General features: G+C 35.0%; 24 protein-coding genes and 1 long non-coding RNA gene across 57 annotated transcripts; 11 read left to right on the forward strand and 14 right to left on the reverse strand.

The window, feature by feature from the left end:
- Positions 1-11,100: 11,100 nt before the first annotated feature.
- LOC131674061 (protein roadkill-like) lies at positions 11,101-66,329 on the reverse strand. 10 transcript variants are annotated; one of them, XR_009302774.1, is made up of 5 exons: positions 65,682-66,114; positions 64,742-64,878; positions 54,778-54,934; positions 11,814-11,893; positions 11,101-11,350 (listed from the first exon to the last, which is right to left on the reverse strand). XR_009302774.1 is itself a non-coding variant. In XM_058952542.1 (5 exons), the coding sequence occupies exon 4, from the start codon at positions 46,587-46,589 to the stop codon at positions 45,531-45,533; it is 1,059 nt and encodes a 352-aa protein (XP_058808525.1). In that variant the 5' UTR covers positions 46,590-48,483; positions 54,778-54,934; positions 64,742-64,878; positions 65,682-66,114; the 3' UTR covers positions 45,364-45,436; positions 45,523-45,530. The 10 variants fall into 10 exon arrangements, 4 of the variants coding, with proteins under 4 accessions (XP_058808525.1, XP_058808524.1, XP_058808526.1 ...); XR_009302775.1 differs by having other exon boundaries at positions 11,101-11,446; XM_058952542.1 differs by lacking the exons at positions 11,101-11,350; positions 11,814-11,893 and adding exons at positions 45,364-45,436; positions 45,523-48,483.
- LOC131674062 (uncharacterized) lies at positions 41,792-43,174 on the forward strand. Its single transcript, XM_058952545.1, has 5 exons — positions 41,792-41,942; positions 42,151-42,226; positions 42,314-42,393; positions 42,753-42,867; positions 42,943-43,174. Exons 1-5 carry the CDS (start codon positions 41,901-41,903, stop codon positions 43,020-43,022), a joined length of 393 nt encoding a protein of 130 aa, XP_058808528.1. The 5' UTR covers positions 41,792-41,900; the 3' UTR covers positions 43,023-43,174.
- A 90-nt stretch (positions 66,330-66,419) lies between the features above and the next one.
- On the forward strand, positions 66,420-68,576 carry LOC131674060 (uncharacterized). The gene is made up of 3 exons (XM_058952539.1): positions 66,420-66,588; positions 66,724-66,854; positions 66,948-68,576. The coding sequence occupies exon 3, from the start codon at positions 67,004-67,006 to the stop codon at positions 68,186-68,188; it is 1,185 nt and encodes a 394-aa protein (XP_058808522.1). The 5' UTR covers positions 66,420-66,588; positions 66,724-66,854; positions 66,948-67,003; the 3' UTR covers positions 68,189-68,576.
- Positions 68,577-72,660: 4,084 nt separating this feature from the next.
- LOC131674063 (general odorant-binding protein 56d-like) lies at positions 72,661-75,916 on the forward strand. Its single transcript, XM_058952546.1, has 5 exons — positions 72,661-72,853; positions 73,276-73,357; positions 73,430-73,524; positions 73,590-73,689; positions 73,762-75,916. Exons 1-5 carry the CDS (start codon positions 72,812-72,814, stop codon positions 73,836-73,838), a joined length of 396 nt encoding a protein of 131 aa, XP_058808529.1. The 5' UTR covers positions 72,661-72,811; the 3' UTR covers positions 73,839-75,916.
- A 145-nt stretch (positions 75,917-76,061) lies between these two features.
- On the forward strand, positions 76,062-77,407 carry LOC131674070 (uncharacterized). The gene is made up of 4 exons (XM_058952553.1): positions 76,062-76,248; positions 76,610-76,689; positions 76,760-76,868; positions 76,947-77,407. Exons 1-4 carry the CDS (start codon positions 76,170-76,172, stop codon positions 77,009-77,011), a joined length of 333 nt encoding a protein of 110 aa, XP_058808536.1. The 5' UTR covers positions 76,062-76,169; the 3' UTR covers positions 77,012-77,407.
- Positions 77,408-77,848: 441 nt separating this feature from the next.
- LOC131674066 (pheromone-binding protein Gp-9-like) lies at positions 77,849-79,257 on the forward strand. Its single transcript, XM_058952548.1, has 5 exons — positions 77,849-78,002; positions 78,577-78,649; positions 78,727-78,806; positions 78,887-78,998; positions 79,086-79,257. Exons 1-5 carry the CDS (start codon positions 77,961-77,963, stop codon positions 79,178-79,180), a joined length of 402 nt encoding a protein of 133 aa, XP_058808531.1. The 5' UTR covers positions 77,849-77,960; the 3' UTR covers positions 79,181-79,257.
- Positions 79,246-81,160, forward strand: LOC131674067 (general odorant-binding protein 56d-like). The gene is made up of 4 exons (XM_058952549.1): positions 79,246-80,450; positions 80,529-80,613; positions 80,698-80,777; positions 80,852-81,160. Exons 1-4 carry the CDS (start codon positions 80,409-80,411, stop codon positions 81,041-81,043), a joined length of 399 nt encoding a protein of 132 aa, XP_058808532.1. The 5' UTR covers positions 79,246-80,408; the 3' UTR covers positions 81,044-81,160.
- Positions 81,161-92,124: 10,964 nt separating this feature from the next.
- Positions 92,125-94,108, reverse strand: LOC131674068 (general odorant-binding protein 19d-like). The gene is made up of 5 exons (XM_058952551.1): positions 93,998-94,108; positions 93,744-93,834; positions 93,574-93,653; positions 93,406-93,514; positions 92,125-93,330 (listed from the first exon to the last, which is right to left on the reverse strand). The coding sequence occupies exons 1-5, from the start codon at positions 94,037-94,039 to the stop codon at positions 93,230-93,232; spliced, it is 423 nt and encodes a 140-aa protein (XP_058808534.1). The 5' UTR covers positions 94,040-94,108; the 3' UTR covers positions 92,125-93,229.
- Positions 94,109-95,527: 1,419 nt separating this feature from the next.
- On the forward strand, positions 95,528-98,427 carry LOC131674059 (uncharacterized). The gene is made up of 5 exons (XR_009302773.1): positions 95,528-95,733; positions 95,907-96,240; positions 96,718-96,859; positions 96,944-97,201; positions 98,306-98,427. It is a non-coding gene; the product is annotated as an uncharacterized LOC131674059 (long non-coding RNA).
- Positions 97,730-103,471, reverse strand: LOC131674054 (ankyrin-2-like). Its single transcript, XM_058952520.1, has 5 exons — positions 103,056-103,471; positions 100,058-102,701; positions 99,611-99,974; positions 98,737-99,116; positions 97,730-98,619 (listed from the first exon to the last, which is right to left on the reverse strand). Exons 2-5 carry the CDS (start codon positions 102,657-102,659, stop codon positions 97,955-97,957), a joined length of 4,011 nt encoding a protein of 1,336 aa, XP_058808503.1. The 5' UTR covers positions 102,660-102,701; positions 103,056-103,471; the 3' UTR covers positions 97,730-97,954.
- A 1,061-nt stretch (positions 103,472-104,532) lies between these two features.
- LOC131674071 (uncharacterized) lies at positions 104,533-104,952 on the reverse strand. Its single transcript, XM_058952554.1, has one exon. The coding sequence runs from the start codon at positions 104,950-104,952 to the stop codon at positions 104,533-104,535; it is 420 nt and encodes a 139-aa protein (XP_058808537.1).
- A 2,818-nt stretch (positions 104,953-107,770) lies between these two features.
- Positions 107,771-112,018, reverse strand: LOC131674057 (kinesin light chain-like). Its single transcript, XM_058952537.1, has 4 exons — positions 111,865-112,018; positions 109,746-110,114; positions 109,247-109,653; positions 107,771-108,223 (listed from the first exon to the last, which is right to left on the reverse strand). The coding sequence occupies exons 1-4, from the start codon at positions 111,926-111,928 to the stop codon at positions 108,017-108,019; spliced, it is 1,047 nt and encodes a 348-aa protein (XP_058808520.1). The 5' UTR covers positions 111,929-112,018; the 3' UTR covers positions 107,771-108,016.
- Positions 112,019-114,143: 2,125 nt separating this feature from the next.
- Positions 114,144-115,049, forward strand: LOC131674058 (uncharacterized). The gene is made up of 5 exons (XM_058952538.1): positions 114,144-114,270; positions 114,342-114,420; positions 114,510-114,586; positions 114,679-114,790; positions 114,856-115,049. Exons 1-5 carry the CDS (start codon positions 114,229-114,231, stop codon positions 114,936-114,938), a joined length of 393 nt encoding a protein of 130 aa, XP_058808521.1. The 5' UTR covers positions 114,144-114,228; the 3' UTR covers positions 114,939-115,049.
- Positions 115,050-115,181: 132 nt separating this feature from the next.
- On the reverse strand, positions 115,182-120,852 carry LOC131674078 (ankyrin-1-like). The gene is made up of 4 exons (XM_058952570.1): positions 118,251-120,852; positions 117,809-118,172; positions 117,374-117,744; positions 115,182-117,225 (listed from the first exon to the last, which is right to left on the reverse strand). Exons 1-4 carry the CDS (start codon positions 120,850-120,852, stop codon positions 116,561-116,563), a joined length of 4,002 nt encoding a protein of 1,333 aa, XP_058808553.1. The 3' UTR covers positions 115,182-116,560.
- A 7,800-nt stretch (positions 120,853-128,652) lies between these two features.
- On the reverse strand, positions 128,653-147,346 carry LOC131674055 (kinesin light chain). 15 transcript variants are annotated; one of them, XM_058952530.1, is made up of 10 exons: positions 142,413-142,661; positions 138,956-139,322; positions 138,713-138,878; positions 137,593-137,955; positions 136,896-137,248; positions 136,330-136,533; positions 136,161-136,172; positions 134,680-134,796; positions 131,700-131,733; positions 128,653-130,956 (listed from the first exon to the last, which is right to left on the reverse strand). In XM_058952530.1, exons 1-9 carry the CDS (start codon positions 142,454-142,456, stop codon positions 131,710-131,712), a joined length of 1,650 nt encoding a protein of 549 aa, XP_058808513.1. In that variant the 5' UTR covers positions 142,457-142,661; the 3' UTR covers positions 128,653-130,956; positions 131,700-131,709. The 15 variants fall into 15 exon arrangements, with proteins under 15 accessions (XP_058808513.1, XP_058808516.1, XP_058808512.1 ...); XM_058952526.1 differs by lacking the exons at positions 128,653-130,956; positions 131,700-131,733; positions 142,413-142,661 and adding exons at positions 132,826-134,247; positions 146,712-146,788; positions 147,248-147,346; XM_058952525.1 differs by lacking the exons at positions 128,653-130,956; positions 131,700-131,733; positions 142,413-142,661 and adding exons at positions 132,826-134,247; positions 146,712-146,788; positions 147,086-147,332.
- A 2,618-nt stretch (positions 147,347-149,964) lies between these two features.
- On the reverse strand, positions 149,965-151,889 carry LOC131674069 (uncharacterized). The gene is made up of 5 exons (XM_058952552.1): positions 151,792-151,889; positions 151,645-151,723; positions 151,480-151,556; positions 151,287-151,401; positions 149,965-151,181 (listed from the first exon to the last, which is right to left on the reverse strand). Exons 1-5 carry the CDS (start codon positions 151,831-151,833, stop codon positions 151,099-151,101), a joined length of 396 nt encoding a protein of 131 aa, XP_058808535.1. The 5' UTR covers positions 151,834-151,889; the 3' UTR covers positions 149,965-151,098.
- Positions 151,890-161,064: 9,175 nt separating this feature from the next.
- Positions 161,065-166,195, forward strand: LOC131674065 (serine/threonine-protein phosphatase 6 regulatory ankyrin repeat subunit A-like). The gene is made up of 4 exons (XM_058952547.1): positions 161,065-163,574; positions 164,009-164,399; positions 164,928-165,277; positions 165,397-166,195. The coding sequence occupies exons 1-4, from the start codon at positions 161,075-161,077 to the stop codon at positions 166,068-166,070; spliced, it is 3,915 nt and encodes a 1,304-aa protein (XP_058808530.1). The 5' UTR covers positions 161,065-161,074; the 3' UTR covers positions 166,071-166,195.
- A 5,406-nt stretch (positions 166,196-171,601) lies between these two features.
- Positions 171,602-173,313, forward strand: LOC131674074 (protein FAM50 homolog). Its single transcript, XM_058952560.1, has 4 exons — positions 171,602-172,005; positions 172,104-172,764; positions 172,838-173,105; positions 173,179-173,313. Exons 2-4 carry the CDS (start codon positions 172,125-172,127, stop codon positions 173,294-173,296), a joined length of 1,026 nt encoding a protein of 341 aa, XP_058808543.1. The 5' UTR covers positions 171,602-172,005; positions 172,104-172,124; the 3' UTR covers positions 173,297-173,313.
- Positions 173,314-173,637: 324 nt separating this feature from the next.
- On the reverse strand, positions 173,638-177,568 carry LOC131674076 (uncharacterized). Of its 4 annotated transcripts, none has more exons than XM_058952568.1 (6): positions 176,948-177,568; positions 175,545-175,664; positions 174,970-175,461; positions 174,280-174,598; positions 173,869-174,101; positions 173,638-173,787 (listed from the first exon to the last, which is right to left on the reverse strand). In XM_058952568.1, the coding sequence occupies exons 3-6, from the start codon at positions 175,063-175,065 to the stop codon at positions 173,653-173,655; spliced, it is 783 nt and encodes a 260-aa protein (XP_058808551.1). In that variant the 5' UTR covers positions 175,066-175,461; positions 175,545-175,664; positions 176,948-177,568; the 3' UTR covers positions 173,638-173,652. The 4 variants fall into 4 exon arrangements, with proteins under 4 accessions (XP_058808551.1, XP_058808549.1, XP_058808550.1 ...); XM_058952566.1 differs by having other exon boundaries at positions 174,970-175,474; XM_058952567.1 differs by lacking the exon at positions 176,948-177,568 and adding an exon at positions 176,323-176,372 and having other exon boundaries at positions 174,970-175,474.
- A 167-nt stretch (positions 177,569-177,735) lies between these two features.
- On the reverse strand, positions 177,736-179,705 carry LOC131674075 (CDAN1-interacting nuclease 1). 4 transcript variants are annotated; one of them, XM_058952563.1, is made up of 7 exons: positions 179,532-179,705; positions 179,344-179,462; positions 179,056-179,163; positions 178,854-178,981; positions 178,691-178,779; positions 178,420-178,469; positions 177,736-178,340 (listed from the first exon to the last, which is right to left on the reverse strand). In XM_058952563.1, exons 2-7 carry the CDS (start codon positions 179,439-179,441, stop codon positions 177,956-177,958), a joined length of 858 nt encoding a protein of 285 aa, XP_058808546.1. In that variant the 5' UTR covers positions 179,442-179,462; positions 179,532-179,705; the 3' UTR covers positions 177,736-177,955. The 4 variants fall into 4 exon arrangements, with proteins under 4 accessions (XP_058808546.1, XP_058808545.1, XP_058808547.1 ...); XM_058952562.1 differs by having other exon boundaries at positions 179,344-179,502; positions 179,682-179,699; XM_058952564.1 differs by having other exon boundaries at positions 178,691-178,770; positions 179,344-179,705.
- A 499-nt stretch (positions 179,706-180,204) lies between these two features.
- Positions 180,205-183,066, reverse strand: LOC131674072 (ataxin-7-like protein 3). The gene is made up of 2 exons (XM_058952555.1): positions 182,181-183,066; positions 180,205-181,626 (listed from the first exon to the last, which is right to left on the reverse strand). The coding sequence occupies exons 1-2, from the start codon at positions 182,395-182,397 to the stop codon at positions 180,737-180,739; spliced, it is 1,107 nt and encodes a 368-aa protein (XP_058808538.1). The 5' UTR covers positions 182,398-183,066; the 3' UTR covers positions 180,205-180,736.
- Positions 183,067-183,430: 364 nt separating this feature from the next.
- Positions 183,431-185,175, forward strand: LOC131674077 (small ribosomal subunit protein uS13). The gene is made up of 4 exons (XM_058952569.1): positions 183,431-183,571; positions 183,964-184,149; positions 184,222-184,323; positions 184,960-185,175. The coding sequence occupies exons 1-4, from the start codon at positions 183,569-183,571 to the stop codon at positions 185,125-185,127; spliced, it is 459 nt and encodes a 152-aa protein (XP_058808552.1). The 5' UTR covers positions 183,431-183,568; the 3' UTR covers positions 185,128-185,175.
- Positions 185,176-191,307, reverse strand: LOC131674073 (endophilin-B1). 4 transcript variants are annotated; one of them, XM_058952556.1, is made up of 9 exons: positions 191,167-191,307; positions 190,813-190,954; positions 190,472-190,600; positions 190,204-190,366; positions 190,061-190,124; positions 189,928-189,963; positions 189,379-189,569; positions 187,066-187,201; positions 185,176-185,687 (listed from the first exon to the last, which is right to left on the reverse strand). In XM_058952556.1, the coding sequence occupies exons 1-9, from the start codon at positions 191,227-191,229 to the stop codon at positions 185,580-185,582; spliced, it is 1,032 nt and encodes a 343-aa protein (XP_058808539.1). In that variant the 5' UTR covers positions 191,230-191,307; the 3' UTR covers positions 185,176-185,579. The 4 variants fall into 4 exon arrangements, with proteins under 4 accessions (XP_058808539.1, XP_058808540.1, XP_058808541.1 ...); XM_058952557.1 differs by lacking the exon at positions 189,928-189,963; XM_058952558.1 differs by lacking the exons at positions 185,176-185,687; positions 187,066-187,201 and adding an exon at positions 187,218-188,615.
- A 1,150-nt stretch (positions 191,308-192,457) lies between these two features.
- Positions 192,458-195,214, reverse strand: LOC131674080 (ankyrin-3-like). The gene has a single exon (XM_058952571.1). The coding sequence runs from the start codon at positions 195,212-195,214 to the stop codon at positions 192,464-192,466; it is 2,751 nt and encodes a 916-aa protein (XP_058808554.1). The 3' UTR covers positions 192,458-192,463.
- Positions 195,215-200,686: 5,472 nt separating this feature from the next.
- On the reverse strand, positions 200,687-201,591 carry LOC131674081 (cyclin-dependent kinase 4 inhibitor D-like). Its single transcript, XM_058952572.1, has 2 exons — positions 201,022-201,591; positions 200,687-200,893 (listed from the first exon to the last, which is right to left on the reverse strand). The coding sequence occupies exons 1-2, from the start codon at positions 201,589-201,591 to the stop codon at positions 200,687-200,689; spliced, it is 777 nt and encodes a 258-aa protein (XP_058808555.1).
- Positions 201,592-223,033: the final 21,442 nt, after the last annotated feature.

A 223,033-nucleotide genomic window follows, 5' to 3' on the forward strand; every position in this document is an offset into this window, starting at 1 on the left:
GTTACGTCAAGGGGGACTCTCTCTCTCCGTAAACGTTGCTGCACATTGATCGGTTTCATCGGTCGTACTAAGCAGGTGCTCCCCGCAAACGTAGGTCTATCGATCGTGAAGTTTTCGAAACAAGTTTTCAATGGCCTTTTCATTCGAGCGCATACTCGCGATCTAACGAGGGATCAAATTGAGGCATCAGCAGAAACACGCGTAAATACTATTATTAATGCGAATAATTCAAATGCATCAGTGGTATTACGACAACGCCAATTGTAAACTTCAAAAGACACAGCGCCGAGGGCAATCAACGAATTTAATTTGAATTTGGCCAGTCGCTCCGAAATCAATTAACCAATTAATCGAAACAAGTATATTCCCACGGGACAACATCCGGAGGCGCGCGCGAGCTTTTGTTTGCGCGTGCGCGTGGCTCCAAAATAAAAACGCAAAGGAAAAGAAACAAGAAAAGAAAGACGGGCTTGACTCTTTGTCTCGAGTGGAGTACAGGCAAGCAGCAGCGGCTCCGATCGCGACGCAATCAATTACAGCCAATCTCAGGCAATCAGCCGACAGAGAGAGAGAGAGAGAGAGAGAGAGAGAGAGAGAGAGAGAGAGAGAGAGAGAGAGAGAGAGAGAGAGAGAGAGAGAGAGAGGAGGAACGACGTCGCCTTTAAGCTCGATCGCTTTGAGTGCTGCTTGCTTGCCTCGCAGTGGTGCGCTGCCGTACTTACACGCGCAAAATTTATTGTGTTCCGCGACGGCCGGCTGTTCGATTTAAACTTGCCTCTTTCGTCGCATTTTTTTCCCCTTTCATTTGTTTTCGGAGACAAGCGCATTGCTCCGAATTTTTCGTTTCAAGGTACGCTATAACGAAAGTTCATAAATTTGTTGCCCACTTGAGTCGTTGTTTTCTCAAATCAAGATAACTTTTTCCCTTCGAAAGAAATGTCGTTCGTCAGTCAAGAGTCTCTTTCGTTTTAAATTAGGAAAAACATTCCAAGTGTCGGAAAGTTTCTTTCAACGACGCAGCACATTTACAAAGTCATTCTGTAGTGCAATGCTTAACTTTCGACAATCAGTCTTCAGATTATGAAAGTGCATGCGCGGCATTCTACAGAGATATTCTTGAATCGAGTAAATTTGTTGCAAGATAAAAAATTATTCCCAAGGCACATTAATCCAAACGTTTTTATTAAGAAAAACGTTCTAGATCGAAATGCAAGAAATTTAAGAAACATTTGTTACTGTGTGATTATTGTAAGCGAGGGTTGAGCGTTTCATTTCGCATTCCTGAAGACCGTAAAGATGACTAATTAACGTCTTATTCATAATCCCGTTGATTCCTTGAAAAAACATTTTATTTCTTTTCATTTCTTTCATTCGGCTTGTTATTTGACTTTGAATTTACTAACCCATCCGCACTGTACGACCAAGACAACGATTCGCCATCTGCAGCTCTTGTAAATCCCTTTGAAGAGCAACTTACACCTGCGCACGTAAGAACTTACCGCCCAAGAAAGCGCTAATTGAAATTTCATCCCTCGAAAAAGTCTGACACGCAGGCACGCACGAGCGCGACACCCGTAAGAATTAACTGCAAAAAGATCAAATGTTCCGTTCAATGAACAGAGCCTTGGCGCAGTCGTCGCTCTCTATTTATTTGCCTCGTCCTTTTCATCCCGTCACGCCCCCCCCCCCTCTCTCGCTCTCTTACTCTCTGCCACAGCCACGACGACGCTCGTAATTAGTCTGAAGAGTTCGCGCGGGCTCCTTTCATTTTCGCGAGACGCGCGTCTCCGCGGCGGAAGGCCTCTCCGTGCCGAGCGAGAGTGCGAGAGACGACGAGCGGACTGCCGCACGCTCCTCGGCTCGCGACGCGACCTCGCGGGCAATCGTTCGGCGCGCGGCCGAGCGATCGATCGGAGCCGCGTCGCGCGCGAAGCGAGAGACAAACGCGAGACTCGCGCGGCCGAGCTGGAGGTGGGAGCGCGTCAGGGTCTGCAAAAATTTCTGGCGAGAGACGCGCGTGGGTGACTTTTGGGCCTATCCGGTTCCCCCCGTCGTGCCAGCTATATAAAGGCTTCTCTCTCGAGTTTTAAGTTTCACGAAACAGCCTGACTAAGGTTACCTTCAACACGCGACACTTCACGCACTAAGTAGCTTCGCGGTCTGCTTCCTCGTGCACCCTTTTCCCCTCCCTCCGCTTCGCCTGCCTCGCTGTGCGTTCGCCTAGCGGCCTCCGGTAAAAACTGAACGCGAACAAGAGAGCTTTAATTGCGCGCTCTCTTTCGCAATTACCGTCGAGCTTCTCCGTGTGCCGCCCTCTACTTTTTCTTTCTTTCTTTTTTTTTTTTTTTTTCGAATCGAGAGCGAGAGCCGATCACGCTCGGCTGTAATTAATCGCGCCCACGGGAAAACAATTATCGCCCGCGAGAGGAAAAGTGTCGATTGAAAAGCTGAGTTCGCGGAGAATTTTTTTTCATCGCCCTTCGCGTGTGCGTCTCGCTCGCGGCGGAACTTAGCCCTTCACGTTGCTTCGGCATCTTTTCATTATCGGCGAACTGTACGATGTCAGCCGAAAGCCTTCGATTCCTCGACGCTAGCGACAACGACGACGACCTTCGGTTCAGAGAAGTCTATATGGGGGTTTCTCTTCCATCTCTTTGTTTTAGTGTGCGTGATTTTCTTCTTTTGCTCCTTTCTCCTTTTCGCCGAGTCGTCGCTAGGAAGGCCGGGTACGTTGCTTCTTGTGTTCCCGTAGATTGATATATGTGCAGTGCAGCAGTAGAAGGCTATTTAACGTTTCTTCTTTCTATGCTTACAATGATTAACATTCGTTTTGATTTGGATAAAAACGACGTTCTTTGTCGGTCTTGAAATTAAAGACGATTAAGAGTGTCACTGGTCTTAAATTCTTTCGAACGGATGATTTAGGCCGATGACAGATACTCGTATATCATTTTAATTTTGTTTATTACGATTTATTTCTTTTATATTATCGAATTTCGGACGAGAAGTAGTGAAAAGTAATAATAAAAAGGTAAACGTTAGATTTAGGAAAAAGTTACAACAATAATGGTTTTGCACAATACGTTATATTGAAGTTGAATCCAATTACCAAATTGTGTATTGCAAGCGAAACATTCGAATGACCATTGAACAACATTATCTCTCATCAGCCGTTAATTTTAACCGAGAATCAAAATGCAATACAAAGCTTTTGCTTGAAAAACAAACTTCAAGCACTAACGTACATCGATTCGTTCGGCAGATGAGATTTTGCACTTTTTTCCCTCCACCAGCCTCTATAACAAAAATCGATAATCCCTCGTTCAGCGAGTTAATACTTGCTCTGAAAATGCAAAATCACCACTTGTGCCGCTGCGCGAGAGAGTGGTGTATGGCAGTCTCGTCTGTGCGGGGGTACAAAAAAAAATCAATTTTCCAATATGCACTTTCGCGAGCGATGCACCTAAGCGGATTGACTTATCTCTCTCTCGCACGCCAACCCCAATAATTTTCATGAGTTCATCTCGCTGCTAACTCCGCTCCGCCGGAAACGCAAGAGAGCCAGAGACAAGGAAAGTTTCTTTTATTGCAGAGGATACACACCGTGCGAAGTTCCTCGCTCCGCGGTATATCGGATTTGGAAAGTTGTGCTCACGGAGAGCAAGAGAGAAAATGGCTTAGCAAATGCAACGGCACGGGCGACAAAAAAAGTTTGGCTTAAGGTGTGACGTGCGTTCGAGATTTACGTATTGGCGTTTGATTTTCTCCGTGAAATATTCAATTGTTTTTTTTTTTTTCTTCACGTTTACGTCGTCGAGGCAGCAATATGAATTTTTCCGCACACCGCGCGCAAAGCGACGAAGAGTAAAGTGCTCCGCGCATGCGTGATGCGCCACTGCCGCTCTCGGGTGCGCCTTGAGCGGTGCACATGGCTCACAGCGCACTTAACTTTTCCCTTTACGGGGGTGTGCGGAAAGATCATATATATTTCACGGTGTGACAGAGTACGGTGGGCAAACCACGCACTGCGCGCTCCCTTGGTGCGTAATGTGCTGTATCGCGCTCGCAGCGATAATAGATTTCAAACTAAACCGTTGAATAGCAGACTTTACGACCAATATATCGCTATCATAGAAGCCACATCGAAGACCAGAAAGATAAAAGGAACACAACCCATTTCCGCAATAATATCCATCATCGTCGATCCTCTAACGCATGAATCTTGATTCCCGGAAACTCTGCACTTTCTTACTGTAAATTATCCTCGCGGATAAGATCTTCCGTGCGTTATGCGCGTCACAATAAAACACAGAGAGATAGAGACACGCGAGAAAGTAGCGCAAGAGAGACGGAGATAAATAACGTCTCAATTCTCTGTTCTCTCTGTCGAGACGAATGCCGTCGTCGTCATAACCCATCGGATCGACGACGAGAGGATGAGTCCTCGCAAGTGCTTTCCGTGATGACGGGGAGTTTCTTCGTGCTCCGTACATTCCTCGTAGATGCTTTTTACGAGGCTTCGATGGATAATTGAACCTGCCAATTGAATTATGAGGCATCGAAACTCTCTTACGGATACGGCAGAACAAGTCCGTAGGTCTTGTCTTTTTTTAAACTGATTATCCAACTGCGAGTGCGTTTGTTGCGTCGAAAGATGCGATCAATCATATCGTTGTGCAAAATCAGTGCATGAAAAAGGTATAGTTAAGATTTTAATTATCGACAAGTTTATTTAAATGCACGATGGCTTTTCAGTCGGTTGTATTGATTTATGGATATTAAATAGACGCGACGACGATGGAGAGACAAAGAGAGAGAGAGAGAGAGAGAGAGAGAGAGAGAAGGGACGACGAACTTTAAATACATGTATATGTTCGTAGTCCAAACGTGTTGCGCAACTGCCATCAATGTCTCTCTGATTGACTCGTGTATGTAACAAACCGACCTTAATTTTTTGTTGTTGTTGCGCTCGAGTGAGCGCGGTATACAAATATTTTTTTTTTGTTTGGATTCTTACGGCTGGATACGTTGGCTCAATATTTTTTCAGGTGTAAGTCTACCGTGAAAGTAAACTGCAATTTCGTTTATTTGAAGAAAATGTAGTTGTATTTAATTAGATGACTCGAAAGCGCCAAGTTAACGCATCTGACTTTCGAACAGTATTACAATACCGCAAATAGAAACCGCAAGAGTTGAACGGAAGGGCCTGTAGCTCGATCAAAATTGAAATTGCTCGAAGAAACTTTGAGTCTCGCTTCAATAAAAACGAGCATCGAGAAATCTCCAATCAATTTTCCGATAGCCGCATATCGCGCAAACAATGTCAACAACACTCGCCCGATAACGATTAGCTACATCGTCCCCCGCCCCAGCGTGCATCATTTGATTTTATCAAAGTATCGTTACGCTGATCCCCAGCCATCGTCGCAGAATTTCCAGCACTCGACGACAAACGTTAAAAAATAATTACATCATCCGGCCACCGCGACTGCGTACGCGTCGCTTCTCTCCCCCGCACCTTTACATTTCTCTTTTTACTTTCCGATGGATCGTCCGGGGAAATGTTCGTCGCGCGGTGGCTTTGCATAATTTTCGAGCAAAGAAACTCGCTCCTCTTCTTTTTTCTCTTCCGAGTGTCTCGAGCTCTGCCCGAGCTATCTACTACGTGGGAGTGAATAACTAAAAGATCGCTCGCCGTTTGACGGGAGTAGCTGATTTATCGGTTTGAATTTTAATCATCGCGTCGGGATGTACTACGCTGACAATGGCTACCTGGTGGTCTCTTTTTTTTTATCGTGGAGACGACCTTTTTTAAGTTAAACGATTTATCATCGTTGTGTTCGTGATTAATGACTCCTTTTTTCGACGCGTTTATGGAGTGCACGAAATTATTATGGTATGTGCGTACATTGATTACGTCTATTTGTCGATTATACCTAAAAACTTGACTAGTCATTCAAGCACAATTTAATTCAGCATTCGAACGCGAGAGAAAGTGCCACTGACATAACGCTCAATTAAGCTTTCCAATCGCAATACACAATCATTACTTCACGAATGAAGCAGCCGTCGTTCGCGGCATAATTCGCGAAAAACAGGGAGAGATTCGACGGGAAGGGTTATGATACACATGCATATTTCATTCCATAAATCTAATTTCACGAGGATTAAGTTGCGCACACGTATACTTGCACAGATACTCAGCATATTCATGAGATATATTCAGGCATTACCTACAGATTTAACATTGAAGAAGAAAAATGAGAGTACCTAGCCTCCTCTTTCGTCAGCTATTCATCCGAACGCAGTCTGTCTAGCCGAGAGTGTGCGTGTAGGTGGTACTCGAAAAAAAAAAAAAAAAAAAAAAAAAAAAAAAGAACCCTTCCCCCATGTAATACAACGTCGCAATCGATATAAAAGACGAAAGAAGAGAGGACACACGTGCCAAGCTGAAAGAGTGATTATGCATATTGTACGGCACAGACTGTCTTGCGGTACCCGGACGACGGCGCTTTTTGAGGCTTTTGATGTTGACACTCGCGCGGGGGAGAGCGAGCGTAGATTCGACCTCACTTCTGTGTGCATGCGCTTGGATTATTATACTGCCGCACTGGATATTATTTCTTTTTGCGGTCGTGTGATCTTTGACGTTTTTTTTTTCTCGCTCGGTATTTTGCGTTTGCGCGTGACGTTATTTCACGGATTTTGATGTTTCCGATAACATTGGTGAAAATATTATTTATCCAATTACTTAACAAGTAATTTTCCAACGATATCAAATCCACGCATTTCAATAGCGACTATAATTGGCGTTCGAGCGAGTACGCAGATTTATTCATGGAGAAGAAAAGCGAACCAACAGCCTAGATTTCAACAGTTCTCGATCGAGCCCACGTTTGTCCTTCAACGCTGAACTGGAGATAGAGAGAGAGAGATAGAGAGAGAGAGAGCTCCTTTCTCCCACTGCTCGTAAACGCTCGAGAGATTTTTCTTTTTTTCCTCTCCGCTGGAAAATCGCCCCCGCGGCAACGCAGACTACTCGGGTGGGTAGGCTGCCAGCGCGAAAGCTCACGTGCAAATCGTATGCGGAAAGCTTGGAGACATCAAGCCGTCATGCGAGCATTGCGACGTAAAATGCTGCCGATGTCTGTCGTCCGCGAAGAGAGGCGAATAGCGCTTTTATTTAGAATATTAGTCACTGATGCTCAAATGATTATTGCAATTCATTGTCGAGTGAGATGCTAATCTTATTATTTTTTTTTTACTTTGTAGAAATTTAAGCTTGCCTAAGACTTTTTTAACTAGGAAATTCACGTAGAGGTGAATTTTCTTAGAAAGAGCTACTTTGATTCGCGAGAAAATTATCAGAAGTAAAGAACTCCACTGTAATTTAGCCAACTTTTATTACATTTCTCTGAAATTTTAATTAGCATGTTTTGCATTAGCATAGGCACGCACGGCAATCGGTTTTGCTTCTCGCAAAAATAAAATTCTTTCGTCGCGCGCATCACACACTGTTTGTGAAATTACATTCTCCGATAATTCTCGCAATTTCCAGCGAGGTTTTTAATTAAAGCCGGATACGGCGCGTACGAAGCATCCACTTTTCGCGTACAAACGGGAATTAGGGAAAAAGAGAAGAGAAAAATCCAGCGTAGCGTACGTAACATTCACACTCGAAGAGACACTCAAAGCTCGCGGAGCCGAAAAAAGAAAAAAAGAGAGAGAAAGAGAGAGAGAGAAGACGAGCAGGCGTAGGAGAATGAAGCAGAAAATAAGAATCAGCTGCGGGCGCAAATCTAATAAAACTCGCGTGCGTGCACGTCGCGATTGAAATGCGCGCCCGTCTCGCCTCTATCTCTAACCCAGAAAGTATCGGAAGAGAGACTTTCTCTCTATTTTTTTTTCCTTTTATTCGGCGCTGTCTGCTTTCTCAGTTTTTCCTCACAGCGACTGTTTGTCGGAGGAGAGAAAGCTATCACGGCTTTTGTTGTTATCGATTGCTATGTAAGCGTTTGATTATCATTAATAGTCTCAACCACATGATGCGTTGGTGAAAGTACGGATATGAATTACCATTTTCTTTTTCCAATTTTTTTTTGTCGACAATTGATAGGTTACTAGTGGATATGAGAGAAATTTTCTCGATGAACTATCATTTCTGCTAAAATACGTTTCGTTATTTCGAAAAGCTTACTACACTCGTACGATCTGTTCATTTAAATATTTTACGATGGAAATTAATAAATCGATGTCTTATGCGTGATTCCACCCAAGCGAACGTCTTAATTATCCATTACAATTTTAACGACGAGCATAACCAACGTCGTAAATCTTATTGAAAAAAAACTCGCAGGATACGTCGTGCGAGACGCAAGGTTATCAAAGTCAATCAAAATCGTAACTTTCACAGCGCGGAATCACGAATTGTTATTATTCAAATGAGGCACAGTGGTATGAAAAAAGTCGGGAAAGGGAAATATATATTCACGAGGAAAATAAGAAATGCATGATTCACGCTCATGAATTCTCGCAACGTTATCGAGAGAGAAAGAGAGAGAGAGAGAGAGTTATAGTGGCTATCTAGCGCACTTTGGCAAGTAAATGCGTTTATATACGTTGGAGGTCAAGGGGATTCGAGTTTCGAGCCAACAGAGTGAATAACAAGCTGAGCGTTGCACAATTATTTAAATGCCGTTGTTGCGCGCGTGCGTTTAGATGCGAGCCTGCATCTGATTTCGACTCGATGTCCATTACGTTCGCCGAGTGAAAGACTTTTAAGACGAAAGCTCAATGGGAAAAATTCAAAATTGATAAGTAGGCTCGAAAGCGAGAGTGAAGAATTCAGGCAATGTGTAAATTCGGTAAATTAGAACAAATAGTATCTGCAATGAGATGCAAAACAACTGTAATGGAAATTACGATTCGCTAAAAATATTGTTGAGATAATTTTGCTTTCTTATGAAAAAAATTTTTGTATTTTATGAGGATTGGTATTTATATTTCTCCAAGACAAAAACTAAAGGTTCTTAATTTCAAAAAGTATATTGAATAAAGTAATTTACTCTTGGCCAGATCGAATAGTTTATCTCAATTTTAAGAAATATATTTACTTGAGAAAGATAAATTTCTAGAAATGAGCGATTTTTGATGGTTCCTTTTCCTCTGAAATAAGAAAGTTTCTTCTGTTGCGTACGTGTGATTGCGAGGAAAAAATAGCAGTGTCGATGCTAAATTGCAGAGCTTCATTGATTGACAGCTTGGAAAGTGCGCGTACCGTACCAGCGCTGCCATTCGTCTTCTTCTAACTATACGAAATCTGCATCAGGAGGTTGTCACGTTATTACTCGTGCTCGATATTTAAACGCGAGAAAAATAACGTAAAGACCTAACGAAAGAAAGTAACGCGAGCTGTCACTGACTTCTCTTATTTTGAATATCGCGACCAAAGCGGAGAAGGAAATAATCAAAGCTATTCACCTCACGCGCAACAATTACAATGTTATCAAGACTTTTCTTCGTCTTAACGCAACTTTATGTTATTCATGCCAAGACACAATAGCGCAACGCTCTCGCAATTAATCCCCTTTTGTGTATTATAATTCATTCGCGAAGCTCTCTCTTTTCATATAGATTAATAAAGAAAATATTCGCCCTCGCGAAAAGTCGAGAGACTTCGCCATTCAGCTAAGAGGCTTATTGTCGTAGGCGTAAAAGCGGCTTTTCGTGTACATATATATACATATAAAAGTAAATGTTAATATCAAAGTAGACGTCTTCCCTTCTTCAGACGTCAGTTTCTTCCGTTTCTTATCGCACTCGTTGCACGTGTGCGTACGTGTATAGCGTTGGTTAAAATTGATTCTCGAACTGTTTACTTTGGCTTTGAATCTTCCCAAGGTGCCGAGTCAATACCGCGTCGATACCGTGACCATCGGTAGGTTTTTACCTCCACGGGGATCTCTATGTGGAATCCTCCAAACGACGCGTGGAATTTTGATGTAAAAATAGAGCTAATCGAAAAATAACCGCCGGCAGTTATCTCTCTCCGCTCTATAAAAATAAATTTTATCGAGGCTCTCTAGAGCAGTAAGTAGGTTTATCTCGCTAAAACGGAACTCCCGTTTTATTATCGTTCGTTTTGTTTTGACATGCTCGGCTCGACTTTTTCGATTAACTCTAAAGTGGCTTGAGCGGCCTGTGATTAATTTTTTCACTTTCTCCATGCATTGACGATTCACAGAAACACAAGAAATAATCCAGCTTTCTACGTATGGAAACTTATTGGCCAATCGATATTCTAAGGGATTACTTAATCAAGGAGAGAAAAATGTGCATTTCTCTCGACAGATACAAGAGCTGCGCGCATCGTTACTCGTGCTTGCAAGCAATCATATCCTGCCTGAAATGGAAATCTTCACAATTTCAATCAAAACCCACTCGACGGATGGTGTATAAACGCCGCACGCGGCTAAGCAACCTTCCCATAAATTTTCCACCCTCCGCGATGCTCTCCCTTCCTTTCAAATGCGCACCAAAGCGTAATGCAAACAAATCAATTATCTCGGGAGCGGCGCATGTCATCCAGGTGCGTTAGGAAATCGAGCGGTAACGTACTTATGCACGTACCTTATCGGCGCGCGCTCCCGCTCTGTTATCTTCCTCAAAGAGAAAAAGGAAATGAACGCGAGGGTGGCGGTGAGAGCATCGGAGGGATCAGCCAAATTAGTCGGACAATCAAATTTATCTTCCTCTCTCTCTCTCTCTCTCTCTCTCTCTCTTATATACAGCATTTTTTATATATTTTCTAGGTAATCGGTATTGAAACGGTATCATATATATCCAAGAAGAAGATAATAATAATGAACTAACATAAGAAATTTATGATAAAAATTAGCCAAAGATTCGATGAAGCTTTAAAAAATATCGTTCAAAACTTGAAAAACCAAATGAATGTTACAATGAAACGCTATAATATGCTACAGCAAGACGATGATAACGGAGCGAGAAATTGGTATCGATAAAAATGAGTAGCATGTTCGTTAAAGCTTCATAAAAGATTGCTTATATCTTTTAAAAATACGAGAAATCTTACCGTCTAACTCCAATCTCCGCGTACCTGCCTCTTGGCCTATTGGTCGAGTTCGCAGCAGCAGCCTCGGCTTGATTACCATTGGGGCTAGTATAAAGAGTGAGTATCTCACTGTTTATATTAGTGATGATCGGCGGGAGCATCGTGCCTCTTCTTTTTTGTTTATATCCTCTTGTACTGAGTCAACCGATGCGCAAATCCAGTCACACTCATCGCGTCCTCGAAGGGCTTCGCTTTCTTTCTTTCTTCTTCTGTTTGCTGCGACGAGAGAGAAAGAATCCATTAAAGATTACTACGCCAACGAGCGTCCTTCTCTTATCTCCCTGTTGCGCGCATTGCAGTTTTATTCTGCGGCTGGAAAAAAAGAGACTCGTATCTTCTTCTTTTCTTTTTTTCGTTGTTTCGTTTCCAGAGATAAGAAGATTGTTGGATTAAAGGGGGTTTACGACTGTACCGCGGAATTGCCTGTTTTGCGTTTAAAATCACCGTTAGCTTCTCCGAATGCGGCCTTCGCGCGCGCTCCATGCCAAATTGACGTTTGCGGACTTTAATGAATCGCAGAAGGTAAGCTTTCGTTGGGAACGAAATATAATGTCAGTTTTTATATTCAAATAAGAAAATTAAATGTTTGATCTCGCCTCTTTTACGTGTGCGTATCTCCCGTCGGTGAGCGCACAGCAACGCAAACAAGCCGAAAATGGATTCTTTCGTTTTAGCTTACTTCCGTGGAAAAGCCCAGCGCTGGTGTCTCCTTCGCTTCTGCGCAACCCCGTTTACCGCTCCACCGTGGTGACTCGTCTGCTGAAAAAGAGAGAAAATCGCCGGGATAAGTCTTGATGAACACAAGAGGCAGACGTAAAGTCGCGCGCGCGCGCTTTTGTGTGTATTCTCAGTGGCAGGCACCGGAAATTCGCGTTTACCGCGAGCGCACAAAGCTTTTCGCGAGCGAGCTAGCATTTCAAAGTACTTTCGCGTTCTGTTGTTTGTTTGCTCGTTTGGATTGCAGAGGGCTGCGCGCATAGCTGCTGCTGTCTTTGTGAAATAATTTACGTGGTTTTCGGCGCGCGATCGCTCGATTTCCCGTACGCAGAAATGTGGAAATTGCCTCAGAGAAACGCCACTTCGTACGTTATTTGCCGTAGATACAGTTTTCAGATAAAATAAATCGCAGACGCGCAACAACAGTTAATTACCGACTCTCGATGCGCCAATTTGTAAACAACGAGAGCGTTAAAACGCAGATCCTGCGACGCTTTTTCTCTCTCTCTCGAGCGATTGCTTTGTTCCTCATTTCTCTCGAAGTTAATTAGCGGTCGAGAGGCGTGCGACTCCCCCCAGGCTTTGTGTGAAAGATGGAGAACTAAAGTCGCGTGGCGCGTTGAAATGCACAACGCCAAGATTCGATTCTGGTTTTTGTCTCCCTTGAGAATTGCGCGAAAGTGATGCTCACCGGAGCGAATCACGAGTCGGCACGTTCGTCTTATCGTCAGAGATGAGGACGCCTGGAATTGATAACGATTTATGCTGACTGGTCAAGGCATCTTATATGAGTGGCGAGGGTGCCAGTGAAAGAGAATTTCGGGAGAATGAGCAATTATTAGGAATAATTTGTTTTAGATTAAGATCGTTCGTTCGATGAATTGTTTTTCATTAAAAAGAAAAATTTATGGAAACTATACGAAATTCCTGTATTTTTCCAAACCAACCGTGATACATCTATCCGAAGCAATTTATTCTCAACATCTATATAAAATTCGTCAACCTCGCATTAATAAGCTTCCGTATCACCGAACGGCAAATAAAAAACAAATAGCACTTTGCTTTTCAATTCCCTGTAGCTGCTATAAATACACCATCAAAGTGCCATTTTTCATTTTTGTTATAATTAAGAGCTTCGCGTGAGAGAGTATCTACAAGCGAAACACAGACTTTGAAATAAGAGATCTATTTTCGACCAGAAGACTACGCGCACCATGTGGCCGTAGATCCAAGAATATATATTTTCGCACATCTAACTAGATTTAAAGAACGCACGCGCGTGCACAGCTGATATGACGGCGACTAATCAACAAAAATTTATCGATGCGCTTTCTAAATAATTTTGTGTCTGTATGAGTCACTCATTCATTGGAAGTTTCGCGCGGAGGCCATTAACCGATGTCATCCTAATTCAACGCGACATTTCACTCTTATTTTCCGCATACGTTTGCATTTGTAAAGAGGATAACTCGTCTCTTGTTTCGTGTGTGGTATATAAAAACGAAATATCATACGTTATGATTTTTTTTCGCATGGTCTTGAATATTAATGGAGCGTATTTATATGTTAAAATTTACGGGCAAAAATACAATTTATATTTTTTACATAATCGCTTTATCCGCTTCTAAAATGTTTTTTTCTTTGTCTGACATAATACTGAGACAGTGAAATAATGTGGTACTTTATAACGAGGCAAGCTTCGACTTTATCATAATAATTTTCGCAAGTCAGCACATTCCTTCGACACTTAATGCGAGCAAACTACCGGCGGCGCGCTAAATTGAGCATCTGCGCAAACTCATTAATACGAAAGTAATTAAACAAGTTTTCTTTCTCGTTTAAGCCAACATCCTGTGCAATCGTTCCAATTAATAGTACTTTCTTTAACGACTCGACGAAATTGACTTTACTTCAGTAAGGCCATGAGCAGATTTTCCGAATGTATCTCCGAAAGCACAATTCAACAGCGAGCACAGGAGTAAAAGGTCGCAAGTGGGACATCGGAGCATCACACTGCGGTTCCGTGATAAAATAGCGCTTGGCGTTGCGGCGGATAAATGACCGGCGCGACGCGATGACTCGCTCCCGCGAGAGATTTGGGATCAAGGCCACAACAGCTATTCGTAAATCAATTTGAATCTCGCACGCCCTTCGTAGGGGAGAAATGGATTTCGAGGATTGATTCTTCTTTTTTTGTGTTTTTTGTTTATTTCCGCGGCCTTTTTTGATTGTGCAAGTGTTAATGGTTGTGGGGAGAATGAATTATTCCGTTGTTTTGGTTTTGTCCCGTGGGATCACGAAGATGACTCGATGGCTTTGAGGAGTATTACATCATGAGTCCTTTTGAATAACTGCTGAAGCGCATTTAGTTTTTTTTATATGGAAATCTATTTGACTTTCTTAGAGTCGTCTGTATTCGACAAGAAGATTTTCCATAATAGAGAATAAAATAACAATCCTACAAATAAGCAAAATCTTGAAAGTACTGGAGCAAAAAATAAAAAAACACATTTTTCTTAATTTTATGCGAGAAAAATTCTTAAATTGAGAACGAAATTTTTTATTTAAAAAAATCTTATTTTAATTCAATAAATTTTAGATATGAGAAATTTGATATTATGAAATTTACCACAATCCGTAGAAAATAATTACTACACAAAACATAGTAATCGTGGCGTACACTGATTGCGGTAAAAATTGCTATCAAAAATAATATAATTTTAATGATAAAAGTTTAGTATATAAGTTTAATAATAAGTTTAGTAATGCCTATACAATTCATCAATACATTCATCACCTATACATATACATATATTTTGCGTATCACATTTATTTATGAATTCTCAAGTTATTATTGATGAATTTCAATTATTATTATTTATGAATTTCAATTTAATTATTTATTTATGAATTTACTTATTTATGAATTTCAATTTAATCTTTTACACGTAATGCGTAACCGCTATCTACACGCGCGCCTGAAACTTATTGGTTCAGTACAATATGCACTTGCTACTACACACACGCACTTCAAATTCGATCCTAGCGGATCTCGTGGAATCTTTGATAAATTAACACGGTGTCGATTCCCAATCAGGTGCAAAAATTTGACATCGAGAGTCCTTTACGACTTGTCTTCTTCATGCCCATTTGCAATATCGATTTTGTCGACAAATAAGGAATTTCGTAAAAAGTCCTGGACAAGTAATCGAAACAATTAACAATAATCGTAAGTATTCGGAATCTTCCCAAATATGTTTCAAATTTGAATTTTTTTTTTTGAGAATATAATATTTTGAATATGTTATACTTTTATTATCGTTGTTACGCGTTAATTTATTTGCCAGATTTGAATCTCAAGTGTCGTAAAAGTTTTTGCTGGCGAGATTCATTTTGAAACATATTTGAGAAGATTTCGAATACTTACGAATATTATTAATTATTTCGATTACTTGTTCAGAATTTTTACAAAGTCTCTTTGTCGACAAAATCGAATTGCAGGTGGACATGAAGAATACAAGTCGAAAAGGACTCTCGAATTTTTACACCTAGCCGAAAATCGACACCATGCCAATTTTGTAAGATTCCACGAGGTCCAATCCACGCCAAGTGTACAATGTAAACCTTGTATAATAATTTTTACTCAGTGCTCTAATATTATATTATTACATATTTTGATAATTATTGCAGCATGATACTTTCTACTATTTGTTACAATGAACTTTTCAATATTGTCATATAAACAGTATTGTAGTCCTAATAAAAATTAACAAATTGGGTCGTTATCCTGCAAAATATAAAAGAAGTTTCCGATTATTTATTGTTGAAACTAAAAACGTTGAAGATTGAGAACGCGGTACAAAAAATGTTTTGTGGTAAAGTTTAATAATTATTATAATGGCACGAGTATATCTCACGATTACTGTGTTTAGTAGTAAATGTTATTGCAACTATAGCGCATTTTGTTATGTCATTCAATCCTTACTGGATTTTAACAAGAACCAATAAAGTAGAAACTCCATTAGAGACCGAATTAAATACAACGTCACCAACGCACTTCCACAATCATCACATCTAATGCACCTTATTATACTCTCGGCTCGCTCCCTCTTCCAAAAAGAATGCCATCCACCCCACAAACGAACGAACGCACTAGTACGTATACGTTATCAGAGCGCGGCAGCAGTTGATCAATTCATTTAGGGTATGCGCGCTTACGTGGTCACTGAATCGATAAAACCGAATTTACCTTTATTCATCAGCACCCCTCCGAGCATTAAGTACATTTCCTTTTGCCGCCAAGGGGATTAACGAAGCACGCGGAAATTTTTTGGCTTGAGCACGCGAGAAGGGTGATGTTTAAATAGCTACGAAGGATTCTTCGAGATGCGCATTTGATTCGCGATTACTGACTGGAAGGGAAAAAAAAGGGTTGTGACGCGGAAAAAAGTTTGAAGGGCTTGTTAAGCAGTTGGCAAAAGTTTTTGTAATGTAAGATTTGACTTGATTTGAGCTGATTGTTCGTTTTCATTGCCGTCGATTGCTCGACCGTTCTCGAGATTGAAAGAGGATGAATATTTATTGGCTCGTATATTTTAGCTTCGATCAAAGCTGATTATTATCTCGAAATTTTATTTACAAAATTAATAATAGGAGAACATGTTTTCTGTGTGTCACTTTTAAGGTAATCTCGAAGTTGGTAGCTGCGTCAGTTCGTGCACTGTCATTAAGTCATTAGCGTTACAATTCGTTGTGTTTCGCTTCTCTCCATCTTGGACTCAATAAACTTTATTTCTTCCAATTTGCCCACGGTTATATGGAGCACAACCTGTTATAATTGAAAAAGCCTCGTCAATTATATCTTTTTTTCGAGCTTGAGCCCTTTTTATTTACTGTATAATATTCATACAACTTGTATAATTATTAAAGGAAAATATCAAATTATACGAGTATAAGTGAAATATAAAAAATTAAAAATAAAGATTTCAATTTCAGACTGTAAATGACTTTTCATTCTACATTATTTATTATCTTGTTGCGGCAAAGTGAAAAACTTTGATAAAACTACCACGAAATAAATGTAAGCTCGTAATAGCTACTAATTACACGCCGACATGTGGTAATATAGAAGGTCCTTTTCTCGAAATTAAAATTCACCTCAAGGAGGGAGGAGAGAGAAGCTCGTTGCTGAAAAATTTAATCTCCATAGTAGCACCACCGAGGGATGTATATACATATTTTTCATCCAGGGATAATTTATGCATGAAAAGGTCGCGCATTAAAAAAAAAAGATCAAGACACAGACGAGAGAGAGAAAAAAGAACTACAGACGTGTGGGTGAACAAAAGGCCACAAGCTTTTCGCACGAGTGGATAGGCAGAGAGAAAGTTTAAAGGGAACTACCGACGTCGCGTCGGCGTCGTCGTCGCGAAAAGGGGACCGACGTGAAATTAGATTTCTCAAATTCCACTGTCGATCGGACCGAACCCACAGATCTCTTTTTTTTTTCTTTTTATTTCTCGATATGTACCGGCAGTTCCTCCTCTCTTACGAGTTTTTTTTCTATTCGAGTAATACACCGAGCTTCTTTGTGATAATGGGGTGACGCGAGTGTCGCTTCTGTGTTTGCCGACATGCCTTACTCGAGTAAAGAACTTAGTTATACTTGTAAGCGTTAGACGCAATTCAATGGTATGTTGCGGTCGAGTTTGAATATGGATGAGATGCTAAGAAAGTCTGTTTTTAATGACCGATTTGTTGAACCGATTAATTGTTTATTCGATATACAAACATTTATAAAATATTAATATATAGATTAAAATACAGTGATTAATTATAATTGCTGCTATGCAAAAGCTTTTTGAAAGTTTTGCATTTCTTAAAAAGATTTCTTAAAATAAAAAAAAAGGTTTTTCTTAAATATATTATTGACCATTGTTGACTATAATTTCTTTAACTACAGTTAATCGAAATTTTTTCAATGACATATTTTTTATTTGAGATCTTGTTTTGTTAAAAATCAAAATTCAATGAAAACTATATTACGTTGAGTGTAGAATGAAATGAAAACGACGTGTCAATCGTTCACACAAACCTCCACGAATTACTTTAAAGTGACGCATGCTCACATAAAAAAACATGTTCGTTTACTCACGTACATCAAAGTGTATCATTGTCTTCCCCATACACACCCAATTAAATTATTTGTGCATTGAAACAATACTCACGACAACTCATTCGCGAGCCTAACAATTTTGCGATTTTTTACAACAAGCAGCTTGCCGTTAGATTCCGCACACGCGACGCAACAAAGAAGGCGGGCGCAATATTGTTTTTATCCTCGGCATTCGGGCGCGACTTTTTTTTTCCTCTTCCGCGATCTCGTAATATCAGCATGACTATATTCTACGCTTTGCCCACGTGTGCGCGCGACAGGTAAACGTATACGCGACGTGTTTTCACTTTTTTTTTATTCTTTCGCTTTTGTTTCCAAGCTGCGCATTGCATTATGTAGCACTTATTGCTTTTCTGTTTCTTCGCTATTGGGGCAATCGGCGATGCTTTTGCTTCCGATTCATGATTTTTATTATTAAAGGATTTTTATAATTTCCGTGTACGTATCGTGTGAATTAATTGAAGATGCAACATAACATTTTTTATTTTGAAACTAAATGGTGTTATTTTAAGAAGATTGTTATCCGAATCGATTAGAACGGAAGTTGTTTAATATTGAAAACTATATTGAATAAAGAAATTTATCCTTCAAAATATAAAAGAAGTTTTTGATTGTTTGTTACTCAAATTCTTTTGTGGCAAAGTTTCTAATTGACTCTGCTTTTTTCATCAGCAGTATAATTTCAGTTTGTATAAAGCAAAAAATAACAGATAATCAAAACAACATCAAAAGCAGAGAAACTTTCGGAAAGCCACGCAGTTGTCGATATATTCGCAAAAGAAAAAGTTATTATCAACTTGTCGCGCGCAGAACGAGGCGAGCCAAAAACTTTTACCGACGTCATAGCTTTCAATTCCCATATAGCAGAGGCAGCAGCTGAGACGTGCAATTTCCTCGGAAATGGCCGGCTTGGCTCCGAAAAAACTCGTTCATCAATATTCATGAAATATATCTAGTGCATAACGCCAAAATGATAGCATAACATCTCGAGAACGTTCTGACAATAATCAAGGAACCCTCTTCGTAACCTATGTTTTGCATATTGCTATCCATTTTTCAAATGATTTACAAGACATTATAAAAGAAAATGCTCTTTACATTCCCGACAGTCAGGATTCTCAGTTCCTGAAATCAACAAACAGATATCGACAGTTTTGAGAAAATATTTTATTTTAAATGGATTTTCTAAATTAATACAACTATAGTTCTTTCAAAAATAAATTTCAAATGCCAATGTTAAAACTCTTTATTTATTCGTTATTATCGTGAGAACATTCTAATAAAATAATCTTTATAAAGTAATAAATTTTTTTCCACAAATTAAGAATATATATTTCTTATTTAAAAATCACTTTTGAGCTTCTCAATTTAAAAAACGCGCAGATATTGCATTGATTAGTATTCCGTTTTGATGAACAAATTTTTCTTATTTTAAGATTTTTTTTCGTATACATCATTATAAATCAAAAATAAGCTCTCTACATAGCTTACCAGATTTAATTAACAATTCTCTTCGGTTTTTTGTTGTCGCCAACTCGTTTTATATATCGCCGGTGCAAAAGCCACATCGTTCGATTATATTTTTCCGTAAATTCGGTATCGAAGGGCGAACTCTATTTGCGCAAACGAGACACTTTACGCCTTTTTCTGACGAACATTTTTTTTGTGTGGGCTTGAGTGTGCTTTGGTTGATTGAGCACCTTTTCTTTTTTACTTTCGCACGGTGATTGAAACTAGATAACTAGATTGAGTTCATTAAAATTCTCGACGAGCTTTATTTTTTCATCGTAATGATGTAATTGCAATTTAATACCGGAGTAAATTACGCTGCTTACTGGGAATGTTAATCGAGCCGTATAAAAAGTTTTATTTTTATAATTGACAGCAAAATTTTTATAAACGCGGTAAACTTCTTTTTTAATGGAGACACGGAATTGAGTGTTAATTAAAAGGCATCGATTCGCACGTAAAGTCGGATAATCGAAATCTTTTTATACTAAGAAAAAGTTGTCGCTGGTCATTGCACCCGCCACATAAATGTATCTGATGACACATAAAGTATTCTGCGACGACTTTCGTAGATTGTCACGTCACTCGATTCTTTCTCGAAAGCGCCTAAACGAAAAAAAAAAATTAATATGAAGCAACGCTCGAACTCACCCACAAATCTTTTTCTATTTCGATCCTCGTCTTCTTCTGCTGCGACATTGACCCCAATCCTATCATTCGAATTCCAACCGCAACAGTAACAAATGCACTGGCAAATTGTAAATCATCGCTCGGGACAATAGGTCGCGAGTTTAAAAAGGAACGGAAATGAGATCGTGAGTTAAATCATCTATAACGACTCGCACAGCATCCCGCGCCTTTTCTTTCCCAAGGCACGCAGTCGAGATTGCATCACTTTAACCGACGCGCGACACTGACCGGAAACCGTCCGTAAGTACAAAAAAAAGAGCACGCGATATGACTTCCGCTGCCTTAGAATTTTTCTATGTTCTACTGCAGAGCGAAAGAAATTTCACATGCCCGTTCGTAGTCAAAGCTGCGTGATAAATTAATTTGACTTTCTTTTTCATTGATTTAGTTATTATCTCAAATGCCGTTATGAAGTTAGTCTTCTATTGGCGAGTAGAACTATCTCTTCCAGAAGTTGTTAAAAATTTGATAAAACATGCCCAACGAGCACCAACATTTTACACGTAAGTAACTCTCAATACATAAGGATCCCCTCTATACGATCATTTTTACGCTGACTATTCACAAGCGCGATTGCAGATGCAACACAAACTGCTGGCAGACGATAAAACGACTTGATTATACATGCAGTGAAAAATAATTGGCTTTGCGCACACTCACTGTGCATTTCTCACAGAAAAGATAGCGCGAAAGAACTCGTTCCACGCAAATGATTCGAAAGATTTTTCCCGAATGCCAGCAAAGTTTTTCGTGACGCGGTGTCTGGAGTATTTGAAATGAAGTTGTAATTTCGGTTTTAATTCAGCTGGTATTATCAAAGCCCGTGGCACGTTCGCTGAATAAAAAAAGGGCTTTTTACTTCTGGGATGTCGTGCGTAGGTTTTTTCTTCTCGAGCGCTCAGATATTCTCGAGAGAGAGAGAGAGAGGTTCGTTCAAGGTCGAGCGAGCCGTCAATCCGAGAGTGAGGCCACTTTTTTATTATAGCGTTTGGTGTTTTGTCGTTCAACCAGCTTGCGTAAATATATATAGATATATTCCGACCGGATACCCATCACTATAATAACGAGAACATCATAAAAATTATCCGACAACGTTGTCGGATTAAGATATGGCTCTATTACGAAACTTTTTATGGACTTTCTATTAACGCATTTCGTATGCAGTAAAAATTAGACTTTAGTAATCAGTTTCGCACGCACGCGTACGCATTTTTTTCGAAGACGAATACACATGCTGCGCAAGAATCTTCAATTTACGCTCTAATTGCTCGCTAATTTAATATAATATGTATGCGGCAATGAACTATTTTCTCGTTCTATTTAATACTTTACTTTACGAACAAATGAATTGCCAGCCGAGCATTGTGTGTTTAGAAGAATGAAGCAGCGAAAGTTAAATAATGATTTTCCAACGAAAACCCCGTTGAACAAAACTTTCGCGTGGGCGTGCGCAAATTGTCGGTTCGAATTTCAATGCACTCGCGTGCGTTGCGTTTTCTTTTATACATACCAGCCGACCCCCTTCCCCCCAGCCCAAAAAAAAAAGAAAGAAAAAAAGAGAAGCGTTCGCTGCGAAGCTTTAAACGGGATTCGCGCGTGCACGGACTTGTCGAAGACGAATACGGCTTTTTTTCGGTCCTTCGGAGGTTTGTGTTGCACATGTGGCGCGTGACGAATGTTCGAAACCTGCAGATTCGGTCTCTTTTTTTTCGGCCAAATATCGTTGCTTCCGGTTATAAATAGATCTCCATGTGCGAGCCGAGTTTCCAAGTTTGTTTTAATGGAAAGCGAGACGACCGATCGCTTCCGATCAATTGTCCGAGTCAGCACGTGCGTCGGGAAATCCTTTTGTTCGTGTCTGTATTTTTTTTTTTTCCTTTCGTTTATCTTCGCGTGCGAAATTGCGCTCGGGATATTTATTTTGACGAGGCCCACTGCGCCACGCTGCCGTTCCGAGAAATTTATTACGAGCATACACGTAAAGTCGGAGAGAGGAGTGCGGCTTCGCGCGTTCGGAAATAATTGTTTGCGCGCGAATCGACTACCGTTTGTCGCGGAGCTCCGCGAGCGCGGCAAAATTAACGATCCGCCGGCCGGTCGTCAAAAACAATCCCGAGTTATTTATCGATTCGGCCTTCTTCAAATCGATCGCGCGCGCGCGCGCGCGGAAACACTTTCGACGCGGGACACTCGAAAGATCCGTAAATGGAAGCATTCGACCGCGCTTAATTTATTCCGTCACGTATATAATGCCGCTATCTCATACATGCAACGATTCGCATCAGTAACAATAAATAACCGTCTCTTTCGCGCCGCGAAAGAAAAGTATCAATTTGGATTGTACTCACCCCCCCCCCCCCCCTTAATGGAAACAACTTTCGATACGGTGTGTATACTTTTCGAACGTCACGTTTAAAATACAGCAGACGGGGGAAGCGAACAACTTTGCCGAATTTGTTACGCACATAGCTTCGCATTTCTTACGTCTTTTTTGGCGAGCTAAAACAGTCGACGGGTGTGCCGACACCTTTCGATCACTAATATAAATGTTGTGATTACAAAGCTTTGTCCCATTGTGTAGTTACATGAAAGACAATAACTTTACGTCTAACCCAAATTGTGGACTTTTGCCACGCAGCAGCCCCTTCTATTATCGGGCTTTCCCGACAAGGTCGCAAACCACTTCTTTTTTATTTTTAATCGTATCTCAACAAATCGAAATTCCCATGCTCCGCGCGCGAATTCGAAACGTCGATAATACATCCTTAACAAACCGTAAAGCTGTCACGCGAGAACCTCTTTAAAATTGCAGTGATTTTCCTTCTCAAACATTAATCTCGCAAAGGTCGTCTCCCTCCTTACACGGCAGCGTGCTTTTAAAACGTAGAAAAGGAGCAATCGAGTAAGAGGAGAGAAAGCAATGTCTCGATGTGTTTTATGTGTCGGGTTCTCCCTCCTGCATATATACTCGCGTTCGATAAAACTTTTTTCCCTTCTACGCTCGCGAGCGCGAAAATATGCAAAAGCTCCACATGGCCGCATAAAGACGCGTTTGTTCGACGCACGGATGCTGCGTGCGCATACGCGCAAGTGCGCCTTGTATTACTTGTAAGTATGCTTTTTATTATCGCGTATAGCTTTTACTACGCAACGCTAGATTTTGCCCGCGAGAATTCCGATTCAATTGAAACTGATGCGTCGTTTGGCTCCGATCTCAATTCTCAAGCTAGTCCCTTGGAAAAAATGTGTGCGCACATTTTGGCTGACCAAGGGGCTTGTTACGAGTATGAAAAGCGCGTAACGTCCATTTTCAAATGAGCTGTCTTACGCGTTCGCACATCAGCACAGACATTTTAGTTTTATCCTTGAATCGCAGACACAATGCACTCGCACTCATCAAGATTCTCCGGGCAGCTTGCGAGGCGCAAATTGCTCAGCGACGTCTTATGGAAAAATATACGTATTCGCCACTGCGAGCAACGCTCGATCGGAACGCGGTCGTTCGTTCCGGGTGCATCGACACGACACGCGAAAAGCCATCAAAGTTATATACGGACCGAGTTCTAAACCAGCTGGCACCTGTGTGCCGTATAGGCCTGCTGCATCGCTCAAACAAACATATACAGCGAGAGACAGCAGTCGATTTCCGTTTCGCTTATTTATTCAAGCGTATACACGCAGCAGTTGCAGCTATACGCGGGATGTTTCTTTTTTCTTTGCGATGCCTTTCCAATGGCACCTAAGTAGAAGTAGTCGCTTACACCGGATTGCTAAACAACCGCAGTAGCAGCAGGCTTGTCTTTCAACCAGGTCGGATTATAAAAGATGAGTCGCGATACTTTCCAAGTTGCTTGACAACCGACAATTTCCACGGAGGTAAGAGCGAAGCATTAGACCAGAGAGATACACCGTTAATTCGCCACCGATGCAAGTTTCTCTCTTATCTTCGTAGTAATATAATCGGAGTTGCATTTCCAATCCGTGCGGATGGAATTAAAATCATTGCGCAACTCTCGGAGATTTATCAGGTGCGGTCTGTGTGTACTTACGATACGAGTTGAAGTTTGTTGAACCTCGACAAACAATACATTATCGTTCCTTTTTTGTTTTGACTCACCGTATTGAGTTGAGATCCGGAAGTCGCGGCATCTCTCTCTCCGCGATAAATACGTGTGTATGTGTGTGTGTAAGCCTTCGATTAGCCGTGGCGCGTTGCCATGGAGTGGCGCCGGCACTACATGCACAAAAACACGGAAAGCTTGCTGCTCTCTACTGTGCACGATGAATCACAACGGGCGGACGATTGAAAGAGAACGAGAGAGGAATAGACAGCACGCACTCGCGCACAGCATGGCTACGTCGTCATCGACGCTCACGAGGATACTGTCGACCGAGCGCGGCGAGCGGCAATAAGAATCGCGACGAGCCGGCCGCTCACTCTATGCTTGCCTGTATGCTCCCCTCTCTCTTCTCTTCATTCTCTTTCTCGTCAGTTTGAATCGCCAGCGCATGCGCTTGTTGCACATATGCGGTACATGTGCGTGAAGCGACGACTGCAAGACTGCAACGGTGTATACTGTTTCATTCTAAAAAATGAATTTTACGTTAAATTTAATAAAAACTATTAATTATATCTTTTAGATAAACATTGATCTGTCTTAACAGAAATTTGTTTCAAAGATAAAGCCGAACCATTCGAGTAACAGTTCTGCATTCGCGTGCGAGCAATGCGTGAGTGTGAGTGTTAGACGAGTTTGCATGAACGCTGCAAGAAGTGGCAGCACATACTATGTGCTTGTCCCGTTCAGAACATGCAATCCTGCTTAAGAACAAGTGCATATCTTGAGTCATTTGTCAACGGACAAAGCAAATGAAATAAGTATATAAAGTTATCTCGTGATTTAAAACTTCGTTCTTTGTTCAAATGAAGTCTCATTTTTCACTAGATCTATAGATAAAATCTCAAACGGAGGTCAACAACGAACTCCATAGATTCAGTCATTCAACGTTATTTTGCATTTGTTGTCGCTACTACACGAGAATGTCCTAGCACTCAATCAATCTATACATCATGGAACTACCATAAGTGGTTATCATCTTTAACGATGCAATTTTTATTTTTTACATCGCTTTTTCATTTCATTTTCTTTATATCTTATTATTACATTTAATTGTAAACCACCGTTTGTGATTATACATTTAAGTAACTTTTAAATTGTTTTGGTTTGTCTTTTCAATTACGTAGTGAGTCGCAACGATACTTGATCCTTACGTTTCGTTCTTTGCTGTTTGAGCTTATAAACAATAGTTAACTTTTATTTTTAGAATTTGTGTCTTAGATGTAGTCTAGCCGTTTTTTAAACTTTACAATTGTGGAACATAATAAATTGTTCTCTACATGAATGATCAATTTTTTATTTAACTTGAGAAGGTAGCATTTTCAATTTATTAAATAACAAGCCATAATTTACTGTATTGAATATTTAGTTTCTTAAATATTTTATTGTCAATTAAGAATGTTGTTTTGATTAGTTTATATTTTACTTGCTTCTTTCATTTCAATTATATTTAACAAAATGTTTTCAATACCAGATGAGCAAAAATCTGTTGCTTCTGATAAGCAAAAGGCATCTCAGAATATTTGCAATAAGAATTATAAAGTAGTAAACGATCAATTGAGTTATTATAAAGTAGTAAACGATTAATCACTTTTAGACCTTCCTGTATTTGATCAGGAAACTGCCTCCAATCTATTGACCCTTTACAACAAGGTACAAACACATCTTCACATCCTTAAAAGATATGATATAAATCCTGGTGATGGAATTGTTGTACGCATCATCGAACGATGCTTGCCCTCAACAACTCTTGTTAAGTGGCTAGATGAATCAACTTATGATAGATTTCCTCAATTACAAGAGCTTTTCACATTCTTGTGAAATACTATTATCAAGTTAGAGTATTTCGAATATTCTTCAGCAAGTCCCAAAAACAATCGAAAGAGAGCAGCAGAAACTATCTTACAATCTTGCAGCAAAATTTGTAAAACCAGTATTAATTCTCTCATTATAACTTTATCTTCATCTTCAAAGCCATTTACTTCTCCTTCTTTGTGTCCTAAGTGTAAAGAAGAATATAGGTTCTTTCAATGCCCTTCTATTAATGCTTTGGGACATCATGAAAAATGGAAATTTGTAAATCCCAAGAAGATTTGTCATAATTGTCTATGGTTTCATTCAAATCCTTCAAAGGATCAAAATGCTAAATTAGGGACAGTCTCGATGTAACAAAGCTTCAACGTTTATAGCTTTCCAGTCATCATTTTGATATTCTTCATATGCATCTATGGTATTTTTATTGGACTTCTAAAGGATAACTATGGCTATTATTAAGGTACAAATCAAAAGAGGAAATTTTACTCAGCATTGTCACAAACATTATTGGATTGGCTAATTTAATCATAGAAACATAACAGTTTAATTTAAAATTTTTTTTAAATTGCAACATTCTTGAACCAGATAAACTTGTTTAGTTAGCATATGAGCACTTTACAATTTATCTTCTGCTTCAAAACAATGTATAAAATGCACTATTCATTCAATATACAACAATTTTTAATAGCAAGTAAACTTATTTATTCTTTTGAAATTTGTTTATGGTGTGTCTAATATTGATTTGTGATCTCATCAATATTCTCCCATATATAATTTATAAATCCATAGTTTCATTTGCGGAAAGTGGTTGATATTCCACTATATTCTATAACATGTTCGTTTGGTTTGGGTGATTCCAGGCGATTGAGAAATAGTAATTTTTCTACATAGGTAACATTATAAAATATAACTAAACACTTTTAGTAATCTAAACACGTTTATATGAAGAATGTATGCTTTCAGTTTAAGACATCCGACTTTTTACTTACCAGTTTTTAATGAAGTTTTGACAGAATTTTTTAACCAAATGGCACAAGGAGTATCTCCATCAATTGCAGATTCTTCAAAAATAATTCTCTGTGAAATAAAATTTGGATCTGTAGTAACTTTCGTACACAATGTAACTCACTATTTAACCTTTTAAGTGGCGACAGTTTTCTAATTTTCCGTGCCGAAAGTGGTAGCCACAAATCGACAACATCGTTCAAGCTATCCCAGTCAAGATCAAGAGCGGAATATTTAAGCGTAAAATATCACTTTTTTTGTCCTTCCGATCAATGCGATTTAAATTTATTTTTTATACATAATTTGTTGTTATGTTCGTTAGATCTTTTAAATTCCATCGAGCTTAATTAATTATTAGAAACAATTAATTTTAATCATAGTGGTTATCTCTCCAAAAGAAACTTACTTTGGAGGGATTGTCTGCTCAATAATCGTTTAATTTTCATGTATTAAAGATTATCGTTTCCATTAATTTTGTAAGTAGGTTTCCATTCTAGAATATAATTAGTTACATATATGATAATTATGTTCCATTAGTTATGTATCTCATTATCTATTTTTTATTCTGTTGTTAACATAATTTTCTCCATTGCAATACTTCAATTCAATCTTATTCTACAGTTTGCGCTGGCAGTATATTATAACGTACATATATGAATGAGTGTAGCTCGAGTTTAATAAACACTGCAAGAAGTGGCGATCAATTGGATGTAATTAACCTGTGCAATTGAAGTGTATAAACTTAATAATTTTTAATAAATAATATAATTCTCGTTACAGTTTGTAGTGCGTACGATGTCATTTTTAGTTATTTTATTCTTTAAGCTTTTTTTTCTTTTAAATCAATCTTTGAATTCAATAAATCTAGATTGTTTTATGCCTTTCATGGCTTTTTCCTGTAATCAGTGTATTTATTAATTTAGACCTTATCTCATTAAACTTTAATAATAATAAAAAATTTAGAATCATCAACTTAAAGATGAAGTAATGTGCAATGTAAATGAAATAAATATTATTACAGGTTATTTATTAATCTTGTAAAACCTTCATAAAAATTCAACAATAAAAACGATAACAGCTTTCTAGGATATAATATGTCTATAAAGTCTTATGTGTGGATTGTGTGTATTTTATATTGTTATTAATATTGATTCTCACTCACTTCTCTCAAACATTTTTTTGAGATGTTACAGAACATCAATCTACATTAAGAAACCACTTTATCCGCCTTTTAAGGTTAGAATATCTTAAAAATCTAACGCGATGAACAAATTCTAAATTCATATTCTACGCAAAATGAAATGACCGTTAGTAGTCTAAAGGGGGGGGGGTCATGACGGAACCCCCCTGGCTTCTAGACTCTAGTTAGTTTTGCCAAAGTTGGTTGTCAAAAGTAACAATAATAATAAACTCAGTATTTAAACTTACAAATTGCAAGCCTTAAATAATTTGGAAAAACTTATTGCAAAGGAACTTTTACAGTGGCATTGGTGGAAAGTAAACTTCACGGTCACAAGACAATTTTATGATTTCAAAGTCTAATATTTGATAGCATGTTTAAGCAAGATACGAGTGAAAAAGAAAAATTATAGTAAATATAGGTAATAGTTTTAATAATTAAAATAATCAAATCAACTTTTTATAAACCTTACTACTCACCAAATGTGCAAGGACACATGATTTCTTTCATCTACTTCACAGCTCAATTATATACTTATTACAAATATTGGAAAACATTTAAGAGGTATGAAAATTATACTTAAAAATGGTCAAAATTATAATACTTGGAATATTTTATTTTATCTATATTTTTGGTATAATTACATTCTTTTTACTTTTTTCAAAATATTCATACAAATAAATAATAAGTCGTAGATAGCGGTGGCTCTCTATCTGAGAGGCCGATATACCAATAGGTCAGTGTGATTTTTTATGTATATATGTTGTCGGGGAAAGGAGTTTTTCTTGAGAAGCATTCGGACTACTTTTACATAGTTATTTTTTATCGTTTCTACAAAAGGAGTGGCAGGAACACCTTAAAGTCTTTAAGATGCCAACTTGGTTACTGGACCTGCGGCTTAAGATGGAATCCAAACTACCAGAGAGCCAACGGTGTTATTTTAGCATACATACAGATTTTTGAAAAACCAAGTTATTGGTACTCGTCGGGAATTGAACTTCAGACTCCCGCATGGGAGATACACGTTTGCTCTGGCAACAGCTGTACGGCTCGTACGGCGAGAGGAAATAAAATAAATTGATCTAAATCGATGACAAATCGTCAGCAAACGCTGTTCTGCAAATCTTATTAATTTAGTTTATAAATAAAATTGTTGTTTCCTTTTTCTTATAATAATAGCAATAACAACGGTATATTAAATGCAATTGTTCTGTGTAGTGGTCAATTTGAGTTTACATTTAGTTTTTAATTTTGAAGTACCGTGGAATACCTCTCTTGAGAAAAAAACGGTTAGCACTGCCACTACGACAAAAAATTAAAAAGAATTTAGCAGATGATAAAATCAAAATAATGGAAACAAAAAGAAGCAATCAAGATAATAAATGATGTTAAGATCAATAGATATATTAGAGAAATTGGTTTTAATAACATTTTGTTATGTATTGGTCACCTAAACAAATAGATATTCATAATAATATTTAAGACAAATTAAGAAAACTTATGTCCTTAACCTTGAAAATAAAAAGGCCAAATGGAGAGAGTAGTGACATTTTTTTAAAAGTTGTATTAACATATGTGGAGAATAATATGGTGCTTGTAGCACAAGCATTGTCAAAGAGAAATTTTCGGTTTTCGTATTGAAGAAAATCTGGTGCCAAAATATCATATGAGAAAATCATTTTTATTATTTTATTATTTACATGAAACATTTCGAAAAAATATCCTATATTAACGTAACTTTTCTTCCGCACACAATTACAAAATACGCGATAATGAAGCTGCTTCTATTAAAGTAGAAAAACTGGACATTGAACTTCATTTGAAAATACAAATTTTCGGATCAACGTCGACAAACGAAGCGAGAGGAATCTGCATCTATGTAATTGCACCGCATTATTGAGTAGACTCGGAGCGCCATAGGATTTGCCCACGCTCTAACACCTCTGCATTGTAACTACGTCGAGAAAAGGACAGACAGAGAGAGAGAGAGAGAGAGAGAGAGAGAGAGAGAGTGACATCAGTCGTATAGCCACAAGCTTTCACGTGCTGTGCGGCTGCTGCTACAATCGCCGACGCAAGCACGAACGGTGTGGTAATGTGCGTAATGTACTGCTGCTGGTCGTCTCTCCCCTTTCCCTTGCAGCGCGACGCATGCCGGTTTACGCTGCACCTACTGTGGCGTAATACACGCACGCGACACCTGCCTACAGCCATACCTGCCTCTTGTACACCGCGACTTTACTGCGACCGCGCTGCGAATCTCCATGCGTGCTAATCCGGACCGAGAGAGGCAGAGCGAACATTTGCATTGTAAGCTCCGTTCTTGATTGCGATCAAACAAGAGAATTGAAAATACCCAAAGAACTTTTGAATTGAATACTTTTGAAAATATTTCATAGTATTAACATCGAACATTTACGTCTTACGCTTTTGATTTTTTTGCATAAACAATTCATTGTGTTAAATTTTGAATGAATAATTTATAAACGATGCTCTTTCACTGTTAAAGAACTGTGAGTTACATTTATGCTATCGGCGTCAAATTATCGATTAACAAAATGAAAATAGCTTATCCATTACGTAAAACATGCAAAGTTCTTTTTTTTTTTGTAACAAAGATCAATAACAGTAGATGTTGCTATTGGTCCTTTCGTAAAAGTTACATTTGAAGTCACTAATGTGAAGTTTTCTTTTTAGAAGTAACTATAGTAGTGCGGGTGCCGATGCTGTCGCACGCGTGCGTGACGGCGTCTCCGCCGTTGGAAAGCAGAAAAACGCTTTTCCTTCTCGGCCCCGTTGCACGCGCGTTGTCTTGGGATTCCCCCGAATCCGCGCGCGCATAACCGGGAGCCGACTAACCCACAAGCTCGTTAAAGTTTCGCGCGACGCCGAGTGCGAAATTTCGTTCGGTGCGCTCCACTTCTCAACTGGCAGACGTGTGCGCAGCGGCAGCGGTGTACATCACTTAAGGCAGAGCGCGCACACGTGCAGGCATAGCTGTGGGCATTAACGTCTAGGCATTAGCGCGAGCAACAATGGGGCCGAGTCGTGCGCGAGACACATCTTGCCTATACGTTACACTCGAAGCTTGTTGTAACGACGAAGGAACGGGGGAGTGATTTGGTTGCGCGGACTGTGTTTACAGGGAATTGAGTTTGTTGAGAGAACGTGTGCTATGCGTGTGTGTGCCGTGCACGCTTAGAATGGCCATTGTGTGCGATTGCGTGCGTGCACTTTCGGAAAAGGAAAAGATACAGAACGCTTGCGCTCGATACTTATACGCATGCTGTTGCTGGTTTACGGTTATTTTTAGAGCTGTTCAGTAATGAAAGTACGCCTTTGCAACGAATACGTCATACTGATGTTGTTTGCATTACAAGGAGGTACATTGAAGGCAGTGTCGTATTTTTTTAAAGCATCATACGTTGGTAGAACAGTATTTCAATTTTGATATGTAGCTGAAGCGTAAGAACCAATGTTTAATGGGATATAAAATACCTGTAACGAGGAATTGATAATGGGAAGACGTATTATTTCTGTACAGTTCTGACAATTTACGTTCAAGAAATCAAATAAGAACGCGATATTGAAAGTTTTCGGTGGAGTGCATTTTATTAACCAATTTTTGAAACGTAGAGATATTGTTTCAATTTTTCTTGATCTTACATTCGAAATTTCGAAGTCACTTAAAAATATTCTAAGAGCGTATTAATAATTATTATCTGTTAACAACTTTTATTTGAAAAAAAATAGTAAAAGTTAAAATTAATGTTCATTCGTCAATTAAAATTACACGTAACAAATAAGTTCCTTTTGTAGTAAATTTGTTCGTTCCTACGATATAAGATAATCATTTAATGTTATTTTGAAACAAGAAAAAATGAAACATTGGCATTTCATATTTTGACTTTGCGATACAACTGAAAAGGCCAAGTAAGTTAACAACGTAACACAATAATCAAAGCTCTAAATGGGTGAGATACGAATACATGTAATTACTGACATCGGTTTTATCTTATAAATTAGTTAATACTTTCAGAAGCAGCAATTTAGAAAACTATGTGCACAATTCAGTTTTCTTCCGAGTTCACTTTGATTAAAAATGTTGGCATGATAGTTTTGTTTCGGCGTATTACGGTAACGGCGATAAAAATATCGACTAAATTTTGCGTACTTTTAATTTTTTCAGTCAATAAGAAAAAAATACAACTGACATATATAAGGCATACAGTATATTGAATTGCATCATTAAAAAATATGTATATTTTTTAAATGCCGTATTGAATAAGAATTGTAAAAATTGTTTTCAAATCTTTTTCTATCTTTTCTGAAGAATGATGTGCATGGTCAGGTACAAAAACTTGCATTAAATATAATGTTTTTAATAACTATCGCTCAAATCTATAAATATCAATAGTTCAATTGTAAATGAAGAATTTATGATATTACTGTTATCTTACAATGTTCCGTATTTTCAATTACAAATCCACAAATATCAATATTGGATATATCTATTGAAAAAAAAATAAATAAATAAAATCAATTTACACTTTTCTTTACGCGCGAAAATACACAAATTGAAAAAATTGCTGAACCTTCCCGGTCGTAAAGAATATACACGTGGCGCATCAGGTGTCGCGAGGAAAAAAGACGAAAAATGCACATGCAGCAGACCGTCTGTCATCGCGGCGAATCCGACTGGCAATGGGTGGTAGCAGAAGGCGCGGTAGGTATATTGTACCCATTGTAAAGACTCCATCACGTGTGCAGCACGTTCACCGCACAATCGACACGCGCGCGCCGTCTGCTTATAGCACGTGTTTGGAAAAGTTACGACTTGCGTATACGATGGGTTTCAAGTTATGCTTACACTGAGGCAGGTGCGTAGGGATATTTTAGAAGCTTTGTTGAATGATTTGCGAGCTCGTCAAGAAACGAATGAATTATAGGTACTCATAATTTTTAAATTATTACATGTAGCCGATTTACTTTAGATTGTTGAGATTAGCATCTCAACAGTCGTTTTTCATCGTTTTGGCTTACAAATCCAAGGTGGATATTTCAGTGTTCAGCTAATTAGTTCCCTCCTTTGATTTAACTGTTCAACCATTTTTCATTATTTCAATGAATAAGTAGCGAACGACGTGATTTCGTGAATTTTCCAAGAGCAATTTTCCAAATTAATAGGATCATAAAGATACATTAAAATTGAAGTAAGGCATCGATAAACGTATGCGCACATCATCACCTGTTGTGAGTGATTGGATTTAGTAATACGAAAATAAAAATTTTCAATTGTATCACTTCCTCAGCGATTCATCTGAACCAACGAGCTCGTAAATGGAATTACACTGTTGCGGAATGCATCAATCGTGTTTTACATATGTGTACAGTGATTAGCACGACGCGCGGCGTACAAATGGGGTACGTTGTCCGGAAAAAAAGAATGCCGTTAATAACTGTTGAGTTATACCAGGTGGCGTTTCTTTTTGTTTTCACGCAGAGCTGCAGATGGTCCGGGGTACGGAAAAAGCGTCGGGCTGTCCGCAAGTCGCGCGTTGCGTATCACGGAGACGGAGTAAAGCGACCGCGAGGAATGCGAAAAACGCTCGCGCGCGTGCACCCCTTTCTGCGGCGGCCGTAATAATTTGGAGAATCGGGAGCCTGGGGGATGCTCGGGTCGCGCGCGAGCAAATTTATGGCCGACTGTAAAGTTGCAGCAACGCGCTAACGTTAGGCCGCAGCACTGGCGAGAGCCCTTTCAGGTATTATGCGCCCCTCGAGTCGACTAAGCAGATGAGTTATTTATGCGTTTAATAACGGGCGTGACGAGCGCTCGCGTCTTCTCGGCTGCTTTTTAATCCTTTCGTCGGATGATCGCCGTCGCGTCCGATTATTGAATTGAGCGTGGGCTCATTGTTCGGCTTCGCCGTGTGTCGTATTGTCCGCGGCGGAACGTGCAGAAATCGGTAAAACGAGACTGATTTATCGTCGCAATTATAAAGTTTTTTAGAGACGACGTGACAATGTGGATTCGCTATTGCATAGGTAGTGACCACGTACACAATGACGTCAAGTTGAATAGATTGATCAACGATATTCCTTGGAATACAGGATTCAGATAATTCATCAAATAAGTGAAAGAATAGTCTCGGAACATAACATAATGGTAACTGTTGCATAAAATTTGAATCGTGGCTTCGGAAGAGGTAGGCATTTGACATCAGCTTAAATATAGAACCTTATAAAACTATCGAACTCCTTGAAGCGCGATTCAACCATGATATCCGATATTTTACAAACTAATTTTGCTGAACGCAAGTTTTGTTAGAACGCGAGCTGAAATCACAAAAATTGCTTATTAGGTTCTTATCGAAAAGCAGGCTTAACGTGTCGTTTTGGAATCAAGTTAATTAAATGCCACTATCTCACCGATTGCCTCGTTTGAAGACTCGAGAAGTAACGGCACCTCGAAATCCGTTAGATCCTAAGTTACGTTCCGGCCAGGATCATGTCGATATAGTACTTACAATATAGAAAAAGTATTGTCGCTGAAGTGTAATTAACAAATCGCAGGCAAATAATGCCGACGGTCTGGTATCTTCGCGAACAACACTCGTCGTCGCCTTCCAAGCGGCATCGGTCTAGAAAAGAAAGAGCCCGCGCTTTATCCGATCGACGCGTCTCATCAACAAAGGATCAGAGAAAATTGAATCGCGTATATACAGCCTACTCGAGAGGCAATTACGCGTCGTTGCGTTGAGGGGGCAATTTCCCTGTCGCGCAACATGCAGAACGCGCGCGCACCTCTGGCGTCAACGCGAATATAACACGTCAATCCGGCAGTCTCTCCCTCTCGCTCCCGACGACACGTCCTCGCCAGACTGTGCTGAGCAGTCGGCGACAAGAAGAGGAGGAGGAGGAGGAGGTCTGCGGTTAAAAGGGGGTGTGAGGAGAGTTCAAGTTAATGGACTGGCAGCGAGATAGAGACTCCCGCTTTCTCTCTGATCGAGAGGAGAACTTCTTTTTTCTTTCTCTTACATGATTCCACTCTCGAACTAACACCGCGCGCGCTAAGTGGCGAATGCGGGATTAGTCGGCCTGCGGATGAGGATTCCGCCTCATTCCTCTCGCTTCTTCGCCGCCGCTTGATTGCCATTTCCTCGCCGGGATTTCGCAATACGGCTATTCCTTTTGTCTTTTGCGCGCGACTCGCCGATATTTATGGCTAATTGCACTTTCCAAAAATGACGGCTGCTCTGCGACAATGAAATTCGCTACGAGCACGCGAATTGTATTACTTTTACATCGATTCGGCTTCAAATCGTTCGAAAGATTATGGTGTCGCAACGCCGTTTGGCGTCAAATTTTCTTACGTTCGACATTTTTTTTTTTTTTTTTTCATACGGAAATGTAAAGTTACGTAAACTCGATAGACTTCAGTCAACGACTTTGTTTCTCTAATTCGAAAATTTGAATATCTACAGCTTGCCAGATCTACGCTCGCCGCGGATCCATACGCATTCGATTAGAAAGCCCTCGTCGTCGCTGACAAGTCCGAGCCGCGTAAAACTCGCGGACTTGTTGCGCGCGTATCGGCGTTCGAGCACACGATGTCGACGCGGCCTAATAACCACACGCGGCACGATCGAGCGGCGACCGCTATTAAAATTGCAGCGCCGCGCACGCGAACGCTTTTAAGCGTCGCGTCTCGCGTATAATTTCGCGTGCGCGCGCACGCGTCGCCGAGCGAACGCTCGAAAAACGGACGGCGATGGATTCAAGCCTCACTGACTTTCAAATTGTCGCTCTGGCAACAGTTGTCCTAACGGCACTTTATTGTTTCTCGATTGGGTGGAATTGCGAAACCAGTTTGCTTTTTTCCTTCGTTCTTTCGCTCTGAAAATGCTTAAGAATTTTACTGGATATAACGTGAAAATCGTTGCGCAGCGCACAGTCATTGCTTTTCTCGGTCTCAAGCTATACGTAATTTTGCCAAGTTCCGTTATGAAAGCATTGAGATCACAAGTGGACTCTGTTATTCAACACCGGGGCAAACGAGATATTTTTCTGATGCTTGCGAAATTTTGATAATGCGACTTATAGTTTGGACGTTATTTTTGTTTATTATAGAATCGAGCACAAGACTGTTTACATGCATATACATAAACTGAGCCGGAGTACGTTTTAGGGAAATCATTATCGAGTCATAAACAGTTTATGTGCACTCACTTTCAGAGTATCTAAGCTTATTTTAATAGCGCGCAAGTGTTACTGGAGTTTGCACATCAATTAGGAACTTAGCTCGCAGTATGAATATATTGAGTAGTGACACGTCTAATTAAATAATAAAAACAAGTAATTGTTATTGGACCAAACGAAAAAACGATTTATATTATTTCAATTCTAGTGCGTAAACGTAGTAACAAAATTTTGTTTCAATTAATTACATCTTTAAACCAAAAGTATTAAGATTAAGAGGCTACTTTCTTAAAGCAAAAAGTTAGTAATCCAAGAATGTAATTTTACATGCTGAAAAAATTACTTTGTGAAGTACAATAAAGGAATCCGTTTTACTTTGAAAATCGTATTAATCTATACTTATTTCACATAAATCTCTCAAAGCACGAGGCTCGATCTGCGCAAAAAAGGACCCAATTAAACGTCTCACCTACGAGTTCATCATATCCGCATGACTGAAAAGAAAACCAACTAAAGAATGGATTTTCTCCAATAATCGACGAGACTGTCTCACACTGCAGTGGCTCGCAAGTAAAACAAGAGAAAAAAAAGGAAGAAAGAAGGCCGAGTTCAACACTCGCGATACAAGACTTCCGCGAAGCAATCGAGAGAAAGAAGGCGCCGACACTAAAGTGCTCACTACTACTAGTGCTCGAAGCTTTTCCTCGAGCGGCAAAAAAGAACGGAGCGAAATTTAAGCCTCGCGCACTGAGTCAATAAAGCTTCCTTTTTTACCTCGACAACGCACGCGCCCTTTTTTTTCATAAAGTGCACGGTCGCAAGCTCGCCATGGCCATAAAGGAACGGTTTCTCGCACCTGCGGTTAGTTGCTTCGCACTTGTCTTTTCTTTTGAAGGACGATGTGGCGCCGCAGTTTTCCACTCTGAGGGAGGATATTTTCGCGTGTTCCGGCGTAGTTGGTCATTGAACTTATTATTCTGTGATGGATAGCTTTGATTTCGGGTGTAATCCAAGTTCCGACGTGATCGCGTGTCCGGCGATGTTGTAAAAGGAAAGCACCGTCTCGTTGACGTGAAAGTTCAATGCATTGTAATTTTTATTCGAAAGCTTTCATTTCAATCGTATAATTTTCTTCTGTTCTGTGTTTACCAGAGTCCAAAAATAGAAGGCATAGTAAAACTGCCAGGAAGATCCACTTATGTAAATGATCAAACATTCCCAGATGATTTCGCAACGCGGAACGAAACTCTTTCGGTATCCGCAGCTTCCATTGACCTCATGCCTTTCCACAAATCATCCGTGCTTTTAATAAGCCCGACACTTACATCCGCAACGGGGCAATACCCAAGCAAAACAAAGAAGCCTCCAATTCCGGCGATAAGAGGCCTTCCGAAAGAAAAGCTCAAGCTTATTAAATAATCAGACCATTCGTTAGCCGTGGAACAATAAGAAATCCAATATCCTTCCCTCTGAGGAAAACGCGAGCACCCTGCGTAATTCCGTAAGCAATAAGCAACGCAACGCGTCTAAAAACCACTTGCAATAAGATGGTACTCTTGGTACTTGAAGAAACGAAAAAAAAAAAAAAAAAAAAAAAATCCTGACAAAATTGTTTTCCACGCTGCGGCGCGTAGAAATACGACTTCGCGGCGCGGTATTTATTTAAGAGCGCGCAAGCTCTCTCTGTAATCCGGAAAATTTATATACTCTTATGAAGTCCCCCACGCGAGTACGTAGCACCTGCCCACCTGCCGCCGCAATGATCCTTCTTCTTTTATTTATCGCGCCGCCTACATACAGTTTCTGCTTCTTCTTCTACTTCTTCTTCTTCTTGGTTTTTTTCTCAGCCACGAGGGAGGCCGCAGAAAAAAAAAACGGCCAGATTAAATTTTCAACAGCACGCGAGAGCGATTGATGGACTTGGGTTCGCGGAAGGAAAGCTCTTTGCTGGATTACTCGGTCTATTTCGTAAGCGATTTACTGAATTTTTCCGTAGCCCTTTGCAGGAAAAAAGTGTTTTCCGGGAGGTTTTGATATTTTTACGCGTGGAGTTCACTGACTTACGATGCGCTTGGAGGGGAAAGCGCATCGTATCGTACCTAAAGATCTTTTGAAAATTGGCCGGATTTTCAGTTTGAACTTTTAAGTAAAACTGACGTACGCGCGTGCGAGAAAAATCAGTCGGAGCGATACGCAAATTTCCATTTAGATTAAATGGAATGTTTTACCAATGCACACTTGGAAGTTCGCATCGATCATTGATCGTCGGATTTATACAGCATTTGGGAATAGCAAAAACGTTCATACACAAATATAACTTTTTTGTTATTTATTACAAACAACGAAGAGAATATTATTCAGTTTAATGATGTATCAGTCAATACACATACATATGCATGTTTATAAATAAGATTTTTTCTTCGATTTTCATATTTATAATAAAGTATTGTTCCTGCAGCTCATAAAAATGTCGCGCTTTTAACGCAATCAATTGTTATCGCCACGCGCGAATCGTCAGTAACAGTTGAAGATTCGTTATATCGACTGGCAAGGATCTTCATTATTTGTTGTTGTTATAATCGCGGCCATAAAAAGTCATTACAAGCAGTCCTCGCAGCGTCGCGAGTCCCAAACGACTGTTGACCTGCGACGCCCCAGCGGTACTTCCTTTTCTCTTTCGATTTCAATCCCAAGCTCGCGCACACACGTGTCCCCTCGTCCTCGTGCCCACCCTACTTCCTGCATTCTTATCTTTTTTATGCGTCTACGAACGAACGCGTGAGCGCGAATCGCTCCGCAATGGACTATAAAGATAGGCGACGAAAGCAAAAAAATAAAAGAACGACGAGGCGTTACATAAGTAATACGGCAAATGCCCCAAATACCATGCTCTCCCCGATTCATTTCTCCCGTGTCGTTTGCCCTCTCGCTCGAGAAAATCACGCCGAGTTGAGCAAAGGGGTCTGCGGAATGCTTGAAATTTTCAGCGCTGTCTTCCGAGGACACCTTGAAATTTTTAGCTCCGCCCGTACACTCGCCTGTGCGCAGATGTCCCGCTGTACGATTGATTTTTCCCGAACGGAACGTTTTCTTCCTCTTCTTATTTTTCGCGAGAGTCAGTTGTATAATGCGAAGCGCTCGCGTACGGCGAATAACGCGTTATTAAGGTTTACGGTCGTTGGGATATAAAAAAATAACAATGGGAGCGCGCACAGATTTATTGTAGATAAGAAATCGACAGGTTCTTTTATGGTTTGGATTCCAAGGTTTCATAATGTATGATGACAAAGGAATTCAGTACTTAAGCGATGAGGCTTCAAATAAAATATGATATTGGCACTTTTTATTAATATTCTGATTATGCGACGACAAATGCTCAACGACGTGGAAAAGAAAATGTTCAATAGGTTATTGCAAAGAACAGTAAATTTATTATTTGGATACGAAAATTTTATTTTTCGCATAGTTGATGTAATGTTTCAGCTAATGTGAACCTTACGATGCGAATGATGATTTCGATAATGGAATTTCTCAAGCGGCCACCCAAACGTTTCCTTTTTATTTAACGGGAACAAGCTGAAAAAAGTAAAACAATTAATTTTATTACAGTTGACAAATCGTGAGAAGTAATAGGCTGTGTCCAAACAATCAGTCTCCCGCTGGAAGAAACAAAGAGAATACCGACTAAGCCAGCAAAGCTATCAGTCGATGAATCAAGCGGTCGCACGCCGTCGAGGGCGCAAGATAAAGATTTGCTCGGTACACATATACGCAAAAGGGAGGAACAAAGCCCACCTGTCGGTGCGTTTAGCGAAAGTCAAGGACGGTAGGGACGAAGAAATGACCCTTGGCATTATGACGAATCGTGTCGGCGGAAAAGAAATAGACTCGGGCCGCGTAGGAAGGACGGGTAAACAAGCAGTTTGCTATCATTTGTCTCGACTCCTCACGGTGCGCGCCTTATCTGGACAAGAGAGTTTCGGTTTAGGCGGCTCACGTATAGCCCAAGGAAATTACTCCCGGCGGCAGCCCTCGTGCGGCACCGGCTGCTGTGCTCTATACCGTTTTAATTTCATCCCTCTACGTAGTCCCGGAAAACGTTTACCGAAATGTTCGCCCTTTCCTGCGGTTCTTTTTCTCCTCGCTCGCATTTTTTTCCCCTTTCTCTCCTCTCGCCCTCGCCGCCCTCGAAATTTACCTTCGGACCGATGAGGAAATTTTAATGAGGCGTTTTTTATACTCTCGACTCGAGCGAGACTCTTGGATGGATGTGCGCCTTAATAACATTATTTGAATTTATTTACGGGCTTTTTTCTGCGATAGGATGCTACTGTCGAAAGCGAATAGGGAAGCAAATATACAATGCACCTTTGTGTCTTATGCTCTATGTTCTTCCACGATAGCAGGTGCATTGGAAGACAATTCTCCGTTCACTTGTGTTTGCCGTAAACGAAAGTTATTTTCTTCGAAATAAGAAAATTTCGTTGGATCAATTATTTCTTTCGGAATCAAAGCTTCTGCAACGCAGAATCATTTGCTAACGTCCTAACTTCCTTTTTTTTCTATCTCCGCCTAACTGCTTTTCTCCTGCACCCTCTAATTCTGACCGAAGTACATCCTGCTTGTGTTCGAGATGACGCCACCGGATGATGGGCCACGCTAATTGCAACCGCAAAGTCCTTGGCTTTTTTTTCCTCGTCGGTGGATTTCTTTATTTTTTTGTAACCGAAAGCTCAGACGTGTAATACCATGTGTTAGTATTCTTAATAAAGATTGTAATGACAACTGAGTCGATTAAAAAAATTAACGATAATTTCATTTTAATGAAAGCTTTATCATCTAAATTAACAATATTTTAAAACGTAAAATAGAGATTAAAAAAACGGCTTCACAGTCAAAATTATGCCGGTAACGAAGAAACAATAGTGTATAAAAGCGCAGGCAGACGCAATCAACATTCAACATCACTCCATATAAACCAGCAGGAAGTCTTAAAGACAAAAAAAAAAAAACACATGCGCGCGCACGCACGGTTTCACGCGGAGATTCTCTCGTAACGATTTATTCTACTACACTTTTCGCGTTCTGTGATCCTCGGACGCGCGGGCAGACCTCGAATCTTGGCAGATTTGATTGGTAATTAGTTGGCTATGGGCTTACGCAATACAATCTGATAAGAGCTCGCAAATAACCGAGCGCTCAAGTGAGTTGATGTCGTATCCTGTTCGCGGAGTTTTCCCGATTCTATATAAATTGCAGCGTCGACGCGCACCTCGCGCAATTCCAGCGTTGGATCGTTGGCTTCACTTTTCTTTTTTTCTTTCGCGCGTTTCGACTACTCTCACGCTTTCTGAGATGAAGTGCGTCTTTGCGGTGCTTTGCGGCTTCCTCGTAATGGTATGTATGCTTGTAGTTAATCGATGACTTTTCACACATCGAGCGATTTTTCATGCGATAATTTTAGAAATGAATTTTACTTAAGGCTTTATTCCGAGACTGAAGCTACGAAAAATTTTCGACGCAGGTGTTTTTAAATTCCGCGAAAGCTTGAATTCTTTCGAAATTGATTTTTTTTAAACAAATTTTGTTCTTATACAATTTTTAGGGCTATACCTACTGCATGGATCTTCAATTCTCAAATCAAATGAAAGAATGTGCAAGCGAAATGGGAATCTCTCCGGGTGATACATAATTGCATTACTTTTGCTTGATATAATAATGCGAAATTTAAAGGCGCATTTTATGCCGTATTTACGTTCAATTTTTAGACCAAGTGCTGGACATGGCTGAAAAAAATGACCCACAATCAGACTGCGTCCGTGCGTGTGTGCTGAAAAAGCTTGGTGCTGTGAGTTTCTTTCAATTGACTTTTAATTACATTATACGCTAAAAAAGAAAATAATCTTCGACAAGAGGACTCTCATTTTAAATAATTCTTCTACTTTGAAACATTTTCCTTCTGAGTGCAATTTTAAGGGCAGAAATTTTTCTTATTAACCTTTTGTTATCTTTTATGAATGAAGTATCAGCCACACATAAAAAAAATTTTCTTTGTGTTCGAAATTTGCAATGTGATGCAAAAAATTGGAAACGTTACATCAATATAGGATAAGCATAATTATTTCAGTAAAATTTCCCTGTTATTATGCACTCAGTTGTTTGCCAAAATAAGCTTTTAGTGCGTAATAAACATCAAATCTCTTTCAGCTAACAAACGGAATCCTAGACAAAAGTGTTTTGCTATCTCTTTTGGATCAAAATAAAGACAGTGTGTCTAATTACGATCAACTGCGCAATAACATCGAGACGTGTTTCACCGAAGGTAAAGCATAATACGCAACAATCAAAAACTTCGTGTATGGTTATCTTGTAAGCTCACGTCGCGTTTACTTTTCAGCTACGAGTACAGGATCGACCGATCACTGTCAAGTAGGCGGAAAATTCGGTAGCTGCATGAAGGATCACGCGACAGGTTAACTACTTCTCAATTTACGATACGTACCTATTACATATGTGGTTCTCCGAGTGTCTTTCTATTATATTCACTTCACGTGCATTGCAGTAAAAAAAATACAAAAAAAAAATATAATACACCACGTACACGCAACTTATAAAGACTTATTTTTATGTCGAAAGCAAATGGATTTATTGCAATTACGGATTAATTTCGGCGCTAATGAAAACCAATTCACGGGCATTCTCTTGTCATACCAAAATGACTGTCCAATCCCGATGGAATTCGCATTGCAATGTACTCGGAGTAATGCTTGCGCGTAAGCCCTCTTCACTAAATTCTGCTATTAATCGTACCTTCGGAAAGCGCTTCAGTAATTTGCATCGCGTATTGCGTGTTTGCATTCTCTGCGCGACCTCAATCATTTCAGTCGTTTAATAATCGCTTTTCAAAATATTTAATTCGAAAGCATTATGTGTACTTTAGACAAGGTCGATGACATTTCTTTTTTCAGTTATATAAATCAAATGAAAGCTGTCATTCAATTTTTAGATAATCGGCATTGAATCGTTGCAGGGATAACTTAGTTAGTCACGAAAGGAGCTTCTCAATTAAACAGTATAGCACAAAATGACAATAAATTTTGTCGTTGAAACGTCGAGTAAGACTTTGTGAACGGATGGATTTTCCTGTAGGGATATGCATTCAATTTAATCAAAAATGTACAAGATACATTAAAATAAATTAGTTTTTCGCCAACTTTGTATCTTTTAACATCGTCAGCTTTCAATCGTGGCAATTTGAAATTACTATTTTTGAAAAGAATTGGGAATATACAAAGCCTGTTACCTCAGGATTAATGTTTGGGCTTACCGTTCATACAGACAGAATCGAAAGAGCGAATTCACACTCACCGCGTCGTTTTGTCTTTTTCTCTCTCTTAAAAAAAATAGGGGTCGGGAGTCTGCAATATAACTCGCGTTAGTCCGAGCAAATGCAAATCAAAAGCGCTTAATCCGACTGCAAGTGCGAAAAGAGAAAGCGAAATCTGGCAATTTGCTCTTGAAAATTCTCGGCAAGCAGGCTTCGATTCGTAGCTTAGGCTTTCCCCCATTAAATCCAAACTCTCTCTCTCTCTCTCTACTCCATACATATATTTTAGCGTGTAAGTCCGAGAGCTTTCGCTGCTTCTATATATCCGGGGAATATAGGGTCCGACGCTGCCGCCACCAGGGCCGACGACCAATAACCCACGCACGCTCTTTCATCTCCGGTCTCTCCATGATTTACGGAGAACACGCGGAATCCGAACAATGTTAATTTCACATTGCGTAGGGGCGGGGAGGGCATATGTATGCTTACGCGCGTGTCCGTATTAACCACATCGGCGACGGAAGCTTTTTTCTCCATCCAGGAATGCTCACCCCTGGGCTACTGAGCGCACGTACGTCGCTAGCTCTCGACGTTGAGTTTTTGGCTATCGCATCGTAGTTTTTAAAAGCTTCGATGTTACATGCCGTACGAATTTGATTTTTCTTCCCAACAACTGCTCTGAGTCGAAACATTGCAAATTGCCCAACGCGGCAAGCTTTTGCGCTTCAACGTAAAATTTTCTATACGAGCAGAAAACTAATTGATTGACAAGAGCATTCAAACATGACCGCAGTCAGGCTTTTTATAATTTTGCGTTGGGTACACAGTCTATTCTGAGAATATAATTCAGAAATCAAAAAACGTGTAAGGGATTATCATTGCATTAAATTTAACTTTTTCAATTTATAATTACTTACTCATTATAAATTAATTTAAACTACGAGATACAATGTCGTAGTTAACAAAATTTTCACCTTCTTAATGAATAAAAAATTATAATTAAATTCATAGGCAACGTGATGGAAGATAATTAAAACAGAATCGTCTCTTTCAAAGGGATAAATATATTTTGTTAAAAAATTTAAGTGCACTATCAAGTGACTATTACACAAAATTTCAAAGTCTTCAATAGAATATTTATATGCTGTAATATAAACTGTGTTCAGCACCATTGATTCAATTAACTTTGCCAGAATACAACCATCTCTATATTCTTTATTTTACAGTATTACATTTTATATCAGTACTCTCAATCGCATTTAGTTTAACATGTATATTAAATAAAAACATAGTCATATAATTTATAATGAAAATATACTTGACTTTCTATCACTCATGTGATTTGTGTAATTATGAAATTAATGACCTATGATTTTAATAGGATAGTATCACTTACTCTACCTAAATTATGTTCTATTTACTAAATTTTGTATTTTTGTATTAAAAAACAAATATATTTAGTTATACATTTATTAATATTATCAGCAAAAATTGTTAGTCCAATTTGAGTTTCTTTAATATAAATTCTAGTAAAGTAAATAAATTATTATAATTTGTTACAAATCTGTGAAGAGAAAAATAAAATATAATTAACATTCGGCAATACTTTTTGCATCTTAACAAGAATCTTCTAAATATGATTGTATATACCTGAAATTTCATTGATTTACACTCTTTCTTGAAATGGCACGGACAACTTCACAAATGACTTTTGAATTCAAATTTCCAAAGAATTCAAATTCTGGTTTATCAACGATATCTTCCAAATTATTTGCAATGAATTCAATAATCTGTGCTTTCAATATAGGAACATTGCAATTCACAGCTAAATTGAGATATTCCACGGCGTTAACATTGGTAAGTTGTTCATAGAGGATTTTTCCACATAAAATTTTCAAACCATCAATAGAGTATTTATCTGCTGCTATCAATAGGTCAGCACCAAGCTGATCAATGTTATTGATTTTTCCAACGTATATAAATCTGAGTAATTCTTTCATGACCTCATATTTGATATCAGTAATTTCAAACACGTTTTCTTGTTTCTGATTAATGTAGTTACAGAACATCGCTTGGAAAACAGGACTACGAGTAACTAAAATAGCTTTGTGAGCAAGAATTTTCTTCTCTTGAACTATAAAAGTCACATCATTAAAAACTTCAGTCTCTAATAACTTTTGAAAATCATCAAATTCTTTTAATCTGTAGTTTGATTCTTCATCTTTTTTCTCTGAGTTAATGCTTTTAGTAATTATAAATGGTTCTGCCATAGCAACTGTAAGGTTGAAATTTACTTCACACAATATTTTTAGCGTATCATTTCCAAATTCATTATTCTCTTCATAGAACATGGAATTATAATTCTTAAATTTAGTAAAACCCCATGATTTTGATTTCTCATTGAATAATCTGTTTTTCATTACACGCTTAAAGATTCTTTTATTCTCAAAATTCAAGATAGAGAAGGTGATTTGAGCTTTAACTTCACTTTCTCCAAGATACTCAACAAAAATTGATAAATAATTTTCAAGTCCACGTTTGTTGCTTTTTGGATAAAGCCGTAAACGCCATTCTACGTTATTATTATGAAGTTTCGTCGAAAATATAGGTGATAAAAAACATTCTTCAATAGCTGCGGATTTGATGGACAAATGATTTATTTCCCACTTATAACTCAATACCATAGGTTGGAGAACACCCACATCCATAGTTACCATTGTGAGTGTTAAAATGATTATTTCCAGCAATTATTTTGAACGATAAACTGAATGTCGATTTACAAAATGTGTAAAATTGCAATGCAGAGCCAATAATTGAGACTTGTCAGAAAATAATCGCGTCAGCACGCAAAATAAGTGCCATCTACAAAACCAACATGATCACTATAGGAAGCTCACAAATCAACTGATTACGGAGAAATGAACTGTCATATATTTAAAATGGACTATATTCTAAAATTAACGATTCTCTGTGTATAGAAATTATATATCAAAATCAACAAAGTCACGAATACAATGCGAATGATAATTATAATTGACAAAACACGTTGAAATGAGAGGCTAATTTGAAACGTATTCGAATACGAAACGAATACGAAATGAGTGAATCTTATGGAGACACAATACTCTCACCTAGAGCATTATGGTTTTTAATAACACACAAAATCATGAGTAACTATCGCTTGCATATTTAAGTGTGACAGGTGACTGAGTAGACTGAGTGCGCAGTCACCATATCACCTCTTCGCTACCTACTGGGATGTGCGGATGCATCAAAATCAACATTAATTTTCGTTTATTGAATGTCATTATCGTTTGGATTTTTGTTTGCGTCTTGTGAGTTGTAAGTATAGTTCCATCAGGAAATAAAAATATCAAATTAACCTTTTTCCTTATAATTGATGTTGATTTTGTACTTGGCGGGTCGTGAATTAATGTCTGGATACTCAGTGGGCAGTGCTAGTGTGATACTGATTCAGCTCAATAGGTATAAATTTAACGATACGTACTACTCCTGCTGTTACGGCCGTATGTAATAATTGTAAGTACATTTTTCAAAATTTCTGTTTCTTGTCTACAATATACTACATCCCGATATTACAAATTTATCATCTGCAATCTAATACAACAAATATAAATTTTGAATTTACATATGCAAATATATTTAGATCGCTTATAAAGATATTCTTTTACTAAGAAAAGATATGATATTTTTAACTATATAAACAAATAATTGTGGATGTAACCGCATACATATAGCTTAGATTTAGATATTAATATAAAAGTAACGTCCTGCGTATATTTACCAAGAACAAAGCTTGATCGACCTAGCTTTCAGTTTCATTGGCTATACCATCATATCAGGGAGTGTCCACACGGGATCCGTGCTACTTTCCGACCCCGGGTCCGTCCCTGTCCGAATTTCTATATACGCATACCATCTCTATAAGTTCGAGTTCAGTGGTGAGTTTCATATTAAATACAAGAAATGCATCTATGAAATTGCTATATCCGTGATTTATAGCTCCAATTTTATTTAATCTGTAAGTTGGTGAGTTCGTAATCTTTCTTTCCATTATACCGTACGGAATTACAACTAATTATCTGTACTTTTAGTTTTATTAAATTGCAAAATATATAACGGATGCCTACAAGGCGATAAATCACGGATATAGCAACTTCATAGATGCGTTTATCACATTCAATATGAAACTCACCACTGAAGTCGAAATTATAGAGATGGTGTGCGCATACAGAAACTCGGACAGGGACGGACCCGGGGTCGGAGAGAGGCACGGATCTCGTGTGGACACTCCCTTAGTTATTTATACGTCAGCAGTGTAACGAGCGTCATTATACCTGAGGAGGAAATCTTTTCAGCGCGGGATAACATAAAAGCTGAGGCAGCGAGCGTAGCGAGCATAAAGCTAGTGTTACTGTACTAGAGGTTATGTCAGCATGAGAAATCAGTTCCAAGCACGGGTTTCTGATAAAAACTTGATCAAAGCAGTGTTACGCTCCCTGACAGGCCTTGATCAGTATATATACTGGTCATTATCTGGTCTCAGCTCAGTCTAGACTGAAATCATTTCTCTTCGGGTACAGAACCCGGCTGAAAATGTTATATTCTACATAATTCAAAGTTCAGTAAGAACTTTTAGTCGAAAATATGAATTCGTTAAATGCCAATTAAAAATGATTGGAATTAGATCAGAAAATAATGCTATTAAAATCTATTCAAATTGATTAGATTTAAAACAATTAAATTTAATGGATTATCTATAACAAAATTACCAAAACTTAGTGTAAAATTTGTTTAATAATATAATTTATATTCAATGGACTGTAACAAAACAGAAATAATAATATAAAGTGGCTTTCAATATCTTTTCTTCAATCTGAATCTTTCGAACATGTTTGCGATTCGAATCCTTGACCTCCTGCGTATTAATCTACTACTTGAATCACGAAACCACCGATGACTTTATGATCGTATTGTTGCATTTGACTTATAAATTACGTGATGAATATTAGCATAATACGCTGTATTCTTTAATAGTGCTTACATTCAAACTTTTTAATTATAGTTGCTTTCATTTTATTTTACATTGAATTACATGTATATCCTCAAAATTAATAAACTGTTTTGTGTCTTTCTTGGTCTCCGTTTTTAAATTACGTTTAGGCAGGATACTAACTATCTTATAAGGTTCTAAATAATGATTACCGAATTTACCCGGTTTAGGATCCGATTTTAAGAAAACAAATACACCTAAATTAAAATTTTTTGAATTTATTTTTTTAATTTATAGTTAATTTTTTTGAGCGTTCTTCAGAACTAACTAGATTTTTTTTAAACTTAATTTTATGTACTACATAAATGCGTATCTAGGTTTATATATCCGTTATAAGTAGGTAACATATCAGCTTCGCAAAGGGAGAGCCAATCGTTATTAATATCGGTGTATTGTTTCAAGTATACAGTTAATACGTGGTGGGATCTCTCAAGCGAGCCATTACATTAAGGTATGAATGTCGTGGTCTTTAACTTTTTTATTTTAAATCTCTTGGAAATACGTGCCATTAGGGAGCTTAAAAAATTGTTACCCTGGTCCATAAGTGCAGATAACACAAATAAACTTTTTGATGAAAACGTGAGCTATTGTTGATGATAAAATATCTGTTAAAGAGACAGCAAGGAAAAATTTTCTCCGTTGGTCCTACAATTCTGTTTTTATATTTAATTAAATTTGAAGCGAGAGATACATTATTTTTGTCCAGTGGCCCGAAAGTAGCTAATACGCACCGAGGTTAGGAAATTGACGTATTTGACAAACTCTGCTTCGCCTCGGTAGTCTATTCGCTCGTGCTATGGACTTACGAATACTTTCGCGGTCTAGGTACGTAATCAACTATTTTTACTATTTTGCTATATTCTGATTTGATTTTTTAATGAATAAAGACCGATTGAAAATGATGACCGATTAAACTGAATTTGATTGTGACTCAATTTTTTTCAAAACGTCTCCAAGCCAAAAACAATATAAAAATTCAACAATCACGTAACATTTTCTTCATTTTCTAGAAACTTAATCAATTGTGTTTATTTGCTGGCGAATCGATAATTATTCAGATAGGTATATATGTACAGTAAAGCATACAAGTAAAACCAGTGACCAATAAATAAATATTTTAAGATAGTCTCTGTAGCGTTCGGTTAATGTTTTACATGAGAACCTCATTCAGTTTTGCGGTGCCATCGTTATATATAAGCTTCTCTCTGATCCTCTAGAATTCAAGTTACAAGAGAGCGATTCCGCATGCAATAAAGGAGATTACACGGAAGTCGACTATGATGAACTATGCTAATCTGATTCTCCCTCCAATGAAGCTTAGCGATACAACACTTGATTTTCTTGTTTACTCGGGGGTTTCGAAGCCGTTGCCTAGTGCTAACAATGGCCACTGTGAGCATTGTTTGAGCTTATTTAACATAAGCAAAATCGAAACTTCGTATGAATTCTTGTTGCCCTTCATTCATAAAATTTTTTGTTTTGCAAAGTTTGAAACTTTACGTTCACTAAACTGTATGAATGACACTGTCGATTGAAATGTACTTCAAAAACAAAAATTAAGACAGCATCTATTTTTTGCGAAATATTATCAATGAACAATGTATACGATATATTGTACTCTCAAAAAATTTGATCAGCGTTTACTAGAAGGAGTCGTAAAACTAAAAATGAATAAGACTTATTCCTCGTTCAATTCTCCTTGAAGCTGACGCAAAACTGAGTGCAAGAAAAGTGGGAATTTCCTGTCGATCAGCGAATTCAAGAAGCCATAGCGGCTGACCGCTCAGTTATTCTTTCTGTTATGACTTTCCGATAGATAAATGAGTCGCTCGACACTGATTTTACTTTTATTTAATCGGGCGCAGGTCGTCGTGCGATGCAGCTTGAGCGCGCTATAGAGCTTCAATTTCTCCAACGCGAACTTGACCGGACTCGGGGTTGATGCACTTACTATGGTTTCTGGCTTTTTTCACAGTTCAGTTTTATTTATATTAAGCTCAACGAACACGAAATACTTTAATTAAAAAATATTTCTCCACTTTGCTATTATTTTTGTTCTTAAGTTTTTAAATAAATAACTAAGATTTAATCAAAGATATTTTATATACTATTAGACATTCTATTTTTTAAACGTTTTACTGCTTTCTTAATCTACTACAATATAAACTACGCTTTTTTTTGATCATATACGAGGTTTGTCCGGAAAGTATCGGGCCTACCTTTATATTTTCATGCTAGCGTTATTCTTTATCATTTGGTGGGTAGCATCCTTCAAAGTAATCTCCACTTGATTGAATAACACAGTTTCATCGATGTTCCCACTTTTCAAAACAGTCCTGGAACTCACTTTTAGGGATAGCCTTAAGTACACTCGTCGCATTGTTTTCAACTGTTGTTTTGTCATCGAATCGGTGTCCTTTGAGTGGTTTTTTTAGTTTTGGAAACAGCCAAAAGTCATAAGGGGCTATTTCGGGACTGTATGGAGGTTGTCGAAGCAATGCGATATTGTGTTTGCTCAAAAACTGCTGCACAAGATTGGATTAATGCGCTGGCGTATTATCGTGATGGAGAAGGCGTTTTCTTCTTACTGCATCACGCAAACGGTTTAAAATTTGAACGTAGTATTCTTTATTGATTGTCTGACCTGTTGGGGCATGTTCGTGATGCACAACACCTTCACAATCGAGAAAAACAATCAACATTAACTTAACTTTGCTCCGACTTTGACGTGATTTTTTTGGTCTTGGCAATTCAGAATGCTTCCACTGTGAAGATTGTTGTTTTGATTCAGAATCATAACCATAAACCCATGATTCATCACCAGTAATAACCTTTCTAAGCACATTATCATCATTATTGATCATTTCCAGATTGTCCAGAGCGATTTCTAAGCGAATGTTCTTCTGCTCTGCTGTGAGCAATTTTGGAATGAATTTTGCCCACCGCGTTACATTCCTAAATTTTTGGTTAAAATTCCTGAAATGATAGTTTTTGGTATCCCAAGGTCTTCTTCTAGTTCTCGCACAGTCATACGACGATCTTGTTCGATTGCAAGTCGCACCCGCTCAATATTATCTACGGTTTTTCTCGTCGAAGGTCGGTTGGAACGAGAATCACTATTTACAGAAGTGTGACCATCCTTCAACCGCTTATACCATATACTCGCTTCCGAAGGCCTTTTTCATTATTTCAATAGTTTCCGAACTCGTTTTTCCGATCTTGTTTTTCAGTCATTTTTGACAATATCAAAATCCAATGAACGTGAAAAAGGCAATGTAAACAAAGATACGCTGCGCATGAACTATACGTCCGGAAGGTGTCAGTAAGTAACTTAGTAACCAATAGATTCGTGAGGCTTTACTGTTGATGTCTCTCTCTGGCAGAGGTCGCTCGAACACTATGGCGCGAAGATATAAACGTAGGCCCGATACTTTCCGGACAGACCTCGTATTATGCTTAGTAGCCATGTAACATTTAAATTTTCCATTCATAAAAATATACCCGGAGGAGTATTATATTTACATACAAATATTATATTATTTACGAAATTGTCGACGACAAAATTCTGCTCGATGCTTAATTTGTACATAATTTATAGATAGATATTATACTTTGTATTTGTTTACAATTTGTGTACAAATATTTGTGCACTATTTGTATAAAAATATTATACTTATAAAGGTGCAAACAACAAGATTCCTGATGGGTATTGATAAAAATTAATGGTATCACCTTCAGTTATATTTTTATGAATAAAAAGTTTACATATTACGTTTCTACAAAGTTTGATATGTATAAATGAAATAGTATAGTATGTATAAGCACGAATAATGTTTAATGAGTGAAAAATTAATGTTTTAATTGCGCTAAAATAACAACAAAAAATGGACACTGGAAACTTTAACGTTCTTCTTCGATAATTGCACAGCCCCTTTTTTTCTCAAAGGACACGAATTTAAAAAAAAAAAACTGAAAAACTTATAGAAATACGTGAATCGTGCATTTTAATATTCTTTGATTTGATCAGTTTGAATAACTGACGACATTCTCAAGCCAATTACGACAATTACGCGAGTATTTAAGAAACGCGCAAAAACTTTCAATTCAAGATGTAGAGCGATTCCATAAAATTCTATTTGTCTGTCGGAATGTTTGAGCGTCTGTTAAAGCCATTGTTTGGGAAAACTGGAGCTCCAACAAATTTTAATGGAAATTACCAAGTGAAGGGATTTGCGTCTCACGCCAGCTAAAATCATGCCAGTCGGCGAAACGCACGGCTCGCCGAGACGTCAACGGGCGGGGGGAGGGGACACTCGCGAACAGAGCTAATTTACCTAAACGGTGGAATTTGGCGATTGTCGTGACAGCGCGCGCGGGAAACAAACGCGCTCGCGGCCGGGCGACGACGAAGGGTGGGAAATCATGGTCTTTGCTGCTCTTTGGCTTACGCGCTGCTTTCGCGGCCAACGAGCCAAGCCAAGGCTCGAGAGTGAAATATACGTGAAATTCAGCGTCTTCGCGCTCGCGCGCGCGTATACGTTTCGGGATGAATGCCGAGGAGTCTGACGGAGACGCTTTCGCGCCTGCACGGGGAAAATGAATTACAACGGGCCGTTTTTTTCTCCCCGGAGCGCTGGGTTGTCTCCGCTTTCAGCTGCGCCGCCACTCGCCGATCGTTCATTTACTTTCATTGAACATCGACGAAACGAAAACAATTCCGCAAGTTCAAAATGTAATCGCTAAATGCTCATTAGTGCAATTGCGCTGCTATAACGATATAACGGTATGCAGCTAGGCGGCACTCGCAACTATCCACTTAACGAATCGCCAAACTAGCTGACCGACCGTCTCCGCAAGTTCGTTTTTTTTTGTATATTCCTTCGAGTGCAGGTTAAAAGCACGGTCTAAGACCTGAATAAGCAACGCCAATTTGAATACCTAAAAAGGCGCCGGCTGGAGAGCGCAATTGCGTCCCTCTCCCGCGCTCGAAAGAAAGCTCGTTTCAACGCTGACGCAGGTATCCCCCATTTCGCCATGGATAAAATGTTAGAGGCTCGCGCCTCGTGATGCACACCTCTTCTCTCGCCGCCCTCGCCGTCTCGTCGTCATCGCAGCCGTTAAGACCACAGGCAGTAGCAACAGCAGCAGCAGCAGCAGCAGAGAAGCGCTTTTCGGAATAATTTAATTAGCGAGCGCCGCTTGTGAGTGGAGTGGCTGCCTGCTGCTGCTGCTGCTGCTGCTGCGTCCCGTGGGTTTAATAGCGACTCCTCTCTCTTTTGCGTTTGCTATTCCCCTTGGGAGGAGACGCTAGACTCGCTCGATCGGTTTAACGAGGATGATCGTCGATGTCTTCGCTTAATGAGCACGCGAGAGAACTCGACGTTACTATACGTGTGGCCCGCGCGAGCCTCTCTGACTTCTCGAGAGATGTCTCGAGGATATTGAGGATGTTGGTAGACATTGAATTTACTTGATTGGACTAGCTGACGACTTCATCTGATTTGGCTAATAGCTTTAGTTGTCGGTTTAATTCTATATTGTTGCCAATTTCCCTAATTAACGATTTGATCGAATTTAGCAATTTTGTATATTGTTTAGTAAACAAGTGGTTCAATTGAGATTTAATTTTACTGGAAAAGCGATTACTAGATTTTTTCAATATTTTAAAAGCAATATTTTAAATTAAACGCATACATTAACAAAAGTTCGTTTCGTTGGTATTGTAAATATGAGTTGTTATTTTAATAATTTCGCCAGAAAATATTCAGAAAGAACATTTCAATTTACGATTTTAGTAAATGTATAAAAAAGTCGATTTTGTTCAATTCTACCTGTTTGGAGCTTAAAAGCTGAAATACTTAGTCTCGCTTTGTCCAGTTTCAGATAACACAATTATCGCTTAGGTGCGGCGCACTCTAAACTAATTTTCCAACTGTTACTCCACGCACCTGCCACACCGACTCTCTGTGGGGTCCATTGAAAACTTTTCTGCAGACAAAGAGAAAATCAAATTGACTAAATTAAAAAGATTACTTCTCGACACTTTCATCAACATTTTTTTCGAGTGCGAAATTTGCTAGAAATTCACACGATCGATTTAAAAATTTATTCTTTAGTAAATAAATTATTATTATTCCCTTAGCGGCAATAAAATTTTCTTTTCTACTGTATAATTAATCATTTCACAAAGACGTCGTACTGCGCAATTGGTAGGTGTACCGCTAAAACTTCTCGGTAAAAACGATTCATGGAGACTAATTCCACGATGTTCTCAACGTTTTACTTTCGCTCTGCCAAGCACAACAAAAACTTTTCGCAAACTTTCAACTTCAAACGAGGAGACGGAATAGCGCGCGCTCGTGCTAAAAAAAATAGAATATAATCGCGGGAGACATAACATTGCCACAGCGGATTTTCAGTGGTCCTTTGAGCTCCCAAATGTAAATGGCAATTTTCGAAGTTTTTGCCTGTCTCTGTACTCAGTCCATTCCCGAGGTAACGAGATCCGGTGGGGCAAAAAAAGTTAAACTTTTAATTAAAAAGTAACTGTGAGCGCGTGAGCGAGCTTTCAAGTCCATCCCTTCGCGAGGGGGAAGGGGTCAGAAGCGCGACAGTTTGATTGCGCCAAAGGGAGAGTTTTTGACCTCTTTGTCACCAAGTTCAGAGATTCCACCCCCCCCCCCCTGCCCCTCTCACTCTCTTTCTCTTATTATTTACGTGAAATCGATCTTTGCGCGACGATTATTTGGTGGCCATTCATCCTTCACTCGTACTTGTTATAACAAGTCGCAAGCTTCTTCGTCAAAGCTTTGCATCGGATATCTTTCATTGGTAAGCTTTCAAAGTAAATCTCATTTTTTTATTAATAACTTTCTTTCAATAAATCACGAAAATGTTTCCTTCTAAAGAAGCTTGACACATGTTGCTTATATTTCTTTTGATTTCATGAAGAACTTTAAAGTACAGAAGTAATATTCGATATTAATGCACGAATAAATGCAAATTTCATGAAACATATTTAATAGCCTTCTCTAAAAAATTTACTACCGTTGACAGATCCATCATTGGTAATTTTTATTTCAATTTTTCATATAAACTAATTGAACCAAGAAAAATGTCTCTGCCAGTTTGCAGATTATTAGATTCGTAATGTCAAACGTAAATTGTTCAATGCCTTCATATTGGAACACATTTCACCCGTGCTTATAATACTCAAAAATGAACATTATGCAGAAAAGTATCGAGGATAAAGAAAAGAATAAATGAAGTACAGAAATGAATCGCTTGACGGATTTCGAGGCTCAATACGAATTTGCTTTGCAAATTGCACAAAAGCATCGCCGAATATGAAGCTCAAATCCCTTCAATTCGCCAAGGTTTAGGAGAGAAAACAAAGGATTTTCCTTGCGGACAAAGGCGCCGATACAATCCTTGCCCCCTTCTCTCATGAAGATGAAAAATCGCGCGGCGTCGAGATTAATTTCCGTTCAACGGCGGGGCGGCAGCAACGCGTGGCTTCGTTAAACTCGTCTCACTGTCGCGTGATTAATTGAGCCGCTCTGTCATACACTCTCGCTTTCTTTCGTCGCTTCTCGTATGAATAATTTCGTCGCTTAACCCCCCCTCCCCCCGCCCCGCGCATCTCGCTTTTTCTCTTGCGTGCGAATAATTCAGCGCCGGCTGCTCGTAGTAAATGTATCGCGCAAGTTGTAGAGATCTTGTGTGCTGCACGCACGCAATGTCTTCGTTTTCATCGTCTCGTCCCCCTCTGTTCACTTTTCGCCTCCCTTCTCTCTTTCCCTGTTATATGTAGCTTCGCTCGTGCAGTCTGCTTTTCTCGTGACCGAGACTACGTCTGTTGATTACATTTCAATTATTCGGAGGCTTCAGCTATCGAAGTGGTTTATGAGACTATTAAAATTGACTTTTATAGCGTATGCAATTTTCGCTCTTGAAGTTTCAAAAATTTATTGTGTTCATCTTGCCCGGGTCTCTCCTATATCCGAATAAAGTGAATAAATACAGATAGCATATTCTGTTTGAAGTGAATAATCAATGGTCATTTGTGAGTGAACAAAATAGTTGGCTTAAAGAACCTGACTGATTTACATGAGAGGCCTTCAAAGAGTTGGCACTACTGAAAATGTTCCATTGATAGTTAATGAAATTTATTAAATTTTAATTATTCAATCGCTTTTAATAAAATCAGTGATTTCCACTATATGAGTCCATAGAAACTCAATTGCTTTTAATCAAATTTAATCGTAGTCACAACAAATATGAAAATCTACAATTAATTTCAGTACTATTTAATCACTTTTAATATTATTTTAAATAAATTTTAATCCTTTTTAATATAACCAATTATTCAATCAGATTGTATTTTATAGTTTTTAATATTTTCCAATACATTTCAAAAGAACGAACAAATCAATCGTATTTAATTTAACAATTTTATTAGTACTTTATCTAATAGTACAGGAAAGCAGATTTTTGTTTAAGGGAAGCGAGAAATTCGTGGAAAACACGAATATAAACGCACCTTTTTCACCGAAAATGCGGGAATGTACTGTGCGCACGATGAGTTGGGTTGAAATTAGTATATATAACGATACAAGTGCGGAAAAGTAGATTCTCATCTGGTATGGAAAAATACACAAGACGAGAATAGAACTATAAATTTAAACTTTTTATTTGAAATTTATTTTCATATTTATAATGGTAGCGTGAAGTAATAAATTAAATAAATTGAAACTTAGGATAAAATAAATCGAAGAAAATAAATAAACTAAAAAATAATTTTATTTTAAAGATAAATTAAACAAACCTTATGTATATTGTAAAAAAGATACAAAAAGGCAGAGTTAAAAGTATATGCTTCTTGATTGAAGGTAATGTTCGTTCTATTTAATGATGCAATGACTCACGCAGCTGCCTTCCTCGTCGTGATTGCTAGAAGTCATGATAGAGAAAGTAAGTAACCTTTCGTCCTTTCCTTATTGTCGTTGTATTCTGTCTGTATGTTTTGCTTCGGTGTAGCCTTTACGTCGAAAACATCAAAACATTTCTTTTTTGGAAAAGTAATGAAATCGCAACTCGACGAAAAATAATTTTATTGTTGTTTAAAGTTGTTTATTTTCAGGTGAGTATATTTGTGGATTGTCTGGCAATCGATTGTGAAATTGTTACTGTCGTGTTTCAAGTGACCATACATAATATTAGCGAGCTTGAACCATGAGAATAATGTACATTTACCATTTAGATTAAAGTATAATAATAACTCAAATAAGATTTACACTTATACGATCATATCTTATGTAAAATACAAGTGATGTATCAGTATGTTATATTCCCAGAAGCATTAATGATTATTTAAAAATGTGTTTTAAAACGAAAAAAAGATCAGAACACGATAACATTAATAGAAAATTACTAAAAGAACTACCTCTAAAAGCAAAAAGATTCATTATAGTGATAAATACAATATTTTGACTATCTTATTTTCCAGCTGTATGGAAAATAGCAACAATCGTACTTATCCCAAACCGGGCAAGTTATCTGAACTTATTTCGTCTTACAGATCAATCAGTCCACTTCCTACATTCTCAAAAGTTCCCGAAAAAATAATAATCAAAAGGCTAAAGAAAATTTTGCTGGAATAAAACATTATACCAGATCATCAATTCAATTTTTGTAACAATCACGTTACAGGAGCAAAAACGAACAGAGTAATCACTAAACTCCGGAATATTTTTGAAAAAAATAGATATCGTAAGTCATTATGTCTCGTCGCAGCCCAAGCATTCGATAATAAACTTCTACCAAAACATTTCCATCTACTTTAAATAAATAATTGAAAAATAAATACTTCAAATAAATAACAAAGCCACTGAACTACGTCCAATAAAAGCCATTTCTGAAAGAAAGTGTTTTGGTCCTATAATATATTTAATTTACACCCATGATTTGATTAACACCCATCCTCTAACCATGAAAAATATTAAAATCGCCATTTATACAAATGACACAACTATTTTATCGTCATACTCACATGCAACAATGGCCTTTTATATAATATGAAGAAATATATAGATAAAGTTATGGTTCAAACAACGAAGAATAATATTGAACGAAATAAAGTTAATTCGAGAAGAAACTTGTCCTCGAGTACATATAAGCAACAAATCAATTCTTCAAGGAGACAAAGCTAAACACCTTGGGGTGTTATAACCAGGAGCAAATTTTCAAGAATTATTTGTAAGTGCTCGACTTAATCAAATAAGATGAAATTAAATCATCGCAAGTTTCTAGCACCACAGGGGACAGACCCTTTGTCCTGGGCGTAAAGTGGAGACGAATTCAAATTTACGGTTGACGATTTAACCTGAAAAATGAGTAAAAATACGTTACATATCCCGTAAAAACGTTAAACTAATAGATCTCAGACATTTTTGTTTTCAATGAATTTTTACAGAAATCTATAGTTTTAGAGAATATAAACATAACAACTAAATTATAAATCAAGCAAATTGACTGAATTTATATTTATGTGAATAAAAATCATTAAGTTGAAAAAATATCGTGTTTTAGCTATCACTTTGTTTAATAAACCAATATTTAGATAAAGCAAAACATTTATTTTTAGTTTAGTTATTAAGGTTAAGTTATATCGATGTATAAAGAATTTATGTATCTTTTGTATTTATATAACATTTGTGTATCTTCGATTCATTTTAACTTTTAATAAAAATCGATTATCCTTATATTCGTATATTTTTCCTTAAAAATTTTAGGTTAAAATTAAAATTATTTTGCGATATATATTGTTTTATATATATTCGGTATACATCGAACGAAACAATTTATGTCTTTAATATTAACATAATTCTTTTTGAGAAATCACTGTAACCTCTTGACTCGGATGACAAAATATTACTTCGCACAGTAACGCCAGCGAGTTGTATCATTTATAATACTTTGTTTTGTAAATGACAATATCAGCTTAAATGGCGGTTATTTAAATGTGCGTCTTTTATTGTGGGTAGAATATTTTGTTCGCTCGGAGTCAATAATCGAGAGTCTGCTATTACTTCGATCTTAGAGTGTCACTCGGCAAATAAAGGTATAGCGATACATGATCCTTATATTGTTTATTCTAATCTTTTGGATACGCTTGTAAACGCCATTTATGATTTTTTTATCGTATGATATCGAAAATACTGATCGTACGTAATATCCCCCATTCTTTCACAACCGGTGAAAAACTATTCGATCTTATATTGAAAACTTGATGTTTTTTGTTGTAAATTGGCTTTCGCTAATCCTAGATTAATTTCGAAGTATTTATACAATACTGTCGAATATTTTGGAGATATTTGTGTTCACGTTCGTTAATAATACGGCTGTAGGCTTACAATTTTTTTTAAATATTAAAAAATCATTGTCCAACTTTCTCCAGTAAGTATTTGAACGAATATTTTACATTTACTTCTTACGAATATTATAAATATAATAAATACATTGTTATATCATCAAAGAAACTCATACTTATATATGAGAAAAGTATATCTGTACATCGTTCATCGCATTTGCAGATTTTTTTTTCACTCGGCTCACCCTCTAATCACTTCTTCGTCTCGCTCGTATTTTCGTTCCGCGTCTTTTCCTCTCCACGGCCCTCGATTCGCCACAAGCAGTTTTCCCTTATCACGTGCCAGCCACAATCAAGCGTATCCATTTCGCGCGCGGAGCCGCAATTAATTGGCTTTCATTTTTCATGTACAAATGGGATTAAAAGACAAATTGATTTACCAATTAGGCAGAGAGAGAAAGCGAGAGAGTGCGTTTTCTGATCTGCTTCTCCTTATGCTTCAATAATGTATAAGGGGAGGCCTGACTAATGTGCTACGTGCCTTACTTTTTCTTCCTCATTCTTTAGCTTACCGTTTATTTAATTTCTGCTGTCGGAGAGATTTTTCGATCGTGAAGTATCCGTAAAAATCTTGTTCTATATTGCACAAAATTCATTGTAGTGATAGTTCTTGTTGTCAATTAAAATTAATGTATAACTTTTATGTTTTTGTATCTCTGCTATACTGGAGGCTATACAATCTGTACCATGCTCAAATTGAACGATACTTCCGAATATTAGCTTGTACTTGATGTAATACTCTGCATAAAAGTAATAATTTATTCTAATTCATATCTACTGTTACTTTTTTTCTGTTCCCGTGACTTGGACATCCATACTCAATACATTAAACATTCATTCAAATTGAATATTTCATTCATTTTTCATTATCAGAACGGCAATTAAAGAGTAATTTACACAAACAAAAAAAATTAGCAAAGCTACTAATTGGGAATTTTGAATTAAAATACTTTGATTATAAGAATAGAAGGTAATACTTATAAGAATTAAAAATATAAATTATTTCTGTTGTGGCATCATTACGTTATTGACGTATTTTGAAATATCGGAATTTTTGTTTTGTACGACGATATGAATAATGGCACGTTCTGAAAACTCTACGCATCAAGCCTTACGTGACTAAATAAATATTATTTTGCCCGCAATTAAGTCTGCATTTGTTCTTCGGTAAGAAGTTGGCAGAGGTGGATAATGAATACCGTTTTCGAAAATTCATTCCGTCACGGCGGCTTGCAAACGGTCACGTCGGCTTGTTCACCAAATTCGCTCGAGCAACCTGATAATCACTTTCCATTTGTTGGACGATCGCGCGCAAACCTGGTGGCGCCAGGTTGGGGGCGCGGAGAGCGCAAATTGGAGAATCAGCGCCGACGAGAGGACTTTTGTTTTGATTGCCGTGCGCGCGCGCCAAATTATGCGCCGAAAAATTACGACGAGAGAGAGAGAGAGAGAGAGAGAGAGAGCAGATAGGAGAGAGAGAGAGAGCAGAGAGGAGAGAGAGAGACAGAGAGAGACAGAGAGAGAGAGGAGAGAGAGGAGAGAGAGAGAGACAGGAGAGAGAGAGAGAGGACAGAGAGGAGAGAGAGAGAGAGAGGAGAGAGATGAGAGGAGAGAGAGAGAGAGAGAGACAGAGAGGAGAGGAGTAGAGAGAGAGAGAGTAGAGGAGAGAGAGAGAGAGGAGAGAGCGAGGGAGAGAGAGAGAGAGAGAGAGAGGAGAGAGAGAGAGAGAGAGCGTAAACTAAAGGCAAGGCTTTGACGACGAAAAGGCGACGAAGAGGGAAAAGCCCACGCGTCTTGAAATAAAGTTTGCTTCTGCCTCACGACAGAGAGAGAGAGAGAGAGAAAGCAAGACGGAGGGAAGTTAAATGCCTGCAAGGGCCTTTCGGCACGAGTCCTCTCATCTGAGCTTTCAAGCGCGACTTGTACAGAAGGGGAGCGGAGCTTCCCTAACGACTACTACAGGTTCGATTAATTTTACGGGATGATCACTTCTGCAGTCGGGGAGAGCGAGCGAGCGAGAGAGAGAGAGAGAGAGACGAGTTTCTCTCTTGTCTTTATTGATTCATCGCGGATTTAAAAGTTTTCAGTAAACGTCCGCCTTAACAATCAATTTAAAGCGCGTTTTACAAAACATTCCGATTAAAAAGCGAGACACAGCTCTGTAAGCGCCTATACGATATTCACCGCTAGGGAAATTTATTTAATCGGCGAGCTTCTTCTCTAACAGTGTATAGTCGTGAATATGGATGAGCTAAGAAGTAATTTGGAAACATATAATGCTGCGCGCGCGCCCGAATGCAAATAAATTCAAATTTTCTCACGGTCTTCTTCTTTGGAATACTAAGCATCGTAGTAGAAAACTTGGTCTGACTATTTGAGTGTTCCGAAACGTAAATCAAAACATAAAGCGGGCTTCATCCAATCGCCAATTACAAATATACGCGCGCGTAAACTTTTACCTCCCTCATCCCAGAATCAATATCCATTACCACCCCGAGGGGCAGTTAGAATAATATACGCGAAGCTTCCGGCATAATAGCAAAGGCCCCCTAATCGTCGAACGATCGTCCCTGGAAAGTCTGCGGCCTATCAAGGAAATATGTAAACGCGATTGCGGGCGTAACCGTTCGTTATAGCCGACGACCGTCGTCCGTACTCGGCGAAACCCTTCCTCGCGCAAGAAGCCAGCGAGAATCAATCGGCGGCCTCGTTGTCCGCAGATCGGCTTCGGTCTGGCGCTCTGGCTCGCGTCCAATCTCCTCAGCGACATCAAGCGCGCTGACGTTTCTCCTTTAATTTCGCGCTCGGCGCCGCGACGAGAGCGGCTCGCGCAACGTGGCCGCTCTGTGTTTGCTCTGCTTTATTAGAAACGGCCGAGGGCCGTCGTCCGAGCTTTTCGCCGCATTTCTTCGTTATTCTTTTCGTGTGTTTCGTCTGGGGAGCAACGATTCTTCTTGCGCTCCATCTGTAACTTCGCCTATACGTTGTGCCTATCGTTCGTCATCCATTCAAAGATTTATGACACTTCGTATCCGATCGACGCGCATTTTATTTATGGAGATTCAAGAGACATAAACGGACATCATTGCCCAGATCGACGACCCCTTACCTCCGCTCTCCGTATAAACTCTCGCAGCAACTAGTTGGCAGAGTTTTCCGCGCATTTCTGAGAGGCGGCTACAGAGCAACTTGTCGCACGAGCGAGCGCGCCGCAAAGTCCAAATTTACGAGGTGCGATATGTGCGCGTCGCGGCTCTATAGCGTAATTCGCGAAAATAATCGACTCTGGCAATAGACAAGACTCGGGTAACATTAAACTAACTTGTTTATTGCGAGAGACTCGTCGCCGGCGGCGTGTTATAAAACCGGACCCTCCGAAATTTAGCGCTCGTCAAGCGGCGAGCCATTAAATTGCGCCGGGCGCGCCGTGGCGAGTTTGTTTGCGTTACGGTATTTCCATATCAAACGAACTAAAAAATTCGCTCCAGAAAAAAAAAAAAAAAATAATGCAACATGAAATGGAAAATTATAAATGGAATTGTATACTTGCAATCGCAGTGCTGTGCATTAAAAGCCATGTGAATGCTTCATAAAATATTACTTGAAATTTTGACTTATTTTTATTGAATTTAAAATTACTTACAACGTAAACATATTCGTAAAACAATCTGATTGACTTTGAAACAAGCAAAGAGGCCCGAGCATTAGAAAAAAATGGTCACGTTGTTTTAAAAGTGATATCAGTATGCACAGCAATAAAATGCGTGCTTGTAACGTACAACTCGGGCAAACGAGATAGATTACGGAGGCTGCAAGAGGTAATCGAAATTAGATAATTGGAATAGCCCTTGAACTTGACGTAGAAGTCATCGACTGCAGTCTAGCTCGCGGCGAGAATCGTAGCGTGTCCACCCCCTAATTTTCACGGTGCGTTGGTCGTATAACCCCACAACGCGTTTCGCAATTCATCTCCTCGGCGAGCGGAGAAACGCGCGCGCTCGTAATTTTATGGTCAGCCGTAATCGTTTCGCGCGAATTATTAGGGGAGATGCCGCGGGAGAGTTTGCAAAATTATCTCCCGCACCTCTTTATGGCAGTTCGGCTTTATTAGCTGTCGTTAAGCTACGACGTTGCCGGCAATGTCACGGCTCGTGGAGCAAGTTTCCTGGTGTAAAGAAGAAAACGAAGGACCAGAGCTTGACGAAGGGTGAGACGACGACGTTGCGCTAATTGGACGCATTAGGCACGCGCCTCGAAAGCCAAGTTAGGATTTTTTTTAGAGCTCGTTCGGGAGCTTCAATTCATTTAAAAAGTTTTAAAACGCTGCCGATGATTTCGCTCTTTATTTATAAAAGTTTTCATACTCAACAATATCTCTCCTCGTTCTCGCTATCAAGCTGTTTTAGGCATAATTCTGTCCAGCGGACCTCAATGTGTAGACAGGTCAAAATTTACTTCCTTATCAAATGATTTTCAACTCTTGAACTCAGAGACCGCTTTTCTGAAACAACATACAATCGATTAATCTTAATAAACGTTTTTTAATAATTGTAAAAAGATTATTTAAAAACTTAACAATGGATATAAATTGAAAATTACAAAATTTCGATGCAGTGAAAGCTGTTTGTCTCTTTGGATACTATACAAATTGAAAGTTTACGGTATCTTCGTTTAATTTTTTAGTATTTTCAGCGCGAATGATCGTGAAGTTTTTACACTGTATGCATATGTAATTTTCTTGATCGAAGCTTGCCGACGATATGATGGTATGCACTATTTTTAATAATTCTGAATTCATTAGAGCGCAACAATTTATTTATTTTTCAATTGATACTTGCGGTATAAATAAAAATATAAGTTTTCATACGAAACAACTAATGTCCATGGGTAGTATAACGCATTTATGCACGAATACAGCTGCGTATAGACGTTCGGGTACGTCACAATGCATGTTTTTCAAAACAAAATAAACTACTGAGTCTTGACCCATCAGTTGAGTCCTATGTTTATTATGTTACTCTGTCATTAAATGTCCTACTTCTATTCAATTCGGTACGGTGTTAGGTCTTGCCTGGTTTATTGAGTTGTGCACAATTCTGTTGCTTGGTTGCTATCGGTTTCTAGTAGGTTGAACAATAAAGACTAGATAAGACATGACCGTCCCGAATAGAGAAATAGGACGTTTGATAACAGAATGATATAATAAATAAAAGTCTCGAGTGATGAGTCCAGACTTAGCAAACTAAAGAAGCAGGATATTTTCATTTGACTATAATCCCAACGACATGAAAATTTTATACCAACCTCATTCTAGAATAATAAATTGATCCGCCTAGTTTCGTGGGTACTTTCGTAACATTACTGAAAAGTCTTTTCGAGTCGAAACGTTTGTCTAAAATGATTCAAACGCTTTCAAATGATGGTATGGACTTTAACCTTGGTAAATGTATGAAACAGCTGTTCTCTTCAAACTAATCCAAACACATTTGTTCAGTATAATAATAGTGCTATTTCTGACGGGTGCGCAAAGGTTTTTTTGACGAAACGAAAAATTTACGACACGTAACAGCGACGAGTGGCGAGTTCTGTAACGAGTTTCGTCAAACAGCTCTATCACATCAGTTGTAGACAGTATTTTTCCGCATGAGAGCCGGACACTAAATGCTGAAGGTGTGATTTGGAGGTTAGAATGCGGAAAAGTAATAACAAAAACATAAATATTATTATAATAGAAATTTAGGTATTAGGTAATTTTTTTTTTGAAAAATCATTATCGCTTGGTAAATAGTCGACTTTCTCTTTAAAAGATTTATATGAACAAACTAAAGGCGTTTCCCGAATTTTAGTAATTAGTCAACGGGATCCAGCCAAGAAAGTCACTGTGCACGCGTAATTTTTCCTATTTTTACTAATGTTTGCAATGCTTCCGATTCAAAAGAAATCCAGTTGTTGGTTTACTACTTGTAACGATCTCTAGCGAAGACTGATCGTTAAAACGATCGCAGCGCATGGAGTCAAAGGCGGCAAATCGTTTATTTGTGCCGTGTTCCACAAGATTCCGACAGTGTGTTCCGCGATTGGACTTTCTATGAGCAACAGGACTATGTCTTTAAGTGGAAAATATCCGAAATTATAATTTTCGTGTTATTAAGTGTTAAAATAAATTTTCAAATGTGTCACACTCGCAGAAAATTATTGTGAAAAAGAAAGAGTAAGCAAACATAACCTTATTGTTGATGGTTTAGTTTTCGACATTTTTAACATTGAATTAACGTTATAAAAAGATTTACTGTTACATTAACTTTACAGAAAATTATAAAATTTCGTACATATTATATTTTTCTAGCCTTGGTGGTGCACAATGATCTTCAAAATAACTGCATGACGTAACACTCATTTAAAGGCAAGCAAACGTTAAACGAATTCAGTGGTTCAAGTTGTGTACCGATTTTGTTTTCTTGTAACTGTTTTAATCAGGTAAACATACGAAGAGTAGAAATCAGATGTAGAATTGAGTAGTGTTCGTCTTTTTATTATCATAGTATTAATGTACGCATCGATTCGTTATAGGTACATATAATCGATTTACGAATCTAGGAAAATTTTTTAACCATTGTAACATTAAAATGAACTGTAATACGGAAAATCAAGATGAAGGCGACGTTAGCGATTCGGTCAGTGCTGTGAATGTTGGAAAAATTTTGAAAGCTGATCAAGAGTCTCAAACATACTTTTTAAGTTCTTGCGCTGAACAAACAACTTTTATTTGTAATAGATATATTTACGTGACTTCTAACTTCGCTGATTCTGAAGTTCAAGCTGAAATATCCGAAATCGATGTTCAAAATATTAGGAATAAGAAACAAACTAAAGATGTAGAGATACAATGTTATTCGTCATTGGCACACTTTATAGATACACTAATTGATTCTAATGAGATTACAAGTGAGACGAAGCAGAAACTGTCAGGTTTTCTTCGCTTTCGTTCTATTGCAACTGATGCAAAATTAGAAATTATGGTTGGAGTCAATTGGGCTATTTTTGATTTCTTACTAGCGAAAATTGTAAATTCACCGAATGAATTTAAACTAAGAAAAGAATATATACTTATGATTTTTTTAATGAAAATAAAAAGTGGGTGGACTTTTGCAAACCTAGGAAAATTCTTAAAGTTAAATGAGACAATTACTTTCAATATATTTTTGTCAACTTTGGAATGTTTGAGCACGTTATCTAGATATTTAGTAAAGCGTCTAAATACATCTGTTCTACAAGCTAAATTGACCAAAAGTTTAAATCTAAGCTCTCGTGTTATCGTAGACTGCGTTCTATTCGAAATTTCTATTACATCTTATTTGGACAAACAGATTCTCTGTTACTCTAATGAAAAACAATATTACAGTATAAAAGTATTAATTGGAGTCTCGCCATCAGGATTTATCTGTTTTAAATCGAAAGCAGCCGGTGCTACAGTGACTGATTATCAAATAATTGTTGATTCACAATTGTTTGATTTTTTAGAAGATGATGATGTAATTTTAGCGGATACGTGTTTTCCCGAAATCAAATCTGACATTTATGCAAGTGGTAAACGTATCTCACTTCTTACGCGTACATTGCCGAAAGAAAATTCAGAATTTTCGAAACAAAAGGCAGATATAATTAACATTTTTACAACAACCGTAGAGCGTCTTAAATCGTATCAAATTTTATCTAGAATTCCAGAAGATATGCTCTCTCATATCGATAAAGTTATTGATGTAGCTTGTGTCTTAATAAATTTACAAAGATGTACTGTCTTATATCGATAAAATTATTCATGTATTATAGCTTGTGTCTTAATTTACGGGGACCAATGTTTTCTAATTCAAAGGTGTAAGAAATGTAATTAAAAACAGCTTTATCACACATTAGAGTTCTTTATTATTGTTTATTTATCGATATTGAGTAATCACATATTAATAACTGTGAAATCTCACATTTTATGAGATACCGATTGCATACTCTAAATTACGAACATAAATATATCTATCGCACTTTAATTATTTCAATATCATACTTTTGTCAAATTACACTCTTTGAAAATGTATATCCAGTTTTATCTAATGTACCTACCGTATCGTAAAGATACATAGTACATTTTCTACCAACAGACTGATTATAACTGTATTTTTTGTAATTCTAAATTGTACAAGAATATATTTTTATGAATTTTTTAATCATTCATTTTTTAAGTAACTTGTGTAATATAATTTCAAATCAGTATAATAGTATTCTGGTGAATTTCGAATCAAATGTATTCGGAATGTTTTCCGGACAGCTGAGTGCCGCATTTCGACGAAGAAAATCGAAATGATCAGCATAAAAAATTGCCCACAAAAAAGCCCATGTACAGCGCTGCGCCAAAGACGAATGGAAGCCTTTATAGGGCGAGACAGCCAGATCGAGTTATCGTAATGAACTTACTAGCCTCTCGAAGCTTTATGGCTAAATAGATGGGTGAGTGTGCGACGACGACCCCACCGCCATCCCTCGGACTGCGAAAATCTTTTTTACGCGATTTCGCAAGCACAAAAAAAAGGGACAATTGCCGCGCTGCTGCTGAGCATTGATTCCGAAATGGCTTTGTAATTCCATTGGCGAATCCGATTTAGTCGGTTCCCTTTGATCTGAACTAATTTTCAAACTGGACATATCCACTTTCACGCTATTTTGAAGATGTAAAGATTTGAGATGGGATTTTCGGGTGCATTATGCTGCATGGACGCACGTTCAGTGAAAAGGCTTTAGAAACGGAATAGCGTAACATTTCCCATTAAATATTCTTTATTTATGTACTCTACACTAATATTTCGAAGTCATATTATTAAAACATATCTGTAATGTAAAATAAACAAAGCTACACGGTTTTCGTTCGAATATTTTCTTTCGTGAAACGTACGGTAAATCAGCGATACTTGAAAACTAAAATGTCACCGTCGATCCTCGCTCGCTGGCAATAAACCATATTTCAATCTCGCATCGCAAAATGCCAGCAGTCGTAAAAAAAAGTCGCAGTCCTATAAAAATCAACTTCATTGCTCCATGACGCATACAGATTACGCCGTCTATGCGGCAGTGTTTCAAAAATTCACGAAAAAAAAGAGATGAAAGAGAGAGTGAGAGAGAGAGAGAGAGAGAGAGAGAGAGAGAGAGACGTTTGTGATGGATGGAGCTCCTACTCGGCATCGGATTCACATTCACTGCAGCAGAGAGTGTAGCCGCGCGACAGGCGCGCCTCTTTTGCTGTACACCCGACGAAATGATTGGCGCCCGCGCGCTGTGTGCCGATGGTTTTCAACGTTATGAATGCCATTGGAGGTACGGATTCAAATGCGGCTCGAGATGTACGTTTCTTTCTATTTTTTTCTTTCTTTTTTTTTCGCGCTGCTCTGAAGCGACAGCGGCGACGTGGTATGAATACTTTTGAATCTCGTGAATCGATGACTTCGATACGGCAATTTTAATGAATCTACTTTTCTTCGCGTTGAAGTGATAATGCGAGCGCGAGGATCTTATCATTACTCGAAATAATCTTTACACATATAGGCTTTCGAGCTAATGAAGTATTTGCGTCATGACGCGCATTCGTTTTAGCATTGGAAGACAGTACCTAGAAGCTGACTGGTCAATTATATACGAGTACAAATGTCTTGCGACATAGTCAAACGGTTTCATATTTATACTTGTTGAATAAATTCTCGAAATAACGAGTAACACTATAATATCCTTTTTTAAATTTCATTTTTATGAAGTATCACGAGATACGACAAAAAATATTAACATTAACGTTATATTTATCCAATCACGCATAATTTATTACTGCGCAATTTAAAGGCAAAAATGTCAAGAGCTTAAAAGTTAGAAAACAAAGTTGTCCTCAAAATGTGAAAATGTCCTGAAGCCGCCGATGTGTAATGTATTTCGAAAGAAAAAAAATGAAAATTTGGAAAGGAAGACGCGGCGATTTGGAGTTACTAAACCATTGACCATGAAGATAATTCGATCGCGTTACGCGCTCCACGGGCTTTTCGGCGTGGAGGGTAGCGTATAGCAAGCCAAAGCAAACAGAGAGTATATGTGTATAATCCGGAAAAAGGGCGGCTGTAACGGCTGCGGACGCAAGCGAAGCCTTGCGCGAGAGATTAGAAAGTGTACGGCGGAGGCAGCCACGGTCGCGCAAGCAACAATGCGGTGTACGGGCCGCCCTCTCGGCAGAAAGTTCGCGGAGCGAGGTGCGAAGCATCCTCCACCTTGACTTGTAAATTCGCGCGCGCCCTTTAGCCGCGGCCCGAAAGCCCTTTGAGGGGGATACTTGATGTATCGGAAATAAGACCGAAGTTATGGAGCTTTCGGGACGTTGTCGTCTCGACTCTCCTCGCTGCTGCGGCTTGGATGAGATCAACTCCCGGCTGTGCATCTTCCGAGCGCGAGGATCTTGTCTTATGAAATTCAATTGGGCACAGCACAGGGCTTTAGCGAGCTCTATCTTCGACGCCTGAAAACGCCCAGACGTTAACTTTCATTTCGTTAGATAAAGCACTTTCGCTGGGAGATCATGATCCAATGTGACGTAATTTTACGGTCAGAGAAACTTGACGTGCCTTCGAAGTCTTGTCAATTTTCGTTATTTAATGGTACAAGGCGGCTTCAAAATCAAATTCGTTTGCTGCAAGTCTCAACATGATTTTCTTGAACAACTAACCATATTTCATGGTATTATTTATTATTGCTTTTTTATGTTTCTGCGAAAATTCTTCAAAATTTGAGTACTTGAACGAAAATCTTGTTTTGACAGTCATTCCTTTGGTATAACAAATGTATATACCATTAGCGGTAATCAAGTTCACTGATAATTTACTATGACGATAATTAGATATTATATATGTATATTTATTTAGTCTAAATAGTTTAGAAAATTTTTACAGAAGTACATTTTCCCGAATTATGAGACAATTATTTTCCCACGTTTTTCTTTGAAACACAATAATATCTAAAACAATACTAAACCTTGTTAGCTTACCAGAAATAAGTTCTCTGAATTGCCTTGCACTAGGCTGCGGTTCAGTGAAGCAGCTTGTATTTTAATTGCTGTACTAAAATTCCAGCCACAAATTTTACTCAGTAATCCTATATAAGTGCTTCCGAAAACAATATACAGGTTCGTTCATTCGTGCAATGACATAGTTACTTAACTTCAAAGCAAATGTTTGGTTTTAACTTTCACTATTTTTTTTCCAGTTTCAGTAAATAAAAAAAAAATCTTATTTGTGAATAAAAAGTAAGTTTTTATAAACGACTGTGTTCAAAATAATTATTTTCTAGGTTCAGTTTCATTGTAAATTAAATTTTTACGAGCAATGTCTCAATGAAATTGGAATTTCCAAAAGTCAGTTTTCCAAATAATTCTTCGATATAATAAAAATATTCCTATAATCATACTGTTGCATCCGAAACGCAACAAAAATAACATTGTATGCTGACGATCCCAAATTGAAATGCATTGTGGTTTGCATGCTTAAGAAAAATTGCATGGTATGTAACATTTGCACAATTCAAAAAACGAGTTACGATTGAATATTTTTTCAATATAATGCAGATTAAAAATGGGAAAATGGATGAAGGGATTACTGTCGATATATTGAAAAGATCCATCCATGGAAGCTTATCAAATTTATGAAATTGAAGACAAATATATGCGTTGTTGAGGATATGCCTAATTAAATGAAATACTAATAATATCTCAAAAACAAAATTAATGGGGCTAATTGATTATAAATGATTTCTGCAATTTCAGCAAATGAAGCAACAAACGAATGCATAACTAGCAATATCACGAGGAAATGTTTAACCGAAGAATTCTAGCATTCGGTAATATCAGAGTAATAATTTATTTGCAAATTACGAATGGCATGTTAAGTAAAACTATTACAACCGAAACGATTCTAATTAAGCATATTTATTTCGACTGATAAATAGATTAGTTTTGACAAATGAAAATACGTACATGCAAAAATCCGATATACTATCATTTTCTCGAACGCTTATCAATATCGAAACACGAAAAATTGATTGGATATTATAAAAACCGAATACTCGTATTGAATGCCGATTTTGCGAAATTTTATCCTTGGTCGTTATGAATTAGCAGATTTTCTTAGCCACGGTCAGTCGAAACAATTATTACGGATTTGCCTCGCTATATTTATTCAATCTTTGTCTTAATGTAACGGCATCAATTGGATTAGCAGCGGTACTTATACATATTGGTGAAGTGCGCAGTAACGTTATAGAATCCCATATATAAGACAAGCTCAGTTATCACAGACTTTAGTCTTTGGAAACTACTTCATAGATTAAGACGTGTAAGTGTCTTCTTAAATTTCTGTGACACAATGAAGACTTCGTTTGCAGTGTTAATCACGATAGTTGCACTAGTAAGTCTTTAATAAAATTTATCTATAAAAATGTATTACATTCAAAATAACAACAGTCATTAAAGTGTTACGTACATATACGCACAACGGCTTATATAAATTTACCAAAATCGGTGAAAAATGTGGCATATTGTATATAATTAATTTTACTATTATTAAAAAATATATATCAGCTTCTACTGGTTCAATTGTTTCTAATTTGGGGATTTCATCGATAATAATATTTCACCAAAGTCAAATTCAACAGACTTACTTGATCACGACTTTTTCAAATCTTGTAAAAGTTCAATAAATCTCTTTGAAGAAAACCCAAACATTATGAGATCATTGATCATTGATCTTGCAATGTTTGGGTTATTGATTTATCATTGAGCATTGATCTCGTAATATTTTTATACATCGATAACAATATTTTTTTCAAGACTACTAAAAGCAGTCAATTAGACGATGCCGCTCTGCAGAAAAGAATTTTTGAGTGCGCTGCCGAATCAAAACTTCCCGAAGGTCAGTTTATGCTCTCAAATTGTTCTTATGCAAATTCATATTTAGTAATCATTTCCGTATGCTTAATAACAGGTTTACAAAAATTACAAAAGAAACAGTTGACCAAGGAAATAGACAATCCTAAACTGAAGTGTTTTAATGCTTGCATGATGAAGAAGAAAGGAACTGTAGGTAAACCTTTGGCAACTGCTGCTATTTGAAATACTTAATTTGGTATGGGGCTTTTGTTTAGATGATAAATGGAAAAGTTGATCCAGAGATGCAATTGGTAGCAGTCCAACCAGATTCTTACGATGTGATCAAAGAAGTTGTCAATACGTGCTCAGACTTGGGTATTGAAAATTATTTTATTCAAAAATTTATGCCCCACAGCTTGTTTCAATAAATTATGGTAATACTTGCAGCTAATCAACAGATCGATGAGTGTGAGGTGTCTTATAGTTATGTAAAATGTTTGATACAAAACGCAGGTGCTTATTAAGAATGACACGATCCTGACAGAAATATCATCGATCCGAGTAATGTTTTAGTTATTGATGCAAGACATGCTAATATGAAATTTTAGTTGCGTTAGTAAAGCGTTGCACAAGAAGTTTAGGGCGCTGATTAAAAAATTGACAATCGATCGACAAAAAAATACGAGTTCTTACAAGCGTCATATCACGAAAGATTAAACTGAGAAATAGTACAGATGGATGTAATCAGAGCATAGATAAGTTGCTAGATGAATTTACGTCATTAATCGAGAAAAATTATACTGGGAATTGGTATTTGCGAACTATTCCACCACGCTATAAGTGAAAAGCCTAATAAGTTTGAACGATAATGTCGGGCGTTATCTAAAAAAGAATAATTCAAGATGATTCCATGCGCATTGCTGCACAATTCATTTGACATCAATAATCGCTATAATAAGCAGCTCAGAATCTTTAGTGTACTTTCAGTGATCTTGCATTTTCGTAGTTTGTAAAATGATGCCTTAAAAATTCCGTCATGCTTATTGAACGTCTATACGTGCATTTTGATCTATTTATTATGATAACGGAGTTTCCTGTTTGACAGCTTCACGTGATGGAAATATCAAGATGTTGCTCATCGCTTATCTGTGTACCACTTCCGCTGTGTTCTCGCGTAATAACTTGATAAATATATACATGGTCGAGGAAAAATAGGTGTCGTAACTTTAAAAATCAGCAATTAATGACGCAGTATTGTTAATTATCTATGAGAGCTGTTACTTTCTTCAATAATATTTATCGTAAAAATATCTTATCGATAAATCAGAGTATTTTAAATCATTTAACTGAATTTTATTTTTTATGTCATAAATCCTTGCATAAATTCATTAAACAGATAACAATATCTATTTGTACCTGTAAATAATATATGTTTATTATTGAAAAAAATTATCAGTTTCTTTGATACTGGTTAAGCGAAACTTTCAATAATTTAATGATGCTCAAAGTAAAAAAAGCATATATTTCAATTTTTTTGGAAAATAATATTACATTTTTAGTTTTATTTTACAGTATTTTTATTATTTCAAAATAATTAGCATCATTTGAAACTATAAACCGAATCAACGCATGTTGATGAGATCGGAAAAATAGGGATGGGAGAGGGGGCAAACGAACACTCGACCGGCTGTTAGTTAATTCAAGTTTTCTCGCTTTTGCCAGCAGCTAGACTTGTATAAAATTGTCTGGAGTGGTCCGATTTTTACGATTCAAAAAAGTAAATGATTATTTTTTAACCTAGAAACGTTTGTATATTAGCAATTTCGTAAAAAATGCAACTTAAAATAAATTACTTTTTGCGAACTGCCTGACTGACCTTTTTCAAAAGCAAGCAATAAAAGTTTGGCTACGGATTGGACCCCCCCCCCCTGCAGATAGCTGCTTCACTTTCCGAACGGCTAATCCCTTGCATGCTTCGTCAGCCTTTTTGCATTATCAACGTTTAAGATGGTTTAACTGAATTACTGTCAAGTGAACTTAAATTTACTTTACTTTTTTTATTAAAATTAACTAAAATTAAAATTAACTTAATCAGTGGAATGCCTACTTTCAGCTAATACCAATTTAAGATTATAAAATGAATACTGAATTTACATTAATCGATGGAAATCACGGGAAGATGGTAGGCTGACTTCCACTACGAAAAATTATAAATAAAAGATTTTTTGATCAAATAATATATACAATTATACTTACAAATCAACAATACTATTTTAGCTATTACTCAATAACTTAATAATAATTAAAATTAATAATTTTACTGTAACTTTCATACATATATTTAGTTTATAATAACTTCAAAAATGTAACCCAGTACATGTTTAATTAAACAAAAAAATTTATTATTGTAAAAAAACAGGACTATTTTTCATAGCCTACATAGAAAGAAACCAAGGATAGTTCATAATGATTTTTAAAAAAGTTATTATGTACAAACACCATTATTTCTGCGAATATTATTGTTTAACTTCCCGTAACTCTCATAAAATTCTTTTAGCTATTTGTTTAACGATCGCCATAAAGGCTCCTTTTTAAAAACTAGCACATATAAATAAAAACTTGATCCGAATTTGGTAAATGCAGTTCTGTGTTGCATGCGATTCGGTACAGTAAATTATAGTTTTTCTTTTTAATATAAATTGTTATATTTTATAATTATTCAGAATCTATATTTGAACAAAAAAATTATGAAAATTGAATCAATTATTTTACTATTCCTTTTACTTGTTGTAAGTAACTATTGAATTTAGAAAATCTGAATGTTTACTAAATTAATTTGATGATCTACGTTGAAGATGAGTACATTTGGTTTCACTAAACAAGAAGCTCTTAGACACTGGAACGAATGTTTAAGTGAACAGACAATTAGTAAAGGTTGGTGTATTCCGTTTTTTTATCAACTTTCATACAAATTATAAAATTGCTGAGGTTGAATTGATAGTAGCTTCGAAGTAATCTTTTATACATTCTAATGTGTGCAAATAAATAAGTGAAAAAATGCTTCACGGAGACATGTAACTTACAGATTACAGTGAAAACTTTAAATATATTAAATTTTGAAAGTCAAGTTATTTATATCTAAATAGTATTTAACAAAGTAGTTCATACGGAAGTCAATACTAGCTACAATTTAATTCAACTTCAGCATTCATTTAATACGTTAAGAATAGCACATTCAAATGTAATTTGAAATTTGTCAACTAATCTACTTTAAAAATCTGATATCACTATCTAGCTGACTTGGAATATTTTAAAAAGCGAAAATCTTATGAGTTTGACTGTTTCAATGCATGTGTCATGAGAAAACGAGGAAGTGTGAGTACAAGGTGTTGACATTAACTATTAGAATACAATTTTATACAGTTTATAAAAATCTTATTTTTAGATAAACAATGGAAAAATAGATGTTGTAAAATTATTATCTACTTTAAGAGGAATGGGTTTGATTAACAATTCTCGGACCCAAGAACAACTTCAAAGGTGCGCCTCTGTAGGTAAAGGAAAAAATTTTCATAAAATAATGCGATCTTTAATTGTCAATGTATCTTATTGATAAAATTGAAATGTTACAGCAAATAAAGAACGAAACGAATGCTTCGTCGCGAAAAACATGTTAGATTGTTTTTTCATCAAGTAATACTAATAATTATATTTTTACAAAAATCAGTAATTATGGTGAATACATTGTTTGTAATTGTAAATGCAGTTTGTAATACCGTATGTATCGAATTTTTATAAAAAATCATGCGCTTACAGTGGGTATTTGAAATAAACTTTTATTAACTAAAGTAAACATAATTATTTTACTATGTACTTTTTAGCGATTGCACGGACTATTGCAAAAAATATGTTTTTATTTGATTTTTATTTGACAATTGTAATAATGGTTTATATCTATCTGACGTCTTTTAATTTGAAGCTCATTTATATTCTTATCTTACCTAAAATGTTATACTACATGTAATGTTCAGCTGTTTTTAGCTGCAACTCTAAGTTCGAACAACAATTATAATGTACAAATATTGTAATCCTATTGACGCGATGCTTTAGATTTACATAAGTTAATCTTTGTAAGTAGAATAGCAAGTATTGAATTACAAATTACCTTCTAATTTACATATAATTTTTTAATCGTTAATATTGGTTTTCTGGAAAATATATCTATATATGTAAAATTTAACGTTTTTCCTAAAATATGGCATCAAATTACCGTAGAAGAAAAAAAAACTTTTATTTTAATTAATTACTCGACTACCATCTTCAAACTCTACAAGTGTGTCCCAAAAACGTTACGAATATTCGTATAAAACGCAATATTTTGTCAAATAATTCGTTCGACGAGAAAATTGTCGGTGAGCTTTGTTATGCGTCATATTTTACGTGACTTATATAATTACAGAGATTCTAATCAATTAACACAATGGACAAAAAATTTTTATCAGCATATTTTCTTTACTGAATAACTACATACGAGAGTTTGATGTAATTATCTTTCGCTCGTATAAAACTTCTGTTCGTACATTCACAGAATTTAGTTGAATATCGAATTCCTTGTTTTTCACAAGTTTTGTACCAAAATCTCCATCATGAAGCTCATTATTTTGACATTTTGTATGCTGTTAGTCGCAGTAAGTTTTTTTTATAAATATCTATATTTTATCTAAAATTAACAATATAAATTTAATTATAATAATTGTGAAAGTATTCGGTATAAAATAAGCCCTGAGAAATTTTTAGTATCAATAGAGAAAACCTACGAAAAAAATGTTTTAATTTAGTATCGTTTTTTTCAAAAATTCAATAATGTTTATATCAAATTTTCATAGCGTACACTATTAAATTCATGATTTTATTATTCTGTCAGAAAATTTTCAATGCCTATTTTTGATTATGTGATCCTTAAAGGAACGAAGATTTTCATGTTTTCTTGAAATTTTACAACAAAACAAATATTCAAATTTTACGAACCAAAACACGTCGTAAGCTATATTTTGATAGTTTTTATTAAAAATGAGACTTGTAGATCTTTGAAAATATATTTAACGTGTTAGTTTTTATTTTATTAGCTTTGAGTTATTATGTATTAATGCAATTTTTAAAGCTAAACTCAACAGTGTACGCGCAACATAAAAATTCGATAAAACGAAATCAAATTATAGTACTTTTTCAAGGAATTTATGCACGCGTCTTCATTTTTGTTAGGTTCAAAATGTGTGCGGAGATGAAGAATCCATGAAAAGTTTTAAGGAGTGTTTGGACGAAAATGACATTAAAGGTTTTACTCGTATTAATAAATTTTTTTATGAATATTGACTATTAAAATTATTACAAAATATCCTATATTTGTAATAGGCGATATTGAAAAATTGAAGGAGAATGATGATCCGAAACTTCGTTGCATTATGGCGTGTGTAATGGAAAAAGAGGGAATAGTAAGTAGAATTTGTAGGATTTGTGGGTGAGTATGTGTGTATTAAAAAATATGATTACTTTGAAACGTTGTCTTTTTTAGTTGAAAAACGGAAATGTTCAGCTGGATAAATTGAAACAGGACCTTTTAAAAGATGCTGAGAGGCTGGGCGAAAAGAAAATATCCGAAATAGTGAACACCTGTGGAGATTTAGGTGAATCATCTTTTTCTTATTATTTTTTAAGTGGTAATGCTCCGCATTAAGCTTCTTTCTGCGCTCACTAATTCGTTATATTTTCAGCAAAAGAATTAACGGACGTATGTGACCAAGCAAATGTTGTAGGCATGTGTATAAAAGAGGAATTCGCTAAGTATGATATTAATTTCGAGAAATAAAAGCTTCTTGTATAAAAATTAATAATATTTGTTACAATTAATCATATAAACGCGTAAATATATACATATAAAATTTGTCTGATTCTTTGTATTTTACAATATTTAAAACAACAAAATTATATAATGTGAAATAACCAATGTTTCCTTTGCTATATTGCTAAAATGCTACTAGAAAATATTTTACGTAGGAATAAGCTTAAAATAATTTGTTTACGTGATCTTTTTATCTCATGAATTTCATATTTTCAATCATAAAAGCTCGGGTAGGTACAACAATTTTTACATTAACCACTCTTGGACGTATTGATTTTGCGATCTCCCTTATTAGAGTTTGAAACTGCAGGACTCCAATTACACCCTTCGTCTTTAAACAAGAATATTGAATTTCTAACCCCAGGAGTAAGCCGTAGGCTAATAATGATTCTATGATTCATCCAGCTTCATCTTGTTCTTTCCATATTATCTCAGTTACACTTTGTGGACATAGCAGTATTCGTTAAGCGATCTCATATCACATCTCAGTAACTTCACTTTTTATTTGTTATTTTTCTTCAGGAATGTTACAAATTAAAAAAGTATATGAAATAAATATTCCACAATGCATCTCCAATAAAAGAATGTAGAGTATTTTTTGATAATCTATCGACAGGCAAGATAAAATTAAACTGATGAGAAAAATAAAAACAATCGTTATTGAAAAAAATGTTATTTTTGCTATGTCGTTTTGGTCAGCTGCTCTATTTAATTTGATACAAAAAATATACAATAACAAATATTAAACTGTACGTACTCGATGGTAGATTGTAGGAATGAAAAATTTGTTAGGCAGGATGAAAATTCACGACATTATACAAAATTATAGGACTGGAAAATGCAATTAGATTGTCTTATGAAAATGAGAAGCATCCGCAGATTAGACCACAGTTAGCATTGAATTTTACTGTTAAAAATTATGCTTAACTGCGTTAACACATATTTTACACGTTTTTGCATAACTAATATTTCGTAATATATAGTAGAAAATTAGTTCCTGTTTGCCAATTGAAACAGTACTTTGTTTAGACACAAAGAAAAAGAATGATTAAACAAAACAGTGCTATCGTTACACTAAAATATTTTTTTAGTTTCATAACAGGTGTACATTTTTTCTTTAAATTCTCAGGAGAGCTACAATTTTAGTTAGTCTGATAGATGCGTTTTCACGAGCAACCGTTATCAAGATATCAACATGAAAAGTTATTTATGTGTCGTTGGGATCTTTTGCGCATTGGTAAGTATATACTTCCAACGTGATAAGAATGCTAGTTTAAAATTGAAATATTAATATATTATGGTATCAACCGTGAAGGCGCTAGTAAAAGGTGAACCTCCTTCAGAACTGAAAAAGATATTTGAGGAATGCGCAAAAGAAATTGGAATGCCTGAATCTGAAGGTCAGATATATTAATTAATTAAAGATGATTTCACTCGTGAATCACTACGTATAAATAAAACTAATTTCTAATTATTTTTCGTAGAATCGGCTAAAGAATCCCCAAATTTCGATGATCCTAAAGTAAAATGCTTGAATGCTTGTACTATGAAAAAGAAAGGAGGTGTGAGTAGACAGTGGCTTTTACCAAGAAAATCGCAAGGGCTGTTCGGATTAATAACGTGATTATTGATTTTCAGTTGGTAGATGGTAAAATTGTAACCGAAAAAACAATAGAATTTATTTCGAAGTATTCGTTAGGAGAAGCCACTGATGCCTTAAAGAAAGACGTAAACGAATGCGCAAGTAAAGCTAATGAAGGTAAAGACGAATGTGAAGTAGGTGGAGAATTCTATAAATGCATGATGCAGACACACCCAATACATTTTTAATGATTATTCAAATTCAAAATGGATTTATTCATTCAATATATTGTACCTGCAAGAGATATTTTTATATACAGTATATGTTCAGTAGATTTGTAGAAAACACAAGAATAATAAATAAAGAAAAACTAGTAACTTATTAAAAGATTAAAATTTTGTTTTTCTTCGCAACTGATTGTTTTGATCCTCAACTTATCCTCAATGAATTTTTGGTTATATGAATAAATCGATGATAAACGAATCCTACAATTAGAAGTTTTTTCGAATGAATAGTCGACATAAAAATCAAAATATGTAAACATTCGATAGATAATAAGAAAAAATTATTTCCTTTTCACTATTGAAATAGTAAGAGCAATAATATGAATATTGATTTGTAGAATGACCATTATAAAATTGTTGTAGAAACACATGCATGAGAGAATCTGCAACTTTGTCAAAGCAAACATGCATAAATGTGTAAGCTGAACAAAGAACGTGATGTGAATGGACCTTATCTCAAATGTTTAATAGGAAAATTAATAGGAAAAAAGTATATTCCTCGGTAATATGATTGAAAAAATGTGCCAGTAACAAGTAAAAAAAGTCTTCTGAATAATATTTAGTAGAAGCTCTTTTTAAACCAAGAAGATTTCTTTTAAGCTGATTTTAAGCTGTACGAAGTATGATTTTTCTAGTTAATGTCTTTCTCCAATTACAATGTTCATATATAATTTTTAACTACACAAGTGCATTTCTTGATCAAAAATTTATGCTATATTCGATAATGCCAACCTTCGGAATGTGCTTTTACTATAGACACTGAAAACTCCAAAAATTGATTGCAAATGTATAAGAAAGTACAACGTTATTTGTTTTAATTATTTTTTATTTGAAATTTCACGATAAAAATGATTATACGTATAGTGTTTATTTTATTATAGTATATATTTATTTACGTAACCATATAAAATGATTATGAGATGAAAACATTGCGCGATAACAGTAATGTTCATTGAATAGGTTTTGTGAACCGTACAGGTATTACAATTTTAAAAGCATCCAAACGCCGTTGACGACACAAAAGGATGCACCCCCAGCGAGAATAAGCAACCACCTCGAGAGAGAAAAGAAGTAACAACGACGACGATACGGCCGGGGCAATTTATACGACCAATAAATTCCATTTCGCTTTCATTAGTGGCCTTGTCCGGATTTTCGGAGCACGAGGAAAGCGAAAAATACGGGGTGCACACGGGCAAGTCGGCGGCCGCGCTGTGTATGAGATTTACGAGCTCCTATATACGGGTATACGTGACGTACATCGATTTGCAATCGAAGGAAACTCGCGTGTGGCGCGTATCACAGTGTTATGACGAATCGAGCATCGTTATCGTCTTCACACTTGTCTTCGTTACCGCACTTCATGCTGGTTATTAAAGATTTTATTAGTTCATGCGATATTAGCAGTGCAGTAGCGACGCGGGTTAGTTGGAGAATCGACGGCTTCTTTATTACGTTTTTCTTGTGAAATGTAATATTAAAAGGTGTGAGTTATCGATTGATATTGCCTGTACACATTCGTGTTACTTCCAATTAAATACTAATCGCCGCAACGAACGCAGAATGTTATTTTTGCACCAAGCAAAGGTATTCTGAAAGGGATTAAAAAGCGATGAGTATAATTCATCGAATGCCTTAATGAAAGCACATTTCGGCATGTAACTTTCTGATCAGTTCAAATTCATCTTATCTTCACGGCTCAATGTTAATTGCATTCTAAAATAATCTAAGGACAATCTACACCCTGTTATTAAACCACATAAATCTCAGAATCATCTTAGGGTATTTTAATAAGTGTTAGGGCGATAAAAGATTTTTTTAGGCTAAACTAAGTTGCGTTCGCCTTTAGCGTCTTTCAGAAATAGAAAAAGAAGAAGAATAAATTCAATATTTGAAAAATAGCCGTCAGCGGTGGCGTGCGTATTTCGCTCGAGACTCTTTATGCAGCCACATAAAAGAGATGAATAGCGAGATTTTCGGTGTAGCTAGCGATGTAGAGCTTTCATTTGACGAAAAATTTCGTCATTTCTCAAAGCGCCAGGGGGAAGAAGAGAAAAATAAGAGATGAGCGCGCAAGTGTAGCTCCATACCTGCGCCAGAGAGAGAAAAAGAAAAACAAGAAAAAAAAAAAAAAAAAGAAAAAAACGTTTACACATTTCCGTTGACGGCGGCTCGAATCCGAATTTCCTTTCCTCTCCTGCATTTCCATATTCCGCGCGGCGTAAAGGGGGTAACGAATCGCCCGTGGAATTTGGTATTCGCGCTACGTCCGCGCATATTTAAATCCGTAAATTGGCTTCTCGCGCTCGCGACTCCGTGCTTCTTCCTCTCTGTCCACAGATTTATTAAATTTTCATCGTGCCTTCTCACGAGGAGGGCGTAACTTACGCGCGCCTGCATATCCCTGCCCCCCTTCTTGCTCCGGAGATAATGGAAAGGTAGACGAGGGGGAGAGAACGCAGGATATTCGACGCGACGATTCTTTTGTTTGCGGCATTATTGCCTAAGATATTGAGTTCTTTGAGGTGCGACTGTTTTTTTATCGGACGTATTTCGCGAAGATCGTTACCGATTGACGCTCTCGCATTACAAACATATCGTTATTTCAACTGTCGAGTGTCAATTCAATCTTATCGTTCGACAGCACTGCTGAAGATTTCTTTCCGATTGATCTTGATCTCTTTTCAATTTCATATTTCATATTTAATTTTAGTTGTCAGCTAGAATATCACTAATTACGCTATTTTTTAGTGCAACGAAAGGTTGGAATAATTTTTCCGGAAAAGTACCATTGTATTGGGATACTTAAATTTACAACAAACATTTTTTTTTTCAAGTCAAGTGAGTTTCGAAGTCTATCAAAAGTTATAAGCCCTCTCTTCCTAGTCCCACAGTCATCCGAATATCCTATTCCACATTTGAAATTTTCTAGTAAAATAAAACTAGAAAAAGTTTTTTAATAATTTTATTATGAATACTTAACTTGCAATTAGTAATCCAGATGTGGCTGAATAATCAGTCACCATCATATTAATGATAGTTTTATTATAAATCTAAAAAAATACAAATGCAATAACAATAAGAACTTTTACATTTATTTTTTAAAACATCTACTTAGATATTAGGTCCAAACGGAATTCACTTTAAAGAAAATTTGTTCAAAAACTTATGCAATTTTAGTGCAAGTTAAAAACAGCTCTGTCATAAGTCTTTGACTTTTTACAATTAGTAGTTTTTCCATCTTTTTTTGATCTTTTTGGAAGATTGATCTCCAAGACAATTCTAAAATAATAAAATTAATCATTAGATTATTAATATTTTTGCAACTTGAATGCATATTGTTAATTAATATTGAAAAATTCCAAAGTTTTTTCAACGCGAGATGAATATTTAAAACGAAAAATGTAGTAAGGTAAAAAGTTATAATAAATTATGGTAATACTTTTAGCTATACTGTAGCAATACTTGTAGCTAACAAAAACTTTTTCCAAGTAAAACTCTTGTAAGGAATAAGAATATTCTATTAAATAACTACGTTGCATGTGAATTTTTCATCATAAAGAGATGATCCTGATAAAATATCCGGTTGCATTAGTGTTAAATTAAATAAAAATATGTATAAAATATAGCAGATGTACAAATAAGCATACCTTCATTAACTAAAAAGGGGTAGTAAAATCAATAGATTTAATAAATTCATTTAATGATAAGTTTTCCTGGAAAAAGAAAAACGTAATATATATTATTTATATTTTATTATTAATACTCTTATTATTGCGATTTATTAATCAGCCGCACATCGACTATTTTGTATAAATCTTCTGCATTTAAAAGTGGGCCTTAATAGTAGGACACGTTATATTATTAAACTTTATTGAGCTGAATTTGAATTTCAAAATTTGAAAACATCTCGAATGTTAGAATCCATATTTATATTTCAATTCGGAAACCTTTTTTCTATTATTACTATTATTGTTTTAAGTTATTTAAAGTTTATATTTACATTTGGTATGACGACACTTTCTTTCATTAAACTTCGTTTAGTAGCTTTAATCTTAGTGATAAACTTTTTTAAGATGTTTTATTAGTTACCGAACGACTGAAAGTTAAAAATTTGAAAAAAAATTACCAGTACAAAGTTGTCAAATTTAAATAATTACAATACGTTACATGTGCCTAAAATATAAGTATTTACTAATGAATTTAAGTTTTATTTAGTTCCTATGTTTTATGATCAATCACAATATTGGCTTTTCATTAGTTTTAAGATATAAGATGTAATATTAAAAATAATGCTATATTACAATAATTTCTTTTCAATAAAAGATTCAAGTTTTTAATGTGTTATCAATATTACAAATTCTACTATTTTAAAATGTAGCAGCGATAACTATATTTCATTTAAAGAGTTTCAATAAAGACAAATATTTTCAAGCCTTTATAATATATATTCCTTTATAAATGACATTATTAACTGTATAACTAATATGAAAAATAGCGTAAAAATAACGATATTCTCTATAGAAACTGTCTAAACCTATATTATGAATAACATCATTTTATTCCAATAACGTTGTTTTTCAATACTGGCGGTAAAAAATAAAAATAACGTTTCATTGCAATAACGTTATTTGTAGTAAAAATTCATAACATAACGTCCAATAACGTTAGTAAATAACGTCATTCAATTACGTCAATTTTTCAATAGGGAAATGTTTATATATATCTACATCTACGTATGGTTGTGACGTCACGTTGCATATAAGATACCAGATTTGATCACTGTCAAGAACATGTTTAGGTATACTAATTTATTTGTACCTTAACTGTGACCATTCTAATCATAAAGAATCGTATGTACGAGTTACCACATACAAGTGTTTCAAATATATATTACGTCACTGTTACAGTAGGCAACTCATTATTTTTAATTTCAATAGAATTTTCGAGTAATTAAAATAAAATTGCCCTTTATGAACCTTGCTAGCCAAATTCATTTGAAAAGTTTACCAACGTTTTAGTGACACTTCATATAAAAACTGAGAAGTAGAATCATCTTATGCATTAAAAGAATAATTGATTTATAGACTTATTCATTTATTCAATTCTTCTTTAACTTTATGAAAAAAATCACAATTATTTTTATTTTATAAGGATAAACTGATAATATAAAAAATTATAAATAAAATCTTATATACCCAAAATTTCTGTTCAATTAAATAAATGTTATTGTATTTTTGTGACTATCACTCACCTTTTCAAAATTACTGAAAGTATATAGACAAGCGACCTTCGAGCGTTCGATAATTCCGCCGTCCGTGTTTACGAGCGGGTTTTAATCATTTGCCGCGCGTGGCACCAGCGGCGGCAACGTCATTGGTGGGACGATACGTATATTACGGGGAATTTTCTTTTCAATGAAGATGGCTGGGAAGTCCCCATTATTCCAGTAAGCTAGTTAAAATTCATAAAGTTACATTTTTCTTTTTCTGTTTTAACAACGTAAATGTATTTCTCTAAAAAAGAATTGAAAAGCTTTGCTAACAAATAAAAATTATATATTTTTGAACTTAATCTGATGACGGTGAATACATTATAGGAGTACACAGTTTTGAAAAAGGCATTTCCAAATCGGTATTGGACGTGTCATTAACATCGCCACATAATCTTATCATGGGAAGTACCAGAATTCGATCATTGATATGCATAGAAATTTCAGGGAATTCGAGAAAAGTTTTACTGGATAAGAGCGAGTTGGTTCCTATCAAAGATGAACAGGGAGAAATGTTTGCAGAAGGTTAGCGTTGCGATCAAATTGGAGGACGAGCATTAGGGTGGTTCTTAATTTTTTTTTTCTTAGTAGACCTTAGGTCCGGGTTAAAATGGCTTCTAGGTACTCTAAAAACTCTGCGCAAATAGTTTTTAATTTTTTTTATTGTATTAACACGTGCCTCAAAGCACCTCAAGTTTCCTATTGATTTTATATGGGAAAAAACGAGTTAAACGGTTTACCCTTCCAAAACCTAGTCTAATTTTCGGATTTTTAATTTTGAAACCACATAATCTTGTGTATTTTGAGTCGCCAAATCGAATGGCACTATTAGTTTTTGTCTAAAATGCGATTAAAAAATTTTATAAGCGAAAATTGTCAAAAAAATGGAAAAATCAGTGAAAAAAAGACAATTAACTGGCTTGTAATGTTTGTAATCAGTCAGTTATGTTTTTAGAAATACATATTTCCATGTATTTTGAGCTGCCAAATCGAATGGTATCATTAATTTCCTGATAGCTAAGCGGAATATTAAAATTATAGGCCAATATTCCAGTTCGAGCTATAGCGCCCCCGTCGGTCGAAACCATGAATTACAAAGCAGCTTCAATTTTGAAATAGTAACTTTTTAGGGTTTCACCTCATGTGTTTTATTTTTTACGACAATGAAAATTTATACGTGTACTTACTACAATTTGAATTTTATAGTTAAAAAATGTCAGAAATAAGTCGTTGTTTTTTCTTCTTGTGTCAAAAAATATATGAACTACTCTGGAAAAATTGGATAACTATGTTCATCAAAAGTATACGATTCTTTTTCCTTTTCTTTGCGCGGGTTTTTTAAGGATTTTGGTTTACAACTAAATAGTGTGGCTATACTGACAAAAACATACTCGTACTCTTCATTTTAGCGGCTTTAAATATATAGAAATTGACGTGAGCGCGAAGAAATTTCTGATATATTGCCGGATATAAACATTGTATGCAAGTTATTTGCCGTTTTCTGGTGATTTTCCAAGTTTTTCACCGATATTGGCCTATAACTTTAATATTCCGCTTAGCTATTAGGAAATTAATGATACCATTCGATTTGGCAGCTCAAAATACATGGAAATATGTATTTCTAAAAACATAACTGACTGATTACAAACATTACAAGCCAGTTAATTGTCTTTTTTTCACTGATTTTTCCATTTTTTTGACAATTTTCGCTTATAAAATTTTTTAATCGCATTTTAGACAAAAACTAATAGTGCCATTCGATTTGGCGACTTAAAATACACAAGATTATGTGGTTTCAAAATTAAAAATCCGAAAATTAGACTAGGTTTTGGAAGGGTAAACCGTTTAACTCGTTTTTCCCATATAAAATCAATAGGAAACTTAAGGTGCTTTGAGGCACGTGTTAATACAATAAAAAAAAATTAAAAACTATTTGCGCAGAGTTTTTAGAGTACCTAGAAGCCATTTTAACCCGGACCTAAGGTCTACTAAGAAAAAAAAAAATTAAGAACCACCTTAACGAGCATTCTACGGAAGAAGCATCAGAAAAAACTAGCGGTAATAACTAAAGATGGCAGGATAATATTGATTTCTGCGCAGAAGTGCTGCAAGGATCGATAAAGGATCTCTTCTTGTGGGTTGTTGTAAGACGAATTACTCAAGCTGAACCTGCCGAATGGAGCATCGCTAATCAAGTGCCTGTCCAGTCGACACACGCCCGAGATGATTCGCTGCCGGACGCGCTCTCTAACTCGCTTTACGTTGCATCAACAGCAGCACCCGAGTCGTACGCTGGATACATTTATACTGTTCTGTACATTTTTATATTTTCGAGGAGACAGTTGAAAGCCAGGGAAGACAGCCGACGCACAGATGTATTCCACATGCGCGCCTTATCTTTTGATCAGGTATGGCTACCTTTCCTCGACACGACATCACGCTCGATGACCGCTCGTATTTCAAGGGTCTGCTTTTTCCTTTCTTTTTATTTGAGACCGCGCACAAAGGTCGCATATGATTTACAGATGCCGGGAGATCGTAAGCCCGACGGCAACATTCTCTCCCGCCGTTTCGCGATCACTCGTCCGGAACACTGATAATATGACTGATATTCAATTAATTTCAATCAAGTATAAAGATATATGTATATATTAATTTTATTATTAATAAAAAAAATATTTTATTTTCACAGTACATACAACAAGAGTACTACAAAATATTTGTTGAACGAAAAATAAATTTGAGTTTATTAATAATATATTTTTATTGAATAAATTCTCTCTTTCGGCATTATTTTTCTGTGTTTTTGATAAACTTTATCTGTACCTTCTTATCGCTTTTTAAATTATACAAAACAGTAATCTTTATTTATGTGTATTTTCATAACTTTCTATCCTCCCGCACAAAATATAAACAATTAAATTAGTAATAATGGATTTCCTTGTATTATTCAAATAATCCTTTATCTGATCTTCACGTGCATGGAGTGCAGTTTATCTAGTTTTCATAAGGTGAGTCGGGGGAATACGCCACAATTAAGGAAAAAATCAATCTAAAATGTACATCAATAAATTTAATGAAACTTTAATATGTGGATTTAATAAACATTGCTTTTATGTATTGTATGCACAATAACATATGGCTAAATATTTATTTATTTATTAATAACAATAAATTAGTACGAGTTGAAAGTGGCATATTCCCCGCATGTAGGGATAATATGCCACTTACTATAAAAAGAACTTAATTTTATATAAATACAAAAAATAACTCGTAATTGAATACTATTACAATATAATTTTAATTAACTACAAATAAATGCTATAATAATTTCAAAAAAATAACAAAAAAACGAGGTATCGTTTGATTGTATGTAAACACGTGAGTCATAAGTTGCATTAAATTCAATCCTACGCGTAAACACACACACACACACACACACACACACACACACACACACACACACACACACACACACACACACACACACACACACACACACACACACACACACACACACACACACACACACACACACACACACACACACACACACACACACACACACACACACACACACACACACATCATAAATGAAACACGTACTTATATAGTGATAAATTTATTATAAAATTATTTTTTCGATTTCGGGGCAAAATGCCACTGGCATATTACTTCAACTCATTTTGTGACATTTTGCCCCGAATGCGCTAAAAAATCTTAAAGTAAAAAAAAAATCTTGCTTGTTATTTCTTAAAACCTGTGCCGTTATGAAATTATAATTATAGGAGATATCGCAAAGTGGCATATTCCCCCGACTCACCTGTTATTGTCTGTGACGGGGGATTTGAGGGGATAAACCAGAGCCGAAATCTCGCCATCGAATAGCCGTTGGCAACTCCTCATCCCGACTTATTTATCGGGCGCCAGACTGCTCTCCTTGGGTGCAGTAGTCGTTAGAAATCGGAGTCGGAAAAATGCCGTATAACCTCTCACAACGCCTTTCGATTGCGACAGGGCCTGGAGGTTGCGGCGTTTTACGGCCGGGTTGTCCTTCACAAAATGGCGCGGCTATCTCTTCGACGCTCATTCGTACGTCTCATCGCATACATGTATAATATTTACACTCACCTTTTAGCGCATCGATGATGAGAACGGAAATCGGTTCCGAGACGCCACACTTTTATTGGCTTAGCTAATACGTGGTGTCAGTGGCGCTTTCCTAATTCGTTCAAATTTTTCGAAATGAATGTCGGTATGTTAGGTCTAGTTATTCGTATGCTTTAGTACAATTTATATTAATTTTCCGATATACATGATCCGTTACTTGTCAATGCGTCATATATGTGTATATATATACATACATACATACATACATACATACATACATACATACATACATACATACATACATACATACATACATACATACATACATACATACATACATACATACATACATACATACATACATACATACATACATACATACATACATACATACATACATACATACATACATACATACATATATATATATATATATAATTCGCTAATCCTATTTTGCTTTATTTTAAATATATTTCTGTTTCATGCCTCAGTCCAATATGTGAGTCATATATGTAGTATAGTGTATCGTCTATTGCGCATGGTCAATTCTCAGTGCCAATTTCAATTTCATTTCGAATTCGCAATTCCGTCTTATCTTATAATCAGTCTCGCTCGCTCCCGTTCAGTTTATATCGGCGACTCAAAATGGCCGCCGCCGCTCTCGCGTGTATACGTCGTGTCTCGCTATCGGTCTCTGGAGCGCCTTTGGAGTGCTTCTCGTCGGGCGTGTTTCATGTGTATATTCGACTTCGTGTTCGCTAGCCTTATAGATAGCAGTTTTGCTGCCGTAGATAATAATTTAGTAAAACTAACGTTAGAATTCGAAGGTACAGACGATGAAGATGCACGTAAAAACTGCATACGCAACGAGCTTAATCCTATTTCTATAGTATATTTCTAAAATGAGAATGATGCTAATCCTTATTTTACGATCCCTCCAAAATATATTAACTTTCTTTAAACTTTCAATTTTATTGCAGGACATACCGTGTTTATCTACAAGTATAAATAATCTTTATTACGGAGCGATTCACTTTAACAAATGTAAGAGTTATTATCAATAGCTTTTATCTCTGTTGACTTTTCTTTTTTACCTGTTTTTCATGTTATTGTACTCTTAAAAAATAAAGAACTTATTATTTTGACTTTTATATCCAACCTAGTATTCAAATGAAAAAATTAAATGTGTATAGTAAAAATATTGTTCAACATTTTTAACTACCTTTGCAATCTAAAGTAACATCTAAAATAAATAGATTCTTTATTTAAAGAAATGGAGACTATTTTGACGCCACTTTTATAAAGCATAAAGATGTATCTGTTCTTTTTTTCTCATATGACAATATTTTTAGGATTAACTATGAAATTATCATTACTTTGATTTAGCTTTGGCATTTTATATATAAATAATCGTAAAAGTAAAGCAATTTTGTCATCTATGGCAAAAAAAAAATTCAACAGAAACAGATAGAATGCCATTAAACCATTTTTTTATTTACATATAAATCTAAATTATTCAGCAAATATAATATCGAAAAATCAAGCACATAGATTCTTCGCATATTTCGAGATGAATGAAAGAAAAAACTCGTCTCGCCATTAGTGAAATAATTCAAAAGGTATAACCACATATAGTTAATAAAGAGCAACGCACATATCGGATTAATTAGGCAATATGAATTTTATTTTAAAGATTTCCAAAACTACATGAACCATCGAACATTCATAACGTTATTTGTCCTTTATTTTTCACAAATATTGATGTCACGACGGCAAACAAAAGAATCGGGACAAACGATATTTCCACAAAGAGGATCGCAATAGCCATTGATGCAAGGTACACCATAAGCACAAGTGCCGATTCCATAGTACCTCGTTATGCATCGCGCTGGGTTATCAAGGCAGGCCACAGGACAACGTATATTCGCACATGTTGGATCTTTAGCGTAAACTAATACCAAGCCGACCAGGAAAAACTCAAGGATGAGCTTCATGTTGACTGCTGGAATTCTTATACGATACACTGATGTTCTGTTTTCTCTAATTTGAAATAATCAATTTTTCAGTTAAGTTTCGTCACCCAACGTCACAAGTTCTGTCCGCTTGTCTTTGTGTGTTTTTTGCAACTTTTTCCTTATATACATATATATCACTCTGTTCAATAATTCAAATCCGACCACGTTTCGACTGTACTAACAGCTGAAGATAATTGACTTTTATTTTACATTTGCATCAGTTATCGCCCATATCCTCTCTTCTATGTTGGCACTACACTTTCAAATCAACGTGTACTGATAGTAACGTATACATATATAATTTATATTTGTATAATGACATTTGTATTTATTATTAATGAATACAATAATATGTAGATGTGTTTGCGCCTAATTGATATTGAAATTTTAAAGAATTTTTTAAATAATCAATGCATCCAAGTAATTCCTTGTCATTGTAGTTGAGAATAAAAAATGATGTGAAACGCTTGAGTGCATTAGAAGATAAATTGAAAATTCAATGCTGACCGATATTTCTTTGTTCAATACTCCTTGATAATACAATCATCTCACTATACGAATATAGTTTTCATATATGGTAGCACTTGAAAAGAGCGATTGAAGAAACGTTTTAGAGGGGTTACTAGAAATTTCTTGCTTTTTAATGCAGCATGTATGTAAAATATTTCTTATTAAATATATAATTATTTACATTACGTACGCGGGTAATCGACAGTAAAAATAAATAATTATTAACAAATAGAAATCGCATAATTATTCCTTATGTCGTGGAAAAGGTGGAGGAGGACCAAGCTTTTCATGTATACATTTCATCATTGCAGCGGCAATATCACATTCGTCAGATTTTTCATTTGCTATAATTTGAAATATTTCAATTAAAAGTTATACCAAATTATGCCAATAATTATAAAAATTGAAGTGACTTTTACCCGTTTCTACGCAGGATGTTATTTTTTTCTCAGTTTCATCATTAAAATTAGGCCAATGTTTTTTATGGAAATTGGTAACATTTTCAACCGCCACTTTTCCGTCTACCAGCTGAAAAAAGCAATTAATAAACGAAATTCAATATTTCATACTGAGATTTTAATACTTACTATCCCAGATTCTTTCATGAAGCAAGCATGTAGACATTTTTCTTTAGGATCGTCTAGATTAGGAGGTCCATGTGGTCGATCTTCATTAATCAATCGTTTGAAAAAAACATTAATTATTTTATTGTCACAAGATGTTGAGCATATTTTCTTCTACAGTATTAAGAACGAACCTTCAGTGATTCCGACTTCCTTTTTACATTTCTCAGATATTTGTCTTTGCGTTTCTCTTTTTTCTTCCGAAGAGTCGCCATAAATACAAACCTTACATGATAAAATTTATCAATGTCAACACTTTAATTGATGTCATAATATTTAGTTTCAAATACATAAATATTGTATCTTTTTAAAGTTTAATAACATTTACAAGTAATTATGCAAAATGTTACAAAAAACAATTTAGACATTTTTTTGAAAATGTACTTACGGCTATGATAAGAACAAAAAAAATGCGCATAAAACTTTGCATTCTGCTTGTTTTCAATAGTAACTTCTGTGAAAAAAATATTCTAGCGACTGAAAAGAGTATAGAAGTCGGAGAACAATTTATAGAGAATAAAGTGTGAACTAACAGGAAACTGCGTTCTTAATAACCGTAATTTTGTTGGCGGACAAACGTAATGATGAAAAAAACATTAAAATAATCGTCCATCAAATTCTCGCTGTGCAAATCATCTTGATTTAAATCTTTCAACTACGTGATTCACGATTACGAAATATAAAAGAATACAGCACTTACATCTAGTTGTATAATTTGAATTTAAAAATACTATCGAATAAATAATAGTGTTTTTTTAATTATGACAAAGAATAAATTTACAGTAAAAAAAATACTATCGATAAATTGTTTTCATTCAGCAAAGATTTTTGTTAATATATAATAACATTATTACTATGTTTCATTCATACATAGGGCATGAAGAAAATGAGCTTAGCTGTAATAAAATTTTTTATGAAGACAACTGCAGATAACCCTTCTGAAATTAATTAGTCGTAAACTAAGTACAGAATTTTATCTATGTTGTAGAATAGATCGAATAACTTATTAAAGGGAAGTCGCTACAAAATATTTTTAGTTTAACGTTGCTAACAGCCTTGAGAGAAAAATTACGCACACTCAGAGATAACAATAGTAGTTTAATAACACTTGTTTCGTAGGCAGAGAATATAATATAAACCTTATACTAAAATGAATAAAGCTTATCCAAGGTAATTTTTATGCAGTTATTAAAAAACATCCAGAACACATTATGCTATTCTTTTTTAAGATTTTGTATAAAATTCAACGGACATTAGTATTAAAAAGGTTTTATCTATTCATTTCCATATATTATACCGATTCCAAGATACTGTAAAGTGTGAGCTAATATAGTATAGAGTATCGTCTATCTTATTTTAAACTACTTTACAAAATAAAATTGACAGAACAGTAAAACATATAACAATTTTCTCCTTTTTTTTTATTAAACGTGCCACGATATTTTTTGCATATTAGGCATTTGATTGTTGAGGTCTCACGTATCACGGTCGATTTTACTTATGAAACTCCTCGTAACAACTTATATAATCTGAACATTTATATAAGTTGCTGTAACAAAGTGTATGCCAATCTCGAGTTTTATTGCTTTTATCAACAGTCCATGTGAACTGAAAGATAGTATAGGATTTGTTTTGCGTAAGTGACGAGTAAATGTAAAATTAGGCTTTGTTTAACACCGCGACGTCTGTCGAACTTATGTGTTAGACATCTTACTTTAGCAAATCGACAATATGATCACTTTCGTCGTTAAAAATCTCTCCAATATTCACGTTGACACCTAACTTTTTATACATCACTAGAAATCCTATTTTTATTTTTGGGTTGCGAGTACTACTCGCGGTTAAATCTTGGAGCAAAATCCACCCATTAATTTATATTAGCTATTATATATCTGTGGAAGAGTAGAGGGGTCTTTAATCTTAGTGTTTTGCACTATAACAAAACATGTATTATATGTGAAATCGGTACATAGATATTCAATCTACACCATATCCATCTTTTCAAAGGAGCTTTATAAGTTTTTCAAGTCGATTAACGCCAACTTTGTTTTAATAAATTGATTTCTTTAGTAGACCAATTATTTGTTAGGTCAGACCATACCCAACCATCTATACTTATAAAGAGTAAGTTGCTCCACTTGACTGGGTGGAAGTTCAGTCGACAGGTCGATCAAGCATTTGTTCAATTCTGTGATTTCGATCGGGAATCATTGTCTCCTGTCCACTAGAACTGACATCCAAAATATCTGATTCCATTTGGATGCAATTATCACCTAATTACCTTGATAACCGTTCAGATGTGTAAGGACTCTCAGAAATGAGTTGGAAGGAAGACCATGCCGTTTTGAAAATCCATACTCTGCTGAAAGTAACAATTGCATCTAAACAATCTCTTGGTGCTGACAGAATAACGCACTTTTCGTCAACGAAGGTCTTTAACTCTCCAAACAACAAGATTTTAACTTAAGTAGGTCTGTTTAAGAAATTCGATGGACCAAGTACATTGTTGATATGTGGACCAGAAGCCACAGCAACAGTAATAGAAATATTTGAATAAACAATGCGAAAGAGCAAGTTTATCTGCGACCTCATTTGCTGAAATTCATCCTTCTGCATTCTTCCGCTTTGGAGGTAAGTCGTCAATATCCGTACTCGTAATCCGAGTAATGGTCTGAAGATTCAAGGGTCAATTTACGATCTGAAACCTCTGGCTGTCTAAATTCGTCCTAATTTCTCGGTTCTGTTGTCGTTGATCCATTTTAATTTGAAATAATAACAATTATAATAGTAAAATGATTATTTACGCCTATTGAAAAATCTTAGACTTTTTTGACGTCTTGTTACGGCGAAAAAACTCAACGCTATGAGAAGTTAGATGCATACTCTACGTGATGACGATTTCCTGGATTTCGGAACTAAAAGTATCATCAAGCTGGCAATTTAAAGTAAAAGAGAATAAGACGGAAAGATCAATAAAATCTCTTATAAGGATGCCGTGTATCCGACCTATAGCATGTATATAGTTTTTAAAGCTCTACACGGATTGAAAATTCGACGAAACGGTGTGAAATTATTAAATAAATACTGGTGAAAAACAAATCTTTTCAGGAAATGAAAAATTTACTTGGAGAATGTACAAAAGGAGTTAGATTCTTTACTCTTCTGCAGATTCATTCAAAGGATCGCTCAATTATGACGATCCCAAAGTAAAATATTTTGGTACTGTATGCTGAAAAAAAATAAAATAAAAGTAAATACTTTTTCATACAAAAAATCACAGGAATGTTAGTGATTTATTAAATATTATAAATAAATTATATTTATCGATTTTCAGCTGATCAAGAATGAAGTTGTAATAGAGAAAATAATAGAATACAAGACTCTTATAAGACCTAGCTCTTGAATTCATCAAGACTTACGTAATCGAATACGCAAATCAAGTTAACAAACAAAAAAAAAGAATGCGATATTGGTGAAGTGTTTTGTGGCTAAATGTTCGCTTCCGAACATTAATGGAAAATTCCGAAAATTAGTGGAAAAGCAAGTTTTAAAAGGATTTACTTGTTGATACTATCTTAAAAACCCAATAAAGGTATTACAATTGAAATTAAAATTAATATATTAATTTTGTATTGTATAGTTTAAAACTTTTCATTTTTTTTCAATGTAATACATTTGATAAACTTTAAAATTATCAATTTTGACCTTTTATTTGATTATTAACCCTTTAGCCTATAGCCACGAGTCTGACTCGTGGTAAAGAATTTGTGCCATAAGCGAAAACAACGAGTCTGACTCGTGGTAAAGACTTTGTGCCATAAGTGAAAACCACGAGTCTGACTCGTGGTAAAGAATTTGTGTCATAAACAAAAGCCACGAGTCAGACAGTTGAATGGCACGGCGCGCGAACGAATTTCTTGCGTATTATAGCTCGCGCAATTGGTAGATATCGTGTAGGCTAAGGGGTTAAACAGTTTCAAAAGCTACTAACATGTTAAAAAACTTTCATTAGCTGCATTTGTGAACTACAAAAAATAAAAAGTCGTTACTACATAAAAACAATTCATTTATTATTATTGCATAAATAAAATAATGCTAAATATAAATTTGCTAAGTTTCGACTAAATTTCAGTTCATTCATATTTTGGAATATGCTGTATAATAGCAATTGTTCTCTTTGTTTGTACTTTCTATAAAATATCATCTTACTATATAATACTAATGTAGAATAAAATTATGCGATCATTTCATATTATCATAATATATCAATAATTTAATTATCTTTTGTGCATTTAACATATAATCTCAAAAAATAAGTGATTCAAAATTAAAAGCATATAAACTTTTAAATAAACCTAAATTTTCTCACAGCTTCAATCAACTTTTTTAATTCTTTGTTTTCCAAATGAAATAAAATATTTTCCAAGCAATAATCAGTCAATTGTAAACAAGCAATCGTAGAAAGAGCTATTTTTGCTGGACCATATAATTTATCTCTTTGTAAAGTCATTCTATATTGCAGTGTTAGTAACCCCGCTAGCTCCGGGAACTGCAACAGATCTTGTGATTTGCGATCAAAAAAGTTATTGATGATTTTACGCTGAGCAAAAGGCATTGTCGGATACGTTCTTAAAGTTGTTGACTCGCATAAAAAGCTTTTCATAGTTAAAGATTTAGTAATACTCTTTTGTTGCAGGCTATTTAGTTCATTTTCACAACGTTTTTGTAAATCCAAGTCCATTGGAAATATTTTATGTGCGGCGTCCATGGCCTCTTCGTTGGATTGAAGTACCTCCAGTCCCACAAACTTCATTTTCCATATGTATGCAGATACGAGTTTCAATGAACGAACTTCACGTTCATCATCCATATTGCATATGTAGAGAAAGTCTATCACGAAGGGCGTTTCATTATTATTATCAACAATATTCATGTTGGCACCAAGTAGTAGCATGGCTTCAATAGCCTCTAAATTATAATGGTTTATAGCTTCATGAAGAGCTGTTTTTCCTAATTAAAATGAAAACAAAATGAGGAGTAAAATCCACGTTGGTAAAATATGATTAATCAAAAAGAAAATTTTTAAGCAAGAATATTTCTGCTCAAAAAAGTTTATATTAAAATTACCATTTTCATTTTTTTGGTCAAGCTCACAGCCCATTTCTATGAACATTTGAATGCTTTCTACATAATAACTACGTGTCAGTTGGCCATCATGGTAAACGGATACTATGTTTTCAATAGCATTGAATCCATTATTTACTGCTTTTTTCAAGTCGCAAATTATCACGAGCTTTGTAAACATCTCCTCGCTATTTCGTGGGTCAGTATTTTGCATTATCAATCCAATAGTTATATGAGTCGATTCAATGTTGGTAATATTTAGTGAAGATTTATGCAACAAAATGTATTCTAGCTGTTTGTAAGTAATACTGCCTAATTCTAAAAGGTAATCTATGGAACGTTGATTTTTAAATATAGTTTTGGATTTTATATCTGCTTCTTTACTGCAAACCGAAATGACAGAAAAAGTAAGAAATAAATCTTAAGTTCAATAAATCAAAAAAAAAGGATATTGATACCAATAAAGATTCTTATTTTATCTACCACGATGTTTCCTTAGATTTCTTCAAAACGAACCCATTTCCCGTACTTACCGGAGTTATCCGCTCCTCATTCTTTCCAAATAAAAGCATTTACCTACGTTTCATAAGTATCGCTTTATTAAGCAAAGTTGGAAAAACTGATGCAAGAGCAATAGAAATATCTGTCTATTTTTTCCCAAGTTTATTTAGCAATAGATAAAATCTTTGATAAATACTTTTAATAGAAGAAATGAACGAATAAACAACTCGAGTAAATTCATAAAATGGTTCGTGTTGGAGAAAACTTGGAAAAACTCGTAGTGAATAAAACAGGTATCTCTATCGGTACCGAAGTTCTTTTCAAAATCTGATGAAGGAAATTTTTCTTCGATAAAATGTTGCTTTAAAAACAATACCTCAACGTTGTTTCAATCGTCTTAATATTTACAGTGCCGTTTTGTAAAGCGATGTGCAACGGTGTGGTCCCATATGAATCTTCAGCATCCAAGTCAGCTCCATATTCAAGAAGCACACGAATAACGGCCTCGGATTTATAGCTGAAAGCAAAATGGAGAGGGATCCATCCACTGCTTTCTGGAGAGAAAGGATCAGTTCGCATGTTAACGTCGACACCGTTATCCAAAAATTTCTTAACGATATCCGCTTTATTTCTCAAACAAGCGTAGTGAAAGTGTGAAAATCCATGGTTATCTATTGGGTTGAATTTGTAGGATTTTTGACTTATCAAAAGTAAGTCGCTGATAACAAGCATGGCTTTAACTAAAAGTAACAATTCATCAATTGTAACTTTCCATTAAATACGGAAGTTCCTTTTATTCTAATTTTTTTTTAATTTATCTTACCGCGCTCTTGATACATTTCTTGATCAACGTCATCCCAAGATGGATCAGGATTAGCAGCGTGACAAGCAACGTGCAATGGCGAACTATCCCTGCACATAATCGTGACATCTGCTCCATACTTAAGCAACAGTTTTACAAAATTCTCCAAATTTACGAACACTCGATCAGTCACAGTTGCTTCGAAGATAAGTGTGCACAAAGGTGTATCATCGCTCCACTCAAGATTATTTGATTTTATCTGAGCATTCGGATTGGCTCCTTTCTGTAGAAGTTTTTTCGCCCAATCGATGTCTAAAACAGCGCAAGCAACATGCAGAAGAGTCATCCCGCTTGGATCAATCGGTTCGCGAACACGTTGATCTTGTTTTAATATTTTAAGGAAATGTTGGACAAAAGAACAATGGAAACAATCCATCATGCTGTTTAATGCTGTATCGCCCTTCGAATTCTGAGCATAGATATTTGCACCATTTCGTATTAACGCTTCAACGGCATTATTACCAAGTCCTCCTTGAATCGCGAGGCACAGTGGCGTCATTCCAATATGTTCAACAAGAAACGACAAATCACGAGTCATAATCTCATCATTCTGCTTTTCCGGAATTTCAGCATCAAAAATTGCATCGACGTTAGCACCATGCTGAACAAGTTCATTGATGGAACGATCGTCGTTGGCATACGCGGCAACGTGAAGATGAGTCAAACCGTGATTGCTTACAGATTCCTTTATGTTTGAAATATATCGAAGAACGATATCTTTGATTCTACAACGAACATCACGCTTTCTAAATGACATCAACGTTAGATGGATAGGTGTCAGTCCGAGTTCGTCTTTAGCGTAAGCGTCCGCGCCTTTTTTTAGCAAGTATGTTATTACATTCTTGTGTGCAAAAACTACAGCTACATGCAGTGGCGTAGAATTTGCTCGTAGGTACATTAAGTAAGGTTTCGCATCTTCGTCCGCCTGGTAAGGTTTTCCAAACCATTGGAAGCTCTTCTTTGTACGAATATTCAAGTCTGTTCCTTTTTTCTGTAAACGATCAACCACATCTTTTCTTCCAACAGCAGAAGCTATGTGTAGAACTGAAAGATTGTTTGAGTCAACTATATTATCTTGACAGTTGTTCAATAACAAGTCAACAACTTTTCCTTTATTTCGATTAAAAGCAAAATGAATTGGAGAGACACCATCTGCATTTTTAGTCTTGAGGCTACATGATTTTGCTAAACATACAATAATTCTTTTCCAATATTTCTTCTCATCTTCCTCTGTGCAATTGTAACCGGTTGGAAACACAGTGACATCATCATCAAAATATAACTTATCGAAAAATTCTCCCTGAGATTTCGTTTTCTCATTTAATGCTATTGCCAAGTGCAGTACATTGAAACCTGACCATATTGGAGATTCCACTGGTACACTTATATTCACATCCTTTAAATCTTGCAAGAAATCACTAAATTTGTTACAATCATTCATAGCTAACAAAACATCTAGTATTTTAGTAACTCCATCAGACATTAATAAATTTTTGATATTTTTCATTTCAGACAAAATAGAGTGTATAGTCTTTGGATCATATCTCATTGTAAATAAATCTAATGGAGTTTCTCCTTTAGCATTTTTAATACTGATATCAGCTCCAGACTCCAGCAGTAGCTTAAACATTTCAACACTGGAACAGGCAGCAAAATGAAGAGATGTCCATCCTGGCCACAATTGAGAATTATTCTTAACAGTTAAATTTATATCAAGATTTTGTCTTAAAAATTCTGCACCAATACAAGAATCTGTTAATGTACAAGCCAAATGAAAAGTTGATAGTCCTGAATCACTAATAAAATTAGCATGATCTGGTTTAATTTCCAAAAACAATTCGGCAATAGATTCAAGCTTTCCTATCTCTCTTTCGTACGATGAACAAAGTGCTCTTTTACCCATGCACATAAAATCTTTCGTATCCATTAAACGATCAATCAATAAGTCTAATGCACTGAAACCTTTAGCATCTTTGAAATGTATGTCTGCACCATTCTTTAATAATATTTCAGTTGATTCAATAGAAGAATGTTTGACTGCAAAATGTAAAGCTGTGTATCCAGGTGTTACAAGATATTTATCTGTGTTAGTTGTTTCATGAAGATAATCTTTAGCTTTTACAAACAATTTCACTGCTTCTGTATGGTTTACAGCACATGCTATGTGTAGATGAGTTACTCCTGTTTTACATTTTGGATTGATGGGTTGGTTTCTTTTTACTTGAATTGACAACAAGATGCTTATTATGTTATTTTTTCTTAATTTGCCACTAAGTCTTGCACCATAGTTATTATTATAAAAAGCTATGTGAAGTGGGGTTTTTCCATCACAAGTTCTTTGCTTTAAAAAGTCAACTCCACGATCCAATAGCATATTTATTAAATTTGAATTAGTAGTTTTAACTGCAAAATGTAAACAATTGCTGCCTGCATGGTATTTGTTTTGTATAGATTTAGAAAAGTCATCTGGAACACAATAAGAAACATCTACTTTCCTAAGAAGTGCTAATTTTCTCTCCTCACTAGGTGTCTTATAAAACTGAGCCAATCTTATTAAGTCCATTATGAATGTATTGATGATACCAAACCAAGAGTTTTATTTCACCTATAAGCAAATGCTGAAGTAAGGTAAATAAGGTATGTAACTCAAGAGATGATTAGTAATTAAAATAATTTATTATTTTAAATTAATATATTAGTTAAAAATAAATACATAAGTATAAATAAATGATTTTCATATATAAAATAAATTCGAAACCATTATGTGGTAAATTTAAATGTAGGATCTGAAATTTTTTTGGCAAAGAAGTCCAATAAAAGTTATTTTGATTTTTTAATTTATTAGCTGTATTTAGTGGTAGAGTGTTTTTCAAGAAATAAATATTTTATAATTTAAGGTTATGATATATGAAAATGTAGCTATTATCGAGCTATCATTTGCCTAGTGATAATATCTTACCAGTTTGTATCTAAATACTATTATCATACAGAGGAAAGAAAAATGCTTTCTCGATAATTAATTTCACTGAAAGTTACAAATGATAAACTTCTCTGTGGTCACAATTATTCATTGCATGCCAAAATTGCAAGACCAAATTTTAAAAGACTTTGATTTTCGTCCGAACAGCTGATATCTATTACCAGTGGTCCATTACCAAGTACTAAGAAAGAAAAGATCTATAGATCGAAAAATCTATATGTATCAACTGAAACTAGGAAAATTATAATTTTCATTTTCCGGTGTACTATAATTTGTATATTTTCCACTACTATAATTTTTGTCGGTGTCTTTGTAAGCACTTACAGCCATTAAAAAAAGAATTTTAGTACATTACGACGCGAGGGCGTAAACGCCACACGAGACAAGAATCTACAGTCTCGCTTCGCTCGGGTGTAAACTCACACAAGAAAAAAATCTACTTTCCGGCACTAGTTAAGTAATGTTTACTATAAAAAGTTAATTTGCTCCATTCCGACCGACATTCCTATCTTAGCAGTTTGTTGATGCTATTGTTTGTTCTATGCTCATTCAAAATACAAGTCTTTAAAAAACAATTCTTACATATACTACTAAAGTATAAATGCCCTACTTTGTATATAAAATACATTTAATATTAATAATTGACTACAAACTAAATAATATATATAATATTTAAAAGTATAACATAGTTGACAAGGCAAAGCATTCATTAGTAAGGAAATGAATATAGTTCGAATGTTCATGACAAAAAAATAGATTATTCACTTGAAGTAAAATTTACTGAGTTTTAACAAAGGTTATTTTTAATTAAAAAAAATGTGAATTTTTACATTTGAAAACCATATTAAAAACAATTTTTTGTTTAAGCTAATTATGAAGATGATTATGCAGTAGCTGGCTCTGTTTAAATTTATTTTGAAAAAATATAATCTTATGAAGCAACGGATAGAAGATTAATAAGAATTAAGATAATAATAATTGTCACATTCACATTATTGCTTTTAGTTTTTAATTTTTGTTAGGACTATATTTTATTAAATATATTATTCCAGCTTATTAATCAATAAATTAACAAATAAATCCAAATCATTATTTTTATAACAAAATGACTTTTTTATGATCTATAAATTTCATGTTATACATATAATTCTTACATATTATTATAAACAAAAGAAAATGTAATTTTTTTGAACACTGATACTAGGCTAAACTAAATAACTTATTACTTAAAAAGTAAATAAAATAAAATTAGTGATACATTCTTTTAGGGACTTTTTCATACTGGTAAAGTAGCTTTACATTTGCAAATGCATTGGCCACATCAATTGTTACAACCTAAAAAGAAAAAAATTCATGTTTAGCATTAAACTAATACAAAATAAATAAGACGAAATAATAAAAGAATTATAAAACAATCATACCAAAAAGTACATCAAGCAATTTTGGTTATTCATGTTTATTCTCCACGAATACGTTTGGCAAGTTTGATGTCATGCGGCATTATTGTAACTCTACGGCCATGGATTGCACATAAATTGGTGTCTTCAAAGAGACCAATAATATATGCCTCACAAGCTTCTTGAAGAGCTTCCAAAGCTAAAGTTTGAATACGATATTCTGATTCATATTCTTGCATAATTTCTCTACACAGTCGTTGAAAAGGCAGCTTGCGGATAAGAAGCTCTGTGCTCTTTTGATACTGTCTAATCTCCCTCAGAGCAATAACTCCTGGCTTATGACGTTTGGGAACTTTTACGTGTGCCACTGGGGTGAGCCTTTTATGGGCCGCAGCTGCAGCAATTTTCAATGCCAGCTGGTGATTTAAATTTCCATTTTTTACAGTAGATTTTATTGCTGTTTGCCTGGTTCGTGTCATCACAAATTCGTTTAAAGTTCTAAATAAACAAAATGTGTTCATTTAACTGCAAATCTCTCAATACTCTTGTTAATTTATTTGGAAGGAGTGGTGGTTAACATGGAAATTATTATATTTTGATAAATGATTTCATAACAATTTTGATTGTCGTACTGCATATGTTTCTTTAATCTTTGATTTTGCAAAATTTTAAACAAAAGAATGATTGTTGATCATTACGAAAAAAATTAAATATATCTCACATTAATTCATTGAAAAATGAAATAGTCTTTTTAAAAGTTATAAATATTAAAGATAGACATAGTCTTTATTAAGTAACAGATATATTTTTGTATCATATACTATGAAAAAATTCATTTAATATTAATAATACATTTTTAATAGTAAAAATTTTTAAATGTATGAACTAAAAGTTATTTCAATTTTATATTTTTAAACTTTAAGCCTAAAACTACATTTGTTATCACAAAAAGTTAACTTACAGTTATAAATTCAACAAATGCATAGTAGGCTTGTTATCAACTAACTTTACGATAATCAATATTGTTTACATGCAATTGTTCTGTTTACATCAATGTTTCTGCACTTCTAAAACTTGAAAAATATTTCAATATTTTGTTACAAGTAATATCCTATGAATTTAAAAAATAAATTGCATACATAAAATGTCTAATTAGATTATTATTTCTAATTAAAATTTCTAATTAGATTCTAATTTCCAAGCTGATTGACATTTATAATAAGTTTCAAGTTATCTGGTATTCAGAAGGCACATAAGGTACCGTTAAAAGACAAGAATAAACAGAAATATTTTAAAATTTGGCAAGGCCATTCATTTATTTATGGCTTTTATAGAAAAATAAAACATACATTACTACTCAGATTATTCAAACAATTAAACTCGATTTTTAATGCTTTCTTAGCCGGAAGAAAGACGACTCACGTAACGATAGAGCACAGATCCGCAATGATTATTGATCATCCTGACAGCGTTTAGTAGTAAAAACTTCTATGCACTTTTCGATTCTCAATATTATTAATTAAGTAACCATAGCGATAAAACAGATCAAATTGACATAACATAATTACAAAGATGATAAATGTTTCTTTCTTTATTAAAGAGAATAAAGAATTTCGTTGGATGTTTGAATTTTTGAAGATAATAGATTTGTAATTTCAATCAATTAAAATATAAAACAACCATTCGGTGAATTTTTGTTTAAATATCACAAAATAATATTCTCTACATTCTAACCTTCAAATTGTACCTTCGGCTATTGTTTAGAGTTCTTGTGTGGAGAAACACGGTTTCTAACTAATGCGAAGAATTTTTGACGAAACGATCAGTTACATATACATATGAGTCCGCAATCGGTCTTTGTCGGCTCTTTTAAGCAGTTCTGTTTCCAGTTCCACCTGGTTTCACATTCCTCTCTACTCGCTATGCAAAACCTGTATCGAGTGAATCAAGTCACTAAGTCAGTCTATTTTGATTACAAAAGGTTTCATTGTATTAATCATTTACTAACAGTCAATTTTTAAACTTAGTTTGATTTAATTATTAGTTTCGTTTGCAGTAGAGTTGAATTGGACATTGTTTTATATTACATTAGCTATACAATTTTAGCAATTACAGAATGAAATTCTATCGTGCATACAGTATCCACAGTATATACCAAAATCACCCACAGATATCCATATAATTTTTATCTGAGCATTACACACTGTCATCATGTTGATACTATAATTTTTTTTATAATTTCTAAAGTAAGATTCAGATTTTAGTGCAGCTTCAATAGGCATATGATTGCTATTAACTACATCAATACAATGAGGGACATCGTATAAATTTTTGAAATCACTTACAATTTTTTTGAATTCATCAGTGTCTGGTAGTGATTTGTAGTCAACGAAGGCGGTACATATTACCTCGCACACCTCTGAAATTTTTTGCTCCATGTCATAAAAAACTAAAAATAATTTATAGTATCATTAAATAAGCATATATTAAATTAAAAAAAGATTATCGAAAAATATAACTTACTTTAATACAACTGATAATTTACACTATGGTTTCAAACTGCTTCTGTTAAATTTTTATAATTTTGCTTCACGAGTTGGTGTAAATAATTGAATTGAAAGATAATCATTCCACCAAAGTTGTGAAATTTTTCATGGTCATTTCTTTTTAAATACAAAAATATCATTTTATATGCTATATATATATCTGATTTTTTTTAATAGAGGCTTTGTTCACCATTATCTTAACTTAATATTGGTTGTTTCAAATAAAAGTGCATGAGCTGGTTTCAAGTACGCTATTCGCAACTCTTAATGTATTTTTGATAAAATCCACATGTCATAAATAAATGTCAAAAAATTGCAACTCTTTTCTAATAATTTCAACAGCTTTTATTTATAAGTTAGCTAACGATTTCACAGAAATATATACTTTTTTAATATTGGCACTATTTTTCACTTTTTATTCACAGTTTCTTAAAACTTATATTTCGAAAAATTTTAATAATATTGATTAAACGTAACACTCTTTTTTGGATTGGCAATTCTACGAGCATTGAAATTATTTTAGCTCTTGACATTGCATTCATGACTATTTTATTTTGTTTCATTATATGTGACACATGCATACACATTTTTTCCAAATCATCTTCCGGTAATGCTAATGTATTTATCTAAAAAAATATATTACTCACGTGAATCATATATATTTAAAAATTATTAATATTGAGTAATAGCAGACATGGGCAGTCGAGATTAACCTTCAACTTGTTTATCAAATTTGTTTTATTGATAGGACAATTCATTGTTAAAATGACTAACAAATTTTATCTTATCCTTAACAGAATCAGAAGCATACAGTATTTTATATAATGTCTATTGAAGTTTATATATTATGCTTATCGGGGAACAATTGATTAAAAATAAAAACTAGAAGGTTTCTGAATTTTCAACTTCTACATTACAGTTTTCGTAAATTGAAACATTTGCTTTTGATGGAAGAAAATTAGAAAATTGTAGTGTATTGAAAAAATCTCAACTGGTTCTACGGAACATCATAATTTCTACGTATTCCTAGAATGCGAAAGATCTTTTTTTTTAAACCAGGAAGACCAGTTCCGTTGTTAGCGGATTGTTCCTTATGCATTGGCACTGGTTGCACAGTCAGCACGGAGTCTTTTTCGTTAGATGTTGAAGAATTTACTTTTTCTTCACTATTCATCTCTTCGTTATCAGGACAATTCCTCGATATCTGAAACGATGAATATTTATTTAATTAACCCCTTAGCCTACACGATATCTACCAATTGCGCGAGCTATAATACGCAAGAAATTCGTTCGCGCGCCGTGCCATTCAACTGTCTGACTCGTGGCTTTTGTTTATGACACAAATTCTTTACCACGAGTCAGACTCGTGGTTTTCACTTATGGCACAAAGTCTTTACCACGAGTCAGACTCGTTGTTTTCGCTTATGGCACAAATTCTTTACCACGAGTCAGACTCGTGGCTATAGGCTAAAGGGTTAATAACGATCCGAACTTACGGTCTGTTGGCTAATACGTTCAATAAAATTAATATAACACTGGTTGATGTATTTGTGTATTGACATCGCTGCAAACGTTGATGAATTTTCACGTTATATTGTTATTACTTGAATATTCATTTTGTACTCACAATAGATCATTTATTCAGATTGTAAATGAACTGGATGATCATCATTAATCTAAGTCACAAGTCATAACTTTTGTGTATATTGTAGGAAAAGAGCATTACCCGATATTTTGCTTAAACGCTGGCAAATAGATGAATATGCGTATGTGAGAATTCAAAGCATTATTTTTATTTATTTATACGTACAATAAGATAGTTATTACGAGCTCTATCAAAATACATTAATCTTTTTCACATCTGCTCTTTTGAAATATAAATTTCCACAAGTTAAATTGAAAGTCTACAAGTCGAAAAAAGTTTCAGACCTATCGATGCAGTTTTGAGAAAGTTATTTGTGAAGAAAGATGTTTCGATGTCGCTTATTTATTTAGTAAGTTAGAAGTAGGCTTGCTTGCGCTTGATATTTTAAACGTACGATATGGAGAAATGTTTGCAATCCAGGGATTTTACTATTTGTCAAGCTCTAGTTAGACAATTTGCTTAATGCTGAAGGGAATAAGCAGAAAGCCAGATAATGCTTATTACTTACGACATATGTACAAATCGCCCTTAAATAATCAAATGATTTATACTTCAATTTGCATAAGATTTAGAAGAACATACCTTCAAATCACCTTTTTCATCACAACTATCTATTGCATCGAGTTCCTGCTTGCGTTCTCTAACCATCGTCTCGGAATTTGTTTTCAATAAATCATGCTTTATCGACACTTGATGAAACAGCTGTTTGGCGTCAGGATCGATGTCTTCGTTGACTTTCAGTTTCGAATGGCACAACTCAAGGAAGCTTTTGGTCTTGGCGACGTTCGAATCGTCTGGACCAAAAGCTGTTTCATAAATCTCAAAAGCACGCTGAAAGTTCTCAATAGCCTCTTCGTATTTATTCTGGCTCTGACAGAGCAAGGCCAAGTTATTGAGCTGCTTTGCCACGGTAGGATGATTTTTGCCGCGTATCTTCTCGCGAGCTTTCAACGCTCGTCTGCACAATGACTCAGCTTCCTCATTTTTACCTGAATTCAATAGCAAAGGACTGTCCCTTGAGCAATCGGTTGGAGTATGAAATTCGATAATCCAACTTGAAAGTTCGTATCACGAAGCTCACCTCGTCTACCGTAGATCACAGAGAGATTGTTCAAGATGTCGATAACCGCGGGATGCGTCTCGCCAAGTGTCTTTTCTCCAAGTGCCAAAGTATCGTGCAGCAGCTCCATAGCATTCTCGTATCTGCTCTGGTAATGATAGACTATAGAAAGGGTTTTGAGCATCATCATGACATCGGGATTATCTTCACCCTTATTTATCTTTAGTTTCTTAAGAGCTTGTTTGCACAATGTCATCGCCACTTCGTGACAACCCTGACTAGCGTATCGAATTGCCGTGTAATTTAAATTATGGAACTCCGTTGGCTCTTCGAGTCCGGCTGCTGATTGTTGCTCCATCGGTGTAGGGCTTGATTTCGACGTCGTTACGGCTGCAACAAGTTTTATAGAGCTTACCTTTGACATTCAAGTAAGAGTTTCTGGATAACTAACATTGTAAATATGTCGATAAAGATAAATGATTGATGAATTTATAATCGCGAAAATAATGTATTAAATACGAATAAAAATGTTAGCAGTATTTTTACAGAGTTCAAACTGTTATATGTTTTCATGTAAACACAAGAATATTGATGTGATTGCAACTTCAATATTGTAGGAGAGTCGAAAACTCTGGCGCACTTTACGAACAATTCATTATCAAATTTATTCACAAAAAATACATGTGATAGAACCATCTTATGCCTGTTTGATCTCATTACTATAATTTACAGCTAGCATGCACGTACATTTTCACATTATCATAGAACGTCACATAGAATATTTTCTGACAAATTTCAATTTATTTAACTTTAAGCGTTTGTCGTTGCAATTGAAAAAATTACAAAGGACGAAACAAAAGTACAAAATAATGAAAAAACAATACAACCATAATGACTAACGATTCATATGTAGCACATAAAATATGTTCTGAAAGTGAACAAAATGTACGCAGTATTGACAAGTTGTTGAGTGACTCAGCGATAAAAAAGAAAAAAAACCAAACGAAATTATTATAATAGATAGCTTGAATCAAGAGTAATTAGGTCGTATATCCGCCTGTCAATCTTATCTAATTTTATCCCAAATTTAACCAGACAGGATATTCTTAATGATTGCATGGTCTTTCGTCTAATCGAAAGCAACGCAAAAAACAACACATACTAAGTGGTACTCCTGTTCGCTTTGCTCGCCGACCCTCGAAACAAAAATACCAATTTCTATTTCATTTCGATAAGAGTATATAAAGATATTACATGGTAACGTCACTTAATATAAAATAATGAAAATGAGAAGCTAATTAATTTAATCAAAAGTAATAGCAAGGAAATTACTTGGATTCGTCTTCCAATGAAAAATTTTGATGCTTCACAAAATAACGGATACATACCAGTACTACCTTGCAAAACTAATAACAAAAATGTGGCAGGGCAGTTTAACCGTTGCGACGGTTGCTTAGGTTAATTTTATTTCAGATTCTACGCAAAACATTCGTGTAATTGTGCTGGAATTGAAAATAATGAAGTTTTGCGATTTTCTAAGCAGCCTTCTACATCTTATAGAACAATATTTAGAAAATTAATTTTGTGTTTTAATTGAAGATTCACATAGAAAGCTTTTTTAGAAAATCGTGAAACTTTGAGAAAATCGAGATTAGTACATAATTTATCATAGCCAATACCGGTCACTTTGAACATAATGGAAGTGAAAAAAATGACTGCAGTGTTATTGTTTTAACACTTATTTCGTAAAAACAAGAGGTCATGCTTTGGAATTGTTCTAATTATTTTTTATTACTAATCGATAATCAAATTTTTGAATGTGTAAGATTGAAGTAAATATTAGAATGTTTTAATCTTTAATTCAAAGAATAGAATAAACATTTCTTAGTAATTTAACCTGTGTAGTTGAAAAAAATCTACAATACTATTTATAGCAACTCTCAATACGATAAATCATAGATAATTTGGAATACGTAGAACTGTTTTATCCATACGCATTTTTCTGCTGTGATATGTGTTTTATAAAAAAAATTAAAAAATCCACCTTTGAAAAAAAGAATTCATGTTAAATATGTTAATTAACATGATAAGAAAAGAAAAAATATAAGAGCACCAGAAGCTCATATGATGTCACTAGTACCTTTAATACTGTTATAGTGTCGTGGTGAAACTTGTAACGTATCTGTGAGCAATGAAAAAGACATATAATATTTTAGAGAAAATCAAACTTTGTAACCTTTTTCATTTAGCTGTAATAATTTAATAAAGTTAGATAACTTTGGTGACAACGCGGTATACTGTTCAACAATTTAGCAAACACGGCTACACTGTTTCGATCTGCTCCTATCAAAATGTTTCTTATTACTGCATTAATTACGTTTTAATTGCCTATTATAACATTTTTTTATCAATTCTAATGCTATTTCAGTGAAATGAGAGAATGGAAGCATGACGTAAGCGAGAATAATAGTTTTATCTGAATCAATTTTTAAGAGAACGAAGTTTTTACGTCCTTCATATATATTGTAAAAAGTATATATACATTATTACTTGACAACCTATAATTGGTATAACCTTTATATATTTTATATAACCTTTTATATAAAAAAATTAAGTAAATCTTTAGAACGTTATTCACAGCACTATGATGAGTATTTTGGCATAGAAATGACAAAATAAAATATCATTGCAATCGTTAATATATTAAATAAGATGTCTCAATGTGGATTGAATTAGCACAGTTTACATATAAATTGTATATGATCAGTATGAAATAAGTACATTATGAAAATGGATACTGGTAATAATTGATTTTATCAATGGACATTGCAAATAGAAATTCTAAGTTCATACCAAGTTTATAAAATTTTATTTAATTTAATATTATATTTATGTCGAATATGAGTTGGAACATTCGGCATTAAAAATGATTTCGTATTTTGTGTATTTCCAGTATTTTAATTAAGAGTAAGAATGTAGGGATTAGTGGTTTCCATGATATTTTTTGAAGTCTGATGAATCTGTAAATGTATTCCGTCTAGTAGTAGTTGAACCTCTGTAAGTGTAACAGTTCGTTAAAAAATCTTTTATATCATGATGGTACCTACGACTTAATTGTAAAAACAAATACGAATTTCAAAATCAAAAGAGCTTCTTGCTTAGCAATATAGTGACAAACACTGTTGATGCTATTTTAGTAATGATTTTCTTATCCCATTAAAGATTTTTTATACTAGTGGTGTAGTATAAACGTGAACAGCAATTCTAATTATTGTTATTCCCATAGAAATAAGGCAGAAATAAAAAGAATTCTTATGCCGATAGAAGTACCAGAATATCATGTGTTGCAAGCGACATATATATATAGAACAGAAGGTTCTCGACGCCAGGCGCTTGCCCTCTTGTCACGTATTCACCGGTTCTTTCTGGAATAATCGTAAAATTTTGTCTAACACGATTAAGAAAAAAATTTTTTTTAATTTATTTTTAAATTAATAATACATATAATAATAATATAATAGTAATAATTATATCATAATATATTATATAATAATTATATAATAATTGTTTTACATATTAAAAAAATTTTTTTAATCATGTTCAGTTCTCTCTTTTCTTTCTTCCTTCCTAACGAGAATTTCGAAAACACTTTTACTCATATCTACATCAAGTAGAATAAGTAGTATAACTAGTATGAAATGAAAAATAAATAAAACACTCCCGAAACATTGAGTGCAATAGATTTTCTATAATCTTTCCAAAAGAATGCTAAATCGTCGCTGATTACGCGCATCTTAAATATCTTGCTAACTGATACTGTTCACCGGTATTACTTTGCAAAATTATGCTTAAATAAACATTTTATCGCTCATTTCGAAAATGTTACGTCGAAACAATAGTAAAAATATAATTGACGAGCAACAGTAAATACGTATACGAAAAAATATTTATGCAAACCTATTTCCATTATTCGTTTGGGTGTAAAAAGATAGAATTCTTAGTCAGACTAAGAATTTTATAATAAGTATAACAATAGCTTTTATGACAAGGTTAGGAACATTCGTTGGTTGTAACAGTCTGCTCATTCATTAATATAATGTTATGTATAAGTTATTTTATTGACAATAACTTTGCTCGCGATGATTAGATACTTTATATGTTATAATTATTTTCAATTATGAAGTTCGACTTACGTTAATTCAGCTATTCCAGACAAGTTAATCATTAATGTGCAGTGTGATATTGATGACCTAAGCGTTATACTCCCAATCTTAAAAACAAAATAGATCATAAATTCATAAATAGCATTTGTGTTTTCTGAGCAATAATTCTTGTTCATAACGTAAAAATTGGATTGTACCGAGATAATTGCTAAAGGTGCTGTCGTAATGACTTCTGTTTTATAAGACACGGACGATTTCCTTTAAATTCTCACTGGTTTTCTGATTCTGCTCAGTTTCGCATTGTTCGTAGAATCTGTACTATCAGAAAAGATATCAGCAAAATGACATCTTATCTTCGCATTGTCGGTATTTTATCTGCTTTTGTGAGTATATAATTTTAAACTAGTTGTCTCATTTAAGACACGGTTCTAAAGCATAATATTTCGACTTGAAGGTACTTGTACAATGCGAAATTGCACCAGAAATAAGGAGTCAGATAGATGAATGTCTCACGGAATTCGAATTAACAAAAGGTAAGACACGACGATTTCTCGCAGTAATATTTTAATTAAGTTAGTATATTCGCAAATATTAAACAATATGTGAATTTTATTTTTTCTAGAGATGCTGAAATCGCCCGATTTCGAAGATCCTAAGATAAAATGTTTCGCTGCATGCGTGATGAAGAAAGGCGATCGTGTGAGTTATGGTTATTCGAAAACAAACATTTTCTTTTTTCTTGTTTTCTGCGGAATAAAATTAATTTTAATTCTCTTTCTTTTTATATCAAGTTAACAGAAGGAAAAGCTTCGGTAGATAAAGAAGTTGAGTTGGCCAAGATGTACATGTCGGACCAAATCGATGATTCTCTCGAAGAAAATTTTACCGGATGCGTGAATGAAGGTAAACTATTTATTGCAGAGTAAAGTGGTCACAAATTTGATAATTACATTAACGTTGCGTTTCAGCAAATGAAGAAAAAGACGATTGTGCTGTTGCCGGTTCTTTGTTCAAGTGCATAGTAGAAAAATACAAAATCCCAGAGCTGTAAATAGAATAATAACCTAAGGATAAAAGATAGTTATAGTGTCGATATCTCACTATGCTTCATAATTTCTTACAGCTATGTCTTATTGCAAATAAACTTTAATTGCAGCAGAAACATATACATTTCTCTTATTATTTTTATGCATCATAAAATTCTATATCCCGCTTCGTGATTATATCTTAAAAACCATTTTATACATGGTTACTTCACAATGAAGAAAGAGGCGGAAGAAGAAAGCGAATCAAACCTTTTCAGTAGACAGAAGAAAATGCAATTTCCTTTTGTCAAAATAGTTATTAATCAACAGTAAATACCGTATAAAAAACTTCGATAAAAATTTTATATTAAACTTAAAATCGTATAATTTCAATGCAAAACATCATTAATAAGTTAATTTAGTAATTATCATAATAATTCGCTGCAGTCAAAAATTTGTTACAGCTATTTGGTCGTTCAGCAAAAACATTTTTCAAGTATCCCCATAAAAAATCAGGCGACGTTAGATCTGGTGAGCAAGGAGGCCATTCAATTGGTCCCCTTCGTCCAATACATCTGTTATTGTAATTGGCATTTAAAAAGGTATGTGCAATGAGTGCATAATGCGGAACAACACCAGTTTCTTGAATCCACATTTTTGTTCTTGTTGCTAAGTCGACATCTTTTAATAAGCCTGGTAAATGATCTCTTAGCAGTGATAAGTAACTGTGTCTGTCAACGTTCTTTAAAAAAAATAAAGTCCAATCAAAGTACATACCTAAAAAAATTAGGATCATCATGTATCATTTGTAAGGCCCTTTGGCAAAAAACAATACATATTTAATGCCGATTAGGCTGTAAAACCTGCGTAAAAGTGATATGGTAAGGGTGATTGTTTACAGCTCTTAAAATTGATAAGATAAAATAAATGGATTTATGTTAATATTTTTTAATAGTACACATTTGAGTCGATAGTTTTTATATTTTGGAATTCATTCTTATTATTATTATTTTACAGTAATTATTTTCAGGCACTTTATAACATTATAAAATTTTAGCAATCGTTTTTTTTTTGGCACATAAATTTGTAATAAATTATGATATATTTGACAGGATAAAACATAATTCACAGGAAAATTCTTCTATTTATTTTTATACTATATCTTTTGAGCTGCAGAGCATGATAGTTGAGAGAAAATAACACTTAAAAATCAATACTTACAAATAATAATGACAATGATTTATAATATAATTTTAATTTTACCTTAAGATTCGTTCCGTTAACATAGCAATTATTGGATTTACCTAGTATAGCGTAACTGGATCATCCCCATCATTTTTACTTCTGTATTTTCGTACAATTCAATAGAACACATCAGAGTATGAAATTTACATAGAGTTAATTTTTTCGACTTGTACATTTTTCGTTGTATACAATTATGTGAATAAACTTATTTCGATTAAAAAACCAGTCTTTTAAATTAAAAATGAAAGCTTGTTTTTTATTATTTTAACAACATACCCATGATGATGTATAATTAAAAAATATTAGACTCGTTATACAAAAATCATACAAATAGTAGTATCGACATTAATTCTCGGTATCTACTCCTCGATAAAACAAACATTGCAATCTTTGGATATTAAAACTAACCGAATAGTTCTTTCGCATTCTTAATAGTAATTTTCATGTCAGTATTCGGAAAATAATCCAGTATAAGTTCTAAACAAAGATCCGGAAAACGAACTCCACAAATAGCAGTGATCGCGTCCCTTGTTGGTTGTACTAGTCGCTGTCTAATACAAGCCTTTCTGTACTGCTTAGCTAGTAATTCATGAAACTCAGGAAACTCTCGGCGCAATTTATAAGGGCATTTGAAAAAATTGTCAATCACATCTCTTAATTCAGAGGATAGCCTTGGATACCTATATATTGCTTCAAATTCCGATAGAAAATCTTTTACAGTTATAAACTGAACAATAACAGTTATTTGGGCTTTTTTCAACTCATCTTGACAATTTTGACACATTATGTCATCGTGATGTACTTCAAATTCCCTTCTTTCGATATAGGTTGAATTTAAATCATTAAGTTCAAGTGCAATGAGTTTCAATTTCCATATGTGACATTCAAGCGTTCTGATAACTGCCTTTTTGCGAAATTCACATGCACGATAATTGACGTTCGAAAGAATTTGCGAAAATGGAGATTCGTTTTCGTTATCTACTATGTTCACATCAGCTCCAAGCCGGAGTAAAGCTTTTACTGCCTCTACATTAGAAAAATTCGTAGCTTTATGTAAAGAGGTTTGTCCTAAAAATAAATACCAAAATATAAAAATGATATTACTAAAACTACATAATCTTGGATATCGATAACGCATAAAAGGGATTTGGATAATGATTAGTTGATTGTATAAAATGAATGAAATAAATCGTTGATGACCATTAAAATGGAATACCTTTTGTATCCTGCTGATTAATATCACAGTCCTTATCGATTAAATATCCAATACACTTTAAATAATTATCAACGGTCACTTCACCGTCATGTTTAATTGCGACAATGCTGTCAATAATATTAATTCCGTTTTGCATTGCCATCTTCACCGCATCAATTTCCATGAATCTTTCCAAAATCGGTTGGAACTCTTTTGGTGCTATACTGAGCATTGATGATCCGATAATTCCTTGCTCAACATCTGAGACTTTTAAATAGCAGTTGTGAGTTAAAAAGAATTCCAGTGATTCGATACTTAGACCACCATAGTCTAAAAGACAGTCGAAAACCGATTCTCCTTTCAAATTTGTAGTATGGATATCAGCTCCCAGTCTGTATGTATAATTCATTAATTATCAAGTATTTCGAATTTTATACTCATTCTACATTCGCTTACTTGAGCATACGCGCGATAAGTGGCAAATTTATGAATTTACTTTTGATGCCAACTTGAAGCGGCTCATTACCGTATGCATCTTGAGCTCTAACGTCAGCGCCTTTCTCTAAAAGAAGGTAAGCTGCTTCCGTGCGACGATCAGCCATCGCGAAATGGAGAGGCGTGAAACCGCCGATATATGTTACAAAAGGGTCGACTTTTAGATTAATATCGACTCCATTATCCAAAAACTTGTTTATTACTTTCAAGTTGTTTCTTGCGCAGGCGAAGTGAAAATGTGAAAACCCTTGGGAATTAGTGGGATTGACATTGTATGATCGCTGGCTTTCTAACAATAAATCGACAACGTCTGGCATGAATTCTACTGACAAAAAAATGAAAATCAGATTGTGTGAATGGCAATTAACTGAAAAATCAAAATTAACAGAAATTCACGTCTTACTTTCGTGTTTATCATTCAAGTAAAAGTCCTCGCATTCAAGCATATCTTGATATAATCGGTGGAGCGGCGTACATCCGCCACAGTCAATGGTGACGTCGGCATTATGATCTAAAAGCATATTAACGAGATCAATAATGGTGGAAGAAGGCATATCAAAAGTGGTGGAGGACGTAAAAATCATATAGAGGGGCGTTGCGCCCTGCAAGTCCCCGTCTATACTAATCCGCGCATTTGCGTCAGCTCCGTTATCCAATAGCCATGAAACCCATACGACATCACACGTTCCACAAGCGAAGTGCAGCAGCGTTATGCCACTATCTTCAACGTTATAAAATCCTTTCTTTAGCACTCGAACCAGCGGCTCGGTCCAGGCATTGTCCAGATCGTATATCGAGTATTGCAAGAAGGAAACTCCTGTGAGATCTTTGATGTGCACGTTTGCACCATGCTTCAGCAAACTCTTTATAGCTTTGATAGAATGGTCCTTCGCTATGAGCAATGGCGTCTTCCCAGCTAAGCGAGCGAGGAAATTTGGTTTCGTCACTTTAGCATCAACGACGGAGTCGATATTTGCACCTTCCTGCTTCATCCGGTTTATAGCACTTTGGTCATCAGCTTTGACAGCTACGTGCAGGTGAGTCAGGCCGGCTTGGCTCACGGCATTTCGCAAGTTTGGAATCATTTTGAAAAATGATTGAGCGAAGTTCTTTTGTATCCAAACGCTATATCTAGACATTATCAAGTGAACCGGGGTGAGATCCAGCGTGTCTCTAGCGTAAACGTCAGCCTTGTTCATTATCAAATACTCTGAGATCTTTTTATGGCCAAATGCTACGGCTATGTGTAGAGGCGTCGAATTTACTCTTATAAATGACATAGGTTCGATTTCGCACTGATATATATCTGGCCAATAAAAACTGCACTTTACTCGACTATTCACGTCGGCTCCTCCTTCTATATATCTTTTAATTGGATCTAAATCTCCTGATGTACAAGCTATGTGTAAACTGGATAAGCTATTCTGATCAAATATATTGTCTTCTGACAGTTTCAACATTTCTGTTACTGCTTTTCTTTTGAACAGGCAAAATGCCAAGTGAATTGGAGTTTGTCCCTTGGCATTTTTCTTATTGACACTGCAGCCACATTTCAAGCACAGTTCGATTCTTTTCCAATACAATGCCTCTTCCTCTTCTGTGCAATTGTAAAAGTCATCATCAACACTCTCGGTTTGTGGTAATTCAAATTGGATTACATCTTCACAAAATAACTTCTTTTCGTTTAAAGATATTGACAAGTGCAGCATGTTGTAGCCAGCCCAAATTGGTGAAGTCCATGGTATTATTAGATTAATGTCTTTGAGCTTATATATAAAGCTCGTAAAACTGTCATAATCATTCATAGCTAATAACAAATCTGATAGTTTTGTTTGATCATCCGAGAGTACAATGTCTTTCAATTCATTCCTCACTGATAAAACTGTTTCTATTTCTACTGGTCTGAATCGTTTTGCACATAAGTCCAATGGAGTATCTCCCCTCACATTTTTAATCGTGATATCAGCTCCATTTTCCATAAGAAAAACCATGGTTTCTACATTAAAGATGGAAGCAAAGTGGAGTGGTGTCCAACCTTGCCAAAATTCAAATTTATCCCTTATTGACATGTTTATATCCATATTTTGACTCAGATAATATTCTATTGTTGATTTATCTTTCAATGTGCTGGCTAAATGAAGTCCTGAAAATTTTCTATCAGATATAAACAGTTCATTAGTAGTTTTTGTGAACAGCACTATTTTGATAATGTGCTCAATCTTTTCTTTTTGCTCTACATATTTCTTGGATAGTCTACGTTTGCCCATTGTAATAACATTTGTCATTCTCATTAATCGTTCAATTAGTAGATCAAAACAGCTTAAGTTTTTTGCATTTTTGACACGTAAATTTGCACCATATCTAATTAGAATATGTGCAGCTTGAACAGATGAATATGCTATTGCACAATGCAGAGGTGTATATCCTTGTAACTGCTTTATGTTCACGTAGTCATCATAATTATGATTAGATTTATATTGGATGCGCTGTTCAAGAGGTTCTTTAGCTTTAATGAAAAATTCTACAGCTATTGCATGGTCTACTATGCAAGCAATGTGGAAGTGGCTCACTCCATGTTTATCCATTGGATTGAAAGGGATGTTAAAATCAACTTGTTTGGACAATAAAGTATTTATCATAAGATATTCTTGCATTTTTTTATCTTTGTAAGACTTGTATTCTTCAGAATATAAGTCACCATCATATCGAACTGTATTAAAAGCTATTCTTGCAGCTATATGAAGAGGAGTACATCCATTTTTCTTACCTTGTACTACTAAATTATTACCATCATGCGATATTAAATGCTCAATAAGATGTGAGGCTGTTGTTTTTACACCAAAATGTAATTTTGTGTAGCCTGTCCATTCCGATATCTCTAGTTCATTAGGACGATTGTCTGGTATCGAATAATGACTAGCCACATTATTTAAAATGTTCTCTGTCTGCTCTTTTGCATAAGTGTAGTTGTTTTGAAATTGAGCCATTTGTAATTTATAATCCATTGTAAATGTGAATAATTTTTTTACTTAGAACAGTGTCCTACAAAAGTACAAATAGTGATTTTAATTGTATTGTTAATTCATATAGAGATCTCATTTACATAATAGTTTACATTAGTACATTTATTGTAAATATTTAATTATTAATATTAATAGTTCGTGATGGAAATTGCCTTGACTTTATTGAAAAAGCTAGTTCAAGTGTTCTAAAATACAAACAATCATAGGATATTTCTTGAAAATTGAATTGTTTTTTACAAGTATCAAAGAAAATTTTGAAAACAAACTTGAATTTACATTTACAATCACGAAAATAATAAACAGTCTCGTTCATTTAATTTTTTAACTTTTTATACCTATACTAAATAAATAATTTAAAACAGTATGAAAATAAACTGTTTTGATTAAAAATTTGTTTCATTTGTGTAGATAATTCTACATGAACATTTAAAAATATTGCCTATATATATAAAACAATCAAACCTAATCTCAATGTCGAAGAGCAGGTTTTTCAAGATACTAGCAAATAATCGTTATTCGAACTGTTGAACTATGTTATCCGAAAAATTCACAGTAATTTGTAATATCAATAGATCACTTTAACATTCATATTATTTCAATTTTTTAAGCTTTATTTGATTCGATATAATGTGAGCCAGTTAAAAAGTATTATGCGTCCGATGTGAAATCATCGGAAAATTGTAATCAAACCAGACAAACTATAACGTTTGGCTAATATATCAGGTTTACTTAAGCCCCGATCAGTCCCCGGTCCTATAGCTACGTATGAATACGGACGGATACGGATGCGAATCGCAACTCTAGTAACATCACTAAAAATATCTAGTTCGATTATTTAGTACCAACACTACCGGTAGTGAGCAAAAGTAACTGTTGTTTAAAACTGTAGCGCCGAACGTATGTACCACATTTTATGTTCAAATGTCAGGTCTACAATTTACTTTTCAAATTCTCATGAATATTGCTTATTGATGAGTATGTTAATGTAAAAAAGCTTTTGGGATGATTAATACATATCATTTATATATATTTTCTTCTTCTTCTTATATATTCAAGTACTTCCATACAATTAAGGCCTAATTCCACTAATTGTAGTTGAAAGTCTATCAATTCTTTATCATTTGCCATCTTACAGACTGTGATAATGTAAAGGTTAGATAAGCGTTCATTAAGGGTGTTGCCTAGTCGGCGGGGTAAAAAAATTGCTATTTTTTGGAATTTTTTTTTGAGTAGATTATGAAAGATATGGATATAAAAATACATAGGTATAATAAATTAGATCTTAAATTCCAAAAAAAAATTTTTTTTTATTCATTTTTTTCAAGTTTATTGTACGAAATACGTAGTTGAATATTGAGCGGTAATTTCAAGACAGCTTAGCTGTCGCAACATGATTTCTCAGCAACGGCTTATCTGAAACAAAAAAATCAAAGTGTTTTAGATTTGGTATGATAATAGCTACAGAATGGACCATAATTATTAAGTTTGGGCTAATTTTATGGATTTTACTTAATAAAATGTGAAAAGTTGAAAAAAAACGGCTTTTTTTGGCATTTTTTGGAAACAAAATAGTAAAAATCAAAATTATAACTTGTAAGTGGTCCACTTTGTGGATAATTATGTATAAAATATGTGGTCTAAATTTCAAAAGGATCGGTCCACTGGTTCCGGAGAAATCGTGTTGCAGGTCCGAAAAAAACGTTGAGAAAAACGCGGTTTTTAAAGTTTTTTTTAAACAAAAAATATAAAAAATATCTTACCAAAATTTAATCTGCAATGCCTGCACCACATGAAGTACCTTTTGATTGATCGAAATCTTGATTTTCTTCCAATCTAGCCTTTTTTCTCGCTGTTCTAGACTCTTTGGAAGTATTCAAGCTGTGGCGATTTGCTTCTTGAACACGCGTGGAATCGTGATCAGCGATGTAATTCACAGAGCTTCAAAAAAATACACTTATACTGCTCCGATTTTTATAAAAATTTAACACAATATTCTTACATACATATACATTCGAAAAATGTAAAAAAAAATCGATTTTTTCAAAGTGCCCGACTAGACAACACCCTTAAATATGGTACGTTCGGCGCTACAGTTTTAAACAACAGTTACTTTTGCTCACTACCGGTAGTGTTGGTACTAAATAATCGAACTAGATATTTTTAGTGATGTTACTAGTGTTGCGATTCGCGTTCGTATCCGTCCGTATCCATACGTATTGTACAGTGGACGTTACTTAATTCGCGACGCGGGAAATTTAAAATTGGAAATAAGCTACGTCGTTTGAGCACCACTGTACCCGACCGAGGTTAGATCACAGTTTTTACCTATGAAGATGCAAGGTTTATGCTTCAAGTATAAATGGCTATTCACGAGTTTTGGTTGGCAAGAATTAAGACAAATTTGGCGCATAGATTAAAAGAGAAGCAGCAGACAGTGCAGGGCAGCAAAGGACCAAAGAAGGATTCAACAGTCAGATAAGTATCATTACTTCACATTATTACAAAGTTTCCAAATAAGATAAATTTACTTTGTGTAACTTTGCAGGTCTCGAACGGAGAGAGTATTTAGAAAATATAGAGCACTTGGTACCAGCAATTCCTGGCAACAGATCGATTCTCTGATTAAGACTAATCAGAGTCATTCAAGAAAGCCTAGCCATATATCAAGAAACTGTCAGTGGTAGTAGCAGAGAGAGAAACAAATAATGCAGAAGATAATGAAGAAGACAGTGAATCATTGGAGAATGCTGTGCTTCAAGACTTTCTAAACAACAGCAGTGCTTCAGAAGAAATAATTGAATTTGTTCATAGACTGTAGAGGGATTCGTGTCAAGCATAATTATTATGCAGTGTATTTGTTATAAAAATGTACGACTATATTGTGTGGTTAGTGAAAGTATGAGTGACAAGTTTGTGATAAAAAATGTATCATTTAAATTACGTTATTTATTTCTTAGCTACCTTTTATACAAACTAATAGAATTCATTTTGAATGCATGGACAAGAATTCTACAACATCAAAGATAGATCACTCTAAATGTAACAAGATTTCATTGTACCGCAATTAATATTATTTTAAGGTTATAATATTATATGAATTTATTAAATATGATTAATTAAAAAAGTGTAATAATAAAATCAAATTTAATAAATAATAAATTTAATAAACAATAAATAATAATAATAATTATTATTACTTATTGTTCGAACTTTTACTCTTGAGTTATTTGTGTGCCCACATCAAATGGATTATATTTAGCAGGCAATAGTAAATGCTAATTCGAAGACACCTAAGATAGTCAATATAATATTTACAATAACCTAATCAAATGAGTAATTCTAAGAATGAGGAGAGTGATGATAACAAAAATTAAGTACATCATATTATATTTATTTTTATAAATTACAATATATATATATACATATATATATATATATATATATATATATATATATATATATATATATATATATATATATATATTTGCTGGCTAACAGGTCTGCAGATACGTACTATCGTATTCGAGGGCATCTAAGAAAACATTTTCTACTTACATATTTAAAGTGATACTTCCTTTTTATACTGGCCTGATTGTAGTTAGTATTCATGAGGATGCTCGAGCTTGCGACGTAATTGTTTGATGGTTTCACGTTGATGCTGGAGATTGCACGTTGTGATCGAACACTTCTCCATTCTTCGGACCCAGCTTAATGTGAACGACGGCTCCTTCCATCTCTTCATTCCCCTCTTCATCGTCCGCTTCATTTTCCACTCCGTCTTCGAGCTTCATCCTCTGGGCCATCCAGCTCCTCCTCAATAACTTATATTGAGTCATCCACGACATCGAGAACTTCAAGCTAGTTGTGGGGATCGTCGATCCCGAGGTTGTAAATTTCTATACCCAAACGGACTTGCAGGACGTATTTATCTTCGTCACTAACGTACAGGCACCAATCCTCGTGTACAGCGCGAATGGGATTGTTAGGAATACTGCAAGGACGGAAATAAATCTAAATTAGGCGGTAATGATATATACACAACTGCAAAGTCAGATATACTTATTTATATTTATTCTCAATGCATTCAATTCTGTCTGTTCGGTTCATTTACGAACCTTTAAATATAAAATCAACATAGACATAGATGTGTTATTTATACAAGACTTAATACAAATGTATGTGTGAATCAATTAATTATATAAACTGATAAACATAAAAATCACGTGGGAATCGTTTTGAATTAAAATAAAATGTTATATTTTATCATAAAAAACTTAACTGAGAATAAAGGAAGTAATTTTGATAAAACTTATCTATTATAAGATTTGCTTCTTAATCTGTAAATTTGTATAAAAAAGTGAGGGGAAGCTATATTTACGCATGCATTTTTCACGGAATCACTTTCAGCAGACCAGTTTCAGTAAACAGTCCAACAGCGCTGTTTAGATATTCGGATTTTGAGTAACATAATTTTCACTCCAATACTTCGAAGTAATAAGAAGTATCGAAGAGACAGATTTTAATTTTTAAAATAATTTAAAAGTTGATAATCGATACTATGAGCTTCATATTTAAGATTGTTCCCAACATTTGCGCAGAAATAGAATATGCAGCTCAACTTCTGCTTCATATTTTATCTTTCTAAGAGAGGAAATACAAAATAATCATGCATGAGCTGTCAACAGTCTACATAGTTTCGCAGTGATGACGTTGCGATAGGAGGCGAGCTTTTCTCAGTTTAATGTACAAATCTGAGCTGAGACCATGCAAAGTGGTTTGTGCAAGGAGAATAGCGTATAAATGTGTTTTCAGTATGCTACTGGGATAAACAAAAAGAAACAAGGTATTAATTAAGAATTACATTTCGAAATTCTAATTATACTAAGTTTGATGTGGATGGTTGTGAAATGGTTCTCACGAATCATGTTTTTATAAACGGGGCAAATATAGCGATATCGAACTAGTTTTTGTGCTTATACTGATGAAAAATACTTTTTAAATAAATATATCAATATTCCAATCGCTATACATTGTATATATAGTGTATACACAACTTACCTATATATATGTATTTATTATATATATTGTATATAATATAATTATATTCTAAAATTTTTTAAATTATAAATTTTCACGTCATTTTACAAACCAAAATTATTAATTCCAATCGAGTGTCTAATTCATTTTTCTCTTTATATTAAATCCGATTGACAATTGCATTTATTACATTTTATTGTAGAACAGCACTGATTGGCACTCGAAATTCATGAAAAAATATGCTTGCTATCAAAAAATTGTTCAGCGCCAACGGAAACAACAAGAAAGTACCACGAAAAGACGGTATTTCGGTCTCGCGCGTGCCTGCTGGCTTGCACTCGCGTCCCATCGACGCTGCTCGTTTCAACAAAGCGCAAGTTTTCTACAACAAGCCGAATGAAAATGCAGCTGCTGCGACGTTCAGCGACTTTGGAAAACAGCAACGGACAGGCGTAAAGTTTTTTTTATAAATAATTAAAAACATACTAGCTATCGAGTAATAAAATTCGTTGAAATTGCAATGCAATTCAAATCCTGCAGGCAAGTACGGATGCGAAAGCGCGTCGTTTAGCAGCTTCCGTGACATCAGCTGGTGATTGCGCATCCAGCTTCGAATCGCGGCCGCCAGTACCGCCAAAAAGGCAAGCCAAGCGTCGACCACCACCGTCGCGATCACAACACCCAGTTAGAAAGACAGCAGAACGAGAGTCATTTCGCGGGACTTTCTCTCGTCCAAACTTAGCACCGCCGCCATCGCCGCCACCGCCGCCGCCGACAAAATTGCTGCCAGCGCGACCGCATCCTTCGGGTTGGTTTAAAAACCGTGAACCTAACTTTTACCAATAATGCGCTCACAGGAGACCATTTATTTGATTTTTAGAAACATGTATACTAGTAGAGTTGCTAGAGGATATCGCTGATAAATTTCTTGGAGTGGCAAAAAGTATCATCGCCCAACTAAAGGCTAATAACGCAACAAAAAATCAGCAACTAGTTGAATTTGAAAGGACTATCGCGGATTTGATAGCCGAGACCCGTCAAAAGGATCAAGTGGCTGAGGCACAGCGGACCATAGCGGAATTGGAGGCTGTGCTCCACGAGGAAGCTCAACGATCGTCGAGAGATCGGCAGATCATCGCTCAACTGGAAGTTCAAATCACGGAGAAAACGCAGCGGCTAGCCGAGGTTGAACAGATCAACATGAGACTGGAAGCAGAGCACGTTGTAAAAACTTCGCAACTGATCGAGGCTCAAAACAATATTGACGTGCTGATGATTGAGATCGCCGAGAAATCTCGATTATTAGTTGATGCTCGGGAGATCTACGAGAGAGTGATGACTGATGTGACGGAGAAAGATCGACAACTAGATGATGCTCTGCGGACAATTGCGGAACTGAGAGCCGAGATAGCTGAAAAAACTCAAAGAATAATTGAGGCTGAACGGACCATCGAAACTCATGGAGTATTCTGCAGTATTTGTTTGACCGAAGTTGCAAATAGGATATGGAGTAGATGTTACCATTTGGCAGCTTGCGGCAAATGCGCGGAAACTCTTGACAAATCGGTTACGGGAGAGAACCGAAGTCAGCATGGAATAGCTTGCCCCAAGTGTCGAACTCACGGACGTCCCTTTCAAGCCTTCATTTGATTTACAGATGTATTGAACTATTTATTTTTCATTTTATTTCGTGATCGTGTCAATTTATCACATATGATTATCACTACACTACAATTTATCGTCTTTTTGTCGTCTAGCGCTCTTGATCTGTTATTATTTACGTCCGTGCAGACGTTCCACTGTTGCACTTACGAGTTTGAAGAATTGGCAAGCTTATACGCCAACCATACTAGTGTATATTTGGAGCGATTATTACAGATGTATCAGATATTTCACACTATTCTCACATGCATTTGTATCAAAACTCTTGTACATAACATGCTACCGTTTCTATCTGTTCAACATTTGTAGATGTGACGAACTGTTATGGATGTGGAGTGGCAAGAAAATTTTTTAATATGAGTAAAGATGATAAAGATAACTTCTAAAAAATTACACTACCAATGATGATCTAATAGTTGATCATCCTCTTTTTCAATCTTATTAAGAAACATCATGAAGGTTATTACAATAATAATAATAACAATAATAATAACAAGAACTTTGGTGATAGGAAAATTATAAGTATGAACTGAACTACGAATTCGTCACCATCGGGTAAATTAAAAACAAAGTGATTCGCGAGCGTTTCGTTACATGTCTGCTCGTCGGACTTGTCAGCATCCCTATAACAAACAGATACTCCCACGTACACGTGCGATAGTTGTGTAGGTTTACTACGTTGACCTATAATTTTCACGATATCTGATTGCGATATTCGCAGTCCAAATGGTGTCCATTCGGGTATCAATGTCCTCTCGTTACCCCTCGGCTACTCATTTCGTTATTTCAGTTTGAACGTGCGTCCGCTTTTACTTTACCCATTCCGTTCTCACTAGTTTCACATTTAAAGTCGTCTCGTCGAAAATTTACCGAAACCAAATATTCAAATTTAAAAATGAAAGAATGGCTTTTATTAACACGAACAGATAGAATTTATTAAACATAAAAACATTATAAAAATGGACGGTGAAGGTTAAGTTTTAAGTATTCCACAAATATTTTTAATTAATTAAATCGTTATCTAAAGTGAAATCAAAGTTGCAAGATTACGAGTAGAACGTATAGGATAAACAAATAATAAGAGAAACATGAATTTATTACAAGTTAAATGTTTATTATAAATCAAAGCTTACATAGTACGTTCATCGAATAACAATAAGTTGCACCTGAGAGCTAGAACACAGCTGGAAAGTTCTGCCGTACACACACACACACACACGCACGCACTCGTATGCACATACGCACGCATGCACGCACGCACATAATAAAGTGCAATAGTGTCCCTTTACCTTTCAAAGTTTTTATACTACCTATTATTTAATGAACGCATTTTTGTTTTATCAATTTTCAATATCTCACACGCACAAAATTCTCATGGCTTATCACAATAAAAACAGCTTTACCTTTTTTGTCATATCTCTTGGTTTTCTTTATTTTATTTATTCCGTCTGTTATATCAACGATTACTTTGACTTTCGCTACCGCGAAAAATATTGTCAAAAACTTTGCCAGTCTCGAACGACATAGTCCCTTTGTCATATATATTTATACACACGCACACACGTGTAAGCTTAATTTTAATAGGAATATTTATTCCAATCTATAACTTTTTAAGCATAAATTTTGAATTCGTAGAATTAGCAAAATTTTGATATTATTATTACAAAAATAAAAAGTACGCGTTATTTTAAAATCAATTTTAGTAACTTTAAGCACTACTTAAACTTTTTAATTTTCGTATTTCACAAAACACAATTATTAATTATTGATCTTTGATTAATACGAACGAAATACGAAGCTTGTTTTTCACAATTACTATGCATTATTTGAACATTTTTGAAAATTTTATAGGAATTTCACACTTGGTTTTCTTTTCTAATTGTTTATAATTTTACAAATTATATAGAACTGAGACATGCATTTTATTTTTCAATACACCTTGATACCACTGTTAAATCAAATATACAAAAGTTTATAAATCTAAAAATGGTTAATTACAAAATGTATAATAATATGTTTGTTCTGATAAATACTTAGTAACAATTTACTGTTAAGAAAATATTAATAAATCGCAACGGTGATAAATTTTCCGCATTAAATTTATTTTTTAATAATGCGTTATCACCTTACAAACGATTAACGAAAGCAAGGTTGCATAGAATTTTTATTAATATTTTTTAATTTTAAATAAATAATAAACTACGCAATGGTCCGATAGAAGTAAACAACTAAAAGAGTAATCTCGTGAATCTATAAAATAAAGATTCATAAGCCTGTAAGCTCTCAGGCGCACGTATAAGTTTTTTTCAATTATACTATAAATGCACGAGTTGGTTTTTTAACTTTGCTCAAAATAAATTATGCTGAGCACCATAACAATGAAATTTTCAAATCATGCCTTTTGGTAAGTATAAAATGAGAAATTGTTTCTATAAAATAAATTTTAATAAGAAAAACGATCAGCTTTTCAATTCCCCTATTTCTCTCCTTTGCATTTTCGTGTCATTAGTCGTTACACATACTTTGTTAAGAAGTAATACTAGTGCGACAAAGTGAATTGTAGTTCGTGAGGACGTTTATGCACAAATGAAGTGATGATGAAAAGTCCACACGAAACTGAAACCACTTTCTCGCACATGTATCTAACTTTATTTTTCGATACGACGTGTGCGAGATAAGATTTAAAGCACGCTTGTCTGTTCGAGTGTGTGTACATTGAGTTTTCACGCTGGGAGTGTCGAAAATAATTTTTAATTGCTAAATTCTTATGCACATTAGGCTTGAAACGTACATATAACCGTCTTAATAATTTTGTTCGTCATTGTATCACACTTTTACCAACCTCCGCACCAATCTAAATAAATAAAGACTCGTGTATGATAATAACTTAATATAAATAATAATATACGATAAAATGTTCTTTAATTTACGTTTACAGTGCAAGTGCGAAACGGAATTGACACGCTATGTATTATGCTCTTCTCATCAAAATTATGCGTGTATAGAGTACGCAATTTAAAAAAAAAAGGACAGATTCTTTTTAAAATACTGACTTTCACTCACTTTCACATTTAACATTATGCAAATTTAAATCTCGTATCAATATATATTAAGCATCGCATTAAAAAAAAGGAGTCCACATGTCAAGCTTTGAAAAAAATCGTCTTTCGAGTTTTATCTTCCGTTGCAGTTTTACAAAAGCCCCCGGAATGTGCAGCGCATATGTCTAAGATAGTGTGTATTCGTGCGTAAGTCTCACACAATCTTCTTTATTCTTATATCGGTGAACGTCGCTGTCGACGTTTCGTCTTCGTTGTTGAAACGTCGCGGAGTCCCTTATTATTTGGCTGCAGGCTCTTACTAGTAGCGAATCGACGGCATGTTTTCCTATAACAGAAAGAGAATGAAACTTTTTTTTGTTTGGCTAGCGTTTATTTAATTTTTTTTTGCGTCTTTGACATAGTTTACAAAGGAACTATTTTTCAGCAAGAAAATTGAAAAAATGGTGAATATATATATATTTTTTTTCAAAGACACAATGTCTGCGAAGCAATATTTTTATTCTGTTATTATGTAGAATGTTATCAATGAAAATTCACGAACAAAAAAGGTCTGATCAAACGTAAAGAACTTTGTTAATCATGGGAACACATTAAACACATTTTTGTTGTTTTTGTACCAAAATAAAAATACAATGAAGCTTGAAGCGAATCAACGACGGTAACAAATAACAATATTCACAAATTACAAAAGCTGAAATGATTCGTTTTTGGAAAACAAATATTGCGCATTCTAAGATACAACAAAACATAATTTTACACTAATAAAAGCATTTTTGATTATTGACGATGCATCGTGAAAAATACCAACAGCATGTGCCATTGATATAAAAAAAAATCATGCTATAAAAAAGCAAGAAAAGTGCTAAAATTTTGATTTATCTAGCACAAGAGAGAACATTTCAGTGTAGTCGATTCATAGTCAATAATAAGGGGATTTTGAAGTGCACGTAGCATAAATTATGCATCAAAAACAAAAAAAGCCTAATTAAAAGTAGATAAGAAAAAAATGAACGAATATATAATATTCGTAAATGAGAGAAAATTATGCAATCTACTTAATGTACGCACCTTTTTTCAATCAGCCCAGACTCACAGCTTCGCTCTTCGGTCGAACCCAATCGCATTGGTAAAAATTTTGTTTTATTAATATACATTAATTTTGCTTCCCGATTATCTTTCGTCATGGGTTCGAATTGTGAGGATTGACATTACAACATATTTGGCGACGCATATACATCCAGGGTGATTAAACTTTAAGGTCAGGTTTTTTTCTGTGATTTGTTAAACACAAATGCGTGCAGATAATAGTAAAGGTTTTGAAGTTTGTCAAAAGGTACTAAAAAAGATAAGACAATTTTACTTTGACTAGCTAACAAACAACAACAAAATCAGTATGTAAAGATAGACTACACTGAAAAAAACTCCTGTGTACTAGAGTATTATTTCTAGATAACCTGAAATCAAATATTCATAATTTTTGCTTGTATAAGACAGTTATTATTTAAACTAATTAATTGTTACGACTAACATGCATTTACAATGTATAAAAATTAAAACAAGACAAAAAAGCAGAGTAATGTCAAGATAAAATTTGAAAACAATTGATAATTATATATACGTACGGATAGCGAGACATTAATAGATGGTATAAAACTTAATATATAAACTACAAGATACGATTAAAGAAATTTGCATTTCATTTGTTTTTAAGTAACCTACGAGAATTTTTTTTAAAGTCTTATCGAGTAACGAAAGTGATTTAACGCATTTTTATAAAGAAAATGATTTTTTATTAATCATAAGAAATTAACATTGTTTAATGATTTATAAAAACTCAGTGTAGTTCATCCTTAAGAATATAGACAGTAAACGCTACATTTTTGTAACATAGACTTTTATGTATTTTTTATCAACAAATACATAGACTTTAAACATTTATCTTCGCTATCTATATTCTTAATTATGCATGTGATTCATATCACGTTTTCTCACGTACATCACGCCACTATTTTTATTTACAATCATGCCGCTATAAGGACAATGTAATAAGGTATATTCTAAACACGCTCGCTTGAGAGAAGAAAAGCTTGCACTATATATATATATATATATATATATATATATATATATATATATATATATATATATAACAAAATTAAGTTACAAAATATTTTTGTTTACTTAATTTGTTTTAATTATAAGGCGCTACCTTTTTCTTCATTCCTACAATTCACATTGTGTATAATTCAACAAGTAAAACAATTACAGTGATTCGCTGGACTTCAATTTTTGTTAATGTTGTCTTTTATTGTCTAACTATTTAGTGCAGATGAAAAAGAATAAACAAAATTTCAAGCCAATAACATTTTACTATATAAAAAGAACTACCTTTGGAGAATCTTTAAACTCTATACAAGGAAAGTAAATGCAAACGTAAATAGAGAATACAAGCAATAAGAAATGCTGTAATAAAAACTGTAGAGTCAACAAAGTAAAATTTTAAAAGTGTGATTATACATGAGAGTCTCGGATACTCAACAGGTAGTCACTTGAAAGCCACGCAAGGTGCAAAAGTTTATTGCAAAATAACTTAACTAGTCGTCTCAACGAAAATTTCGTTTAATAAAAATCGAACGTATACTTTCAAATCTTAACACGCTTTTATACTCAATCATCACATATTATCATCCCCGGCAAGGAAAGGATTCAAATCGGAAGACATCGATCCCAATTTGCTTATGTATTAAAAAAATTTTTAAAAACACTTCAGCGCAAATCTGATATTTTATCCAGTACTAAGAAACGAATTTTTTTTTTAACTCTTCAATTTATTTTAAATCATTTAAATGCCTTTCTCAATGTACAAATTCAGTTTATATTGCACGAATCCTCTCATATTTTTTTTAATTATTCATGGTAATTTAATACACACACATTTTGTGGCTAAATGAAACAATAATTTTTCTAAATTAAAAAATTAAAATAAAATAAAATCGACCATTATAGAACAATGATCGAGCTCAAATATGAGAATATTCTTGCCATATACTTCTTAATAATAATGTTGAGACACCATTTGATTGAAGGAACAATTAAGCCCTCATTTTAGTTTGTTTTTTCGTCAACATTCATAAAAACATGATACACTTTGTGTATCATTTCCGTCAAGGCGAGAAAACTATTTAATCTTTTTGTTATCAGGTGAATTTGTCAGGTACATACTTACTTAAAATTATCTCAATTATCGAACGACACTTCTGTTTGCTCATAATTTGCATGCAACTCCGAACGTTGAACGATCAATCAGAAATGTAAATATATGAATTTCTATTATTTCGCACTCGAGCATCAAAAAAAGAATTGAAATGAATGAATATTATGCGCACAAAGTTTTCTCGCTTCAACATGCGAGATATTATATAGTCTCTTAATAAAGAATAGATTTTAAAGCAAAATAAGTAAGAAATATTGACGAGTTCTACGTGGAGGTAGAATCCCCACGTAAGCCTAGAACGTGAAAGATCTTGTTCTTAATACCAGGTTTGTTAGGACTAGCGTCGTGGTTGGCAGACTGTCCCTCGTGCATCAGCGTCCGCTGCATCATCGGCATGGAGCCCTTTTGGTTGATTTTTTTTTCGTTCGCAAACGAAACGACAAAATGAAAGAAGACAAACAAAAAGAACAAAGGATAGTTTTGTGTTCGTTGGTGTTGGTTCAAGTGCGTTGACACGCTTCTTTGCCATCTCGTCCACAACTCAATAACTCTTCAACTAATATTCAGTGTGGAAAGTGTGTAATATAAAAAATCTACGTGTGCATGCGGTGCGAATATATATATATATATATATATATATATATATATAAACTATATGTATTACTGATAGTGACATCGAATTAACAAAATTTAATAAAAAAAAAAAAAAAAAAAAAATAGATAGACTGTTAAAAATGCTCTCTATACATATAATACGAGGAGGTGAGGGTTGAGATATTATGCGACATCCCTCAAAATATAGAAGATTTAGTTCTGTTTTAGAAGACAACTCACATCATCGTGTGCTTCATGTTCAGCGTTGTTCAAACTCGTCCTTGAGCCTCGCCGATTTGAACCTCTCTCATCACCAAGGATTTGTGCTACTTTCGGCTGCTTTACCAAGTCCAGGGCCTGTAAATATGAATAACGAGTATTAATTATGAAGTTTCATGAGATAAGGAGTTAAGGATAAACAGACGAGTGAAATTTTAACAGTTCATGCTAAGAAACATTTTTTACATACGCATGCCTAATTAACAGTAGTTACATATTGAGAACCCCTTTTCCTGAATAAAATTCTCAATATGCGTTTCATATGAAATATAAAGTATGTAAATTGTTAAAGAAATTAATTATACAAAACATATCTAAAAAAAATTAACTTTATCTTGAAATGTTCTATTTTTGTCCCAATGAATTCACATGCTTTATATGTCTACTTATTTGAAAATATCTACAGCACATGATCAACAAAAATAAATCAAATGACACATTCATGTATTACTGACAAAAAAGCTTTATTATCAATATCGATATTTCTTCGCACTCTTTTTAATTTTTATATGCAGATACCACATTAAAAAACACTTGCGACAAAGTTACGAATTTCACGCGTCTGTTATCCTTCGTAATTACCCACTTTTTATTGAATCAAATTGTTTTCAATTACCTTTAAAAATTTGGAAAAATATTCGAGCTTTTTTTTCTCTAATTTCCAATTTTTTGTTCATCTATCTTCTAATTCGACTTAAACTTTCATTTTGAAATTAATTTTGTAAATAAAAGTAAAATCAAAATGAAAATATTACGCATACCGTAATAATAAAACAAATAACTTAAAACAGAAATAAAAGTAAAAGTAAAATAATAAACAAATCATTAACTGAGCAATGTGGTAGCAAGAAAGGATTTTTAATTGTTATTTGTTTTACGTTATTTATTAGAGTATCAATATAGCTTTGCTTTTTTATTTTCTCATATTTTCATTGTAACAAACACTCTATATGTATAATTAAAAATTGACACTTGTATTCAAAATGTTTATTCTAAATATAATATTATCTTTCATGATTAAGGTACGCAGGCCTTATACATCTACAATATAAATACGGCATATTGCTAATATAAAGTATGAAAAAAGATTATAAAATGTACAAAAAGGAAAAAAATTATCGAGCACAATGCGTTCGCTGCTGCTGAAAAAAAATAAAAGAAAATTTAAAGTTCGTAAAAAAAAATAAAAGAAAATTTAAAGCGTTTTCTAAATGGACGATGAATGATAAAGAATCTGTACTGATCGTTGTTTGCTATTGTTGTTATATGTATAGTGTGTAAAAAATAATTTTGATGATCCGAATAGATTGCGATGATAGTATGTTGTGATGAATTTTTGTCGTGATGGCTCGATAGAGAATAGACAGAGAAATAGAGGAGTGAGAGCGCACAGATTACATGGAGCACACATTCTGCGCTTTGGCGTTTGGCTTGTCACTCACCTGCTGGACAAGCTGCTTGTAAACAACAACAACCTTTAAAGTCGTTGATCAAAATTGGGTATATGGAAGAGTGAATAAGTAAATAATAATGGTAACTATTGGTAAATTAAGGAAATAAATTGATGAAGATGATGTTGGTGGTGTTTTGTTTTTATAAAACAGACTCTACCTCTCGTCGCGACCGAATCGCACAGTCCTCCAAAGTCTCGGCGGCCTCGTACTTGCCCTGTCGTCGGTACAGCGCCCCGAGGTTTTTCAAGGTCGTGTTGAAGGTCGGCGAATCAACTTTTGCCGCTTTGTGCCAGCCGCCGTATTCACCGTAAGGAGCGTTCTCCTTATTTCGGTGCTTGTTCTCCTCACGCTCTTCTGCCACCTGATCATCATCAATATTTTTAACACATTAGTTAATCATCGCCTATTTTCAAGCCATCTAATCTCTCATATATTCGGATATTTTTCATTACTTGTGTTTACCTCATTTCGCATTTATACTGTGCGCTCTCACTGGATTATAAATTTTATTTTTATTTTATAGAATGGAAATCTATTATTTATATAACTTTATAATTCAAATTTCACGACTTTACTTATTAATAGCCCATTCTATATTCTTAATTAATCAATAATTAAATCGTTCATATCTCAATTAATTAATTAATTAATAAGTGTTAGATACCATTTACAATAGCTCAGATCTATTTAAAAAAATACTTTGTAATATTCAGAATGACATACCTGCCAAATAGGTTTGTTATCACCATCGATAGCACCGAATTCCCTCTCGTGGGCTCTGGTCAGCACTTGTTTATAAAGCACTTCGGCGTCCTTATATTTGCCCTGTTTGAGGTAGCAAGAGGCTAGATTGTTTTTCGTCTTGGCAACGTTTGGATCGTCTGGACCTAGTTTCGCTTCATAGATCTCGAGAGCACGCTGATAGTACCGCTCGACTTCTTCGTATTTACCCTGATTTTGACATAGTAACGCCAAATTATTCAACTGCTTCGCGACGTCTGGATGATCTCTGCCAAGGACTTTCTCACGAATTTCCAGCGCTCTTTTACAGAGTGGCTCGGCTTCCTTGTATTTACCTGTATTGCAAAAGTTATTGTGAGATTATTTTTAAAACGCAATCCGGATTAAACAAAGAAAATTTTTCAATGTTAAACAAGAAAATTGATTTTACAAAAATTGAATACTTTTTCTTATATAGCATCTTCTGGAACGCAGTATAAAGTTATACTTATTTTGTGCCAAAAGTAATAAATTGATTTATATAGAATAGAAATTCCTTAATTTTAGCAACTCTTATTTTCTTTGTTAAAAATTTGTAAATAATAATTTTTACTTATACATTACATATGATTCAACTTTTTCAAATCGTGATATATAGGTATTATTTAAAAATTATGTGTCAATACAGCACGTGATTTACCTCGTTTACCATAAAGTACAGCAAGGTTATTCAAAGTAGCAGCCACCGCAGGATGATTTTCGCCAAGTGTTTTTTCCCTAATTGCCAACGCATCGTTCAGCAGATTAGCCGCCTCCTTATACTTGTTCTGATCACGATAGACGAGTGCGAGGATGTTGAGCATCGTGGCAACGTCAGGATGATCGTGACCCGAAGTCTTTTCCAAATCTTCGAGAGCTTGCTTGCACAGTGGTACTGCCACTTCGTATCGACCTTGACTTGCGTACTGAATGACTAAGTTGTGCAGAGTACGCAAGCGAGCTGGAATCTCGTATCCGGCTGTTACTTGTTGGGCGAACTGCGACGGCGGGGTGGGCGACATCGCTGCAGAAAATGTAATGAAGCTTATTTTAGATTTGTCTCTGCGAGTACATAATATTGACTTAGTGTCGGCGGTAATGCAGTTTAACGTTTTTCATTTTTCCTTAGATTCTTCGTTGTTTAACATATATACATAAACATACTCGCGTATCAAGTTTGTTATGAATTAATGTTGTGTATTAAAATCTATATGTTCTATATTTCATCAAAAGCAGTAAGAATATAGCGGACACATCGATTTACAAGAAGCTATATAGAGATAAATTATATCAGCATAGTCTGTGAGCCTTTCGATATATTACTGAAGCTCTATGTATATAGGAAAAAATAAGTAAAGAGTTCTAAGAGAATTATTAGTATAAAAACTTTGATACTCTATGAGATAAATTAAAAATAAAAACCCGCTGTTTAAGCTGAAGTTTATACTGTAGCATGTTGACACCTGTCATGCTAACTATTTATAGTTTTCTTAACATTCACTTATCGTGCTGACTTCTACTGTAATGAATTAAGCTTAATGAACAACCAAATTGTTTTCCCTCAATAATTCCATCCAAAATATTCCAGTAACCATAAAACCCATAATATATGTATAGTGAAAAATAAGAGTGCCGATAGAGTTTATGTGCCTATGAATAATAAAAAGAAAATTTACATTAACGTTCTAAGGAGAATGTAAAGAACGCCCCCATGAGTATAAGACAGCATTCACCAGGGACACGTGGAAGAAGAGAGAAAGAAAATGGCAGCGACTACATACACTTACTGTTTCTCTCCTCGGTATCGTCATCGGGAAAAAGATCGACAACCGGATCGTCTTTCGGTCGGTCCTTGGCATTCTCGTCTTCAACCGACGGATCTGGATCATACTGTCTCATACTATTCATAAACTCTAAATGCTTCTTCTCCTCCTCCAATTGTGCCACCTGTTGAGCGTCGTGAAGTGCAATAAGTTGTTTTCATGGAAATGCCACTTGGGCGTATGAGCGCAGCGCGGGCTTACCGTTTGCTGGCTGGCCTGGAGTTTCTGCTGCGTGCCGGCTAATTCATCCCTGAGCCAGGCGTTCTCCTGGCAGAGCCTACGGACCTGTGTGCGAAGCTTCTGTTTCTCGGCCTCGACCATCTGCAGGTGGCTCGCCAGCGCCAACATCACTTGTGCTTCACCGAGGCCCAGCTCGATCATCTCGATGTTCTTGGATATGAGGCTCGCTTTGTCGCGCGCCACCGGCGCGTCTTGGGACTGCGAGCCGCTCAGCATACTGGCGTGCTCGGCCCTCAAAGCTTCTAATCCTTGGGCCACCGTGCGCGCGCCCGCGATTATCTCCTCTTGCGTCATGGCCGTCATTCTTCCGATGTGCTCGATTTTCTTGCTGCAAAACGTAAACATTTCATCGATCAACTCCTCTGTCAAAGTGATTTTCCTCCACGCGCATGGGATCACTACCGATCGAGCTATAGGTTATTATAGTAGCATCCAATTAGCACGCCATGTCGATTATTTTTAACAAATTGTTTTTTTTTTTCAAGCCAGTCTTATTATCGACTCATAATAATTATAATACTTATTTTGTGTATCTTTTTCTCCAAAAAAGAATTATATTAAGCATAGTTCTTATACAACCAATGACAATAATAACCCGTCTGGAACGATTCCAGGCATTCTATCAGTGCAAATTGAGAAAATTAAAATGTTATTTTAACAATGCAACTTTTTTTAAACAATCGATATGTTTAGTTTTTTGATTAATTTTGCGTTTTAAAGATAATAATATGGAACAATCATTCTATCACATAAAAAAATGGATTTTTCGACCAAAACTGAGAGAGAGAGAGAGAGAGAGAGAGAGAGAGAGAGAGAGAGAGAGAGAGAGAGAGAGAGAGAGAGAGAGCGAGCGAGCGAGAGAGAGAGAGAGAGAGAGAGAGAGAGAGAGAGAGAGAGAGAGAGAGAGAGAGAGAGAGAGAGAGAGAGAGAGAGAGATACCTCAGTAAACTAAACAGTTTAGTTTTTCTCATGGATGAGCTAAATATAAATTTAGATGACTTGCTAAAGTCATTGACTTTTACAGAAAAACAATCTTTATCTCAATGACAATCCCTATTATCAGAAATTTCTTCCAACCTCACATACATTTTCAAATCTTATCAAAAATCTACACCATCCAACCACAATTAGAAAAAGAATTCATAGACACAATGCTACAACAGCTGCAGAATGGTCATATCGGTTAAATCGTCACGAGAATAGGCCAGTCACTCATCACACGAGTCCATACTTCCGAGCTAAACAAAACTAGACCACACATCAACAATGAAGGAGAACGTTGTTACAATAAAACGTCGTCATTTATCGATCGTGCAACATGAGTCAGAATCGTTAACCTAAAAAGGTATAAAAAGCCTAAAACACACGCGTTCACGCACCAGCAACGGCGACACCGAGCTATTCCGCGAGCACCTAGAATGCAACGAATGCGACGAGCTCGCCTCGTCAACGAAGATTGGCTCTGTTGTATAGATACCGATTCGTAGAAATGACACGCACTCGCGGCTCCGCGCCACAAGCCGCTGGAGACTTCGGGGAAAAAAAGAGCCTCTTTCGCTCTCGCGCCGGCTGCTTTGTATATCAATAATGCCGCGCATGCGCGGAGCTCTAAGGATCCCCCGCCGCGCGAATCGCGAAGCACGGCGGCTGTCTGACACACACGTGAACGCTCAAGGGGGAGCAGCGCCGCCGCGCGATCGATCCACGAAAGGGGTTCGTTCGCCCGTTGTATGCGCGCGTATCGCGTCGACGGAGACATCGACACGTGCATTCGACAGTCTCTAAGCCTGCCTTGCGTCTCGCGCGCGTTTTTCGTTCCATCGAACGAAGATTGGCGCTACCGTGTGCAGTCGTATCGAATCCGCGCGCGGAAAAGTCGAAGTGGACCCCTACCCCCTCCCGAAACCCCTACGACATGCGCAGCGCATTCTCTCGCTCGCTTGTCCGCGTGGAAGTCGCGCGAACGGCGCCTGCCCGTCTCTTCAAAGGACCAAGGGAAGCGCGTCTGGTTTGCGCTCTCTCTCGCGCTTCGCGTATGTATTGCGTACGCATCGCGAGCCGTTTACGCGCGCGTCAACGTTGCCGTGTCGCGTGCACGCGCAAAATCCGTGCGGGTGTGCCTGCGCAACAACAGTGCCGACGAGCGTTCGCGCGCTGAAAAATGATCGGAAAGGAGGAACGCAAGGTCGCGCGCGTGCTTTTCTGCCGGAGAAAGGGGCACAAAGGCGAATTACGCAAGGAAGCCTTTCTCGGTGATTGAATTGCATTGTAAGAGAACGTCGCTGCGCGCAAATCGCCGGACGACGCGTAATTAGGCTTTAGCTGATTATCTCTCGGGACGACACGATGACGGAGGCATTAAATATTTTCGACCATAACGGAAACAAAGGCTTTACGTAACTTTGCGACAGTTGCTATTTAGCTTTACTACCGAATGTAAAAAAGAAAAAATAAACGTGATTGATGCACCGCCGACGGCGTATTTCTACAGTTGGACTAAACGAAACATGCACACTTAGGAAATGAACCGTTTGCTCGTTTGCTCGTTTGCTCGTTCAATTTCCCATCGATTTCGCATTATAAAGCGTGCCGTTTTCATATCGAACGACGGGTGTGTTCAGTCTTCGATGATCGACAATTAGTAACAACGTTCGAGTACGCTGTCACTTTGTGCCAGATGATTCATCGTCGGCATCATCTTTTTTTTTTTCGTAAGCTTTACGTAAGCTTTAGCGATCCGGTTTCCTCTCATGAATATTAAAAGTCGGCGCTTGGAGAAAAAAAAAAAAAAAAAAACACCGAAATAAAAATCCTCGCTCTGACTCGCGCTCGTAGACTACAAGAGGAGCTTTGAGAGAAGAGCGACCAGACAGCGCGAGTCGACAGCTGGTCGATAATATACAATTTGGCCCGGCGAAAAAACGTGCGCATACACCCCGAGCATGACTTTTTCCAAATCCTTCCGGAAAAGCAACTCGACGACGAAGTAGAGGAGCTTGCGGAAGCTCGCTTTGTTTACTTCTCGCATTGACGAGCGACCGCGAAGGGTTGCTTTCCTTTTCATGCCCTTCACGGATGAACCCTTTTGATTAACACTTCAGCTTCAACGAAGTGGAGAATAATAAAGCGGTTGCACCTTAGGGAAGACGCGTAAGGAAAAACTGCCTTTAAAACAATCGTGAGAGTCCACACCTGTGTGTATTCTCAAGAAATTTGAGTTATGAAATTCGGAAAACGTGAACTCAATCAAAAAAATTGCGACAAAACCATACATTGCGATCATACAATCAAATGCAAAAGTCTGTGAATGTGCGCTAGTAGAAGCGATCAACAGATGGAACCAGCCGATAAAAGAAAGAGAACAGAACATATATATGTAAAGCTTTGCAATTCAAATGGCCCGTAATTTCTTACTCACATCCTGTAGGCGTTGAGCGTCTTTGATATATCCGTCCTCCCCATGGATGAAACTTGTCGTTGTCCGTGCGACGAACGATACGAAAAAAAACATAAACAACAATTCAGTGACGCGCGCGTCCAATGAGCGCCGTTTTCTCCTGTCTATCGATCACTTTGCCGCCCGTCCGCCCGTACGTGTCTACAGGTTTTTCGTCTTGACGGAGGAGAAAACGGCAGCATCCGTGGCTGCGCCGTCGCGCGTACTAACGCTGCTGCGCAAGTTCGCACCCCCTGTGACTTTGTCCGTTCCACCCTCGGCCGGTCAACCGCGCATGCGTGCGCCGCTAACGCAGACACGGCCGAAGATCTGACGTAACGACTCGACGACCAAAGAGAAGCTTTTCCGATCCGAAAGACTGACTGCTGTCCGAATTAGCGGGGACAAGCTTTTTTCGTTACTTTTTCTTCGTTTCGGGAGAGAGTCGCCAGCACGTCGCACACGTTGCTCTTGAAAGACTACATGAACGTCAACGAAAGCGCATTCGCCAGCGAAAGTCTCATCTAAGATTGAAGGAGGAACTTTTGCAGGGAAGGAAAGATCAACGATATAAGCTGTCCGATTAGATATCGGAAAGTGTTGCTTCGTAACCAAGACCGTCGTCAGTCTCTCTCTCTCCCGAAAATCCTTGGACAAATTTTACGAGACGTTATCAACGTTTTCATAAAATCACAGTCACGCTCGCCAAAACAAAGTTTTTCACGTGGATCATCAATGAATTTCCCTCGGGAATTCGACGAGCCGGTTTGCCGTCCGAATAACCCTCGCAAAAAGTACAAACATATACGAAAGAAGAAATTGCGCAAAATGGAACGCAGAAGAGCGTAAAATATCTCTCAAATGTCAAGTAAAGAGACAGAGAGAGAGAGAGAGAGAGAGAGAGAGAGAGAGAGAGAGAGAGAGAGAGAGAGAGAGAGAGAGAGAGAGAGAGAGAGAGAGAGAGAGAGAGAGAGAGAGAGAGAGAGAGAGAGAGAGAGAGAACGTAGGACTTATCGCTTGTTCGTGCATCCTCGCGTCTCGTGCGCGAGTGCGTGGGTGTGATAATAGTCTCTGCGAGTAAACGTCGTAGAGCGCTAATCGACGCTCGGGTTCTTATCGTTCTGAATCGACGCTCTGAAGTCTCGCGTCTGACACGGCAAATCAGCGAGTCGAGGGAGTCGTCCGAAGTAATTCTCGATAGACAACCTCGGCTGAGGATTTGGTCGCTGTTGAAACGTCAGAACCTCGACCTGCGTGAATTGAGCGCTTCGCGTGGACGTAAATTCGACAGCCAGCGAATAGTATCAAGCCACAGCCACTGGTTAAACGTAAGCTCTGCGAAAAGTCTTTCAACCCTTCTCTATACCAAGGGAAGTATTTTCCTCGTCTTCCGCAGAGATAACCCAAAAGAATCTACCCTCCTTCGCGAGCTAACTGACCTAATTTCCACGCTTGAATGGTAGCTCCAACGACACGGCAATTAAAATTGATGAAGCTACTTTTCGGTGCAAAGACAACGCGTCGGGTTTGGGATTCATGATGGAAGGAAAAATAAAAGAAATGGTTGCGTTGGAACTGCAACGTTGTAATCCACCGAAAGCCGAAAAAAAAGACAAGTGGATGAGAGGGAGATTCGCGCGTCTTCGTCGTTGATGGGTGAGTCGAGCTTAAGACGAGGTCGCGCGTCTCGGCACCTATACTCGCTGGATGAGTCAGTGCGCGTATTACAACACGTCACGAGAGTTCGTTTCATTTGTCATGTGTACGGCCGCGGTTGTCTCCGCCGCCGAGCTTCACAGTGATTAACGGATCGTTGTTCTGCCGCGCGTGTATTTCAGCTTGAAGAACGTGATTTTGACGTATGCGCGAACCGAGTCGCGCCTCAGACTGCGTCAAAAATCAGTCGCGACCGCGTGCACAGCACATTACCTAACCAGTGCGGGAAGGTAGATGAGCTTTACGCCCGAGCGAGGCAAGGCACGGCGCATCGAAAAAATATTCACGTTGAGATAACCCGCGGTACAATTTCTGGCAGAGATAATCGAGGCTCGCCCGATGAAAGGCTATATAGCGGCGTAATTTCCATTTGGACACTCTGGCGGCCGAGTGCGATATTAAGAGCAGAAACACACACGTGCATCGCGAGCCGCGGACTATCGAATTTCACGTTATGCATATTGTATCGCATCCTTGCCTATGCGCGCGCGGAGAACGGAATGTCGAGAGCTGACGTTTAAGCGAACGCGAGCGGCAAACGCTCGGTGGCATGCCATTTTTGCCTGACTGTCACCATGCAAGGCAAAGCCCCGTTCTCGATTTATCTAAAAATACGCTGGAGGGACGGCGAACGTACTCGCGAAATTTTAACCTTCTTCTTTTTCGTTGTGCGCGGTACTCTCCGCGGCGGAATTCCCCTTCCTTCGGGCCGGTAAACGTGAACTTTCGAACTGAGAAAATAGGTATCGGTCATGAATTTGAAACCTGTGATTATTTGGAATTGATATTTTATCCGTTGCAGCTTAACAGAAATTGATTTTATGTTGCATACGTAAAAATGTGTTATTTCAATTATGATTTACGAAAGTACAACGGTATTTCACGTTTGATGCAGGTTCATACTTTGTAGTGAAAGTTTCAACGTTGAGTGAAAACAATCTACTTTTCACGATGATCATAGTAAACGTTTTTACCGGTGTCGATTAATTCTTGCAGATAATAATAACAATTAGGCTAATTAAATTGTTAGTGTAAAATAAAACCACTGTTCACGTGACAAAATCAAAGTCTCATTACGGAACAACGCGACGCAGAAAACGCTCATGCCCTTGAGGCCTCGATCGAAATTACATCGACACAGACATTAATCCGAACAATTTTTCAATCCTTCCGCACGCGAAACAAACAGCGACAAATGAGTTTTTCATGAAATATTTATGAGACCCAGTTGAATATTCCAGCGCCACCCCAGTGCAACCATGCCATTTTCGTCTCTCGCAAGTGCTACTTTCTCGACCGATGAATTATTCAAAGGATCAAGAAATCCTCAATGCCAATATATTTTTTTTATGAGAACTCCTTCGAATCGAAAGTTAGTATATAAATAATTAACGGCAGGTACAAAAAATGAAAAAGCAGTCGTAAAGCAACATAAAATCACGGTATTAAGACATTGAAAACCTAAACCGTTCGTCGAAGAGGTGCTCATACTAAACTCATCGGTCGACATTACATCACACAGACACAACACATAACGAAGCAGTAGTGATAATCAATGGATTACGATGCGCGTTCGAAATGGCAATGAGTTTGTTGTAATTCCATTCACGCTGAAGTTAAAAAACCACAGTTACATAGCAATAATAAATGGAGCAAGGCAACCAAACGATTTTTCGACCTTTACCGAGAATGATAACTTGTCAATGGATGATAAGGAAACTGGTTTTGAAAGTCACAAAAAACAATGCTTTATTGTCGAGTGACGAAATACTGAGCACTTTTGTGTATTGTAGAAGATAAGTTAATTGAGTAGGCGAATTACATAAAAGAGAAGTCGACCGTTGTGCTTGAATTAGCAGGTTGTACGTTGGTTATGCAATTGATTGAATTTCGGCTTTTTTTTATGCAATCTCGCGAATGAGAAATTTACTGATGTATAAAATTACTTTTCTACATTGATTTTTTATTTTGTTATAAGCATGTTTAATTTTTCTTTAAAATTTTTACAAACTGACACTTTAATATATAGAAATGTCCAACCAATAAAAGATTCATTCTTAACAATAATTGTAACCCATTAAATTAATTACGAATTGAACTTTTTAACTACTACTACACTATCGGAATCTCAATCAGATTGTAAACAAACCTACGACGAATGACAAAAACTTCCCCTAACGTAAAAGCTATTCCACTGCTCGCAGTCACTTATTTTTTAGCGTAAACAAAACACTGCTGCGTTAGGACGCGACCTCTCTTCTCGCATTTTCTTTCAGTTAGCACAGGCCACAAATCGAACTGGACACGTAAACGTTGAAAAGGCTTCCGTCGAGAGCAAAAAAAAAACGAAAGAAAAGAAATAGGGATCGCCGTCTTTCACCTGCACAGTGCATGGCTGTGGTCATGGTCAGCTAAACGCGGACGGTGACGGAGCCTGTAGGCAGGTATATACGTGCTATACTCCGATTGCACCTGCGTAAGGAAGGCGTGTCCACACTTGCACAGCGCGTTCGCGCTTATAAGTGAAAAAGATTATCAGTTCTGCACATATATTGCAATACTCACTTTTGCGAACGGTCCATGCAACGGGTATGTACCCTCAGTGAATCATCACAGCTGTAGCCACGCTTGCTCTCGTTGATCTACAACAACGACAAATTGTTTAGCATATCTAATCTTTACGACTGACGATAACTTTGCTACTTCTGTGGCGCGATAACGAAAAAAATCGAGATGAGAGATGTACTGGCTAAATACCTGCGTATGCACGATTTTATATTGAGGTTAGAGGGAAAGCGTTCCGCGCTGTTGCCTATATACTATGCCTACCTATCAGTAAGATGGTCGCCACAATATGTAATAGGAAATTACAAACTCTCTTAAAGCAGCATGCGGATTTCTGCTGACACCCCAGTCGATAGACAAAACGGAATTCTTACCCTTTGTTACGTTGCTCGTCGCGGAGGCGCGCGTACGCGTCTGGATTGATACAGCTGAACGAGAAAAATCAAAACGTGCTGATTTTTGTTCCAAAGTACACGATGATGATTTGACCAAGATTACACTGCGCACTAACACTACAGGTATATTCCACGACTCACGGACTAACGATCCTTGGCTGCTTTGCTGCTGCTTACAACTGATGATGATGATGACGGTAAGAAACAGGAAGCTAGTCGCGAAAGACTTTCTCCAGCACGACTCGCGAGTCTCGCGATTCTCGCACGAGTCGACTGTCGAACTCGCCATGACGAACACGCATGCGTATGATGCTCGCGAGCTTCAATGGATAACGATTGTAGCGCCTAGCGCTACTTTTTGAATGCAAGATTGGATCCATTTTCGTCGATGTAAATTGTTTTAGCTTCTTTTTTACGATGTTCTTCACAAGATAGTAATATCAAGTCTTGTCCATATATAAACTTTTGAAATAACCTCGCTTTAACTTTCAAACTCATATTATATTTTATTAAGCAATGTAAGAACGCAAGATAATTATAAGTAGCTCATAGTGTTATGTTTTTGATTAAAAATAGTAGAAAAATGTCATTTAATGAAAATTAAGGCGAAACTCACTTAAAATCTATGTATCGAGACGCAGCATTAGAAAATTTGTATATTGGAAAATAGCATTTCAACGGTCCTTTTAATGAATTTTTGTGCTTAAATAACGATATTAATAATCCAATAGTTAACAAATAATAAGGTATCATCTTTTATTATAGTTTTCACGAGAACAGTAATTAAATCATCAATATTCTTAAAAATTCCCTTTTTAAAAGATGACTGAAGTATTTTTCACATCTAAAAGTCAATAACTTATTCAAATACTTGGGATAGTACTTTTTATACAAGTGAGGCATTTCAGTTTCTACGTATAACACAATGATGTTTTAATTGAACGCTATGCAATCCTAATCAAATTAAAAAAAAAAAATAAAATTGAACTTCATTTTTTGTAATAATACTCATCAATTCGAACAATTTGTGTATATTGAGCAAAGACGATGTTACTATGAGAATACATTTGAAACATTTGTAAATGCTGCTTAATAATTAATAAATACTACGACCAAAAGAATTATCCCCTCTTGTTAATGCAGTTATAAAGAAAATTACATAGTGTGCCGTTTCCGTTTCAGTATGAATCATTAACACATCTTAGTGCTTCCGTGTTTTTTTTATCTTTAGGAAATATTTTTCTTTTTAAACTAATTAACAAGATTCTGAGTAGTTAGTCATAAATTTAAATCATTTTTTTAAAACTGCTATACGTTGCCAATATATAATAAACAACAATTATAAAAGGTTGAAAACAACTTTTATATCGTTGTTATGTTGTGAAAAGTAATATTGTGATACCATTCTGTTTTTATAGTGCTTGAATATTTCAAAATAAAACCTGGAATGGTTTATAATTGGTGCTTTCGTGTTTTTTGAAGTGCTATATATAAATTTTGAGTCTTCTAGAATTTAAAGATATTCGAGATTCACACTCACAATGAACCTAACGAGATATTCAATTATTAAATGTGGATCAAAAAGGGACCGATGATTTTAGTTCAGTATTTTTCCAATGCACGTCCGCTTATACATTCATGCTAGTATTGTATGTAGCAGGCAGGCGCCTAGTATAGCTAGAATAGTTTTATACGGAAAAATCAATATTTTCTGAAAATGTTGGTTTTTATTTGAATTGAAATTAATCAATTGGAAAACTGTTGTGGCAAAAATACCACGAAACAATTTTTAATTATTCGTCAAAATCTTTTTAAATTTATTACTTATAAGAAAAGTCGACGTTGACCGCAACAGAATATTTTATCGGCACTCGGTACGCAAGAACTCGAATTTACGTACACTCGAGGAATCGAGCATGCTGAAAATCTCGTCTCAAGCACGTATAAAGTTAGATAAAGTGATTTCAGTCTCGTGTGACCTTTTCACCCTCGCTTCGCTCGGACGCGCACGGCTACTCGAGGCTGAAATCACTTTCTCGTACTAGTGTCCAAATGTACTATACATTGTTTTCTCGCTTTTATGATTCTTATGCGAGGCCGAATCTTAGAACAATAATTACCTATTATATGTATCTCTAGAGAAGTATGTATAGAAGAGTCCGAAGCTATTTACATGAAAATATAAAGTAGATCAATACTTTCAATTATTACATTTTTACATTTGAAGTTAATGCATCTAGCGTTCAGTTTTATATTTAAAATACTCAAATACATTAATAGCTTGCTTTTTATTTATATAACAGTTGTTATAATTAATTAAGAGTAAAGAATATTACAAAGAAATAGTGCACATCAATTTAGAACTACACATTTATATGAATTTCGATCCTAAGTTACTCCTGTTTCTTTGATTTAAATAGTGGTATTCAATCCACACAATAAGTAGCTACAAATAAATTCACATTCATTTTTTTCTTCGTTAGCTGCACATTCATATGTTAAAGTATATAAAAAACAGAAAATAATAAGTCACTATACTTACTGACAATTTATTTTTAGTCATTGAAAAAAATTATAGTGTATTTACCTTTTTTCGCATAATCCGTAATCTCTGCTTTGTTTTGTGTAATAATATGTTTGTTTTCCTTTAAAAATTTTTAAAATAAAGTAATAGATCTTTTTCCTCGGCTACTTTACCACCAACAATCATAATAAATTTAAAGAAAGAAAAGTTAATTATTATCATAATTGTTCATATATTTTTTATCCAGGCTCAACAGAGACTTCAGTATTTCATTTGATAACTTTATATATTATATTTTTTTTAATATTAAATAATTCTATCAATATTTATTTTTATTTCGAGTCTTTGAAGACTACCGCTCTTCTATTCATCAACTAGAACAATCCTTCTAGACTAAACAATAATGAATAAAAGTAAGTTATTATGACAATTATTTTATGAATAGCAAAACAGGAGAGATTTATTTTCTGTTGTATTTTTTTCTGTATGAAATAATCATGGATTTCCGGTATCTCTGCAAGCAATAAAATGTAACAATTATCCAATCTTAAAGTTAGAAATAACTAATTACTACGAACCAACCAATTTTTCATCATTGTTTGTGTATGTTCTGAAATCAAATTAAAATTAAAAATCTTGATATCAACGGAATTGCTCATCACACGCGATCATTAATTTTGCATTTGGTCATTTGATTGTCAGATACGAATAAATTTTTAAGCTTTCGAAAGCTTTTCACTTGCATTCTTAAAGGTTTGTTCATGTGGCATATTATCACAGCCACGAGAGGATGCAGCTAATTTTATTCTATTTGCTTATTCAGTCACAGGGTACTTGTCAGCAGTAGCAGCTTATAAGATATTATAAAAGAAATATGATTAAAATTATTCCAGCAATTTTCCATCAGACTTGAATTACTTAATTTAGAGCACCACACTGGTAATGCATAGTCGAACAAAAGTCTATTTTGTCTAATCGCTGCGAATCTTTGCTTGTAAAATCGTACTTGCAGTAATTAAAAAATTGCGATAAGCGTGTCAAAGTCGGAGATAGGTTTTTAATTATATTCGCTGGGTATACTGCATTAAAAACGTAGATATTGATTATCACTTCATTATTATTTCGAATGATTAATGTTACACCATTACGCAGATAATGCCGTGAATCGAAGCCTTGGATGATTGGGACGCCATTGGTTCAGTGGTGCATTCAAAAAGTTCATACTTTTCAGCGTAAACTTGCCTTGATAATGAACTGAATGAAAAATTGAGATGCTTGAATAGGAAACAGCCATTTTACACCGTGTAAGTTGAACGCTGACAGTTACAAGCAATAATGTCTAAGAATGGCTTGTGTTGCAAACAAATTTATTCAGCGTTCTACAAATTAATATAAAATAGAAGAATTATGAAGCTCCTTATATTGTCAGCCAACATCACTATTCTTAATGTTCAATCATTTGTCTAGCTTAGGTGCTGGGAGGTCTAAATTTTTTGTAAAAGCACTTGAATAAAGCACCAGCTACGGCACAGTCGTCTTTTTCTTCGTTGGCTAAAATAAACATATAATATGAATGGAATACTCAGAATGGAATACTTCATCAAAAACTACGTAACTTTTTACTTTTCGTACAATAGTTTACATCTCCGTATTTACCTTTATTCGCGCATTCATCCGCTATTCCTTTGAGATAATCCAATTCAAATTTATCCGGCATGTATTTCAGAATTAATGCCACTTCTGTATCGGCTGATACTTTACCTTCTATTAACTGTACACTCAAAAATTTTTAGTTGGTATATGTGTTTTAAATGAAAAATGGTATTCTTAATTTCACGCAACAACTCACGCGATCGCTTTTCTTCAAATAGCACGCCAACAAACATTTCGTTTTAGGATCGTCGAAATCAGGTGTCGCGAATGGATCTAAATAATAAAACATGCGAATTATTTGATAATTGTAAATTTATTGTTTTGTTTAAGATTTTACAGAAAGAAATTATTGCACAGTTACCTTCGACCACTTCCAGTTCTTTTCGACAATCTTCCAGTTGCGTTCTCCAATCGGGCTCGGTTTCACTTTGAACGAGTACCTTTGAATCATTACGTCAAAATTATCACGATACTATTGTTTCATTTTTAATGAACAAATTATCCTTACGAAAGCGAATAAAATAACATCAACACAAAAATAAATCTTCATTTTTTTCTATATCTTTCCTATAATACAGTTTGTCGTGTCAACGGTTTTACATTACTGAGCGGAATCTCAAAATCACAGCGAATTTAAAGGAAACTTAAAGTGCATAATAATGCGGAAATGATTGCAATTATGCATTGTTGGCATTATCTCAGTAATATTTTCATGTATACGTAATTTTATATAATTTTCTAGAAAAGTTTAGGTCATCGATAAAAATTAGCAATTACATATTGATGTTTTCTGTGAAAGTAGTGACGATATTTGTATTAATCATTTGTATGCTTTCCAAGTAATCTAATTTTTCAAATCAGGTGTTGAATGAGTCGCGTTATAAAAACGTATTCCAATTAGTGTATTACGTTACGAATGTAGAACACTTGAATTTATATTACGAAGATGAGGAATTTTCATAATTAAATATAATTTTAATCGATGGTCAGTAGTTAACTAGCTAAATAAATTATATGGAATAAAGCTAATAATTTAAGTTTTAATGTTACTTGGTTTTAATAGATAACTGTTAATTTTTCCAATGATGCAGTTCAATCACTTATTAATACATTTAAGTAGAATTAGCGTAATTTACTTTGTTACAACTTCAGTGATTGTTGAAGGCTGTATAGTTTTTATTGCAATCTATAAATAAATCTTGTTTATTGTTTTGAGGAATTTTTGAATTACATCTGCACTACAAATTATATACATAAGTAAACCCATATAAAAATGTACTTCAATTTCATAATTAATTATTCGTTTGACATATTCAAATTTTGCTAAAGTTCTCTGTTTGCTTATTTATTCTTGATGACACAATGAATGCCGATTTTCTTCTATAATATTTTTTAGCCGTAATGCATTAAAATGGAAGAAAATATAGTGACATGATACATTAACTTAATATATTAACAATTGTAACGTGATGTTCGTTATTGTAGACACTTGTAAAATGCTATTAATTATTTCGTATTCACCGGTTTCTTCATTAGCCGCATTTCCGCACTCGGCAATATCCGAATTACTTATTTCATACACAAGTTTTTTTTGACGAAAATTCTATCGCGTAATTCCTGTTTTTATGTCAAGTTCTTTTGTCAACCAATTCTTTACAGGTTCTACCAGCAGTATATCGTTTTTTATATAAAAATCAGCATTTGTTTCATACCTAAAATAAAGTTTTGATTATATATACCTAGCAATCAAACATTTACCTACGATTACACAATCAGTAAATTTTTCTTGGAGGGAATCATTAACTTTTCTCGACATATACTTTGAAACGAATTTCATTTCATTATCAACCGACAATTTACCCTCCGTCATCTTGATGCAAAAAAATCAGTTGGAGTTAGTTATTTGATAATATCAAAGAACTATGTTAGAATTCGCATAACTTCGTTAAGACTCACTCGATCACCTTTCTTCATCACATACGCAATAGAGTATTTCACTTTAAGATCTTCAAACGCAGCCAACTTGAATGTTTCTAAACAATACAGAATTCATTTAATAATTTGAAAACATGCTGCTTTCTTTGAGATATTATGAAACAAGACTTCATATCCTACCTTCGGTCAATTTAAATTTTTTGAGACACTCGTCTATTTGTTTTTTGAATTTCGGCTTGAATTCACATCGAACGAGTACTTTCGAATTGAAAAATTATTATACTTCATAACGAAAAGTACGAGTCAATCAATTCCAAAATGTTTACTTACAAAAGCTGACAAAATAGCAGCAATGCTAAGGTAAGTTCTCATTTTACTAATTCATTATTGATAGCACGGTTTCTTGCTCTAACGATTATTAATGAATCGAAAGAAGTAGAAAAAATCAGCGAGAATCTAAAGGAAAATGATATTTCATAAAGCGCCAATGATTAAAACTGCACTGCCAGCAATTATTTCGGTGCGATTCCATTTTCTTGTTAAAAGCAAGAGTTACTGCTCAGAAAATATTGATGCTTTTTATGATTTTCTAATCTGCACTTTCAAGATTGGATACCCTTGTATAGGTAATGAATCAAGAATTATGGTAACGATCAACTTCTTCGGATTAATAGGATTGATGTAAACCTAATTCCATAATCGACAATAGTTATAGAATGAAAAGTTATAAATAATTTTGAAAAAGTTTATTGTCATCAATGAACAAATTAATATTATCAACGTATACGTATGATTCAATTTACTCATAGAATAGAAACTATAATATTAGTAAAATGACTGTTCTCGACCTCGTTATAAAAAAGCTGTAGCTATTTATTTATTTAAAAATTATTATTCGTATTGTGACTCAACCTTTTAATATTTATTGGGCTATAAATAGTTTTGAATATTTGTAAAAGAAATACATTCTAGTATTACGTGTATTCCTTTCACAGACTGTACTTCGATTCCCTCAAAAACTCTTTTCGTAGACTGTATCGGGCATGTTCGAAAAACAAGAAGAGACTAAGCTAGAGAGTAGAGAAAAGCCACGTGTTAATAAAATTTCAATATATAACATTTTGGATTAATAGCTTTTAATGTCGTTTCTTGTTTTTACAGGTAAGCGTATACATTAGGCTAAGTTGTTTGTAAATATTTGTAAATAAATAAATAAAACTTGTTTTTACAGTGAAACCTCATAAAGTTATTGATTCCCAAAAGAAAAAGTAGTGTAAAAGAAACAACACATTACATATTTATATAGTAATTGTTGAGCATCATTAATATTTCAAATGGTAAAATATTACTGTAATTGAGTTTGTTCATGTATTTCATAATTAAATATAAAATGTAAGGTAATTATTTAAATATATTAATTAATAATAAACGAAGGACCTAAAATATTGTTGTATCACAGCAATCTATATAGCTGACCATACAGCATTGTGCAATGTAAAGTATAAGTCTGTAATATTTGACAAAAATATAATTTTTTATTCAATAATAATAAACTAAAAACAAGAAGTATATCCACGAGTTAAATATTCACAGACATTCATCATAAAAAAAGATATCTACTGTTTGTAAAAGTAAATCTGTCATTTCAAAATCATAAGAAAAATACCGTTCATTGCATAGAGTGACTATGACCTTAATTCACGTACACATTTAAAGTATCGGAAATATTAATTTTAATGAATAATAATTTTTAAATATGTGTTAATTAGCTGCGAACTAAAAACCTGTAAAATTTTAGAATCGCAAATTTTCAAAAATTTTAAGTAGTCGCGTCATAAAGTATTTTTGACATGCAAATTACCTGTAACTGTTCTATTAAAAATTATGTCAAACTTCTCAAAGTATACAATATCATATCAATACATAATCAACCTATTCTTCCTGTGTTTGTCATATCATAATAATTCGTACACTTATTTTATAAATAACAGTTGTAATAATTCCAAATTTCTTCTATAATAGAAATAATTATTTTTGCTAGTGTCCGCATAAACACAAGTAAGTATATAAGTTCATCCTTTCCAAAACAATTAATTTTAACATAAAATTAATTTGAACAGTACTCTTTCATTTCTTAAAATCTTCATAATTATTTGCAGAATAATTTTTCTTTGGTATCACACATTTATCCCATATTTAATATAATCAAGCCATTACATTTGTCTAACTTTTCCAAGGATACCATTTACTGTTTTATTATTCTTACAATGTTAATAGGCTTTAACTTACAGGCAAAAAGGGGCATGTCTGAGGGATGAGAAAACGCGTATTCCTATATATATTAACTGCCAAGTAATTCATTATTTTTTAAACTATCAATTTTAAAAATTGTAACAGAATTATAAATCAATATTGCAATGTAAAATACTGCAAAAATTCACTTAATGCTTCGCAAAGTTGCAATCCTTGAGAGTCGTTGACGTTTATTTCATTATGGTAATACAGCGTAGACGTATTAAATGAAAGCGGTTTATTGCCTCGCTAGGTATATGTGTTTTGATTCAAATAGCTGTACTGAAAGCAAGGTTGAAGCAATGAATATAATACTGATTTCTTTTATAAGGGGATGAAAAGCAACAGTTTCGATCCAATCTGCGGTTTATCCGTGAGGCATATTTTTCAATACTGTTAAAATGTTTTTATATAACTGTTTATTTATGCATTAATTATAATATTTTACCTTTTCAAGTTTGAAGTACAGCTGGTAATGAATCATTCGCTGAACTTTCCACCTCACAAGAAAATTTTTTTTCAAAAGAGACTAAATGTGACTCAAGCAGATAAATCAATGAAAATAGAAATTCTTCACCCAAACGACTGAATCAGTTCTTCTATCTTGAATCAGCGTATTATGCATGGCAACATAACATGGCTGTCCGACGGCTCATTTTTCATTGGAAAAATGGAGATGGAGTAGCATAATCATCATTGGTGAGTAATTGTACGCTATTGAAAAAAGTCCCGTGAAATTCAAATTCGTCTATTCAATGTATGTACTCGTAATGTGTAAAACCGTGTATTTATACGTGAAATTTTCACGGGATTTATTTTTAGTACGGCAAATATATTGTGAAATAATAATTTCGGAATGAAATTCATATTCGCTAATAAAAATCACTATTTCGAATTTGTTCCGATTTAACACGTTTTAAACGAATAGAAATCAATAAGTGTGTAAAAAGGAAGTATTACACGCACAAAATTAATCCAACACATTATACGTGCATGGACGTTAATGTATACTCCGAAGTGAATTTTTGGGACAGGAATTCCACTTACTTAAGTGTGTTAAATCAACACACCTGGTTTTGCCGTCAACTTATAAATGAATTCATGATTAAACAAATGCATTTTATAACAATAAATTAACATTTTATATTATTTGGTTTTCTTTGAAGAAAAACGTTTGTGACTTCCATCACTCAACGCAGGAGATGCTTTTTAAAAAAAGAGAATCACGAAGTCATATAAATACTTGATTAACTTATCAGTGGCTACATCTCGAAACTACTATGCCATTCGTTATCTATACAATTTCATTCGACAACGTTGAAATTTTCATTTTTGTTATGGCTTTTAATTAAACTATGTAAGTTTTTATGGATGGTTCAAGATAATTATTACAATCATTTGAAAAGTTTGGACAACAATATTATGTAAATTTAGATAGCTTTTTTAAGCAACGAAGCGATCTAATAATGATATAGTGTAATGAACTGAAATATAGATTGCATGACGAGATAAATGCATTCTCAATCTTATGACATAATGAGATCGTAAAATTTTATTAAGTTTATATAAGATAATTAAAGATACTCAAAAATGTTAAATTTTTACAGCTTAGTTCTATTCAGACTTATCAAGATAGAAAACAATATTTATAAGACGGAATAACCGAGCGCAGTCTTAATTCAGTATTGTTAAATAATCTTCAGACTAATTTTCGAAATTTCAATTTTTTTCCTTTTTCAATATGATTCAAAAAGTTTTTGCTTTTATCATACTGTTTAGTTCGTTTCCAATTCATGATTGTGCTGTAAATTAAATTAAATATACTGTACTTTGAAATTTTTTTGCTCACTACCGGTAGTGTTGGTATTAAATAATCGAACTAGATATTTTTAGTGATGTTACTAGAGTTGCGATTCGCGTCCGGATCCGTCCGCATCCGTATGTACCTATGTGACCGGGGCCTAATAAGACCAATAAGACCGATGCGAAAACAGCCCGACACAAATAACATTTTATAAAAAAAATGATCACATTTCACATATGTCTAATTGTACTTCTCAAAAAAATAATTATTTGTTATTGTACCATTATCTTTCTCATAAAAAATAAAAAATATCGTTATCGAAAATTCACCTCCTATTTATTCACATAAAAGACATAATTAAGCAAAAATAAATTCACAGAAAAATTGTACCTTCTGTAGTCTAAGTTATACCATCAGTACAATTCTATAAATTTGTTTCTAAAAGAAATAATAGGACAATTACAAATTACCACTAATTGTTACAACTTACAAGGATGTCATCCGGAAATGCACTTTGCGCAAGCGTAGAGCTTTATAATTGTCCTATTATTTCTTTTAGAAACAAATTTATAGAATTGTACTGATGGTACAATTTAGACTACAGAAGGTACAATTTTTCTGTGAATTTATTTTAGCTTAATTATGTCTTTTATGTGAATAAATAGGAGGTGAATTATCGATAACGATATTTTTTATTTTTTATGAGAAAGATAATGGTACAATAACAAATAATTATTTTTTCGAGAAGTACAATCAGACATACGTGAGATGTGATCATTTTTTTTTATAAAATGTTATTTGTGTCGGGCTGTTTTCGCATCGGTCCAATAAGCGTCGACTAGAAAGAGACAGGAGCTTCCTACTGTTTGTCGCTATCTCTCTCACTCTCCCGGATGATTCCATAACCTGGAATCAGCGTGACTCCTAGATCAGTCCCGGTAAATACTCAAAATAAAAAAAAACCTAATGTTCAATAGGGTCAAATTTGCTCGGTTCACCTATCTTAGCCAAATAATTTACTTGCGTTACATTTTCCACACAAAAAAATATAAAAGTGTTTATTTTTTACGCAAACTTTAAACGGTAATATTATTCAAATTTCTTTATGTAAAATAATGTACTTTTCAAAGGTAATATAACGGGGCAAATTTCTCGTGATAGTGAACAATTTTTTAAGATCGTAGGATTGAACAAATATTGTTATTTCGACGAGATATATTGTTTAACATTTGCGTAAAAAAAACACTTTGATATTTTTTTATTGGAAAACGTAATGCCAGAAAATTATTTGGCCAACAGCTGAACCGAGCAAATTTGACTCTATTGAAAATTATTTTTTTTTTTGCTTATTTTCTTGGGCTGATCTGGGGGTGGTGGAATCAGCAGTCTGTCCTTACTACCTCTATAGGCCAAGCAACAGGGATTTTTTCATGACAAAAATACTACCTGGAAACCGAGTGTGCAATCGTGTGCAGATAAGTTGAGACATCATTGGTGTTATGTTTTGGACACGCAACTCCTGTCACCCTATTTGTTATAAACATTTTAAACGAAAAAAAGGCATTTTTTTTAGTTTTTTGTTAATAACTCTGCGAATAATGTAGCGATGTTAATGATATAGGTACACAAAATGTAGGTAAAACAATTACGAACAAAACTAGACCTCGAGCGACAAAATCGGATAATTAGGAACCGAGGAAAACCCGGAAAAGTGGCGAAATTTAACATTTATTTAAAAATTCATATCTCCGTCACTTTTTATTTTGTAGGACTGAGTCTTTGCGAAAATGTAATGTTATTTATGTACTTCATGTGTGCCAAAAGCTAACGCTGTGAAGTAAATAGTTTTCATGTAATCGTAATTTCAGTTTTTCTAAGCGATATTTTTCATCATCTCTCCTTGCGACAGTGATTTTTTCATCTTAAATTTGAAAACGGTTTTAAAAAATGCAGATTCCACCCAACAAAACGTATATTCTAGTTTTTCACTTAAATTTTTGCAAGTGTGTGATAAATGCCGGGAAAGTCGACTAAAAACGGCTGAGCGCACGGAAACGTTCGAGTGGTGGGGGGAACAGCAGCCGAAGAGAGGCACAAGTAATAGAGGCGCGCTACGCCCTCTTATAATTTTTCCATCTCAATATCTCTGCAACCATAAATGTTATCTTAACAATTTTTTTTTATTTCGGATCTACTGAACTCCGGGAAATCAATTATTTATTTAGAATTTATAAATAATCAATAAATTAATTACTTTCCGATGTTCTTCAAAATAAATGTTGTCATTATGTTTACGAAGCTGGATTTTGGTCCAGCCCCCATTCCCTTTTCTTTTCATCTATCTCTCTCCTTCTCTCTTTCTCTGTCTCTCTCTCTCTCTCTCTGTCTCTTTCTCTCTTCCAATGGAATACTATTTCTCCCTCTCTCTTATACTTTCTCTCTGCATATTTTCACAATCATTTATTTCTTTACCAATAAAATTAAGTTAAATTTTTTTTTAATTTCAACAATTTATGCTTAGCCTTTTATTATTTACGAATTCTAAATAAATATTTGATTTCCCGGAGTTCAGTAGATCCGAAATAAAAAAAAAATTGTTAAGATAACATTTATGGTTGCAGAGATATTGAGATGGAAAAATTATAAGAGGGCGCAGCGCGCCTCTATTACTATGTGTGCCTCTCCTCGGCTGCTGCTCCCCCCACCACTCGAACGTTTCCGTGCGCTCAGCCGTTTTTAGTCGACTTTCCCGGCATTTATCACACACTTGCAAAAATTTAAGTGAAAAACTAGAATATACGTTTTGTTGGGTGGAATCTGCATTTTTTAAAACCGTTTTCAAATTTAAGATGAAAAAATCACTGTCGCAAGGAGAGATGATGAAAAATATCGCTTAGAAAAACTGAAATTACGATTACATGAAAACTATTTACTTCACAGCGTTAGCTTTTGGCACACATGAAGTACATAAATAACATTACATTTTCGCAAAGACTCAGTCCTACAAAATAAAAAGTGACGGAGATATGAATTTTTAAATAAATGTTAAATTTCGCCACTTTTCCGGGTTTTCCTCGGTTCCTAATTATCCGATTTTGTCGCTCGAGGTCTAGTTTTGTTCGTAATTGTTTTACCTACATTTTGTGTACCTATATCATTAACATCGCTACATTATTCGCAGAGTTATTAACAAAAAACTAAAAAAAATGCCTTTTTTTCGTTTAAAATGTTTATAACAAATAGGGTGACAGGAGTTGCGTGTCCAAAACATAACACCAATGATGTCTCAACTTATCTGCACACGATTGCACACTCGGTTTCCAGGTAGTATTTTTGTCACGAAATCACTCTTTTCAAACCCTGTTGCTTGGCCTACTATGGTTAACACGCCCATCCTAAAAGTTACAGCGTCTTGCGCAAATCTGCTACATGCCGATAAAAAAGTGGAGCTGGAGAGGGAAGAACATTTGCATGTGTGTGGGCGTGTGTGTGTATGTATATATATATATATATATATGTAGCGATGACAGTGCTCGTCGTAAAACAGTATAGTAAAACCAGAGCTGGTAAAATAGCTGATACAGTGTGTTGCAAGCGCTGATGTGATGTGTCGCGCATCTCTAGTCGCGCACGCCTTCACAGTTTATATAAATTTTGAATGGTAAATTAAGTGCTCCTGTATAGTGTAGAATATTGAAGTGTTCCTATAAATGTACATAATTATAATCAGATTTAACGAAAAGTCAAATAAAAGTCGACCATGGCTGAGAACGAAGAAGGGAAAGATTTTCAAAGTTATAAAAAATTATGTCAATTTTGGGGTGTTTTACAACTAGTTGAAAACGATGATGTATACAACCGATTTCTCGACACGTTAAAGGTAAACAGACAATTAGAAATAATCATCAGAACAATGGACAATATCAATTATCAGTTTACGAGGAATGATCGCATAACATTGTGCAATCCCGAACTCACCGGCTACACGGCCCTGCATCTAGCGGTAGGACGTAAAAATGAGATCGTCAAAGTCTTATTGTTGAGTCCGGGAATCGATTTTACTATCAAAACTCAAAATGGCTTGACTGCTTTACACGAGGCTTTTGACGTATATTACTATCAATACGAATGTCGCTGGGATACGAGTTATAGTGTGATGAACAAACATATAGATTTGATACTGTCGGCGCATGTTGAATATAATGTTTTTGACAATTCTTGCAATAAAAATGGTATTTCTCATTTTCACATTGCTTGTATGGTAAACCACGTAAATGCTGTTGAATTTTTCCTATGCAGGGGAGTATCGGCGAATGAAGTTGCCGTCGGTAATTTTTCGTCTTTACTTGGTTATACTCCGCTTCATTTTGCGGTTGCTTGCTGTGCACCCGAAACCGTAGAGATATTGTTAAGGCATGGAGCTAAGGTTTATAAAAAAAACTTCAAAGGATTGACTCCAATACATTTACTCTTAGACAAAAGAATAAGCATTGACAGTAAAAGAATTATGGAAATGCTGCTTCGTAATATCGTCAATTCGAAAAGTCGTTTGAAACTTGATATTGATAATTTGTCTCTTTTTTACATAAACTGTGCTTTGCAAAACAGACAAGTTTTAGAAGAATTTCTGACAGAAATTGAAAACGTTGATCGTTTTGAGGATATGAAGTCAGCATTAGCCGCCCACTTTGACACGAAAGTAGCGAAATATTTATTGCAACATGAAGCTGATATTAAATTTAAATATGTAAATGGATTAACTCCTCTCGACATCTGCTTAGAGAGGTACACAGTACAAGATCTACATTTGATCTTATCTTCTAACCCGACGTGGAGGGATCTTGTAGTTTCGGACAATAAGACAAGACTGTCAGATATTGTTTGCGCAATGAAAGATTCAATTATGTTGGATGATTTTTTAAAAGATGTAGAATCGTGCCAGTTGTTACGTTTGCCAAATGATTCACCACTCTGGTCAGGGTATACATTATTACATTTAGCGGTGAATTTATCGATTAGCGAATCAACAGCTGACTGCGCTCAACGTAAATGCATGGCTAGAGTAGAGGTTTGCTTGAAATACGGCGCCGATGTAACTGTGCAGGATGCTCGCGGATGGACGGCTTTGCACCTTGCATATCGATTGCAACGAGTAAATAATGTCCAGCTGCTCCTAGAAAAATATACGCAAATTATCAATGTCATCGATGAAGACAATTTGTCTCATCTGTATATAGCATGTGCATTCGATTATTTTCCGTTAGTCGAGAAATTATTATTAAATGACGAAGTAGATGTCAACATAAGAATTAAATCGTCATTCGAGCATAGAAATAGCCAAATGCCCAATTTTCATGTGTCAGTTGGATCGACGCCTTTACACGCTGCTGCCGCTTCTGGATCGCCAGAGTTGGTTAGGATTTTGTTGGAACATGGAGCAAACGTCAACGCAAAAGATTTGAATGGAGTGACTCCTCTGCACCGAACGCTCGCTTTTAAAGAGCCTGAAAAGATTGGCCAAATTCTATTATCTTCGCCGAACATCGAAGAATATACTTTCAAGGGATTGAACTACTTACATTTTGCTGCGGAATTTGGTAGCAGTGAGAATGACATCGACAGGTTCATCGGATTGGGAGCAGATGTTGACTCAATCATCGATTTTTCAATCGAAACTGAAGCTGAAGATGACTTGCACTGTGTTAGTGTCAATCGCGAGGGAAATAATTTAACCGAGCCTTTTACTTTCATGTCCAATTTCAACAAATTGAGACCCATAGATATCGCCATTCGTCGTAATCGCAGGGAAGTCGTTCAGGTACTACTGAAATATGGCGTCGATATTATCTCAGCGAGGCCCGATGGCTGGACTCTAGTTCACAGAGCATTGCGTGGTTGTTTATGTGACGATTTGATTTTATCCATGATTAAACGCGACGCTATTCTGCAACAACACATACAACAAGAGACGGGAATAACGATGCTACATATCGCTTGCAAGGAAAGTGATATCGACCAAGTCAAATGTTATTTGAAGAACGAATCGAACGTTAACGCACAAGTGAAGCTCGATTCGCCAATTTGGCCAGGATACACGGCTATGCATGTCTTAGCACTGCAAGCTTATGAAAGAAATAGCCAGAAACAAGTATTACAGTCTATAATGAAGCTACTGTTGGCCAGCGGAGCTGATCTTACGCTAATCAATTCCAAGAACAACATGCCGTTTAACGACACATTCACGTACAACGTTTGTGCACGTAAGTTGAATTGATAAATATAGGTAGGATAGCGATGCGGTGAGGCTCGAAGCAATGTTGAGCAACACGCGCGATAGCCAAAGTGGGTATGGGAACTCATTGGATTGTTTTTCCAACCACATGGAAGAATATTCACATTTTGACGTTCGATTGCTTATAAAAAACGGAAAAAATTAGCCTCTTTTACAAAAAACTATTTTATTTCAAGTAAAATTTTGTTGGCTCGAAATTATTCCTTTCGTAACAAGAGTTACTTCCGTTGCAACAACAATAATTTCTCAGATTACAAGAGAATCCTCTCGTTAGAAAAAGAATCGTTTTGAGCTTGTACCAAGCGGATCATCTTTTTATACTATGGGGAATCCTCTTGTTGCAAAGTAATCTTTTTAATTTCAGAAACAAGTATCCTACTTCTGGTTGATTTATTGTTTCAGAATGGCCTTTCATTAAGCCGCTGCCAAGTAACATGAAAGATTTCGATGCCTACCAATTTCAACAAAATCCAACTGACACCGAATACACATCACGATTTCGCACAGCATGTATTGAAAGCAATTTAGCAGATATGAAAAAGTTTTTGAAATGTGATGTTAATGTGAATCAGCCTTTTAATTTCTACTCCACCACATTTCCTGGTTGGACTCCACTTCACCTGGTGCTCCAGCATAATTCTAGGGTTCATAGTGATAGACGAGTTGAAGCTATCGATCTTCTGTTCAGACATGGAGCAAATGTCCATGCCACTGATCTGTATGGCAATTCTTTGTTTCATGCTGTGACCAAATGTGCTTCGCCACGTATTCAGTTATTTGAAAAGATTTTGAGGTATTAAAAATAAGTTTATATAAGTTAAATTAAATTAATGTTATTTCCATAATTTTTATGATAATGTATTATTAAATCACAGGAGTATGTGAAAGTAGATGTTATCCTTTAAATTCAATTCATAAAATTGTTATAATTTTTATTAGCATGTGACACTATTTAATAATGGGTTTGCGAGAATTCTTTCATGATTAGATTAAAATATCAAAATTTTATAAAATTTAATGTTTGAAGGTATAAATTTAAAGTTATTTGTGAGTAAATACGTTGAAAAAAACAAAATTTGAAAAAACCCATATTTCAACTTTGGTTCATCTTTATACATTGGTGCATATGTTCGGATAAAAAATAAATAGCACTCTAATATTTCCGAAGATTCAACAATTTAAACAATATCGAAATCCAATGCAATTATATAGGAAAATTCGATTAAACTTACAAGAAATAATTGTTGAATCAGTATCTTACATAAAAATTAGAGAGAATGTACAAATATTCATAGTTATTAATATTTACCACAATTTACAGCATTGGAACTAGTATTAACGCTAAAAATATTTTCGGAGAAGAACCATTTGGAATGTTACTCAGTTCAAGAAATTTTGAATACGCGGAGGTAAAATTTTTTTTGAAACACAACTGTCATGCGAATTTATACGATCCGATAAGAGAGGAGGGTTATTTAAAATATTTGTTCGGCAATAATCATCCGATAAGAAAAATTGTAAAACATCCGAGTATCGCGAAGATAGATGATTTCGGTAGAAATGCCATTCACAATATAGTATCTTGGAAATGGTCTTTCACCAAGAGTTATTATCAAATAATTCCAATGCTAATGGAACGAGGCTGCCACATCGATCATCAAGACAAATTAGGTAAGCAAGTTCTTTTGATTTTAGCGATATTTTTATAAATATGAATGAATGAAATTCATATTTTTATAAATATGAATGAATGTCAGAAATTCTTCATTAAATTCTTTTACTTAAAACAGGCAGAACACCTCTGCATCTTGCTGTCAAATTTTCGAATTATAAAGCAGTGATTGACTTGCTGGGAGCTGGCGCTGATATTAATGTAACCGATGCAGAAGGCGACTCACCATTTTCTCAAATCTTTTCATTATCAAAATATTTCGAGTGGCATCAATACGAATTCAGCTTCAGCGAAATGTACATACCTATTGCGATGCATATATTTAAAATGAAAATTACTGGACTTTATATAAGCGAGCTCAATCTAAATGTCCTTGAAAAGCTTCTTAAAAAGTGTTCACACGATGAAGTAAAAATTGAGCGTATAAACGACGAGCTGGCAAAAATGAAGCATGTGAAAATTGATTCCACCTCAGTTTGCCCCTATGATTTTTTCTCAGAAACGGGAGCGATAGCTGCTTTTCCATTTATGTCTCCATCGGAGCAACAAGCTATCAACACATTTGTTACATCCATGAAAAAACGTGATTTCACTGAACTCGGATATTTATTAAAGATAAGGCATAGAAAAGCACTGAAAAGATTGTCTTTGATTATGCCGGCAACAGTTGGCTTGGATATTCTATTGAAATGTGTATTACCCGAAAAGTGTTCACGACATATTTTACAATTCTTGTCAAACACGGAAATAGAGAATGTAATCGCATCCGTAAACTTAATTTTTATTACCTGATCATTAAAACAATAAGCACTGAAAAGATTGTCTTTGATTATGCCGGCAACAGTTGGCTTGGATATTCTATTGAAATATGTATTACCCGAAAAGTGTTCACGACATATTTTACAATTCTTGTCAAACACGGAAATAGAGAATGTAATCGCATCTGTAAACTTAATGTTTATTACCTGATCATTAAAAAATTTCATTAATGAATGTCAAATTCCTATAAATATTGTAATATATAGCCAAGCTACGCAGTGTACAATATGAAACAAATTCCGTGCATTTATATACGTTGCATTTTTTGCAACGGTATTCGATTCAATTAATCATCCGTTCGCGATTCTGCTTCTCACGCGTTAGTTCGAACTATTAAGAGAGAGAGAGGGGCGCGCGATCTTTTGAATAAGCAGTTACGCTTCAGTTGTTTACGTGTTGATACCGCCGATTTTGTTTTGCACCTGGTTTCGTCGAGTGATTATAAGTTTTACTGGGACAATTACGTGCGTGTGTGCAACGACGGTATTGCAGCAGCAAGCAGCGGTACGGAAGCAGCAGATTGCAGCGGATAAAGGCAGATCTAGGCAGCGCAGCTGATAATTTGGAAGGCAGCGGGAGTTGATTTAGTATCTTCAACAATTACGGCTGATCACCGTAATTGCACCGCAGGGTAGGTGCACCTTCCTTCATTATCGCGTGACAAAATACATTTAGTATTTTGTCAATCATAATAGCGATATTTTTTTTGTATTCGCGCCGAGCGTTAGTTCGCGGTAAAATTCGAATTTTCCCTCTCTCTCTCTCTCCGAACATTATTCATTGTAAAATCTTATTCGCGTGCGTTAGTCTTTCGGCCCAACAAAGACTAGTGATTTTTTATTAATTAAAGTTAGTTGAATTTATTCGTTGATTACGTCATTTAATTTAACCATTAGCTTAAGTAATTGTAAAAGGCTTAGGTTTTAATCCGATTACATCTAGGGGATTAAGCGGATTAGGCGTAAAGTCGCTCACACTTAAAATTCATCGAGTGTCACAAGGCACGTAACTTAAGGTGAGTTTAACTCCGTTCAATAGAAGACAATTAAGCAAAATCATTTGACGTAAAGGCGAATACACGTACAATCATACGTGTTTAACGGAGCGGCGGTTTGCTCTGCATCGTGGGAGCTTGTTCTTAAATAAATTTCTCATTTTTTTAGATAACCGCCCCCGTTACATTTTATAAATAACTAATGAAATAGAAGTAAATGTATTCATTACATATACAAAATAATAATTTTACTTATCGTTAGGTGTAACGGTGGTAAATTTGAGAAAACTACGCATATTAAAAAACTAATTAAGTACAAAAATAACATTTTTACTGATTATAATTGCATCATCCTGGTTTTATTAATATGATTGATATTAATGGTAAATAATAATAATTATGTGATTATACTTAAACACACTTCCATATAGGCAATATGTAGACCAAGTTTCAAGAAAATCCGAAACCTCCCCCTGAAAAGCTGATCGTCATAGTCTGGAATGCGACATATGTTAATTTACAGCTCAGTATCAATTTTATGCTTTAGTGAAAGAAATATTTATAGCAAGTGATGCATCTTACAAAATTGTTAACAACAATTTTAGAGTGAATTAATTAAATAATATTATTCCAGTTCACGATATGTATTATCCAGAGAACCTATTTAAGGAAAACTTTTACATGAGAAAATTTCTTATGTATATATCCAAATCGCTATGAAAAAAAAAATAAAGTACCATTTTTATGTAACATTTTCAATGCGTATAAGTCCAATACTTTCTTCAAAATATATTCAAGTATTTAATACATTTTATCAGATTTGATAGAATATCAATGACAATTTTTTTTAATTTTCTGAAATATTTTATAAAATATGATAAGATTAATAATTCAGTCACGTCAAATTTTATATAAATATCCGCTAGCAGACAAAACTTTCTCTTTTTGTCCGCTCGAATCGGCTGTCCGCTGCCGCTCGGTCCGCTTTCTGCATGTAAGAGCACCCTAAGATGAATAGTTTTCATAGGTTCCGGTCCCATAGGTACGTACCATGGAGACTGTATAACATATACAGTCTTCATGGTACGTACGGACGCGAATCGCAACTCTAGTAACATCACTAAAAAGATCTAGTTCGATTATTTAGTACCAACACTACCGGTAGTGAGCAAAAGTAACTGTTGTTTAAAACTGTAGCGCCGAACGTACCACATTTAATGTTCAAATGTCAGGTCTACAATTTACTTTTCAAATTCTCATGAATATTGCTTATTGATGAGTATGCTAATGTAAAAAAAGCTTTTGGGATAATTAATACATATCATTTATATATATTTTCTTCTTCTTCTCATATATTCAAGTACTTCCATAAAATTAAGGCCTAATTCCACTAATTGTAGTTGAAAGTCTATCAATTCTCTATCATTTGCCATCTTATAGACTGCAATAATGTAAAGGTTAGATAGGCGTTCATTAAATGTGGTACGTTTGGCGCTACAGTTTTAAACAACAGTTACTTTTGCTCATTACCGGTAGTGTTGGTACTAAATAATCGAACTAGATATTTTTAGTGATGTTACTAGAGTTGCGATTCGCGTCCGAATCCGTCCGCATTTATACGTAGCTATGGGACCGGGGTCTAAGTTAGAAAAGCATTGTTGAGAGTTCTCCGACGGAACGAAAAGTTTGTCTGACTGAGTTTTCCTATACAAGTTCAAGTGTATTCAATTTAATCTTTTGATCGATCGTTTGCTCCAACCTCGTTGTGTATTAATTGTGATTAAGAAAAAGCAAATCAGTTATTAGTTTCAATCTTTTGTATACCCCCGGCTCCGCCGGGCGGATAGCAATTCAAGATGGACGGCAACGAAACTGTTGAAAATTCCATTCAAGAAGAGGCCAATGCCTCTATGGATTGGGAAAGATCCCTCTCGTTGAAAAGATCGCGCCAACTAGATGATGGTGACGACTTAAATAAATCTTCCGCTAATAGTACTAAAAAAAATACCTGGTGGAAGCAGAAATAATTCTTTTGACACCTCGCGAAATAAGCCAAACGACAACAGTGCGCATGCGCAATCGCCTTCGCCTTTGCCTTTGTCTGCGTCTCCAACGACAAGTTACTCTGACTCGTTTAAAGGCCCATTTCATGTTTGGGTTAAGTATAGTGCACCTTCAGATAAACCTTTTGACATTTATAAAGTTAGAAAAGTTGTTGACCATGATGGATATAAATCCATTATTGAAGTAAAAAGAGATGGCAGATCCAAAGGCCTAATTATTTTTCGTAACAGAGATGAAGCCAATAAATCGTTAACAGATAGTAATTTTAGTAACCACGGTCTCACTGCTTCTATCCCCAGTTTCAAAAAAATACGCAAAGGTGTCCTCAAGGGAGTTCCTATTGACGTTGAAGATCTCAAGAGTGCAATAAAATGTGGAAGCAAAGTAATTGAAGTTACTCGTTTGAACACAAGGAACAGACACCCTACGTCTGAAAGCGATAAGTAGATTCCTACTACATCGGTTCTGGTCAGCTTCGAGGCTGACATGTTACCTGTTGAAATTGCCATCACCATGTTGTTACAAAAGTAACTCCTTACGTGAGGAAAGTCATGCAATATCTGAATTGCTTCAAGTTTGGCCACATAGCCAAAAATTGCCGCGGCAAGAAACGTTGCTCCATATGCGGTGAACTTGATCACCCAGATGAACCCTGTCAGGGTATTTACCCTAGATGTGCCAACTGCAAAGAATCACATAAGACTATCAGCAGAGAATGCAGGATTTCCAAGTTAAATGCCATTGTCAACGAAAAAATGGCTTACGAAAACTTGTACTATGAGGTTAAACAATTAGTTTTTGGCACACCTGAAACTCCTATAAACACAAAGGAATCTTTCCCGAGACTCTCCAACAATTCGAGAATAATTTCTGACAGGTCTTTTGCTCATACTCTGAAAAACTCTAGCACCCATGCTTCTACCGTAAAGGACCCAAGGGAACTGCATCAAACGATGCCAACGATAACAACTCAAAATAAAAACCAAAAAGTCCTTTCAGCCAAAAATAATGAAAACATCTACTCTGAACATCAGGAGATTGATCTTCCATACAGCGAAAAAGAGACTCAACATTATCAATAACTCCAGCAACAACAACAACCTTACCAACAACAACTCCAACAACAACTACAATGCCAACAATCCTATCAGCATCATCAACCACAACCTCAAGTACAAGTACAATTGCAACAGCAACCGCAGCATCAACAGCAACAGCAACTGCAACTCCAGCAGCAACAGCAGCACTGTCAGCAACACCAGCTCAAACAACGACAACCGCCGTCGACAAAAGTGACGGATGAACTGTTCAACAAATTTAAGACTGGTAACAACAAAGAAGACAAAAATAGTAATAAGAATGTTGCCGATTCTAAAGCAACTAAATCTCTTGTAACAGCTAAATCTAGGTCTTCTAGGAAAACTAATTAGGATAATTCTTGATTTACCATTATATTTAATTATTAACATTATGGACCGTACAAACTCTCAGTTAAAAATTCTACAGTGGAATTGCCGTAGTGTCAACAATAAACTTAATTTTCACAACGAAGCACATAATTATGACATAATTATCTTAATTGAAACTTGGTTAAATCAAAACAAATCTTTCAAAATAAAAGATTTTAATATAGTTAGGTTTGATAGTCAAAAATGGGTCACTGCTTAATGAACCAATTCCAGTCGTAGACTTCTTTGCCAAGTACAAAATAGAATGTAAAAAAGAAAACGAAGACATGGCTGTCTGCCTAGGCCGAACGAAAGGCTCCTTTTATTTTGAAAACTTTTATAGCGACAAAACCAAACCTTGGTTCTTTGATCTCAATTTATCTAGAAAGGCCATAGTGTCCATTAACAGATTAAGAAGCAACCATTCATGTTTAAACAATAGCCTATCCCGTAAAGGCATTGTCTTAAACAAAAATTGTGAATGTAGCTCCTCTAAAGACTCAGTAGAACACATCTTTTGGGAATGTAAACTTTCTCATATTCCGAGACAAAGTCTACTTAGTGAAATTAGAAAAATATACAAATACGGTTCATATTCTATCTTTGTTAGCATCTGGTAACCAGAATGTTATTTTTATAATCGCAAAATTTTTAGAAAATATAGATATTAAGATATAAAATTTGTATTGCGCGCCTTCCTTAAGGTATATTCCTATGTAACATGGCAATGTAACTTTGTTGAGCCAATAAAAACACTATTCAAACACGACGGCGCAAGCAAACGCTGGTTCCTCGCAGCGAGTTCTCATAGCAGCAGTCAGTCTCTCTTTCGCTTTGCTCTACCCAAATAAAATGCCAATTTGAATCACGCGCGCAAACGCATCAAGTCAGTTAATGGCCGTACCCATATGGGAATGGGACACAGCTCGCTATACACTATGCGAGTCGACACCAGAGCCAACGAATACTAACAGAACAGAACAGAACAGTCTCTCACCGGCGCTCGAGGTAATTGGTGACGCCTTTGCCAGCTCCTCGTGGCAACTACTTAGTTGCTCTAACGCCAAGAGAATCACTCATTTCAGACTATACTTGAATTCCCATAGCTCTGGGAGAACAAATTCAGTATAAATAAAGATTACATACAGTCAACTGTAATCTAGTCAATAAAGTTCAGTTAATCATTATATAGTCTAATTCATTTCCCTAGCGTTGCGAAGCAGCCTTCTACAAATACATAGTGTTTACTGCAGGGCTATTACTCTCTTGTGTTTACTCGATTCGTCGCTGTCATATTTATTTTGTTGAGAATAAAGAACTATTATCTTAAAAAAATATATTAGAACTTAGAAATAGCTTACAATTATACCATAAAATTGTAATACATTTCTTTTACTCTAATGTAAGTATTTAAGGTTATCAAATTACAAAGCTACTACTAGGTTAATTTTATTTTATTTAAAATTAAAAATACTCAACTTAATCTTTCTTTTTCAACAGTAAATTTTTATACTGAAAATCATGGCTCACTATAAAGGAGCAGCCAGTGAAGCTGGCAGAGCAATGCAACTTATGAAGAAAAGGGAAATAGCACAACAAGAAATTGAACTTCGTAAAAAGAAAATAGAAAATGACTTGAAGATACACAACATTGAAAATAAGTTTGCTACTCATTATAATGCAGTTGAACAACAACTCAAATCTTCAACCATTGGTCTAGTAACATTAGATGAAATGAAAGCTAAACAAGAAGATATTATAAAAGAAAGAGAAAGAAAATTAGCGCAAAAGGAAAAAGAGAAGGAGCAAGAAAAAGAAAGAGCACTTGCTGCTAAACAAGCTGAAAAAAGTAAACAGAAGAAACAAATACAAGCTTTATCATTTAACTTGGAAGAAGATGAAGAAGATGATGTTTCAGACCATGACTCTGATATCAAATCAAACGATACACTTCCACCACTAAAGAAAATTAAAAAGAATCCAGATGTTGATACAAGTTTTTTACCAGATAGGGAACGAGAAGAAGAAGAAAACCGTTTACGTGAAGAGCTCAGACAAGAATGGACAACAAAACAAGAAGCAATTAAAGCTGAGGAAATTGAAATCACTTTCAGTTATTGGGATGGATCAGGACATAGGCGCAGTGTTTTCATGAAGAAAGGTAAAAATATGAACAAATTTTATATAATTCATACTGATGTAACTTTTATTAAAATTGAATCATGTGATCACAGGACATTCAATCTATCAATTACTTCAAAAGTGTTTAGAGGTCTTGAGAAAAGAGTTTAGTGAATTGAAAACTGTTATGGCAGATCAGCTTATGTATGTCAAAGAAGATCTCATCCTTCCACATCACTATACATTTTATGACTTTATTGTGACAAAAGCAAGAGGAAAAAGTGGGCCCCTTTTTACATTTGATGTACATGATGATATTCGAATGATGTCTGATGCATCTGTGGAAACTGAAGAATCACATGCTGGCAAAGTCTTGTTAAGGTATGATGAATGTTACTCTTGATATTTCATCAAAAAGATTTTTGCTTACAAAGTTTTTTTATTTGTATTTCAGATCATGGTATGAAAGAAACAAACATATATTCCCAGCAAGCAGGTGGGAGCCATATGATCCTACAAAAACTTATGATAAATATACTATTTCGGATAAGAAAAAAAAAGATAAAGTTTAATTAATCTTCGATAACTGTAATTTTAAAAGTTCAATAGTGATAATTATTATTATAGAATAATTTATCTTTTATACACTCTGATGAAAGGAAGTTTGTTGAAAGACTTCTTTTTGAAAGTAGCAAAATAATTTATTACTTAACCTGAAATGTTTATCACTTGCATTGTTTGATAATACATAACAGTAATAGTTGAATTTATTTGAAGTTAAGAATGTAAATAAATAATATTTTAGATTTAACCTGCAAATTACAATTAAATTGTAATGTTTTATTTGAATTTAAATTCAGATTACTTAACAGTTATTCTCAGTTTTTTATTTGTAGCCTTTCTATGAACTTATAATACAAAATCAGCTTCATTTTGTACAAAGTTCAAAGAATTTTTTTGAATTTAGAGCTAATTTCTGCGACTCGGGTGGACCTTCTGCTATGATTTTTTTTAATCTCAACCGATTTTGGATTTGTATATGTTTGGTTTTTTTTTGGATCTTCTAGAAAATTGTAAATGAATGTATGTTAAGTATGTACAGAATAAAATTAACTTTTGCAAAAATATACATTTTCTTTTGCACCTCAATTTTTTCTTGTATTTCATTAATTACTGTATCAACTAATGTTAAGCTTGACTTTACTTCTTCTTGTAATATTTTGTTTTGTCTTACAAAATGTTCACTGTTGATTCTTTCAAAATTGTTAAATTTTTCAAAATAATTTTTGAATAATTGGTCAACTGTATCACATATTTTTGGATATTCTTGTTGGTGCTTTTCAAGCGTTACGATTTCATTTAGCAATAACAAGTTTTCTGTAATAAATGGAATTAATCAATTTAATGAATTAAATAGGAAAGAGTGATGGAACATTTTGAAGAAAAAAAATATATATAATTGATTTATTATCCAATGATGACTATAAAGTTAACAGTTTTGAAGAAAACGAAAATCAAGAAGGTTGTTGGTTTGTTGCTTCGAGTGCACCATTACCTCGGTTAGCCTTCCACGATATTTCATCATCGGCGCGAGACTCCTCGTCCTCGTCACTAACGCTGCTTATTGGTGAATTTCGTCCTTTCGAGCTCGATCCTTCGAATTGCACACTTAAAGTATTGTGATTGTGTATATTCAGTGGGCTACTGATTTTTTTCTTTTTATCGACTTTGCTTCTAGGCCGATGGATTTTTGGTATGGACAATGTCGATTCTCCCGAGGTTTTATCGGACAACGTACTTTTGTAACAACTCTCTTCGTCGCTACTGCCTTCCGTGTATAACTCTTCACCGGATATCCACGGTTCGTCCTCTTCCTGAAACAAGCACAGTTTTTTTACATAGAAGACGATTAAATATGAATATTGGTTCTTGTATGATATTTATTCGATGGATAAGTGGGTCTACTTTTATTAATGAACGGGGAATTTAGATAGTCGGTTTTTCAGAACAATTAATAAAAATTAAAAATTAAGATCATGTCTGACTTATGCCTGATATGATCTACTTAATATACTCATTCACAAAGACTCGGCTGCAATTATTCAAAAAAATTTGCTTTGCGCTATATAAAAGATTCTAAGGAATGGGTATTTTAACGCTTCAAGCTCGCACCAAAGAATAGCTCGGTAAACGGTATCATAGAAAAAAATCTTTGTAACGCTTAATTAAGTATTGATGCTCTCACCTCTTTTTTCAAACGAGCGATCTGGGCTGGTAAAATCTTGATGGAAGAAACGTTGGGAAGGCTCTTGACGACAGACTCTTTACCAATCGTAGACATAGCGTTGAAGGAAAAATCTTGCAACCATAAGATTAGAGAACGTCGTGTAGGAAGCGCACAATTTTTTTCTAAGATTGTGGTTGCAGAAATGTCATATTTCTCGTTCAAGGGCGAAGCCTGCGATACCGAGGAGAAAGACAGTTCATTCAAACAGGATTCCGAAGACGAGATCTCGCCGCTTCATAGGTAAGGGGCAAGGAGTGGGCAGCTGGTTGTTATGCCCGCTTGTGTTGTTGATGAATAATAGGTGAATCACTGCAGCCTCTTCAAAGATCTGCAGGATCGAGCGATTTCGGACCGCTTCAACCACAACCGCGGCAACGGTTGTTCTCCTGCTATTGCGTGCTTTGTAAACAATTGAAGTTTGTCCCGCTCTGTTTTCTTGACATTGGCCAGCTTCAAAGTGGACCTGCACACATTACGCATATTGTTCTCATAGCTTGTATACGCAGCATCTACTTCGTTTTGTTTTTACAGACCACGTGACTAATTGGACAACATGCACATCAAAAAATAGGATTCCGTTTTATTCATTGTTTACGTAAACTTAATTGCGAAAGACCACTTTCCATGGTGAAAACGGGTAGGGCTGGTTTTTCCTGGTAAATAAAATTAAATTTTCTTGAATTAAATTAAGGTCTATAGGGAAAAGGCCATCGAGCACACGTTTTAATATGATAAATAAATATTCATTTTTGTAGCGGTACAAATTTCATAGTGAATCTTTTGTTGTGCTCAATGCACATCGTTGAAATGAGTCAGTAACAGGAAATCGATTAATTAGATTACAGATGACACATGTATTTCAAAAGTAAAAATACTCGTACGTACTTTTGTTAGTTAAAAACGTTAATGTAAAAAGATGCGAGATTTAAATATTAGATGTCTGTCAGTAAAGTAATTTATTGAACATGTGAGAAATGCATAAAAGCTCCGAGTGTAAATGTTTCAACAATTACACGGAGTCTGTTACATTATTGATGAGAATATTTAATACTACAATTTTGAGATCACGGACTTGTAACGCACAACACGATATAGCAGTACTTTAATATATCCGGTTTCTAGCAAATTACCATCGCTCACGTACAAACCCATTCTTTTCATTATATACGTTACAAGCTAATAATTGACTCTTGTAAGGCATCAGTATATCGTCAGTAATGATAATAATAACTAGGTATAATCAATACACTGATTTTTTTTCGTTATCCTTTTATGTAACCGCTGAATCAATACCCTTCAATTCTTACGTACCGAAAATTTTATTTTAGTGAGATCTGGAAATGTTCCATAAGAAGTGTTCCATACATTCCATGCGCAGCAATCTGGTATTTTTATATTCACCACGTGTTATACTATTGAAAAGACAATAGTGATAAACAAACGTACGAAACTTACATAGTAAATGTAAGATCCTCGCATCAAATTTATTTAATCAATGGGAATAAAAGAAAATACGTTATTTTTTGGTACAGGTGTAATATCCAAATCTAACAATTTTATGTTGTCGATGATGAGAAACACTATTTGAAGAAAAGTATAAAAAAGAGTACGATGTCTTGAAAAATAGAAATAGAACACTTTACTTCTGACGGGCGCGGTAATCTCGAAATTCATTTTGTACTATACACAATAAAAAAAACCGATAAACATCAGAGCAAAAAGTTATGCTTAAGTTGATTAATAATGTTCATTTAATCGGCCATTCAGTGATAAATGAAATTTTGCAGATATCTTTGTCGTGAACGTATGTTCGATAAATGTATCTTGTGCACTCGTGGTAGGAATTAAAAGGATATATATGTATTGTTTGTCAATCTCACAAGAGTGGCGAAACGAGCACTTACTTCAAACAATACCATTTGTAATGTCTACTTACGCGGCAAGTGAATCTTTCAACTTGTTGCCTCTTAAAATGTTGAAAGATAAAACTGCTTCACGGGTATGTATATGGAATCACGTGGAGCCAAACTCGTTGTCTTTATTTTTAGTTGAAATAAAATCAATAACTCGATAATAAAATTGAAAAGGCGAAAACGCTGCTACGATCAAAAGCATCGAAGCGAAAAACTAAACGGCAGAATCTCGCAAGCGGGCAGCTTCTAAAACTATCGGCAAAAGCGCGTAAAAGACGTGCGCGGATACTGCGAGCCGGCGTATATCTGGATTGCGACTGGAAAATCCGAGTGAGCTGGGGCGGCGGACAGCCGCGCGTGAGAGTGAGTGTGAATGTGCAGATGCGGCGCATGCGACATATCCAGCGCGCTCTTTTTATAAATAAACAGGCGCATTATTGCGGACGCACACGCGCGCAAGGCCATGTACGTGCGCCACTGCTCTTACTCTGCAACTAGATCCACTCGCGACTATTCAGACCCTCGAATACTTGCCCATCTGCAGCTGCCGCCGGCCTTTTCGGCGAAATTGTTGCGGATTTTTCCATGAACTCGACCAACCGGTATTATATCACGTACGCACTAAGCCTGTTTTTACTCCTTTTTGGGAGTGAGTTTCCGATTTCTTACCTAATTTCGCTAAAAGATTACGCACTTGAATAACTTAATATTTACCTGGCACACTGTACCCTTTTATTATCCTTTAAAGAATTGGTCAATAAATTCTCGTTGCATTTATTTTTTATATAATTTTATTAAAAACAGTTTTCAATTCAATTCTAGTCACATAAAAGCGATTTTCAGTAAAAAATCATAAAAATTTTCATTCAATATATACCTCTTTTATATTTGCGACTATTCACATTTTAATAAATTAATAATTATTTATAGTAAACAACGAATATGATTCCATGAAAATTCATTTGTACAATTACTTAGATCATAAGTATATTACAATTCTTGTTACTATAAGTTACTTTATGGCTATTAGCTTATTTCACAGAAGATATAATTGAATATGGATCCATATATGTGATCTTCTCAGGAAAATGATCCATAACAATGAATCTGCTTTCTTTTGATTGTACAATATTATCAACATAACCAAACCAGTAGATTACTAAACCTGGACCAAATCTATTCCAATAGCTGAGAAATTGTCCCTTTACATATGATTTATGAGTTTCCGGTGTACCAAATTGAGCTTTTGATTCTATCCAGTTAATAACAAAATCATTGATAGCTATTGGAATTTCTAATTTGCAATCAGGCGTTTTATCATAGCCTTTAGTTCGAAGTAGTTCTTCATTGAGAAATGGAATTTTGTGCTCAATCAAGTAGTGTTCTAATTTTATTTCATACTCTTGTCCAGTACAACTGTAACAAAACAATTAATTTTTATAGATAAAACTATAAAATACTTTGCAGAATGTTATTTAAAAGAGGTCTTGCTTACTCGCTTACTGAATTAGCTATAGCGCCATACTGATTATCATACAACACACACTGAAAATGAAAATTTAATTACTGTTAATCAATTTGCTGTGAAATAACACAATAATTATTACCAACTGTACATCGTACATCAGTCATCAAAGATTAACATATTAATATTATGATAAGAAAAATTCAAATGGATAAAATAATTTTAAGTTTAGCTGAGTACTAATTAAACAAACTATTTTCATGATTTCTATGTTAATAAAAAAATTTAATTTTATAATTACCAAATAAACTTCGTAAGCCAAACTTGCATGAGAAATGAGAGTAGTATCTTTCATCATTTTTTGCAAGTCATTTTTCGTTACTTTTAGATCTGAAAAATACAAATATAATAAATTAGCTACTAAAATTCAATTTGCATCTGGATTCTTTTATTAAATAACGTACCATTCTCACTAGATAAATAATATTCTTTCAATACTTTGTTGGCTAATAATGCAGGACAAGTCTTAAGCTTACAGGCCATTCTGAGCAGAATTCCAGGGGGTTCACCTTTTTGAAAAGCTTGAAAATATCTAAAAAGATATGAGAGCTGATCATTATATTTCTACTATGTAACATGAATATATAAATTCAGTGTTGAACTTACCTTTGATAAAAATTATTATTTTCATTCTTATAAACTTGTCTGTGATTAATTTTTGTTCTCCACTGAATCTCTTGATTCAATATACTCTTTAACGTAAATGGATGGAATCTGGAAACAAAGTACCTTATAAGTTAGTGTTAAATAATTTAAACATTTTTTAACGATTTCATTAAATATTTTAGTATTTTACCGAAGAAAATGAAACTATAATGTAGGAAAGTAAGTGAGAAAAACAGACTATAGACTAAATAAACTAAACGCCTAAGTAAAACATAAAATGATTACTACCTGTTGTACTTTGTAATCAGCATTTTGGAACAATCCTTTGGCAGACCTTGATATTGTTTTATTGTTTTAATTATCTCACGATACTCTTCGATCTTCATCTTTCACGATAATTAATAATTCTATGAAAAATTCGAAAAAGTAAATAACGCCGATTCTAACCTGAAAGTAATTGACTGTTTAGGCAATACCTCTAACAATTTTAATAATCCAATACTAAAGAGTTTGTAAGAATCAATTCTATGAGATAATCACGTATTGTGATTAAAATTATTGTTGCTTGCACTGCATATTATAATGTTATATTAAGAATAGATATAATATGGCGTTTCCAAACCGACGCCAAGACAAGGCACGAGCCAGCACATTGCATAAACTTCATATATATATATATATATATATATATATATATATATATATATATTCGACTTTTCATAGATATGCGACAGAGATTGAGATTCGCTGGCGTCGTGGCAACTGGCGTGCGTGAGTTGTCTGCTACGAAGGCAGCGTCCCCGATCAGCTGATGCGTAGGCTCTGCTGACTAGGAGTGGTGGAGAGAATTCCTCGTATTTGTGTGTGTATATCTAAATTTATATACTTTTGCATATGTATTCATATTTACTTGAATTAGCTAAATATTGCACGAAAGCAGTTTCACTAGATGTTGGAATAAATTAATTACCATAAAAAAATGAATTGTATATTAATTTGCAACAACAAAAATTTGAATGAAAAAATTGAAACACAGATTACACAAGAACATTTGGAATGAAATTTGTATATATATTAATATACTATAAGAGAGGAAGGAAATAAAGATAGACCGAATACAAAGAACTTCAATTGTTTATTCATTAGAATTCAGAATTGACTCATATATAAATTTGAATCTCATGTAAACTGTCTTGTAAAAATATTCTGCCACTGTTCATCAATTATTTGAATTAATATATAATCTAAAAGATGCAGTGCGTTGAGTAATATATAAATAACGCTTCTTATGAAAAGAGAAATCGTAATAAATATCGGAACAGGCTACAATATAAATGGATAAGGAACAAAGGAGAGTCGACAATGCGGATAGGGGGTAAAGAAAAGTTAAGCTAGATTAGAGATAGGCAGGCGACAGGCGAAGCGAGCGTCTGTACAACGAGGATTAGGAAGACTCCCATGGCCGCCACGAGAGCAAGCGCGCGAGTAGAAACTCCAGCCGAACAGCGAACCAAGAACTTACAGTCAATACACGACGAGTGTAAGGTGGCTGCTCGTGACCGAACGCAGAACGAAATAAAAATGGGGTGCGTCGCGGATGTACATCGATAGTGAGACAGCGAGCGAGACTGGCCTAGCCCGAGCAGGGAGCGACGGCGCGGGCCGCGGCCCCGGCCCGGGATCAGGTGTTGAGGAAAATATAGTGCGAGGAGACGGGCGAGTTGCGCTCGCGCTTGCCGGCCGCCTTGGCCTTGCCCTTGGCTTTGGCCTCGCGCTTGCGGCTGCCCGAGGAGGAGGAGGAGGAGGCGGCGCCGGCCAACGCGTCCGCCGCCGCGCCGGAGTCGCGGTCCCACCTGGCCGCGAGCTCGGCGGCCTCGTCGTAGGCCGTCGGCTCGAGCTCGACCCCGTGTAGGCCCGCGGGCAGCCCCTGCGCGGCGACCAGCTCCTCCAGGCCGGCGCGCACCTCCTTGCGCTGCTCGTCCGAGTGCTGCGGGCAGCGCATCGAGCGCGTGCAGATCTTCTTGGTGTGCTCGGACATGACCCCGCAGACCTGCTGCAGCAGGACGCGCTTCTCCTCGAGGCTCATGCCCTCGTAGTTGGACGGCGAGCTCTCGCTGCTCGTGTAGACCAGCTCGCCGCCGTCGCTGCCGCTGTTCTTGGGCCCGCCGAGCGAGCTGCTCGACGAGGAGCCGCTGCTGTTGTTGCTGCTCGCGGGCCCGGCGAGCAGCGCGCCCGCCAGCAGGGCCCCGGCGCCCGCCGCCTGCTGCTGCCTCGGCTGCTTCAGCTTCTTCAGGCCGTTGCGCTCCTTGCGCCGCTTGCGCTTGTCGTTGTTCACGCTCCAGTCGACGTCGTCGTCGTCGTCGCTGATCACCCCGCTGAAGGTCGTCAGGTCCTTGCTGTTGTTGGCGATGCGCCGCGAGGCGATGCGCGAGCTGTTGCGGCCCATGCCCATGCACTTCTCCAGGTGGGTGGCGAACCGGCTCGCCGCCACACCTCGCTCGCAGTTCGGGCAGTTGCACTCCTGCGACTTCTTAATCGGGTGCTGACCGAACACGTCTAGGCCCGGCGAGTCTGCCCAACCAAACCATCAACGTCATTGCACGCGCCATCAAACAAGCGTTCATTTGCTGTTGCTCATCATGCTCTGAAGTGAATTCAGTACAAATGATATGGGCAGTCCACTAACACCAGTGCAAGCACTTTTTGGCTAGGCCAATATCTCAAATTTACTGCATTGCACTACTTACACTTTTCTCTTGAGTACTATAGACTCAAATTGCAACTTGTCCCACCATAGGCTTTGAAAAACTATCTTTCGATAGTTGCAAAATTGAATGCCAAACGATATAAGCTTCTGATAAATGCAATTGCTCCCATGTTATAGATAATATCAGTACAAGGTAATGATCGGTATACCACTTAGTATGCAAGAAAAATCATGGGAATGTTAACGGTTAATGATAATGAACCACAGAAAAGATAGATAAAGTTTAAGTCACACAAGATGAGCTCTGAGAGCTTCAAAACTATGAAAACAGACCGAGATCTTCAGAGCAGATAGCAAAAGCAGCATACACACTCATACAGAACTCTTATTAATCTTGTTAAATGTCAGCCATCCTTACCTACAATCGCATAAGACTCATCATCTGGTATGCCCTCTTCGACCTCAGAACTGCCAATCTTGACCACACGATGCACATCAAAGACAAAGCCCATGAGCACTTCGTCCAGTAGGTCATCATAGATCTCCTTGGTGGCAGTCTCTACATTTTCAGGCTTGTTCATGAACTCAAGGAAACTGCAGTTGAGCTCCCTGATCCTGTCATCTGTCACTGACATCTTGAAGCTGGTGCTGCTCTCAGGGCTTGAGCTTATAGTAGGATGCTGCTAGTTGGGGTTCTCGAGGCCGACAGCAGCTCGAGGGTGGTAAGGTGCTGCTGCCGCCGGCTCTCGTGTTCTGCTGCCACCTCCTCGTCTTGCACTTTAAGCACGGACATTCGCGAGCCGTTGATATTTCTCGCCACTCGCGCTTAGGTCTCACGACATACGAGCCCAAGACAGAGCAGGGAACCAGAATAAGAAAGACAGAGAAAGAGATGGAGGGAGGGAGGTAAATGAGAGGCGACCACGACACCGGGACAATGTTTGCCCTTTCTTTCTAACCAACAAACATTGATTGCAGCCAGGGATTATCTATCTCTATCAGCTATCTTGAGAAACGTTCATCTAGTCTTTGAACGTGTGTACTGTGTCGATGTCTCACTTTCAATCAAGCTGCACTTTAATATATCTCGCGCTTTAAACACTTATTTAAATTATCATACCTTTTTTTTTTGACATTCTTTTCTTTTCATCGTCTGAATTCAAAAGACAAATGCTAGTTTTATTATTTCCCGCCTACACACCATTAATTTAACAACATGAACAAAGAAGACTTTACATTGTACACAATTTTCACAAAATGCCCACAAATTTTAGTATAGTTATACATCAAAGTACAGTGTTGAATGCACACCACACACTTGGTACACACGATTGTAATGTAAAGATATTACCTTAACGCTAGGCAGCTAAACCTATAGTAATAAATTAAAGTGACTCGCCTGATAACTATTTTGGTATCACTTTCTTTCGAAACTACTGATTGCCAATTATTATATATGATAATTGTAATAAATTTTCATTATTACATACGTGATTAATATCTGCAAATATACCTACATAATGTTATAATTTAAGTTTACGCGCACTTACTAATAAAATAATCATATTTTACTTAAAAAGTAACAAATCGTATTGATAATAAAACAAACAAACAATTAAAAAATGTTTTGTAAATTTTTTAGTGACAATTTCGAAATCAACAACCAACAAAAAAACAAAAGTTCGCGCTCCTAAGCTCTAATCGATCAGTCGAAAATGAAAGCTAGGTTAGGTTTATAATATTATTCGTAGCAACTTCATGTTCTTTAATTTTCAGTGGTCTTTTGAAGCTTGACAGTCAGCCAAGATGGTGAGATTCTTTATTTTTTAATAAAAAAATCTACAAAATTCAAGTGCATCCTGCGTAATAAATCTTTATTTTGCATTGGAATTTGTTAAAAATAATCTTAAAATGGATTTATTGTTTATATTTCATACTCACCGTGATAAATTTCTATATTGTAAACCAACATTGTTTTGCCCAAAGTGAGGTTAAGGGCAGTGTGGATGTGTTGTTTGTGCTAAGAAATAAATAAAATAAAAAAATGAATAGTTTGTTATTATCGTTGGTGATCGTAATCGATTGTTAATACAATGTTACTATGTTTTTGCAAGAATACAAATTCACAACAATTTCTATGAAAGTGTATGTCATGTAAGATTTTTATCCACTAATACGTAATATTTTGTTTTAATTTTCAGTCGCTCGTCATACCAGAGAAATTTCAACATATTCTTCGTGTCATGGGCACCAACATTGATGGTAACAGAAAAGTCATGTTCGCTATGACTGCCATCAAGGGTGTAGGGCGGCGATATGCCAATATTGTCTTGAAAAAAGCCGACATCGATCTGGACAAACGTGCCGGTGAATGTTCTGAAGAAGAGGTAAGATTTGCAATTCATATTGATAAACAAAATCTATTTTTATATATTAAATTATTACTCTTCGAAATTCAGGTAGAGAAAATTGTTACCATCATGGCTAATCCCAGACAATATAAAATCCCTGACTGGTTCCTCAACAGGCAGAAAGATATTGTTGATGGCAAATACTCACAGGTATAAACTTATGTACTTTATAAACTTATTATTGTATAAAATTGCAAAAGGAAAGAAACAATGTAGAAGTTGGTCAGTTCTTAGTTTATCTTCCTATTGTTTATAGTTAGTCAATTGAGCACAATAACACGGATAATTATATCTAAATATATAATTAGACTGGTAGCTTGTGCTAAAGAAACTGCATTTTTTAAAATCCTTGAATATTATAAGACAAGTTTATTTTAAAAAATGCAACATTTGTAGTTGTTGCATAACTTTTGTGCAACTCAGAACAATATTTATTGATCAGTAAATTTTAATCAACAAAACAATTATCTTAGAAAATATACTATTTATATAAACTCTTTTCTTTAACTATAAGCTAAAATTATTTATTAAAATTTATTATTATATTTGTATATAATAATAACTCAGCAGTATATCAATTATTTGACAATAAAATTATTTCATACGTTGGTTTTGACCTTTATAGTTTTATTCAAAATATTCCTCCTTTTTCTGAGCATTAAAATTCAAAAATAGCAAAATGAAACAAAAAAATTTTTATTTTACTTTTAAGACTAGAACTCAGGAAAAAAAAGTATTGAAAAATGGTCTGAATTAAAATCTAATTTGTCTTTTAATATATTTCAGCTTACAAGTTCCAATTTGGACTCAAAGCTTCGTGAAGATTTGGAGCGTATGAAGAAAATTCGCGCACACAGAGGACTTCGACACTACTGGGGTCTCCGTGTTCGTGGTCAACACACAAAGACTACAGGAAGACGTGGTCGTACTGTTGGTGTATCCAAAAAGAAGTAATTTAATATTGTATTAAGAGAAATAAAAAGAATTTTTAATTATATTCGTTTTATTTTCGCAAGCAACTATTATTTTGACAAATTTACATTACTAATTTTTGGTCATTGAACAAATGTTAAACTCTACAAATTTAAAAACATTTAAACTTGTATATTTGTGAAACGCAACAGGCAGTATTATTATATTTGATACATGATTTTAATACTATAAGTATGTATCTTATTCTTAATAATAACTTTATTATAGATAATATAATACTGTACAGTGGATTGTAGCGCGGAACGACTAAAACTTGAAACTTTTTAAAAATATTTTTATATCTTATAGTAAGTTATTGATTTTAATAATTGAATTTGATTGGAGTTATTTTTTTGGAAACTACAAAAGTTTCTCTGCTTATTGATTGCTAATTAGTACATACATTGAGGTATAAGCATTCAATCACATTTTATTTAAAACTCAAGCATTTCTAAATAAACTTTGGGGATTCTTCCTTTTTGATTACCACGGAAACCCATTAAATAATCTTCATCTCCAGGTATTTCCTTTACACCTATGACCTACAAACATAATTTTTGAAGAAATCGCTCATTCAAATCTCAATAATGGAAAAGGAAAACAAAACAAAACTATAGTATGTAATGAACTAATATATTTATTTAAAAGCACATATTAATTAAAAAATTTCCCTGTTATTTACAAAAAAATATATTTGCAAAAATAATGATTACTGACATACTGGCATAAAAATACTTTTTAAAAACAATACAATGTAGATGGTAGTAATAAATGATTAGCAACTAAAGACATGAGAATTTACAACGTAACTATTAAATATTTATAAAAAAAATTTACAGACTACTTAATTTGAAATAGAGGAGAACTGCATAAATCTATTTACGTTTTTGAAGCAACGTTTCTGAAAACAATGCTATACAATCAATCATTGGACGGATTTTTCTTATTATATGCTTCAACAATTACTTACATTATAAAACTATTGCACTCGTCGGGTGATTTAGCAATAATTTTCAAATAAAAAATAGGAGCACATGATAGAATAAGTAGAAATCTACCTGAAGTTTTTATCATAAATTGTTCTTACTGCCTATTCATTCCTATACTTAGAAGACTTTGTTTAGTATAATTTAATCTTTGATCGTCCGAAGTGAAGCTTACGCATAATAAATTTTTTTACTATAATTTTACTCAGTATTACGTATTTACAACATAAAATTGAATACTCATTATCAAACATTGGCTAATCTTCTGGATTTGCGGACAAAATCTGCACGGAAAAGGATCAGATTAACAGCATCAGTTTAATATCCCGAATAAAGTGATATAAGTAATATTCAAGATTTGTAATTTTTCTTCTCGATAGCTTTACTTCGCTCTCCCCTACTGCTTAATTAAAATTTCCAACTCATGCAGTAAAAAACGTAGATTAATCATATATATCGAAATTTTAAATGACTGAACTTTTTTGCAACACAAGCGTACATATATTTATAAGAAGTACATGACGTAACTATATTATGCTATACATATCTAAATAAATTTAAATAACAATAATAGACACGACTATATAAAATAAAATTTTAAAACATGTAAAAATCATGATATGATCATGCATATTATCGTATACTAAAACTTAAATTAATGTTTCACTACTTATTATATAGGATTAATATTAAAAAATTGGACCACATTAGACAAAAATGTTTAAGTAGTAAAACATTGAATATGTAAAATATACAAAAATTGAGAGTTGAATTATCCTGACAGAATATAAAATAAATGCTAAATTATATGAGCTTCATCCACGTTGGCGTAACAAAAGTAATTAACATTATACTCCAACAAAAAGTTCAACTCAACACTGACGTCATGCTTTTTCTCTGTTTTGTTTTCAATTCAAATAACAAATTTGTTTACCTCATCTTGCGATACACTGAGTTCTTCGTTGTCTCTTGCCTTGTAATCGCAAATTACTCTTGCTCGTTCTTGGCCATTTTCCACGGGCTCGGTGGTGTTCGACAAAGTGGTTGGATGAAATGAACCCCCAGACAAACTGGGAGGGATAAAGTTTTAATGGGGTCAATTCAGGAAGTGCAATATTTGATGGTAACATTTGTGCATTGATCAATTAAAAAATAAACATTTTCTTAATCTTAAGTTTGCTTTCAATTTATCAATCAAATTATTGCAATTCAACTTTGAAGCGATATCAATTAAGATTTCCAGAAAATTAAAGTTTATTAAAACTCGCCTGCACGTTATGATCTTGATTAATTAATATTATATTCAAAATATGTCGTTTCATAATTTATTTAATATTCCACAAAAGACTAAATTTTTCATTAATTTATCCTATACTTGTGAAATGTATAATTAATAATTACATTGATAAAATAAAATTATTACTAAACAAATTACTAAAATTATGACATATGAACAACAAAAATAAGGATAAGTAACAAGCTTAACATACACACAATGAGAATGTTTGATAAATTTAAACCTATTATGATTAAGAGACGAACACTCAAACAATAAATTAACAGAACCGCGTGAATAAAATATCATGAAAGGTGAGAAAACATGCATAATAAATTTGAAGCCAAAGGATTGCACATTATTAGTTCATAATATATGTACATGTGGTGATTACGATGAGTAGTAAAACATATTTAGAAAAGTTGAAGTATCTTAAAATGACATATATTAAGTGTAAGAAAGGAAAAATGTTAGTGCGATTTAGGAAAGTTTGTCAGTATTAGAAATAGTTTATTAATTCTAAATAATTTATTTCGTCAATTATTATATATTTTTACACTTATTAATGGAGTTTTGATATATAAGTATTTGTTAGCATCGTAAAACTATAATTATATTAATTCTAATTCATTAGGAACGTGTATGCCTGAATTTTAAATTGACTAGTAGCATTGTACCATATTTGATCATTGCAGGTATAACATAAATAATACGTATATTCCATTAGAATTATGGACAATCTAGAAAATAAATATCTACACAATTATCTAAATTACGATGTACTTTAAAATCTGTCATGGAAAAAATTTTTCAATCGACGTCGATATTTCGATAACGATTATCATTGCAACAACAAAAATGATAAATGCTATTAACATATTATTTTAATCAAGAGGAATGGCTATTCGATTATGTTGATATGCTAAATTATCTGAAATCAAGTTAAGTACATACGTGCTTGATCAAACTAAAAATGGAGAACAACTGTTCGAATAAGCTAAAGTGTCATGGAGATAATATAGAGTAGGAACAGATTATATCAGTGGAAAAGAAATAATTAGATTTTTGAAACGTCTGAGTCAAATGTGGCAGTGATATAGGTAGATCCGGCAAGATGGTTAGGTGAATTTTGGGATTGTGTGGGCGAGGAATTTAGCTCGATCACTTCCTCGCTGTTGACTCGCAGCAGAGGACTTGGCTGTCGCGCCCTGCAACCCCAAGCATGCCAGCAAAGATAGAGTATTAGGTAAAGAAGAGATGTCGTTCAACGTAAATGAGAGTTCATTAGAAGAGTACAGTTTGTTATTAGTAAAGCTTCACGAGTGTTCACCATTATCAAAGTTCGGGTATTTTATGTGCAATTCCTTCATTATTATTAATTGCATTCATGCTAAAATTGCAAAAATTTCTGAATTGAACTATTATATTATCAGGGCAATATTGAAAATTAATCAGTATTTAATTTTATACTTATACAGCTCAAATTCAAAATGTAATAAATGATGCATGAGATAGCAAAGATAATCAATATTATTTTCTATTTATATTGTTGTTCATGCAATAAAATTTTATTTGGTATACAGGATTTAAATATAAATACTTTTATAGTCAATGATAATTTTAAATTTATCTATTAAAATTCAAAATAGAACCTTATTAGAAAGCATTAAAAAACTTTCAGAAATTTTTTCAATCATGCTGTAATAAGAAACTTAGTTTTGTATACTGATAATTGAAACATCAAGACAAGCATAATATTTCCACGAATGAGTAATGATTCAAGCATCATCTAAATACCCAACGGCGCATACTACGCCACTTACGACCACTAATACACATTACTCACTCGAATCACTCAAGAGTAGGAAAGCTGTATTAAAAAAATTTCGCAAGTAAAACAAGTAAGGTGCAGGACAATTTTATGAATCAAACTTAATATTAGTGAATCAATGATTTCTGAAAAATATTTACCCTGCTAATTCTCGTTGTAATTCTTGCATTGTTGCGTGACACTGTGCATAATGGCGAGTTTGCGCTTCAACAAATTCATGTAGACAACGAAGATGACCAGCTTGTGAACTTGAAACACCTTCTAACAGAAGTTTCGTGATTTCTGCTTGTCTGTCAAATTCCGACTGCGCTACCCTGAGCTCTCTCTCGGCCTAAATTCAGGTAAAGATTTTTCTTACTATTTTGCAAATTGATAATTTATTTTCAACACTAGGTTTTAATAAAATAATTCAAAAATATTTTATCAACAATGATGTCATTAACTAAAAAATAAAAGTTTTCTAATAATATAATTATAATGTAGCAAATAAACAACAATTTAGAAATATATAGTAACTAACATTGACAATTTGATGATATTTGATTTATGATACAAATCTAATAATAAAATAATCAAATTAAAACTAATATTAGAAAATTGTTGATTGTTCAAATCAATCTGTACATGCCTAAATGATACAGCTAATTTATAATAGTGAAATAATATCATAGGATCAGTTTCATTAATACCTGATCAAGTAATACTTCTGGAGAAATTCCACTTTCCTATTTAATGCAGCAGTGTTTATAAATTTCATTTCAATTTAGCAAAAAGGAATTAAAGTAATTGTAAGAAACAAAATAAATTTTTAAGTAAACTCACATTTTGTTGGCCCAACATACTTCTTGCTTTCCTAACACGCCTTTTGCATGCATCCAAATCTAGTCTGGAGAAACAGTTGGAATATAGTATTGTCTAAATTATTCTTAAATATTTATAACATTTACAATTTAAAGTTAGCACACCTTTTAGTTTCTAAAATAGCCATTTCTTTACTAATGGTTTTCATTTCCCCATCCAAAAACTTCCTCAATGGTTGAATATAACAATTAGCTGCCATCCCAATGAAATCTCTTTCAATTTGTCCTAATTTTTGTTGGCAGTTACCAACTTTTATCAATGCACTACCTACATATATAAATCAATATATATATGTATATATATATATGTATGAAAAGGCAATTAAAATACTTATTTATACAAATGTAGGTATAATAAAAAGTACTATTTTACCATAAGCAGTTCCAGGTCCAAAATCATTACCAGCTTCAATCATATCTATACCAACATATTCTGAGTTGCTGAGCCTACAAGGTTTCTTCTTGTCAATTTTTTCATAAAAGAAATCTTCGATCCTATTGCCTATATATCAAAATATCAATATTATATGTAGATTAATAAACCAATGCATTGTATACGATACAATCAGATTAGTTAATTATAAATTATTTTCAAGCATTATGAAATTAGCAGTATTATGACTTGATATTGATGTGATAAGTATTAACTAATCAATAGTCTACATAGATATAGAAATACTGTTATAAGTAATTGAAATAACCATTTTACTTTACCTGGATTTGGTGTTAGCATGGCTTCCATGTTCCTGAGTATCTTTTCTGTCCAGGTTTTGGTAGCATTTGCCCGTTCAGCTAAATGTTCAAAATGAGCATCAAGCTCGGTTTTCTCAGATGTGCCCAGGTTCTCCTCTGCAAGCTAATCAAATAAGAATTAATAATTAAATTAAGAAAATAAAAACTGATTCTTTGTATTATCAAAAATCACAGTATGAAGAGCTGAATGAATAAATATCTTTTCATTTCAAGGCATTGAATATCAGGGCAAAAATGACAGTGCTTGACACCCACACTGACAAAACAAAGTTTAAGAAAAAAAAAATATGAAAATAAAAAGTTCTTTTGTTTTACCTGGACCACCCTACTAAGTGCCGCGCCAGCATCTTTAACTAATTTCTTAACGTTGAAGTCCATTTTACACGAAACACGAATTCCAGTCGCAATTTTTCACGCACTCCTATTTCTCCCAAACCTTCGCCTTCGCCTCTCTCTCTCTCTCTCTTCTCTAGTTCTTTTCCACTATCGATCACTGATTCACCGTTCTACCGTGTTGAGGCAGCACGTGACACCCGCAATATTCAATTTTATCATTTATTCTCCGTTACCTATTTGATACAGATAACAGATAACAAATTAAAACTTTGAAACTGATAAAAATCGCGATTACTTAATCATTAAGGCTAAATCATTCATTTCCAAATATATTACTCAAATAGATTACTTGTAATACTTATTTTGTCAGACGTTTCTTGTATGATATACTATAGATGTTACTAGGAAGGTATTAAAAAATGCAGAAAAAATGTTCATTTATATGATTTATTAAGTATCTCCAGAGACATTATTGAATTACAAATAATTGTAAGGGATTAATTGTCATATAAAACTTCTTTATTAAGTAAATATGTTAAAGTATTCAGTTTTGCACAAATAGGTATGATTATAAAATTAAATGCAGCTGTATCTGTATCCAAGTTTAAAAATAAAAAAGGTACTTTTCTGACTTAATTACACAATTCTTAGGCTCGTAACAATTTCTTTTTCTACATATATAAAAAAATTATTGTCAATAATAATGTTATAAAGTTAAATTTAACTAAATTATACAAGAATTATAAAATTAGTAAATTTCGATACTATCTTGAGAAAATAATTATAGTTTCGTGTGGACGTTTGCGCTCGAACGAGGCGAGGGCCACAACGAGAAAGAGGCCATACGATGCTGAAATCACTTTCTGGTATATATAACTATATTTTTTGATACGACGTGTCTGAAACGAGATTTTGAATATGCTCGATTTCTTGTGTGTGCATAAAGTTGAGTTTCTACGCACAAAGTATCGAAAAAATACAATGTTATCCTTAAAGAAAAAAATATTTGTAGGAATAATTTTGATATCTCTATTAGTTTAGCAATCTGTAATAGAAGAATTTTATTTTTTGATTGTTTTACAAATAAAGTTATTATTTTTAAAAGTTATTATTAAAAATATTATAAAAAATATTTGTAGGAACAATTTTGATAATATCTTCATTAGTTTAGCAATCTGCAATGGAAGAATTTTATTTTTTGATTACTTCCCAAATAAAGTTATTATCTAAAAAAGATAATGATTTAATTTATAAATATCTTATTCCCAAGATTATATTAATCATAAATAGCAATAATCATTCTTAAATCATTTAAAAGTAAAAAGTCAAAAATATTTTCGATGATAGACTGTGGCAAAGTAAAATTAGTAAGATTAGTGAATAACAATACAGCTCTTTCTAATAAACAGTTTCTTTCTTGAGCTTTCTCAAATTGTTCTTTTATTGTATCATAGTACAAAGGGAATTCATATGCATAATTAGTTATTTGGAAGGCTTGAATAAGATCTTCATTGCGAGCTAATGCAGCTAACGAATTATAGTCTTTACTCACTATATCATAAAACGATATAAGATGATATAGTTTTTTTTCTTTCATTTTGGAAATTTCATTCAAACATTCCATTTGCAAATTTTTAGAAAAATTGTTACTCTGTATTATATTATAATTTTCTGTACAAACTTTCCTATTCATACTTGCTAAAATTACTATATGTTTAACAAAGACAGTTATAGCATCATTTACTTCATTTTCTTCATATAAATCACACTCACATTCACTGTATAAACCATATTGATTTTGAAATGCTATACTACAGACACAAGAGTGGTTGTATAAGTAATAAATAGGAAGTCGTTTAAAATCATCTAAAATATTGATGTCAGCACAATATTGAAACAAAGTTTTAATTATAAGTTTTTGATTAGAAGATTTGATAGCAGCTGCAATGTGTAAAGGTGTTCTACCGTATCCATCTTTGGAATTAACATCTGCATGGTACTCCAAAAGCATAGTACAAATATCTTTATCTTTCTTACCCACAGCAATATGTAGAGGTGATGTTAAAATTTGCCTTTTGAATTCTTTTGTATAAAAATCAGTTTTTCCATTCATAATACTTGTAGTAATTTGATTAGAGCAATTGTCAGTAATATTTAGATGAGCTTGTTTACATAATAGAAAATGTATAAACTCATAGTCTGTGTTCCATACAGCTAAATGTATTGGTGTTGTTCCAAATTCATCACTGACACAAACATCATTTCTGTAATCTAATAGTTTTTGACATAACTGAATATTACCATTTTTTACTAAAACTAGAAGAGAAAGTGTAAAATTATTAATTTTTGCTCCATTTTCTAAAAGTAAATCTATTATATCACTGTTATCTAATTCTGTTGCATAGTCCATAGCTGATTTTCCATATGTATCTAAAATATTCAAATCAAATCCATACCATATCAATAGTTTTAACAGTTCAATGTTTTCAGTTTTTACAGCATTTTGTACAAAGGAACTTTCTTTTAGATTGTTTAAGCTAGCAACAATATTTACGCCATATTTCAATAAATGCTTAATAATTTGCAATTGGTTTTGTGAAATTAAATAATTTAATAAATAGGTATCAATAACATTTTCATCTGATAATAGAAAACCATAATCTAATAATATATGTATTATTTGTACATAATTCTGATTAATATTTTTAGTAGCATAAGCTAATGCAAGCTTGTTGCCAATATTATTGATACATGGTTTATAATGTAAAATTTCTTTGATAATATTAATATTACAGTATTTAACAGCAATACTTAAGGGAGTTTCATTATAATCATCAATTTCATCAACTTTAGCACCATGAACAAGAAGTATTTTCACTATTGCTTCACTAAACTCAGCAGCAATATGCAGTGGAGTTTGATTCTTATAATTTGCCACATTAACATTGGCATTATAGTTTAATAATAGTTCAACATACATTTCATCTCCCATTTTAACAGCCATGAAAAGTAACGTTTCTCCTTCATTAGTTTGATCATTTATGTCAGCTTGATTTAAAATTAAAACTTCCACGAGTTTACACCAATTATTTTCTAATGCAATATGTAAAATATTTTTTCCATCTTTTGTCTTTGTACAAAAATTAACTTTATATTGATAAAGAAGTATGACAATTTCTTCATCTTTGTTTTGAACAGCAATTGATAGTGGTGTGAAACCATTGTGTTTTACTGTTGCATTAACATCAGCATTATGATTTAAAAGTAATTTAACTATGTTGTAGTCTTTTATTTTAATAGCCAAATGTAATGGATTATAGTCTTGATAATCTACATATCCATTTAAATCATTATTTAATACTGTATAAGACTCTGGAATTTCTATGACTGCATCAATATCTGCTCCATTTTTCAACAGAATATTTACTATTTCAACATTTTTCTTGATGATTGCTATATGCAATGCAGTAAATCCTTTATAATTAGGATTTAGTGTGTGAGCATTGATATTTACTTTATGACTCAAAAGTAATGTAATTGTTTCTATACATTGATTTTCAACAGCAATATGCAATGGTGTAGTTAAATTATTATCTGAAATATCAGCTGTTGTATCTTTCAACAATAAACGAGTAATTGTTAAATTTTGCCTTCGGCAACTGACAAGTAAAGCAGTTTCACCATTAATATTTTTTACCGTAATACAAGCTCCTTTCTTTAATAAGGTATCAACCAAAAAATTATTATTGTGTATAGTAGCTAAGTGAAGAGGTGTATCAGATTTATCATCATCAGAAATACGATTAATTTTACAATCTTTTGTTAGAAGCCACATTGCTATTTCAAACTGCCTGTAATTTATAGCAGCACATAATAATGCATACCCACCTAACCATACTTTTGAAAAATCTAAACTAATATTATTTATAATATTCTGCAAAACTTGTAAGTTATTTTGTTTAATAGCGGTAAAAACTGCATCTTCTTCTTTTTTATTATTTCCAGTTTTCTTAAATCGCTTATTCATATCTCCATGTATGGATTAAACCTGAAATGGATATTAAATTACAACAGTCTTCTTATTCAGTACAAAGAAAATTCTAGTATTTCTATATAATTTTAAGATCCATAGATACTTATGTGCATACATTCATCTCCAAAGTACTAAAAATGAGTAAACGTTCTTTCTACATGTATGTATGTACAAACATACTTGCATCGCACTCACATGTGTTTATATTTACCTCGTAACCAAAACAAAAACATTAAACACCGACTCAATTTCAAGATGGAGATAGTAATTGATTGATGTAAAAATACATGAATGACTGTTGAATGGCAAATGCCGGAACTATGGACTCTCGATTGCTATTCGTCTCCCCACTCCCCACAATAGCTAGCGGCGTTCAAATGTATATTTAATAATTAATTAATTATAATTAATAATTTTACTTATTAGTTCATTCTATTTCATCTTTTTTCGCATTCATTTTAATGCACGAATATAGATCAAAACTTTTATTGGCGAAATTAAAAATTCGAATGCAATATATTGCATTAAATATTCCTTTGATTTGTTATAAAATAAAGCCGACAATATTTTCTATTGGTAAATAAATATGCAATTACGTTGATATTTATGATTTAAAAATATTATCAATGAAGTTGCAAGTTTTTATCATCTGAAATTGTGTGTTGAAAATAATATATCATCATTCCAAAATTTGGAAAATAATAAAAAATATAATATAAGTTCTAAAAACATATATTTCTATATCCAGATCCTTTACGATCTAAATAATATACTTTGGTAGACTTTTGCAATAGTAATTAATGCAATTTAAAAACGTTGTCAACTTATTGGCTAGTTAGCTTCCTCGTCAACTAATTCAATTTCTAATTTTTTTTTTCATAGATATCTTTTTTCTATATTCATACACAATTTATGAATTTTATTTCATATAATTTTTTCATTAATTTATTTTATATCACTTTTTATGTAGATTTTTCTTAGTAATATTCTTTATTTTCTTAATTTCATTCCATTCAATTTCATTCTATTTATAATATTAGTGTTTTGCACTATAACAAAACACGTATTACAAAAACTTTTCTCCTTAAGGTCCCCCCACCAATATCCATAGCACACTAAAATATATATAGTAAATAAGGAAACTCTGTCGCCATGTTTTTCTCATGATTTGGCTAAACGGTATATAAACTTTTTTTATAGATAAAAGGCTGTATCTAGAATATTATGAATCAATCTCGGAGCGCTCCGAGCAGCCATTTTTCCCTAATAAATTAAACTATTAACGATCTGTCATTTTTGTTTATGTTTACATCAAAAACAAAATATTAGGGCCCATTATAACCAAACACGTATATTACTCCAATCTTGAAAAATAATTTTATAAAAGTTTACTGATATTTATCGTTGATAAAAATTTAATGTAAAGCTACCTCTCTCCAATTCCTTCTGTCTACTTCTTTTAAGTCCTCTTCCGTACCTAATGGCCTCTTTTTTTATAAAAGTCTCTTGTCTTTTCCTTCTTGCTATCTTATCTCTCTTCTCCCTTTTCTTTTTTTCCCTTAACATCCTTAATTTGATTTCCTGGTTCTTCCAATTTTTTTCATCTTCTTCTACTACTCTAGCGCTTCAATCTTTCTTCCGAGTTCCTTTCTTTTCTTTTTCTCTTCCTCAATTTCCTCTTCCTAGTCTATGACCATCCTTTTAACTTTTCTCTCTATTCTTTCCACTTCCATTTCTCATATCTATTTACCTTTGCACTGCTCTCACTTTGATTATCAACTGTATAGAATTTTTTGTTTCTCGCCCTCTATCTCCTCTTGCCATAACTTAACTTATCTCCTTAGGCTCCTGTTACTCTTATCTTTTTTTTTCCTCCTTTTTTTCTTTTCTCTTTATCTTCCAATATTATCCCCCCCCCCCCCCCCCCCGCTCTTAGTCCATCATGCCATACTTTCATTTCTTCCTCTTTTCCTCTTCTTTTCTTCGCCATCTTGCGAACTTCTTCCTTTATTCTCCTTTGCTTCCACGTCCAATCTCGATCTATGATACTTTTCCTATCCCTTAACTGACTCTTTCCTATTTGTCTGAAACTCACTATTTCTCCCCGCATTTCTAAATAGTGTTTTTAGCCACTCCTCCGCATCCCCTTTTCTTCCCTATTTCAGTATTCCTTCTACGTCCATTATTATATTTTCGAATAATATTCTTCTTCCGATATTCGAATATATTCTTCTTTCTCTTTCCATTTTTTCTGCCAACATTTCTACTTCTTCACTCGTTTCTGCATTCTCTCCTCTTCCGATATTCTCCTCTCTGCTCATTCCTTTTTTCATTTCTTTCATTTCTTCTTCCACTTTTTCCAGTTTCCTCTTCCAGCCCTCTTCTCTTTCCCTTTGTTTGTTTTTGGCCTCTATTTTTTCTATTTTCTATTATTTCTTTCATCTTTTCTATGCAATTTTCTCTCTTCTCTCTTTGTTTTATCCTCAATTCCTCTACCATTCTTTTTCACATGTTTTCTCTTGTTCTATCTTTCCTTTCCAATCTTTCTATTACTCCTCTGCTTTTTTTCTATTATCTATATTATCCATTGGTAGTATGGTAATATTCCGTTATAATACAATAAAAAATAGTCGATATCAGTAGTTTTCTAAGACCTCGGTATTATATATAATGATATTAGTAATACATTTCAACGTCGAATATTCTCTTGTTTCCTTTTTGAAATCACCCGAGAACATTCTTCAAATTTCATATTCCAATAATTTGTTTCCGTTTCCCATAAAGCTCTAACTTTACAAATGAAAAAGATACGACTAATGACAAGTACCTGTGAAAAGTGACTAGATCTAAATGTTCATGACATTCGCCAGCGAACTTTATATTATTTCAAATAAAAAAGCGTTTGGCAATGACTTCAAATTTCTCATGTGGCTTGTTAAAAGAACTGTTTAAACGGTTACAAAATGTACATTTGTAGCATTAAAACAAATTTAAAGTCTGCCGCGGACTCGTTATTTAAATTTTTTCAAATTAAAATACAATTTTGATTAAGACTCCTCGAATGTTTCAATGTGGCGAATATAATTAAAAATAGAACGACCGGATATTGAACTAAGATTTGCGAATGTTAATTTGAAAATATAGTTTAGAAATCGGCCGAAAGGACTAAAAAGGATTACTTCGTGGTGATATCTTTGACCGTTCGATCCGCAAAGGTGGCGCAATGTAAATTTCAATGTTCTCGTAGACATTTCTAACTTCGGTGATGACATTTCTAACCAATTGAAGTGGGACGCATTGCATCGCACTTACCTCGATCTGCTCGTATGATGATAGTGAAATCCCTCGGCGCGAGGCTCACCGCCACCTCGATCTGCAACGGGAAGAAGAATGCAGCTGTCGGTCGCCCAGTTGCACTCGCGCGGCATCGTCGAGCGAATGCTCGACCGGTGCCATTAGCTTACTTACAAAAACGAATATTGAGATTCGTTGGACGTCATCCTTGGCAGAGATATTCGCAGAAGGGGTGTTTTTGAAGTTTAAATAACAACAAGGAAAGTCGGATTACAGACGTATATTTCATATTAATTATAAAAAATGAAAATACAGTTTATTGTCTATATGTACAAAAATCTGCGCAGATCCGGACAAGATATCGAGACATGTCAATGAGCACTAAATCGCTTGTCATTTACAAAACATTAAGCTAAAAGTTACATAAAAATCGACAGCTCGGAAGCTCGAGTCACGATACGCTTAAAAATCTAATCTTACCAAAAAAAAAAAAAAATAATAATAAATAAATTCTAAAATCTCGGCGATATCATTCGGGGCTGATTGGCCACTATCGGCGACGGATATCATTCAACTTGTCTGCCTTGCGCAATTGCTCTTTCAGCGCACAGATGTAAAAATAATAGAACCGATAGCGAGACTCGATGTGTCGGACCAATTCTTCTGAGTCCGCGTCCACCACGTGAGGCGCGATCTCTTCAATGCTACCCGTAATAGCTTTGAATAGCGGCAAGGAATTTACTAATCGCGCGCGCTTGATGTCCGACATTTGCATGCCGAAACAGCGGTAGAATTTGCGGCATCTTTCGTTGATGTCTATCCGTTTGCGTACCGCTGGTTCAATCGGAACGCCCAGCAGCTCGCTCAACATCAGTTGGGCCATCACTTGTTCCTGTAGAACCAGACAGAAGTCGAAGCCGAAAGAATAAATACGCGGAGTTTCGGAATGGAGCACGGCTCCAATGTCAGCGCCGTTCTGCAGAAGCAGCATGACTATTCTCTGCCGCGAATGAATGACAGCTTCCACGAGTGGCGTTCGACCGCGGTTGTTTGTACTATCGATGCTCGCGCCCTTTTCCAACAGAAAACGCGCGTTGTCTACCGAGTCCATTGTCACGGAGAAGTGCAGTCCGGTGTATCCGAATGGGATACTCCCATGTATCCCATGGAAGCTACCCCTAAACTACACGACTCCGATCCAGCCAATAGCCAATAGAGAAGGGGCCCTACTCCAGCCGGGAGGGGGTAGCCATGCGATGTTCACCCTCTGGCTTCTCGTCTCGGCGGTCGCTTTTCTGTCTCTCTGACTTCACGAGGCTCATGCTCCTTTTTAATGATGCCAATTTTTAAACCCTGCAGGAATCTTTCACGAGCGTCCATAATTTGTATGTGTTATGTACAAAATATGTAGGTATTTGATACATGGGTAGATCGACGATAAAGGCTAAGTCAGAGTTCCGCTCTACCATGTATTCTGCAGAGGAGTGTGATCTTAACAACTAGCGGTAATTATTGATAAAAAATGACTACTATTTGAAAAAAATTCTAGAACTTGTTGTCTCCAGTCTTTCAAAATGAGTACAAATATCATTCGTCTACGAAGCCTTTCTTTTTACGGTCTTTCCAACACTATTTCAAGCTTTATAAGCTTCCATGATTTCGAGATATTTTTGACGGTCATTTCAACAGAGACATTTTCATATAGTCGCATTAAAATATATTTAGCATCCTAATCAATAGTTTCAATCTTCATTTTCTCTCTCTACAGAGCTTTGAACAATTCTCCTGATTTTGCGAAAGAACGCATACATGGCTATTAAGCAAATAAAATCAATTAGAATTACAAATTATTCTCTCCAATTCTCATGAAGTAAATGAAAAGTGTATAATGGTTTTTAACGCTTTATATATATTTATTACGTATAAATGAAAAATTTCGTAAAACAACAGTTCGACAGCTTACTTGGCAAAGTTCCAGACGTCGGTTTGTTCTACATTTTTAACTTTATTCCATCGCTCAAACAAAATGACGTATTCTTTTTACTACTTTCAATTGATCGCAGGTATGTTATTTTTGGAAACAACAAATGATTATTAAGTCTTTTATCATTAGAAGATTTATTTTTTTAAAATTATTAAGAATTGAATAATGAAATGAATAATGAAAAATTATTAAGAATCGTAGTTTGACATCAAGTCAACGATTTCTCGATCGCCTCGTTCTACGGCTAGCTGCAGAGGGGTTGATCCATCTGCATCTTCTCTATAAATCTTGGCGCCATTTTCTAGGAGGTAAAGAATTACCTCGGTATGTCCGAACTCAGATGCCATGTGCAGCGGCGTTCTGCCTGCATACTGCGAGTAGCCGTCGTCTTTGACCTGTAAAATTGTTTTGTAATTAATTATGCACGGAAATTCATTTGCTAAAAAGTGGTATCGAAAACTCGTTCAGCAGAAAGAACAGTACTAGAAATATAAAAGACCAAATGAACGGAAAGCAAACTTACCCGCTGGTGTATATCTGCGCCACCTTTCTCCACGAAATTAGTGACCGTTTCCAGGTCAGACGTGGCGCAAGCTATGTGCAAGTAGGAAAATCCTTCCTCGTCCTTTTCGTTTAGACAGCTCTCCGCTAGGTAGACGTCGAATAAAATCTGTATCACCAAGCAAGACGCCCCTTCATGGAACGCCTTTTGAATCGGCGTCTCGTCGCGACGGTTCCTCTGACTAAGGTTTGCGTCCTTCTGAAGCAGTTCAACGACCAGCGCTTCGAACTTCGGCCTTATCACGGCGAGGTGTAGTGGAGAGTTGTCCTGCTCATACGGCACACAGACGCGGCAGCCGCTCTCCACCAGCAGGTTGGCGATCTCGACGCGGTCGTACTTGATGGCCTTACGAAGAGCCTGGTAATCCACGTTGTCGGCAGTCAAGTGCAGGCGATGCCGCGAAACCAGTGTTCGCACGGCTTCGACGTCATTCCTGCGAATCGCCGAAAACAACACGAACTTGACGGAATACGGAGACATCTGAAAGGTTGACATCTTATCGTTAGCTCGACAGACCGCGGAGGAAGGCATAGTGTAGAGCAAAGAAAATTCGATCAGAATTAAATTACCTTGTGTGCGATTGTAGTTGGGAATCGTCGAAATCCAAAAGCGAAGCAAATACTGGACTGGAAGCGAGAATCGGAACAACCCCTTGGCTCGGCTGGCCTTCGATCTAGTCAACTGTCTATCGCCTGCCCGTCCGATGCGTCCCATTTATACAGTGCCGAGAGTACTCTCACTCCACAGATTCTCTCTCCCTCGGCCAATCGTGTGCAGGCTCCGCCAATCGGAGTATCTGGGACCTTCCCAAGTACGGCTCCTAATTACCGTTTAATGGCCATGTGCTTTACTAGCAATGGCACGGCGCGTCTAACCAAGACTACCTGCGGAAAGTCACGATGAATCTTTCGACTCGTTCTCTGTTCTCTGCAAGTTGCACTGTGTTGGCTACCCGATACCGACCCGATCTCACTGCCTTGAATGCTTCCTTAATTACGGTCTCGCAAAATCAGTTTGCCTCTTGGTTGCTCCAGACATTAACTCGGATTATTTGCAAAGGTGCTCTGATATTTATGTCAATTATAAGCGTACTATATAAGTACATTTATTTCCACAGCATTGCCGAAGGAAGTCGACGGGCAAATAAGGAATATATTTCAAGTTCGTGAAACACGACTATGAAGTCACTTTTACTCATAAAAACAGATCATTGTCATTATTTCAAGCTTCGAATACCGAGTGATTGCCAATCGCAGATATGGGGTGCCACACTGATGTAAATGCCAAAATGGTATGAAAATAGAAACACTGTAAAGAATCTATGAAAAGCGTTCTACGAACTACTCAGAAGTCAATTTTTCTTTCAACATGACAGGCTGTTATCACTGGAGAATATAACCATGATCTGCGGTAATGATGAGTATAATATATGAGTGACTTCATAGTCGAGTTTCGCGAATTTGAAAAGTATTCCTTATTTGTCCGTCGTTTTGTGAAAATAAATGTACTTATTTAGTATATACGCTTATAATTGTAAGGATAACGCATTGTTCCTCTGGTTAAGCAAACGAGCACTACACTCTGCATCGCCACAGCATCATTTTCATTCTGGAAAAATCTGCAACGTTCCGAGTCTCAAACGATCTTCTCATCTGTTTTTGGTGAATGAATTTGTTGGAAAATGTGGATTTCCCGAGAAAACCCGACTTAGGCTCCATTCGTTCTCGATCACTAGCAAAGTTATACTTCACGCAACCGATGATAAAAGGGGATGAGCTCGCCAACATATGTGCTGTGCAATGAGCATAACTTCGTTTTACAGTGACATGCCCGAACATACGAAATACAAATTTTATGTCACAGATAATTTCCGGCTTTTTGTCGGTCTCAACATGGGGAAGGCCTGACGCCGTCTCGTCTGTAAAGCAATAAATTACCAAGGTGTCCTAAAAATATCAGAGCGTCTTTGCAAATAATCCTAGTTAATGTTTGGACGAAGAAGCCAAATGACTGCGAGACCGTAATTAAGGAAGCATTCAAGACAGTAAGATCAGGTAAAGACCGGGTAGCCTACACAGTATAACTAGCAGAGAAGAGAGAAGGAGTCGAAAGGTTCATCGTGACTTTTCGCAAGTAGTCCTGATTAGTCTCGCCGTGCCATAGCTCCTCAACATAATGGCCGTAAGGCGACAGTTACTTTGTATATCCATAGACGTCGTTTCGTTTAATTTATTTCACTTTTCTCCTATCAATCGAATACAATTTTACGCCTTTATTCTACATTAATTGTATCGTAGGCATGTGAATGTTGGAAATGGCAATTTATTATCAAGTTATAAGATTTTCAGTTCATCCGAGTAAGATTTAATTTGCAGTAAGTATTGATAGACCAAGTAGGAAACTTTCCATATCTTGCTTCCACGTAGAGGAAGCTTTCTTTCGATAAAAATATTTTTTTACCGAAAAACACTTTAGAAGTTTGCTTAAGGATATATGGAGTCTAAAAATGGAATTTTTACGAAATGTCTGTTTTTGATATGTACTCGTATATATGTCCTTGTCAATAATACACGTTTCATACCGTAAAATTTGTGGCGAAAAAGCGTTTTGGATGAGTTTTTTCAATTTTAAATTGACAATAACAGCTTTACTGTACACAACTTGTACTTTCAGGAAATTTGTATCTTTCGTCAACCCATTTATCATACAATGGTTTGCGAGCAATTTAATTAGGGAAACCTTTGAAAAACTAATTTCACAATTGATCCTATAAGAATATTTACGTAAATAAAAATATGGACAATGTTGCTACTTAATTTGACACTTTTCATAACGCAATAACCGTAAATTAAATTTCATAGAGAATAATTCTTAATAATTTAAAAAAAATAAATCTTCTAATGATAAAAGACTTAATAATCATTTGTTGTTTCCAAAAATAACATACCTGCGATCAATTGAAAGTAGTAAAAAGAATACGTCATTTTGTTTGAGCGATGTAATAAAGTTAAAAATGTAGAACAAACCGACGTCTGGAACTTTGCCAAGTAAGCTGTCGAACTGTTGTTTTACAAAATTTTTTATTTATACGTAATAAATATATATAAAGCGTTAAAAACCATTACACACTTTTCATTTACTTCATGAGAATTGGAGAGAATAATTTGTAATTCTAATTGATTTTATTTGCTTAATAGCCATGTATGCGTTCTTTCGCAAAATCAGGAGAACTGTTCAAAGCTCTGTAGAGAGAGAAAATGAAGATTAAAACTATTGATTAGGATGTTAAATATATTTTAATGCGACTATATGAAAATGTCTGTTGAAATGACCGTCAGAAATATCTCGAAATCGTGGAAGCTTATAAAGCTTGAAATAGTGTTGGAAAGACCGTAAAAAGAAAGGCTTCGTAGACGAATGATATTTGTACTCATTTTGAAAAACTGGAGACAACAAGTTCTAGAATTTTTTTCAAATAGTAGTCATTTTTTATCAATAATTACCGCTAGTTGTTAAGATCACACTCCTCTGCAGAATACATGGTAGAGCGGAACTCTGACTTAGCCTTTATCGTGTAAGTGGAGACACCGACACCGTTCGCCTTCTTGTGGACCGTGGTCTTAAGTGTGCTGTATTAGACGCGGTTGTGTTTTGCCAGATAGCGGTGGATATGGCAAGTAGTGGATCTTCTGTGTACAGTAAACTTACTCTGAACTATTTGCAGAACCTGAACTCGTGGAACCTTGTAAACGAGCGTACATTCAAATTTTTTCGCGGTGTATCCAATAAGTGTAGCGAAGACTGCATAGCGGCACTGTTCCATGGCAAGGTTAACGAGTTCTTTAAAAAACAGTACGGGGAAGATCTGGTAGCTCACGTGTTCGGCAATACCAACGTCCGCGTGGTACTCGTGATGTTCAATCGGGACTTCGACGCGGATGCCCAAGGAGCATTCGGATACACCGGACTGCACTTCTCCGTGACAATGGACTCGGTAGACAACGCGCCTTTTCTGTTGGAAAGGGGCGCGAGCATCGATAGTAAAAACAACCGCGGTCGAACGCCGCTCGTGGAAGCTGTCATTCATTCGCGGCAGAGAATAGTCATGCTGCTTCTGCAGAACGGCGCTGACATTGGAGCCGTGCTCCATTCCGAAACTCCGCGTATTTATTCTTTCGGCTTCGACTTCTGTCTGGTTCTACAGGAACAAGTGATGGCCCAACTGATGTTGAGCGAGCTGCTGGGCGTTCCGATTGAACCAGCGGTACGCAAACGGATAGACATCAACGAAAGATGCCGCAAATTCTACCGCTGTTTCGGCATGCAAATGTCGGACATCAAGCGCGCGCGATTAGTAAATTCCTTGCCGCTATTCAAAGCTATTACGGGTAGCATTGAAGAGATCGCGCCTCACGTGGTGGACGCGGACTCAGAAGAATTGGTCCGACACATCGAGTCTCGCTATCGGTTCTATTATTTTTACATCTGTGCGCTGAAAGAGCAATTGCGCAAGGCAGACAAGTTGAATGATATCCGTCGCCGATAGTGGCCAATCAGCCCCGAATGATATCGCCGAGATTTTAGAATTTATTTATTATTATTTTTTTTTTTTTTTGGTAAGATTAGATTTTTAAGCGTATCGTGACTCGAGCTTCCGAGCTGTCGATTTTTATGTAACTTTTAGCTTAATGTTTTGTAAATGACAAGCGATTTAGTGCTCATTGACATGTCTCGATATCTTGTCCGGATCTGCGCAGATTTTTGTACATATAGACAATAAACTGTATTTTCATTTTTTATAATTAATATGAAATATACGTCTGTAATCCGACTTTCCTTGTTGTAATTTAAACTTCAAAAACACCCCTTCTGCGAATATCTCTGCCAAGGATGACGTCCAACGAATCTCAATATTCGTTTTTGTAACACAGATAACACAGCATGCCGGCACTGTTCGGCACGCGCGTGCTCGTCACGGCGTGCCGTCATAATGCAGGTACAGTGGGAGCACGAAAAGCGACGCACGCCGTGCCGTCAGAATGCGGGCATAATGCAAGTCTCAAGTGCAGCATGCCGTGCCGTTAGAATGCTGTCATTCTGCGGTCACGCAAAAAAATAAAATTCGAATAGGCATTACGACGTGGGTTGATTGTTTTTAATAAAATAAATAATTTATTTGACAATAAAAATATATTAAATATATATCTCTGTCTTTATTTCTATGTAATAATTTCTTTTATTGTATACAAAATACAAATTTGAATATCCATACATATACGTTCGATTGTCATCGATTAATAACGATTTTTTTGAAAATCGTTCTCTTAAAACGTTTAACGTTTTTTACCAGTAATTGTGATTGCTTTTAAAGTAATTAAAAATACTAATTGTGACTGCTATTAAACCGTAAAATTATTGTGAGAGTGTTCCTTGTGTAGTGGAGTCGCAGTTGAAAGAAAAGTAAGTAAATATAAAAATTATTAACATTTTTCTTAAAAATTGTACTAGAGGATAAAATAATTATTTAAATTGTGATAACTGTGATATATGAAATATTAGTATTTGTATCGAATAATTAAATAGTACAAAATAGTTTATAAAATAAGTAAGTAAAATAAGGTAAAAAATGAAATTGTTTTTCTATAGTTTAGATTTTTCATTATTAAATGCATACTCAGGCTAATCGAAGTTTGATATAGTTTTGCTACAATCATGGTGAAAAAGTACATATGGTTTTGTAAACTTGTGCATTGAAGACTAGTACATTCAAGACTGTCATTGTAAATAAAAGTAGAAATTTTATTTGTGATTACAAAGAACAAATTACCAGATGTTAGTGTTTGTATCAAAAATAAAACACAATCCACGACAATAAAGTGATTTACAATTTTGATAAAGTTATCATAGCTTAATTATTATAGCAATCATATACTACGGTATTACTCTATAAGCAACAAGATATCATAAATAATATTATTGTAAGTTACTTTTTTATCATGCATTGTAGTTTGGTTTTCATAATAGTAACAAAATCTGGTAATTCATCTTTATAATCACAACCAATATTATTACTGTTATTTGCAATGTCAGTATTGAATGTGTTAATATTTAAGGCACGAGTTTATAAAACCATGTTTACTATTTATATATAGTTTTGCTGCTCATTGCAATAATAAATCACATCTGTTGAAATTCTATAATCACAATAAGAAAGTAAATATGGTTTTGCACACTGGTGCATTCAATACTAGCACATGAAATACTGTTATTTACAATGACAATATTGTAAATAACAGTAGCATTTTTAGTTTTGACTATGACAACAAATCAGCAGATGTTGATGTAAGTCTCAAAAACAAACCACAATTCATGTAAAATAGTATACCTGATAATTAATTCTTTTCTCTCTAGTAAACATGTTTTCTTCTCTTTTATCGATGAGCCATTTAGAATTTTCACATTGTACATACTCTTTGATCTCAATTAGTCTGAAATTTTGCTGATATAATTCTGCATTTAAAAACCTAGCTATCTCTCTTAAATTGCCAATTGTTGCACTCATACCAATTATTTGAATATTTCCTGTTTAAAAATAATATATAACTTAAGTTTTGTAAAGATAAAATTTTTAAAATTGATAAAATGCAATATCTGTTCAAAAATATTGATACAACTCTTACGTTCAGAGAATATTACTTTTGTTAATAAACATTCCAAAGTAGCTCCTCTTCCACCGTTTTCTCCTAATAAGTGTAACTCATCAACTACAATAATTCCCAACTAAAAGACATAAGACATCTTAAGTATAGTAATAGAAAAAATTATTAAAAATTAATTTGACTCACCTCATCTAGTCGATTCAGTTCAATAAAATAATTTATAATTGTTTCTGCTTTTTCTATTGTACACATGTATAACGAATTTTTTTTTCTTCTTTTCCTTGGTGGGTAATGACCTTTTTCCGCTTTAATGAGAAAATTGAGTTCTAAGGCAAAAGGTGTCATTGATTGAATCTAAAATAAATAAACTATATAAAGACATGCATATAGATAATTGAACAAACTGTAGAAATTTTTACTTTTTCTTGGACTAATGCTACAAATGGAAGAATAAACATTGCATTTTTCTTTCTACACACAATTTCTTTAAGCATTAATTGCCACAAGAGTTTTACCACCACTTGTTGGTAAAGCATAAATGAGATTCTTTCTTTCACCTATTGTACTCATGTTTAGACATTTTTCCTGCTAATCTAAAAGAAATAATTACACATATAAAAAATTTTTTATTATAATCATTCATAAAATATTAAAGTTTAATATACATATTAATACACATAAAATGTTAAAGTTAAAATATACATACCATAAAGTTTGTCTATTCCTTTGTAATTTCTAATAAGATTCTTTACTTTATCAGGCAACCCAAAAAACAATTTTGAAGTAACATCATTCTTACTTAAATCTATGTCTTCTTTTAACTAAATTTTATTGATTTATATGTGTTAGAAATAATTTTTTCTTTAATAAATTAACAGAGTTGTTCAAATCAGCAGTAATGTTCCGACTCAAAATATCAGAACAATTACTACAAATACAGAATCGCTTTAAACGCTCCAAAACAAGGCCTCAACGTCCAGCCTGCCTCCCTTTTAAGACTGTTACTGACATGTGAAATTTTGAAGATGCCAGCGACAGCGTCTACGACGAAATCGTATGTGCAAATATGAACCAGTTGTCTGTTTACACAATTAATATTATCATTCTTACTTCTACTAATTTACAGGTTGCTTATTTCCGTTATTTGGGCTGATTTAATATCCAGGATTGTATCTCAAAATATTTATTGGAGGCCATTGATATAAACGAAAATATAGTTAATGGCATAATTTACAAAGGAAAGGGGCCTAATCAGCTAACGTTGAAGGGAACAATGTTCGTTAACGCCTGTCAAGGTAAGTATAATCAAATCCTATTTGTTTTAATGTTGAAATTATTATTTTACGTATATATACATGTTTTTAATACGCAATTAGCGTGAAGTTATAGAACCTTATTTGCACAATATTTTTACAGATGGTTTAAATGAGAACGCCCATTTTATTATGCCCACTGAAGCAATCGTTGACTTGACGTTTACTAAGACCTTGAAGAGTCTAAAAGAACGATTACGACGGAAGCTGAATGTTCAAGGTAGACAGCAGAGGCAGGAAGGCGAGGGTCAGAAGATGGAGCCTAATTTAGAAGGTACATAATTTTAAGTATTACCCTTATAAAAAATTGTTGAATCCCGTCTTACATACATGTTATAGTGTACTATAACACGTAGTATACACTAGTGTAATTAAATAAAATAACAATTATTTATAAGAGAAATAATAAATATATTTATTTAACGTAAACAACATATAAACTAAATCAACTAACAACATACAACAACATATCAACTAAACTAAAACAAGTCGCCTAGCAATACTTTTAACGGTTTTGGAAAGAAATATATAACAATATTTTTAAAAATATAAATAAAAAGACTTTTTTCTCCATAGACCAAGCGATTGAAGAGGACCAATATCAAGAGGAGGACTCATAGGAATTATCAGATAACAAAGTAAACTGCGACACGGAGGAAATACACGGACTAGAGAACGAGATGCCGATTTTTCACGACTTCGCAACTACGTTCTTTGGTACTACATATTAAGTATATATTTTATTTTATCTTCAATACTTTTTTTTATTAAAAGTTTTCTGAATTTTATGTGTTCATTTGCAGGGTCAAGTGTTGAGTGATCGGTCAGTTTTATACAAATACATTAATCCAAATCTGGTTGCTGTCGTGACTCAAGGAATAGGTGATGCTTATAAAAGTTAATTTATTACATCTATAATAAAAAGGACTTTGCGAAAACTAATTATGTTTACTCAAAATCTTGTTTAACTATTTATAGATACTCTCAATTTGTATCTTCTTCATGTCGTACCTGGATCAATGATTTTCTCCATCGTACACAAGAGAACCAAGCGACCAGTACATATTGTTCATTCTGAAAACTGGGTTGATTATAGTTACTTTAACGATAAAAGTCGAAGAACGGAAATAGCTACGTAAAGAAGCTACGGAAAGAATTGTACGAGGGAAAAACTCAAAGCAATTTTTTAAAAAATAAAAAATAATAAATAAAATTTTCAAAATGTGTATTTTTATTTAAAAACCAATAATAATAATAATAATATACAGCATAAATTTTTTCAAAATGCCGTCATAATGCGTGCATTCAGCAACCATTTCGTCCAGCAGAACGGGAAGGCATAATGTCGGCAATATTCATGCATGTCGCGAAAAATTATATTACTCATCTACGCTGGCACAATGCTGGTATTATAGACGCACGCCGTGACTTCCACGGTGTGCTCGCATAATGCTGTCCCGATGCGGATGTACTTGGCCGTCATTGTGCCGGCATGAAAGTCACGCCGTGCTTGCATTCTGACGGTAACGTGCCACCACGATCTTATCAAGCTAATGGCACCGGTCGAGCATTCGCTCGACGATGCCGCGCGAGTGCAACTGGGCGACCGACAGCTGCATTCTTCTTCCCGTTGCAAATCGAAGTGGCGGTGAGCCTCGCGCCGAGGGATTTCACTACCCGATCATCGTACGAGCAGATCGAGGTAAGTGCGATGCAATGCGTCCCACTTCAATTGGTTTGACACCGAAATTAGAAAAGTCTACGAGAATATTGAAATTTATTTCCGGATTAAGTCTCCGCTTGAAATTTTATTCCCGGATTTTCCGTTTTTAAGAAAATAAAATGAAAAAATCGGGCGTTCGACAGCACGCAATATGCATCGAACATTTTTCTCCTGTTTAAAAAGGAATAATATCGATAGCGGATGATATCTCCTTATTCCCGGATTACGAAACAATTTTCCTTTTGTCGATTTTCTATCCAAAATTGAGGAAAATGTAAAGATTAGTAATATGCGGCAGTTAGTCGATAAAACAGGTCAAACATTTGCTAATCACCAGATATCCCTATGCGAGTTCTACAGTGCGTACAATCACTGTATTATACAAAAAAAGAAAGGCGATGAATGAACATTTACTATTATTTGCAATAAAATTGTGGTAGTTATCTTTCTACACCATTTTTCTAAATTAACCATTTATGACGTAACAATAAATCATTGTACTTTATTTATACAGTCGAGTTTAATGACAAATATTTCAAGTCATTGATTAACCACTGGCATATATATAGCTAAAACGAAAATACCTGCAACGAGCTCAAAGACTTGATTTCTTATTATTTGCCGTTCTACTACGTCATTATTTATTACTTAAAATAATTTAAACGCACGAATAGTTTTAATGCCACCTAACAAACTTGAACTGATCTTAAAAGTTGAACTCGCATGAAATAAAAATGATGTTTTCTTTTTGAAATCAGAAATTTTAACGTAATCTACATATTGAATGATACTTCGTTTTTATAAAATCAAATTGTATAGATTCATGGTAGTTTTAAAAATAACGTTATGGCTGTTATTAGAATTATTACCTCACATAATGTTACAATTGCTTTGATATTAGAAAAATGTTTGTGTAATTTGAAATGAACAAAAGTTTTAACAAAATCACGTACTATTTATGTAAATAGACTTTTTCAACGTGTTAAAACAGAGAAAGTAAACATTTAATAAATTTGTATCGAAAAATAATTTTAAATCATTTACGATTATTGCCAAGATTTTAACTGTTGATCATAGTTTCAGTTAAAAATGTAATTGTGATTTAATCAGAAAAATAGTCTATTAAATGTATAAACAATTTGTAAGACCGAACAAGTAAATATTTTGACAAAATAGATATTTACTTTATCGTTTATATGTTACAATCAACCACTATTTATACGCAGAGACATACTAATAATCCAATCACTAGCATTTTGAGAGTGTACTGTTCAACTCAACATATTTATTTTGACAGATCAGATATGTTAATGTCGTAAAAATACAAAATAAATTAATTGTAGCTAAGGCAATTTTCCGCAACTCTTACAGCCCGGATTCAATTCCAAGTTTAAGTAGGATTAAATCTAGGAAGAATCGAATACTTATTTAGGAATCGAGTATAATCGCTGATCCCTATTTCAGTTTGTGTACATGTAGACGAAATTAATTGAGATTATTTACTTGCAGCAATCCTTATAGTATATCTGTTAACACAGACTCGTTTCTGCAGATAGAACCTGAATTAGGAAATATTTTTATTTATTAATATACTACATATACTTGATTAATTAATTAAAGTACTTATTATTTTTTTCATGGCCATCTGCAACATTTATTTTTATTTTATGAATTAATGTCAAATAATTAATTCATTTTTACACTTTCGTGCACCTCGGAGGTCCGAAATCCGATGGCTCTTGTGTAGAAGAAAGTCCCTAAATATTTTCATAAAATAAATTTTAGTACACAAGAAAATTATTAGGAAATAATCATTTTCGAAAAATCAAATAGATTTTCACAATTGAAAGCAACATTATTTCCTTGTCGATCGATGACAGGCCCGGTAAAAATATAATATATATTATTTCGTCATCTTCAAAAATTCATTAATGACTTTTTAGTAACATTTCCATGAAAAAAATGAATATCATATATTAAATATTCCTGACTATCAGTTGAAGCATAGAATGTCATACATAACATTTATTTAATTTTTTGTTAATCTGTTTTTAATTATTGTGTTATTTAATACATATTAATTTAATTTGTATAAGAGGTCTGAAAATAATTTTCAGCGTCCATGCCATTGTTAAGTAGATTTTATTACTTTTAAAGCAAATAACTTTCAGCGAATAGTTTTGAATGAGATTGATAGAGAGTGAATTTCAAAACGGAAAATTTATTGAATTTTGCATTAGATTTATGTAGCATAATATAAAACAATTAAAAAGAATTGAAACTGTTAGCGAAGCCTTCGTGCAATTTTTTACTTTGTCAAAAGTATTTTTCATGGGGACTGGTGATGCAGGCTCATTAAAAAAAATACGTATTTGCAATTTACAAGCATGTATACGTCGATTATTGGTTCCTTATATATCCGACATGAGAGTAACATATGACAGTACGCACTGTAGAACTCGCATAGGGATATCTGGTGATTAGCAAATGTTTGACCGGTTTTATCGACTAACTGCCGCATATTACTAATCCTTACATTTTCCTCAATTTTGGATGGAAAATTGTTTCGTAATCCAGGAATAAGGGGCTTTCATCCGCTATCGATATTGTTTCTTTTTAAACAGGAGAAAAATGTTCAATGCATATCGCGCGCTGTCCGAACGCCCGATTTTTTTTCGCAATTTTCTTAAAAACGGAAAATCCGGAAATAAAATTTCAAGCGGAGACTTAATCCGGAAAAAGGGAGAAAACGTTTTAGCTCACGAAAACTCAAAAATATGTTTAAAAAGATTTTTTGGGCGTCAGCTTCACAAGTCTAAACGCCACACGAGACAAGAATCTACTTTCCCGCACTTGTATCGTAACGTACTATTTCCATACGATGTGTGGAAAGCTGGACTTTGAACTCACGCTTTTGTCCGAGTATGTGAAAAGTACCTGTTTTCCGGCCGGAGGGTTAAGAAATTATGAAATTTAATTTTTCAGATATCTTTGATCTGACGCATGATATTCGTTCAAATTTATGTTCAAGTTTTGTATAAATTTAATTTTCCTTCATAAAAAAAGGCGCATCTCTAGCTATTCCCATTTTAAAGATATATTGCAAACCGTTTGAAAATAAATCGTATTTTGACAAATAATGCATGAAACTTTTTCAACATTTTACTAAAGGCGTCTCATATTATTAGTAAAATATCTTGTAATGTTTAAGCCTTTTTATGGGTTAGTTTCGGCAAAAAAAAATTTATCTGGAAATAGACCCCTTTTTTTACGATAACAGGAGTAAATTGAATCGAATCGGTTTTTAAATTTTGTCAAAATATTGTTTATCGAAAACAATGAAGCGAGTTGTTTGTATAGGTTGGTCGGATTACGAATTTTTGGGATATTTTAGATATACAGTTAATATGGGGTTGATTAAATAAACAGCCATAACTTTTGACAAAAATCGATTTTTTGAGTACACGAGGTTTCATTTTAAAACATAATAATAGGTATAATGAGACCTTGCATGAGCTATTTCATTGTATTTAGTCAGAGCTCTTGCAAACGAAAGAAATGATTTTTTTTTATTGCAATGTAATATCGAATTTCTCAACGAGAACTGTCATAAATTTTCGCTGAAATCGTATTTTTTATCATTAAACAATTCAATTTAAAGTTGACAATAACAGCTTCCAAGTGAGACCTCCTTAAAGCACAACTACAATGACATATTTCATTGGCGAGGAAACGACGTGTTGGTTTAAATACATAAATTTTACTTTCAGAAAATTCGTATCTTTAATCATACTGTATATCATACACTTCAGCCATCTTAGTCAGTGGAATCTGTCGGACGTCGCGTGGCCACGCCCTCGCGGCCCCCTTCTCAGCGGCTCCGTGCGCGTTATTAGCCATTGGCCACGTCGAAGTGGTATATTTCCAGCGCTGCCAAGAGTAGAAAAACGTGCATGAGCAAGGTCCGATTATACCCGATCCGCTAATAGAGCTCGCGAAGGCTGCTGAATAACGCTTGTGCTCAAAAAAATCAGATCATTGTCATTACTTCAAGCGTTTAAAAGTTACGAAATGCAAATCGCAAATATGTGATGCTGCATTAATGTTAATGCCAAAATATTGTGAATATTGAAACATCTCTAAAAAGAAGCTTTAAAAAATCGTTTACGAATTTCTTAGTGTTGAATTTAATTTTACCGCAAATCTGTTATCCCGAGGCTGCGGCATTATTTGTCACATACTTTATAGCTTTAATATACTTGGATCTTGCATAGTATTTTTTTTAAATTACGGACGACGGAAAACGGGGGGATATATCGATGACATGCGATAATGATGTGTCGGAATATATGAACGCGAGAGTATTGTACTAGCTTAGATTATATATCATCATATTATTCGTGTGAGGTTTCGTTTTCAAGCTGTTGTGAATTTCAAACTGAATTGTTGCACGACAACTATTCGGTTTTAGTAAAAAATGATGGCTGTTTTCGAGGAGGGATTCTATATTATATCACAAACAGATAAAATAATTTTTCTATTTACGATAACTCAGGCTAGATATTGTCAAATTGCTTGTATGAAAGCTTTAAAATGAAAACTTGTATATTTAACGAATCGATTTCAGTTGAAAGTTATGGCTGTTCATTTAAAGATCCTTATATTAAGGACATAGATTTGAAAAAATTTTTTTTAATGTTTTCAATTGCGATAACTTAGGCCACATACGATGAAATTACTCATGCGACAACTCATTTCAAATCTGTTATTGGCACCTTCAAATTGAATTGTTAAACGATAAACAATCGATTTGAGTCAAAAGGTGCGGCTGTTTATTCTAAAGTTCCTATACTAAGGAAACCGATATTATTTTATATTTTTTTATGTTGTTTATTTCAAATCTTATGTCATGAGAGGAAATTCCATAAATATGTCCCGCGTCTGAGTTACACTGCACTCAGTTTTGAGCATGCAAAAAATTTCCAACAATAGCCATCGGGTCATCGTACAAGAATTTACGTGGTTTTTACTCTGACGCAAAGAATAGTATATTTTTTATTGAAATGCTAAGAAAGCATGAGGGAACCATCCGACTCGTTCTCTGTTCTTTGCAAGTAGCGGTGGGCTCCCGATTCAGCGGGACGAGCGGCCCCCAACCTACAGTCAAATTAAAATGCCAACTAATCGAGTATTACTGAACATTTTTCAAATTTAAATACAATTTTGATTGAGACTGCCGGATGTTTCTGTATGGCGGCTCTAATTAAAAGTAGAACGTCAGGAAATTGAACTAAGATTTGCGTATTCAAGTTTTTCGTATTAATTTGTAGAAGTAGTTTAGAAATCGGCCGAAAAGACTAGAAACGATTACTTCGTTGCGATATCTTTGACCGTTCTATCCCCGAAGGTGGCGCAATGTAAATTGCAATGTTCTTGTAGACATTTCTTACCTCGGTGACAAACCAATTGAAGTGGGACGCAGTGCATGGCACTCACCTCGATCCGCTCGTGTGATGATCGGGCAGTGAAATCCCTCGGCGCGAGGCTCACCGCCACCTCGATCTGCAACGGGAAGATGAATGCAGCTGTCGGTCGCCCAGTTGCACTCGCGCGGAATCGTCGAGCGAACGGTGACCGGTGCACTTACCTCACTTACAAAAACGAATATTGAGATTCGTTGGAAGTCATCGTTGGCAGAGATATTCGCAGAAGGGGTGTTTTTGAAGTTTAAATAACAACAAGGAAAGTCGGATTACAGACGTATATTTCATATTAATTACAAAAAATGAAAATACAGTTTATTATCTATATGTACAAAAATTTGCGCAGATCCGGACAAGATTTTGAGTTATGTCAATGAGCACTAAATCGCTTGTCATTTACAAAACATTAATCTAAAGGTTACATAAAAATCGACAGCTCGGAAGCTGGAGTCACGACACGCTTAAAAATCTAATCTTACCAAAAAAAAAAAAAAAATAATAAATAAATTCTAAAATCACGGCGATATCATTCGGGGCAGATTGACCAGTATCCGCGACGTATGTCATTCAATTTGTCTGCCTTGCGCAATTGCTCCTTCAGCGCACAGATATAAAAATAATGAAACTGATAGCGAGACTCGATGCGTCGGAGCAATTCTTCCGAGTCCGCGTCCATCACGTGAGGCGCGATCTCTTCAATGCTACCCGTAATAGCAGCGAATAGCGACAAGGTATCTACTAGTTGCACGCGTTTCATATCCGATATTTGCACGAGAAAAAACTGGTAAAAATCGCTACACCTTTTATTCCTTTCTATACGTGCGCGTAAGGATGGAACGATCGGTACGCCCAACTCCTGGCTCAACATCATCCGGGCGAGTATATGCTCCTGTAAAACCAAGCTGAAGGTGTAGCCGAAAGGATCAAGACGCGGAGTCTCCGAATGGAGCACGGCTCTAATGTCGGCGCCGTTCCGCAGGAGCAGCATGACGAGGCTCTGTCGCGAATGCACCAGAGCCTCTACGAGGGGCGTTCGACCGCCTTCGTTAGTGAGATCGAGGCTGGCGCCCCTTTCCAGCAGAAACCGCACGTTGTCTGCCGAATCGGCCTTCACGGAGAAGTGCAGTCCGGTGCATCCTAATGCTCCCCGGGCATCCGCGTCAAAGTCCCGATTGAACATGACGAGTACCGCGCGGAAGTGGTTATTGCCGAACACATGAGCTAGAAGATCTTCCCCGAACTTTTCTCGAAAGGGTTCGTCAACCTTGCTATTTATCAGTACCCGTACGCAGTCTTCGCTAGAATCACGAAATGCAGCGCGAAAAAACTCGAGTGTATGCACGTTTACAAGCTTCCACGAGCTCAGTTTCTGCAGATAGACCATAGCAAGCCTATTTAGCGTATAAGATGTGCTATTTGCATACTCCATCACGATTCGCAAAAACACAACCGCGGCCATGGAAGCCCATCTAACCCCGTACGCGAGAAGAATGCGAACGGTATCGGCGTCTTCACTAATCATCGTATGCTTGAGCGCCGCGTACAATTCGTAACATTCACCCTCGGGATTGAGTTCCAAAAACATGGTTGTTAGCGAGATATCCTTAAAGTCCGTCACAAGTTCAAGTTGACAATCGGCCTTAGCTAAAAGCGTAGCTCTTACCTTTGGCTCCATATTGCAGTCGCGCAAGGCACGTATAGCGCGTGCAGCTATCGCAGGCGGCAGACTGGATGGCCGGTCGAACATCATCTCCAAGACCGTCTTCTTGGATTCCGGGTCGACGGCGTACACGTCCGCCTCGTGATCCAGCAGGACGATCGCCGCGTCGAATTGGTCCGAAGTGATAGCCAGCACGAGCGGGGTGGCGCCGGCCTGGTCCTTCCCGTCCACGTAGAGTCCCGCAGCCAAAAGACCCTTCAGGAGACTCACGTTCTTGTCCTGGACTGCAGCGTGTAATGGCGTCTCGGCGGACATGCTGGAGATCGAAGCCTCTACTCCACTATCAGATCCAATTGCGGTCCACGGGTGGGACGGGACGTCGGATGAGCTCTGGTTCTGCGGACGCAGATGCAGGTAAAATCGCAAAAGTATGCTGGTGACCGGAGGCACGAACCACTTCGGAAGTACGTAGCGCTCGAAAGTCAAAGTACCAATGACGCTTTGAGGTATCAGCCGCACGTTACTGCTGCTTGCTTCAGATAAAATGAATAGGAATTATAGTTCCATGAGAGCTACCCCTAAACTGCACGACTCCGATCCAGCCAATAGCCAATAGCGAGCGCGGTGCCGCCGAGAAGGGGCCCCACTCCAGCCGGGAGGAGGTAGCCAATCGACGTCTACGCTTCTGGCGCCTCGTCCCGTCCGTGGCCTTTCTGTCTCTCTCACTCCAGACGTCTGATGCTCTGATGGACTCTATGTATGTTTAATGGTTTTTGTCGCTTCACATATATTTTTTACGTATAAATAAAAAATTACGTATAGCGAGGAAAAAGTCCTTTTCAACTTCGAAGCCTTAATTTTTCTCATGCGCATGCACATTACAAATGCACTCGTATGATGAACTGAAAGAGTTTTTATTACCCTTTAATATTACTGATATGCTCTAGTCAATTCTAGTACATTCCGTATATTTCCACAAAAATAAAATGCAGAATTCATCTCCGAAGCCTTTTTCCAAGATCAAATTTATTATCTCAATATGGATTTTGTTACAAAGTTCGGATGTTTAAAAGAGTACTGATTTTCACGCAGAAGGGGTGTTTTGAGCTGATAAGCCACTCTCCTTTTCACCAATTTTTGATTTTGAAATTTTTCACAATTATTTATTTTTTCTTTTTTAAATTCTTTGAAATAAAGGTTAATAATTTTTGAAAAAAACTTTGATTCTACAAGAATTTTCAAATTTTATTTTATAATAATAATTTGCCATTTCGAAAAATCACATGCCTACGATACAATTAACGAAGAAAAAAAAGTAAAATTTTATTCGAATGGTTGGAGAAAAGTGAAATAAATCAAACGAAGAGACGTCTAGGGCTATACAAAGTAACTGTCGCCTTACGGCCATTAGGTTGAGGAGATACGGCACGTACGGCGCGTCTAACCAAGACTACCTGCGGAAAGTCATGATGAACCTTTCGACTCCTTCTCTGTTCTCTGCTAGTTATACTATGTGGGCTACCCGGTCTTTACCTGATCTTACTGTCTTGAATGCTTCCTTTATTACGGTCTCGCAGTCATTTGGCTTCTTCGTCCAGACATTAACTCGGATTATTTGCAAAGACGCTCTGATATTTATGTCTGATATTTATAAGCGTACTAAACAAGTACATTTATTTCCACAGCATTGCCGAAGGAAGTCGACGGGCAAATAAGGAATATATTTCAAGTTCGTGAAACACGACTATGAAGTCACTTTTACTCATAAAAAACAGATCATTGTCATTATTTCAAGCTTCGAATACCGAGTGATTGCCAATCGCAGATAGGGGGTGCCACACTGATGTAAATGCCAAAATGGTATGGAAATAGAAACACTGGAAAGAATCTATGAAAAGCGTTTTACGAACTACTCAGAAGTCAATTTTTCTTTCAGCATGACAGGCTGTTCTCACTGGAGAATATAACCATGATCTGCGGTAATGATGAGTATAATTTATGAGTGACTTCATAGTCGAGTTTCGTGAATTTGAAAAGTATTCCTTATTTGTCCGTCGTTTTGTGAAAATAAATGTACTTATTTAGTATATACGCTTATAATTGTAAGGATAACGCATTGTTCCTCTGGTTAACAGCATCATTTTCATTCTGGAAAAATCTGCAACGTTCCGAGTCTCAAACGATCTTCTCATCTGTATTTCGTGTATGAATTTTTTTGGGAAATGCGGATTTTCCAAGAAAACCCGACTTAGGCTTCATTCGTTCGCGATCACTGGCAAAGTTATACTTCACTATATATATTTTTTATTGACTGTCAGTTTTTTGTTTGATTTATTTAAATTTGGACCCAGAATTTCTACAACTACAATGGCTCCACCGAATGAACGAGAGCGATTCTCATGATGAGGAGATGGGGTGATAATGAAAGATCATTTGAGAATGTTGCAAATTTATTTAACCAATGATTCAGAGTTGGGCAAGTTCCAATATCAAAATCAACTGTTTGTAGAAAGATGCACCGATTTTATGAAACTGGAAACGTAAAAGATCTTTCTAGACGGGGTCGTCCAGTGACAGCCTGTACTAAAGAAAATCAAATGAGTATCGCACTATCTATCACGGAAGATTCTTATAACTCCATCAGAAGTTTTAAGTTTTCTATTTAGTATTATCGGGTTCATTCTAGCTAAAATTAGTTTTTCAAAGATTTTAGAAAGTGCTGATAAAAGGCTAATCGGTCTATACGACGATACCACTTCTGGTTTTCTAGCAGAAAAATAGCAGAGACGCAAACATGCATTAAAAACAAATGTTAGGTATCTTATTGCAATACTTTAGCTTTTTTTTAGTAGAGCGCAAAGTTGGCACGTCTGCACACCTCGGTGATCAAACGCTGACTGCCTTAATAACCCTAACATTCAAAATTTATTTTCTTGGGTGTCATGTCGCCTAATAAATTTTTTTATATAAATAATTCAATTTGACAAAGCTTATGATGTAAAACTGTGTATTTACATGGAAATAACTATTTACGATAGTTACATGGAAGTTTTATGACGGCTCCGGAATTTTTACTACACTGCCACCATGAACATTGTTCCCACATAACCATAATTTTTACAGGCTCGTCACTCTCGTTCTTGTCATATTACAGATGCATCATCATATTTTGATATTGACCATATCTATAATTCTCACGAAAAAATGTTCGTCTAGTCTTTCCTCGTTGTTTGTTAAACCTATTAATGTTCATACAAAATGTGGTTATTATAGCAGCAAAGTAACCACGCCGTCTTTGCATAATAAAAAAATTAAATATACATGTTGTTTCTTTTGTAATTTGCAATTATTTAAAAAAATTATTTTGTAAAATTACAAAAAAATTCATAGCTCTGAAAAACTGAATTCAGTAATCGTTTCTATGGGAAAAATCATGACGGAAACCTATGTAATATTTCTTGTCAGAGGCTAATTCGCCAGTATAACATGATTATAAACAATTGCATCCCGAGGAATGAAAGTGATTATGTCTAGTCCCCAGCAAAAACTGTATACGATAAGGACAAAGTAACTACGCCATCCTTTGCATAGTCAAAAAATAAAACATATATATTTCTTCTTTTGCTATTTACAATTATTTAGAAAAAAATATTCAAACAAATTATTAAAAAATAAACAATTTTCGATGGCAACAGAAAAAACACGTATATTTTATTTGTTGACCCTGCAATGGATGACGTAGTTATTTCGTTGCTATCGTATCCAGTTTTTGCTTGAGAATAGGTATATTCCCCGGAATGTAATTGTTTATCCTCATTTTACACCGACAAATTAGACTCTAGCAAAAAATGTCACACAGGTTTTTGTCATCACTTTTCCCGTAGAATCGATGACTAAATTCAGTTTTTCAAAACTAAGAATTTTTCAGTAATTTGTTTAAATAATTTTTTACAAGCAATTGCAAATAGAAAAAAAAACACAGATATATATCTTATTTTTCGATTATGCAAAGAATTGCTTTGTTGATGGCTGACTGTTGATAACTACTAATCTGATGGTACATACATACGAAGATTTTAGTTATAAATATAAATGTACAACGTACTAGTTATTCAAAAAGTTATATATATTTTTGTAGAACATATTGGTTTTGTCATATGAGTAGTCGTTTGTTGATGGATTAGCATTTAATGTCCTGTCGTACATTGCAATTTTCATGCTTATTTGCATCTCTGCATCAAGAGCCATTATTCACAACAGCCAGGAAAAACAATGTGAGTGAGACGAAGTTTTGTATAAATTTAATTTTCCTTCATAAAAAACGGCGGGTACTACTATACCGGCGGTAACGCCAACCAGTTATCATGCGTTAGACCGCGTCGATAACTCGACTCACCACTAGATGGCGGTAGCCCTCTAAGGCACTTTGGGGGACTTAGGGAAGATAGATATTTTTGAGAATGCGTTCACGATCTAATTTAGCCGCTAACAAATTAGGCTTATGAAAACACCCTTTTTTTGTATATATTTATTTAGAATAATAATAAATATGCATGAATTCGTAAAATTTGAGATGTTAAGTACCAAAAAATGTAAAAAGTTCCAGATTTACCGATGAATTTAAAAAATAAACGAAGAAAAAGGGAAATAAAATATGTAGCCACTATAATGGCTGCTATGACTGAAAGGGTTAAATTGTAATTTATAATTTAAAACACTTAAAACATTTAAAAATATAATGGTTTTCAAGTGATTTTGTTGGAAATTTTAGCAATTTATAATCAGAGATTATAAATGAAGATTTATCATCTTGGATAGCTTATAGTATTTTTTGAGAATTTTCAGACATGTTTTCTGATATTTGTGAATAAGAGATTTAATTATCATTGAATATTATTATTATGGGGGACTTAGGCTGGAGAATTCAATTTTACATTGCGCTTCGTCTCCTGTATGTAGTCTCCATGATCAGCAAGGTCCGATATACGCAGCAGCCAGGTAAAACAATGTGAATGCGGTGAATATTTTCGTAACATCGGACAGCGAGAAACTTCTGCAATACACTATGAACAATGGCAAAATATATTTCAAGGATGAGGCAATCAAGAGAAAGTTCTTAGAGCTTCGATCTCGGA

Source organism: Phymastichus coffea, unplaced genomic scaffold, assembly GCF_024137745.1.
Source record: "Phymastichus coffea isolate CEN01 unplaced genomic scaffold, Cenicafe_Pcof_1.1 PCOF00210, whole genome shotgun sequence".
Lineage (NCBI taxonomy): Eukaryota > Metazoa > Arthropoda > Insecta > Hymenoptera > Eulophidae > Phymastichus > Phymastichus coffea.

Excerpts from the sequence above, each read along its gene's own strand:
- LOC131674062 (XM_058952545.1), top strand. The coding sequence starts at position 41,901 with ATGAAGTGCGTCTTTGCGGTGCTTTGCGGCTTCCTCGTAATG. Across the intron at positions 42,227-42,313 it reads CGAAATGGGAATCTCTCCGG|ACCAAGTGCTGGACATGGCT; the intron begins GTGATACATAAT and ends TTCAATTTTTAG. Across the intron at positions 42,868-42,942 it reads CGAGACGTGTTTCACCGAAG|CTACGAGTACAGGATCGACC; the intron begins GTAAAGCATAAT and ends TTTACTTTTCAG.
- LOC131674061 (XM_058952542.1), bottom strand. The coding sequence starts at position 46,589 with ATGGTAACTATGGATGTGGGTGTTCTCCAACCTATGGTATTGAGTTAT.
- LOC131674060 (XM_058952539.1), top strand. The coding sequence starts at position 67,004 with ATGAACTGTAATACGGAAAATCAAGATGAAGGCGACGTTAGCGATTCG.
- LOC131674063 (XM_058952546.1), top strand. The coding sequence starts at position 72,812 with ATGAAGACTTCGTTTGCAGTGTTAATCACGATAGTTGCACTA. Across the intron at positions 73,358-73,429 it reads CGAATCAAAACTTCCCGAAG|GTTTACAAAAATTACAAAAG; the intron begins GTCAGTTTATGC and ends GCTTAATAACAG. Across the intron at positions 73,525-73,589 it reads TGATGAAGAAGAAAGGAACT|ATGATAAATGGAAAAGTTGA; the intron begins GTAGGTAAACCT and ends GCTTTTGTTTAG.
- LOC131674070 (XM_058952553.1), top strand. The coding sequence starts at position 76,170 with ATGAGTACATTTGGTTTCACTAAACAAGAAGCTCTTAGACACTGGAAC. Across the intron at positions 76,690-76,759 it reads TCATGAGAAAACGAGGAAGT|ATAAACAATGGAAAAATAGA; the intron begins GTGAGTACAAGG and ends TCTTATTTTTAG. Across the intron at positions 76,869-76,946 it reads TCAAAGGTGCGCCTCTGTAG|CAAATAAAGAACGAAACGAA; the intron begins GTAAAGGAAAAA and ends GAAATGTTACAG.
- LOC131674066 (XM_058952548.1), top strand. The coding sequence starts at position 77,961 with ATGAAGCTCATTATTTTGACATTTTGTATGCTGTTAGTCGCA. Across the intron at positions 78,003-78,576 it reads TTTGTATGCTGTTAGTCGCA|GTTCAAAATGTGTGCGGAGA; the intron begins GTAAGTTTTTTT and ends CATTTTTGTTAG. Across the intron at positions 78,807-78,886 it reads TAATGGAAAAAGAGGGAATA|TTGAAAAACGGAAATGTTCA; the intron begins GTAAGTAGAATT and ends TGTCTTTTTTAG.
- LOC131674067 (XM_058952549.1), top strand. The coding sequence starts at position 80,409 with ATGAAAAGTTATTTATGTGTCGTTGGGATCTTTTGCGCATTG. Across the intron at positions 80,451-80,528 it reads TTGGGATCTTTTGCGCATTG|GCGCTAGTAAAAGGTGAACC; the intron begins GTAAGTATATAC and ends TCAACCGTGAAG. Across the intron at positions 80,778-80,851 it reads CTATGAAAAAGAAAGGAGGT|TTGGTAGATGGTAAAATTGT; the intron begins GTGAGTAGACAG and ends ATTGATTTTCAG.
- LOC131674068 (XM_058952551.1), bottom strand. The coding sequence starts at position 94,039 with ATGCAAAGTTTTATGCGCATTTTTTTTGTTCTTATCATAGCC. Across the intron at positions 93,835-93,997 it reads TTTTTGTTCTTATCATAGCC|GTTTGTATTTATGGCGACTC; the intron begins GTAAGTACATTT and ends TTATCATGTAAG. Across the intron at positions 93,331-93,405 it reads AACATCCTGCGTAGAAACGG|CAAATGAAAAATCTGACGAA; the intron begins GTAAAAGTCACT and ends TTCAAATTATAG.
- LOC131674054 (XM_058952520.1), bottom strand. The coding sequence starts at position 102,659 with ATGGACTTAATAAGATTGGCTCAGTTTTATAAGACACCTAGTGAGGAG. Across the intron at positions 99,975-100,057 it reads AGAAATGTATCAAGAGCGCG|TTAAAGCCATGCTTGTTATC; the intron begins GTAAGATAAATT and ends TGTTACTTTTAG. Across the intron at positions 99,117-99,610 it reads ACGATTGAAACAACGTTGAG|TAAAGAAGCAGATATAAAAT; the intron begins GTATTGTTTTTA and ends TTCGGTTTGCAG.
- LOC131674071 (XM_058952554.1), bottom strand. The coding sequence starts at position 104,952 with ATGACACGAACCAGGCAAACAGCAATAAAATCTACTGTAAAAAATGGA.
- LOC131674057 (XM_058952537.1), bottom strand. The coding sequence starts at position 111,928 with ATGTCTTTTTCATTGCTCACAGATACGTTACAAGTTTCACCACGACAC. Across the intron at positions 110,115-111,864 it reads ACACTATAACAGTATTAAAG|CCGTAACGACGTCGAAATCA; the intron begins GTACTAGTGACA and ends AACTTGTTGCAG. Across the intron at positions 109,654-109,745 it reads TGTGATCTACGGTAGACGAG|GTAAAAATGAGGAAGCTGAG; the intron begins GTGAGCTTCGTG and ends TATTGAATTCAG.
- LOC131674058 (XM_058952538.1), top strand. The coding sequence starts at position 114,229 with ATGACATCTTATCTTCGCATTGTCGGTATTTTATCTGCTTTT. Across the intron at positions 114,271-114,341 it reads TCGGTATTTTATCTGCTTTT|GTACTTGTACAATGCGAAAT; the intron begins GTGAGTATATAA and ends TTCGACTTGAAG. Across the intron at positions 114,791-114,855 it reads TACCGGATGCGTGAATGAAG|CAAATGAAGAAAAAGACGAT; the intron begins GTAAACTATTTA and ends GTTGCGTTTCAG.
- LOC131674078 (XM_058952570.1), bottom strand. The coding sequence starts at position 120,852 with ATGGATTATAAATTACAAATGGCTCAATTTCAAAACAACTACACTTAT. Across the intron at positions 117,745-117,808 it reads CTTATCGCGCGTATGCTCAA|ACTGGGAGCTGATATCCATA; the intron begins GTAAGCGAATGT and ends TTATACATACAG. Across the intron at positions 117,226-117,373 it reads TAATCAGCAGGATACAAAAG|GACAAACCTCTTTACATAAA; the intron begins GTATTCCATTTT and ends ATTTATTTTTAG.
- LOC131674055 (XM_058952521.1), bottom strand. The coding sequence starts at position 142,456 with ATGGGGAGGACGGATATATCAAAGACGCTCAACGCCTACAGGAT. Across the intron at positions 137,956-138,712 it reads CGAGGAGAGAAACAGTAAGT|CGATGTCGCCCACCCCGCCG; the intron begins GTATGTAGTCGC and ends CATTTTCTGCAG. Across the intron at positions 137,249-137,592 it reads TGTACTTTATGGTAAACGAG|GTAAATACAAGGAAGCCGAG; the intron begins GTAAATCACGTG and ends TTTGCAATACAG.
- LOC131674069 (XM_058952552.1), bottom strand. The coding sequence starts at position 151,833 with ATGAAGATTTATTTTTGTGTTGATGTTATTTTATTCGCTTTC. Across the intron at positions 151,557-151,644 it reads AGAACTGGAAGTGGTCGAAG|ATCCATTCGCGACACCTGAT; the intron begins GTAACTGTGCAA and ends TTTATTATTTAG. Across the intron at positions 151,182-151,286 it reads GGATGAATGCGCGAATAAAG|CCAACGAAGAAAAAGACGAC; the intron begins GTAAATACGGAG and ends TGTTTATTTTAG.
- LOC131674065 (XM_058952547.1), top strand. The coding sequence starts at position 161,075 with ATGGCTGAGAACGAAGAAGGGAAAGATTTTCAAAGTTATAAAAAATTA. Across the intron at positions 163,575-164,008 it reads CACGTACAACGTTTGTGCAC|AATGGCCTTTCATTAAGCCG; the intron begins GTAAGTTGAATT and ends TTATTGTTTCAG. Across the intron at positions 164,400-164,927 it reads TTATTTGAAAAGATTTTGAG|CATTGGAACTAGTATTAACG; the intron begins GTATTAAAAATA and ends CACAATTTACAG.
- LOC131674074 (XM_058952560.1), top strand. The coding sequence starts at position 172,125 with ATGGCTCACTATAAAGGAGCAGCCAGTGAAGCTGGCAGAGCAATGCAA. Across the intron at positions 172,765-172,837 it reads CAGTGTTTTCATGAAGAAAG|GACATTCAATCTATCAATTA; the intron begins GTAAAAATATGA and ends ATGTGATCACAG. Across the intron at positions 173,106-173,178 it reads GCTGGCAAAGTCTTGTTAAG|ATCATGGTATGAAAGAAACA; the intron begins GTATGATGAATG and ends TTTGTATTTCAG.
- LOC131674076 (XM_058952565.1), bottom strand. The coding sequence starts at position 175,065 with ATGTCTACGATTGGTAAAGAGTCTGTCGTCAAGAGCCTTCCCAACGTT. Across the intron at positions 174,599-174,969 it reads TCGCTCGTTTGAAAAAAGAG|GAAGAGGACGAACCGTGGAT; the intron begins GTGAGAGCATCA and ends TGCTTGTTTCAG. Across the intron at positions 173,788-173,868 it reads AAATACAAGAAAAAATTGAG|AAGATCCAAAAAAAAACCAA; the intron begins GTGCAAAAGAAA and ends ACAATTTTCTAG.
- LOC131674075 (XM_058952563.1), bottom strand. The coding sequence starts at position 179,441 with ATGAAGATCGAAGAGTATCGTGAGATAATTAAAACAATAAAACAATAT. Across the intron at positions 179,164-179,343 it reads CTGATTACAAAGTACAACAG|ATTCCATCCATTTACGTTAA; the intron begins GTAGTAATCATT and ends CTTTGTTTCCAG. Across the intron at positions 178,341-178,419 it reads ATAGCTAATTCAGTAAGCGA|TTGTACTGGACAAGAGTATG; the intron begins GTAAGCAAGACC and ends GTTTTGTTACAG.
- LOC131674072 (XM_058952555.1), bottom strand. The coding sequence starts at position 182,397 with ATGTCAGTGACAGATGACAGGATCAGGGAGCTCAACTGCAGTTTCCTT. Across the intron at positions 181,627-182,180 it reads TGAGTCTTATGCGATTGTAG|ACTCGCCGGGCCTAGACGTG; the intron begins GTAAGGATGGCT and ends TTGGTTGGGCAG.
- LOC131674077 (XM_058952569.1), top strand. Across the intron at positions 184,150-184,221 it reads GTGAATGTTCTGAAGAAGAG|GTAGAGAAAATTGTTACCAT; the intron begins GTAAGATTTGCA and ends TTCGAAATTCAG. Across the intron at positions 184,324-184,959 it reads TTGATGGCAAATACTCACAG|CTTACAAGTTCCAATTTGGA; the intron begins GTATAAACTTAT and ends AATATATTTCAG.
- LOC131674073 (XM_058952556.1), bottom strand. The coding sequence starts at position 191,229 with ATGGACTTCAACGTTAAGAAATTAGTTAAAGATGCTGGCGCGGCACTT. Across the intron at positions 189,964-190,060 it reads GTATGTTGGGCCAACAAAAT|GAAAGTGGAATTTCTCCAGA; the intron begins GTGAGTTTACTT and ends TGCATTAAATAG. Across the intron at positions 185,688-187,065 it reads TCAGTGTATCGCAAGATGAG|GTCATAGGTGTAAAGGAAAT; the intron begins GTAAACAAATTT and ends TTATGTTTGTAG.
- LOC131674080 (XM_058952571.1), bottom strand. The coding sequence starts at position 195,214 with ATGAATAAGCGATTTAAGAAAACTGGAAATAATAAAAAAGAAGAAGAT.
- LOC131674081 (XM_058952572.1), bottom strand. The coding sequence starts at position 201,591 with ATGCCTTCCTCCGCGGTCTGTCGAGCTAACGATAAGATGTCAACCTTT. Across the intron at positions 200,894-201,021 it reads GCGCAGATATACACCAGCGG|GTCAAAGACGACGGCTACTC; the intron begins GTAAGTTTGCTT and ends ACAATTTTACAG.